Source organism: Mytilus californianus, unplaced genomic scaffold (genome assembly GCF_021869535.1).
Source record: "Mytilus californianus isolate M0D057914Y unplaced genomic scaffold, xbMytCali1.0.p SCAF_42, whole genome shotgun sequence".
Classification (NCBI taxonomy): Eukaryota; Metazoa; Mollusca; class Bivalvia; order Mytilida; family Mytilidae; genus Mytilus; species Mytilus californianus.
In genome coordinates, this window is record NW_026262693.1 from 894,690 (window position 1) to 1,183,047 (window position 288,358).

General features: G+C 32.3%; 5 protein-coding genes across 25 annotated transcripts; 3 read left to right on the forward strand and 2 right to left on the reverse strand.

Annotated features, from left to right (window-relative positions):
• Nucleotides 1–39,110: 39,110 nt before the first annotated feature.
• On the reverse strand, nt 39,111–51,749 carry LOC127699836 (E3 ubiquitin-protein ligase TRIM33-like). Its single transcript, XM_052203212.1, has 2 exons — nt 51,706–51,749; nt 39,111–40,107 (listed from the first exon to the last, which is right to left on the reverse strand). Exon 2 carries the CDS (start codon nt 40,104–40,106, stop codon nt 39,111–39,113), a length of 996 nt encoding a protein of 331 aa, XP_052059172.1. The 5' UTR covers nt 40,107; nt 51,706–51,749.
• Nucleotides 51,750–69,845: 18,096 nt separating this feature from the next.
• On the reverse strand, nt 69,846–120,117 carry LOC127699859 (extended synaptotagmin-2-like). Of its 4 annotated transcripts, none has more exons than XM_052203262.1 (22): nt 119,703–120,117; nt 115,890–115,931; nt 106,849–106,983; nt 105,769–105,845; nt 104,094–104,160; nt 103,299–103,388; nt 100,317–100,372; nt 99,795–99,918; nt 99,193–99,292; nt 96,491–96,561; nt 94,861–94,946; nt 93,530–93,578; nt 92,316–92,405; nt 87,586–87,669; nt 86,040–86,069; nt 82,683–82,844; nt 81,662–81,811; nt 78,877–79,181; nt 78,321–78,419; nt 76,538–76,669; nt 75,857–76,012; nt 69,846–73,537 (listed from the first exon to the last, which is right to left on the reverse strand). In XM_052203262.1, the coding sequence occupies exons 1-22, from the start codon at nt 119,994–119,996 to the stop codon at nt 73,471–73,473; spliced, it is 2,466 nt and encodes an 821-aa protein (XP_052059222.1). In that variant the 5' UTR covers nt 119,997–120,117; the 3' UTR covers nt 69,846–73,470. The 4 variants fall into 4 exon arrangements, with proteins under 4 accessions (XP_052059222.1, XP_052059221.1, XP_052059224.1 ...); XM_052203261.1 differs by having other exon boundaries at nt 87,586–87,678; XM_052203264.1 differs by lacking the exon at nt 86,040–86,069.
• A 380-nt stretch (nt 120,118–120,497) lies between these two features.
• On the forward strand, nt 120,498–196,355 carry LOC127699858 (cytoplasmic dynein 2 intermediate chain 1-like). Of its 17 annotated transcripts, none has more exons than XM_052203245.1 (37): nt 120,498–120,614; nt 122,782–122,832; nt 123,748–123,847; nt 124,100–124,188; nt 125,605–125,658; nt 125,976–126,032; nt 130,086–130,412; nt 131,256–131,315; nt 132,069–132,134; nt 134,020–134,121; nt 134,695–134,718; nt 135,487–135,525; nt 137,565–137,660; nt 140,905–140,955; nt 142,682–142,735; nt 147,970–148,068; nt 148,573–148,836; nt 149,613–149,724; nt 151,517–151,582; nt 151,715–151,749; nt 153,174–153,294; nt 154,213–154,289; nt 156,868–156,944; nt 169,879–169,954; nt 171,428–171,536; nt 174,404–174,476; nt 176,351–176,382; nt 177,828–177,845; nt 179,673–179,737; nt 181,436–181,554; nt 184,330–184,417; nt 184,720–184,786; nt 186,055–186,113; nt 186,602–186,647; nt 191,276–191,456; nt 191,827–191,884; nt 192,716–196,355. In XM_052203245.1, the coding sequence occupies exons 1-37, from the start codon at nt 120,600–120,602 to the stop codon at nt 192,824–192,826; spliced, it is 3,138 nt and encodes a 1,045-aa protein (XP_052059205.1). In that variant the 5' UTR covers nt 120,498–120,599; the 3' UTR covers nt 192,827–196,355. The 17 variants fall into 17 exon arrangements, with proteins under 17 accessions (XP_052059205.1, XP_052059206.1, XP_052059207.1 ...); XM_052203246.1 differs by lacking the exon at nt 151,715–151,749 and adding an exon at nt 151,803–151,837; XM_052203247.1 differs by lacking the exon at nt 151,715–151,749 and adding an exon at nt 151,891–151,925.
• Nucleotides 196,356–227,720: 31,365 nt separating this feature from the next.
• LOC127699861 (uncharacterized) lies at nt 227,721–244,820 on the forward strand. 2 transcript variants are annotated; one of them, XM_052203266.1, is made up of 2 exons: nt 227,721–227,790; nt 243,165–244,820. In XM_052203266.1, the coding sequence occupies exons 1-2, from the start codon at nt 227,762–227,764 to the stop codon at nt 244,090–244,092; spliced, it is 957 nt and encodes a 318-aa protein (XP_052059226.1). In that variant the 5' UTR covers nt 227,721–227,761; the 3' UTR covers nt 244,093–244,820. The 2 variants fall into 2 exon arrangements, with proteins under 2 accessions (XP_052059226.1, XP_052059227.1); XM_052203267.1 differs by lacking the exon at nt 227,721–227,790 and adding an exon at nt 232,426–232,546.
• Nucleotides 244,821–250,108: 5,288 nt separating this feature from the next.
• LOC127699860 (uncharacterized) lies at nt 250,109–284,543 on the forward strand. The gene is made up of 3 exons (XM_052203265.1): nt 250,109–250,169; nt 261,742–261,851; nt 280,182–284,543. The coding sequence occupies exons 2-3, from the start codon at nt 261,796–261,798 to the stop codon at nt 281,824–281,826; spliced, it is 1,701 nt and encodes a 566-aa protein (XP_052059225.1). The 5' UTR covers nt 250,109–250,169; nt 261,742–261,795; the 3' UTR covers nt 281,827–284,543.
• The last annotated feature ends 3,815 nt before the right edge of the window (nt 284,544–288,358 follow it).

Here is a 288,358-nt window from a genome sequence, read left to right on the forward strand (position 1 = left end):
CTCTATCGTCATTGTACACAAGATTTGGTATCATTTTTATGTTTGAGTTTTGAATCTAATTCTGATGGATGGTATGTTAGTTTGGGAACAGCTAGCTTTGCTTTTTTCAAATTCTTTCTGGTGGGTTTTCGCATATCAAAATTGTATCGCCTAAAATTATGGCACGTGAAACGTTTCAATATTCAAAAAAAAATATATTGATTAAAAAAAATAATTTTGCATTCTGGGTAATATTTGTAATAACGGATTTCATTGGCTGCTGCAATTTAACGAATGCGGCACAACTCGGCCCGACGATAACTCGGACAGAGTCAAATCAGACCGACTAATAAATCAACTCGGACCGTCTACAAAGTCAACTCGGACCGTCTATAAAGTCAACTCGGACCGTCTATAAAGTCAAATCGGACCGTATATAATGACAACTCAGACAAAGTATTAAAAGAGGATTTGAACTATATAAATGATTATAAATCATTAAAAGTTAAATTTAACATCTTTTTGTACATGACAATATCAATTGCATGTTTCTGAATTTGCAAAATGTAATAAAAAAATATTGTATAGTGTGAATTCAATTTTTCAATTATCTTTACAAATTTATCAGTCCTAAGGGATGCTGTTTACCACATATAGTAAGTATGCAACCAAAGACATGACAGTCAGTCACCTCCTGAAGAAGTGTGTCCGTATTTATGGACCGTCCATTTGAATACAAAGTCATTTTGTCAGTGTTCTGAGATTAACTTTACGTTGTACTTAGAAAGAACTTTAGTGCTTGGCTATATGAATTATTAATTTCTAGCTCATGAGATGATTCGTACTGTTTAACTTTATAGTGCTTTTGAAATATGAACTTTATGAGATAACGCATCTCATGTGAAAGACATACTAGTTACTTATGTTTACTTGATAATTTGAAATTATTTCTTTGATTTAGTGTAGTGTTAGGTTTTACTTAGTGCTTAAATTATGTGTTTCTTAATTATTTAAATGACATACTTGCTACTTGACTTGAAATTATTTAATTCTTTGATGAAATAAAGATATGTATATATACTATATTATAGTTATAGCTTTATTTTGAAATTGAAGACAGTATGTTTGGACTAATAACATCTATACATTGAACTAAAATAACGAGGTCCAACTTGTTAGCCGGCATGAAGTAAAAACGACGAATCAAAGTATTCAACTTTATATATAACTAATATAGGAAAATGATGTTGTTTAAAAATTACACCATTCCATGCCCTTTTGTTTACCACATAATTAATTACCGGGTCACTTGAAACCCGGTCTAATTATTCACTACGATTCACGTCACAATGGGGTAAATCTGTTAATGGATTCTCATTGGTAAATATTAGCTTATTCCGTATGAAGCAAAGGCTTTCTTAACGTATGATTGGGTAATATTGTGGTACATCTATTATATGTGAGCGTATCCGTAAGTGAGACAGGAAAGAAATCATGATAATAGGTAATGAACATGACAGTGAAGTGTTCATTCAAGTTAAAAGTGAAGTGTTGAATCGATATTTTAATGCCGCAAGGTCAAACGCTAAAGTGATTCAAATTATATGAGTTTTGTTCTGTCTTTATCAATCAATTGTTTTTTGCATCAGATATGAATATCATTTTAACTTTCGTATTCACAATTACCTTGTTAATGTGTATTAGATCAGTTCCTGAGTTACGAAGTATCAATAAAATTACAGTTATCACTCGGCATGCGTATCGTTATACAGGATAATAATATTACACGCTTATCAATAAATAGCCGAATCATTAGCGATTTTATTATGTATAAAATGCACACGTAGTGATTTAACTACAGTGGAGTCCCCGGTGTCCGCGCGGCCGGTGATATCGCGCATTAGCTGATTTGATTTGTAACACAGTAACACAAATAAAATCGCTCTTGTTATTGTTTTAGCCTTCCGAAGGGATAAAAAAAGAATAAAATTGATAAGTTCAAGAGTTAATTAATTACTGCAATCCCGGGATTTTCAATATTTGGCCAATTTCCATTAAAAAAATTACATCTTCAGATTAAATTTGTTTTAATTTAGTCAAATTTAAATCAGATTGACATATTTTTTGCTCTGCATCCTTGGCAGTGTGTTTGGTTTAAATTCAGCTATATTTCATAGTATAAAATCTTTCCTTTATTCAAAATAAGCTATTTTTGGAAGGCATGCGCGAAATCACCGGACATTGGAGGAACTCTCAGAACAGGGGTTTCCCTAATTTTGGACACGCATTACACAAAACCTGAGGGTGAAACCATACAAACAGAAGATTTTATGAAATAAAAGTATGTTATGAATGTGTTCACACTATATTGTCCAATTATTGGTTTTATCAGTTGAATGAAGTGAAGTCATAAGTCTTAGGTGCGCGGATACACCGGACTGCACCGTAAGTTACAATGTATCAAGAAACACACTGTCGTGATTGTGCAGAGCCATTACAAATATTACGTTCATGAAAACATATATAGGAAGGATCGCGTATGGTTCTGTCTGTAGTTAACAAAAAATAAAGATAAGTATCTATTAACTGATATAATTCAAAACTGGTATTTTCAAATGACTTATTTTCGATTAATTTTAATGTTCATTGTCCCGAGTCTAGCGTAGAGGTGGGTTGATGTAAACATGTGTCGAATTCCGTAACACGCCAACGTCCACCACGGTACAGTGTTGTCCGAATAGTTAAGACGTCTTATTTTTGCGCAGGATGGCATCACAGGAAAAATTTAAAATAGCCTTTCAAGACGTTTTAATTATTCTGACTAGGTATACAGTGAAGTTCTGATGACCAAACGGTCTACTTCTAAGGTCAACTTCCAAAGAGGAAATAATAAGAATTCATACGTTTAATACAGGTAGCTTTTTCGGGAAGGTATTTTATACACAGAAGCGTCAGTAAAGGTCCGTTTTGAAAGCAAGTATACATGTATGTAAAAATATCACACTAAACTCCAAAACATATAAATTAACTAAAATTAAAAAAACATACAAGACTAACAAAGGCCAGAGGCTCCTGACTTTGAACAGGCGCAAGAATGCGGCGGGATTAAACATGTTTTGTGAGATCTCAACCCTCCCCCTATACCTTTAGGCAATGTAGAATAAATAAACACACGGCAATATTCACAGCACCACATCACAATATGAATTTTCCTGTTCATGTAATTGATTGTTCATTCTTCTGTCACTATAAACTATTAAAAATCTGAGCGCCTGGGCTTATACAAAACCGAATTGGATTAACCGGGACATTTCACTCCAGTATAAAATATCATTATATGCACTTGTCTTCTATCTTATACCCAATCATCAAAAGTTTTTTATATGCCTCTCAATATGAAACTTTTGTAAAGCAGTTTTTTTCTTCTCCAGAACTCCTTGATATTACTACACACAATAAAAATATGAAGGTAAGGGTCTGTCTATTCACAGGTAAAACATAAATTATTCTGACTGGACGTGGCTGCGTACTTGTACATCACGCACAGCCAAAAGGACGCCCCACTTCGGCAAGGGTTTTACTGCCGGTCAATATAATTGTTAGTTTGACTTCACAGGGGATATGGTCTCATATTCCCTGTCAGTGTTTTATATCTCCTGAGCTGCCAAGCGAAGGGAATATAGGTCACTGACAGGGAATATGAGTCCATATCCTCTGTGAAGATTCCGAATAATATACAATATATAATGATAAAAATTATCTATTAACAATAATTCTCTACACCTTACATTTTAGGAAAAACTTAAATCATCTGTTGAAAAATTTACTATTAAACCAGAAAAGTAATCCCTCTTTCAAACAAAATGTTTTGAACGAAAGTTCCAGCATTCCAATGTAAAATTGTATGTTCAAGTTGTAGGGTTAATGTCTCATGAACAATTACCTATCACATGTTTAACGGACAGATAAATTAAAAAACAAAAAATTCATCTATTATACTAGATATCTAAATTTTATTTTACATGCTTAACTAACAAGGAATGTTAATCGTTGTTAAACAAATTCAATGATCAATGATTGACCGTTTGCATTGTATTACACATTTAATCACGTGTCACTGAAAATAATTTAAGAAGAGAAATAATTTATTATACAATACAATACATACATACCATGATACAATTGAAATCAATCCTATTTTTAAGGGAAAGTTGATCACGAGTTTTTCCTACAGTTTCAGACATTCACCTGTTCAAAATTTATTGACTTGTTTAAAGAGAGGCCATTGATTAAACATTGACACAAGAAAATAATTCAAACCAGGTTAGTCATGTTAGTAGAAGATTATGATCCGTAAACATGTGATTTGAACCATGATAATTGGATTTGAAATGTATTAACAAATTTTATGAATGAAATAATGTAAGACATTGTAAAATTATCATTTTTTTTATATCTTTACTACCTGCTGGAATTCAGTTACTAATTACAGGGGTACCTGGACAAACGCTGTAATCTGGATAAAATTTATTAAAGATCTTTAACAAACACCACTTATGTTATTTAAATCATAACTGATACATTCATTTAAACCGAAATTATAAAAAAAAACAAAAAAAAACCACAAAATCAATCGTCAACCAGCCATCCGATCGCTATTTAACTGTGATGATTCATAGGCGGATCCAGGGGGGGGGGGGGGGGGGGGCCGGGCCCCCCCCTTTTGTGGGAAAAATTTGGTTGATTATATAGGAAATCACTGAAGCATGACTGGAGCGGGCTCCCTCTTAGGCAGTCAGTGGACCCCCTTTATGAAAATTTCTGGATCCGCCACTGTGATTAGTGCTCTCCTTATTCAAAATTTTGCATATCTAGAGTGTATTTCATACCGTACCCTGCGCTGATACTTTCTATCAGCATCTGGTAAAATAACTTACAAAAAAGACTAAACATTCACTAATGAATCATGAAAATATTTCAGTGTCAGTTGGTCATGTACACCTAACATTCTAATACACCAAATGAATGTGACCTATTATTAACACTGAAACTGCCTTATCCCAATTAGGTTCATCAATGAACCATGGAAATAAGGTTAAGGTAAGATGAACCTGTGTGACAGACATTTATACCTCACAATGATTCGACAAGTCAAAACGACGAGCTAGCCTTTAACTCTCAATATATGAAACAATTTTGCTGTCACATTTCCGTGTTCACTGCACCATGAAAATGTGTACATGTACAAAGTGTTTCAAGCTGAAGTGACCATGACTTGATGGTTAACTTCCTTTAACTAAAACTTTAATCTGAGAATGTATTGATTTCATACTATCACATTTCTTTGTTCATTTAAGTTAGGGCCAAAACCCTAAATTGCATATCATTTGAAAAGTTCACACCATGATGCACATGTGTACTAAAGTTTCAAATTTATGTGACCTCAACTTCATGGTAAACTTTTTTTATTAACCGAAATCTTTGACCTGAAACAATATCTAATAGATTTTCAGCATTTTTTTTTTATTGAATATGAATAAGTTGCTGAAATAAAACTTTGATATTTCTTAATAATCCTACAAAAGAGGGACAAAAGATACCAGAGGGACAGTCAAACTGAAAGAAAGGTAGTTGTTAGAGTGATCACAGTACAATTTTCGTTTAGTTTATATGTTTAGTTGTCATGACTCCTTTAAAAAATAATCGAACGTCACTGATTTTCGAACTCGTCAGACATTGCTGATATCAACCTCTGATTTTTTTTTTTAAATCAGAAAAGAAATGTACACGAAAGACCGCTTACAAGATCATATGGACGGACGGACACCCGATAGTTCTATGTCAACATCACCGCTTTGCGTTGGGAACGAAACGAGAATACATACCAAAGACTGAATCATAGGTGCCATAAAAACAGACAACACCATCGACAAAACGAAAAACGACGAGAAGACATGCAACAATAATAGAACTCTGCGTAGAAAACTAAAGATCAAAAACACGAACCTAACAAAAAACTTCCTGCTGCACTAGTTCACCCGCTGTTTTAGTCCCATTAAATCAATCGATGAGGTTATAGTTATTGACCGAACAAGGTGGTATATGTCATTTAATCTGAACGGCTCGGGTGACCTTACTTGACCCGGAAGACGTAGTAATTCGGGTTAATGAGTCATCCCGATCGCGCAGATTAAATGATATATACCGATTTGATTGGTCAATAACTGTTTTAACACATGACGCCATCAATTTACATGAAATTGCTTGGAAATATTCAATCTTCTGCTCCTACGAAAGTTTTCTTTAAGCATTTACGTAGTACAAGGTTGGTAACTTTTAAATTATTAACTTTTTTGATGTTCGGACTTTCTCCTAAATTGTTACAGTATTTGGAGAATTGCGTTTGAACGGTAAATCGTTTTTATTGAATTTATGCACAATTTTTATATAAATTCGTGGCGATCAAATCAAATCAAATAAGTTTTCATTTAAGGCGAAGTGTACGTAATTAACTACTCCACAGATTTTTTTGTTAATTCTACATATGGATTCTGCTTGTAAAAATACACCAGAATATAAAATAAAAAAGGTAACCGTTTTTGTTTTTCAGATACAAGCTGTTGAAATTAACAGCATGATACTCCAAAATTACAAAGGATAAATAGGGAAAATCATAGAAATAGGCAGATATTTTTACTTTATCAAGATTTTCTATTTCGTTGGTCCACATAATTTAAAAAAAAATCTATATACGATTCAAAAATGAATGACGAATCCATTGGTGCAAAGAAAGTCCTTAGCAACCGTGCTAGTTTTCAAGCTATATCCTGTGGAAGTTTGATTTTTAGCGGAAAAAATAAAAAATATTCGGCGACGTTATTGATGTCTACTGTAACGTCACAACTTCTACTCTATAACGCTATTATACCGTACAGTGCCGTTACAAAATCGTGAGTGTGTATAATCCATTTTCTTATTATTGCAAATACCCAAGTGTAATCAATTGATAAGGAAATAAACTGACCATTTTATAAGGATATTTCTGCTGCCAAAAAAATGCAAATTGGCAAATAAATATACTGCAAGTGAAAGAAAGTTACTGTATAGACTTCAACTCAATCTTTTCTAAATTAGACACGGTTCCACATCTTTTTTGAAATGCTTGTATTGTTCTAATTTTTATGAATCAAATATCGAGTTTGAAATTGTCCCGGTTAACACAGCGTTGACAGAATGATTCTATACATATTTGAATAATCAGTTATAATATTGGGATCGCGTATACACGTCTTTTTTTAATCTTATTTCTGCATGTTTGTATTTAAAAAAAAGCAAATATAATTTTCTGCATCTTTTCATCCTCACCATTTCCGGCGCTATTCGAGGTATTGTGCACAAAACCCATTCTATTTGTCAGGTTCACACACCTTCACGTGACAAATCTCTGCAATTTTATTTTAAACATTTCCAGTCTCGATCGCTTTCCCTTTTCTTTAACTACCGACAAAGCATGATATTATGTTTGCTGGAGTTTCAGTAACAAAAGAAATAATTTATTGTACCATTATTTGTTAAATATCCGCATCAAAAAATAAGAAAACTGCATCTGCATATTATCTTGAGAATTTGTATGGCTGTAATAAGGTCAAAAGAAGCACCCGCATATGAATTTCAGCAAAATAAAACAGATCGGAGTTTTTGATATAACTTCCAGTAGCACAGATCATTCCCAGTGTTATGCCTTAGCATTGTGTATATCGTAATGCTATATAGCATTGTGTATAGTGCTGCAGTGCAATGCTAAAGCTTTGTGTATAGTGATATGCTATAAATGTATTGGTGTAATGCTAGTTATAAATGTACTGAGTCAGGAGCCTGTTGTTCAGTGGTTGTAGTTTGTTGGTGTGGTTCATAAGTGTTTCTCATTTCTCGTTTTTTATATAGATTAGACCGTTGGTTTTCCTGTTTGAATTGTTTTACACTAGTCTTTTGGTGGCCCTTTATAGCTTGCTGTTCGGTGTGATCTCGAGCCAAGGCTCCGTGTTGAAGGCCTTATTTGACCTATATTTGTTTACTTTTTACACATTGTGACTTGGATGGATAGTTGTCTCATTGGCACTCATACCACATCTTCTTATTTATAAGATGTAATGCTATAAGTATGTACCAAGGGCGATGTTATGAGAATGTATCAATCCAGTATGATGCTAAATAATATGTACCTAGTGTAATGCAAGGAGGCTGTTCATAATGTTATGTTATAGAGTTTACCTAGTGTAGTGCCATACGAGTTGTGCCTGTATATAATGCAAATGAATTGATTATTTGTTAATATAATATAAAAACAAGGAGATGTGGTATGATTGCAACTGCCACAGTTTAAGGTAGAGCGGGTGTCTTTTTCTGGGCGTCCGTTCTGGTCATGTTGCAAAAATACTTTTTTGTTTTAAAAATATTTTACCAAGTATCATTCAATATACAACAAAATACCTAAAACTTGAAATTTATAGATTGAACTATCAAAAAATTAAGTGTCGTAAAGTAAATTTAAATATTTTAGGTATTTTTTCAAGAAAATAAAGCCCGTGACCCCCTATTTTTACAAACGTTTTATTTGTTATTTTTGATATTTCAGAAGTATTAATGAAAAGCAATTCTCTCACCGAATTTTAGCCAATTCTATCGTTTAATTGATAATAATAAGTTTCCCCTATATAAACAATATGAAATAACCCAAATTTCGTTAATTTCAATGTATTATTAAAAAAAAAAACAAGGTCCGTGATCCCCAGTTTTTATATTGAAATTACATTAACCCAGAAATCTTTTACAGAAGTTTAAGAAAAATCTATGGTCGAACATTTAGACACCCCAGCTACCTTAAATGAAGTGGATGTAAGCAATTATGAGGAGATGGACAGGGGGCGGGAACCCGGGAGTAAAGGGGCGGGAACCGGGAGTAAGGGGGACGGGAACCGGGAGTAATGGGCGGGAACCCGGAATGAGCGGGAGGGAACATGAAGAATTCGAGGAAACAGGGAACCGATTCAGTGCTGTATAAAACAAAAATCTTACACGATAAAAGGTGTAATTGTTCTTTATGACCATCTTATTGCGTTTGGAGATTATTTGCAGAAGATTGCATGCGAAAAAGATCGTTTCCGGACTTACTTTGATAAATTTTGACTTGGATGGAGAGTTGTCTCATTGGCACTCATACCACATCTTCTTATATCTATTATCCGTATCCAACGGGAAGGTCTAAAAACAAGGACAGTTAATTTCGATACGTTTTCATCTGTTACTTTCGTTTTACTCAACATATTATTAAAATTTAAACTGTATGATAAAGAACAAAATTTGTAAAGTTTTTAAAAATAAACTAGAGGCTCTAAAGAGCCTGTGTCGCTCACCTTGGTCTATGTGCATATTAAACAAAGGACACAGATGGATTCATGACAAAATTGTGTTTTGGTGATGGTGATGTGTTTGTAGATCTTACTTTACTGAACATTCTTGCTCCTTACTATTATCTCTATCTATAATGAACTTGGCCTTAAATTTACAAAATTTATGAAAATTGTAAAAAATTGACTATAAAGGGCAATAACTCCTTAAGGGATCAATTGACATTTTTGGTCATGTTGACTTATTTGTAGATCTAACTTTGCTGTACATTATTGCTGTTTACAGTTTATCTCTATCTATAATAATATTCAAGATAATAACCAAAAGCTGCAAAATTTTCTTAAAATTACCAATTCAGGGGCAGCAACCCAACAACGTGTTGCCTGATTGGTCTGAAAATTTCAGGGCAGATAGATCTTGACCTAATAAACAATTTCATCCTAATCAGATTTGCTCTAAATGCTTTGGTTTCAGAGATATGAGCCAAAAACTGCATTTTACCCTATGTACTATTTTTTAGCCATGTCGGCCATCTTGGTTCGCGGGCGGGGTCATCGGACACATTTTTTAAACTAGATACCCTAATGATGATTGTGGACAAGTTTGGTTAAATTTGTCTTAGTAGTTTCAGAGGAGAAGATTTTTGTAAAAAATTACAAAAATTTACGAAAAATGGTTAAAAATTTACTATAAAGGGCAATAACTCCTTAAGGGGTCAACTGACCATTTTGGTCAAGTTGACTTATTTGTAGATCTTACTTTGCTGAACATTATTGCTGTTTACAGTTTATCTCTATCTATAATAACATTCAAGATAATAACCAAAAACGGCAAAATTTCCTTAAAATTACCAATTCAGGGACAGCAAAACCAACAACGGGTTGTCCGATTCATCTGAAAATTTCAGGGCAGATAGATCTTGATCTGATAAACAATTTTACCCAATGTCAGATTTGCTCTAAATGCTTTGGTTTCAGAGATATAAGCCAAAATCTACATTTTACCCCTATGTTCTATTTTTAGCCATGGCGGCCATCTTGGTTGGTTGGCCGGGTCACCGAACAAATTTTTTAAACAAGATACCCCAAAGATGATTGTGGCCAAGTTTGGTCAAATTTTGACCAGTAGTTTCAGAGGAGAAGATTTTTGTAAAAGTTAACGACGACGGACGACGACGACGACGACGACGACGGACGACGACAACGACGACGGACGACGGACGCCAAGTGATGAGAAAAGCTCACTTGGCCCTTTGGGCCAGGTGAGCTAAAAATTCACAAGTTAAAAAAAAAATATGCCAGAACAGTTAAATTTGAAGAAAAATATGGCGGAAAATGTCGAGAAAAGTGTACTTACATTTGAAATAATTCTCCAAAACAACTGTCTTGCATAAAATTTTTGTACTATTATAAAGTTAAGGGAATAATCATTTCAAAAATTTATAATTTAATATTTATTTCGTCTTTTAAAGGTAAAAAAATCTGCCAGGACAGTAGCTATTACATTAGAAATTTTGTAGAAAATCGCTCAAAATCAAAATATAAAGTTGAATATCTTCTTCAAAATAAATGATAAATGAATGTCTGGTAAGCAAATGTTTGATCATTGGAAAGTTTCAAATAGAAGCTTTATGAAAATATAAAATTTGATCGACTTTTATTTCGTTAACACAAAAAAAATATCTGCTAGGACAGGAGCCTATTACGTTAAATTTCTGTTTAAATGGCGGAAATAAACGGTGTCTTCTGGCTATTCCTACATTTTATATTTTACTATTCTGGCTATTCCTACATTTTGTATTTTACTATTCTGGCTATTCCTACATGGGAGATTATGGGAAGAACAATAGATGTTGTTATTGCAAAGTATGTTGTTCTAGTCATTAGTGTCTAATTGGGGGACAGGTAAATTTACCTGTGGAATTAAATAAAAATAATTGTTTATATGAAATTTATGTAAAAAAAAATTATAAATTAACTGTTTGCAAAAGTATGAATTATTCGAAATACAAAGGATTTTCTTGTCCCAGGCATAACCTTAGCCGTATTTGGCACAATTTTTTTGGAATTTTGGGTCCTCAATGCTCTTCAACTTTATACTTGTTATGCTTTATTACTATTTTGATCTGAGCGTCACTGATGAGTCTTATGTAGACGAAACGCGCGTCTGGCGTATTAAATTATAATCCTGGTACCTTTGATAACTATTTACATCGCGAAAACATGTCGCTAGTGAGTTGTGGCACAGACACATCGTATCGGTCAACCAATTCGTGATGATGACCGTAAATTTTCATGTAGCCTCGATTTGAGTCGTTTTTCCTCATAACTCTATTGGAGCAGTTTTTTGTCGGGCCTGCCACATCTGTCGAAGAATGCGAAACATAGGGATAGTGATCCGGCGTCGGCGGCGTTGACTAACTAATTTAAAGCTTAACATTTCAGAAGGTAGAAGACCTGGATGCGTCATACTTTTTATATAGATGCCTTATTATATGGAGTTTCCGTCTGTCATATGTCCATTGTCCTTGACTTCCTTTTCATGGTTCAGTGACTACTTAATAAAAAACTTAAGATTTTATGTAATGTTAGTTTTTCTCTTATCATGAGTAATAGGATAACATTATTTGGTATGTGCATACCTTGCAAGGTCCTCATGCATGCTAGACAGTTTTCATTTGACCTCGACCTCATTTCATGAATCAGTGAACAAGATTAAGTTTCGTTGTCAAGTCCATATCTCAAATACTGTAAGCAATTGGCCTACTCTATATGGTGTGTATGAAATGATTGTAAGGTGTACATGTTAAACTGACAGGTGTCATCTGACCTTGACCTCATTTTCATGGTCCAGTAGTTAAAGTTAAGTTGTTGTGTTCTGGTCTGTTTTTTCTAATACTGTATGCAATAGGTCAACTATATTTGGTGTATGCAAGTATTTTACAATAAGTTGAGGACATACAGAACTTTTAAAACGTCATTACACACCGAGGAATACATGCACAAAGTTATAGTTCCATCGCATAGAAGAGCATACGCGCAGTTTCGGTGTGGTGTTGCACCGATCCGCATAGAGACTGGACGATTTGAGAGGCTACCCGTGCAACAACGAACTTGCGAAACCTGTAAAAACATTGTTGAAACTGAGGAACATGTCTTGTTGGAGTGTCCGTTGTACGATGACCTGCGAAATGAACTTTTTAAAATTATTTTGTCAGAACACTCAAACTTTTTAAATTTTTCTAATCGGGAAAAATTGTCTATTGTTCTAGCCAGTGACTGTGATAGTTTTATTATTTATAGTGCCAAAATCTGCAAATTTATTTTAGATAGAAGACGTCGTTTTTTATACCGTTAAACATTTTGTCTTAACTGTAAATATAAATATTTAAGGACGTTTTTTATACCGTTAAACATTTTGTCTTAACTGTAAATATAAATATTTTTAAGGAAATTTTTAAATCTAGCTGTACATTGATATTTATTATTATTAATTTTCAATATATATATATATATATATATATATATATATATATATATATATATTTTGTAATCCCGTCTCTCATAATTCTTTTTAGAATGGCATTAATATTTTATATTGTTTTATGTATTCGTGTATTATGTTATGTATTGTAATATTAATGGTGAGACGTAAATAAACTATTTGTATTGTATTGTATTGTATTGTCCAAGAAACCATTTATCTCTAAAGATAGCACATGAAGGTATATTTTTATTACTAATTTGAATTGACCAGGTGAAAAATAGCTTGTATGCAAATTTGCGTAAAAAATTCACCGTGGGATCAAAACTGTATCGTATGCCCTTAATGTCAATTTAGTGTACTTTTCGGTGCTTTGATTCAATGAATATGTAGTGTAAATCAAAATTAAGTGCTTTGTTTCAAAGAATAATTACTACAATTTTAATATATTTATATTTCAATTGATATTATTTACTTGTATATATTATTAGTGTTTTCACCAAAATAATTTCAATTGCTTGTGAATAACATTGTGCCTATAAATTCATATTGTGATTTTGAAATAAAATATTGTTGTAGTATAAACTATTCTTTTTCTTTATTTTCCACAAGATTTACCTGGATTTACCTTGGTTCATTAGTTTAGTGTTGAATATTGGTATAGACATTGACGGTGAAAAGGTTGCTATTTTATTATATGCAGATGATCTTGTTTTATTGTCTGAAAATACAGAAGATATGCAGAAATTGATTAATGTATTAGGTGTATGGTGTAATGATAATTGTTTAAAAGTTAATTTATATAAATCAAAAATCATGCATTTTAGAAACCCCTCTGTGATAAGATCAGATTTTGTTTTTAATATAAATAGTGAAGTCATTGATTATGTTTCTAGATATCAATATTTAGGATTAGTATTAAATGAATTTTTAGATTATAAAGTTATGGCAAAGGCAGTTGCAAAGTCAGCAAGTCGGGTATTAGGCCTTCTTATAGTAAAATGTAAAGCACATGGTGGCTTTCAACACAATATTTTTACCAAATTGTTTGACACTTTAGTTTGGTCAGTCATCAATTACGGCTCAGCTATTTGGGGTACAAGTGAGTTCTCCTGCATCTCAGCAGTTCAGAACCGAGCCATGAGATTTTATATGGGAGTTGGAAAGTATACCCCCAATGATGCTGTTTCAGGTGACATGGGTTGGAAGCCTCCATATGTTAAACAGTGGTCTAACATTTTAAGACACTGGGCAAGATGTACAAAAATGGATAAAGACAGGATAAATTATAAAGTATTTATATGGTCAATTAGAAAAAGTAGTTATAAAATTAAAAATTGGAGTTATAAAGTTATAGATATGTTGAAACTTTACAATATGGACAGATTTTGTAATGTAGATGATAATATACTGGATAAAAATATAATTTATCAGTTAGAAGTTAATTTTTTTTGATAATTATAAAACTGAATGGAGTACAAGGCTTGATTCTTATGGTCAAGGAAATAAGTTGAGAACTTATAAATTGTTTAAATTTTCATACTCTACTGAACAATATTTGTTGCAAAATATACCTATTCGATATCGCAGTGCATATGCGAAATTTAGATGTGGAGTAGCACCTTTAAAAATTGAAGATTTTTAAAGGCAGTCTTTATTTATTGATATAATTCAACATAATAATATGTTTTTAACTTTGTCAGATGATGAAAAATTTATATTTTTGTTCAAAAATGAAAATGTTTGTAGTTCTGTTGCCAAAACCTGCCATATTTTTTTTTATGTACATGTAACAGGTTTTATCCATGAATGTGCATGGTGATATTGCACTTTTATGTTTTGTGTAAATAACAAAATTATGTTTTAATTCTGTTGTTTTATAATTGTATATACCAGTCTCTCATAGTTCTTTTAAGAATGGCACATGCATTCTAAATTTTTATATTGTGTACTTGATATTATAATGTGTTTATACTTGTATGTATGTGGTGAGACTTTAATAAACTATTGAATCTGAATCTGAATCTGTTACAACATAATCCTACATAATCCCATTGTTTACATAAAATTCTGGGAACTCCAACATAAAATTATACTGTTTTACCTATAAAATTCAAAATGTAGGAATAGCCAGAATAAACCTAATAAACAACGCAATTTTTAACTATATGAATGAATGAATACTTTATTGCAAAAAGCATATATATGCTATAATCGCAACGAAAACATATTTACAACATGACAAATGATAAACAGCAGAGACCAATACATAAAAAGCATTATAAGAAATACAAATAACATTAAGTAACAATATGTGATCTGATTGACCACGCAGATTTTATGTAATTACACAATTTCTTAATATGTAAAACATACGTTAATTTAAATAGATACTGTAATTTAGTAATGTTTGGCCAAAAACAATAGAATTTTGACAAATATTTAGACCTAATTGATCTATAGGCAGGGCATACTATACAAAGTGGTATTCGTTTTCAACGCACTGCATATTACAGCATTTACATAAACGTAATTCTCTAGCCATGTCAGTATATCTTCCTGTTTCAATGTTCAGCTTTAGTGTACCACTACGCAATTTAGTTAAAAAGTGTGAATTGTTTTTTTTTTTTTAACGACATTATATATTTATTCACCAAATATGCTTGTTACATTGTTACACCAAGAAACCAAGCTTTTCTTGATGTATCCTGTTATATTCCACTGATTACCCAGGTTAGTAATCAGCTGCTGGTATATTTGTATATATTATAATAATATGTATAAATTTCTTGAAATACAATTTTACAACATTTTAATGCATTATGTTTTATTCTATTCAATCGTCTAAACTTCTTTTTAGTGACTTCAGTAATGGATTAAATTTCATTGTTCTGTTTTCGTTATATCTTTTAATGTATTCTTGAACAAAAATTTGATAAACATTTACATTTGTCAATTTCTGATTAGATACATAATATGATTTATATATAGAAAAACCTAAAATTGTTAGGAAATAATTCAGACCAAAATAATTTTTGTCAAAAATTTTATATCCGAAGACTAATTGCTTTAACGATATTCTAAACTTTAAATTTGGTTTTATCATTAACTCATAAATACTTTTCCAAAATTTTTCTAAAAATCGACAAGAAATAAAAAAGTGGTTATAATCTTCTTCTTCGTTACAAACATTACATAGACCGTCATTCTTCTGTTTCCAGTTAAACAATAAGTGTTTTGTTGGTAATATGAATTGTAAAAGTTTCCATCTATATATTTTTAACTTATTCTCTTCTAAATAATGAAACATGAAAACATATAGTTGGTTAATACTAAGGTTCTCATTAATTTGTAAAATACGCATCCATTTGCTAACTCCAATTGATGGTTCAATTTTATCTTTACAAATTGACTTAAATAATATATTTGTTGAAAAGCTTGAAGCCTCAATGTAATTTCCTTTCCAGATCAGTTTCTGTCTAGGAATATTTACAATACTTTTAATAGAATTTTCAGACTTTATAACATCTGAAGCCAATATATTTATTTCTGCAATCCAATTATTCTTGCAGTCTAATTTTTGCAGATAAAATATTGAGATATATTACCAGTGTCATCTATAATATCATTGACAAATATCAAGTTACTCTTAATCCAATTTTCAAAAATAATGGTTTTATTTTCAAAATTAATCAGTTTGTTCCCCCAAATTACCTGTTTTCTTATTTCTGTGAAGTTGGTAGGTTTTTTTGTCTGTCCACCGCCTGATATTACCCAACATTTAAATACTTCTCTATAAAATTCAGGGATGTGTTTTATATATTCTAGAATTTTCTTCTTTTCAAAATTCATCTTAAAAATCAACCCAATTAATACCCACCACACTGAGATATTTTAATGGAATCAGCTTCCAGTTTGAAATATCATTACTAATGAGTTTACTTACCCAAGATGCTTTCAGAGACATAAAATAACTTTGTATGTCAATCATTTGTAACCCCCCCCCCCCCCCCCCTCTTCGTATGACTTGATCATGGTATTTCTTTTAACCTTATCTGGTTTACCATCCCAGATATATTTATAACATTTACTTTCTACATCTTTTCTAAATTTCTCTGGAACTGTACAGGCATTTGCCAAAAATGTAAAAAGTGGTAAAACTAATGTTTTTATTATAAGAATTTTCCCGATTAAAGTTAAATTACGTTTCCCCCATAAATGAAATAATTTATCCATTTTCTCAGTTTTATTCTCCCAGTTTAATTTTTCACACTCTTCTCTGTTATGACCAAAATATATACCTAATGCTTTGACTGGTTTATTTGTCCAATTAATCCCGGCTACCTTATCTTTACGATTTTTAAGTTTTCCTATCCATATATCCTCTGTTTTATTTTTATTCAAAGTTAACCCAGAAAATGATCCAAAAATTTCTATTTCATTCATAGCAGCTTTGATTTCTTTCTTATTACTGAGAAATAAAGTCGTATCATCAGCTAATTGAGAAATTTTAATGCTATGATTTTTATTGTCCAGTTTAACTACGAACCCTTTGATATCTCTGTTTTTTCGAAGTCTTAAAGCCATGATCTCCACGGATAAGACGAAAAGAAGAGCTGATAAGGGACACCCCTGCCTTATTCCTCTTGAGTTATGAAATATTTCTGAGATCCATCCATTATTAATAACACAAGTTTGTAACCCAGTATATAATGTTTTTACCCAGTTTATAAATGATTCATTAAATCCAAAATCTTTCAAAGTGATTAACATAAAATCCCATTCCAAGGAATCAAAAGCTTTAGTAAAATCTACAAAAACTATTGCCCCTTCAATCGAATATGCGTCCGCATAGTCAATAATATCTTGAATTTGTCTCAAATTAAAACCAATAAATCTGTTTTTAATATACCCTGTTTGATCTTCATTAATAATTTTGGTAGTATCTTTTTTAAGCGTTGTGCTAGAACAAAAGACAAAAGTTTTAAATCTACATTTAGTAAGGAAATTGGCCTATAATTATCCAACAATAAATGATCCCCCTTTTTGAACAATAATGTCAAAATACTAGTATGTTGTGAGTGCGATAAACTTCCTTTTTCATTACCAGTGTTTAAAACCTTGACTAGAAAATATCTAGAAGAGACTTGGTACAGGACATTTTAATTTTAAGAAAAAATGGTGGATTGAACCTGGTTTTGTGGCTAGCCAAACCTCGCACTTTTATGGCAATGTTAAATATAACACTAAAATGACACCGTTACATGACATGAATACAGTACAACATTACGGACAGAGAATTACGCAAAAAAAAAAAAAATACAATATAGTATAACATGTGGTGAGTGTTAATCTAGAAATTGAGCAATGCGAATTACTCTGGTATGTGCCTTTATATCTTTTAATGTCAGAATACAAATGAAAGGTGATAGGTTGGAATACATCAATGAAACAGGAACTAAACTCCAAAACGTGCAGATCTCAACAAACTGTATTCATGAATAGACAGGTGTCTATCTCTAAATCACCAGGAATAATAAAAAATGTGAATAAATGTAACAGAGACTACACAGTTCTGCAATCAACACTAATGTGTTCGTATATTTTAAAACGACAACGATTTAAGATATCACAAAAGAGTGCCAATAACGAGTTACTTTGCTTGAGTAGTATGTGGCTGAATTTGTTTCCAAAATATATTGAGTATAAAGTTTGGATATCTTTTTTTCATTTTATCCGTATACTGTTTCAATAAAACTTTACTTTCGCCGAAAAATTTGTCTAGCTCGAACTCGAGTTCTTACTCGAAATTTCATATGGCATGGCTTTCATATCGAAACATATTACCTTTTTTCTGAAGTTCTGAATCCGCGATTAGAATTCATTGAAATACGACCTCAAATTAAAAAGTTCTAATTTTAACTGAAAGTTTTATTCAATCTCGAAGTTTTACCCGAAGTGTAACTCGAACTCTAATTCGAACTTTAACTCTAACTTTGACTCGAAGCATAACTCGAAATTTGACTTAAACTTCAATTCGAACTGGAACTAAAAATCGAACTTAACTCATAACTTTAACTTGAACTCTGAATCGATGCAAGCCTCATTCTTAATTGACCATCAAAGATAGACCATTTTTCTTATATGTTATATTATCATTTGTTCATATTGAAAAACGTCCGGTTTTGGTTTTTCTAAATATCATAATATAATAATAAGATGTTTCATGTATAAAAATCTTTAGTTAGTGTTTATTAAGGATGAAATGCAATCTGTTTGTTTAATATTTCAAGATTTTTAATATATTGTATACCAGACATGTTAAATTAATGTTAACAATGACAAATGAGAGTCGAGAGTATACAGTGGATTGTTTCAAAAGTATTAATTTGATGATTGATAAACTCTGCACACCAATGGCTTGTCTAATATTGCTTCCAAAAATATAAAAAAATAATGTGATTGAAGGTCTATAAATCGTTTCTAACAAGATTATTGGTAGGTTGGTATATTGGTTGGTAAATCGGTTGCATAACATCAAATGACAAATTTTTCATAAAAATTGGTTTATTGATTGATTGAAATTTTGCATACTGTCAAATTGACGAATTTCACATTGATTACTCGATTTATTGGCTTGGTTGGTTTACTTGATTGAATGATATTGATTCACAGTTTCATAACGTAAATAGACGATTTCATATTGATAAATTCATTAGTTGATTGTTATTGTGACATCCAGTGACACACATTTAGTGAAAATTCGTTACTCCTGGAATAATAAATGCACCGTCCTCCAAATAAAGGGACAAGCCGGAAACAAGTTCCTCAATTCAAACATACCGATTCGGGTTCCTAGGAAGAAGCAGAATAAAAACATCCCCTTAATTTAAACGTTTCTAAATCAAGAAAAACGTTTATATGCATTTTAGTCATGATATGTCAAGAAAATGCAGGATTAAACACCTCAAGTTCTCACGTTAGGTTTCGAAAAAAATCTACTTATATTTTCCTATATAATTTCAATGGGAAATTGCAAAGATTACCACCAACTCAAAATATATCCTTGAATCTTTCTTTATGAATTTCCCTTTTTTTCTAGGGATTCTCGGAGTTTACGTATTATGTATTTGGTGTGTATTCATTTTGTTTTCATTGTATTAGAATCGGACTTGAATCTTTTTTTTCTAATTTACACATCTATGTGAATCTGGAAATTCCTTTTTATCATCTTGTTTGCTTTTACCTAAAGACCCGTCCCCGTATATTTAATACAGGCAGTGGTCCCGTTCTGTCTTTTTTGAGGAGGATTGGTGGAATTTAACACAGAATTTTCGTTTAGTATTCGTCACTGGGCGTCAAACAAATAGTTAACAAATGAACTAGACAGTATGAAATATGAGTCTATTTACGTTATGCAAACTTTCAACCAATATATCATTCCATCAATCAATCAGCCAATCAAACAATAAATCAATACACCTACAGCCCAACCAACCTATCGATATGAATTTGACATTTGATATCATAAAAAAAAATGTGGAGTGACTTTCATTTCCAATTATTAACAATTTCTTAACAGCTATATTCTAAAAGATTTTTTTTTTTTTCATATATTAGTAGCAATGTTATAAAAGTTATTAATGTACCGAGTAGGTCTTACTTTGAGATGATCACTTATTTAAACGCCTAATTTTTAGTCTCTCTACTCTCTATTGTCGTAAACATTTATCTGACATGTCTATAGTACTAGATTATTAACATACATGTATTTCCTTTAGAATATAAGCATATTGTATTCAAAATATAATAAAAAATAATATTCTTAATATATGATAATCACAATTATTCTTATTCTAAAAATAAACATTAATTTTCATATATCAAAATCATATATGATGTTCCCATACGTGTTAATAAATGAAAATTATTTTTGTATTAAAAAAACGAAAGTGTTTGTATATTATTTCTTATTTATCAAACGTATTTATAATATATCAAAAATATTTTATAATCATATACAAAAAATAAGATATAAAATACGTGAAAAATATTGAATAATGACAAAAATAGTACACAAAACATATATCAAATAATAGCTCATTTCGTTATTGACAAAAATAAACTAATTTTGATACCATTTTTGGTCAGTCCTCGGCCAATTTGGAGGTGGATCACTACTGAAAATTGCCATTCATATAACTTACTTTCTTATGTTTTCTTCTGATCTTTATCTTTTTCTGTTTAGGAAAAATCCAGGGCAACGATTATTTTCGATTTCCCGTTTGATAAAAATGGGACGAATTTAAGCGTAGAACTTCATTTGAATTGATTGGAGGTCAAAAGTTTTAATCGTATCTTTGTTATCACCCAGCAAAAACGAGTATATTTTATATGGCAATACACGAGTGTGTAACATAGAATAATGTACCCCATGAAATATTGTCCGTCGGACTAAATTTCATATAAAATATTGTCCGCAGACACTTTTTCATAATGAAATGCTGTCCAGGACAATATTTCATTATGAAATATTGTCTTTTCCATGAAATTATGTCTCCTCTTTCTGGACAATATTTCACTATGAAATACTGTCCATGACAATATTTCACTGTGAAATAGTTTAATACTGTCCATGAAAAATTTCTTAATCTAATTATGTCTTCACTGTGAAATCCTCTGCCATGAAATTCATGGTGAGCGTTTCTGAAATATTCTCACTATTTTTCATGAAAAGTATGTGTATACCCATAAATTGCAGCATAAATTAATTATGCAGGTTTGTTTGTTATGAATATCAATCAAATAAAACACCATACGTTTAATGATATCATTATCTAAAATATTAAACGTTTTTAACCTCCCTTTAATCTGACAAAATTTCATGAAAACCCATCTATAAAATATTGTCTCAATGTACACAATATATAACCATGGATAACCTCCTTTTAATGTATGTGAATTATTACAAATGTTAACATATATACATGTACATAATGATGAACATTAAATGTGTAAAGCAACAAACTGTCAAGTAAGATAATCCAACAAATAATAGTTTGAATGATTGATATTTTGTGTTTCACGCTCCTTTCAGCACTATTTGCTATTTCGTGGCGGCCAGTTTTATTGGTGAAGGAAGCCAGAGTGCCCGTAGAGAACCATCGACCTTCGTCAGCAAAACTGACATTCCTAGTAAAAAAAAAAATATAAATATTAACTGACTACATAAACACAATTTAAGAAACATTTTACTTCTTTAAAGCATATATATGTATATAGTATACAAATAAAGACGCAATGGAGTGAATTGAATAAAGATTGAAAGACTTTTTGAAATGGTCCTTGCGTGGAATTAATTCATGGGAAATTAGAAACATTACAAATTATATAAAACATAAAATTAAATTGAATTATTTCTGTCTGAAATGTATTTATTATCAATGTTATTACTTTTTTAAAGTATTTACCGCATGGCATTGTTCCGTTATTGTGTTTTATAAATATTGATTGTACCCCAATTGTTGATTACAGCTAATAGTTGTCTTGTTTCGTAGTTGTAAGATAAACAGGTCGGTTGATTGATACCATGGTCTGCTGTCTGTACAATATCATGTTTCTGTCCATCATTAGATATTCTATTTCCCTACTACATACACATCACCACGGTTATCTACAGTCACGTCCCGAGTACCTTTCAGATCAGGACTGTTGTATATCTCACGTTCTTTTCCACCCGATGTAACGATGAAGACTTTATCACTTCTATCGGCAGTACAATAGACATCACCATCATTGTTGGCACAGATAGCATATGCATTAAATGTTGTTTTTATTGTATTCAGAATTTTACCATTAATATCCACAATGGTAAGAGTGTTTAATTGATTTTTAACCCAGATCTTTTCATCTACACAAGTGATTTCACCACAATTTCCTCCGACTTTAATTTGACTACAAAGCTTTAATGATTTAAAGTCAAAGATCTGGATAACTTTCTCATCTGTACCTACTAAAGCATGTTTGTTGTCATAAAGGGTAATGCGTTTTGGGTAAAAATCCAAATCAATTACTTTGTGGTTGGATCCATCAAGTTCACAAACAAAAAGTTTCCTCTGTAAGTACTGACTAAGGAGTAACTTATCACCAGGAATAATGCAACCACTATAGATAAGCACACAATCACCTATTTTCGCCGTCTGAAATGAACTTGCCAACGACAACTTTCTCTGGTCTCCATGGGCTCTAACCAGAAACTGACATTGTTGGTCAATATCTAGTACAGGCATAGGCACTGAAACATTCTCTACATTTATTGTACCCAAGTTTGACTCTATCTCTGAAGGATGAAACGTTAGTGTCGGAACGGTAGCTGTTTGAATATCTCTGATTTCTAATTCTTTCTGGTGAGTTTTCGCATCTAGATGTTTAACTGACTGGAATAAATAAATTTCAGATGCATGTTGCTTCAGTGTTTTGATATCTTTTTTCCATGTGGATAGTGAGTCGTAGCTTGATTGGACACTATTTTTATTTTGGGACACCGTCTCGCAACAGTGTTTATACTTATTAATAATGTCCTTCTGTATATCTGCTTCTAACTTATCTAAATGGGCGATAACTTTCTGTTTCATTGCCGACACTCGTGTCTTAATTTTATTCATACTTTTCTTCAAATCTTCGAGTGTTGCCTCATTTTGACTCAGTATGTTTTCTGTAACTTGACTTAGGTTGTCCATTCTTTTCTCTAAATCGGAAATAGCAGTGCTGTCTTTCACGCCGTTGGCAGCTTTTTGAACTGAAATGATAGGTTTACAATTAGGATGCAATACCGGTAAACATGAATCGCAGATCAACTTGTCATGTTGACAGCAGTACAATATGATCTTTTGATCGGGATGATTCTCGCAGTTTTTTGACAACTGAAGACTCGATGAACTGAGTTGTTGTATTTCTTCCATTGGTACTATCTTGTGAGCTGAAGACATCTTTTCGTGAACTCTGGCACATGTTTTACACACAAGTTCACTACAATCACTGCACCATGATACGGCTTTTATGTCTTCGTTACCACGCTGACAACCGACGCAAAGTTTACTGTCTGCCATACTGTAACATAAGAAATACATTGCGTATGCATTAAAAGGATTAACAAATGTATATACATGTTAGTATGAAATTGATTTACATGAATTCTCGATTAAATGGAGACATTTAAAATATATTATTTTATCTGCTTGCAAATGTTTGTATACTAGTATTAATACATGACTGACTAGTTGCAAAAAACTCAAGGTAAAAAATCTCGAAGAAGACAAAAATATAGTGTAGTGGTTAACTTTCTATGAAGAGCATAGAAATATCGAAAGAAAATGATAAATCGTGTTAGAGTAGCCGGTGGCTGATGTGTTTTTTCACATATTGTTGAAATATGTAAATAAATTAATAGAAAACAGCTAGTAAAGTCTAGTGCAAACATTTTTCATTAGAATATAGTCTTCAATATTAGACAGACTTTTTTTTAAATCAATCATATGCAGAGAGAGGTTCCGTTTATGATCACAGTAGCTTTTTTCGGGTCACTAATAGTGATATAAACCAATAATATAAATTTCATAAAAATCTGGCAAGAATTGTACACATTAGAGCGCTCATAAGGCAATTTTCCATATAATTAATATTTCCAAGGGGCATTACTCTTTTGAAAATAATTGATCGGCACTGATTTTCGAAATCGTCCAAGACATTGCTAATATAAACCTATGATATACGTTTTTTTAAACCTGCCAAGAATTGTACTAATGAGAGCGATAACGATGCAATTTTCAATATAATTAATGTTTCCAAGAGGCATAACTCTTTTAAAAAAAATTGATCGGCACTGATTTTCAAACTCGTCCAAGACAATGCTGAATTAAACCTATGATATAAGTTTCATAAACATCTGGCAAGAATTGTACTCGTAAGAGCGCTTACAAGACCGGACGGACAGACGTACAGACGGACAAGGGTAAAACTTAATGCCCCCTCCACTACGGCGGGCGCATAAAAAATATATACCATTATGTTTTTAACCATTTCATTTAAACAAGGAAAATGGAGATTTGGGGTAAAGTATGACGACTTCAAACAAAGATGTTCATATTTCATTTGGTTAGTATGGTATGGTGATCAAACTTTGGCCTTCTTATACAGAGTTCTCAAAAAGTGTTGGTAAGAAGCCCGGCGAAGGTTTTGACCATCTGTATCTGTATAAATTCTGCCAATGTAGGCACACCTCCAAGGAGTTGTCTGTTGAATAAAATAGTGTCCTTCACCATATGAAATCATTATTTTAGTTACGAATATGTCCATTCCACTGCTCAATACCAAAAATTGCAAAGGACCGACACAATTTTGGAAATTTTGCAATAGAAATAATAGTGAGGACCAGCAGATTTTCTTCAAGGACCAACAGGGAAAAAAATCGAGAACTCTGTTTATATAGGGTATGGGTTCGTTTGTGGTTATGGTAAGATTAAGGTAAGTTCAAGGTCAGGGTAAGTTTAGTTTTTATGGGACAACCATTTGATATTCGCGGGGGAGGAGAATTTTTTGACGGATAAAACTATTCATTTTGATCTGTTGCTATGCATGCTTAATTTTTACTGCAGCAGAGTTTGGTTCATATTTACTTTGTACACGATTTATTCCTGGTATTTTCACATAAATCAATACATGAATGGGGTGTTTTTCAAACCCCAGCCAGACGTGTGTACCAAATATTGAAGTTGAGACCCCTCTGTGTACCAGCCATAGATATAGACGACTTTACTAGAATTCGTGCGCTCCTCCGTATGTTTTCCTATATCACAAGGCTAATGTTATGAGTTCACTCTAAAAACCAATTGTTCGATGATATCAATTATGATCGTTGTAATTCTTGTAATTCATATACGGTCGACGTCATAGGTCCGATGATTTAAGATATAAGATATTTATAAGTATAAAATCCAAGCAATCGGACTGCTACAAAATAACACAAATAAACAATAAACAATACAAATATTTAACATTTTCAAAACATGCTAAAGTGTTTTTTTTTTTAATCCAAGTTTGTTTGTTTTTTCTTCTTTGATCATTTTCTTAAACCCTAGACAACATGCCTCTCCTCAAATTAACGTAAAAATATTATATTTAGAACAGTAAAAAGAAGAAATGCTATGAAGGAACATAATTATCACAAAGGGTAAAGAAAATCATGGTAAGCTATAAAAATATACTTGATAACTAGTGAAACTAATCGTAAGAAAAAGAACAAGAGGCTCTCAAGAGCCTGAATCGCTCACCTGTATTTCAGAGGAGAAGATTTTTAAATGTAAGCAAACTTGAACAAATTGTGTAAAATTGTCTTTAAAGGGCAATAACTCCTTAAGGGGTCAATTGACAATTATGGTCATATTAACTTTTTTGTAGATCTTACTTTGCTGAACATTATTGCTGCTTACAGTTTATATATATATATCTATAATAATATTCAAAATAATAACAAAAAACTGCAAAATTTTGTTAAAACTACCAATTCGGTGGCAGCAACCCAACAATGGGTTGTTCGATTCGTCTGAAAGTTTCAGAGCTGATAGATCTTGACCAATTGAACAATTTTACCCCTTGTCAGATTTGCTCTAAAAGCCATAGTTTTTGAGATATAAGCCAAAAACTGCATTTGACCCCTATGTTCTATTTTTAGCCATGGCGGCCATGTTTGTCAATGGATCAAAACTTCGGATAAAATTTATAAACTAGATACCCTAAGGAACATTTAGATAAAGTTTGAAGGTATTTAACCCAGTGGTTTCAGTGGAGAAGATTTTTTTAAATAGTTTACGACGACAGACGACGACAGACGACAACAGACGACGGCGACAGACGACGACAGACGACGGACGACGACGGACGCCAAGTGATGGCATAAGCTCACATGGGGCCCTTTGGGCCCCGGTGAGCTAAAAACAACGTCCCGATGTACGTCAATAATATTGAACAACACCATTTATGACATACAACAAACAGCCACAACCAACAAATGAAAAGATTTTGCTTGAAACAGGTACATACAGAATGTGATCATATGTTTCATCAAAAGAATCTCCATTGTCCTAATGTGTTGAAATGTTAGAAGCAACGAAGTTTTAAAAGAAAATACTTAGATATATCAAAAACCATCTTACAATATTAATGATAGCATAACGGAGAACGTTTTAATTAGGTATGAATATGACTAAAATTTTCATTGGTTAAAAATGGCTAGTCATTTTGTTTAATTTGTTCGGAGCGTACTCCATGTTTTAGATTCACCACTTTAGATCTTTCTTAAAAGAGATAAGTTTAGCACAATATTGATCTAAATTTTTGAAAGAAACCACGTTTTTATGTCCCAAAGGATTTGTAGCTTTTGTGGGATCAAAGTTGCTGATCATAGAGGACCAACGGGGATCCGATGTCCAAATAACATTTCGTATGACTTTGCTTTTGATACACGTAATCAGGGACAGGGTGCTAATGCTAATGTCTTCAGAAAATCTTTCTTCCACCCCCGCTAGAAGTCATTGCGGGTAATGTAGCCAAAACCCCAAAAACAAAGCCTTGACGAGACTTTGTCAGCTCTAGAGCAAGAGAATGAAAAACTTTTAGAAAAAATTAAATTGCGTGAACTAGTTGAAAAGAACAAAACTCTGAAAAAGAAACTTAAGCAAACGGATTTGAACCGGAAACAAAAACATGACCAAACTAACAAAATTGATTTAGAATCCTTGAGAAAAGACGAAGACTTGAAACAGAAAATAACAGAAAAACAGAAAGGATTAGTGAGCAAATTATTCATGTCTGATGATTCAGATAGTGATACAGAAACAGAAGGTGAGATTCATTTCACACAAACATTAAAAACACTTAACTATCCCAAGTTCAAACTCAAAAAGAATAAAAACCTTTCAAAATCTGGTTCATCTAGAAAATCTAGTGATAAGGCTATTTTTCATATTGCATGGCCTCATGAGTTTGCTGGGAGTGACGATATCGAATTCATGTCCTTAAGTATGCCTGCTCTTGTCAGAGGAGAAAATTACATTATACATAACATTGAACCCGCCGAATATAGAGACAAACGTGCTGAACATCTGACACAGCTAATGTTTTATAGTGAACAATTTATATGGTCTGATGTGCTTGCATTTCACAAAGATGTACTTCGAGAAATAGAAACTGGTCGTGCTTCATGGAATGACAATTTTTACTTTTGCAAAGCACGTCGCTTGCATCAGTCACATCCAAGGTTTTATTGTTCAGCTTACAACAAAGGCTCATGCAGCAAAAAAGAATTACACAAAAATACTCTTGGTTTATTAGAGGAACATTTCTGTAGTTCATGCTGGATTAAACGAAAAACTATATTGAATCACGCTGCAAAAGCTTGTCAAAGTCAAAAACAGTTCCAGGGTAATGCAGGTCGAGGTCGAGGTTCAGACGGCTATGTCCAAAATTGGCAACATGACTTTCCTGCACACAGATGACTAGGAAAAGTATGTGGTATTTCAGCTAAAACTATTGATGTATCAACACAAACTGACAATTCTTGTACACATAGTTATGTTATTGATAGCCATGATAAAATTGATAATGAAATTGATTTAAAACCAAAACCTTTAATTACACCTTCAAAATATCAAAGCGGATCAAATGTTGATACATGTTTTAAAAGTACTGTTATTGATAGTGTAGACCATACATGTAGAAATATTAAAAATGACTTTACACAGGTAGAAAATAATGTTAATTATGATATTAATAATAATCAGGTGTGTCAAAATCCTGTTATTCTTCATGATATTGTTTTTAAATCAGGTGTTCCAAATTATCTTGGATCACAAATACCTGTTCCTTCAACAATGAACATTCCTATATGGAGAAAATTGTTAAATGGTTATTATGACTATAAAATTGTAGAATTTTTGAATTTAGTTGGCCTGTTGGCTATAGTAAACATGAATTTCCAGAGACTATTGTTAGAAATCACAAATCTGCATTGTTTTTTAGTGAGCACATAGATGAATATATCAAAAAAGAGTTATCATATAATGCTCTAGTTGGCCCTTTCAAGGTCAACCCTTTTCAAGTTCCTTTAGCTACCTCACCTTTGTCTTCTGTTCCCAAAAAAGATACGATAGAGAGAAGGACTATTATGGATTTTTCCTTTCCAATAGGTACTTCAGTAAATGATGGGATACCAAAACATACTTACATTGGTGACCCATTCACATTACATTACCCTGCCACTGATCACTTAGTACAGCTTATAAACGAAAAGGGTCCCAACTGTCTATTGTACAAAGTGGACATAAAGAGATGTTACCGTTGGTTACCAGTTGATCCTTATGATTATCATTTGTTAGGACTAGTCTGGAATCACAAGTTATACTTTGACACTAAAATTCCCTTCGGCTTGCGTACAGGGGCTATGGCAGCACAAAGGACCACAAATGCTATAATGTACATGTACAGAAACATGGGTTACAATGGTGTTAATTACATTGACGATATAGGTTCAGCCGAAACGACAGAATTTGCCGGGAATGGTTTTCACATTCTCAAAACTTTAATTGATGACCTTGGTTTTAAAGTCGCGGAGCAAAAGTGTTGTGCACCTGACACAAATATGATATTTCTTGGAAAACAATTTGACACTGTCAACATGACAATTTCTATTCCCACTGACAAATTAGGTGAAATAAAAGGAGTTATTGAGAAATTATTGACTAAGAAAACTATCACAAGAAAAAAGCTTGAATCAATTATTGGAAAATTGTCCTACATAGCTGATTGTATTAGATCTGCAAGGTTATTCATTGCACGCTTGCTTGCTCTACTCAGAACTGTATCACGCAAAGGTCATCACGTTAATTTGAATGGCGAAGCCAAAAAAGACTTGAAATGGTTTTTAAAATTCATGGCAAGGTTCAATGGAAAGACCACAATTCCAGAGCATATCTGGACCAAACCGGATCAATTAATACAAACTGATGCGACTTTATCAGGAATAGGTGGTATTTTTTATAATAGTTGCATCACTGAGTACTTTCATTTTGATATACATACATCTTGGTCAGGTCACCATATTAGTGTATATGAACTTCTGGCTGTCCTGATCAGTTTTAAAGTGTGGGGTAAAAGACTGCAAAATAAACGTATTGTGTTGCATTGTGACAATTCATCTTCAGTTATTCTACTTAATACAGGTAGATGTCGTGATAAAATCATGCTTAGCATAGCAAGAAACATTTGGTTAATTTGTGCTCAATATAACATTCAGATCAAAGCGATTCATATTCAAGGAATAAACAATCGAGCAGCAGATATATTGTCGCGTTGGACATCACTTGAAAAACCTTATGCAAAACTGTCGACTGTTTTAGATGACAATTATATGTTAGATATTGAAATGTCGGATAACTTACTTAAGTTAGACTTTTCAATTTAATTTCAGAAACCGGATCAGATTAATGGCTATCACTTCGTCGGAAAGCAAGAACAGTTTTAAAAGCAGCTTTCAGACCGGGAACTTTTAAAAATTTGAGGACTCAGCTTAATACATACCTTTTGTTTTGTGAAAAGTTTTTTAGATCAGCATTTCCTGTTGATCAAGAGACACTCTGCGGATATGTGTGTTTTTTGTCAGATCATTTTAAGAGTAGTGGATCCGTTAGAAACTACTTATCAGGTGTTAAAACTTGGGCCATTCTGTTAAATTTTGATCCTGAGGAATTTAATTCACCTTCGCTCAGGCTAACCTTGTCAGGTATTGACAAGCTTAATACAAATGTTCCAAATACAAATTTACCATTTGAACCATATCATCTGAACCATATGTTTGAAGTCCTAGATATGACAAGTGTACAGGATGCTGTGTTGTGGGCTGTTATTATGATAAGCTTTTATGCTATGCTTAGAAAATCACAATTCGCTAACAATTCAAGGACAACGATTAACCCTAAGGAGCAGTTAACCAGAGGTGATATTCAAATTACTGAGGAAGGATTAATTATCGATATACAGTGGTCAAAAACTAGTCTAAAACACAAAAGTATTCAACAGATTCCTCTTAAAAGAGTTGAGGATTGTGTTCTATGTCCGGTACTGGCTTATTCTAGAATGGTAAAAATGTTGCCTGCACCACCAGGAATAATGCAACCACTATAGATAAGCACACAATCACCTATTTTCGCCGTCTGAAATGAACTTGCCAACGACAACTTTCTCTGGTCTCCATGGGCTCTAACCAGAAACTGACATTGTTGGTCAATATCTAGTACAGGCATAGGCACTGAAACATTCTCTACATTTATTGTACCCAAGTTTGACTCTATCTCTGAAGGATGAAACGTTAGTGTCGGAACGGTAGCTGTTTGAATATCTCTGATTTCTAATTCTTTCTGGTGAGTTTTCGCATCTAGATGTTTAACTGACTGGAATAAATAAATTTCAGATGCATGTTGCTTCAGTGTTTTGATATCTTTTTTCCATGTGGATAGTGAGTCGTAGCTTGATTGGACACTATTTTTATTTTGGGACACCGTCTCGCAACAGTGTTTATACTTATTAATAATGTCCTTCTGTATATCTGCTTCTAACTTATCTAAATGGGCGATAACTTTCTGTTTCATTGCCGACACTCGTGTCTTAATTTTATTCATACTTTTCTTCAAATCTTCGAGTGTTGCCTCATTTTGACTCAGTATGTTTTCTGTAACTTGACTTAGGTTGTCCATTCTTTTCTCTAAATCGGAAATAGCAGTGCTGTCTTTCACGCCGTTGGCAGCTTTTTGAACTGAAATGATAGGTTTACAATTAGGATGCAATACCGGTAAACATGAATCGCAGATCAACTTGTCATGTTGACAGCAGTACAATATGATCTTTTGATCGGGATGATTCTCGCAGTTTTTTGACAACTGAAGACTCGATGAACTGAGTTGTTGTATTTCTTCCATTGGTACTATCTTGTGAGCTGAAGACATCTTTTCGTGAACTCTGGCACATGTTTTACACACAAGTTCACTACAATCACTGCACCATGATACGGCTTTTATGTCTTCGTTACCACGCTGACAACCGACGCAAAGTTTACTGTCTGCCATACTGTAACATAAGAAATACATTGCGTATGCATTAAAAGGATTAACAAATGTATATACATGTTAGTATGAAATTGATTTACATGAATTCTCGATTAAATGGAGACATTTAAAATATATTATTTTATCTGCTTGCAAATGTTTGTATACTAGTATTAATACATGACTGACTAGTTGCAAAAAACTCAAGGTAAAAAATCTCGAAGAAGACAAAAATATAGTGTAGTGGTTAACTTTCTATGAAGAGCATAGAAATATCGAAAGAAAATGATAAATCGTGTTAGAGTAGCCGGTGGCTGATGTGTTTTTTCACATATTGTTGAAATATGTAAATAAATTAATAGAAAACAGCTAGTAAAGTCTAGTGCAAACATTTTTCATTAGAATATAGTCTTCAATATTAGACAGACTTTTTTTTAAATCAATCATATGCAGAGAGAGGTTCCGTTTATGATCACAGTAGCTTTTTTCGGGTCACTAATAGTGATATAAACCAATAATATAAATTTCATAAAAATCTGGCAAGAATTGTACACATTAGAGCGCTCATAAGGCAATTTTCCATATAATTAATATTTCCAAGGGGCATTACTCTTTTGAAAATAATTGATCGGCACTGATTTTCGAAATCGTCCAAGACATTGCTAATATAAACCTATGATATACGTTTTTTTAAACCTGCCAAGAATTGTACTAATGAGAGCGATAACGATGCAATTTTCAATATAATTAATGTTTCCAAGAGGCATAACTCTTTTAAAAAAAATTGATCGGCACTGATTTTCAAACTCGTCCAAGACAATGCTGAATTAAACCTATGATATAAGTTTCATAAACATCTGGCAAGAATTGTACTCGTAAGAGCGCTTACAAGACCGGACGGACAGACGTACAGACGGACAAGGGTAAAACTTAATGCCCCCTCCACTACGGCGGGCGCATAAAAAATATATACCATTATGTTTTTAACCATTTCATTTAAACAAGGAAAATGGAGATTTGGGGTAAAGTATGACGACTTCAAACAAAGATGTTCATATTTCATTTGGTTAGTATGGTATGGTGATCAAACTTTGGCCTTCTTATACAGAGTTCTCAAAAAGTGTTGGTAAGAAGCCCGGCGAAGGTTTTGACCATCTGTATCTGTATAAATTCTGCCAATGTAGGCACACCTCCAAGGAGTTGTCTGTTGAATAAAATAGTGTCCTTCACCATATGAAATCATTATTTTAGTTACGAATATGTCCATTCCACTGCTCAATACCAAAAATTGCAAAGGACCGACACAATTTTGGAAATTTTGCAATAGAAATAATAGTGAGGACCAGCAGATTTTCTTCAAGGACCAACAGGGAAAAAAATCGAGAACTCTGTTTATATAGGGTATGGGTTCGTTTGTGGTTATGGTAAGATTAAGGTAAGTTCAAGGTCAGGGTAAGTTTAGTTTTTATGGGACAACCATTTGATATTCGCGGGGGAGGAGAATTTTTTGACGGATAAAACTATTCATTTTGATCTGTTGCTATGCATGCTTAATTTTTACTGCAGCAGAGTTTGGTTCATATTTACTTTGTACACGATTTATTCCTGGTATTTTCACATAAATCAATACATGAATGGGGTGTTTTTCAAACCCCAGCCAGACGTGTGTACCAAATATTGAAGTTGAGACCCCTCTGTGTACCAGCCATAGATATAGACGACTTTACTAGAATTCGTGCGCTCCTCCGTATGTTTTCCTATATCACAAGGCTAATGTTATGAGTTCACTCTAAAAACCAATTGTTCGATGATATCAATTATGATCGTTGTAATTCTTGTAATTCATATACGGTCGACGTCATAGGTCCGATGATTTAAGATATAAGATATTTATAAGTATAAAATCCAAGCAATCGGACTGCTACAAAATAACACAAATAAACAATAAACAATACAAATATTTAACATTTTCAAAACATGCTAAAGTGTTTTTTTTTTTAATCCAAGTTTGTTTGTTTTTTCTTCTTTGATCATTTTCTTAAACCCTAGACAACATGCCTCTCCTCAAATTAACGTAAAAATATTATATTTAGAACAGTAAAAAGAAGAAATGCTATGAAGGAACATAATTATCACAAAGGGTAAAGAAAATCATGGTAAGCTATAAAAATATACTTGATAACTAGTGAAACTAATCGTAAGAAAAAGAACAAGAGGCTCTCAAGAGCCTGAATCGCTCACCTGTATTTCAGAGGAGAAGATTTTTAAATGTAAGCAAACTTGAACAAATTGTGTAAAATTGTCTTTAAAGGGCAATAACTCCTTAAGGGGTCAATTGACAATTATGGTCATATTAACTTTTTTGTAGATCTTACTTTGCTGAACATTATTGCTGCTTACAGTTTATATATATATATCTATAATAATATTCAAAATAATAACAAAAAACTGCAAAATTTTGTTAAAACTACCAATTCGGTGGCAGCAACCCAACAATGGGTTGTTCGATTCGTCTGAAAGTTTCAGAGCTGATAGATCTTGACCAATTGAACAATTTTACCCCTTGTCAGATTTGCTCTAAAAGCCATAGTTTTTGAGATATAAGCCAAAAACTGCATTTGACCCCTATGTTCTATTTTTAGCCATGGCGGCCATGTTTGTCAATGGATCAAAACTTCGGATAAAATTTATAAACTAGATACCCTAAGGAACATTTAGATAAAGTTTGAAGGTATTTAACCCAGTGGTTTCAGTGGAGAAGATTTTTTTAAATAGTTTACGACGACAGACGACGACAGACGACAACAGACGACGGCGACAGACGACGACAGACGACGGACGACGACGGACGCCAAGTGATGGCATAAGCTCACATGGGGCCCTTTGGGCCCCGGTGAGCTAAAAACAACGTCCCGATGTACGTCAATAATATTGAACAACACCATTTATGACATACAACAAACAGCCACAACCAACAAATGAAAAGATTTTGCTTGAAACAGGTACATACAGAATGTGATCATATGTTTCATCAAAAGAATCTCCATTGTCCTAATGTGTTGAAATGTTAGAAGCAACGAAGTTTTAAAAGAAAATACTTAGATATATCAAAAACCATCTTACAATATTAATGATAGCATAACGGAGAACGTTTTAATTAGGTATGAATATGACTAAAATTTTCATTGGTTAAAAATGGCTAGTCATTTTGTTTAATTTGTTCGGAGCGTACTCCATGTTTTAGATTCACCACTTTAGATCTTTCTTAAAAGAGATAAGTTTAGCACAATATTGATCTAAATTTTTGAAAGAAACCACGTTTTTATGTCCCAAAGGATTTGTAGCTTTTGTGGGATCAAAGTTGCTGATCATAGAGGACCAACGGGGATCCGATGTCCAAATAACATTTCGTATGACTTTGCTTTTGATACACGTAATCAGGGACAGGGTGCTAATGCTAATGTCTTCAGAAAATCTTTCTTCCACCCCCGCTAGAAGTCATTGCGGGTAATGTAGCCAAAACCCCAAAAACAAAGCCTTGACGAGACTTTGTCAGCTCTAGAGCAAGAGAATGAAAAACTTTTAGAAAAAATTAAATTGCGTGAACTAGTTGAAAAGAACAAAACTCTGAAAAAGAAACTTAAGCAAACGGATTTGAACCGGAAACAAAAACATGACCAAACTAACAAAATTGATTTAGAATCCTTGAGAAAAGACGAAGACTTGAAACAGAAAATAACAGAAAAACAGAAAGGATTAGTGAGCAAATTATTCATGTCTGATGATTCAGATAGTGATACAGAAACAGAAGGTGAGATTCATTTCACACAAACATTAAAAACACTTAACTATCCCAAGTTCAAACTCAAAAAGAATAAAAACCTTTCAAAATCTGGTTCATCTAGAAAATCTAGTGATAAGGCTATTTTTCATATTGCATGGCCTCATGAGTTTGCTGGGAGTGACGATATCGAATTCATGTCCTTAAGTATGCCTGCTCTTGTCAGAGGAGAAAATTACATTATACATAACATTGAACCCGCCGAATATAGAGACAAACGTGCTGAACATCTGACACAGCTAATGTTTTATAGTGAACAATTTATATGGTCTGATGTGCTTGCATTTCACAAAGATGTACTTCGAGAAATAGAAACTGGTCGTGCTTCATGGAATGACAATTTTTACTTTTGCAAAGCACGTCGCTTGCATCAGTCACATCCAAGGTTTTATTGTTCAGCTTACAACAAAGGCTCATGCAGCAAAAAAGAATTACACAAAAATACTCTTGGTTTATTAGAGGAACATTTCTGTAGTTCATGCTGGATTAAACGAAAAACTATATTGAATCACGCTGCAAAAGCTTGTCAAAGTCAAAAACAGTTCCAGGGTAATGCAGGTCGAGGTCGAGGTTCAGACGGCTATGTCCAAAATTGGCAACATGACTTTCCTGCACACAGATGACTAGGAAAAGTATGTGGTATTTCAGCTAAAACTATTGATGTATCAACACAAACTGACAATTCTTGTACACATAGTTATGTTATTGATAGCCATGATAAAATTGATAATGAAATTGATTTAAAACCAAAACCTTTAATTACACCTTCAAAATATCAAAGCGGATCAAATGTTGATACATGTTTTAAAAGTACTGTTATTGATAGTGTAGACCATACATGTAGAAATATTAAAAATGACTTTACACAGGTAGAAAATAATGTTAATTATGATATTAATAATAATCAGGTGTGTCAAAATCCTGTTATTCTTCATGATATTGTTTTTAAATCAGGTGTTCCAAATTATCTTGGATCACAAATACCTGTTCCTTCAACAATGAACATTCCTATATGGAGAAAATTGTTAAATGGTTATTATGACTATAAAATTGTAGAATTTTTGAATTTAGTTGGCCTGTTGGCTATAGTAAACATGAATTTCCAGAGACTATTGTTAGAAATCACAAATCTGCATTGTTTTTTAGTGAGCACATAGATGAATATATCAAAAAAGAGTTATCATATAATGCTCTAGTTGGCCCTTTCAAGGTCAACCCTTTTCAAGTTCCTTTAGCTACCTCACCTTTGTCTTCTGTTCCCAAAAAAGATACGATAGAGAGAAGGACTATTATGGATTTTTCCTTTCCAATAGGTACTTCAGTAAATGATGGGATACCAAAACATACTAACATTGGTGACCCATTCACATTACATTACCCTGCCACTGATCACTTAGTACAGCTTATAAACGAAAAGGGTCCCAACTGTCTATTGTACAAAGTGGACATAAAGAGATGTTACCGTTGGTTACCAGTTGATCCTTATGATTATCATTTGTTAGGACTAGTCTGGAATCACAAGTTATACTTTGACACTAAAATTCCCTTCGGCTTGCGTACAGGGGCTATGGCAGCACAAAGGACCACAAATGCTATAATGTACATGTACAGAAACATGGGTTACAATGGTGTTAATTACATTGACGATATAGGTTCAGCCGAAACGACAGAATTTGCCGGGAATGGTTTTCACATTCTCAAAACTTTAATTGATGACCTTGGTTTTAAAGTCGCGGAGCAAAAGTGTTGTGCACCTGACACAAATATGATATTTCTTGGAAAACAATTTGACACTGTCAACATGACAATTTCTATTCCCACTGACAAATTAGGTGAAATAAAAGGAGTTATTGAGAAATTATTGACTAAGAAAACTATCACAAGAAAAAAGCTTGAATCAATTATTGGAAAATTGTCCTACATAGCTGATTGTATTAGATCTGCAAGGTTATTCATTGCACGCTTGCTTGCTCTACTCAGAACTGTATCACGCAAAGGTCATCACGTTAATTTGAATGGCGAAGCCAAAAAAGACTTGAAATGGTTTTTAAAATTCATGGCAAGGTTCAATGGAAAGACCACAATTCCAGAGCATATCTGGACCAAACCGGATCAATTAATACAAACTGATGCGACTTTATCAGGAATAGGTGGTATTTTTTATAATAGTTGCATCACTGAGTACTTTCATTTTGATATACATACATCTTGGTCAGGTCACCATATTAGTGTATATGAACTTCTGGCTGTCCTGATCAGTTTTAAAGTGTGGGGTAAAAGACTGCAAAATAAACGTATTGTGTTGCATTGTGACAATTCATCTTCAGTTATTCTACTTAATACAGGTAGATGTCGTGATAAAATCATGCTTAGCATAGCAAGAAACATTTGGTTAATTTGTGCTCAATATAACATTCAGATCAAAGCGATTCATATTCAAGGAATAAACAATCGAGCAGCAGATATATTGTCGCGTTGGACATCACTTGAAAAACCTTATGCAAAACTGTCGACTGTTTTAGATGACAATTATATGTTAGATATTGAAATGTCGGATAACTTACTTAAGTTAGACTTTTCAATTTAATTTCAGAAACCGGATCAGATTAATGGCTATCACTTCGTCGGAAAGCAAGAACAGTTTTAAAAGCAGCTTTCAGACCGGGAACTTTTAAAAATTTGAGGACTCAGCTTAATACATACCTTTTGTTTTGTGAAAAGTTTTTTAGATCAGCATTTCCTGTTGATCAAGAGACACTCTGCGGATATGTGTGTTTTTTGTCAGATCATTTTAAGAGTAGTGGATCCGTTAGAAACTACTTATCAGGTGTTAAAACTTGGGCCATTCTGTTAAATTTTGATCCTGAGGAATTTAATTCACCTTCGCTCAGGCTAACCTTGTCAGGTATTGACAAGCTTAATACAAATGTTCCAAATACAAATTTACCATTTGAACCATATCATCTGAACCATATGTTTGAAGTCCTAGATATGACAAGTGTACAGGATGCTGTGTTGTGGGCTGTTATTATGATAAGCTTTTATGCTATGCTTAGAAAATCACAATTCGCTAACAATTCAAGGACAACGATTAACCCTAAGGAGCAGTTAACCAGAGGTGATATTCAAATTACTGAGGAAGGATTAATTATCGATATACAGTGGTCAAAAACTAGTCTAAAACACAAAAGTATTCAACAGATTCCTCTTAAAAGAGTTGAGGATTGTGTTCTATGTCCGGTACTGGCTTATTCTAGAATGGTAAAAATGTTGCCTGCACCACCAGGAATAATGCAACCACTATAGATAAGCACACAATCACCTATTTTCGCCGTCTGAAATGAACTTGCCAACGACAACTTTCTCTGGTCTCCATGGGCTCTAACCAGAAACTGACATTGTTGGTCAATATCTAGTACAGGCATAGGCACTGAAACATTCTCTACATTTATTGTACCCAAGTTTGACTCTATCTCTGAAGGATGAAACGTTAGTGTCGGAACGGTAGCTGTTTGAATATCTCTGATTTCTAATTCTTTCTGGTGAGTTTTCGCATCTAGATGTTTAACTGACTGGAATAAATAAATTTCAGATGCATGTTGCTTCAGTGTTTTGATATCTTTTTTCCATGTGGATAGTGAGTCGTAGCTTGATTGGACACTATTTTTATTTTGGGACACCGTCTCGCAACAGTGTTTATACTTATTAATAATGTCCTTCTGTATATCTGCTTCTAACTTATCTAAATGGGCGATAACTTTCTGTTTCATTGCCGACACTCGTGTCTTAATTTTATTCATACTTTTCTTCAAATCTTCGAGTGTTGCCTCATTTTGACTCAGTATGTTTTCTGTAACTTGACTTAGGTTGTCCATTCTTTTCTCTAAATCGGAAATAGCAGTGCTGTCTTTCACGCCGTTGGCAGCTTTTTGAACTGAAATGATAGGTTTACAATTAGGATGCAATACCGGTAAACATGAATCGCAGATCAACTTGTCATGTTGACAGCAGTACAATATGATCTTTTGATCGGGATGATTCTCGCAGTTTTTTGACAACTGAAGACTCGATGAACTGAGTTGTTGTATTTCTTCCATTGGTACTATCTTGTGAGCTGAAGACATCTTTTCGTGAACTCTGGCACATGTTTTACACACAAGTTCACTACAATCACTGCACCATGATACGGCTTTTATGTCTTCGTTACCACGCTGACAACCGACGCAAAGTTTACTGTCTGCCATACTGTAACATAAGAAATACATTGCGTATGCATTAAAAGGATTAACAAATGTATATACATGTTAGTATGAAATTGATTTACATGAATTCTCGATTAAATGGAGACATTTAAAATATATTATTTTATCTGCTTGCAAATGTTTGTATACTAGTATTAATACATGACTGACTAGTTGCAAAAAACTCAAGGTAAAAAATCTCGAAGAAGACAAAAATATAGTGTAGTGGTTAACTTTCTATGAAGAGCATAGAAATATCGAAAGAAAATGATAAATCGTGTTAGAGTAGCCGGTGGCTGATGTGTTTTTTCACATATTGTTGAAATATGTAAATAAATTAATAGAAAACAGCTAGTAAAGTCTAGTGCAAACATTTTTCATTAGAATATAGTCTTCAATATTAGACAGACTTTTTTTTAAATCAATCATATGCAGAGAGAGGTTCCGTTTATGATCACAGTAGCTTTTTTCGGGTCACTAATAGTGATATAAACCAATAATATAAATTTCATAAAAATCTGGCAAGAATTGTACACATTAGAGCGCTCATAAGGCAATTTTCCATATAATTAATATTTCCAAGGGGCATTACTCTTTTGAAAATAATTGATCGGCACTGATTTTCGAAATCGTCCAAGACATTGCTAATATAAACCTATGATATACGTTTTTTTAAACCTGCCAAGAATTGTACTAATGAGAGCGATAACGATGCAATTTTCAATATAATTAATGTTTCCAAGAGGCATAACTCTTTTAAAAAAAATTGATCGGCACTGATTTTCAAACTCGTCCAAGACAATGCTGAATTAAACCTATGATATAAGTTTCATAAACATCTGGCAAGAATTGTACTCGTAAGAGCGCTTACAAGACCGGACGGACAGACGTACAGACGGACAAGGGTAAAACTTAATGCCCCCTCCACTACGGCGGGCGCATAAAAAATATATACCATTATGTTTTTAACCATTTCATTTAAACAAGGAAAATGGAGATTTGGGGTAAAGTATGACGACTTCAAACAAAGATGTTCATATTTCATTTGGTTAGTATGGTATGGTGATCAAACTTTGGCCTTCTTATACAGAGTTCTCAAAAAGTGTTGGTAAGAAGCCCGGCGAAGGTTTTGACCATCTGTATCTGTATAAATTCTGCCAATGTAGGCACACCTCCAAGGAGTTGTCTGTTGAATAAAATAGTGTCCTTCACCATATGAAATCATTATTTTAGTTACGAATATGTCCATTCCACTGCTCAATACCAAAAATTGCAAAGGACCGACACAATTTTGGAAATTTTGCAATAGAAATAATAGTGAGGACCAGCAGATTTTCTTCAAGGACCAACAGGGAAAAAAATCGAGAACTCTGTTTATATAGGGTATGGGTTCGTTTGTGGTTATGGTAAGATTAAGGTAAGTTCAAGGTCAGGGTAAGTTTAGTTTTTATGGGACAACCATTTGATATTCGCGGGGGAGGAGAATTTTTTGACGGATAAAACTATTCATTTTGATCTGTTGCTATGCATGCTTAATTTTTACTGCAGCAGAGTTTGGTTCATATTTACTTTGTACACGATTTATTCCTGGTATTTTCACATAAATCAATACATGAATGGGGTGTTTTTCAAACCCCAGCCAGACGTGTGTACCAAATATTGAAGTTGAGACCCCTCTGTGTACCAGCCATAGATATAGACGACTTTACTAGAATTCGTGCGCTCCTCCGTATGTTTTCCTATATCACAAGGCTAATGTTATGAGTTCACTCTAAAAACCAATTGTTCGATGATATCAATTATGATCGTTGTAATTCTTGTAATTCATATACGGTCGACGTCATAGGTCCGATGATTTAAGATATAAGATATTTATAAGTATAAAATCCAAGCAATCGGACTGCTACAAAATAACACAAATAAACAATAAACAATACAAATATTTAACATTTTCAAAACATGCTAAAGTGTTTTTTTTTTTAATCCAAGTTTGTTTGTTTTTTCTTCTTTGATCATTTTCTTAAACCCTAGACAACATGCCTCTCCTCAAATTAACGTAAAAATATTATATTTAGAACAGTAAAAAGAAGAAATGCTATGAAGGAACATAATTATCACAAAGGGTAAAGAAAATCATGGTAAGCTATAAAAATATACTTGATAACTAGTGAAACTAATCGTAAGAAAAAGAACAAGAGGCTCTCAAGAGCCTGAATCGCTCACCTGTATTTCAGAGGAGAAGATTTTTAAATGTAAGCAAACTTGAACAAATTGTGTAAAATTGTCTTTAAAGGGCAATAACTCCTTAAGGGGTCAATTGACAATTATGGTCATATTAACTTTTTTGTAGATCTTACTTTGCTGAACATTATTGCTGCTTACAGTTTATATATATATATCTATAATAATATTCAAAATAATAACAAAAAACTGCAAAATTTTGTTAAAACTACCAATTCGGTGGCAGCAACCCAACAATGGGTTGTTCGATTCGTCTGAAAGTTTCAGAGCTGATAGATCTTGACCAATTGAACAATTTTACCCCTTGTCAGATTTGCTCTAAAAGCCATAGTTTTTGAGATATAAGCCAAAAACTGCATTTGACCCCTATGTTCTATTTTTAGCCATGGCGGCCATGTTTGTCAATGGATCAAAACTTCGGATAAAATTTATAAACTAGATACCCTAAGGAACATTTAGATAAAGTTTGAAGGTATTTAACCCAGTGGTTTCAGTGGAGAAGATTTTTTTAAATAGTTTACGACGACAGACGACGACAGACGACAACAGACGACGGCGACAGACGACGACAGACGACGGACGACGACGGACGCCAAGTGATGGCATAAGCTCACATGGGGCCCTTTGGGCCCCGGTGAGCTAAAAACAACGTCCCGATGTACGTCAATAATATTGAACAACACCATTTATGACATACAACAAACAGCCACAACCAACAAATGAAAAGATTTTGCTTGAAACAGGTACATACAGAATGTGATCATATGTTTCATCAAAAGAATCTCCATTGTCCTAATGTGTTGAAATGTTAGAAGCAACGAAGTTTTAAAAGAAAATACTTAGATATATCAAAAACCATCTTACAATATTAATGATAGCATAACGGAGAACGTTTTAATTAGGTATGAATATGACTAAAATTTTCATTGGTTAAAAATGGCTAGTCATTTTGTTTAATTTGTTCGGAGCGTACTCCATGTTTTAGATTCACCACTTTAGATCTTTCTTAAAAGAGATAAGTTTAGCACAATATTGATCTAAATTTTTGAAAGAAACCACGTTTTTATGTCCCAAAGGATTTGTAGCTTTTGTGGGATCAAAGTTGCTGATCATAGAGGACCAACGGGGATCCGATGTCCAAATAACATTTCGTATGACTTTGCTTTTGATACACGTAATCAGGGACAGGGTGCTAATGCTAATGTCTTCAGAAAATCTTTCTTCCACCCCCGCTAGAAGTCATTGCGGGTAATGTAGCCAAAACCCCAAAAACAAAGCCTTGACGAGACTTTGTCAGCTCTAGAGCAAGAGAATGAAAAACTTTTAGAAAAAATTAAATTGCGTGAACTAGTTGAAAAGAACAAAACTCTGAAAAAGAAACTTAAGCAAACGGATTTGAACCGGAAACAAAAACATGACCAAACTAACAAAATTGATTTAGAATCCTTGAGAAAAGACGAAGACTTGAAACAGAAAATAACAGAAAAACAGAAAGGATTAGTGAGCAAATTATTCATGTCTGATGATTCAGATAGTGATACAGAAACAGAAGGTGAGATTCATTTCACACAAACATTAAAAACACTTAACTATCCCAAGTTCAAACTCAAAAAGAATAAAAACCTTTCAAAATCTGGTTCATCTAGAAAATCTAGTGATAAGGCTATTTTTCATATTGCATGGCCTCATGAGTTTGCTGGGAGTGACGATATCGAATTCATGTCCTTAAGTATGCCTGCTCTTGTCAGAGGAGAAAATTACATTATACATAACATTGAACCCGCCGAATATAGAGACAAACGTGCTGAACATCTGACACAGCTAATGTTTTATAGTGAACAATTTATATGGTCTGATGTGCTTGCATTTCACAAAGATGTACTTCGAGAAATAGAAACTGGTCGTGCTTCATGGAATGACAATTTTTACTTTTGCAAAGCACGTCGCTTGCATCAGTCACATCCAAGGTTTTATTGTTCAGCTTACAACAAAGGCTCATGCAGCAAAAAAGAATTACACAAAAATACTCTTGGTTTATTAGAGGAACATTTCTGTAGTTCATGCTGGATTAAACGAAAAACTATATTGAATCACGCTGCAAAAGCTTGTCAAAGTCAAAAACAGTTCCAGGGTAATGCAGGTCGAGGTCGAGGTTCAGACGGCTATGTCCAAAATTGGCAACATGACTTTCCTGCACACAGATGACTAGGAAAAGTATGTGGTATTTCAGCTAAAACTATTGATGTATCAACACAAACTGACAATTCTTGTACACATAGTTATGTTATTGATAGCCATGATAAAATTGATAATGAAATTGATTTAAAACCAAAACCTTTAATTACACCTTCAAAATATCAAAGCGGATCAAATGTTGATACATGTTTTAAAAGTACTGTTATTGATAGTGTAGACCATACATGTAGAAATATTAAAAATGACTTTACACAGGTAGAAAATAATGTTAATTATGATATTAATAATAATCAGGTGTGTCAAAATCCTGTTATTCTTCATGATATTGTTTTTAAATCAGGTGTTCCAAATTATCTTGGATCACAAATACCTGTTCCTTCAACAATGAACATTCCTATATGGAGAAAATTGTTAAATGGTTATTATGACTATAAAATTGTAGAATTTTTGAATTTAGTTGGCCTGTTGGCTATAGTAAACATGAATTTCCAGAGACTATTGTTAGAAATCACAAATCTGCATTGTTTTTTAGTGAGCACATAGATGAATATATCAAAAAAGAGTTATCATATAATGCTCTAGTTGGCCCTTTCAAGGTCAACCCTTTTCAAGTTCCTTTAGCTACCTCACCTTTGTCTTCTGTTCCCAAAAAAGATACGATAGAGAGAAGGACTATTATGGATTTTTCCTTTCCAATAGGTACTTCAGTAAATGATGGGATACCAAAACATACTTACATTGGTGACCCATTCACATTACATTACCCTGCCACTGATCACTTAGTACAGCTTATAAACGAAAAGGGTCCCAACTGTCTATTGTACAAAGTGGACATAAAGAGATGTTACCGTTGGTTACCAGTTGATCCTTATGATTATCATTTGTTAGGACTAGTCTGGAATCACAAGTTATACTTTGACACTAAAATTCCCTTCGGCTTGCGTACAGGGGCTATGGCAGCACAAAGGACCACAAATGCTATAATGTACATGTACAGAAACATGGGTTACAATGGTGTTAATTACATTGACGATATAGGTTCAGCCGAAACGACAGAATTTGCCGGGAATGGTTTTCACATTCTCAAAACTTTAATTGATGACCTTGGTTTTAAAGTCGCGGAGCAAAAGTGTTGTGCACCTGACACAAATATGATATTTCTTGGAAAACAATTTGACACTGTCAACATGACAATTTCTATTCCCACTGACAAATTAGGTGAAATAAAAGGAGTTATTGAGAAATTATTGACTAAGAAAACTATCACAAGAAAAAAGCTTGAATCAATTATTGGAAAATTGTCCTACATAGCTGATTGTATTAGATCTGCAAGGTTATTCATTGCACGCTTGCTTGCTCTACTCAGAACTGTATCACGCAAAGGTCATCACGTTAATTTGAATGGCGAAGCCAAAAAAGACTTGAAATGGTTTTTAAAATTCATGGCAAGGTTCAATGGAAAGACCACAATTCCAGAGCATATCTGGACCAAACCGGATCAATTAATACAAACTGATGCGACTTTATCAGGAATAGGTGGTATTTTTTATAATAGTTGCATCACTGAGTACTTTCATTTTGATATACATACATCTTGGTCAGGTCACCATATTAGTGTATATGAACTTCTGGCTGTCCTGATCAGTTTTAAAGTGTGGGGTAAAAGACTGCAAAATAAACGTATTGTGTTGCATTGTGACAATTCATCTTCAGTTATTCTACTTAATACAGGTAGATGTCGTGATAAAATCATGCTTAGCATAGCAAGAAACATTTGGTTAATTTGTGCTCAATATAACATTCAGATCAAAGCGATTCATATTCAAGGAATAAACAATCGAGCAGCAGATATATTGTCGCGTTGGACATCACTTGAAAAACCTTATGCAAAACTGTCGACTGTTTTAGATGACAATTATATGTTAGATATTGAAATGTCGGATAACTTACTTAAGTTAGACTTTTCAATTTAATTTCAGAAACCGGATCAGATTAATGGCTATCACTTCGTCGGAAAGCAAGAACAGTTTTAAAAGCAGCTTTCAGACCGGGAACTTTTAAAAATTTGAGGACTCAGCTTAATACATACCTTTTGTTTTGTGAAAAGTTTTTTAGATCAGCATTTCCTGTTGATCAAGAGACACTCTGCGGATATGTGTGTTTTTTGTCAGATCATTTTAAGAGTAGTGGATCCGTTAGAAACTACTTATCAGGTGTTAAAACTTGGGCCATTCTGTTAAATTTTGATCCTGAGGAATTTAATTCACCTTCGCTCAGGCTAACCTTGTCAGGTATTGACAAGCTTAATACAAATGTTCCAAATACAAATTTACCATTTGAACCATATCATCTGAACCATATGTTTGAAGTCCTAGATATGACAAGTGTACAGGATGCTGTGTTGTGGGCTGTTATTATGATAAGCTTTTATGCTATGCTTAGAAAATCACAATTCGCTAACAATTCAAGGACAACGATTAACCCTAAGGAGCAGTTAACCAGAGGTGATATTCAAATTACTGAGGAAGGATTAATTATCGATATACAGTGGTCAAAAACTAGTCTAAAACACAAAAGTATTCAACAGATTCCTCTTAAAAGAGTTGAGGATTGTGTTCTATGTCCGGTACTGGCTTATTCTAGAATGGTAAAAATGTTGCCTGCACTACCAGAAGAACCCGCTTTTGGTCTAAGTGATAGTAAGGGAAAGATCTGTGCCTTTTCAAAGTCAGACATGGACAAAATTATTCACAAACTCTTAGTGCGTTGCGGAATGGATACTTCACAATACTCGTTTCATAGCTTGCGTAGAGGCGGTGCAACTTGTGCATCAGCTGCTGGATGCACAGACTCGGAAATTTGTACAATAGGCAATTGGGCTTCCTCTTGCTACAGGGGCTACATCAAACACTCTACTGACAAACTTTATTACATCTCAAGCAAAATGGAACTTTTTTGCAAACTTTCCAACTGATCAACTTCCATGATATTTTTGTCCTCAATTTTTTTTCTGATTTCTGTGCTTGGCATTGCGTTGCCTTGGTGATTGTGGTGTTCAGTTTTAATATGACATATTGTTGAACATAACATTGTTTCTTTATGCGTGTTTGCATATTTACATTTTGTATGCGTATTTGCATTTGATTTATTAAACACCACCTTTGAATGCCAGCACAGACTTCAGTTTTATATAGCCACTCTGAAAGTACAGTACAAATTGGTTAAAAATGGCTAGTCATTTTGTTTAATTTGTTCGGGGCGTACTCCATGTTTTAGATTCACCACTTTAGATCTTTCTTAAAAGAGATAAGTTTAACACAATATTGATCTAAATTTTGAAAGAAACCGCGTTTTTATCCCTCCCGCCCACCCAATTAGGAATCATTATTTTTATTTCATATGAATGTATGTTGAAATGTTTTTTCTTGACATGTCTTAACTTACAACTTTAGTGAAATGTTGTTTGCCTTTTTTTTTTAATATTCAGAAAATTATTTTTACCTTTATAGGTGATTGTGGTGTTCAGTTTTAATATGACATATTGTTGAACATAACATTGTTTCTTTATGCGTGTTTGCATATTTACATTTTGTATGCGTATTTGCATTTGATTTATTAAACACCACCTTTGAATGCCAGCACAGACTTCAGTTTTATATAGCCACTCTGAAAGTACAGTACAAAATACTTAAAAATGACTGGAATTAACAGAACTTAAAATGACTGAAATTTTCAGTACAGTTAAATGACCAAATTTTCGGTACTGAAAAAAATGACTGAAATTTACAGTACTGAAAAATGACTGACAAATAACTAAAATTTTCAGTACTGAAAAATGACTGACATTTTCAGGATTGACAAATAACTAAAATTGTCAGTACTGAAAACAACTTTTTCTCAACATACTGAGAAGATATGGGTAAGAAATGTACTGATTAGTGATCATTTCTTATCAGTCCTGTATGACCTGTATATGTTTTGGCATTAAAAGTACATGTAAATTCTTGGTAGTGTACTAAACACATGGATACTTTTGATTGATCCTTAATCCAGACCTTTAAATATTTACTCCCATGCGTGATATTGATGTATTGCTGTCAGCTCGAATTACCGAATCATCTTTTAATTAGTGTGGGAAGTGCAACAAAATATAAACACGAGTTCGTGTCCTTGTTTTCCTCCTTTGTTTTTTTCATATTTATACAAAAACTATGTTATTGTTATTCAAAAGTAATTATACTTGTGTAATGTAGAAGACAATTCTAAGTTGTATAACTTGTGTCTGATTCTATTGCCATGTATTATTTCGACAATACAAAATGTTTAAACAAGATTGCTCTGATAGATAAAGAGTAAACTAGAAGACCCTGTTAGCTTTGCAAAATATCCATGTTAAAAATCACAATGTAGTGGAACATCCTATCCAAATGAAAATCATTTTGAAAGATCCAATACTATGAAAAGTATTTTATATGTTTAATTTACAATATGAGAGGTAATGCCATGACTAAGATTAACCCTGAAACAAATGCTATTAAAAACATAATGAACATGTTGCCAAAGGCGTGGAAGGGGTCTTCTGGCTATTTCAACATTTCGAATTTTACTATCCTGTCTATTCCAACATTGAAAGGGTGTCTTCAACCTATGCCTGCAGTGAAATAATCTTTTCGCATTAACAATTTTCGATATTCACCTTTTCTACAGGACACAGATGTATACGAAATAGTGCTTCAATTTCAGGTTCCCCCCATGGTGTCTTCTAATCTTATTATTTAATAGTGTTCCAAATTCTTAAGGTTCATCATAACATTTGGCTAATATGACCGTATTTACACCACATTTTATGTTTTAGAAAATCATAACATTTTTGGGATTTTGAGATTCCGTTTTTTTCGTTCTCATAGAAGGTGCCAAAAACGTAGTTGGGGAAATGTTTGAGGTGTTTCCCTATGTAAATAATTGTAGTGAATTGTATTGATAATTACACCTTATGTAAGAATCCTGGGTTTTGATTGGTTGATAGCCAGTGTATTTTTCACCAATTTACTTTTATCAAATGAATATCGTTCATTTTTAAACAGCGCCGGGGTATATGCAAAAAGGATATGCCTTTTTTACCCTCTCTGCCGTGGTATTTGCCAAAAAATACTCTATCCGACTGGATGCTTGTAATGTCACGATCATCAATGCGTTTTATGTCACGATCATCAATGCGTTTTGTACGTTAACATTCGGTGTAATTAAACAGATATAGCATGTTCTTGAGGGGTATTTGCGAAATATACCAGTCTTGAGAATGAATTTCCCTCGCCTTACGGCTCGCGAAATTTAACATTCTCTCGACTGGTATTTTTTGCAAATACCCCTCCTTAACATGATATATCTGTTCATTAACCGGGCTATAGATATCTGCACAACAATAGGTGATTTAAACTGTGTAAATGAGTGGACCATATCAAATGAAACTCAGGTGTTTGTTTATATTTTATCACCTTCTGCAAGCTCACAAAAAGGGAATCTCAAATTCCAGTTAAGTGTTTAAAAAGTAAAATAACAAAAATACAGAACTTCAAGGAAGATTAAAAACGGAAAGTTCCTTACCAAATGGCAAAATTAAAACCTCTAACACATCAAACGAATGGAAAACAACTGTCATATTCTTGATTTGGTAAGGCATTTCCTTGTTTAGAAAATGGTGGATTAAACCTGGTTTTATAGCTAGCTAAACCTCTGACTTTAATGACAGTCGCATAAAATTCAATTATATTGACAACAATGTGTGAGCAAAACAAACACATAATTTTCTGAATCATAAAATGCATTCAAATTTATTCACCTAGTTCCTGCCATGCCTTAAAAACTTTTCCAGGTGCACAGGTTTGGCTGTACTCAGAGTAAATTTTGTTGTGTAAACACGGCTATATTTTTCAATTCATACCCATGGTATGAATAAGGAAGAGATAGAGAGAGATTAAACCATGATGCCAACACTATAAATAAATGGTGTTTAAACAACAAAATGGTAATAAATCCTTTAAAAACAACTTCTATGCTGGTTGGAACGAAGAAAAAACGAGGTTTGATAGGTCATAAACTAAATATATCAATACAAGATAGCCCAATAACATTTGTTGAAACACAAAAGCTTCTAGGTATATATATTGACTTAAATTTAGAATGGTATTTTCAAATAGATCATGTATGTAAAAGCATAAGTACTCGTATTGCTCTGTTATCCAGAATTAAGAAATATCTAGGTATTATTAGTAGAAAATTATTTTATAATGCTTATATTCTGCCCATATTTGATTTTTGTTGCTCAATATAGGAAAATTGTAATGCAGATGGAATTCAAAGAATTGTTAAGATGCAGAAAAGAGCTGACAGAATTATACTGGATGCACCAATACTAACACCTACTGTAAATTTATTTAAAGAGCTAAAATGGTTAAATTTCAAATCTAGGATTTCTTATCATAAATTGATTCTTGTTCATAAAATTCTAATAAAGCACCTGATTACCTTAAAGAACAATGTTGTCAAATTGTAAACCTACACAGCAGAAATTTAAGATCTTCTACAAATAATAATAAATTCGATGAAAAATACATTCACATATAGCTCCTCAATACTTTGGAATAAACTACCAAATGAAATAAAACTATGTGTAAATCTTGGTACTTTTAAAAGAAAATGTGTAGATTTTTTTAACTATAAATGTTATGTAACAACTCTCTAACTCTATTATGTCTTTTTAATGTTTGTGTATAACATGTATAATGTATTTAATATTTTGTTTTTTCTCTCGTTTTTTTGTTGTTCTACAAACAATCATTTAGCGTGAAAGTTTAATTATATGTTCAAAAATTGTAATATCTGTAATACTTGTTCTGTATGTTTTTTGGTGAGGGCCTCAAGGTAGATTAGTGAATGCTAATTGAGTCACCCTCTTAAAATAAAGTCATTATTATTATTATTATTATTATTATTATTATTATTATTATTATTATTAATTCCTTTTTATGAACCTTAATCGCGCTTCTCTTCTGAATTATTGCCAAATTAACTCATTTGTCCCTTTGATCTGGCATTGGGCAATTTCGGATACCCTGGCAGGAAGATGCTGGGGTCGATGCTGAAAATGGCTACTGGTATTACTTACCTAACCAGTTTTTCTTCTAACCTTTATCTAACAAGGGAGATGAATGATTACTTTCGTTTTCAATGTAATTTCCAATTTGCTTAAAGGGAGGCAATCTAAGTATTCAAGGTTATTTAATTTAATTGGCGCTTAAAATTTAAATATCCATAAAATGTGCATGTTCAGAAAAACAAAAGTTTTTGGAATGGAAGAAGGATATGAGAGTATTGTAATTGAAGATCATCAATTGGTGATATCGGAAATCGGGTGTACTGGCGATGCGTCAGAGGAGCTTATACACGGATATTTGCGATCATCAAATCAAAAATCAATAGCCGCAAATTTTCAATTACAATACTTTGTAATGAAGCTAGAAAAAACCCCGCTAAATCATACATTTTAAAATCAGTGACACGACGTCTGTTCTTGCTTGCACAATTTCAGATGATCAATCGTGAAATTGATGCCCTGTCAGTGTTCCGTTATCCTAACAAAATAAACGTTACAAACAATCTATTATTAGAATTTTATTTTAACATTGCAACTTTATTTTCAAACAAGGACATTTTATTTAATCTCAAAATTTGATGCAATTCGTTTTATAGTGCCTTTCTATTTCTAAACGTGACTTATAAAATATGATCCACACGAAAATTAATTTATCATTGTAAAATTATCAAATTTTCTGCAATTAGGGAGCTCCCGTTTGATTTTTATGGGGGAGGGGGGCTAGGATGAAATTTGAAAAAAAGGCAGGACAGGAATTTTGAGTAAAAAAAGGCAGGATGAACAACTTGGAAAAAAAAAAGATGACAATTTATGTAAAAAAAGTCAGGATAAACTAATAAAAAGAAAAGGCAGGACCGAATAGAGTGAAAAATAAAAAGACAGGACAGAGATTACAACTAAAAAAAAAAGGCAGGACAAAATTTTTCATCCTACCCCACCCCCCACCCATAAAAATCAAATGGTAGCTCCCTTATGTAGTGGATATGACGTGTGGGGGGGGGGGGGGTCATTGTTACTTAGGGGATATGTACATTAATTTTTTTAATTTTTTTTGAAATTCACACACGTAAATATAATGAAAGTATACATTTAAGTATACAAATAGTCTACAAGAAGACAGCACATTATATATATATATATATATGTGTGTGTGTGTGTATTTACAGTGTTATACCAGGGAACATTTAGTCAAGTGCATAACTACACGACTACGTGTCGATATTTACGAAAATAGACGCGTATGCACATGTTTTGTGAATACTATGGTAGTCTGTTCGACACGTTGAAAAATTGAAATATAATGAGTATAAACAATTGATTGGTTCATGTCAATTTGTTGACAGTTAGCCTTAGTGATATACAATCTGCAAGGAACTATTCGTCCATTTACTGCAGTGATCACATATATACTCTGTCTGTAAAGTAATACAACTGCAAAATGGAAATCATATCAATTTAAGGTTTAATTTGAAGTTTTTTCCCCTTTTTTCAAATATCATTGTAGACAAATTAAGCTCATATATTTTGAGGTCAAAGGTCAAAAGAAATGCAAATTCGATCTGTTACTCGTCATACTAAAAAAATCCATCATTGGTTTCTACATGATTAAAAAAATATAATTTAATTCCAGTCTTAAAAAAAATACCTTTTGACGATTCCCATTTTTATGCTCAACTCGAAGCAAACAACGGATGATACTAAAAAATAGCCAGAGTTTATTTACATCTAAACTCTTACCGCAAATGTTTTTTCATTCTTTTACGCCGCATTTAAAAATACTATTGAAAGTTCATTTGCTGATAAAGACTCTAAATGTAAGGTTGAACGAGCAGTTAGTCTTTGTACTTGTTTAGCAAATGTTCCACGTAGTTCATATTTCCATAGAACAATGAACCATTTAAAATCGTAAAAGAATGCTCACGACCACTCGATGGATACTTGTCAATGCTAATTTAACGCAGTGTAAAAGAGAGGCGAAAGATACCAGAGGAACAAATAGTTCAATTTCATTTCCAATATAAAGATAAGTTTTCTCCATTCTTCATTAAAGTATACATTCGTTTAATACTTCGATATTTTCTTTTTCTTCCGTAATCTCATTGTTTTAGATAAGAACAATCAACTCCTTTTAAAATTTGATCTTCCGTTTTTCACATATTTTTTTTTTTTCAGTTACAATTTCGAAAAAAACAATCAGCGTATTTTCTTGCCTTGTCAGTTTTTATTGATTTGTCATGCGATATCAAAAAATTTGAAAAAAAGGCAGGAGTTTTGAGTAAAAAAATAAAGGCAGGATGAGCAACTTGGCAAAAAAAAAGGCAGGATGACAATTTATGTAAAAAAAGTCAGGATAATTTGAAATTTGAATTTCGAAAAAAACAATCAGTGTTTTTTCTTGCCTTGTCAGTTTTTATTAATTTGTCATGCGATATCAAGAAGAGACTTTTCTGTTCTTTGAAAGGAAAGTATGTATATAAGTTTTTGTCTTTTATCAGTCGCGAGTTAAAATATTTTTTTTATAAAACATGCAAATTTTACACAATAACAAGAATACAAGAATGATACACTTTATCAAAATTTGATGTTCATGTTATAGGGTTGGCGCCAACAAGCTAGTTTAAACCCGCTGCAGAAGACACGTTTCTATAGAATATGTCAAGCTCTAGATCGTTTCAAGTCTATAAAGAGTATCAATAAATCAACCGAAACTTTATCAAGATTAATCAACAACCCAAATACCCGAAAGATTAAGATTTACTCCTTAATCAAATTTTATTTTTCGTATATGTGTTCATTGTCCTTATTTTCCCTTTTAAGCTCTTTTCTTTTAACTTCATATGCCTTTTTGTTTTCCTTTTCCCAAAACTAGGTCTCGGTCTTATTACGTATTATTTTCCCAAAACTAGACAGTTACCGCCCCCCCCCCCCCCCCCATTTGGATGACCTATAACTATTGTTTCTATTGGTAATTTGTTCTCGTCCTAAACATGCATGAAATAATTGCCACTGGATTTAAAATTTGTAAACTAATTAATATATACTAGTTGTTTTATATTCAATGCTATACGCTTGTCAGGTCGCTTGTTTTCTGTTTCGAATAGTATCTCTTTATTTTTATACCGGAGTATTCTTAACTTACTATACGTTTTTTGAAGGCCGGATAGTGGTATGTGGTGGTTTGAATTCTTTTCATTAAGTTTTAATATTTGCAATCATACCAGATCTTGTTAATATATGTATTTTACTTAAAGGGAATGTAACATAATGCTACAATAGCGATAACAATGGACATTTGGTTTACCTGAATTTGCATATCAAAACTACAATTTAATTATCAAAATATATCTGAAACAACTTTAGTTATCTCCGATTTTTTTCTGTCTCGAATAGTATCTCTTTATTTTTATACCGGAGTATTCTTAACTTACTATACGTTTTTTGAAGGCCGGATAGTGGTATGTGGTGGTTTGAATTCTTTTCATTAAGTTTTAATATTTGCAATCATACCAGATCTTGTTAATATATGTATTTTACTTAAAGGGAATGTAACATAATGCTACAATAGCGATAACAATGGACATTTGGTTTACCTGAATTTGCATATCAAAACTACAATTTAATTATCAAAATATATCTGAAACAACTTTAGTTATCTCCGATTTTTTTCTGTCTCGAATAGTATCTCTTTATTTTTATACCGGAGTATTCTTAACTTACTATACGTTTTTTGAAGGCCGGATAGTGGTATGTGGTGGTTTGAATTCTTTTCATTAAGTTTTAATATTTGCAATCATACCAGATCTTGTTAATATATGTATTTTACTTAAAGGGAATGTAACATAATGCTACAATAGCGATAACAATGGACATTTGGTTTACCTGAATTTGCATATCAAAACTACAATTTAATTATCAAAATATATCTGAAACAACTTTAGTTATCTCCGATTTTTTTCTGTCTCGAATAGTATCTCTTTATTTTTATACCGGAGTATTCTTAACTTACTATACGTTTTTTGAAGGCCGGATAGTGGTATGTGGTGGTTTGAATTCTTTTCATTAAGTTTTAATATTTGCAATCATACCAGATCTTGTTAATATATGTATTTTACTTAAAGGGAATGTAACATAATGCTACAATAGCGATAACAATGGACATTTGGTTTACCTGAATTTGCATATCAAAACTACAATTTAATTATCAAAATATATCTGAAACAACTTTAGTTATCTCCGATTTTTTTCTGTCTCGAATAGTATCTCTTTATTTTTATACCGGAGTATTCTTAACTTACTATACGTTTTTTGAAGGCCGGATAGTGGTATGTGGTGGTTTGAATTCTTTTCATTAAGTTTTAATATTTGCAATCATACCAGATCTTGTTAATATATGTATTTTACTTAAAGGGAATGTAACATAATGCTACAATAGCGATAACAATGGACATTTGGTTTACCTGAATTTGCATATCAAAACTACAATTTAATTATCAAAATATATCTGAAACAACTTTAGTTATCTCCGATTTTTTTCTGTCTCGAATAGTATCTCTTTATTTTTATACCGGAGTATTCTTAACTTACTATACGTTTTTTGAAGGCCGGATAGTGGTATGTGGTGGTTTGAATTCTTTTCATTAAGTTTTAATATTTGCAATCATACCAGATCTTGTTAATATATGTATTTTACTTAAAGGGAATGTAACATAATGCTACAATAGCGATAACAATGGACATTTGGTTTACCTGAATTTGCATATCAAAACTACAATTTAATTATCAAAATATATCTGAAACAACTTTAGTTATCTCCGATTTTTTTCTGTCTCGAATAGTATCTCTTTATTTTTATACCGGAGTATTCTTAACTTACTATACGTTTTTTGAAGGCCGGATAGTGGTATGTGGTGGTTTGAATTCTTTTCATTAAGTTTTAATATTTGCAACCATACCAGATCTTGTTATTATATGTATTTTACTTAAAGGGAATGTAACATAATGCTACAATAGCGATAACAATGGACATTTGGTTTACCTGAATTTGCATATCAAAACTACAATTTAATTATCAAAATATATCTGAAACAACTTTAGTTATCTCCGATTTTTTTCTGTCTCGAATAGTATCTCTTTATTTTTATCCCGGAGTATTCCTAACTTACAATACGTTTTATGAAGGCCGAATAATATTCTACCTTTTTTGAAGGTATCCCGTCATATAAATAAGGATAATGTAATATTTTTACAACGCAAAAAACCCTGTTATTACTGTAAATGAATCTATCATTTGTCTATCCTTTGTCCTCAAATTGTTGCATAATATTAGCCTGCTGTGGTCATCTACTTACATTATCCATCAGCTTAACAGGTTTAACACTGGACATGCATATTTTAAAAGTATATAAGACAACATTTCCCCCAAGGTGATAAACAATAACAGTAGGTCAGTCGAACAGTACTTGTATTGCTGTTCTTCATATGAAAGGAATTAGTGTTAATGAGCTATAGGTTCAGCCTTGAAGTAAGATAATAATATTGTCAAGTGTTAGATAATCTCTGTTATTATAAAAGAGGGGCAAAAGATACCAAAGGGATATTCAAACTCACAAGTCAGAAAACAAACTGACAATGCTGAGGCAAAAAAAAACGAAAAACGACGAATAGTGAACAACATCACACAAACCTCAAAACAGAAAACAAAAGATTGAGAAACACGAACCCCACAACATCTCGGGGTTATCTCGGATGCTCCTGAAGGGTAGCAGATCCTGCTCCACATGTGGCACCCATGTTGCTTATGTAAGTATAAACCTTGTGATAAGTCTAGTTCAGTACGTCAAATTCGAGGAAAAGATGACGGGATTGTGGTAATGACAATTGGAACATATCCGTCGTCATATGTGAAACAGATATTGCATAATGATCAACCAACTCGAGATAGCGTCTGCAAACTTTTTGAAGGGATAATTTCAACTTAACCACTTGGAACTCTTGGTTCAATAGCTTCCTTGTAAGCAGCAACACTCTATCAAGGAAATCATGTTGTGAAATGCAAGCTCTGGATTATCGTATCAAATTGGAGATATATACTCCGTATGCAGGCAGACGCTGCTGAATTGTCGCTACATAGAAATGGAAAGTTCACAATTGGGTTCACAATATAAGATTAGAAATACTTATTCGTCTGATTGGGCGAAAACACTGTTAGAAAATTCCGATAGAACGTTTGATTGGTAGTACGTCTAATTTTTTAATTTACATTATAAAAATTTAATTCAATCCTTAAAACAAAATGATGATAACTTATAATGCGGTCTATACAAGATTTATTAAAATTATAAATTTCGTGCGTTCAAAGCGCTTTTCTGGGTTTTCCTTTATCAGGAAAGCTCAAACACAAACATTTGAAAGCCATAGATGTATAAATATCGTAAGAAGCTATATATGAACCAAAGAGACCTATAAAAGAATACCGAAATTCATGCAAGGTCAATTTTGCCTCAGGAGATGGAACCTTAGCTAATAACTTCTTTATTTTTCAACTGAGGATTTAAGAAGAGTATACTATAAATCAGGTAAATACCGAAGCACTGACTACTGAGCTCTTATTAACACAAGAATAAATCATATTAACCTTGATAATCAGGACTCGGTAAAAACTATCATTTTTATTGTTATTAATCACCATTTTGATCCCTAAAGTAGGAAATTTTAGTAGAAAATAAGATTGATATTTGGTAATATTATTTGACTCCGACGATATTAAAATGAGCAAATATTAAGGAACATGTTCGCTAAATGAACAGAGCACATGCGCCGCTCAAAACCAGCCAATCAATAAAAAAAAACACACCTTTTCTGTGACTATTTTTCTGCGCGAGGGTTGTGCAACGATTCAACGCAAATTATGCAAAATATGCAAAATATGCAAATAATGCAAATTATGCAAATTGGAGAAATTCATTTGACTTAAGTGCCAAGTGATACTTAATCGTACCTTCTTATTTACAAGGTGAATATGTTATTCAATAGGAAGCATCTAATAGAAATATTTCTTCACACTAAGTTTTACGTAAAAAAATTCCTGACAGTCTCCTCTCTGATCAATGTACTTGAGGCAATAAAAGCATAAACCAATCACATAGTTTGTTATTGTCATTGAGAGTTGATCTGGTACATAGTAAAAAATATGGAAAGCATTTTAAGATATCTTTATTTTCTTTATGTATTCAAAATCGAAACTTAATTTTTACTCTATGTTTTTGGTTATAAAATGCGTAAAATCATTTGACTGAACATTTTTTATTCAAACTATTTTGAGTCTCCATTTTCTCATCATCCGAATCCTACAAAGAAAGTTGTGTACCGATTAATGAGTTAAAATTGCTCTATTACTCACATACAGTAATTGGCAAATATATGCATTGATATGCAGGACAAGAAAAGAATAAGCAATTGTTTATATGTTAGGTTACAAAAGTGTAGTAAAGGGTGGGAAACTAGTAAAAGAAAGTATGTTTGATACTAGCAGAAATGTTGCCTTACAATGGCCTACTAATATATCCTTACATGAGTTGAAAGAAAGATTCGTTAACAATTAAAGGGAGTTCGGATCTCAAAACAAGAATTACTGGATTGCTTATATCCACGTCATTTGAACTCTGGTGGATAGTTGTCTCATTAGAAATCATACAACATCTCCTAATGTTTATGTTGATGTCCCCATTACAACCAGACGTAACTGGGTAGTTAACATTCCATACAGCAAAATTCACACAGAAGCACGAGTTTTATTACTTCATAGGAGAAGTCCACGAGGCCATATTGCAATACCTCTTGCAATTCCTTGGATTTGTCTCGCTATAAAGGTTGAATTTATAGGCCAAATGTGAAGGGTACATGCTGTCCGTCAGAGGTCGTGTTTGCTATATATGTTTTGTCATCTTCATATAATGTATAACGTTTGTTATCAAAAAGGGATAATGTCAAGTCCTTAAGTGACATCTGAAGCGTAAAATGCGAAAACAAACATATAAAACAGAAAACAAATAAAAATGTGTGTCGACAAAATGTACCATAAATTTTGAAAAAACCCAAAGGAAAACTTTTACATGAATGCGCAGGGCCAATTTTCCATTTATTTTTTTCACCAAGAGGTCACAACCAGGAAGTTTATTAATCCCTCTTGAATTTGAATACTTAAGAAGAGAACCGAAAACAAATATTATTTTTCAAATACTATAAAATTTGACCAACATCAACCAAAAATCATATTGAAGCTATTTTTTGACATTCATTATTTTGTCATATTTTAGAAGTAAAATCATGTTAGTTAGGGGCGTTTAACACCCTACGCAACAATTTAATGCCCTTAGTCGAACGGATATAAATCATACTAGTAATAATGTTAGAACCTAAAATTATATGCCTGGAGCTGTGATACCAAGATATTCATTTAATGAGGATTAAAAACGTTTTGAAAATAACCCTTGTACGGACTAAATTCGTGAGAAATTGGTCCTTCCTCTTCATGGGGAACAGTTTATGTTGTATTATAATTAAATCATATTGATCAGTTCAAATAATTCTTTAAAAAAAACGGATTCCTTAGAAATTATGATACAGTAGTCATGACTAGATTTACAGTCATTGTTCAATCATTGTATGTATAAATATTGATTGTCCGATGATAGTTGTTTACAACTTACAGTTGTCTCGTTTCATTGCTGAAAGAAAAACCAGTCGGACTACTGATACCATCGTCATCTGTCAGGACAATGCCATGTGTCTGTCCATCATTAGATATTCTAATGTATATTGTTTAAACCTTTCCCTGCTGAATACACATCACAGGTCATCTACAGCCACATCCTCAGCACTTATGAGGTCAGAACTGCTGTATATTTCACGTTCTTTTCCATTCGATGTAACGACGTAGACTTTATCACTTTTACAGTCTGTACAATATACATCAACATCTTTGTTGGCGCAGAGGATAAAATATTGTTTGCATTGTTCTCATCCTTGTATACCCTTGGTATCCACTATGGTTAGACTGTTGGATTGTTTTTTCACCAAGATCTTATCCTTTACACTTGTGATTCTTTTACAACATCTTTCAACTTTGTCTTTGCTATCTGGCATTGATAATGCAATGTCAATGATCTGGATATCTTCAAAACATGCAGCATGGTTGTTGTCATACAAGATAATTTTTTGTGGGTCATAATCTAAATTAATGACTTTAGAGCTGGTTCCATCAAGTTTACAAACATAAAGATTGTTCAAATCGTATTGAAAAAGGAGTAACCTATCACCAGGAATAAAGTAACTTCTTAAAATAAAAACATCATCACCTAATTTCGTGGTCTGGAATAAATTTGTAAACGACAACTTTCTCTTGTCTCCATGGACTCTGACAAGAGCCTGGCTTTGTTAATCGATATCTAGAGCAGGCATGGGTACTGAAACATTGTCTACATTTACTGTACCCAAGTCTAGGAGTATCTTTTTTACACTTGACTCTAATTCTGAATGATCATAAGTTAGTGTTGGAACGGTCGCTCTTTCAAATTCTCTGATTTCCAATTCTTTCTGGTGAGTTTCTGCATCTAGAAATTTAACCACCTGGAATAAATGGAATTCTGATGTATGCTGCTTCAGTGATTTGAGATTACTTTTCCATGTAGACAGTGAATAATTGCTGGACTGGACGCTATCTTTATTTCGGAATACCATCTGATTGCAGTGTTTACACTTAAAATCAAGGTGTATATCTGCTTCTAATTTATCTAAATGATCGATAACTCTCTGTCTTAATTCCGACACTCTATTCATGATATTGTTTCGACTTGTTTTCAAATCTTCAAGTGTTGTCTCATTTAGTCTCAGTGTGTTCTCTGTAACTTGACTTAGGTTGTTCATCCTTCTCTTTATGTCGGAAATAGCAGTGCTATCTTTCACCCACTTGGCAGCTTTTCAACTGAAACGAAAGGCAATTCTGATGTGATATAGGTACACAGAGCACCATGGCATGTTGACAGCAGTACGATGTGATCTTTTGATCGGGACGATTTTTACAGTTCTTGAATCACTTAACCAAGGTTTCAACTCCCTCAGGCAAAGTTGACCTTTGATGGATTTGGCTATTTGCTTTAGGTTTTTTTGTCATATAGCTCTTCCATATAGCTCTTCAACTATTTCGGTACTTATACATCCCTCGGATTTCAAAGGTTTGGCTTTGAGCGTTCCTGATGAAGGTAAATCCAGAAAAGCGCTTCGGACGCATGAAATTATTAAACGTGTTGTTTTCAAATTTTTAAGAAGTGAAGAACTAAGTTGTTGTATTTCTGTCATTGGTACTACCTTGTGAGGAGGGGACATCCTTTCATGAACTCTTGCGTATGTATTACAAAAAGGTTCACTGCAGTCACTGCACCAGGACACGGCTTTTATGTCTTCATCTCCACGCTGACAAACGGTACAAAATTGACTGTCTGCCATACTGTGTAATATGTGAAATACATAGCGTATGCATTAAAAAGGCTAATATACGTATATAAGTATGCAATTAATTCATATGAATTCACGATTGAAGACATTTACAGAAAAGCATGTTTATCTGCTGTCATATTTTTGTATATTAATTCATGACTAACTAGTTAAAAAACCAGTGAAATGTCTCAAAGAATAAGACGAGTAAATAGTTTATTGATATACCTACGGTGAAAAGCATATAAATATGGAAATAAAATGATAAATCAAGAAAGAGTCGCAGGAACTTATAAACTCCACTTTTTCTTTCTTTCTTTTGTGGTGGTTTTTTTGGGGTAAATTTCTTATGTATTTGATCTAATTTTCCCTAATTGTATGTGTTCTTTCTCTTATTATAAAGAGGCAGCTTATGGAATAGAACAGGAACATATAAAATAAAGGAAAAAACAAGTTTAAATACCATTAAGGAAAAATACAAAAGGGGTCCAACTCTAACCACCACCACAAGCGCCTGTGGTTAGAGTAGGGAAATAAGAAAAAAACTAAACAAAGTTATTGTTTAAAATATGTTGAAATGTTAATAGACAACAGCTGGTAAATTAAATTGAGAATGGAAATGAGGAATATGTCAAAGAGACAACAACCCGACCAAAGAGCAGACAACTGCCGAAGGCCACCAATGGGTCTTCAATGCAGCGAGAAAATCCCGCACCCGGAGGTGGTCCTCAGCTGGCAAAACATTTGTTTATCAGGAGTGGTCTAGATAGATTATCAATTAGCACCGTATTAAGATCTTCGAATATTATCTATCGGTACTAACAATGATTTTGATTTTGCTATACAGTTATTAAAACTTATGGTTCTATATATTGTCGATACTACGTACTTATATTGTAGTATTACAAGTCATGCTTTTCTCTGACTACTTTTTAGGACGTATTTACACTACGTCAGTTGAATGTGTACTGATTGGTACCTTAGTCTGGTAGAACATTAATTAGTTGTAATTGGCTTTGAACCAGCTTTCAGTAACTTCGGTACACTTATATCGTTTCTTTTTGTCTTAGTCTCTTTGTTAATTTTCAGGCTTCGTTCCACTCTTATGAATCAATTAATTTTCAACTCTTTTTTACAGTCTATCTTTATGTTCTGCTACGACACAACTGTACCAGTTTAGGTGAGAGTTGAGCGCTCAAAATAATTCGTAATCCCGGCACATTCTTTATGTATCTGTCCCAAGTCTGTATTTAAGGAGCCTGTAATTCAGTGGTTGTTGTTGAAGACTGTCTGTCATACTTGTTTTTCTATTATTGGTTTGTCCTTAATCAGACCGTTGGTTTTCTCGTTTAAAATTATTCGTTCAGATTTGTCATTTCGGGACCTTAAATTGCTGACTTTACGGCACGGGTTTTGCTCATTGTTTACGACCCTTGTGTGATCATCTACTGTTGCTTACATCAACGTCATTTTGGAACTCTGTTGGATAATTGTCTCATTGGCAATAATACCAAATCTCATTAGTTTTATATGCATACACATTTATAATAAGTGGCAGAATTATCTTAAAGGCAACCCTTAATTCTTAATTAACTAGCTGCGCAATAGCCAAACAATACCAATATTTCGACTTAATCTGTATCAAAAATCCTTTTTCCCTGGTTTGTCAGGTTCTGGAACAATTTATACTAAGCTAGCGAAATTCAAGTTCTATCTTTAAAATAAGTCTTTGTCATAGAGGTTTCGACAAACTCATCATATACATTTTATTTACTTTTCCATTAGCTGTTGTGGAAAATGTAGATAATTATTCTTAAAAGAAGCTTTTGACTAAGATGTGCATCATAATTTTTGCTTGTCATGAGAAATTAAAAAAATTTCAGACAAAATTTCCGGTTTTCAGAGATTTCGTGATAAAAATCTTTGTTTTGACTCAAAATATGTCATTCAATTTTGTCTGTTTCCTTGTACTATTATGTTTGTTTTGTTTAAAATAGAGTTACATTTGACAGATTTTCCGGTTTCATATTTTAGGAGATTTTATGATTAAGTCTTAGTGTGTGAAAAAAAAATCAAACTCGAAACTTTACTCGAATTCTTACTAAACATCGCTATTACAATTTATTAACAAAATTAAACTCGTTTCTCCCTTTGAATTGGCCCCGGTCAATTTTGGGCACTCCTGCGGGACAATACTGGGGTAGATACTTAAAATGGTCATTGAACTTACTTACCTTACAAGTTTGCTGTTAAGCCTTTATCTGTTCTGTTTTGTAAAACAAAGTGGGACTTCCTATTTGATTATTGGGAGGCGATCTAAGTATTTAAGCTATTTGATGTAACTGGCGCTAAAATTGCACAGCTGACGTATCTGTACATTCTGTACTGAAGACAATACATGAAATTCCCTCAGGTGAGCTTGGTACTGACGATTGAAGCTGGTACTGTGGAAACAATGCATGACACTTTAGGATTATTCTGTGGTATGATGGATATTCTTACGTTTTGGTGCCATGATTGGGTTGAATCTGGTCGTATTGGGCACTGTTGGCTTATCATCAGGAATATCAGACAAATATGAAATTCCAGTCTGAGTCTCCTAAAACCTTGTCAAGACCATATACACAGTGACCATATACCTATTTATTGGTGCGTAACACCACTTTCAGCACTGGTGGCTATATCGTTGTGGTCAGTTTTTATTGGTGGAAAAAGCCGGAGTGACAGAAGAGAACCACCGACCTAGGTTAGATGACAGTAGATAAACTACTTAGACCACTCGGCCACTGACGACCCTCCGAAGCATAGTGACATTCGCCTCTCCTTCGCACATTTGTGAGTATGTTTGTCTCAATCAGCTTCAGTCTTGCACTCTGTATTGCAGAATTGACACCTCTAATCTTCTCTCTTCTTAGATGTTACCTTTTTTCACCATTTGTGCAAAATATAATCAATAAAGTTAATGACTCGTACCGGCAGATGTTGTACAAGTTTACTTCATATATAGAACATACTTTTGTTTATAAATGATAAGGAATATATATATATATATCTTTACAACAATGAGTACCGCATTTCACTAATAGCTTACAAAATCATGTAGCCACATCGGCTGCTTGGTTTTGCGGGATTTTCTTTAAATAATCAGGTACTTCGTACAACTGTCAAAGTTCTCCATCCGGAATTTTCAGGTCATCAATCTGCGAATTTAAGCTTTAACAAAATAGATGAAATCCTAAAGATTTCAAAGTTAGGCTTGTGTCCATCTTGTACCCACTGTCTTACTATCAGTATTTTTTGTACTCTTCTTGAAGCTGTTGGAGTGTTATTTCCATGTCGCCATCAATTTCATCTAACTTTGATGTCATTGTATGGACAAGTTGTTGTACTTTCCAATCGGGACTACATCCAAAATGCCTACAAGGTTTACTGCTTTATGCATCTGCGTTACCATGCTGACGTCCTGGTCTATGTTTTAAATTCATTTTATAAGTACTTATGACCTTAAGCCATCTGGCCAACTGTCAAATTTCGATGAGCTGTGATCGGTTCGTGTAATGAATGTTCGGTCATACAGAAAATTACGAAAAAGTTATCCAAGGGCAAAAGTTCTTTTCTGGTGACTCGATATTTCTGTTCTCATTCCAAAAGCAATGATTTTCTCTTAAACATCTATTTACTCTGGTCTATACAACACCTCAGTTATTGGGACTACCTCTGTTGTTCATACTAGTGCCACGAACCATTCGAAGCCAGCATCTGGGTGACTACAGAAGGCTGACTACATTTCATCTAATGCTATGACACCTTTGTTCTTAGGATAACAGCGAGAAGGAGATTGGCCATTCCAGATATAGTTAACCATCACTAGTTTGAAGAATGACAGGGCATTATTTTATAGCTGGGGGATTGTGTGGTAGAGCTTTATTTTTATGTTTTGCATTAGTTAAGGTTTTATGTTATTAGAGTATAATTAATACATTTTATTAATTCTTACAAATAATAAAACTTTATTATTAAGTTTATCTATATTACTGTATATGATATGCATGTTTTACAAATATATATTTACTATTGAATCAATTACATACACCTTTCAGAATACTGTCATCTATTAATTCAATTACACACTTAAATATTACGCACTCTTTGATATTAAAACTGGAATGTTTTTGTGATTAATGTTTTAGTACTAAACTAACCTTAAATAAAGTTTAAGACTACATAGAACAGCTGAACACCGGACTACTTCAAGTGATTCCAGTGATGAATTTTCTGATGATTCAGTGTGTTATTTTGATGTAGCCTGTGCTGGAGAGGACAGTTGACAGCACTCTTTGATAACTATATGCTGCATAACAAAATACAAAGAGGATCCATTCTGATCAATATTTCGAAAGAAATTATGAAAGAACTCTGCACTCCGACTGGAATGAAGAAGTCAAGGACTACACCCCATCATCCGATGGGGAACTGGATGTGTGAACGATTGAACGCACCCTTCTTGGTATACTTGGAACCTTGTAATCAAATCAGAAAGTCAACTGGAAGCTCTACAAATGTACCCGTCACGAATCCACTTGAGTAGCATCTTACAGAACAAACCAAAGACTACCCATTGAGTTGACATTGATGACCAATGAACTATGAAAATCAGGTCAATGTCAGATGAAAGCTTCCAGACATGTACTCCCTACAATCATTGTATACTCCAAATACAGTTTACCTTTTGCTTATAGTATGTGCAAATTAGAGCTTACCATGAAAACTGAACATTGAAAATGATTTCAAGCTCAGATGAAACCTGCCACTCAAACATGTAGACCTTAAAATCATTCCGTACGCCAAATATAGTTAACCAACTGCATACAGTATCCGTCATAGGGACTTGACCACGACAAATTAATCTTGATCATTGATCCATTAAATGAGGTTGAGATCAGGTAAACCCTGTCTTATAAGGATCATCATATATACCAATTACATGTATAGTTATCATATTACTCTGAATAAGTGAGAAATTAACATGACAAAAAACTAGTGTTTTTCAAGCAGTTGATGAAACATGAAATTTCTCTCAATCTGGAATAGTTTGAAAATCAATCACTGCAACATTTGCCAAAAAAGACATTTGATAGCGGGTTGTTTGATTTTTCAGAAAATTCCATACGGATATAGTTGATCTTTACCTGCTTATCATATTTACCTGGTCAGGTTTTTTTTTCTCTTACTGCTTTAGTTTTCGAGATATAAGCCAAAAACTGTGAAATTTGCTAATATAGGAGATTTCAGGGGCATTTGTTCTGAAAATTTCATTAGAGATAGACCTTGATCTGCTCTTAACTACTTTATTTGGTGAGATATAACCCAAACACTGCAGTTTCATCCCTCTGTTCTATAGTTAGTAAAAGTATCCATTTCTGTTGATGGATCATATCCCTATATATAATTTTTAAAAATAAATTTCCTAAGGAACATTTAGGTAAAGTTTAATAACATGTGGCACAGAAGTTTTTATTTCAAAGTTAAATACGACAGACAGATGACAACATACGCCAAGTGGTGACAATAGCTCTCCTGTCCTTTAGGTGAGGTTAGCATAAAATGCATTTATAAAAGGTGACATTTAATTTTAAACAATAGTGTTTCTTTTAATTGATTTTTAAAAATTTTTGTTACATTAAATTTTATTAATATTTCAGGAAAACTCGCTTGTAAGGAAGGTGATCTTTAATATATCATAAAATTATAATAATTGATCAGGTCAACTTTCAGTTATTCAATATTAGGGCTAACTAGGGATATGCTAAGTAATATTCTTTTTTCTCTAACATGTGAACAGTATACAAAACACAACATAGAAAACTAAAGACTGAGCAACACGAACCCCATCAAAAACTGGATGTGATCTCAGGTGCTCAGGGTAAACAGATCCCGCTCCACATGTGGCACCAGTTGTGTTGCTCATGTTAGTACAAACCCGGTAATAAGTCTTAATTCGGTAGGTCACATTCAGGGGAAAAGGGGACCGGATTGTAGTTACGACATTAGGAAAATGTCCGCTATCATCAGTGAAAGGGATATTCCATAACGGTCAACCAACTCATGATGGCATCCGTAAAATTTACGACAGGATGATTTCAACTTCAACACTTGGAACTCTTGGTTAATAGCTTCTTTGTGAGCAGGAACCCTCTATCAAGGAAATCATGATAGGAAATACAGGCCCTGGAATATCGTATCAACTGGGAGATATATAATCTGTATGCAGGCGCTGCTGGAATGTTGCTACATAGTAATGGAAAGTTCACAATTTGGAAGCTGAAATAATCCCTTTTGTCGTAAAGATTTGTTTTCAACCAACACTCATTGTCAATTTCTAGATGTAAGTCAATATATGTGGCAGACTTAACTGTATCTGTTTTATCCTTTATCTCAAGTTCGATGGGATAGATGCGTTCAATATAGTCACCAAATTTTGAATTATTCAGTGAGAGAACATCATCTTTATAGCAGAAAGTAAAGTTTTCCTTTACTGCTGCTAACTTCTTTTCTTTCTTCCTAAGAAGTTTCCTATATAAAGTCAGCCTCATATAAATTAAGGAACAAATCGGCAAGAAGAGGGACACAGTTTGCTCCCATGGGAATGCAGATTGTTTGTTGAAAAACTCGTCCTCCAAACGTAACAAATATGTCTTACTACAAGTACAACAATAACATACAAATGTTCACACGCTGAAATGTCTTGCCTATAGTTGACCTTTTACTTATAGTATCTGAAAAACAGACCTTACCACTAAACTTCATCTTTTACCAATAAACCATGAAAATGAGGTCATGGTCAGAAAAGCACTGCTTGACGGACATGCACACTTTACAACAATTCCATACACCAAATACAGCTGTTAATCTATCAATCCAAATAAAAGCTTTTGACAAACCAAATTTATAAAATATTATTTTACTTGTTGATAGTATTTGAAAAAGAATGTAACCACGAAAACTTGACATTGGCCATCAACCATGAAAACATGAACCCTGCCATATGAACATGTACACCGTACAATCATTCTATACACAATGATAGCTATGTAACATCATTGTGAAAACAATCAAGGGCCATACCTGCTGAACAGTATATGCCAAAATTTGTCAAAATTCAACAGGACCTCCATTCTGTTATCAGAAACAACTAATTAAATCAGTTCTCAAGTTATATCATGAAAAGTGAAAACGATAAAGCACCATGTTTCAACAAATGAAGAATAATTACTCTTGAATACAAAAGAAAAAATGATAAAACTCAAACTTGACCTCCATTTTTCGATTAGAAACAATATACTAGTTTTCAAATTTGACAAGGATTGGTCAAACCATTCTCAAGTTATCACATGAAAACATAAAGTATCATTTCACAATCAATCAAGGACTATACATGTAGAAAAGATATGTAAAATGTCAGCAATATCAAACTGGTTAATTTCGTCATGACAATATACATTTAAAAATTTTAAAGGAAGGTTTAATAGTTCATACTTTGCATTACTCAGTTGCTCACAAGAACCCAAGAAACCATATGGTTACCCTACCATACAAGAAGAAAAATGCTGAGTGGGCTTCTAAAACAAACATTTAAGTTAACTCAATAAATAAATCATAGATACTTTGAAAGAAGTTTAATTGGTTAATATACTACCAACCACTAAATATAATCACTTTGTGTTTATAATATACCAACATTGTCACAGTTTTGTTACATAAGCAATGTCAAGTGATAAAAAAGACATAGCACTATGGTAATAGATTATTACTCCTAAATACTAGGACCAATATATATATTCATAAGTATAAGCTTAAATCATAGAAGTTTTTTGATGTCATAAATCATATTTTACAACCAACTAATTTATTGATAATTTATCAGCTGTTACAACAACCAAATTTAACAATAACCAGATTATTTCTACTTGTTTAGTGATTGACTTTATATACTACGGGGAAAATTGCAATTCTAACAAAACAATATGACAATGTTGTAATATTCTAACAAATTGGGATTTTATAAATGAGAAAAATATATATCTTATATAGTTAACAGGACAACAGAACCTAAATATAGCACTTATTCAAAGAGGTGTTACAGGAAAATATTAAATTATGCTATCTCCAGTAACTTTTAAGAGCAAGGGGACAAAATGTATTTTTTACTCAGATTGTTAAAAAAAAATTCTCAATTTTCTTGTTTACATGAAATAATAAGGTTATAATTGCATGTTCAGTCTTTTAAGTCCTACATTTTAAGTGCACTTCTTACTTGTTAAAATAAAGTGCATGTTAAAACAAAAAATATCCCATAAAATTTTACACTTTAATAAAGCAAATTTTGACAGCAATGTCTCACTATAAACCAGGAAAAATTTAGATAAATATCTGGTGTTTTTATTATATTGTTAACACTGAAATCAACATTTATGTATAGAAAACAGGTTATAAATTCAAAAATTATACAAATTGTAAATCTACACTGCATACAATACTAAATGTGCCAATTTAATAGCAATGGAGTCCAATAATAATATCAGGCGTAGTTTTACAACATTAATGAATAGCATGTTTTTAATCAATGTGAAAATAAATATTGTTTACATTGCATAACCACTGAAAGTGAAGTTTTCTATAACACTGACATGTTGTAATGTAAATATTTAAATAGACTTTAATAGAAATTAACAATCATATCACAAGTAATTGTCATGAATTGCATCTTTTTGTTAATAAAGTGATAAAAATATTAAAATAATTTAACAATAATATATCTTCTTAAAACACAACTGTGAAGCTTTGAAGCAATCTTCATTACTTTCCAGAAGCAGATCTAAATCACCCCTAAACCCTCCTCTTTTTTCAAAAGAAAATGAATTATGTTTATTTTAACAATACCATGCATTATCCTGTAAAAAAAATCTTCGAAACATTCTCTGACAGGGGAGGAGGATATCCCAAAGTTTACCTGAAATTCTTAATGTTTCAAACAAATAAGTTTGACATCAGATTTTAAAATTCTTTGTCCAAAGATAATGTTACTTGTCAATGGAAACAAGGTTTTTGAAGTCCAATTACTCTATAGATAGAACACTAAGACCAACTTATTATAAATCAATTTTATTAAAATATAACCAAGTTCATGCTATTCTTGGTCAGTGTGTGAAAATAAAATATTGTTATAATAAGCATGTATGTGTACTTTAATGATTTCTTACATCCAAATTTTGTCTTCAACCTCTCTCTCTACTGATATGACATTTTGAGTTAAAAGAAAAACATATTTCAAAATTATTATGGCAATGTAAACATAACATAATAACATAAACTATTCAAAGAACAAATATCCAAATGATTGTTTTATATAAAATCAAACAGAGAACAAATATCCAAATGATTGTTTTATATAAAATCAAACAGAGAACAAATATCCAAATGATTGTTTTATATAAAATCAAACAGAGAACAAATATCCAAATGATTGTTTTATATAAAATCAAACAGAGAACAAATCTGTTTAGCAGTCCAAAATAAATATAACTTTTCTTGAATCTGAAACATCTGACTAGGTAACTGGCAAGTTTTATCATTTAAATGCCCAGATGTATCAGGCCTTCTAGTAAATCTAGAACATTTTATTCCATTTGTTGAATTCAACAAAAACAAGAAAAGAAATGTTATCTAGAGAAGATGCAGAGAACATTGTCATTTTATTCCAATATTTTGGCACTGATTTATTTTTTAAGATTCATAAGATTGATTGTTGTTTATTTAACATCCAATGGAAAAAACTGCATGCATATTCAGAACAAGAACAAATATCAGATCTAATGAAATGGTGTCATGGAGAGTTGACAGACATTTTTATTTAGAGAAATATATTATTTAACAGAGAGACTTTCTCGTCTTTATAAACGTTTACAACATAACTTTATGAGCCAACAGCAGAATAAGTGATTGCCACCAGAAATGTCCAATATTGATTTTTCCTCAAACTATTATCACAAATCATCCCCTCCTTAGGGATTCATATGAATCTGTTGATCTGTATAATATAGCATTGTAACAGATTAAAAGTCTTTATCAATGATAAATAACTCTTAAAATAGAGCAAAACTATAGATAGCACAATTAACTATCACCTATTGACCTCTAAGCATGTCCAAATACCATTTATAATAAAAATATCACCATCAGCCAAAATATCTAATTCTGATGAATGGTCATCTTTTTCTACTATGCAATATAAGCTAGCACTGTTTTGGAGTATTAGTATAACTATGGTACAAATATATAAATATATACATATGCTTTGAGTATATTTAGATATATTAAATTGTATAAAATTAACATAAAAGAAAAACAAATTGAAAAAACCTATACATTAAACTATTTGTCAACAAACTGATTTTTAACAAAGTGCTTAATTTTCGCCCAAAATATCCAAAAACCCTTTAAAGGGAGCTAAATAGATCATGTGGAATATTCATTTCTATTATAGCATTAATAGCACTAATGGCACAACCAATCTATATAGTTTTGCATAGTATAGTTATTTTTTGTTATTAATAAGACAGTAAAAACAATAAAATTACCCATAATCCTCTGGATAAGGATGATAATTTAACTTACTTGTTCATGGTAACAACAAAGTTTATAAAAACAAATAACTTAGACCTGCTATTCACCTTCGTATTTTAAGCTAATCCAAGAAAAACCATATATATATATTTAAAGGAGTATTTTGCTTTTAAAGATAAAATACAGATTCTCACTAGGAGAAAATCGATGTAATATTTCGTGCATACATTAATTGTAAATAAAATTAGAAAATATAACAACATAAAAATGTGCATAAAACTTGCATTATCATTGGCAAACTTATACAAACATTAACATGAAAAGCACGTAATTCCAATGTCTGAAATTTATCAGTCACTAAAAATTCTGTTCCACATAATGACTGAACATTTGAATCATACATGTTGGGATATGGTTGAGGTACTTCTACAAATTCAGAACAATTCAAATCATTCCTTTCTAAAAAATAACCTCAAAGAACAGACAGGAACGTTGCTAAAGGACAAAGAAAACATGAATTGATAAAGAAGAAACAAAGAAAGTTACTGAATGCAATGAAAAAGTACAAAGACACATATATAGATAATGTTCTTAGTTATAACTATTGCAATTCCCTTTATCAACCATACAAAGACTATATACATCAGATCTATGTTCAACAGTCTACAAGTCTGTTTCTGAAGGCAGTGGTACTGGTTTACAATCATCTTCATCTGGCTGCAGATCAAACCTGTAATCAGATCAATATAAAATATAGCAAATTACCATGACCCTTTTACGGGGAGGTCTACTGAAACGTATGTATAAATAAATGGATTAAAAATGTCTATAACATTTCTTCTTAAAAACTACTGTTCATATATGGAGAAAGCAATTTCCTCACAATCAAAAACAATCAATTGTTTAATTATTATTTCCCAGTATTTCATGAGATGTTTGTCTTTGATGTCTTCTCTTCCAGTTGTTATGCAATAGTAATAAGTGTCCGTCTTCATCAATGTCTAATTTGACTTTGTTCCTCTGATAAAATTCACACTTGAGTGTACTATGAATTTACCAATTTTAATTTCACAGCTGCGCCATGAGCGCATGATACGCCCGTCGCATTTTTTACGAATAAAGTTCAATAACTTCTCAATGACATATCAGAAATTTGTGAAAAACTAAAGGGAGGTTATCTTAATTGATGTAAACCAGTCACCAAAGTTTAATGAAAACTGCTCCAAGCACTTTAAAGGTATTGTCCGAAAACTAGAAAATCACCCCTTTTTTATGAATAAAATCCCATAAATCACCCCTTTTTTTAGAATAATATCCCATAACTCGGAAGTGTAAAATCTAAAATTTATAAAAATTGAAAGGGAGCTTACATCAATAGATATTAAAATTCTCCAAAGTTTCATGAGAACTGCTGAAAGCATTTTTGCGTTATTGTCCGAAAACTGGAAAATTCCCCTTTTTTGTAATGAATAAAACTCCATTACTCGGAAACATAAAATCTAAAATTTATAATAATCAAAAGGGAGCTCATGTCAATAGATATAAACAATTGACCAAAGTTTCTTGCAAATTGGTGAAAGCATTTTTGAGTTATTGTCCGAAAACTGGAAAATCCCCCCTTTTTTAAAGAATAAAACCCCATAACTCAGAAAAGTAAAATCAAAATTTTATAAAAAAACAAAAGGGAGCTCACATCAATAGATATGAACAATTCACCAAAGTTTTATGCAAATTGGATGAAACATTTTTGAGTTAATGTCCGACATGTTGACGATGGACAGACAGACAGATGGACGGACGGACAACGGTATACCATAATACGTTCTGTAAACGGGCGTATTAAAAGTCAACCATGATGACAATCATTTCCCTTTTCGTTTTTTCAAAAAAATTTCCAATAGGTTTACATTAAATCTATCATCACAAATTTATTCATAATTTTTCTCTGCAGGTTTTTTGTCGGTGTAAATAATTGTAATTTCCCTGTGTTAACAATATCAAATCAGAAATTGTTCGTTTTTCTGCTTTGTATCAATCTGATGAGTTAAGCCCTTTTCAACTTTTTATTGGTTGTTTTTATGATGTACTGTTACACCACTGTCAAAGGTTACGGGGAGGTTTTGGCCCCAGCAAACTAGTTCAACCCTGTTACAGGGATAGTAATTCAGAGATTGTCGTTTGATGTTGTATATCATATTTGTTTTTTGTTCATTGGTTTGTACATACATCAGGTCGTTAGTTTTCTCATTTGAATTGTTTTTACATTTATCATATTGTGGCCTTTAATAGCTGACTATGCAGTATGGGTTTTTCTCATTGTTGAAGGCAGTACAGTGACATATAGTTGTTAACTTCAATGTCATTTGGTCTCTGGTGGAGAGTTGTCTCATTGGCAATCATAATCTTATTTTAATTTTTAATTAAAACAAAGGCTGACAATGACAAAATTCATTTGTTGTGCAACTTGTTTGTCTTTCTATATAATATTATTTCATCTTTTTTTCATTGAATTCTAATCAACATTGTTGCTCAAACCGTTAACCTATTAATGTTTTTTGTGCTATTATGTAAAAGGGTTATTTTTTAATTTTCTCAGCCTTAAGAATGTTTGGAGAGTTAAGATAGGAGACATATACCAATATCCTATCATATTCTTAATGTTGTACATGTCTTCTTCATTTAAGAATTGAATGCTTCTTTTTGTAATTTTATTGGGGTGTAAAAGTGTTGACCGCAGCACAATTTGTATGAAGCGCAGAAGCGCTTCATTCTAGAAATGTGCGCACGATCAACACTGTTACAACCCTATAAAATTACTAAAAGAAGCATTCAATTCTTATAATTACATTTTTATGCTAGGGTCATGAAAAATCGATTTCTATCATCTATTTCTTCAAGTAACCTGTGCACTTTATTGTGATGGCACGTGTCATCATGAATGTTACACTTCATTGGGATATGAAGGTTAATTTTAGCGTTGTTATCCAATCATAATAACAGATTCTTCTAAAACATACATGTAATGTAATTATATGACTATGATTCTTACCAATGAGTGGCAGCTTTTGTTTGGTCCATGTTTCCCAACTCTATCTGAGCAATTCCTATGAACTTCTTGTTGGAGGTATAGAAAGATGTATCATTCTTTACAGAAAATTCTAAAGTTTTGCTAGACAGATCAGCTTGCTTCACTGGGAATTCAAATCTGTAAAATATAAAAGTCTGTCAATTATTAAGATCTTTGAAAATGTTGAATCGTGTATCGGTGTAACCCTGAATGGTTGATGTATTGTTTTTGGAGAACAAAATGTCTCTTTAAATAAATGTACAAATTATGAGTGTGTCCAGAATTCAGAAAATGAAACATTTCCCTTTCATTCTTCCTTCAACAGACCAAAAGTGATTGTTTTGCAATCACCATTCAAATAATTTGTAGTAAAGTCCAAGTATTATTAAAATATTGTGGTTCTGTGAATAATCCTATCGATGTTGATTTTTTGTTTGTCCAACAACAAATTTCAATAACCATTTAACCAAATGATATTCATTTTTCCCACTGATTTTCAAATGCTGAAACCCAGTAAATTAATGTTTATATCCAGAAACTATAAAACTTCCAATAAGATGTCAATAGTAATAAAATACTTAGTATTCAAGTTTTTCTTTTATATTATGAGCATATTTGAAAGTTTTGAGTTTACCAGTAGATCCTATTCAACCTTTGACTTACGTTTCATCCCAGACAGGATTAAGAGTATTTTTGATAATTTGAGTCTTCTTTTTGTTGGACTTATCAGGCAAGAGATACATCTTAATATAAGGATCAGCTAAGTTGTCGTCTGTATCACATGGTATCAAATTCCTGAAATGAATTATACGCCACATCAGTATTTTACTCAAACATATACTGTAAATTCAGAAATTATTGCGTGTATTTATGATTTGCGATTTGAGTATGGACAAAAATGTGTGATTAATTATTGGGATTTCAGGAAAAGCTGCATATTGATAAATGCATCCCTTATCAGAATGCGAGCTCTTATTATTGCAATACTCACCCGATTGCAATATTCGCATAAATAAAAACCTTGAAATAATTTCTTAACTTACTGTATATCAAAAAAAAGTAATATATTAAAAATGTATTCTAAAAAGTTGGTAGCCATATTTATTGGTCAGTTTTGGGGAATATTACCTGCAAAGATATTTTGGAAATGATTGGCAATTAAAATTCATAGTGACATTTGGAGCTATTTTTTATTGGATGACATCAGCATCAATTCAACTGTTGACAGTCTAACTCATTAGCAACAATGATAGTAGATGTTTACGGTATATTTTAAATGATTTAATTTATGAGTATTGCATTAGAATAGGAATAACAAGCCTTATTTGAAGATTTGCCACCATCAATTATGCATTTGATGGTCACAAATATTCATCTTACTGTTCTACATCACCAGTAAAACTTCAATGGCGACCATCAAATTCACAATTGATGGTGGCAACTCCTCTTCAAATACAGTACTGTTATTCCTAAATTAAGTGTTATAGTTCAGACTTTGTAAAATGAAAGTTGTGGGTTGAACTAGTTGCATAGTATCAATGGATTTTCTGAATGAACTTTGAACTTTAAGGATCAAATCACAAACATAATCTTGAAAGCTGCCATTATTAGGACGTTTGAACTTAAGTCCTTGGTTCATCAATCAAGAACAGAATTGTGAACTTTCAAAAATAAGACACATTATTTTGCCCCTGAATTGTTAAAACACATGTACTAAAATTCATTAGTTCTTTCAAAATGAGGTTATTTTGTAATAAATGAAGGATAAAACAGTGTGGTCACTATGGTAGTTAAACACCCTTTGTGATGTCACTAACATGTCTTAAACATGCCATACCTTATTAACTAATTGTCATATGAATATGACCAATAAAGTCAATTTACTTACAATTCTTGGTATATGTTGATTGCATTTAATAGATATAAGAAGATGTGGTATGAGTGCCAATGAGACAACTCTCCATCCAAATTTGTAAAAGTAAACCATTATAGGTCAAAGTACGGTCTTCAACATGGAGCCTTGGCTCACAACGAACAGCAAACTATAAAGGGCCCCAAATATGACTAGTGTTCAACTCAATTTTCTATACATATGCTTAAAGGGATAAAGAGCATGACATTACATGTCTATTGTGAGGACTGTACCTCTAAATGCGTTTTTTTTTTGTGTAATTGGTTTGCTGTCTGGTTAATGTATACCCCGACCCCATCTCTTTTCTTCATACACAATTTCACAGGGGTAGGCTTGTTTGAAGAAACTGAGTTGTCATTGTAATTTAAAGACTTTCAAAAAGTAACAAAGTCTCTAAATCTCAAAAAATCGATCTTAAATTAATAAATTCAGTTACAATATGGATTGAATGTCAATTGTGTACAAAATATGTCCTTTATGCCTTGTGGAAAACCAGTTTAAAGCAATCCTCTCAGCTTAAATGAGTATACTTACACACATTTATGTACAACTGCTATAAGGTTTTGTCTCTGTGTAGAGTATCTTAATGTGATTTGTATTCTTCCACGTCCATATAATCCTCCTTGGTTAGTGCTAAAGAATTATGCAAAAACTAAATAAGATTTTATACTAATCACTGAATTTTTATTTTTTAATTAATGATCAATCTTTCTAGACAAATGACTTTTGAAACCACTGTTTTATGAAATATAAAACTTGTACATTTTTTCATTTAGTTTTATAAATTTGCAATCGATTTTTTTAGCTATATGAAATGAGCTGTATCAGCAGATATGTTAATATATGTTCAGCAAAAAATCACATGAAGAAGTAATTTGTTCAGTTTTAAGCTATAAGAAGTCCTTTTATTTTTCACTCACTTGCCTTTAATTTACCTCAAACATTGTTTACTACTGTTACTACACTTAACCTTACATATAAAAATTACCCTACCTCAAGGTACCTTTAGAAACAAAGAATTCAGGCAATTATACTATAATAAATTAACATTATACAATCAATCATAGAAGTAAATTAAATTAGTACATACGAGGGAGATTTCCTCTGCCTGACATCTGAGTCCTTGATAGGTGTGGATGAGTCCATAGGAGGTATTAACTGACCCTCTGGAGGTTTGTTAGACACTTTGTTTACTTTTTCCACTTTAACTGCTTCCACTTTCTTAACAACAGGCTTGTCAGCTTTTCCTGCCTTGGCAGTCTTATCAGCTGTCTGAGGAGTGGTAGATTGCTGTGCAACTGGGTCAACAGAGGATTCTGTACTCTGTAAAGTTTCCACGGGGGTCTCTTCTTCCTCTTCCTCAATGTCTGCCTGGTTTTTCTCAGATGTAAGAACCTAGAAAATACCGGTAGGTTGGTACTCAAGGTGAAAAATTTTAAGGCTCTAAAATATGGTTGTTTGAGTTATTAAGAGGAAGGCTATAAAACACTGAATAAAAAAATACATGGATGATAGCATTTAGGATTTTCTTTTTTTTTTAAATAACTTTCAATTTCCTAAGGAGGAGGCAATTAAATCTAGAGACTCTAAAAAACCTTAGTCACTCACTTGGGTCTATGTGAATCTTCAACAATGGACACTCTCCAACATTGAATATTAGAATATAATATATGACTAAAACCTCTATTTTGTTTATCTTGTTTTGCTGTCAGATCATTTTCCAGTTTACAGTGTATCTCTATCTTCTCTAGTTTTTTTCCCAGAAAACAAAAACAAAGGTAAAAATCATCATTTAAGGACAATTTCATCTATGCTGATCTATTTTCAGATCTTATCTTGCTTGTCATTTTTGCTTTATATGAGTTTCTATCAATCTATAACAATTTTCAAAATAATAGACAAATGCCGAACAAAATGATAAAGATCTTCAAAAAACTGACAATAACACCTCTAAGGAGTTGACTACCAATTTAAGCAATGTTGACTCATTTATAGATCTTGTCAGACTGATCATTTTTGCTAATCAAATATCTACCTATATATCTATTAAAATTTTCAAGATAAAAGGCAAAAATACGCTCCACCTGGAGCAGCTGGATAGGACCGCAGAGATCGAACTCTGAACAGTTGGGGCAAGTATGGACACAATATTCCAAGTTTGATACAGCTCTGAATTTGGATAGTGATTAAATATTTGACACATTATAGATTTCTGACACAGAATAAATGTGGTCAGATAACTTAAAAATTTGAAATGGGACATTTAATCTACTTAATGGTCCAATATCCAAAATCTAATTCCATGGTTAGATTCAGCATATAAAAAAAACAAGAAGTCAAACAAAGTTTAATTTTGGACCCTTTGGACCTTAATATGGACTAAGGGCTGTTCCATTAAAACATACAAGGTACCCAGAGAAAGCACTTGAAAAATGGGGTAACCCCCTATAGAGGCAAATTAAATTTCAATTACATTTCCACTTTGAAAAAACATAGATGACACCCACCCATAGTTGAGATTTGAAAGTGCCTTCCCTGGGTCCAATGTATGTTTTTATGGAACAGCCCCAATTTAAAAACAGGGCCCAAAATTAATAAACAGCTGCGCCATGAGCGCATGATACGCCCATCGTGTTGTGTGTGAATTTTTATGCAATAAGCATAAATAGTTTCTGACATACGGCGTGACATGCGAAAACCCCCTTTTTTTTTTACAAAAAACTCAATATCTCTAAAATAAAATTTTGAATCAAAACCAAAAAGTATACAGATCTTGAGATTAATATAACTAAGAAGTGTGTAAAATTTAAAGCAATAATCATAAATCGTTTTTGAGATACGGCGTGACATATGAAAAACCCCTCCCCCTTTTTTTACAAAATACTCAATAACTCAAAAATAAAATTTTGAATCATCACCAAAAAGTATACAGATCTTAAGGTTAATATAACTAAGAAGTGTGTAAAGTTTTAAGCAATAATCATAAACTGTTTTTGAGATACGGCGCGACATGTGAAAACCCCTCCCCCTTTTTTAACAAAATACTCAATATCTCTAAAATAAAATTTTGAATCATCACCAAAAAGTATACAGATCTTAAGATTAATATAACTAAGAAGTGTGTAAAGTTTTAAGAAATAATCATAAATTGTTTTTGAGATACGGCGCAACATGTGAAAAAAAACACACACCTGTTTTAGTTACTAAGTCCCGTAACTCAAAAAGTTTTAATCTTATTTTCACCAAAAAGTATACAGATCGTTTGACCATCATAAGAAACAACTATGTTAAGTTTCATGAAATTTGGATAAGTCATTCTCAAGTTACGGTGCGACATGTTTACGCCTGACAGACAGACAGACAGATAGACGGATGGACGCCGGACATTTGTATACAATAATACGTCCCGTCAAAAATTTGACGGGCGTATAAAAATCTGAATGCACAGTTAGATTCATCATATCATAGAACCACAAGAATTCAGTTTTTGATGAAATCAAACAAAGTCTAATTTTGGACCCTTTGGACCTCAATGTAGACCTATTTAAAAATGTCCAAATATCCAATATAGTAATACATGGTAAAAACCTCAAACAATTCAAGACTTTAAATTAATCCTCATTAAAATTGATTAAAAGATTTGTATTTATTTTCAATTGAAGATTTCTTGCTGTTGTGCAATACTTTGCTGTTGCGCAATACTTAGTACTATAACCCCAAAAATCAATCCCTACCTTCCTTTTGTGCTATTGCACCTTGTGGTTAAATTTCATAGAGATCCATTCACTTATACAAAAGTTATTGTCCGGAAACCAAATGTCTTCATTTGCAATTATAACGTATCTTTAAGTTTAGGCACAGCCTTTTATACTTACCCTTAAACACAATCTCATTCTAATCTGAGCTTTTGGTGAAGAGTTCACTAAATTGTAGAATTTATCAACGATTAGGTCTGGTTCAACCAAAAGGTTTTTCAGTGGAACTTTCAAGTTGCCAATTCTAGTCTTAGATTTACTCTCCATAACCTAAAAAATAATTGTAATGTTTTTTTAAAGACTTTCATTTTTATAACCAATTTTTCATATATTCTGTTTATAGTAACAGCATTGAAAAACAATGTCAGATTAATTTCTAATAAAAACAAGAATGTGTCCATAGTACATGGATGCCCCACTCACACTATCATTTTCTATGTTCAGTAGACCGTTAAATTGGGGTCAAAACTATAATTTGGCATTAAAATTAGAAAGATCATATCATAGGGAACATGTGTACTAAGTTTCAAGTTGTTTGGACTTCAACTTCATGACTAAAAACTTTAACCTGAAGAGGGACAGACGGACGAATGGGCGGATGGACGAACAGACGCACAGACCGAAAAACATAATGTCCCTCTACTATTGTAGGTGGGGCATAAAAAAAACCAGTGATTTTTTAGGACTGGTATCCACAACTTTCAGATTATAAAAGTAAAATTTTTGAATGTCCAATTTTTATGTAAACTTGCTATTCATCTATTATTTTTTTTTATAACTTTTATAATGGGGAAAAGGATATATGGTTGGAATTGTGGGTGTTTACATTTTGAAAGACAATACATCTACAGACACCCAATTTGCATATTCAAACTTTTTAATGCTGATTTTCTGGAAATTTTTAATTCAAATAAGCATGAGTGGTTAAACCTTCATTGATATTCAACTTCTTAACCATGGACAGAAATATCTGAATATTGGAATAAAGTGTTGATTTTTTATTTCAGCAAGTATGTGAATAACTGTTGTTAAAGGGAAATTGTAGTACATATGTATTTATTATTTGGCATCAGACGTAAGTTCATAGAAAACCCTTAGTAATTATCATTACAGACAGACTTTACTGTACTACAATACTAACGTCCAATTCCAAATTCTGTAAGTTTGGGTTGTGGACCAAGAACCTAAAGTTCTGTTCCCATCTTGGTTCATCTGTGTCTGCTTTAATTGCACTTTCATATTTACTCTGGCCTAATGACAGTTTGACATAAGGACTTGGCTCTGACATGGTTTTCTTTGCCCTCTGAAACACAAGCGAACAGATTACGTTTTATGTAATTGGAAAGGCAACATGAAGATAATGTACTTTGATTGGTTAGATTATCTGTGTTCAATTTCATCAACCAACTGTGCTATTGTGGTGTACACTGTTCAATTAACTATACCCAGAATTAAATTTTCTGAAAGGGAAAATAAGATTTATCAATTATTTACTCTTAAAGCTAAACAAGTGCCGATTTTAAGATTATGAACATTATAATTTGAATTTATAAATCATATTTTGAATACGGTGGATTCATTTATTTTTGTGGGTATCAATTTTTGTGGATTACGAAAAATAGTATTTTATTTGTATTTTAACTGAGTCTAATCATTGTACACATATTATTGAACAACAATGTAATATTGATATATAAAAACCCATTTTTTGTGCCCGTATAATAATTGGTAATTATTATCCAGTTATACGAATATTGTTGGTTTATGCGGTATGGGTTTTAATCATTGTTGAAGGCCATACAGTGACCTATAGTTGTTAACTTCTATGTCATTTGGTCTCTGGTGGAGAGTTGTCTCATTGGCAATTATACCACATCTTCTTATTTTTATATCATTAAATATATTGATATTTCAGAGACCTTTTGATTGAAATTAAGAGGGAGAGGGCTGAGATCTAAAAGATTTATTATTTAATATCCTTCCACATGTTTATGTGCCTGTACAAAGTCAGCTTCTTCCTCAGTGGTTGGTTTTTGATATCATCTAAATTTTTTGTCATTTTGTGAATCTAATACTGATGGAAGATCTTTGATAGTCTCTGTTATTAACAACTCTTTAAGACTCTAGGCGATTTGTGTCTTTAAGACTCTAGATTTGTGTCTTTAAGACTTTAGGCGATTTGTGTCTTTAAGACTCTAGGCGATTTGTGTCTATAAGACTCTAGGCGATTTGTGTCTTTAAGACTCTAGGCGATTTGTGTCTTTAAGACTCTAGGCGATTTGTGTTTTTTAGACTCTAGGCCATTTGTGTCTTTAAGACTCTAGGTGATTTGTGTCTTTAAGACTCTGGGCGATTTGTGTCTTTAAGACTCTAGGCGATTTGTGTCTTTAAGACTCTAGGTGATTTGTGTCTTTAAGACTCTAGACAATTTGTGTCTTTAAGACTCTAGGCGATTTCTGTCTTTAAGACTTTAGGTGATTTGTGTCTTTAAGACTCCAGGCGATTTGTGTCTTTAAGACTCTAGGCGATTTGTGTCTTACGTTGCTGTCTCATTGACATATTACCCCACACCTATTTCTGTTCATAAATAGACGTAACGTTATGAAATACTGGAAAATCTACATGGAAGAGTTATCTTCCATTGATCAAAGTGTTATCTCCAATTTGTCAAAGAGTTATCTCCCAATGGTTTTGCTCTGATTGAATATTCAAATAAATACATCAGTTTTATATTATAATAAAAATTGCGTCTAGCTGAAAAAAGATCAATATCATCAACATTACAGTTTATATGCAAAATGTTGCAGTTTTTAGTTTTAATATCAAAAGCACATATTTTAGTATACAAGGGTGTAGTTGCATGTTGTATAAAGACATGATTCAAGTTATAGAGGAGTCTTTCAAGAATATGATTCTTACAAGTAAGATCATAGAATTCATAGAAAACATTAACATGCGAGATCATACAGTCATTTTTTTAACATGCTTTAAAATGTATATTTACATGTCATAAAGGTTTTCTGTCTATTCAAAGTAACACTAGCACTATGGAATCTGTTATGAGCAAATTCATACAGGACTTCATGAAGATCCAGAATTAAAATATTCAAAACCAAATAATTTTTGACCTAACATTTAACATAAATATTTCACAAGGATTGGTAAAAATTTCTTCACCACAGAAACCTTAGTGTTCATATACAGACAACCATGATAATATGACTGCAGTAGTATTTCAGTCCATTCAAAATTTAAATGCAATAATTTGATGTATTAGAAAAGTAAGCCAGGTTTAAATCGTAATACATCTAGCTTACAAATGCCACAATCACCAGCACAAAATGCAAATACTGCAGATTTTAAGTTTTAATTTTGATAAGCACAAACTAGTGTAAAAAGAAGGCTGAAGTATCATGATGTATTGAAGATAAGCATCTGAATCAGAAGTCTATAGGCAATGACACGACCCACTTTACTGAGTGTTAGTCAGTCTCAAGTACTGGTTTGAATCAAATTTATTTTTGACACATTAGTATAAAAATTTCATAACGATTTTTATAACTGACTTTAAAAAAGCTATGAAGAATTTGACCCTTCTACTTAATACCTGTAATAGGCTTAAAGTAAGGTTTGACATTTGAACATAATAAATCTTCAGTACGGACATTATTTTCTAAAGCTCCCCGTTAATAAATTAATAATTTACTAAGAAACTAAGGTTCCAACTTCCTCAGGCAAACTTAAACTTAGATGAAATTTGCTATAATCTTTTGAAGTCCCTTTTGGTTATATAACTTTCTATGAATTCCTGGCTTTCAAATGTTTAGGTTTACAAGCGTTCCTGAAAAATTTAAATCCAGAAAAACTCTCCTGAAGCCATGCAAAAAAAGGGCTTTTGAAAAAACTATGGTAAACATTGTAAATTGTTAACTTGTCCCATATTATGGCATAACAAGATATAGCTAGGTGCCATAATCATATCTAGAAGTTATGACTTGTAGGTGCTGAGAAAAATGTGGAAGAAATGTTTTAAAGAGACTGATTTTCAGAAGCACAGACAGACAGACAGATGCAAGCCAGTATACTCTCCTTCTTTGGAGCTGGCCTGCGTTTTTATGATTTGTGTCCTATCAATGTTGTTTACAATAATGTTAACCAATTTAATATACTGTAAATTCAGAAATTATAGTGTGCATTTATTATTGTGATTTATGAAGAATTGACAAAAATGCAAGATTAATCATTGCGATTTCAGGAAAAGCTGCATACAGATATATGTATCAGATATCAGAATGCGACTTCTTATATTGCGCTACTCACCAAGTCACATTATTTGCATTAGTAAAAACATCGCAATAATTTCTGAATTTACAGTGAGCATTTAACAAATGTGTCAAAGATCAATTTTGAACATCCTATATGTACTGAAGACTGACTATTATACAATACACTTCATGACAATACATGGACACTAAGACAATACAATAGATGTAATTACCATGTTATTTCCATCAAAATATTTGTTTTTCTAAAACAAAAGATCATTGATACTTTATGATGTGTGCAAGATCATGAATCTTGTATAAGATACATAAATGTATTATCAAAGTTAGTTATATATCAGATTCAAAACAAGTTCCTGAAGCTAGAACAGTTGTGTAAAATTCTTCATAATTTTACTTTACAATTTATTGTATAGCTGTGTAATATCCCTTAATGATCATATACAAAAGAGTAGTGTACAAAGCTTTTATTATATTACCAAGGACAGAACATTTCTGTTTTCAGTAAACTGTGAAATCCTGGTCAAAACCCTAATTTGGCATATATTTTTTTTTCAATTTCACATCATAGTTAACATGTGTACTAAGTATCACTAAATGTGACCACAACTTCATGGCAACAACATTAATGATGGACAAACGGACTGGCATATGGTCAGCAGATACACAAACTAGTCAATAAAATGCTCCCCTACTTTTGAAGGTAGGGCATACAAAAATAACTCAACATCAAAATCGTTTTGAATTGTGCAGGTTTTGGGAAACAGTAAAATTAAATACAGTACATCACAGTTTTCTATAGAAATCTATTTACAATTTTAAGTTTTCAAGGATTGTGGTTATTACATTTTTCTTACATTAAGTTACTTTACATTACATATCTGAAAAATTTTCTCTGTGTTTTTACATATACTTTCTTTATTTTTAATTCAAATTATTCCCATTTTAAAACAATTCAAATACCAGTAATGCAAAGTTTAAATTTTTGTCAATTAAAAACCATATTTTTTTCAAAAATTCAAAAGAATGTTGAATTTTCCATATACTTATATTAATTCATATCATTATCAAGTATCATCTTGCTTAATTCAATGGTCATATTTATTGGTCAGTTATCAGAAACACTGCACATTTCAACACACAATATTAAACTTGAAAAATAAAAACTCTTTTATCAAAGCAAAAACATACCAACAATTTGGTTCTCAAAATATACTGTTAAAATGAGCAAGAAAATTTGAATTCTAAACATGCATCTAACAAAATGATTAGATTGTAAATTGACACATGTATGACAGCTGGAAAACAGCATTTTATTTCAGAACTTAGAGAGCAATTTTATTAGTTTTCAGTATAGGTGCACAAATGGAAAACTGCCATTAGTAACATCCATTGTTGATGAATGAGAATGGTTTAAACTATTAAAAAATATTATCTAAAATATTTTGAATTCTAAAATGATGAATTGATGATAATTTTTACAGTGAAACCACTATCGTATTTTGGTTTCTTTTAACAATATTAGCAACATAAATTTTATCATTTATAACATTAAACTCTGAAGTTAGGTCATATACTGTTACTAGTAAAATATTCAGCTTAAATGTACAGCAATGAAAATCAAATTTACACAAATTTTATTTCGCAATAAGACTATGAAAATTCCTACTAAACAAAACATGAGTTCCTGCAAGTGATGTATGTAACCATCGGATGTCAATGGAATATTATATAACTAAAAAAGAAGATGTCCATACTTACAGGCAAATCTCTGGCCGAGTCTAGATTAACCATCAGTAAACAGGATGACAAATCCTGGCTAAGTTTATCTCTAGATTCCATCTCCTTAAGTGTCTAAAAAAACAATTGTTCATAGTTTAGTACATTAGCCATGTGACCAGCAAACAGATAAATATCCATGTATTTACACATATATTGATCTCTCAATTGAATTTTAGAGCAATTTTTAAAAGCAGAAAATCTAACTTTTTTAAAAATTTAGGTAATTTTTTTTACTTTAAAATTTCACGAAAGGTCTTATTAACTATCAAATCTAATTCCACTCCTTCATTTATTCATATGAAGAAAAATACACAATTTATTCCACAAAGAAAAGTGTAATTTTAGTATCTGAAAAGAAACAGTATAAAAAGTGATTCAGAGGTGAAATATCATTTAACATGCATTCATGTTTTTCCAAGAAACTCAAGAATATCGGTTGTACTTTTTAGTATTTTGAGTTTTTTCATAACTCCTACAAGAAACTGAGTAAAAAGAACAAGAATGAGTTAACTTGTATCCTATTTCTCCTTTAGTATAAGAAATTAGTTTCCTTTCCTTGTTGAATTCAAGTAGGAAAAACAATTTAACTCTCGTCCATAAACTCCAACCCAACAAAAACATGCATACAAAATAAGCTGAACATGTCACATGACTTAATAGCCCAACCCTCTTCTTTCAAAATCCAACTTATCTCAAAACATTGCATGATAATGGCAATTCCTTAACCATAACAGCATCAAACATATACAAATATATATATATATAAAACCCTTCCTGTATCATTTTTTGTAAATCTAACATGGCTGACATATAAATGAAACACAGAACAAATGAAATACTGAAAAAGTGTTTTTGGTATAAGCAATCTTGCAATAAACACACATATGAGAGGGTCGTAATGGGGGTACCTTCATGACGAATAACGGTAAAAATTCTTGCCAAATGACGTTAACGGTAATTTCTGATGCATGACGATAAAATGAACACTTTCTTTTAGACGATAAAAAAATCAACTGATTTTGACGAATCACGTTAAATTTTTTCCAAAAATAATGGTAACGATAATTATTTGAGACCTCTGACGAATCACGATAAGGATATTTTGACGAATCATGGTAAAATTTCAACCAATTTGATGCTAACTGTAGCCAAAAATAACCGTGACTGTAAAGGGCATTCCTACCCTCATATGAATTCATAGCTCAATGGTTTCATTTACTTCAGAGTTTAAATTTAATTTTCACATATATTTGCCCCTGCTGAATTCTGGTAAAAGTGTGGAATTCCTTGAACTCATGTTTACTATTTGAAATTTTATTCTCAATTACTATGTGTATCAATCAAACTTGTATTTGTCTTAGTCTTGGTGAAAATAGCCAACCCATGATTCCAATCAACTAATCCACAGTCAAACAGTAGGAAACTACTCCTTTGCATCCAACATTCATTCCTTTACTCCTATTCCCTCTAAAATCCCTACAGATCCTGGTCCCTAGTCTCCCGGAGGCTAACTAACATTTCAAGACTCATCACTCCCTACCTTCATAAACACTTAAATCTTTTTATTTCTTTGTGTCTCTATTACCTAGTATACACATAGATTTAATCTATTTCATAGTATACACAGAGAATCTAACATACACTTACTGATTTTTAAGATATGATTTTTCAGTGCTAAGAGAAAGAAAAATCTGGCTGAATAATAAAGTGCCTAGTTTATTTCAGCAGAAATCATTGTATAGATCAGCAATACTAAGATCTATAAGGCATGTTTAAAGTAAGCATACAAACTGAATGTTGTGTAGCAATAATATAAAAAAAATAGAATAACAAGATGTAATAATACAAATCACTATTTCAGATTCTAAAGCATTCTGGGTACAATTTTCAAAGGTCCTATACTATGATTGCTATAGGTAATATCCAGGGTCTTCCACCATGTTTGATTGTAAAATAGAAGAAAACAATTGGTCTAAGTCTTTAATGAAATATTTAAATTTTGAGCCAGGAATGTAATACATATGTAAGACTTTTCAACAAAATGAAGAAAATTAGGTGATTTATTACCATGACTGTTTTTAAAAAATACAGAATATTTCGGTAAATGTAGAGCAAAATTACACAGAATCCTTTAAATTCTGATATATTGAAGTGACTACATATATAGGTTTGTGCATCATGACATTAAAAATACACGGAGGGGATGATGTTTTTTGTTTTATTGTCATTTTAAGTTTAACTGTGTATGTACTTTTAATAACAAGTCAACCATTCAATCATATTATACAACATTTCAGAGACAATTGTCATATGCTGTTTGGGAAAAAATTACTGTTTCATTGAATGGTATCTATACAAAATCATTTTTCACAATATAACTTGTGTTACAGAGTTATTGAATTCTGGTGAGTGTACAAAATATGCTGAGATAGGGGTCATTAAATCCTTCATTTTTGGAGATTTGAATAAAATCACACAAAAAAATTCTTAATCAATGATGTATCATCTGTATTATCATAGTGTGAACCTTTTTCTTGTAAATTCATAAAAATGTATTCACTGTTGGAATTTTAATTTTGTGTGTTTACATTCTCTCAGCAAAGGTGGTATCTTCTAAGATATTAAAACTTTCAAATCAGTCATATTAAAATTACTTAAGTCTAAGTTTTTATAGTTATGAGTTATATAATCTAAAAATAAAATCACACTACATCTAAATAGATACCTAAAATGTCTTGGAAAGAATCTTTTGAGAGAAAAGAGATGATATACTGTGATGATAATTGAAATTGTTTTTGGGAACTTCATTGGTTTTACTGATTTTCATGCAGTTATGATGTAATGTTTATTAACCAAACTTGTCCATCACAAATGACCCCAGGGTGACCTCTTAATGTCTATTTTTGTGAACTTGTATTGTAGGGATGCTGCCTTATCATAACTTTTTTTTCATAAAATAATTGCACCATACACATGATTTATAAATTTAAACATAAATTGGATTAACAAAATGGGAGCATACTGCTTTTTTTACATATATAACTTTTACACTCATTATACACAATTTCCCCTTAGTAAAAGTCAAATTCAGATATTTTACTATTTTTTCAAAAATGCAACTTCTTTTTCTGCCTTAATTTAGCATGTCCTATTTTTGATAAAAGTGTATTACTCTTAATTAGGTTAATATATTTTGTGACATGATGAAATGAATGAAAATGAATGAATTCACAGCAAAGGTAGATAACTCAACAAAACGTGTCAACTTACCAAAAATATCAGATAACACGGGGAAAAATCGAAAAAAAAGAAAAAGAGAGTTACAATATCAACATGCAGTGATGGGTATGGTAGAATAAAATAATTATACAAATATCTAAGTGACGACAAAACATTGCACAAAAATAAGAAACAAATATTTTATCTAAATTGAAAACAGCAGCCCATGCTTTGAATATCTATAACAAGATTTCAACATGCTTTGAATTGGACAGAAACTTCGAGTATCTTTTAGCACGCAGCTTAATTTTAAATGCATTCTGTATACTTAATTCAGATGATATACAAACGGTCAAGATCTATGTAAAAAACTCACAACTAACATAAATGGTATCAACCACAATCCTGACCACAAATAAAAATAATCAAATCATAACAACATTTCTCATTCCATCATACTTTATCCTATGCTGCTGCAGTGATATAAATAACCAGTTTTCAATTAATATTTGAAAATAATATTTTCGTGAGATAATTTTACAATATTGATAATTTAATTTGTAGTTTTCTTATTTTCTTCAAGCTGAAGAAAAAAATAAATACATTCTCCAAGTCATGCAGGTTAATATCAATAACAGAACATTTTGTTGTTGATCTTGTTGACTGAAATTCTATTATCCTTGTTGTGATACATAAAAAGCATATTTAAAATAGTAACATAATTTAGACATCTCTGATAAGTAAACACATGACAGTTTCAGAAAGTCTTGTCAGAAATCAATCTCCTAACAAATTCTTATAATAATTTTCGTCTCTACCTTCAAAACAAACATAATTCTGTACATACAGATAACTCAATTGATATCTGAATTGTCCATCTTTATTAAGTGATTCTTTAAAACTTTTCAAAGATTTTACATGTAATAGACAGCAACATGTTATTCTATATTTGTACAGGCTGAAGGACATTAAGTTTAAGAAAAAAGACTGTTACTATATTCTTGAAGTCATGGGTATGATCAGACTGTTGATTGGGTAAATAAAACTTTTACTCAATAGATTTCTATTGGTGCAAGATACAATTTTCTGAGGAAAGTGTTTCATTTCCTAGCAACACCATTTCTGAGCATGTAAGAAAGTCTTTTGAACCAATTTATCTTTTTAAAAATGAATAAGATTTTTTAATATTTTTGAGGTTATAAAGTAAAGTTGATAGTTTCTCATTTTAAAGTTTGTTTCTGCCTTGCATAATAAAAACTGCAACATTGGTTTTTCTTATTAAAATTCAGCACCAACAAAAAATTAAAATGTTATAAAGTTTTACAAATTAAAAAAGATATATCTTTTATATTTCGTGAGGCAACATTTAGATACTGAAAACCTAAAAAAAATATTCTATTTGTCGATGTACAGTTTCTGTATAAAAAAATATTTTAGTAATCTTGAGTACATAAAACTTAATCCACAAAATAATAAAATAGGATTCATACCTTCTCTAAGATGAGAGCATTCTTTGACAGGTACTTCCATTCTAGTTTCAAATTGATGCGACCGGTTTTAACATCTTCTAATGGTAGCCACTGAAATTATGAACCATACAAGTTAAATATGTAATTCAGGTTGTTAGTTTTCTCGTTTAAATTATTTTACATTTGTCCTTTCGGGGCCTTTTATAGTTTACCATGTGGTATGGGCTTTGCTCATTGTTGGAGGCCTTAGGCGACCTATAATTGTTAATTTCTAAGTCATTTGGTCTCTAGTGGAGAGTTGTCTCATTGGAAATTATTCCACATCTTCTTTTTATAAGGTAAATTGAAAACCAACTCAAATCAATTCCATTGTTTTAATGTCACTCTAATTCTTTACATAAAGGACTTTCCATATTGTTTTTCGTGATCATTTTTTCCTCATTAACCTGCTACACTCGTATAGAGTCTCAAATTAAACTTAATTTCAATAGTTGTCATAACTTTTATCATGGAGAAAGGTTAAATCTATTGTAAATAGTCTCAAGAGAGAATGATTTTCATGGAGAAAAATGTCTTTTATTTCAAATAATTCATATAAATTCAAGGTATAGATTCAAACAAATGTAAAAAGATGTAATTCTAATGTTACAGAACCTATACTTGAGTGTATACAAATAAGAATGTGTCCATAGTACATGGGCGCCCCACTCGCACTATCATTTTCTATGTTCAGTGGACTGTGAATTTGGGGTCAAAACTCTAATTTGGCATTAAAATAAGAAAGATCATATCATAGGGAACATGTGTACTAAGTTTCAAGTTGATTGGACTTCAACTTTATCAAAAACTACCATGACCAAAAACTTTAACCTAAAGTGGGACAGACTGACGAACGGACGGACTAACAGATGGACGAACGAACAGACACACAGACCGAAAAACATAATGCCCTCTACTATCGAAGGTTGGGCATAAAAACAAAGAAGTTAAAGGTGAACCATCAAATAAGTTTTACCTATGTTTACAGCATACTGAAAAGTAAATAATTATTGCTAGCCAATAAAACCACGGGACAGGTAACAAAAGAATGACTGAAAAACCTGTTCGATGAGTTTATCATATTTAAAAGAGCTAATAAAGAAATTATTGTTCTGAATAAAGAAGTTAACATAAATTTTATGTATGAACTTCACACACAAGAAGTTCAGCTGTAAAACTTTATAACAAATACTCACTGTGTCCTCTGAACCCTTTTCTGCTGCAGTTACAATTGGTAAACTTGTTCTGTAATAAATAAATGGTATAAATGGAAAAGTTCGGTGTGAGCTTGTTAATAAAAGGTTTTGGGCCCTTTATAGCTTGCTGTTCGGTGTGAGCCAAGGCTCCGTGTTGAAGACCGTACTTTGACCTATAATGGTTTACTTTTACAAATTGTGACTTGGATGGAGAGTTGTCTCATTGGCACTCATACCACATCTTCTTATATCTAAGTTGTTCATTACCAAGATAACATTCATATGATACAGATTGGAATCCTAAATCCTAATTAAATTTAAATTTTTGTTAATTCTATACTGTAAATTACTGTAAATTTAGAAATTATAGTGATGTTATTATAAATGCAAAAAATGTGATGGTATTAGGTTCACAATAATTAAAGCATATATTAATAATTTCAGTGGGATCTTCATTCATAAAGCTTTTGCAATCCTATAAACTAGATTTCACATTTTTGCCTATAGTGAAAGTTTCGCAATAATAAATGCACACATTAATTTCTGAATGTACAATTTAAAAAAAAAAAATGAGACAACTATCCAACAGAGTCCAAATGTTGAGGATTTAAGCAACTGAAGATCACAATATGGCTATCAAAACCTATAATTTCATTTCTGAATAATGAAACAAAATTACTTTTGATAAGTGTTAAAACAATCATACAAGTAAAACTAAAAGTGTATATGTTTTTTTTTTACTATTATACAACATTCTGTCAAGTACATATGATGGAAAAAAAATACCATTAATTTGTAAATTTTGTTTTATTTATTCAGGACAGAGTTGAACACAGCACATTTAACTATACTGAGCTATTCATTGTAACAATATACTCAAGTGAAGCATATATAACACTGAAATGTTCATATCAGATCTTACCTGACAGGAGCAAACTACTGTAAACCAAATAAATTTCCCAAGCTCTTTGTTTTTGCGACTCTAAATACAAATCGTCTAGAATAAGTAAACTTGGATCTTCCCTTATTTAAATACATTATGTAAACTTGGATCTTCCCTTATTTAAATACATCAAGTAAATTTGAAAGTTGCAAAATTAATTGAGATTACTTACGTTCCAAGGGAATCGTCTTTACTTCCGGGATCTTCATCAATTGAGATTACTTACGTTCCAAGGGAATCGTCTTTACTTCCGGGATCTTCATCAATTGAGATTACTTACGTTCCAAGGGAATCCTCTTTACTTCCAGGATCTTCATCAATTGAGATTACTTACGTTCCAAGGGAATCCTCTTTACTTCCAGGATCTTCATCAATTGAGATTACTTACGTTCCAAGGGAATCGTCTTTACTTCCGGGATCTTCATCACGAACTTCAATATCCAACATCTGTCCATCTTTGGCATCAATAATTGTCTATAAAACACAATAATCATGATAAGGGCTGTTCCATTTAAACATACATGGTACCCAGGGAAGGCACTTTAAAAATGGGGTAACCACCTATAGAGGCAAATTAAAATTTCACTTACATTTCCACTGTGCAAAAACATAGATGACACCCACCCATAGTTGCGATTTTGAAGTGTCTTCCCTGGGTCCCATGTATGTTTTTATGGAACAGCCCTAATAGGCTTACAATAATTTTTCATTAAAAAAAAGAACTGAGACTTGTTGTTTGGTTTTATACTTTGGGAGCATAAATCAATATTTATGCTGTTCCCATTTACCCTTTTACAATAACAAACTTCAAAGTCAGACATAATTGCTTACATTTATGGTTGCTACTGCTGACTAATGGAATAACCAAAAAGATTAAGCAATTGTATTTTTAGCAATGCTGCATTCATATATTAATGCAATCAGAATTCAAAAAGAGCGTTTTAATATATTCAATACTATTAAATCACATTGAAATTCTTTGCATTCTCTGTCTACTTTAGCTTAATTTCAATACCATATTTGCTAACATTCTGTAAACCAACTAACTTTAAAGACCAATTTTATTGCAAGAATAAGAAATAGCATGAATTCATATCATATATGTATATGTCACACAAGGATTTTCTCTCTTGATATGAATGAAAAAACAAAGATAGAAAATCAAAAAAAATAAATTGCCATGGCTTATGCTAGAAAGGACTAAACTAAAAAATAAATAATCAAGAAAACAAGCATTCTGAGAGTATTAAAATAACAAACAAACCTGCCAAAAAATTCTTCAATTAATTTACCAAAGAATGTCTTTTAAAAAATGAGTTATCTCCCTTTGTACAGAAATATGGTTTAACATAGTACTCTAACATAAGATATGGTTCAGAGTTATGGTCAATAACTCTTGACTAAATGATCAGACCGGAACAAAATTCGAACTTAATCTATAATTTTTCATGGCAAAACTATATACCAAATATCAAATCAATATCTTCAAGAACTAAGAAAAAAAGTGTGGAAAACTGATTTGCCGGACTGACGGATGGACAGACTGACAGACAGACAGGCAGACGGACAGAGTGCAAACCTAAAGTCCCCTTCGACTTCGTGGGTAGGGGACTAATAAGTTTGTTTACAGTATGCAAAAGGGGTTTAAGTCACAATTCCAGGAACTTATAGACTTTTACTTTCGGTTAGTGATCTGAATACTTTTCTATAAATAGTCAGACCAGTCTTTTATGAACTACCTCAGGAATAGATTACCTTAGCTGTATTTTTCAAAACTTTTAGGAATTTTTGGTCCTCAATGCTCTTCAACTTCATACTTTATTTGGCCTTTTTAACTTTTTTTGATTCGAGCATCACTGATGAGTCTTTTGTAGACGAAACACGCATCTGGCGTAAATACAAAATTTCAATCCTGGTATCTATGATGAGTTTATTTAGGAAATACAAACTGCAAGTTAGTCTTATAAATAGCTAGGATTATGCATAAAAGATGGTTCAATTTTCATAATCAGAATTACCTCAAATATGCTGTTCCATGTTGGCTCAATTGTGTTATTAATGACTGGAGTTTTGAACTTGTAAGCACCCACTGTAACAAATCAAAATCAAAATGAAATTTATAAGATTACATTAAAATTGGATTGTTTCTTCTACTAAAGGTAGCATACATGGACTCTGGAAAGTTTTCTTTTCATGGACATTTGAATTTACAACCAGCTGGAGCAAAACTTATATATTGCAAAACTTTTTGCATAATCATTTTGAAACATCATTTCCTTTTGGTGTAATACCACCAAATCATAGTACGTCACATCCGGTTGCATACGAAAATAGGTCGAAAAAAAATATTCCCTTGAATTTGACAGTTGTAGGTAATTGATCCTACATTTCATTGCAGTAAAACATTTCTGGGTCATAAACATATATCTTGGGTATTTCAAAGCACCATTATTTTTTTATTTGGGGTTTCTATAGAATATTTTGGAAACTTGAGGTTACATGGTTACTAAAGCTTGTATACAGGTTAAAAAAGGGGGAAAATTTGATTGGTTAACTTCCAGTGATGGTTATTTTCTTATATGCAATGAAATGTTATGTGAAATTTTTTCTATAGTACTGGACAGGATCAAACTTTACTCATGCCAAGTATTTCTTTATTTGAAACAAAGATAAATTCTGCACAATTTTTTGAAAAGTGCAAATTTAACAAAGACTAATAGGGGAAAATCAATGGTGGTATTACACCTAATATAGGAAGCTGTACATGCACCTTTGACCTTGTGAGTACTCTCATGTGTTAAAATTTCTTGCTATTTAAGTGAAATATTACTAATAATGAAATATTCTGAGTGGATTGAGTCTCCAAAACACATTTTATGAGAAAATTTCCTTGAAATAGGACTTTACCATGAATATTAGTTGACAGAATAAGCCATACTTAGAGTTTTGGGGAGCTTTTTCTCCTTTTTTCTTATATTCTGCTATACTAGAAATTTTTTCCTAAGAAATACTTTAATAAATATATAGTTTTAAGTAAATGAAATTATTTTTAAAGCAGTAACAACAAATTATTCACCAAAAGAGAAGCTTTTTATGTCCCTCTCTGGAACGCGGCGTAAATTTAAGTTTTACGTAAGGACTTATTGAAACCTCCTTGGAGACAGTAAACTTTTTTACGGATAGTTCATTCAGCTTGAATACTTCAATTAATCATTTATTATAACATTTCTATCATAAATGAGTGAAAGTTACCCCAAAATTTTTATTTATTGGCCTATAAAGTAGAAATTTTGAGGAAATGAGAGGTATAAATGGACCAAAAGAGACCTTATAAGGAAGACAAAGAGGTCCATTGGTAGTATTTATCATCCTAAAGTCATCTTTTGTATCATATTCAACTATTTGTAGGCAGATGAGATAAATATTTGATCATTTATTGGTCCACACTATATTCTATCATGATGCGGCTTGGTTTGGATTTTTCGAAGAAATTTAGCTCGAATCGCTGCAGATGTCGTCTTACATTATACTAGATTTTTCTCAAACTATTGAACTGATTATGACTAAACTTGACAGGAATGCTTGAAATAACCAGTATAACAAAGGAAAAAAGTCACATTCAGTTTATTTAACAAAAAAGTCTTCTTTAGGTGTAATACCACCAAATCATAGTACGTCACATCCGGTTGCATACGAAAATAGGTCGAAAAAAAATATTCCCTTGAATTTGACAGTTGTAGGTAATTGATCCTACATTTCATTGCAGTAAAACATTTCTGGGTCATAAACATATATCTTGGGTATTTCAAAGCACCATTATTTTTTTATTTGGGGTTTCTATAGAATATTTTGGAAACTTGAGGTTACATGGTTACTAAAGCTTGTATACAGGTTAAAAAAGGGGGAAAATTTGATTGGTTAACTTCCAGTGATGGTTATTTTCTTATATGCAATGAAATGTTATGTGAAATTTTTTCTATAGTACTGGACAGGATCAAACTTTACTCATGCCAAGTATTTCTTTATTTGAAACAAAGATAAATTCTGCACAATTTTTTGAAAAGTGCAAATTTAACAAAGACTAATAGGGGAAAATCAATGGTGGTATTACACCTTTTAGCAATATGTGAATTTTGTTTGTGAGGACAACACAAATAAAGACTGATATCAAATTATCTACAATTTCTACATTGTCTTGTTCATCCTATTGCTTATTACTATTTATAGATAGCAGACAGGACATAATACTCGCAGACAGGACATAATACTCAATGACGTAACATGACATAATACTCAGTGACGTAACATCCTGCTTTTCATGTCCATCCATGTTAATTTATCAATGAGATGTTTGCAACGTCATTGATACATAATATGAAAAGTTTTGATCAAATAAACGATTTTTAACTTCTTCATATACGGTATAGTGGGTTATTTTCGCTTTTTTTGGTGGATAATTGGAAATCGCCAATATTAATTCTGCGAAAATTTATGCATACTTTTAGTAATTTCTAAAAGTTAAAGCGATCTAATTTTTCCTGGTTGCCATGTCAATAACAGTATATGTCAGTTTTACAACATAAATGCCAAAGGGCATTGTACGCAAATGTATTTTATAAATTTTAATTAAATTGAGTTTCTTTTTCACATTTTGTCAGGTATGTATACCCTAAAAGAGCTTATTAAATATTATTCCTAAAATGTACTTTCATAAACCTACTTCTGACAACAACATAAGGATCAGAGAGACCCTTCTTCAGTAATCCAACATCTGCTTTAATAAGTTCTTTAGCTCCAACTACATTGATTCTCAGTACACCCTTAAATAAAAATAATTACCATGGATTCATTAATTTCATGGGTAAAAATGTCCATGGACAGGAAAAATTGTATTTTCTTTCATACTTGATTTCATGTTTTCTTTAACACAGTTTTCATAGAATCTTCCATCTTTAGAAATTATGTTTCAAATTCTGTGAATGATTGGATTTACTGTGTAGTGTGCTTTAAAACTCTTTCAAGTTGACTTTTGATGTAGATAAGTGTGCACAGTACCCAAAAGCTTACAGTTCTAACAGTCTTTTCTTTTATGTTCTCCATAGCTCATTGTGTAGATTCATTTATAATTTTTGTAGGTAAAAGATTTGTGTATATTTCATTTTTTGGTTTTACCAAAGTTTGCATTCAAGCTTTGTACTTGAGTGAACATTTAAAATTTGTTCATTATTTTAAACAATTTTTTTTCTAAATTTGTATTGCGGGAAAAATTTGTATCATGGGAATAATAATATATCAACACAGTTCTATTTTTGTTGAACTTACATCAGGAAGTGGATATTTAAGCCTTGCCAAACTAGCAAGATCTTGAACCATTGGAACATCAATCCTGTTTGGTAATACCATCAGAGCACCAATCTGTTCTTGTATGATAGTGTCTACCATATCGCTACATGAATAAAATAGTTAATATTATGTGGCCTCTAGTCAATGCTAGTGCAAGTCACTCTTTCAATAGTTATAATCAATTCAAAAAAATCTGAATAAAAATCCAAACAATTAGCTGCATGATCAATAATCGATTAACTTGTATAAAAGCCTCTAAACTATGTCTAAAATTAATTAAAAATAATATTTCGGCTTTAGTCATTTCTGATGAAAAATCAGTTGGGCAGTCATTCCTGTTTTATATAAAAATGATTTCATGCAACTAGTCAGCACAAACTGATAACTACTTTTTTTGCAACACACTTTATTGGTTAAGTTGTTTATCTTGATATTTACGGCATATTTCTGTATATACAAATATATATTATTGGCTAACAGTTCAGGAAACAATATACTGACCTTAATCCTGGCATGTCAATGGCATTAGCCATACCAGTTAAGTTGAAGTCTATATCCTGTAATGTAGAGAATGATATTTACAATAAACTGATTCCTTTTGCCCTTTTCCAGCTTCAGGCAAGAAAACTGTTCATATTTTATCAGGCAAATGGTAAAAGAGCATGAATTTAAAATGTTCTACTCTTCAACTTAGTCTTATAAAAACTTAAAACAACACAATTCTATATCCACTATTAACATTATTTGAGAATTCAATCAAAAATTTATCTTTGTCTTCTTTATAGATATTTTTTCTAGGGTTAGCTGTTTATGTTTTTAAATGCTTCCGGAGAGAAATAAAAAGAAATTACTTTTATTTGAAGTAGTTCTGTTGGTGTATCTAAGCGGAATATAATAATTCAACTTGGTAAATGTTAATGACATTTTTGTTAGTTTTGTCAAGTGTGTGTAGTGATGTTTTGTCATGATATAATACACCTTATTAGATTGGTTGCAACAAAATATCTTGATTTCCAGTAAAATAAAAGCAAATATTTCACAATCTGTAATTTCACTCCTCTAACATCATTCAGCAATAGTTATTGTCAAGACATTGCATCTTAACAAAATGTAAAAGGCAGAAAAATATATTGTTCCTTGCATTTTTCTACTTTTCTACCCTACCAACACTGATAACTAATTTGCAAATTAATGTGTTGTTCTGTCATCTGTTAAATACTTTCAACTAACAACAACATCATAAAGTCACTTTGGTATCTTTCGCCTCTCTTTTTCAATATTTGAATACTTGATTAGTTTTTTCATAACAATCGGAAAGCTGACCCCGGTTTGACTCCATTTCTTAAAGCAACAATGGAAGTCATGTGACTACCATATTTGGGCATTTTTTAAGTCATTTTTTCCTCAACTGAAACGACTCTGTTTCCTCCAAAAAGTCATATAAAATGAAATCAAAGCATGCTGTACATTACAAAGGCCAATTGTGTATACTTTTTAGAAGTTCTCAAATAAAAATTGTTTTGATTAAACGTACTGAATTAAAATACAAAGCCTTCAAACCAAAGGTCGTCACTCGTCGCGTCAAGTTTTTTCAACACATCAGTTGAAATTTCTTTCTTAACTTCTGGGGAACCTATGCTGAATTTAAAATATGTGATGAGGCTTTTTATAAACTGGCCCGTGTCAAATTTGTGCCACTTAATACGCTGTAATACGCAAATGTGCCACTTCAATGTGTCAATATTTCTGACGAAGCGGTGCCGATAGTAATTTACGAGTTACTTCCCTTTGTTGACACTTTTCATGAACAATCTTATTGGTACTATCATATATATTATTATTATATTAAGCACCATATGCTGTCATATACAAGTGGATATTATTAAAATAATTTTTCTAAATATATTTTGATACTAAAGACATATGTAAAACAATTAGGTAAACATATTTATCACTTTTACAACAATTTCAAAACTGAAATAGGGCTTTGATATTACTCTGTGCCATAATATATTATTCCAAGGGTAACTTTAATATTTATGTTTTGGTAAATATTTTTACTGCTGTAACCAAATTATATCAACACAGAAATAAATTTCTACTACACAAAGACAAGCGGTAGCCAAAATATGCATGAATACTTGACCTAGACAGGGTTAAAATGATCACAAACAGGAATTCTGTTTCAATATTGATACCTGATCCTACCTTTTTCATTTAAGTTACTTTTAAAAGAAAAAATAATCACAGTATTCACAATGTAAATTCTTCATTATTTGAAATAAAAGGAAATTGGTTTGCAATCCTTGTATGATTAAACTAAATATAACAATACATTTTGTCTCACTGATTCCATGCAAGTTCTAATGAATGGACTCAAATTATAAAAAAAAAGCCTAAACCAATGGATAATTATTTAAATGGTTTATAGCTAAATCATGAACTTGCGAATAAATAAGCTTGGTCTCATATTTTTCATCTTCTATTTAAAAAAATAAATAACTTTGCATATTAAAAGTATTTCAGAGCAGTTTCTGAGTGCTAAGTCAACAATTATGTTTTAGATCACAAGTCATATGTAAGTCACACTTCATGTAAGTATGAAAATGCGTTGAATAAGAGTGATTAATTACAAGTCTGAAAGAGATTGTTTTAAGTTTAAAGGACAAGACTTTTGCATTTACTTTGCAGGATTCCTTCATAACAAACAAAAAATGATACTAACAATGAATGAGTTTTTTTCAGTCACCTTAAGGTTGTGCACAGACAGTATAAAACTTCCTTACCTTATTGTTTTAGTTAACGTCAAACATTTCACTTAAAGAGAATAATTAATCCAGTCAAATTCACAGCTGAACTCGCCATTGCTTTTTCAAACAAACACACTAAATGTGTGTACATTATGTTCAGATGCATGTTGACATCATGTGTAAGACCAAAAAAACTACAATGTCAAAAAATGTCTTTCTTTTGGAATTTAGTTCAAACGGGATTTCCTAAGGGGTGACAGAACGTTAGACTTGAATTTTTTTTTTAACTTTGAGATACATATTATTAATTTGTTTTATAGTATAATCTTTGTTTATCTGTGAAAAAAAAAAGAAGAAAAAATAACAGACAATTTCGCATAATCTATTAACGTAATTGTTAAAAGACGGCCAATTTAGGTATTATTTTCTTTAATAATAAGACACATGCTTAAAAGATAGAAAGCAATCTATTTCTGACCCTAATGGCAAGTAAGAAACAGAAAATAGAAAATTTTCCAAATTGCCGCCAAATTATTTTTTCCGCGAAATTAACGCAATTTCAGAATGGCGGGCTTTAATATCAGTCCCATTGTTGTCTTAAGAAAGTAGCAACAACGGTCGTTTCTAAGGGCTTGCTTTCCGACTGATAAATATCCTTTCTTTTCCATTATCTGATTTATAAGAACTTGAATATCAGAAATATATAATATGAAATTTAACCATGTTAACTTACTGGATTATTGAGAAAGAATACACTTATACCACCAAACAAAGGCATCTTACTAATCAATGGTCTCATAATAACTCTCAATTCTCCACGTACCTGAAAAATATAGAAATAAATGTATACATAGAACTAGATTATGTTGAATGGCTGTTTAACGTCCAATGGTTTATCAAATGCATATTCAAGGCAAGAATATGTTTTTGTGATAGGAATATAAACCCTGCTTTGTACTAGATTGACAAGCTGATCTGGATTTTTTATGTGCAAAAGGAAACAGTCCACAGAAACACAATATCACCCAACACCAATGCTTTAATCTGACCCCTAGCCGCCCAGTTTTTCCTCTGACAACTAAATGTTAGTTCTAGGCAGAGAGGAAGCAAATACCAATTTTCAAGTACTAAGTTTGACCTGGCTCAGGATTGTGCCCAAAACCTCCCACATTTGAGCTGGGCACACTACCACAAGGCTGTTTCTGAAGATACAGAATCTAGAATGTGTACCAGATAATCAAAAATGTACAATTGTAAGATATACATACCTAAAGATAATACCTTAAGTACAAGCAAAAATAAAGGGCACAAGAAAATTCACAGTATAAATGCTTACAAGAAACTATTAGATCAAGGAAATACCATTCCTGAAATGAGCATATTCTGAAAGCTAATAAAGATAGTTGTAACTAATATACTTTATTTTACTACAAGTAGTTTCTAAATATCAAGTTTAACAAAATTTATCATTATATTTCTCTTTCTTTCTGCTGGGACCAAGTTAACTCTGACAATATAAAATATTTACATGTAAATCTTTGATACCCATGGTCATGCCTTTAATTCTCATCTCAATATCTGCATCACTGCCATACCTGTCAATACAAACATCAGATGATTAGAAAAATAAATGGAGAATGTGTCCATGGGACAAAGATGATGCCCCCGTTTGCATATAACGTTATAAAGGGAAGTAACTCAAGAACATTAAAAGTGATGCAACCCAAATTTGAAATTGATCTGTATTTTGTGGTAATAAGCATCGTGTATAAGTTTCATAACATTTGGTTGAAGCAAACTAAAGTTTGACAACAGAAACCATTTTTGGGACGTACAGACGAACAGATGGACAAGGGTAACACTTAATGCACCCTCTGCTGCGGCGGGACATAAAAATTGTTATACATAGTAAAATTAATAAATGTAAATTCCTATCACATTACAACATTAATATTTATTAGGGTGGGAATGTGATCTGAAAAATGATCTGACAAATGTTGAATACATTGTTAAGCTCATTTGAAAATATCTGTAGTGAAAAGGGGTGTCCTATCATCACCTGTCTAGTCGAGAAAGTTATAAAATCAGAATATTCAATCTGTGTCTCAAACAATTTATGAAAAATCCCAATATAATACATATGTAATCCAGAGATTTTTACACACTTGTCTGCTTTGAATTTAAGCTTTAGTTCTGAAGAGTCAATTTCATATTATGGGGATTCAGACAAGTTTTTCAGATGAACATTTCAAACTGAATGAAGAGCAAACATTATTAGAATGGAATGAAATTAAACAAATTTTTAAAGAAGAAAGAGAAAAATGCTCTGCAAGATATATGCTTTCAACATTGTCAAAAAAAGTCACCTTTTCCTAACATAAACTTTTTACTGTCAATTTGTGAAACCTTGATTATTTCAACTGCAACAGTGGAACGTATATTTTAACTGACAGTTTCACAACGCAGAAATAGACTTAATGTGTCAACTGTAAACAATCTTGTTGTAGTATCAGCAAATACCAAATCCATAGATGATTTGGATATCAGGGAATGTGTCAAACTGTATTTAGGTAAAAAAAGGAGGATTTGTCAATGACAATTAATATGACCAAAGCAATATTATTATATATGACATAGTTGTTTCTTGTTTTTAAACATTTTTAAAGATCTGGTTTTGTTTTTAATTGTGTTAAATGTTTTAAATATTTCATATATGTTTTGAAACACTTTTTCTTGTTTAACAACTTGTTTTATTGATTGATTACAGATGTATATATGTCCTTTTTATAGCATTAAACTAGTATGTTTTAAATGAATCCATTTTATAGAAATTGCGTGTTTATCACTAAAAAGGGTGCCCTAAAGTTGTTGTCCATCGCGCTTAATGTGCCCTCTGAGTAAACAATTACCCTGCCCTTTTTAAAAGCTGCAGGAAACACTACATGTATGCAAATAAGATTTGTGAGGAATTACATTTCCCTTTTTTTCATATTACTTTACAAACATTCATAATTGCTCTTGCACATAAATGATAACTGCAACTTCAATGATATTTATCAAACAATTGAGATGAAGTCAGACTAGCAGTATTTCTTGTGTTTGAATTTCTAAATACAACTGTTTTTAGCTTTTAAACTAAACCTTAGAAGATACATATTTTTTTACAAAAAACTTGATCATGCAGTTTTAAAAAATAATCTTACATAAGATCCAAATCCATGTATATTTCATCTCTCCTCACATTTTTGGTGTTAACCTTTATTGAACCAATTCTAGGAGGCTGTAAAAATAAAAAGGAGTAGACACTACATACTATATTATATCATTCATGTTCATGTAAAAGTCTGAATTATTTCATTGTGGTATTCTAGTCTATTTTCATGAGTATATAATTTTTTGAAACAAGCTTAGACTCTGACTTGTAATATGGCTTTCAAGAATATAATTCACTGCTGTATTTGTTTTTCAATTAATCAAAGAAGAAGCAAATCTGTTATATCAATTTACTGTTATGTCAAACTTTATAGATTTTATTACTCATACATAACTTGGATGATTTTGGTTAGAAATAAAATCTAGTTGAACTTGTTTATATATGTCCTTTCAAAATAATCATTTTATCATTTTCAGAACTAATTCTGTGGTCTTTTTATCCAGCTTAACTTAAAATAAGGTAACAGCAAAATCATGCTATTCCAGTCTTCACACTTAACCACAAGTCCTATGGCTTTGGCTTGTAAAATTGCTTTCTGGCTTGTAAAATTCTTCTCTACAAGCCAACAGAATCCAACTAAAATTTTCAAAAAACTGAGCTTCAGGCTTGTGGACTCAAAAGTTTATCGTGAAGGCTGCAGTATTCAGAGATCTTAAGAAGTCTACATTTAGATGTCTTTTGGGTTTTATGATATACCCACAATCTGATGAAAATACAGATCCCGTGTCCACCCCTCACGTTACAACGATCTGACAAAACTACGTCCTACTTTTAAATTTCTGCCTCCAAATTTTTAAAGGTGTTTATTGTAAAAACAGAAGATAGAAAGCAAATCATGGACACATGGTCTGTGTTTTAATCAGACTGGATTTATTCTATTTTAAGGAAAACCTTTGTGATCTCATTAACACAGACATGTACCTACAATCTCTTATTAACACAGACATGTACCTACAATCTCTCATTAACACAGACACGTACCTACAATCTCTTATTAACACAGACATGTACCTACAATCTCTATTTTAATTCCTACTTGATATGTTGACATTTTTTTATAATTACTTACAATATCACCTAGATCTATTTTAAGAAATTTGAATGAAGCAGCCTGAGCATGGCTGGTCTGAATCTTCTCTTGTATTGAGGTCATCAACAAATCACGTACATAATCTCCGATGAATGGCCATACTTGGTCTATGATCTGAAATTAACAAAACACCCGTCATTTATTTGATATGATAAACTACTAAAAGACTGTTCTTGATATCTTAATGGGAAAGAACTATATTGCTAGATGACTAACGGTATGGGTTTTGCTTATTGTTGAAGGCCATATGGTGACCTATAGTTGCTTACATTTAACATCCCCCCCCCCCCTCCCCCACAAAAACAAAATTTGGAAGCTTTCAATGTTTTTAAGGCAAGACTTTGAGCCCTACTAATCATCAATAAAAAAAAAATGATCACATTTTTCTACAATTTTGCAGTGATCTTTTTTTTTGTGATAATTTTTCATATCATGCTACATGAGTGATATGAGCTTTTCTCAGTGGAGTAGAAAAAGAATGTTTGAGGTCATGAGCCTACGTCATTAAAGCTAGCGGTAAACAGACTATCAATGGACTTTCAAACTCAAGGATGTCACCCTTTGATGAGATTGCAGCTGAGAAACACGTTATTGAAGCTAGCGGTAAACAGACTATCAATGGACTTTCAAACTCGAGGATGTTGTCCTTTAATGAGATTGCAGCTGAGAAACACGTCATTGAAGCTAGCGATAAACAGACTATCAATGGACTTTCAAACTTGAGGATGTTGCCCTTTAATGAGATTGCAGCTGAGAAACACATCATTGAAGCTAGCGATAAACAGACTATCAATGGACTTTCAAACTCGAGGATGTCGCCCTTTAATGAGATTGCAGCTGAGAATCACATCATTGAAGCTAGTGATAAACAGATCATCAAAGGACTTTCAAACTTGAGGATGTTGTCCTTTAATAAGATTGCAGCTGAGAAACACGTCATTGAAGCTACTAAGTGATAAACAGACTATCAATGGACTTTAAAACTCAAGGATGTTGCCCTTTAATGAGATTGCAGCTGAGAAACACGTCATTGAAGATAGCGATAAACAGACTATCAATGGACTTTCAAACTTGAGGATGTCGCCCTTTAATGAAATTGCAGCTGAGAAACACGTCATTGAAGATAGCGATAAACAGACTATCAATGGACTTTCAAACTTGAGGATGTCGCCCTTTAATGAAATTGCAGCTGAGAAACATTTCATTGAAGCTAGCGATAAACAGACTATCAATGGACTTTCAAACTTGAGGATGTTGCCCATTAATGAGATTGCAGCTGAGAAACACGTCATTGAAGCTAGCAATAAACAGACTATCAATAGGCTTTCAAACTCGAAGATGTCGCCCTTTAATGAGATTGCAGCTGAGAAACACGTCATTGAGGCTAGCTATAAACAGACTATCAATGGACTTTCAAACTTGAGGATGTCGCCCTTTAATAAGATTGCAGCTGAGAAACATCCTCTTGTTTGGATGGAGAGTTGTCTCATTGGTACTCATACCACATCTTCTTATATCTATCAATAGACTTTCAAACTTGAGGATGTTGCCCTTTAATGAGATTGCAGCTGAGAAACACCCTCTCGTTTGAATACCATAGATAATCGAAAATTCATATCAAGCAGCTTTTGGGGTTAAAGCTTCCACCTACTGCCTACTTTTGGGTAGAGTAAAAGGTGAAAAGCTTCCACCTACAGCCTACTTTTGGGTAGAGTAAAAGGTGAAAAGCTTCCACCTACTGCCTACTTTTGGGTAGAGTAAAAGGTGAAAAGCTTCCACCTACTGCCTACTTTTGGGTAGAGTAAAAGGTGAAAAGCTTCCACCTACTGCCTACTTTTGGTAGAGTAACAGGTGAAAAGCTACCACCTATAAAGCTACTTTTAAAAGCTCTAAATTGGATATCAAACAGTAATGCTTATGCAAAAAGAAAATTAAAAAAACAATAAAACAAAATTTACACAGGTATTGACTTATTTTCTTGATACTAGTCAATAAAAACTTATTTGAACTTTGACCTTGAACTTAATCATTTGTTAGATGTTGTAATCAATTATTGCTCATGTGAACCAGCTTGCTTCCAGTGATTGTACCTTGAATTTGCAACCAAGCAACTCTCTTCATAAAATTAAAAGATAATAAACTTGTTGCAAGGAAAAAAATGCACATCTGTAAAATTTTAAGTGTAACTGTACAAAACGAATTAACGTCATTATTACAATTGGGAATTCTTCCTGTTAGAAAGTGGGGCAACCTGCAGTGAAAAATATTACATGTGCATTAAATGATCTATAAGAAATCCAATGCTTTAAATGATAATTCAGGGATATCAATATGACAATTCGCAAAATATATGCACATTGTGTACTAAGAGGGTCATAAAAGTAGTCCAACCTGTATATAAAGGTCATCTTCAGGACCAGAGAAAATTGACTTTATAGGAGAGGGGACCAATGAATTGAGGTTCAAAATGCATATGTATTACTACTGTGAGACAAGAAGAGAGTGACCTGACAACACATGTTTTTCGCTTAACAGAGGTGACCTTTAAAGCAGATTTGACTGTACTGTTGATATGAATAAACACGGTAAAATAAGGTATGGGCTATACTGTCTATACATCAATGAAACAGCAACCCAAAGACAAAAATAACCAAAGAGGGCAAGATACAGTCTTCAACGTCACAGCTATACAATATGTCAACATTTAAATCTCCCCTAGTCTCAAAGCAACCTTTCACTCTAGCATCAAAGATTCATCAAAGAATGCTCATCACCGTGTTTAGTGTGTACATTTACAAGATTAGTGTCCATAAACATAATTCATTAGATCATGATTAGTAATCTGTTACCTCATATATAAAGATAAAGATTCTTTCATTTGATACTTTTAATTGGATGGTGTAATTGGCTTTGGAAATGCACTGATCTGCTGAGCATGCTTCATACATCTAATACTGGCATTCATTTGTATTTTTTGCAAATAGCAGAAGCCAAAACTTTTGACAAATTCTAAACACATTTGTTTGCTTCAAAAGAGGTCTAGAATATAGTTTTAGTATAAAAATATACTTTATAATTTATGAGAAAAATAAAAACCAAAAAAATATCAATATTATGACACAAGCAATATAATTAAAATTATCTTTTTTCAGTTTATCAATAATTTCATGATAAAATGGGAGATGTTATCATTTAACTGGAAATGAAATCAATTTTTATCTCTTTGTTCTATTATGTTTATCATGTTTATAAAATTCATATGATTATAATTTGTACTTTACAAAACTAATTATAAAATTATGCAATAAAAACAGATGCTCCTATTAACAAACTTGTAACAATACAAACTGAATCTGTTTATGATATTCACGCTGTAAATGGGTAATATATCACATAATGAAAAATGTTTACTTTTTTATCCTCTATAATATTAAATTGTAAATTCCCTAACAACTCTCTTTCTATGGAGATATCTACATGCATAAACGTAATAATCTTTGAAGTATGAATTTAATTACCATGCAGCCCTTGTTTCTTAATTATGTCAGTTTTAGTAGATCTAATTAAATCTTTGAACATACAAATTAATTTTTCATGACAAATATGTAGGCATTCAAAGGTAAAGGTTTAAAGGTCAAATATAAAATCATCAAAAGAACTCAATGATTTAAATAAATTTAATGACATAACAAAAATCGGTAAGTTGAATTTTACCGTAACCTTTTTGAACTTGCCAGATCAGCATATTAACTAGTATACGGGTCAATAAATGAACATGCCTTACATTGTTGAGGATTATGTAGTGACCACAGGCTAACAACTGTTTACTATTAAAGGATCTGCTGAGGTGAAAAATCTATTATTTGTAAAATAATGTACATTCATGTTTCGTTTTATCTTCAAAATCTTTAAATATCCTCTAAACAATTATTCAAACTAGAAACTCAACAAGTCTATAGTATATATTCAACATAGAATTTAAAAACAATTATGCTACTCTGCAATGGGTTTCTGGGCTATTTTTTCTATTTGCATTATTAGAAAAGCATTTTCAAATATTTTAAATTTTGCCCTTTTTTTGTTTTCATTCAAGTTTTCAAAAGGGGAAAATGGTTATTTCATTGCTTTATAATGAGGTAAAAAATCATAATATTTTATACAGAACATATGGATTTTTATTTAAAACAATTTAGTTTTCAAAATATCACAAAATATACATAGATTTCAATTGAGACCCACATATCTGATGGGACCTTACAATATAAAAGTAATTAGAGCAGTCATTTCTACAGAAACATGGAATATATAGATCTCTTCTTCATAACCTAAACATGCTTAAGCTAGCTGTATGAAATGTCCTTCATACTTCAAATGCTACATGTCCTTATTAGAGTCTGATTTTTAAAAAAAATGTGTAGGTCCTTAAATCTGTTATTATACCTATGGCTATGGCGCTAATTCATTCAATATATATATTTGGAATAGAAAAACTTCTGTAAGATATATACAATCCTTTCTTATTTATTCTTACAATTTGACTTTGATGTAACGTTTTAGGGGTTTTTCTTCTTTACCAAATAAAATCTCCTTAGGTCGAATTTTTTGAGGCTATATTACATACTATGTTGGTCATCCCAGTAACCATGGTAACCTTTAACATTTGTTTTTCATAAATCAAGCTTTTAGATTCATAATGCATATTCATTAGAATAAAATTGAGAATGGAAATGGGGAATGTGTCAAAGAGACAACAAAACGACCATAAAGAGCAGAAAACAGCTGAAGGCCACCAACAGGTCTTCAACATAGTGAGAAAATACCTTTTTTCTTAAAATAGTGAATTGAACCAGAGACATAAAGAAGTTTGTTTGTCAATGGGACACAATCCAACAATACAAACACAAAATACCTCAGTCCTCTGGTGATCAATATACAGTCTTTATAAAATACCCTTTTCTTTTTAATATTTTCTTGTACCACGCCCTTGTACAAATGCAATATTTAATATTTTAGTGGCCAGGTAACTTATGGTAAAGTTACAATTAACTCCCACACAGATTACACTAACAGACCATGAACCTACATAAAATCAATAATGTATTCATTTTTAAAATAAATTAGCTGTCAGACAAAATTAAACTATTTCTGTTTCTCATTTTTCTAATCAATACAGTAAAACTAGAGGCTCTACAGAGCCCGTGTCCCTCACCTTGGTCTATGTGCACATTCAACAAAGGACAATCTCCAACATTGTAGATGAGAATAGAACTCATGACAAAAATCTCTGTTTTGTTGATCTTGTATTTATGCTGATCATTTAGTCTGTTTAGTTTCTCTCTATCTTCTTTAGTTTTTGCCCAAAACACAGAAGAGGATAAAAAAAAATCCTCATTTAAGGGCAATCACTCCTATAAAGAAAGACAGTCTACTAACTATATCGGCAAAATTTGACTTGTTAGTAGATCTTGCCTTGCTGATCATTTTTGTAATTTAAAGTGTCTATTTATCTATTATAGTTTTTATCATATAAGGCAAAACGCAAAAAAGTCGGACATTTTCCACCATTATTGTCTTAATTATAGATATTGTCTTGCTGATCATTTTTGCTGATTTAAGTTTCTATCTATCTATTACAATTTTTTAGATATAAGGCAAAAAACACAAAAAATTGGTAAAAATCATCATCAAAGGGCAATAACTCTAATAAGGAGTCAACTTACGATATCGACCATATAAGCTTAATTGTAGAACTTGTCTTGCTGATCATTTTTGAAATTTAAAGTTTCTCTCTATCTATTATACTTTTCTAGATAATAGGCAAATATGAAAAAAAATGATAAAATTTGTCATTTAAGGGCAATAAATCCTATAAAAAGTTGTCTGACAGTTTTGAAGTATATGCACAATTGGAAGAGCTCAACATTCTGAACATTTTTGCTCCTGTCAGATTTTCTCTATTCATAAAAGTCAGATTTTCTCTATTCATAACAGTTTTCAAAATAATAGATAAAACTGCATTTTAACCCTATGCTATATTTTTAGCCATGTCGGCCATCTATGTTGGCCAGCGGGGTCATAGGATGCATATTTTAAACTAGATACCCAAATGATGATTGTGGCCAAGTTTGGTTAAATTTGGCCCTGTAGTTTCAGAGGAGAAGATTTTTGTAAAAGTTAACGACGATGACGGATGCCAAGTGATGAGAAAAGGTCACTTGGCCCTTCAGGCCAGGTGAGCTAATGATGTGATGGACAAATATTTAGTTTTCATATATATTTTCCTTTTTCCTCTTCTTTTCTATAACTTCCAAAACTTATCTGTGATTACTGGTTTATAGATCAAAACTTATCTGTGACTTCTGGTTTATAGATCAAAACTTATCTGTGACTTCTGGTTTATAGATCAAAACTTATCTGTGACTTCTGGTTTATAGATCAAAACTTATCTGTGACTTCTGGTTTATAGATCAAAACTTATCTGTGACTTCTGGTTTATAGATCAAAACTTATCTGTGACTTCTGGTTTATAGATCAAAACTTATCTGTGACTTCTGGTTTATAGATCAAAACTTATCTGTGACTTCTGGTTTATAGATCAAAACTTATCTGTGACTTCTGGTTTATAGATCAAAACTTATCTGTGACTTCTGGTTTATAGATCAAAACTTATCTGTGACTACTGGTTTATAGATCAAAACTTATCTGTGACTACTGGTTTATAGATCAAAACTTATCTGTGACTACTGGTTTATAGATCAAAACTTATCTGTGACTACTGGTTTATGGATCAAAACTATTTTGCATCAACCACATTTTTTAAGCAAATACCAAGGGCAAATCATGAATCACAAGTCAAAGGTCCCCAAGAAATTTGAAAATTAAATATAGCCCCCTTCCAAAGTGTAATTTTCTACCACCAAAATCTGGTAACCTCTGAAAACTACTTCAAAAGCAAACTGGCTTAAATCAGGCAAATAATCAATAAAATGTGGCTGCCCTTTCTATATTTATCTTTACAATTTCATTATACAGTCTCAATAGTCTCAAGGAGCCTGCTCATGCAGACATTATTCAGTGAAGCTGTCTCATAGGTGTATAAACCACATCTACTTTTATTCATATCAGGTTGTTAGTTTGCAAGCAAAAAAATTGGTAATTACTTATCTCTCTGCAAAGCACAAAACAACAATGAACAAAGTCAGAATAATGTCTCCAGATAAAGTGTCTTCCTCTGGATACTAATCTTGTAAGCTTAAAAAGTTGAAGTCTAGCTAAGTATTTAGGCCTTGTCACATCACAATATATTGAGTAAAACCTTTCAATTTGTGGGATTGCTGTGATATAGCCATATTGTGCTGATGTGGTATAAAGCAATCACTAATCAATCATTCAATTGTGGGGGATAATACAATCAAGTCTTGAATCCTACCAGCATAGTTTTGGTAGGCCTTATCAATGTGTAAAGAAAGATGACAACCAAATCCTAGACCGCTCAGACATCAAGGGCCAAAATTACAAATATCACTTATAAGTATTTCTGTGGTTTTTTTCTATTCGATCATAGACAGAAAGTCTTAATGTTTTTTTTCTTCTACTGCCCCTAACCTCCCTGTACTTAATCCTCAAGACATGATCATTTACTTTCCCCAAATATTTTGTTGTGGGATAAATGTAATGATCTTCACACACAGTTGCTTTAACCCCGTTTAATGCTTCAGTGATTTTCCTGCTTTCAATTACAAAGGTTTTCCTTATATCATGAGTGGTGAACAGTTCAAAGGAATTTTAATACTATTACTTAAAGTAAAATGAAACCATCAATATGAAGCAATTTAAATCTCTTACATGATTTTATACTACAACCAACTACACTTCTTCATTTTGTATATTTGAATCAATACTACAGCTGCTTCCAAGTACACAGTAGTTATAAATGCAATATGATTCATACTTTTAAGACAATACTGCTTTTAACTTTCCCCCTAGTACTCCAATATCTTGATGTTATAATACATCAAAAACATCTAATCTATATACCTATCCATGTGTCTATGATTACCATGATTACTGTCTGAATTATAAGCAAGTATACTTAATCAAAACTACAATGCATGTAAACAGGAGATATTGGATATTGAATTTGTCTATTTAAAAAACTATATGCCTTATATTATTAGTGTTTAAAAAAAAATCAGTCATTGTCACTTTCAACACGATTGTGATATTTTGTGGCGGTCAGTTTTTATTGGTGGAGGAAGCCATTGGTGGAGGAAGCCAGAGTGCCTGGAGAGAACCAACGACCTTCGGTAGGAAAACTGACAATCCTAGTCAATTAAGATTGGAGTCGAGTGCACCTGCTCCGTGCTGGATTTGAACTGACAACCTCAGTGTTGACTGACTAGTGATACAGTAGATTGTACTTGAAAGTAAACTTCTATATATAGGCTGAACTAGAATACATTATTGTTTAGGGGCCAGCTGAATTAGTTCACCTCCAGGTGAAGGATATTCTCACTGCATTGAATACCCATTGGTGGCCTTAGGCTGTTTTCTGTTCTTTGGTCGGGTTGCTGTCTCTTTGACACATTCCCCGTTTCCATTCTCAATTCTATTCATACTAAAAATTTCATAGACAGTACAGGAAGCACAATCTAGTGTATCAAAAACAAACCTGTACAGAATTAATATTTCAATGCAGAAAAACTAAAGACAAATAGTCTTGCATCAAAATATTATAAATTAGCTTGGTTTTTCAATACTGTTCTCAAAGGGCAAGTATAAACTCTACTCAACTCACTTTTACATTTTGTGACTTAAGTAAAACACAAGACATAGAAACAGATGGACTGACTGGAAAACAATACGCCTCAAACCATCATACAAATGTAGGTGGCCATACCGAGGCAAACTTTTTGAAAATTCTATTTATGACTTTGTGACTGTAAATATTTGGTGCAATCAACAGTTGATTTATACCTATATAATATATACACTAACATTCATCTTAACTTTTATTTTACCTGATTAAACCATTCAGCTCTTTCTCTATCAGGAAAATGAACCTGGAAAAATAAAGAAATTAATATAACCATAGTTCATTGTAGTTACTGCTGACTTTTAAATTGTTTTGTACATGCCTTTTTATGTAAGCTGTATCAGAGACACAACATCAATGTCAGATTGATTAAAATACATATTGTTATGATATTGATCATTCTGATATAGACTTTGAATAATTCCGTCAAAATACTTCAGTCATAGTTTATACCAGAATGCAAGATTTAAATTGGTCAGTTAGTTTCTTATACTAAAGACAGAAAGAAATATAGTTGAATTAGGATATACAAACACTGTATTTGTATGATAAAATTTTAAGGTACACTCTGAAGTAAGAAAATATAGCATATATAATCAAGAAGATTTTAGCTAAATCCAGGTAATCAAAAGGAAAAGCTTACTTATACTTGAAAAAATATTTCTTGTCCTTTCCAATAATAGGTTTACATGTGGGTCCAGAATGAGAGGGCTGCTAATTAAGAATCAACCATTTTATATGATAACAAGGAACAATGATTTTCAGTAATTTAATCTTGTATATTTTCTTTCATTCATATAATTTTTTTTATGGTTTTTTTAATATCATCTTTATACATGTTATATACATGATATATGAGAGTATTAGTTTAGCAATACAAATATAAATGAAAAAGAAATAAAACCTCAATTTTTATTTTTCATATTTTTGTTGTATTTAGAATATATATTGCAATGAAATATAAAATATTACATATTGATTATACACCAAAATGTCTGTCAAGTTATTATGTTAGGTATTGTTCATGTAGTTTCTTGCCCACACTTATTTTATGCATTTTTAAGGTGTTACCCAATTTTAAGTGGCTCATCAGTTATCTGTCTTATTCGTGTATACTATTATGTCAAAGAAGTCAGTGTAATATCTAATATAAAATTTTTCTACACCTACACATGACACTTCTCAATCAATTATTTATTCCCATACATTTTGTGGTATACCTGAGTAGAATTTTTCATTCATGTTGATGTTTTTACAACATATTAATGTACATTGTACAATAACATTTACAGAATACATTATTACTCATGCGTGTGCCTCAAGGTTCACAAACATTTTACACATTACTGATCCCAATAATTATACATGTACACAGTAGTAAATTTGAAATATTCAAAAGATTTCTATGTATACAAACATGCAAGTATATGTGAATGTATTCTTTTAAAGCTCCAAATCAGTTTTCAGAAGGAAACCATTTCACAATTACTTTGAGCATCTCAGATTTTGTGGAAGAATTCAAAAGATACAAGTGTAATCAGGTACTAATAGTAATTTTATGCTATTTCAAATACAAATGTTTAAAATGAATGTATGAATAAAAGGAGATTTGAATTAGTACATCGATCAATGAGACTAAAAGACACAGCAACTCAACCCAACATCAAAATCATGAACATAAAATAGTCTTCAGCAATAGACAATTATCTACATGTATATAACAGATAAGGAGGCATGCTGTGATTGCCAATGAGACAACTTCAGCTACCAAAATCAAACTATTCCAGGTTTATAATTATTTTTTATTTGAAAGCCTTAAACATGTTCAATCTTCTAACTTTACTTTTCAAAATAATAATATTGATTTCTATAACAACCACTTCTAATCTAAGAATTCCAGTTTATCAAAATGTATAAAAATAAATAATACAATGTAAAAGATAGGTTTTTTAGTTGGAGTTATTGCCCTTGTCTGCAACTTTAGGTCTCATTAAAGATCCTTATCTAGATCATAGTGGTAAATCAAAAATGCTTCAACAAATGAAAATTTCAACGAACCCTATAAAAAGTTTAAATTATTTGATTTTTTCAAATTTGTGTCTTCTAACATGACGTACAGCAAACAGAAATAACCATGGATTTTTCTAGCATTCCACAAGGTCCGGTATTCGGACCCATTCCCAATGGCAAAACCCCTACATTTTTCCCAATTTTGGGAGGAAAAATTCCCAAACAGTCCAAAAAATCATTTTAAAAACAAAAAGAACAGGAAATAAAATAATAAATAGCAATCATGTAGTTTCTTACTTTATTTTCACAAAAAGGATAATTTCTAATGAACCAAACACACTAAAACTCACATTTGGTATATTTATTGTTTTTCCCAATTTCATTGAAAATCGCGTAAAAAATTCTAAAACTGGCCAGGCTGCTTTTCCCCGAAATACCCTGAAAAACCCCTGATAACTCTTAAAATATGAGGGATGAAATTGATGTTACAGTCTAGGATAAGTCAATGTTGCAATTGGGCCACACTTAAAAAATTATTTGTTTAATGTTGCCTACCCATGCCTTGTAGGGTTGGGTAGGTTACTGTAGGTTGGGATTTTATTTGTTTGGGGCCAACAACATAAGTTACATATTTAAGACAAGAAAACCATGTTAGAGCAATAAAGTTTCTTTTAAAAAAATGGAAACGATTTGTGTCATAAATTTTTTCGAGTACAAATGTAGGTTGCTTTTTAGGTGGGTAGGTAGGCAACATCAAACAATTTAAATTTTATTTTTGGCCTTGCAGTAAAACTGAAAGTAGTATTTATCTTCAACAAGCAATCCAATGACTATAGATAGTCATACTTTCAAGTTCAGTTTCAAGATATTGACCAAAAAGGGACTATATACATGTAATTTAACAGTCATGACAGTGACATCCCATTCCGTTTCAGGCATAATTAGGATACTTGTAGCAAATATCTACATGTACCTACCACCCTAATGTTAATGATGACCCTGCTGAGGACAGTACAGTTATAACACAGTCATGCCCAGGTGCGGATCTGCGGATCCAAGATTTTGAAAAAAAAGGGGGGGGCAGGGGGCCTAGAAAGCATGACACGGGTTATGTTCTTCTCATATATGTTATGATGGTATGATACTAAACCCCTAACAGGAAGGATTGTGCCTGATATTCATATGATGAAGACATAATCTTTCAATCAGTTTAATTGAAGTCTGGAGCTGGCATGTCAGTTAACTGCTAGTAGTCTGTTGTTATTTATGTATTATTGTCATTTTGTTTATTTTCTTTGGTTACATCTTCTGACATCAGACTCGGACTTCTCTTGAACTGAATTTTATTGTGCGTATTGTTATACGTTTACTTTTCTACATTGGCTAGAGGTATAGGAGGAGGGTTGAGATCTCATAAACATGTTTAACCCTGCCGCATTTTTGCGCCTGTCCCAAGTCAGGAGCCTCTAGCCTTTGTCAGTCTTGTATTATTTTTAATTTTAGTTTCTTGTGTACAATTTGGAGTTTAGTATGGCGTTCATTATCACTGAACTAGTATATATATTTGTTTAGGGGCCAGCTGAAGGACGCCTCCGGGTGCGGGAATTTCTCGCTGCATTGAAGACCTGTTGGTAACCTTCTGCTGTTGTCTGTTCTATGGTCGGGTTGTTGTCTCTTTGACACATTCCCCATTTCCATTCTCAATTTTAACGTTTGGAGTGATACTAGTAAAAACGCTGTGCATTTATCATATATATGTAGCTCAATAAGGGGATAAATGTTATATCACAATGCATCATAAATAAAATGTGGTGCTCTAGTTTTAAAGAAGCAGTGCTATTTTCAAATATCATGGGATCACTGATGCACTATTTGAGCTCACTTCTTTCATGATGCCACTGCACCTGTTTAACATGCGAAAGTGTAGGGTGCGAACATGAAAGGAGGCGAATGAGAAAGAGAGCAAACACGATTTTGAGCGAACAGACCCTGATTCAGGTAAACTTACCCAAGATGGCAAATCCTCCACAGTTGCCAAAATAACTTCTTTCTCATTTTCTGCAATCTGCTGCATCATCTTCATCCTACGATGTCTCTGCTTGACATGTCTTTCTTTCCACAAATACAACACTAATCCTAATAGCAACCAACTTGGGCTGAATCTTGTCCACCCAACAAACCATACTGCTAAAGTCACTCCTGCAAGTTTGAAATACTTTGTCACTAAGTATAGTAGTTGAGTCTCATCTGCTGCCGTTTTCTTCTTCAGCTTTTTGGGAGACTCTTTATTTGCATCTGCCATTTTGATACAAAACTATATAATGACGAATCATCAACCAATGTAATTGATGTGTAAAAATATACAGTACTGGCCTTGACTAATGTTATTTTTATTGCTAAACCTGTAGCAGACAGCACTTGTTGTACCTGAGAACAAATGGGCTAATCTATAGGGAACTTACCTGCCAACTATTATTATGAATGTATATTACATACTTTGCCATTGATAATATCTTTATTGCAAATAAAGGAAATTATAATTGAATAAATTTTCTATAATGTAATTGTGATTTCTTTATTTCTGAGTAAAATATTTTCCATTAATATGCAAAATAAATTATGTTTTCACCCCTTTAACAAAATAAACTATTCCCATAAATTGAGTTACGGTTGTTGCAAATAATAAGACTATTTTTAAGATGCAAATTGTTTTTTAAATTCCAAAATTACAGAATTTTGGTAACCATAAACAAAATTTAATTAAACTATTGTTAGAGAAAATTTCATATGTCATTAAAATCTACGACCTATTTACGTAAATACCAAAGCTTTGAAAATGGCGGCGTTAGTGATGAACAAATTTCTGTAAAGTTTTGATTAAATCTGCTTAAATAGACACGCTCAAATGCCTGTCGAAAAAGTAAGAGCAGAGTATTTTTAAACATTCTGGTAAAGTACAGAAAAAGAGCACGTATTACTTTGTCATTGAGTATTTAATAAGACCTTTTTCATCTATAGTTAAACTATCCCGGTGAAGTTGCAAAATAAAAATCAGCTGATTAGTTGATTTTTCTATTTAATCTTATAGTTATTTGCAACATTTCAAGCACTTGCAGTCTTTGATTGGCTATACGGTATCCGATTGAACTCATAATCTTCAGCAATGTTTTAATAGCTCTTGAAGTTTCATGTAAGGAAAAGGAAAAATGTTAAACAATTAATCCCTTTTGGGATTCTGTGCAGGAGCGATTTTCGGAGTTGGCCCACATCAGAACCCTTATTAAGCTCTATTTAGTCTACTCGGGAAAATTATTTGGTAACTACCTCACCTCGAACTGGTGTCTTTTTTATGCTTACAATGTACATTACCATTACATTTTACATACACCTGATGCAGATAATAATTGAAAAGAAGATATATTTGTATTTCAGAACTTCAGGTTATGACCTTACCCAACTTGCATGAACCTATGACTGCTCAGGAACTCGATGTCATGTTCTTTCACCAGGTTGGGCTCAAGTCAGGAAAACTGGGGTATTCCCTGTTTTCAGGGAACACCCCAGTTTTCTGGTGTTAAAAACCCCCAGTAAACAGGGACTTCTTTTTTCCTTGTCAATTTATGGTATGAAATCTACAAAAGCGCACCTTCTACATGTGATAACAATGTTATATGATAGCAAGTGTTTTTATAAGTTCAAAAATCAAGCTAATTTCAGGTCTTATTTGATGCTCAACTCACAACAAAACAATTCCTTTGTTCACCAATTCATACCTTGATCATCAATTATGAGAAGACAAAAAGATAAGTTAATCACTTAGGCATTTAAATTCAATGAATAGAAAATTTCAATAGAAGTGAACATAATTCAGTTATGATCAGTTTCACCTGGAGCATGCAGCTTGATCAACTGATTCCTAAACAAAAGATTTGTATGTTTTTGAGTTTTAGAAAAAAACAAGGCTTCACTTATTCATGTTTTGTTGTTCCTGAGATACTTAAAGTATTTACAAATACTACTGATACAGTAAAAACATGCGCTTTTGTAAATTTCATGCCATGAATTGAAATAGAAAAAGGAAGTCCCTGTAAACTGGGGTTTTTTAACACCAGAAAACGGGGATGATCCCTGAAAACAGGGAATACCCCACTTTTCCTGACTTGAGCACAACCTGTTTCACCCTAGGTTCATTCGCCATCAAAGTCTGATGGCTCTCGTTATTGATTTCAATACTTCTTTTTTTATTAAAAGAGAGGCAAAAATACCAATGGCAATGGGACATAATTTCACACTCATAAGTCGAAAATAAACTGACAACACCATGGCTAAAAAAGAAAAAAGACCAATAGACACACAACAGTACATAAAACATAATATAGAAAACTAAAGACTGAGCAACACCATCCCTAATGAAAATAACACCATCCCCAACAAAAATGGGGGGTGATCTCAGGTGCTGCAGAAGGGTAAGCAGATCCAGCCGCACATGCAACACCCATCATGTCATTCCAATAAAATATGTTGATACGTATATCAAGTGATAAAGCACCATGCAATAGCTTTTTGTTATTGACTCTTTATCTAACCCTAACTAAGAAATCACCAAATTCATTAACCATAATGGAATGAGAAATTTATTATAAATGATTTTATTCTTTCATGTTAATCAAATGAAAATATTGGGAATTTGAAAAAAAAAATTGGTGATAGTCTCAAGCTTTTTGGCGTCATAACAGTATTTCATGTATTTAATTAGCATGAATTCTAATGACTGTTGATTGATATATTTATATACAAAAGGTACATTGATGGCCAGTGAATATACAGATTGTAAAAAAAGCAAATATATTTAAACAACCTTGTTTCTTTTATATCTCATGTGTGATTTCATAGATATATATGGGGGTTGATTATAGGTATAGTATGGTAAATTGCACAAACGTTTAATTGTCTATATTTGTATTCTTCATCATCATGATCATGAAAAGGCATAAAAACGTGTTTGTTTACAACTACTTTGTAAAACTACAGATTCAAACAAAGCCATTAAAAAAGTTCAAAAATACTAATCACAAACCATTTTTCAGAAGTCCAAAGAAGACACTTGGACACCCAGTGAATTGAAGAAAGCAATGGGGGTAATTTTTCATAATTAAAATTATATTTATTATTGATTAAATTAAACTTGATAGATTTTGCATCAGACGGAAATGGCAACATGTATTTACCACCAATTTTTTTTGTTAGGATGTGTACCTCATTCCTAGATACATCTTTTAGACAAAAAAAAATATTACATGTGTTTCCACTAACCCTACCTACCCTAATTTTTAGTGCCTACCATAACACTTTTTATGCCATTTTGGAACAAGCACTGTTTAAGTCAGACTGATTCCCTAGTAGTAACCAGCTAAAAAATGTTTGTAAAATAAAATGATATTGCCTACCTACCTACCCCTTTTTTTTTTCAGCACATTAGCGGAAACACATGTATTATTTGTTTTTGGCTTATAATAATAATATCTATTTTGGTTAGGATATGGCCAATATTTGACTGAAGGAAATGCATTTAAATAAGAATGATGGTAAAACAGATTAACTATTATAGTTTTGAAGCTTGTCTAAAAGAACAGTGCACACACACACTCACACGCAAAAAACGTCTTAGTTTATCTAGATTTACATATTTAGATTGTAAATATTGGAGTTAGAAATAATATTACTTTGTTAAATTAGCTCAGGCTATAAAAACTACTGTCATCACAAGTTTTGAAGTTATGAATGCATACAATTTTTCTTGAATGCCCTTCAAAATATCTTGGGGTTGTTGGTATAAAGGCCCAGGTATCCACTGAGTTTCAACATTTACAAAGAAAAGTGAATACATTAATCAGGTTTTTTTTAGTTGCAATATAAAAGATACATACCAGTATTCTATTTTAGTGTAAAATGTAGCAAAATTTGTATTGTTGTTAATTGGCAGTTTTGAAAAATGTGTTTATACTTAGTAAAAATTATGCCTGATAAACATTGTTTTGTATTTAACATTACAGAAAGATACTCTAAGGAGGGAGAGGGAAGAAAGGAAAAAGGAAAGACTCAGAGAAGATCAAAATGGTGAGGAGAAACACAGAAGAAGAAAGGATGAAGATGGTATGTTATAGGAGAATCATTTAAGGTAGAAAATTTAACTTCACCATGTTAATTGTCAACAAATTAAAATGAGGAACGAAGAATGTTATTCTAACTATGAGTTCATGGGAAAGCATAATTAGATGCAAACAAAGAAGTTTTTGATTGTAATCTAATCATGAAGGGAAAACAAGAAGAAAATTGCCAAAGAATTGAACATGCTTGTTCTTCATATCATATTTATTATATCTGAATGTTCATTGCACTTTTTAGAAACTAAAGAAAGACGACATCATAGGGATGATGATGATAGAAAACGTCATAAAGACAAAGACCGTCACCATAGAAACGAAGATGATGAGGTATGATTTTCATGTGACAAAAGTATTAGATAAGATATAACACTAAAATACTAAAGTTGATTTTGATAAACATACTATTTAACAGGTTTTTAGGCAAGTAGTTTTATTTTTTAGATACCAATTTAATGTGAGTTTTAATGTTAATCAAATTACAAATGCTAATACATGTACTCATGTGCGACAAGGCCATCCTTAGAAAATGTGTTTGTTTCCCACTTTGACTCTCCAATTTTCAAATAGTTTGGTAAGTAGGGCTTGGTTTGGGTTGACATTTTTTGTTCTTTATCAATTAAAATATTTGGATGATATAGAAAACTATGCATTACAGCTGCAAATAACCAGTTTCCTTGGCAACACACGAAATGATTACACAAAAGGATATAAAACTTGTTTGTTAAAGGAAATAGTCAATGCAAGCAGAGTCTGTATTTGTTAGCTGGAGTTTGTTTCACATCCTAGTCCTGGCATTTAAATGTGTCAAACTTAATATTTGAATGTGTATAGTGATGAAAGTAAAGGGAAACAACTGCTATTTGTCAAAGGAACAGTCCAGAACAGTATCCATGTTTTTCAGAAAAAAAGTTGTCACTCAAATTCCTGGAACAATCTTCAGTAACAAAATTGTTTAAGGGTCAGTTGCATGCAGGAAACAAACCTATTTTTTTTAAATTTTCCTTTGATTTTAATTCATAGTCAAAAATAGTGCAAAATCACCAATTTAAAAATTGACCAAGAAATAATATATCCATTAATAGAGAAAAATGGAATCTTTTTTCCCTTTTTATCTCATTAACAAACTCAAAGCATAGTGAACGACCTTGGTGATCTTAGGTAGGATGCTTGCCGTGAGGGTGGGACCACAGCCAGGTCAAATAAAGACATGAAAACTGATATTTACTGCTTCTCCGCTACCCTCATGGAAACACTTTGAAATATCATCTATTGGCTGTTTTTATACAGTGAAAGTATAAAATGTATAAGAAAAATTCTAAATTTGCCTCTAGAGATGAATACACCATTTACAAAGTGCCTTCTCTTGGTCCCATACATAGATAAGAATATGTGTTATGATTGCCAATGAGACCTCTATAGACTTAGCTAATATGCATTATAGTGTATGATACTTCGATTTTGTCAGTGAAATATATAGATAAAGAGGTTTATATGCTAAAGACACAAGTACTTAATATCATTTCATTAAAATCAGAAAGTGTTATCAAATTAAGAATATATGCGGTATGAAATACCGTGAGACGAAGAACAAGGATGTGAATTAGTTTTGACATCTAAATGAATTTAACGTAATTACTGAAGCAGTTATGTAGTGTAGTCAGATTTGTAGATGTTAGCTTATAATGCATGTATTTTCATGCAGATCCTATATAAATGTGTATTACATTTTGTTTGTTGTGGCAGGGTCGTCGTAGGAGAAGGGACAGAGACTCTCCTGATAGAAATGAAACTACAGAGGTAAAAAAAAGTTGCATGCAAAAGATGCTTTTTAGAATTTTTTTCATATTTGAAAATACAAAATGCTTAGTATTTTCTGATACATCATTGGTGCAATCAGGGTGTTTAAAGCATTTGATAAGACTATTGTCTAAGTAGAGATTATCATTTTTTTTATGGAAAAAAGTTACAAGATGTTTTAAAAGGAATTAATTTTTTGTTTTCTTTAAAAAAAAATTATTGTTTTTCATTTTTTTTTTCTGATCAAAGATTAGGTCTCTTAAAAGATTTGCCATTGAAACATTAATTTCATATATCAGATATTTTTATCGTTTTAGGAGGACAGAGAACGACAGAGGAGAGAAAGAAGAGAAAAACGGGAAGGAAAATCTAAGGTTGAAAAAGATGTTTTTTATGATTGCATTTTCTCTTTAATTTTGATTCTCTATCATAGTGATAGCATTAGGCTTACTCTATCACAGTTTTTTTCTCGCTTCAACAAAGTCTCAAAGGCAAGACTTGGGAGTGCAGTTTTTGGTTATATTGGGTATTGTGTTGTATTTATAAGACATAAAGCTTTATTTAAAGTCGGTATGCAATACAAGTACAAACATAAGCTCTGAAGAGCTTTTGATATTGGTATATCTCATTTCTACAGACTATTTGGCTTGTTCCTACAGTCATGGTCTGTTGACTGAAACTTTTTCTTAGTTTAGATGTTAAAGTTTTTGATAAGTTCAGTTAAAAGGGAACCCCTAAAGGAAAGTCAATGGTATTTGGTAGGAAGTGGCATTAGCATTGACACATCTTATTTCCACATAGATTTTTTGACACTGCTCATTAAGTCATGGTTCATTGACTTTTAAATGTTTTGCATAGCTAACATGTTAAAGTATTGCCATTTTCAATTTCAACATTTGCATGTTACCATAAAAATTACACACAGGCTAGTCTGGCTAGACATATCTCTTTGACAACAGTTTATTTAGTAAATCAGAGACTATTTGCACCATACTGCCTTATAACTATTAACCAGTACATTCATTAAATTATAAATGAAAATGGAATGACACATTACTTAAAAAAAAATGGAGAATGAATGATTTATCCCCCACCCCTAAAAAAAAGAACTTTTTAAAAACAGATTCTGAAGCACAAGTTTAATGGTTTTTATACGACCGCAAAAATTGAAAATTTTTTGGTCGTATATTGGTATGACGTTGGCGTCGTCGTCGTCGTCGTCCGGCGTCGTCTGGCGTCGTCCGAAGACACATTGGTTTTCGCACTCTATCTTTAGTTTAAGTAAATGGATCTCCATGAAATTTTACCATAAGGTTCAATACCATGAAAGGAAGGTTGGGATTGATTTTGGGGGTTATGGTACCAACAGTTAAGGAATTAGGGGCCAAAAAGGGGCCAACAATAAGCATTTTTGTAACTTCCAGACAATAACTTGTGTGTAAGTGTATGGATCTCTCTGACATTGTACCACAAGGTTCCATATCACAAAGGGAAGGCTGTAATTGATTTTGGGGGTAATTGCCTCAAAATGTTAGGAATTAGGGGCCAAAAAAGGGGCAAAAAACAAGCATTTTTCTAGTTTCATGACAATAACTTGTGTGTAAGTGTTTGGATATTTCTGAAATTGTACTACAAGGTTCCATATCACAAAGGGAAAGCTGGAATTGAGTTTGGGGGTAATTGCCCGAAATGTTAGGAATTGGGGGCCAAAAAGGGGCCAAAAATAAGCATTTTTCTAGTTTCCAGACAATAACTTGTGTTCAAGTGTATGGATCTCTCTGAAATTGTACTGCAAGGTACCATACCACAAAGGGAAGGCTGAGATTGAGTTTGGGGGTGATGAATCATAAGGGGGTTCAAAAAATTTTGGGGGGGGGATTTTTTTTTTCTTTTTTTTTTCTTTTTTTCCTTTTTTTTTTCTTTTAAAATTTTCCATTTTAAGTTGGTTATTTCTGATTTATATTTAAAAGCAAATAATAATGATATGGTAGGAGATACACACCAAACAGGATGTGTAAATTATTATATAATAAGTATTGTGCAATAGCAAGAAATTTTCAATTGCACAGTATTGCACAATAGCAAGAAATCTTCAATTGCACAGTATTGCGCAATAGCAAGAAATCTTCAATTGCACAGTATTGCGCAATAGCAAGAAATATCCAATAGCACAATATTGCGCAATAGCAAGAAATTGTCAATTGTACAGTATTGCGCAATAGTAAGAAATAATCAATTGCACAGTATTGTGCAAAAGAAGATACTTCGTATAAATTGCTTATTTCTTGATCAATTTCAATGGGGTTTTATTCTTGAATTCTTGGGGTTCTTTAATATGCTGAATCTAACCGTGTATTAAGTTTTTGGATTTTGGGCCCCGTTTTTAAATTGGTCCACATTGAGGTCCAAAGGGTCCAAAATTTAACTTTGTTTGATTTCATCAAAAATTGAATTATTGGGGTTCTTTGATATGCCGAATCTAACCGTGTATTTAGATTCTTAATTTTTGGTTCTGTTTTCAAATTGGTCTACATAAAGGTCCAAAGGGTCCAAAATTAAACTTAGTTTGATTTCAACAAAAATTGAATATATGGGGTTCTTTGATATGCTGAATCTAACCATGTATTTAGATTTTTGATTATGGGCCCAGTTTTCAAGTTGGTCCAAATCGGGGTCCAAAATTAAACTTTGTTTGATTTCAACAAAAATTGAATATATGGGGTTCTTTGATATGCTGAATCTAACCATGTATTTAGATTTTTGATTATGGGCCCAGTTTTCAAGTTGGTCCAAATCGGGGTCCAAAATTAAACTTTGTTTGATTTCAACAAAAATTGAATATATGGGGTTCTTTGATATGCTGAATCTAACCATGTATTTAGATTTTTGATTGTTGGGCCCCGTTATCAACTTTGTCCACATTGAGATCAAAAGGGTCCAAAATTAAACTTTGTTTGATTTCATCAAAAATTGAATATATGGGGTTCTTTGATATGCTGAATCTAACCATGTATTTAGATTTTTGATTATGGGCCCAGTTTTCAAGTTGGTCCAAATCGGGGTCCAAATTTAAACTTTGTTTGATTTCAACAAAAATTGAATATATGGGGTTCTTTGATATGCTGAATCTAACCATGTATTTAGATTTTTGATTATGGGCCCAGTTTTCAAGTTGGTCCAAATCGGGGTCCAAAATTAAACTTTGTTTGATTTCAACAAAAATTGAATATATGGGGTTCTGTAATATGCTGAATCTAACCGTGTATTAAGTTTTTGGATTTTGGGCCCCGTTTTTAAATTGGTCCACATTGAAGTCCAAAGGGTCCAAAATTTAACTTTGTTTGATAACATCAAAAATTGAATTATTGGGGTTCTTTGATATGCCGAATCTAACCGTGTATTTAGATTCTTAATTTTTGGTTCCCTTTTCAAATTGGTCTACATAAAGGTCCAAAGGGTCCAAAATTAAACTAAGTTTGATTTTAACAAAAATTGAATTTTTAGGGTTCTTTGATATGCTGAATCTAAACATGTATTTAGATTTTTGATTATGGGCCCAGTTTTCAAGTTGGTCCAAATTGGGGTCCAAAATTAAACTAAGTTTGATTTTAACAAAAATTGAATTTTTAGGGTTCTTTGATATGCTGAATCTAAACATGTATTTAGATTTTTGATTATGGGCCCAGTTTTCAAGTTGGTCCAAATTGGGGTCCAAAATTAAACTTTGTTTGATTTCAACAAAAATTGAATATATGGGTTCTTTGATATGCTGAATCTAACCATGTATTTAGATTTTTGATTTTTGGGCCCTGTTATTATTTTGTCCACATTGAGATCAAAAAGGTCCAAAATTAAACTTTGTTTGATTTCATCAAAAATTGAATTCTTGGGGTTCTTTGATATGCTGAATCTAACCATGTATTTAGATTTTGGATATTGGACCATAATAGGTGAATGTCCAATTTAAAATTTTTAAGTTCTTAGACCACATTCATTCTGTGTCAGAAACCTATGCTGTGTCAAATATTTAATCACAATCCAAATTCAGAGCTGTATCAAGATTGAATGTTGTGTCCATACTTGCCCCAACTGTTCAGGGTTCGACCTCTGCGGTCGTATCAAGCTGCGCCCTGCGGAGCATTTTATTTACAATTCTTATACCGGTAGATTTTTTTCCCAGAATTTGTCAAAATTGATGAAGTTATCATGAAAATATTTGTTTTCTCAATCCACTAACTTTAGTACCCAGGGAAAGAATGAATCCATTGTAGATTATGACTAGTATACACAAAGGTATATCCATTTCATTGCTGTTCTTCATTTTGAAAGTTATATAAAGGAAGAAAAAACTTTTGCACCTATTCGTGTTGTATATTCTATATATTTTAAGATGTGTTTTGTGTATATTATAAATCGTTATTACTTAGGGAGATGATGATAGAAGAAGAAAAGATGATGATGACTCTAAAAGAAGAAGACCCAAAGACGAAGATAGAGAAAGAAGTAACAAAGATGAAGATAGGAGAAGACATAAGGATGATGATGAAAAACGAAGACACAGAGGTGATGATGATGAAAGAAGAAGAGACAAAGACGATGAGAGAAGACGACATAGAGGTGACGATGACAGGGAAAAGAGAAGACACAGAGATGATGATGATAGAGAGAAAAGACGACATAGGGATGAAGATGGAGATAGAAGGGGACATAGAGGCGATGATGATAGAGAGAAACGCAAACATCATAGGGATGAAGTAAAATCTATTTTAGTTTAGTCTATAGTGCTGCACTGTGTAAAATCAAATGCTTTTTTTGTCTCATAAAGTTTAACGTAACTGATGATACATATTAATATTTCTATAAGCAATATATTTTATGACTTGCAAATGCACTAGGGTTAGAAAAAGATTTTTACATGTAAATTTGTGAATTGTCTTAAAACTTCAATTATTATTATACCTCCACTCTAGGAGTGGGAACTACTTTGCATTCGCCTTGTCCATTCATCCTTTCATCTGTCTGTTCTTCAAACGAATATTTCTAATACTTTCTCATGTAATTCTGAACAGAATGATTTCATATTTGATCAGTAGCTTGATAGTGATGAGTTTTAATAAGTTGACCACTTTTCAGATCTGTCAGACACATAATTTCTGTTTGTCTTAAATTTTTAATATGTTGAATTCTTACACCTATGCATTTCTCCAGTATTGCTGAACAGGGTGACTTCATATTAAGGCAGTGACTTGGCAGTGATGAGTTATAAGGTGTGAGCACTTTTTGGATCTGTCGAAACCCACGTCATGTTTTCCAATACTTTAAATTATGAGTGGGTTATGCTTAGCAAGAAAATGTCGTATTCGTTTTGCTTAGTCTATATAAGTGAACATTTACAAATTTCAAGGACTAAAATCGAATTTAATGTAATTTGCATTGAAAGGATAAAACTGGTTTCAATTTGTAAATTTCGTATCAGAGTAAAATGTAATAATATGGTTTTTGTGAATTATTCATACTTGCAGAATTTGAAAGAGTTATTTTATTGTTTTATTGTAATTTCATTCATGATAAGTTCATAATAATTGTTTTTGAAATAGGATGATAGGGATAGAAGAAAAGAAAAGAAAGACCGAGATAGACACAAAGAAACAGAAGAAGTAAGTTAGTCAAACAATTAAACAATTGATATATGAAACTTTTTTTTGACTAAATAGGAAATTATTTGATTTTATTTGAATGAGAAATCTAGGTATTTCATTGCTTCTAATGTGATAAACTTGGTTCAGTATTAAAATTTTTTGTCTGCCTTCTACCTCGCTAAGAAAATTTCATAGGCCGATGTGGCTCTCCGAAGCAGGGCAAGAATATATTAGATGTGCAAATTTTGACATTGTATGTAAACTTGGTTCATCATTAAAGGCCACAATAGAAAGTGTATAATGTATAACCTATATTTACCTTTAATCCGCACACCCATTTTGGTCACTGGAATTTAGGAGAAAAAAATATTTCCTCATCTGCTAATACTCTGGTAAGTTTTTATTTGTACATGGTGGTTCATGGTTATTCCATGGAAAATCCACTTTCCTTAATTAAAAAGAAGTAAAAACTTTAATCAACTATTCAAATTTTCATTATAACACCTGATGTGTAAATATTTGTTTCATCAAGCAAAATTTTGAAATTAATAGTCAAAGAAACACTTAAAATCATACCACATCTTATTTTTGAATTAATAAAAAAATCTAAATGTTACTAATTTATTTTCAAAGATTTATAGAACTCAAACCGGTTATAGCAGTGGTTTGTAACAGCTCCATTTCATCATAATTTTTAAATGTATTAAAACTTTTAAAAAAAAAAGAAAGAGAAACCATGTATATTGATGCATTAATTGTATTGTGCAATAGGGAAGTCGTAAACATCGTCGCCATAGAGACGAAGAGGATGATGAAATGCAAACTGAACTTGATGAGGTTAAAATCATCTGTGTGCTGATAGTCTTTTAATTAAGCTTTTTTTTTTAATTTTAAGTCAAAAGAATTGTGTTGATGTAAACATATTTTCGAAAGAATTAAATGCAATTTTTTATAATATTTAAGCAAGTAGATCTTCAGAGGGTAAATTTTGATATATGTTCAGACGGCAAATTTTGATATATGTTCAGAAGGCAAATTTTGACATGTGAAAAAGTTCATACTGTTAACCATAAAGAATTTGCTTTATTGAACAAGTTTCATTAATTTTCATAAAAATATATTTGTCATGTCATTTAATGAAAAAAATCAATTGAAAAATCCTGTTTGTTTGTCAGAATAACACATATCTTTTGACAAAATTGAGAAGTGTGTCTGTATTAACTTTATTTCATTCTTTATAGTTTGAATCTTCAATTTCTATCGCCTTTTCATACTGTGAAATTAATTTAAAACTGATAGGAGTACATGTACTTGGACTTTTATGAGTATTTAAGTATACTGTGGATTCATTTTTATTCAAGGGGTACCAATTTTTTGTGGATTTCCTGGGTATAGAGGTTTACCAACTAAAGGATGTTCGCTCCTCTGTTTCAAAATAACAAGCTTTTTATAATAGACTGTTATAAATTGATAGTATACAAATAAAGAAACTAAAAAAGCAGAAAAAAATGAAGGGTCTGTGTGCTTGTTTTTCAGATAAAAGCCATTGAAAATTTGGCGTTAATAATTCTCTCTAGATTTTTCATACATTTAACATTGGCACCTATTTTCTTTCATGACGATGAAAAAATAACAAGGAATTTATAAGATTTTCAAAGATGACATTTTAAACTATATGTAATCAAATTATGGAAAGAAAAGTAGGGGTTAGTGGGCAAAATTTTTAATGGCATTACATGGATAAAACTAGATGATTCCGAATATCTGGTAAAAATTCAAAAACAAGAGGAGCGAACATCCTTAAATGTTCAACAAAGTACACATTTTCTGTTTAGAGCTGTTCCATCAAAACATACATTGGACCCAGGGAAGGCACTTTGAAATCTCTACTATGGTTAGGTGTCGAGTACAGTGGAAAATAATTGAAATTCTAAATTTGCCTCTATAGGTGGTTACCCAATTAGGAGACTGCCTTCCCTGGGGACCATGTATGTTTTTATGGAACAGCCCCTTCATAAAACCATTAAATCAAATATCCCTGAAAACCATTTTTCCTCAATATATGAAAATTGATAAAATTAAAATAAATGAATCCAGAGTATAATAAAGGTCATCTGATGTTTCTAATGAATTTATACTGGTTTTTTTTTAACTTCAAAAAGTATGTTTTACAGTCACTTCTGACTTGATTTCATATTGACATATTCTGTTTGTTTTTTTTTCAGACATTCATTCCTATTTAACAATACTGTAACACTTTTTACCATCTCAAACAATCATACTTAACTTTGTCTATATGTCTGATGTTGAAATTAATACACTTATTGTAATACAGTTTCCAAAAAAGTTTTTTTTATTTTGCTTATAGATTTAGATAAATATTTTTGGAGTAAGAGTCATAGCTATCAAAACCTATGAAGCTTATTTCTTTTCTCCTAGACAGTCATATTAGAATGAAAAAATATTAAAAATGTCTCCTTTTACTTGTTTTTTTTTTGTAATGATGTTTAAAACATACAATAGATATTTAAAAAAATTGAATTGTATTTTTATTACAAATTATTGAAATGTTTTTTTATTGTCATTTGTGTTTAAATCTTGTTGACACTCAATTTTCCAGTCCCTAAATGAACAATCTTTGCATTATTTTTATTTCAGCAGTATTGATTTTTACTCAAGAATTGTTATATACGAATGGACATTTATTTTTGGATCATTTCAGGACGAAAGAGAGAAGCAGAGGAGAGAAAGAAGAGAGAAAAAAGAAGGGAGAGACAGAAAAGATGGAGATAAGGATGATAGAGATAAAAGATCAAGAGAAGAGGTAAAAATTTTAAATTGACGGAGACAATATTCATTTTTTTATTGTTTTATTTTTTTTTCATCTAAAATATTGTTGCTATTTATCAGAGTATACATAGTATAAATTTTAATCATGAACTTTAAGGCTAAGACTATGTCGATATTTAAAATTTATTGATATTGCAAGAAAGATATTTCTGTGTTCAATTTTGTATATAATTACTTTAGAAGATAGTATAAAAGAGGAGAAGTTTGAAAAAATTCTAGGTATTAATGAATATATTCTTTGTATTACTTGAAAAAGAAACCACCTTCAAACAGCCTCATGTAACTTAGGGCTATTCCATTAAAATGTATGTGGGAGGGTAGGAAGGGAAGATTAATTATTGAATGTGGGTCATGGGTCTATTTTCAGTATGCATCTATTACATTATGCAAAATTATCTAAAAAATGGTTCTTGGTTGTAGGGATATTTTGAAAGTCCCTTCCTACCCTCCCACATACATTTTAATGGAATAGCCCTTACTTGAACCATCAGCAGTTTGGAACTTTAAACTTATAATGATACTATAAAAGCTATTACCCTAATTTCAGAGAGGAAAATCGGCTAAATCTAGAGTAAGTCTACTGTGATGAAAGTTTCAAATTGATACTGCATGAATCTACTTAGTTCAATTTTTTTATTACCTTAAATGTGGTTGAAAAGGCTGCTAATCTCTTTTGATATCAAATTTTTCAATATTTTTGTTAACATCTGATTTCACTGAAGACTTAATGCAATACTGTGGAAGAAGTTTTCTCCTTGTTTATCACATTCTATGGTTAGTGGGGTTTTAGATTGACAGATTTAAGAAAAACACATTTGAGTTCAGTCCAAAATATATATTTTGTCAGATACTTAGTTTCGTTATTCTGCAAATTTCATTAAAATTTTGTACCACACGAGAAGTGATACTCCCACTGTATGGGTGTAATATTAAGTGAAGGAAATTAAGAATCAACTTGAAACTTTTCCTGGAATAAATGTTGTGTGTTCCCAGTAAAAATATGATTATGGATGCAACCCTCTATAAATAAGTGTTTTATTGAGTCATTGTCTACTATATATTTCTAGCATAATCGATCTTGAAAAAAATTTTGAGGAAAATGTTTGTATGAAAAACAAGAAAATATTTTTACTGGTTATATAAACAATTTGTTCATCCAAATCATATGTACACATGCACGTGCACCTTGATTTATTGTTTCGTTCATCAATGAAGTAATATTCTGACTGATTTTATCAGGTTTGCAGGCAATGGCAAACACATTTTCCTTTACTTAACTTTTGGCCTAAGGAATGAATAACTGTCCTTGACCTTTGTACTATTAACCTATTTCTTTCAGGTCATTAGCACTTTTGAAACAGATAAACTTTATGAAATTGTAAGAGATATTTTCATCCTTAATGCTTGTATTAATTTTACATGTCATGACAAAGTAAAGGATTTTGTTGTTTAATATTTGCATTATTTTTGATAAAGAATAACAAAACTTCTTTAAAGTAAAGCTTGAAACTTTATTTTTCTAATAATTTAAGCTTTTCAAATTTTTTTGGTATAACAATTTAACTGAAATATTTTTTTTTATAACTTTATCAAAAAACTCATTAAAGCTAAGACAAGATGTGATTAGGATCTTATTTGACCAAATGTTTTACTGAAATTTTAATTTGATTTAAAAGGTAAAAAACATGATTTTACAATGAAACTTTGCTAGAGATCAACTGGACAATTAAGGTCAACTTGAGTTTGCCCCTTTAGTACTTTTTCCTTATTTTAAAGAAACTTTGGAGGAATAGTAAATTTGGGATGTTTTTAACAGTTCGGCATACTATTATTATTGCTTGAAATTTACATACAAAAAATATCATTTTGATTATGCCAATATATATAATCCACTGTCAAATTGGCCAATCGTATGATCTCACTTTTATTGAAAATAGTAGCTGTCACACAGTACTGATTTTGTCTTGTGATTTTTGACAGTCTTTATTTCTTTGTTTAGTTTTTATTATTGTCTGTCACATATAGTATGAATCTTGTCTTATGATTTTTGACAGTTTTACTACATTTGTTTAGTTTTTATTATTGTCTTTAAATTTGTTGCAAAATAGCCAAAATAAAATCAGAAGAAAAAAAATACAAATGTTTACCGAAAAATCACAATAAATTTGTTCAGCATTATAAGTGCAACAATTTTTAATTATACAGTAGTACTTTTAGAGTATCCGTTGATTCTATCCTGATTAAAACATAGTGGTTCTTGATGATTTGATGCAAACATAACTAGAAGTAATCTGTAATCACAGACAAAATTTTCCATCACATGAATTTCACATGGAATAAGTGTTAAATTCAATTTACAGTGTTGGTTTTAACCTACAAAAATGTAAATAAAGTCTACCAGATCTTTCAAGTGAGAAAGTCATTTAGAATTACAATTGAAATGTTTTCTTAATTGAAAATTTATTTTATAATCATTTTTTTATTGTCAATAATGAAGTAGAAAATCTTCATCAAAAATGTTTATGTGAATATAACATGAAAACTTGCATGAAATTTTTGTGAAGTTCTCAAAAAATCATAACAATTTTCATATTTTGCCTGTGTATTCTGGTTATAGTACTTTTCAATGATCATTCTAATTTTGATGGTTATGGTGTATTACTGTAATGTGGAAGGTTGTATTTTATTATTGTAATGTGGAAGGTTTAGTATTGTAATGTGGAAGGTTGTAGTTTATTATTGTAATGTGGAAGGTTGTAGTTTATTATTGTAATGTGGAAGGTTGTAGTTTATTATTGTAATGTGGAAGGTTGTAGTTTATTATTGTAATGTGGAAGGTTGTAGTTTATTATTGTAATGGGGAAGGTTTAGTATTGTAATGTGGAAGGTTATGATTTATTATTGTAAATAATTTTCTATTGGGTTGTAGGTTTATTTTACTTACATACAAGTTAACAAAAACTAACATTATATTTCAGTGTAAGAATAGTTATGGTGGAAAAACTCTTACTGAACAGAAACTTCAGTGATATCTGGAGATGATCACATGACTATAGAATAAACAAAAAATGTGATAAACAAGAAACTCAACTTCAATAATAATAGTTGGTCAATAAAATCTACATGTTTCATAGGAATTTTTCAATGCAATTTAAAAAAGATATGTTTTCTGGTGTATTGAATTTTAGATACAAGTAAACAGCATTATTTTTATGTAGACTAACTGAATCATTTAATTAATCGGTTTTCATAGAAGAGAACTGTTTCTATGCAGTCAAATTTTCTTTAAAAAACTCAGCGTCACAGGGTTAAATTTCTATTTGGGTCAGACCTCAAATATTGCATGTATTACTTCTGTAATGAAGTTGACAGACATGAGATATGAAAACATCCATGTATTTACTTTTTGAATTATAGGATGCAAGAACAAAATCTGCAGTGAATGGCAGATCCAAACCCAAGGAGGAAGAAGAGGAAGAAAATGACTATGGGGGTTATGAGGATGATTTTGAGGTACTGTTAATTTATAATAGTTATATTTAGGATACTCATTATTTGTAAATTTTGATTGGTCGAGGTAAACAGTGAATTTAAGTGTTGCAAAAAATTCAAATTTCCGTTACTTTTTGTATGCACAATTTGTTAAATTATGAAATCGAGTATCCATGAAAATGCAATTTTTCCAAAATCCACAAAATTTGGAACACAAAAATAAATGAAACCACAGTAAGTTTGTATAACTCAGTATGGAGGTTTGATAAATTTTTGTTTGTCAATTTTCTCCCTTTTTATATAGATGTGATCAAGTTTTGTTCAGCAATTAAATCTACATTTTAGTTCATCCTGCAACAATTTGTCATAGAAGATACACATAGCAATACTACATTCGGTTGTTGTGGGGGCATCAATATTTAGGTTCAGTCTGTGGTTCCAAGGATCCGGAAATTTTTCCAGACAATTTCGGTCATTTTGAGATGTTTGAAAAGTTGGTGCCCCTTTTCAAATTGTCGATATCAACTTGACTATATTCATAGCATCAACGAACATGACGAACTTGTATTGCTGTTTCATCGCATTTACTAAGTAAATATCTTACCATTACCATGAAGGACAGTTTAGGGAAGGCAACAGTCTAAAATTGAAATGATTTTAATTACTCAAAATGGTTAATTTCTCAGGCATTGCTTACGTTTCTTTCGATTTGACAAAAGTTAAAGCCGGAAGTTTGCGATATTTTAAAGTACGAATAATTCCGGATTCATTTCCGGGATTTGTTTTGTTTATCAAACTAACAGGAAATCACCGGCTTTTTATGGCTTTTTTATTTTATTACCTTTAAAAGTGTTTGAATATAACAGATTATAGTTGCACAAGTTTAATTTAGCATGAAATCAATTTGCATTTTACGATTAAATATTAAATTTGCTGAAGACAATTTCACGCATGCGTATTACATAGTAAATAAAGCACATGTGTTACTCTTGAAAAAATACTTTTTTCTACGTTAATTTAGATTTAATTTTTAAATCAGAATTGATGACTGTCTTTGATGAAAAGTAAATAAATAATGAATACACTTGTCAAGGAACTTTAATGTTTTAAATTAAAGATATTATTCTGAGCTTGTGATCACTGTCAGGTGTGAATTAAAACCACAGGTAAAAAGTGATTAGCGATCATTAGCCAATGTTTCCCGGAGGCATTGATATAGATATTAGGTGGGCCCTCAGGATTATCAAACTACTGTAGTGGCAGTTTTATTACAGGAAAGGGATTATAAACAAAAACAAGTGATCACAAGTGCAAGATGGCGATTAAGAAATCCGATTTCAAACATTGAGTCAATGAAATGACCGAAATTACTTCTGTAAAAAAATAAAATCTGTCCTAAATCCCAATTACTCGTTTAGGACAAATAGTTTCATCTTAGGACATGACTGGCAAATATGACCGTTTCCGGACCCTTGTGTGGTTCATTTTTTTTATTAGACATCAATGACTTTGTCAAACCATAATGAAATTCTACAAAACTTGCACAGAAGCTATTAAAAGATTAGAAGACAGTATCCATAGAAAAATTTCAAAAATATTTTTTTGGCTTTTCTATATTTTACTGATAAAAGGACTATTAAAGTGTTTTTGCAGTTAACCTTAAAGTCATAAGAGTTTCTTGAATTTATTATCTTAAAGAGAGGCGAAAGATACCAAAGGGAGATTCAAATTCGTAAGTTGAAAATAAACTGACAAAACATGGCTAAAAAAGAAAAAGATCAACAGACAAACAACAGTTCACAAAACACAATATAGAAAACTAAAGACTGAGCATCATGAATCCCTTCAAAAACGCTGGGTGATCTCAGGTCCTTGGAAGGGTAAGCAGATCCTGCTCCACATGTGGCCCCTGTCATGTTGCTCATGTAAGTACAAACCCAGTGATAAGTCTAATTCGGTAGGTAACATTCAGGGATTTAAGGAAATAATTGAACCAATGCATGTATATATACTAAACTAAGTCCTCTATGCACATTTTTTTACATTTGTTACTAATCCATAATATACAATCGACAAAAATATTTCATTCAGTGATAACTTTCCCTGCTAATTAACTTTTGAGTTTAATTGCCCATGATTACCAAACATGACCTCAATAAACAATCAACACAGAATCGTGGAGCATGTGAAAAATAAGTGTAATGATAGTCATGTAATAGAGACATCTTTTTATATTTTCCATTTGATTCTTTTTGTTAATTAAACGTTTTCATGACAGTTGTTAAATTATTTAGTGTATTGAAATTTTTCTTCCAGAATTAATTAACATTATCTAACTTCAACATGTGTTTACCTTTTCTTTCATAATGGTTTTTCCCCCTCACTTGCGCTGTGCATTTGCCTAGGTACTAACAAGAGGTCTTGTGGTTAAAGTCACTGAATATCGAAAAGCTATTGGTGAATTAGATTACGGGAAGGCAATATCAGTGCATTTCTAAAGATTTTGATCAGATAAAACATTTTTTTGTAAAATCCATGTACACATGTTTTATAGTAAAACTTAGCCATTCAAGTATAAAAAAACATGTACAACTTTTTTTTTTAATTTAAAGTTTCATATGACTTTAAGATACAGTCTGAGATTAACGGTTTTTATACGCCTGTTTACGGGACCTTATTATGGTATACCAATGTCCGTCTGTCCGTCATCAACATGTCGGACAATAACTCAAAAACGCTCTAACAAATTTTCATGAAACTTTGGTGAATTGTTTATATCTATTGACATAAGCTCCCTTTCGATTTATATAAATTTTAGATTTTACATTTCTGAGTTTTGGGATTTTATTCATAAAAAAGGGGGATTTTCTAGTTTTCGGACAATAACTCAAAATTCTTTGAGCAGTTTTCTTGAAACTTTGGTGACAGGTTTATATCTATTGAAATAAGCTCTCTTTAGGTTTTTTTTATAAATTTCTGATATGACATTAAGGAGTAATGGAACTTTATTTGTTGAAAAAGTAACAGGCATATCATGCTCTCATGGCGCAGCTCTTTATTTATAAATCCAATACTTTGTCAAACCTTCATAGAATTTTAGATATGGTCAATAAAAAAATAAGATGTGGCCAATGAGTCAACTCTCCACCAGAAAGTTTATTCTGGAATTGTAGGAAAGAGAACTGTTAACATATTAATTTTTAAGAAATTTTCCTCTTAAATGTGATTATTTATAAAACAAAATAAGGAAGTTGATTTATTGCAGGATTATGAGGAAGACTTTGAAGAAGAGGAGGATGAGGAGCCACCAAAGAAGGTTTGTATATTATTCTATAAAGACTTTGTATCTGTCAGTAGGTGTTGTAAAATTTAACCTTGTTTTATGTTATGAATTTTAACTACAATTCCTTACACTACACTCCTAAAATTTTCATCAGGTTAAAATTTGTTCCAAATTTAAGTCTATTTTAGATTGTTGATTTGAGTTCTGTCTTTCAGTGAAATAAAAATAGCAAAAAAGGGGTGGACTAGATTTTCAGATGTATTTGAAGTTTTAGAGGTGAAGTAATTTTTTTTTTTTTTTGCATTTAATCTTTGTTTTACCATTTGAAAATGTTTATTCAAAGTTATGTTTTGAGTCTGAAAATAAAAATCAGGCAAATAAACCTGTTTGCAGATTGCTTGACACATGTTTCTGTAAAACTATTCATCAGGTAAGCTTGAAACCAAAAGTTTAGTAAGGAAAAAATATTAGACCAGAAAGGGCCTACTAAAACTGTTCTGTTTAATCATTGTTTCTATGCCAATAATACTATGGAGCAAGATGTCATTATTTGAAACATGTTTATTAACACCCTTTAATATAAATAAACAAAAATTTTCCCAAGGAGATTTTTGTTTTTATTAATGGAACCATTTATGATATTTTTTGTTTATCTTGTTAGTTACAATTTGAGAAACAATAAATATTATTCAATGAAAAAAGGTGAAAAGATATAAACACTGTTTCAGTCAACCATATTCTAAGTTTTCCTCTTCAAGCTAGAAAAAATTTAAATGAATTTTGTATCTGACAGAATTAGGTTTTTTTGTATAAATATCTAATTTCTTATCAAGATTTTTTTTTAATATTATATTTTGGTATCATTTTCCAAAGAAACTAGACAGTAAAAATATCCAGAGTTTATCAATTTTTATTATTTTATATTAGAGACCAGAATATGACCATAGTGTAAGTTGCTACACAAATCTATATTGAATTTTTGATTCAGCTTTTTCTTTTATTGTGTATTTCTGTTTTGCTTCTTTAGAGTAGAATTTAAAGAGTTTGCTTCAGCAGAAATACAATTACTGTTTTGGCTTTTTCAAAAAACAGGAGTTAGAGTGTTTTAAGCATTCAAGATCAAAATACTGTTAATTCAGAAATGACTGCAATGTTTTGATTATTGCAAAAATTGGGACAGGATATGTTTTGCAAAAATAAATATGCATTTTCAATTTCTACAGCATTATTTGTATGGAGCATTCCTGAAATCGCAATAAGTAAGGGCTATTCCATTAAAATGTATGTGGGAGGGTAGGAAGGGACTTTCAAAATATCCCTACAACCAAGAACCATTTTTTAGATAATTTTGCATAATGGTAATAGACACATACTGAAAAAAAGACCCATGACCCACAGTCAATAATTAAACTTCCCTTCCTACCCTCCCACATAAATTTTAATGGAATAGCCCTAATCTCGCATTTATGTCCATTTTTTAACAATGGCAATAATAAATGCACACAATAATTTCTGAATTTTAATAACAGTAACAGTATCTGGTAGTTGTCAGTTTGAATGATTTTTCTAAAGCTAATAATCAGTTTTTTTGCAATTGATAATCCAGATGTGAGAAAAATTGCCATCTTAATTACCGACATCTACCATACCGGATAAGTCCTTTATATAAGCAGGATTTTTTTTCAAGAATACTACATGAAACTCAACAAAGTAGGAAAATTATGTATGCTTTTGATTAAAGCTTGACATTTTTTTGTAGACAAACTTGTCATCTATAACACCTAGACAACCTAGACATGGACTGCAATATTCTGTAATTATCTTTGTGTGTGCAATAATATGCAATGAATCATCCCATTGTTGCACCAGTTTATGTTTTTATGTGTATTAAAAATATCCAATTAAATTCTGTTCTGAAAATAAAATAAATTGTTTTTATTACACAAAGTGAAATAAATTGCAACATATAATTTCTAATTGCACTTGTGTATCCTGCATGGTACTTTAGATTAGTTCACAAAATCTATTCCTCAAATTCTTTTATATTTGCTTAATTTATATTAAAAATATGATTCAAAATGATATTGCATTTTAAGAAAAAATAAAGATGTAGTGGTTTATATGTAATGGCACATGTATTCATCTTAGTATCAGCTAGTATTTTTATTGTCGAGCATGCAACATTTGTCGTGGAAGCAAGACATAGCGATTCTACATATCAGTGTCGACAGTGTCTACAGCTATAGGTTCAGTCTGTGGTTAAAGAATTTTAGAGAGCAATAACTTTGTCAAACCTTCATGGAATTTGAAGAAGATATTTTTATGATCAAAAGACATTTTCCAGATCAATATTTTGCAAATATTTTTTAATTCATTTGTCTTTCCGTAAATTACTGATATTGGGACTTAGTTTTTGTCTTGCCTGGGACGAAAGTCGCAGTATGTGAGACATAGGGATTACTGTCCAGCGGAGGCGATGTAAACTATTTATATAAAGCTACATATTTCAGAAGGTAGAAGACCTGGATGCTTTATACCTTGTATGCAGATACCTTATGTTACAAAGTTTCTGTCTATCATATGTTTAATGGCCTTGACCTCATTTTCGTGGTTCAGCGACTGCTTGAAAAAAAATATTTGTGGTTCATTGGCAGGGGTTCAAATTAACATTTGGTACTGGAAGGTCCAGGACCTTTGACACTCCAAACTGAAAGGTCCACAACCTAAATTCCAGGTCCTACTTTTACTTGAAATATTTCCTAACATAGTAAGATACAAGTAACAAAATTAATGTGCTGTTGGTGTTAGGTCAACTTGTTTCATTGTCAAAGTCACTGTTGTATAAAATATTTAATAACAATTGTAATTGTCTTGTATATTATAAATTCAGATAATCTTTTTTTTTTGTTATTGAGGAGGGTGTCACCATGGGTGGGTGTGTTGTCTCAACTATTGGTAATTTATTACTACTTATACCATTTTATAAAACAGTTCAAATTCAAAGCTGTTTAAGCAGAGACGTATATATACTTGTGTATATATGTCTCTGGTTTAAGTGTATCATATCTAGTTGCACTATTATAATGCATTAGTTCCTCTGTGAAAATAAGATAAGAAACTTCCAGATTTGTACTGGTCCTTTAAAATTGAGAAGACATTACCTCTTGGAATTGTAGTAATACGTTTACACTATACAAAAATCTATGTAATATCAATATTTATTAATGATAAAGAAAATTACTGTCACATTTTTTTTGGATTTTGAGATGAAAATTTATGAACTAAAAGTAATTTTGAGTTTCTGTAAAAAAATATTTCCTACTTTTTCTTTCTTTTCAATATATCTTTTGGTTTTCAATTCTAGGGTTTATATTTTATCATCATAGATGTATTTTGTCAACTGCCTGGAATTATTATTTTTTCATTGTATTTGATCGGAATTACCCTTATCCGCTCCGGAATCGGATCCGTTTTTTGTTATTTTCTTCATTTCCGGTTTATGGCATCCAATGTTTTTCAATGTAGTTTTGTCAGTCAGATACGATTTTACTCGGATTTACACATTACTAGTTGGCAATTTTCGGTATAAAGCTAGCGGTTGAACAAAATGAACATCGCTGTCATGAATAATAATGATGAAAATAAATTTTGAGATTGTTTGGAATTTTTTGTTTAAAAAGGTCGGCAAAGTTTATTTTTATTTTCTTTCAAACCGAAGGTCCGTCGGGCGTAGCTTGTAACAAAAACGAGAGTCCGACTGCAAAAATGGAAGGTCGCAGACCTCGGACCACCGCAAATTTGAACCCCTGATTGGTCAATGTTAAGTTTTTTATACGACCGCAAAAAAATTTTTGTGGTCGTATATTGGTATGACGTTGGCGTCGTCGTCGTCCGAAGACATATTAGTTTTCGCACTCTAACTTTAGTTTAAGTGAATGGATCTCTTTGAAATTTTACCATAAGGTTCAATACCACAAAAGGAAGGTGGGGATTGATTTTGGGGGTTATGGTACCAACAGTTAAGGAATTAGGGGCCAAAAAGGGGCCAGAAATAAGCATTTTTGTAACTTCCAGACATAACTTGTGTGTAAGTGTATGGATCTCTCTGACATTGTACCACAAGGTTCCATATCACAAAGGGAATGCTGGGATTGATTTTGGGGGTAATTGCCTCCAAATTTTAGGAATTAGGGGCCAAAACGGGGCAAAAAACAAGCATTTTTCTAGTTTCATGACAATAACTTGTGTGTAAGTGTATGGATCTCTCTGACATTGTATCACAAGGTTTTATATCACAAAGGGAATGCTGGGATTGATTTTGGGGGTAATTGCCTCCAAATTTTAGGAATTAGGGCCAAAAAGGGGCAAAAAACAAGCATTTTTCTAGTTTCATGACAATAACTTGTGTGTAAGTGTATGGATCTTTATGAAATTGTACTGCAAGGTTCCATATCACAAAGGGAAAGCTGAAATTGAGTTTGGGGGTAATTGCCCAAAACGTTTAGGAATAAGGGGCAAAAAAGGGACCAAAAATAAGCATTTTTCTAGTTTCCAGACAATAACTTGTGTTCAAGTGTATGGATCTCTCTGAAATTGTACTGCAAGGTTCCATTTCACAAAGGGAAGGCTGGGATTGATTTTGGGGGTAATTCCCTCAAAATTTTAGTAATTAAGGGCCATAAAAGGGCAAAAAAACAAGCATTTTTCTAGTTTCAGGACAATAACTTGTGTGTAAGTGTATGGATCTTTATGAAATTGTACTGCAAGGTTCCATATCACAAAGGGAAAGCTGGGTTTGAGTTTAGGGGTAATTGCCCAAAAGGTTTAGGAATTTGGGGCCAAAAAGGGGCCAAAAAACGAGCATTTTTCTAGTTTCCAAACAATAACTTGTGTTCAAGCGTATGGATCTCTCTGAAATTGTACTGCAAGGTACCATACCACAAAGGGAAAGCTGGGATTGAGTTTGGGGGTGATGAATCATAAGGGGGTTCAAAAAATTTGGGGGGGATTTATTTTTCCTTTTTTTTCTTTAAAATTTTCCATTTTAAATTGGTTATTTCTGATTTATATATAAAAGCAAATAATAATGATATGGTTTGAATAGGTAAATTAAAAATTTTTAAGTTCTTAGACCACTTTCATTCTGTGTGAGAAACCTATGCTGTGTCAAATATTTAACTACAATCCAAATTCAGTGCTGTATCAAGCTTGAATGTTGTGTCCATACTTGCCCCAACTGTTCAGGGTTGGACCTCTGCGGTCGTATCAAGCTGCTCCCCAGCGGAGCATTTTATTTGTTTTGTTCTGTATTTCAATTACCATAAGCAATATGTCAACTATATTTGGTATATGGTATAATTGTAAGGTGTACATGTCTGTTGACAGGATTTATCTGACCTTGACCTCATTGTCATGGAATTTTAAAATTGTTAAGTTTATGTGATACTTGAAGTAAAACCTTCATCTTTAAAACTTTCAACATTAAATCAAAGGTCAGTAAAGCTGGCAAGACATTTCAGTGTGTGCACTCTTGCGTAAGATACAGTCTAAGGTTGAAGTTTTTCAGGCATCATAACTTTGTCAAACCTTCATGGAATTTTTCAATACTTGGACAAAAGCTTTTTATGAGCAACCAAGTTCATTTTGGTATTACTATTAATTTTTCTTGCAAATGGTCAACTCTATTCTATTTTAATTGATATCTAAGTTTAATTCAAAATTCAGGGGGGACTACAATGTAGTGATCTGCTTGTCTTTTCTTGCACTATCATCAGTGTTAATTCTTATAGTTATAAGCATTATGTTTTGGTAGCTTGAACAGTTTGCCTTTGACCTTGCAGACTCATATGGTTAAATGTTATTTCAACAAATTACAAGCTTCAATGATTTTCATGGCAACAACACTACATTTTTGTTTGCATACATATAAAACACTTATTGGTGGACTTCAATTTTGCCGTTTTCACTTTAAAATGAATACTAGGTTAAACTGGGCATGAATAATAGAAAACATGCAATGTAGCATTAATGATGATTTTCCAGATACAAACAAAAATGAATTGTATTCTTGCCTATGTATTTTATAAAGTTTTTGAATAATAGCAAACTATATATTTTTCATGTCGGGGCCTTTTATAGTTGACTATACGGTATGGGTTTTTCTCATTATTGAAGGTCGTACGGTTGACTATAATTGCTTACATCCACTTTATTTGAACTTTGGTGGATATTTGTCTCATTGGAAATCATACCTCATTTCCTTATTTTTATATAATTAAATGTTTCCAATTAGCTATTATTTATAAAACCAAAGACTCTAGGAGAAAATATTGCAAGTATATTACAAGAATGAATAATGATCGGAGAAGTGTTCTATATATTAGACAGAAATAAGAAGCCTTTTGTAACAACTGAATGAACAGTTATAAAAATGAACATCTATCCTTGTGAATTACATTTAGTAGATAACTGTATTGTATTTTAAGCTCTGACGGCATCAATTGGTGATTTGAGTTTACTGGTGACGCGTTAGCGGAGCCAGTAAACGAGTATTTGCGACCATCAAATCACCAATTGATGCCGTCGGAGCTTAAAATACAATATTGTTATCTCCATTCTAATGAAACTGACAGAAAACAACATCAAATCTTTCATTAAAAATCTGTCATACGTAGTCTGCGCTTGCGTGTACGTTTTCATAGTATCAATTGTGAATTGGTGAATTGATGCCATGAAAATTGGTGACATTATCCAATCAAAATGAACGTTTCAAACTATGTTGCATTAGAATGTGCAATCTCGGTCTCCTGATAAATGATAGCTAGACCAGACAGAATGCCCTCATAACTAACCATTAAGCAACAATTTTTGTTATTGATTCATTGTATTTTGCTTCATAAATATGGAGATGTGGTAAGATTGCCAATGATGAATACTATCTAAAAGACCTCAGGACAATGATGTAATCCAGGGAGGATATTGACATTTACTAAATTAAACAAATAGCATTAAAAGCTGCTTTTACATTTTTTATATAATTTTTTTCAGGATGACGAGATGAACGACGTTTTAAGAGCTTTAGATGAAGAAAATGATAGATTATATAAAGATTCCGCAAAACAGGACAAATATGACAGATCTGACTCGGTGATTATGTTATCAGTAATAATGTGAAAAACATACTGAAAAAATTATATTAGGAATATTTTATTTTTGATTGCTATATAGATATGTCTTATTTTCTCAGATACTTTTTTCATGTATAGTCCTTTCTACTAGATTTCACAACTATTCTTTTTCACATTTTTTAAAAAACTTTTTGGTGCATTCGTATAAGAAAAGATCTAAGTGTGACACTATCGAATACTATTTATATTCTCATTATTTTTCAATATCGCCAAATAAATCTCGTAAAAATTAGTTTGTATACAGTACAATAAATTAGGCACCAACATAACTAGAGATTTTGTAAAGCTCACAGTTACTGAAAGCAAGAGTCAGCATTTATTGAAAAATGGTGAAAAAAATAGAACTGTGGTAGATAATTCCCTGAGGTTAAACTGTTACAATACTGTAATACTAAAATGCTCAGACATCCTCAGGAGAACATTAGGTTATTGCTTTGCCTTATTAATGAATATTATTTTGTAGCCTGATGATAGAGGTAGAGGATATAGGGACAGCAGTCCAGATGAACCTGTCTCGAGGGTGCGTCCAAAAAGTAGTGCTATCAACTTCTTATCAGCAAAGAGACAGGTCATGACTCAGAAAACCTATGGAAAGACATCCAAACGAGCTCGAGACCTGTTAGAAATGATAGAATTAGACACAGTAACTTTTGATATTATGGATTTGCCTCCAGTCAAAGAATATGAGTTGTATATTAGAAGTTATGGCAGATCTGACACACGACAGGTACGTTTTTACCTTTGACCTAAGTGTTACATCTGTGGAATTATCTACAATAGGTGTAAATATTATAGAAATCAATATTCAACATAAGCATATAGATAATTCCCAAACTAGGTATAATATTTATCACTTTTTTGTAATTTTAGTCCAGTGATGATCATTTAAATTTTGAATTCAGTTAAACATCATATCAGATCAAATTTATTTTGAGAAAATGGAACTATTAGTATAATATGTTTTTTACTTTGATCGTTGTAAATTCCATTTCATTTAAGTCAAAAACAACTTTTGGTAGATCAGGACTTCAAATTTTATATGTTTGTTGTTATTTTGAGCATTATCACATAAGATACTCCTTATCCCACTTTTCCATTATAGAAAATTTGCATATATACCTGAAACTATAAATGTGTTAGCTGATATTTTTCCACTTCTCAGTTTAAGTCTTGAACTATATCTAAATATATCTAAAGCTTTTTAAATATTCTTTTAGTATTGAAATCAATATTCTGTGTTGAAACAGAAAAACTTTTCATGTATTCCATCTACACAAGTTTACTTTAGAAATATGACATTTGCTAACACATACACTGTGTTGAAACAGAATGAATTTTCCTGTATTCCGTCTGCACAAGTTCAATATAAATATAAAAATATGACATTTGCTAACACATACACTCTTGATAAAAGTAAAATAGAAATGATCATGTGACAGGAAATTGGTTAACCCATGTATGATGTTAGCTGTAAATATAATGTTTATTGTAACATGATTGTAGGCCTACGTACAGACCAATGATGATGCTATAGACCGTGATATACAAACAGAAGAGATTGATATGAGAAACAAGTGGACACAACATCCACCTGAAGACTTTGCTGGATCTGGCAGTAAGTTGGACTATTGTCTAATGTGACTAATGTAAATAGAAAAAAAAAATATTATGCTTAGAGTAAACAGTGTATGTAGTACTAATTTTCACGATACATATTAAACTGCGAGAACAGATAACCACAAACAAGAATTGACTAGCTGACAAACTGGTTGAGAACACATACACAAACATGTATTGACTTACAAACTGGTTGAGAACACATACACAAACATGTATTGACTAACAAACTGGTTGAGGACACATACACAAACATGTATTGATGAACAAACTGGTTGAGAACACATACACAAACATGTATTGACTTACAAACTGGTTGAGAACACATACACAAACATGTATTGATGAACAAACTGGTTGAGGACACATACACACACATGTATTGACTAACAAACTGGTTGAGAACACATACACACACATGTATTGACTAACAAACTGGTTTAGAACACATACACACACATGTATTGACTAACAAACTGGTTGAGAACACATACACACACATGTATTGACTAACAAACTGGTTGAGGACACATACACAAACATGTATTGACTAACAAACTGGTTGAGAACACATACACAAACATGTATTGACTTACAAACTGGTTGAGAACACATACACAAACATGAATTGACTTACAAACTGGTTGAGAACACATACAAACATGTATTGACTAACAAACTGGTTGAGAACACATACACAAACATGTATTGACTTACAAACTGGTTGAGAACACATACACAAACATGAATTGACTTACAAACTGGTTGAGAACACATACACACACATGTATTGACTAACAAACTGGTTGAGGACACATACACACACATGTATTGACTAACAAACTGGTTGAGAACACATACACACACATGTATTGACTAACAAACTGGTTGAGAACACATACACACACATGTATTGACTAACAAACTGGTTGAGAACACATACACACACATGTATTGACTAACAAACTGGTTGAGAACACATACACACACATGTATTGACTAACAAACTGGTTGAGGACACATACACAAACATGTATTGACTAACAAACTGGTTGAGGACACATACACAAACATGTATTGACTAACAAACTGGTTGAGGACACATACACACACATGTATTGACTAACAAACTGGTTGAGAACACATACACACACATGTATTGACTAACAAACTGGTTGAGGACACATACACAAACATGTATTGACTAACAAACTGGTTGAGAACACATACACAAACATGTATTGACTAACAAACTGGTTGAGAACACACATGTTATTAAGCTCATTGTTGAAGAACTTTCAGATCTTTCAAAATAAAAGCACCTTATCATTGACACATGGTTATTTTCCATATATTTTTGGAATGTTTTAGCATGTACGCCATCCCTATTGACTTCTATCCCCCCTCCCCCTCCCACAAAGCTGTGTCTGTTTAAGTAAGCTGTAGATTTTATACAGAAGTACTATGGTTTCATGATTATTAGTGCTGTACAAAGTTGTCAAGGTAAACCAAAAATATCAAGTTAAATACAGTTTTTTCTCCAACAATGAAAATTGATACCAACAAAAATCCAGAAAATAAACGAATCCACTGTAATCAAAAGTCATCATCTGACAAAACATCAAATCAAAAGTCATCATCTGACAAAACATCAAATCAAAAGTCATCATCTGACAAAACATCAAATAGAATAGAAACAAAAAATGAATGAATTTTTAAAATAAATTTTAAGTTTAATGTTCATTACATTTTATTGGTATTTTAGTAAATTATGATGAAATATTTTATAGGAGGTGACGGTGAAAAAGATTTTGAAGATGAAGAACAGTCACAACAGAATAAACAACAAGACTTAGGTCGTCTTTCTAAGTTCATACAACAGGCCGGACAGGTAAAATAGGTCGTCTGTCTAAGTTCATACAACAGGCCGGACAGGTAAAATAGGTCGTCTTTCTAAGTTCATACAACAGGCCGGACAGGTAAAATAGGTCGTCTTTCTAAGTTCATACAACAGGCTGGACAGGTAAAATAGGTCGTCTTTCTAAGTTCATACAACAGGCCGGACAGGTAAAATAGGTCGTCTTTCTAAGTTCATACAACAGGCTGGACAGGTAAAATAGGTCGTCTTTCTAAGTTCATACAACAGGCCGGACAGGTAAAATAGGTCGTCTTTCTAAGTTCATACAACAGGCTGGACAGGTAAAATAGGTCGTCTTTCTAAGTTCATACAACAGGCCGGACAGGTAAAATAGGTCGTCTTTCTAAGTTCATACAACAGGCTGGACAGGTAAAATAGGTCGTCTTTCTAAGTTCATACAACAGGCCGGACAGGTAAAATAGGTCGTCTTTCTAAGTTCATACAACAGGCTGGACAGGTAAAATAGGTCGTCTTTCTAAGTTCATACAACAGGCCGGACAGGTAAAATAGGTCGTCTTTCTAAGTTCATACAACAGGCCGAACAGGTAAAATAGGTCGTCTTTCTAAGTTCATACAACAGGCCGGACAGGTAAAATAGGTCGTCTTTCTAAGTTCATACAACAGGCCGAACAGGTAAAATAGGTCGTCTTTCTAAGTTCATACAACATGCCGGACAGGTAAAATAGGTCGTCTTTCTAAGTTCATACAACAGGCAGGACAGGTAAAATAGGTCGTCTTTCTAAGTTCATACAACAGGCCGGACAGGTAAAATAGGTCGTCTTTCTAAGTTCATACAACAGGCTGGACATACAACAGGCTGGACAGGTAAAATATGTCGTCTTTCTAAGTTCATACAACAGGCTGGACAGGTAAAATAGGTCGTCTTTCTAAGTTCATACAACAGGCCAGACAGGTAAAATAGGTCGTCTTTCTAAGTTCATACAACAGGCCGAACAGGTAAAATAGGTCGTCTTTCTAAGTTCATACAACAGGCCGGACAGGTAAAATAGGTCGTCTTTCTAAGTTCATACAACAGGCCGGACAGGTAAAATAGGTCGTCTTTCTAAGTTCATACAACAGGCCGGACAGGTAAAATATTTCTTATTTTTGTGATTGAGTGGATATATAGCTGTACCTCTATATATATAAAACATAGCTGTAAAGTTTTGATCATTTCATGGGTAAATTAGGGAATAATACATAAAAAGGATAACAAGATTTTTTACCATTTATCAGACCATACCAACCATGTCATTCAATCCAAGATTTGGAGGTTTATCCGACCATACCAACCATGTCATTTAATCCATCATTTAGAGGGTTTATCAGACCATACCAACCATGTCATTCAATTCATGATTTGGCACTTTTAAGCAGCAAAACATGGTTTTTAACATATATTCACAAATTGGGGAGTGGGGGTTGATTTTGTGAGCTCTGTCCACAGTTTTTGTAGTCTTATATTGGCTTTGTCAGCCACAATCAATTGGCTTCTCTAATTTAATATTTTTTTGTATCTTTAATTGCAGGTAGTTTCTATATTACTAGACGAAGAGCGATCGCAGGAAACAACAGAATTAAGTGCAAATAAATCAAGTATTAGTATGAGTGAAGGTTACACAGAACTGTCTAAATTGGGCATACTACAAGGTATGTAATTGCTACAATTAATCGATCTACCCATACTTATGACTAATCATCAGTAGTAATAGAGAACCCTAGATATTGGAACACATATAAAAAATGTTTTTTTAATTATAGAAAATAAATTCGGCAATATTATAGTCACCATGGCTTACCTATTGGCTTTAGCAGTTTTTGTTTAGGATTGGGTGTTCAATTCTCACAACTTATGTGTCACGGTTTTTTTTCATATTTCACAATTGATTTTGTATATTTGATTCACTTAAGTTGGATAGACAGTAAGATAATACATTATTACCTTTTAGTCAATTTTTGAAAGACACCAATAAAAAATTTGGAAACAAAAGGTCACCAGATTTTTTTTCCAGAATGATGGGTTTTAAAATTTTACATATTTTATATTTTCAAGTTTAATGATTTACACAAATTAGCATGAACATAGTAATACAATTGAATAATAAATAGGATCTGGAAACAATTTGTTAACTTACATTAATCTTTTTCCTTAATTCTTGTTTTGTTTACTTTACAAAATATTATCAAATTTGGTTAATTTGCAATAAAATCAAGTTTAATTATCTCCCTTGAGATGACCATATTTGGACAAAAGTTATCCCCTCTGATAAAATCACAGATCTCATAATCATCTTACAGACACACCACTATGATAAAAAGCTACATTTTTATAATGACTTATTTTCTCTAGATTTTTTATTCCCGATAAACAACTTGATTCTTGAAAAATTAGGAACTAACTTATGTAGCAACCCAAAGCAATACCTTATGCTCTATTTTTTTCCTGTTTCATTGTATTTGTTTACCAATGATGAGATAATTTTTTCCTGTTTCATTGTATTTGTTTACCAGAGATAAGACTGATTATAACTTTCTTCATATACATAATTGATATTATTATTTTCTCAGGTCGTCATGTAGAGTTTGCTTACTTTGCACCAACACAACCTAATATGGTATTGACTGTCTACAGTCAGCCTGATCAGGTACTATGTTTATTATGTACTTATATCCCTCCCAAATGGTTCAGAGTATCAAATATTCTGGACCAAGGCACATGCTGTTTTTATTTTAATAGTCAAAATTTTGAATTTGTTTATGAGATCTAACAGAGCAAAATGCAAGATCTGATTTAAATCAGATTCAAATATAATTTATCATAGGATTGATAAAAACTTCTTGTTTTCAATTTTTTGTCCTTCTTTTAAATATTTAGTTTCAATTACAATTTATCAAAATTTGCATCTGGTGCAGTAAAATTGGTACCATGAATGTTATTTCCTAATATTTTTTTTGTTAGATTTTACAAAATGTCACAATGCATAAAAGTACTGAGGAGTTTTGTTTTGATGAAATTAACATTAACAGTTGAATAGTTATGGCCTTTGTAATTGTTTGAATAGTGTACTTCTTAAGTTTATTCCTCAGATACATCTGTCAGTGGAGAGAATAACACACTGTTTCTCCAATTTGATTAAATTTGATGTTTATAAGGACGTGTTGTATGATTTCCAATAGACAACTATCCATTATAGACAAAAGGAGTTGTTGTATGATTTCCAATAGACAACTATCCATTATAGACCAAAGGACATGTTGTATGATTTCCAATAGACAACTTTCCATAAAGACCAAATGACATGTTGTATGATTTCCAATAGACAACTATCCATTATAGACCAAAGGATATGTTGTATGATTTCCAATAGACAACTATCCATTATAGACCAAAGGACATGTTGTATGATTTCCAATAGACAACTTTCCATAAAGACCAAATGACATGTTGTATGATTTCCAATAGACAACTATCCATTATAGACCAAAGGACATGTTGTATGATTTCCAATAGACAACTATCCATTATAGACAAAACGACATGTTGTATGATTTCCAATAGACAACTATCCATTATAGACCAAAGGACATGTTGTATGATTTCCAATAGACAACTATCCATTATAGACAAAACGACATGTTGTATGATTTCCAATAGACAACTATCCATTATAGACTAGACGACATGTTGTATGATTTTTCCAATAGACAACTATCCATTATAGACTAGACGACATGTTGTATGATTTCCAATAGACAACTATCCATTATTGACTAGACGAAATGTTGTATGATTTCCAATAGACAACTATCCATTATAGACAAAAGGACATGTTGTATGATTTCCAATAGACAACTTTCCATTATAGACCAAACAACATGTGTTATTTCCAATAGACAACTATCCATTATAGACAAAAGGACATGTTGTGTGATTTCCAATGAGACAGCTATCCATTATAGACAAAAGGACATGTTATATGATTTCCAATAGACAACTATCCATAAACACCAAACCACATGTTGTATGATTTCTCGTAGACAACTATCCATTATAGACAAAGGACATGTTGTATGATTTCCAATAGACAACTATCCATTATAGACAAAAGGACATGTTGTATGATTTCCAATAGACAACTTTCCATTATAGACCAAACAACATGTGTTATTTCCAATAGACAACTATCCATTATAGTCAAAAGGACATGTTGTGTGATTTCCAATGAGACAGCTATCCATTATAGACAAAAGGACATGTTATATGATTTCCAATAGACAACTATCCATAAACACCAAACCACATGTTGTATGATTTCTCGTAGACAACTATCCATTATAGACAAAGGACATATTGTATGATTTCCAATAGAAAACTATCCATTATAGACATAACAACATGTTGGATGTTTTCCAATAGTCAACTATCCGTCATAGACTAAAGGACATGTTGTATGATTTCCAATAGACAACTATCCATAATAGACTAAAGGACAAATGAATTATACTACAATAATGAATGAAAATCAATGAGGGCAGACAGCAACCATCATTTTCATTTCTCGAAGAACCTATAAGATAATGATTTTTTTCCCAATCCTTATGACCTGAAGTGACACTTGTATGCATGTTTTTTAAATACATTCACAAGTTAAAAATGTTTTAAATCCTTCAGAGTAATCCTAAATGTTTTAAATCTTTCAGAGGTATCCTAAATGTTTTAAATCCTTCAGAGAAATCCTAAATGTTTTAAATCTTTCAGAGTCATCCTAAATGTTTTAAATCCTTCAGAGTAATCCTAAATGTTTTAAATCTTTCAGAGTCATCCTAAATGTTTTAAATCCTTCAGAGTCATCCTCAATGTTTTAAATCTTTCAGAGTCATCCTCAATGTTTTAAATCCTTCAGAGTCATCCTAAATGTTTTAAATCTTTCAGAGTCATCCTAAATGTTTTAAATCCTTCAGAGTCATCCTAAATGTTTTAAATCTTTCAGAGTCATCCTAAATGTTTTAAATCTTTCAGAGTCATCCTAAATGTTTTAAATCCTTCAGAGTCATCCTAAATGTTTTAAATCCTTCAGAGTCATCCTAAATGTTTTAAATCTTTCAGAGGTATCCTAAATGTTTTAAATCCTTCAGAGTAATCCTAAATGTTTTAAATCTTTCAGAGTAATCCTAAATGTTTTAAATCCTTCAGAGTAATCCTAAATGTTTTAAATCTTTCAGAGTAATCCATTGAATCCAACAGATGGAAAGGGAATGATATGTGTATGGAACACAAATGAACCATCATATCCTCAAAGGTAAACAATAAACATTTCTTACTATTTCTAGCGATAATTTTCATATCACTCGACTCAGTTTTCATATCACTCGACTCAGTTTTCATATCACTCGACTCAGTTTTCATATCACTCGACTCCGCTGAGAAAGGAAATTATCAGTCAGCAAGATCAAAGGAAAAATATGTAAAATAGTGATAATTAATATTACTGTAAATTCATCAATTATTGCGAGGTACTATCATGCAAATAATGCGACTGGGTGGGAATCCCAATAATAAGAACTTGCATTCTGATATCTGTTACGTATATTTGTATGCAGATTTTCTTGAAATTGCAATAATTAATCTCGCTTTGTTTTCCGTTCTTCAAAAATGGCAATAATAAATGCACACAATAATTTATAAAATTATAGTATATTGATGTTGTTAGGTCAGGCTGTCTTACAGTATCATAGAGACCTAACTATACAAATTGCACCTCCATGTTTTTTTGTGGGATTTGTGTTGCTCAATCTAGTTTTTGTATGATATAGACTGCTGTATGCTATTTCGTTCTCTTTTGCTTTTGCTTTGTGTTGTAAGTTTGTCTTTGACTTATGAGTTTGAATACTCCTTTGGCATCTTCCGCCTCCCTTTAAGACATTCCCTTGCTGAAAATATTCAACCCTTTAATAACTAAAGTATTATAAATTTAGAATTTAGAATTATGATAGAAAACAATTCCTGGTTTATGTTTTGCATGACATTTTTAAGGATTTCATGAGAATAAACTTGTTCTCTATAACTTCAATTTTTATACTTGTTTTCAAATTTACAAATTGGAAATTTTATAAACAGTTTTTCATGCCGCTCAATTATTTTGATTGGCACAGTTACTTGTAAAGGATGGAGTTAAAATTTGATAGGCAAGAATGACAAAACGCATAAGTATGATGAAAATGAAACCAGCAACATTTTAGATATTTTTAATATTTGCTTATTGAAATGAATAAAATTGTCCAAACTATGCACAAAATAGAGAAAAAAACAAGGAAAATGCCTCTAAACATATATTTATAGACATTATTCTCGTTTCTCGTTTTTTATATAGATTAGACCTTTGGTTTTCCCGTTTGGTTTGGTTTTACACTAGTAATTTTTTGGGGCCCTTTATAGCTTACTGTTCGGTGTGAGCCAAGGCTCCGTGTTGAAGACCGTACTGTGACCTATAATGGTTTACTTTTATAAATTTTTACTTGGATGGAGAGTTGTCTCATTGGCACTCATACCACATCTTCTTATATCTATAACTTAAATCTTGTGGATTAAAACACAACAATGGGCTGTTTCTTGGATACTATGAACAATAGGTCAACTATATTTGGTGTATGGAATGATTGTAAGGTGTACATGTCTGTCTGGCAGGGGTTTATCTGACCTTGACCTCATTGCTATGGATCATTGATAATGTTGAGTTTATGTGATACTTGTAGTAAAATCTTTATCTTTTTAAAAAAGACTTTCAACATAAAATCAATCATGGTCGATAAAGCAGGCAAGACATTTCAGTATGTGCGCTCTTAATTTTTTAGCAATGAAAAAATTATTTCTGATAGTTTATAACTGTAGTCTTATTTTTTCCCTTCTGTACTGAATTTGAATGTTTTACTCCTTCATTTGTCACTAATCATTTAGTATGGAGAGCTGGCAAACTGTTTTCACAACTCAAAATCTTGCATGTTCATGTGCAGGTATCTAATAACAAGTCCTTCAAAATCATTATAAGGGTCTCAGTGGCTGAGTGGTCTAAGTGGTTCATCTGCAGTATCACTTGCTATAGCCTGTCACTTTGATGTTGTGAGTTCAAACCACACACATGGCAGGTGCACTCGACTCCAATCTTTATTGACTAGGATTGCTAGTTTTTCTACTTAAGGTGAATGGTTCTCTTGCTTCATCCATCAATATAAATTGGCCGCTAATATATAGCTGAGAATGCTGAAAGTGGCATTAAACACTAACAATCAATCAATCAAAATCATGATCATTACTTTTTAGTGTAATTGCATAGCTTTTTTGCCTTGTTGACAAGGTTTTTCACACTCAAGTAAACAACAATTGGTCAACTCTTTTCCCCTGGTTCAATAGTCTTTTTGGCCACCCCTTTTGTCAAAACAATCTTTTTCACCACTTACAATTTTTGCCCACTTACAGGGGTAGTTTCCTTTTTCCAAACAAATTAGATTTCAATTTTCAGCTTCCTGGTCCCATGTATATCAGTGATCTAATATAACCTGTAATGGTTAGTTCCACTGTATATTAATCCCATATCAGCTTCATGGTCCCATGTATATCAGTGATCTAATATAACCTGTAATGTTTAGTTCCACTGTATATTAAACCCATATCAGCTTCCTGGTCCCATGTATATCAGTGATCTAATATAACCTGTAATGTTTAGTTCCACTGTATATTAATCCCACATCAGCTTCCTGGTCCCATGTATATCAGTGATCTAATATAACCTGTAATGTTTAGTTCCACTGTATATTAATCCCACATCAACTTCCTGGTCCCATGTATATCAGTGATCTAATATAACCTGTAATGTTTAGTTCCACTGTATATAAATCCCACATCAACTTCCTGTTCCCATGTATATCAGTGATCTAATATAACCTGTAATGGTTAGTTCCACTGTATATTAATCCCACATCAGCTTCCTGGTCCCATGTATATCAGTGATCTAATATAACCTGTAATGGTTAGTTCCATTGTATATTAATCCCACATCAGCTTCCTGGTCCCATGTATATCAGTGATCTAATATAACCTGTAATGGTTAGTTCCATTGTATATTAATCCCACATCAGCTTCCTGGTCCCATGTATATCAGTGATCTAATATAACCTGTAATGTTTAGTTCCACTGTATCAGCTTCCTGGTCCCATGTATATCAGTGATCTAATATAACCTGTAATGGTTAGTTCCACTGTATATTAATCCCACATCAGCTTCCTGGTCCCATGTATATCAGTGATCTAATATAACCTGTAATGTTTAGTTCCACTGTATATTAATCCCACATCAGCTTCCTGGTCCCATGTATATCAGTGATCTAATATAACCTGTAATGTTTAGTTCCACTGTATATTAATCCCACATCAGCTTCCTGGTCCCATGTATATCAGTGATCTAATATAACCTGTAATGGTTAGTTTCACTGTATCAGCTTCCTGGTCCCATGTATATCAGTGATCTAATATAACCTGTAATGTTTAGTTCCACTGTATATTAATCCCACATCAGTTTCCTGGTCCCATGTATATCAGTGATCTAATATAACCTGTAATGTTTAGTTCCACTGTATATTAATCCCACATCAGCTTCCTGGTCCCATGTATATCAGTGATCTAATATAACCTGTAATGTTTAGTTCCACTGTATATTAATCCCACATCAGCTTCCTGGTCCCATGTATATCAGTGATCTAATATAACCTGTAATGTTTAGTTCCACTGTATATTAATCCCACATCAGCTTCCTGGTCCCATGTATATCAGTGATCATATATAACCTGTAATGGTTAGTTCCACTGTATATTAATCCCACATCAGCCTCCTGGTCCCATGTATATCAGTGATCTAATATAACCTGTAATGGTTAGTTCCACTGTATATTAATCCCACATCAGCTTCCTGGTCCCATGTATATCAGTGATCTAATATAACCTGTAATGTTTAGTTCCACTGTATATTAATCCCACATCAGCTTCCTGGTCCCATGTATATCAGTGATCTAATATAACCTGTAATGTTTAGTTTCACTGTATATTAATCCCACATCAGCTTCCTGGTTCCATGTATATCAGTGATCTAATATAACCTGTAATGGTTAGTTCCACTGTATATTAATCCCACATCAGCTTCCTGGTCCCATGTATATCAGTGATCTAATATAACCTGTAATGTTTAGTTCCACTGTATATTAATCCCACATCAGCTTCCTGGTCCCATGTATATCAGTGATCTAATATAACCTGTAATGTTTAGTTCCACTGTATATTAATCCCACATCAGCTTCCTGGTTCCATGTATATCAGTGATCTAATATAACCTGTAATGTTTAGTTCCACTGTATATTAATCCCACATCAGCTTCATGGTCCCATGTATATCAGTGATCTAATATCAATAGTTTTCTGATTTTGGGGTTTCACAGCATTTCACTTAAAGAGACAAAAAAGTTGATCAGAAATCTTTTGTTTTGCTTTATTCTTAATCCTTAGTCAATTTGTAGTTAAAAACAGCCTATCTGAACATAATGGTAGATGTTTGCAATATTTGACTTTTTGCCCAAAAAAGATTGAAATGTGGCTACTATCATTTCAATTGATCAGTTAAGACAAAAAAATCAATCGTTTTCTGATTTTGGGGTTTCACCGCATTTCACTTAAAGGTGTCAGACCACCAATTAAATATCCCTATCTGTTCAACCAAATTTTGCAATTTTTACAGCTTTCTAAATATTTTACCTTAAGTTTAACTTCATAGAAACCAGGTATATTCTGAATTGTACAAATCCCACGTCTATTAACTTGACAGCACGAAGTCATCAATTGTATTACACATACAATTTATCTGTATTTACTGCTAAGTATATAATAAAAAAAATCAGCAGAGATTAATATTTAGATCAAACCTAATCTGTATGACGTCACGTAATCGATATCAGTCATGGTTCCAAAAGCTTTGTCAAACCTCTAATATGTATTACCTCATGTCTCATGAAAAATATCTAGGGATGAGGTACATGTATATAATAAGGTGTATATGATATGGCCTTTTCAATATCACAGACCGTTTATTGCATTGATTATATAGGGAATCACTGAAGCATGACTGGAGCAGGCCACCTCTTAGGCAGTCAGTGCCACTCATTTATGAAAATTTCTAGTTCTGCCACTGATCATGATAATCATGAAATCTTCTAAGGTCATTTTGTTTTTTTTATATCCTTTCTTGACGCAGTTGTCATATATTCTAATTACAAATCATGATACAGGTGTGATATTGAAAAAGCGATATGATATTCTCTATTTATTATTTGTTGGTACTCATTGGATCGTTTAATCTGTATTCTCTAATTCTTCGTCAATTTATTCCTTTCTGCACCCATTGTATAAAAAAAATTGTATCAACGTGTGGTTCGTGTGATCTCAGTTCTTCATTGGTTAAAATCCGATTATGACGTCGTATTTACTTGCTTTCCTCTGATTTTCCTATTGTGACGGCATGAAAAAAGGCGACCATGCCTGATGACGTCACATAGAAAGAACACATCTTTTTGCAGATCATTCAAAAAGAAGGAATAAGTTTGCCTGCATATTGTTTGAAAATCATTAGAGAAACAGATTCCACCACCAAATCTCGTGTAATACGATATTTATCCACTCTCGACAGTTAAATTTTAAATATTTAAAACGCTCAGCAAGCCTCGCGTTTTAAATTTGAAAATTTAACTGTCTCGAGTGGATAAATATCGTATCACACTCGATTCAGTGGTAGAATCTATATTTATCACACTCTTATTGAATATCAATTAGGAAGTCTAATCGTTGTCAAAACAAATCATTTGACAGATTAATTTTGTTCCTTAATCCAATTTGTACAGTTTACAAGATGGTATTTACATGTCTGCAATTATGATTTGTATGAGGGTTTTTAAAAGAGGGACGAAAGATACCAGAGGGACAGTCAAACTCATAGATCAAATACAAACTGACAACGCCATGGCCAAAAATAAAAAGACAAACAGACAAATAATAGTACAGATGACACAACATAGAAAACTAAAGACTAAGCAACACGAACCCCACCAAAAACTGGGGGTGATCTCAGGTGCTCTGGAAGGGTAAGCAAATCCGGCTCCACATGTGGCACCCGTAGTGTAAAATGTCACAAAGTAAAAAATGTGTTTAAAATCATCACTTTATTCAACTTTACAATCTTAAAATTTGCATATAACATTACAAGTCTGATACAAGAAGGTACAAATATACATCTAAAACATTACAACAATCAAGTTTATATGCTACGAAAATATTTTCATTCTGACCACCTGGCTTCTTGATTGGAATTCCGACCTGAAAAAAAAATAAAGAACATTGTAGCCATATAAAATATGCACCCCACTTTTCAGAAATCTATCCCAGGGTAAAAATCTGCATACTATACACACAAAAAGACAGTAAGCTGATTATTGATTTTCTGACAAAATCAAAATGTGATAACAATTTCAAGGTTAAAAAGCCAAGCTTTGACTGATAAAGGGAAAAGTCAGCTGTGAAGCCAGAAAAAAATAAACTAGATGGACAACTTTGAACTCTTATAATTCTTTCGCAATAAATTTTTCACCACAATTTAATTTCTTTGCAAATGAACACCACCAGAAATCCTGCTGTATGGTGTGAGTTTCAGGTAATTGTTGAAGACCATGATTTATTCATTATATGAACGTTTCTTTATATGTTTAATCTTTTGTTTCATTTGTCATACATTATTCCTTGATCCATAAATTATCTTCATAAGAAAGTTCATGTTTTAAAATTTCTCAAATATAGTTAGCCAATACATTGTTTTTGCTCAGTTTCTTGTTAGTTTTTCTTTAAGTTTCCCTATTTTATTTCCTTCTAATCACTCTTTAGTAAAACTAAAATCTCTTTTTACATTGATTTGGCTTTTGTCAAGTATTGGAACATTATATTCATCCTTATTACATTGAGGACTTTAGACAAGAGTTATGTCTCTTGGAAATGTAGATTCTATGAAAAATTGCATTGTAAATTTTATCAAGCCTAAATTAGCAATTTCTTGGACTAGTTTTTAATTCCAGAGTTACATGACTATGACTGTCTGATATAAGTTAATTTTTCACATGTTGTACACTATCTTGCGTATGCTAAAATTGATAGATTTTCCTGAAACTTTTTTGATATAGAACATTTTCTTATTTTTTTCCTGAGTTAGTATGGGTATTTGGATCAACTAGTTTTAAAGGAGTTATGCCCCTTTGACATGTAAATTATATTCAGCACTCTCTCTTCTACATTTCTTGTCAGATTTTTATGATATTTATTATACCCCACGCAACGAGTTGCGGAGGGTATAATGTTTTTGACCCGTCCGTCCGTCTGTCCGTCTGTCTGTCTGTCCGTCCGTCTGTCTGTCCGTCCGTCAGTCCGTCAGTCCTGTTTCTTGTCATCGCAACTCCTCTCAAACCACACAACAGAATTTCACGAAACCTTTTTAGATAATAAGGACATACTATGTAGTTGTGCATATCGACAGGAAATTACGATTCAATTTTTTTCCAGGAGTTACGCCCCTTTGAACTTATTTGCCCAATATTCTACTGCAACAGTTTGTCATCGCAACTCCTCTAAAACCACACAATAGAATTTCATGAAACCTTTTCAGATAATAAGGACATACTATGTAGATTTGCATATCGACAGGAAATTACGATTCAATTTTTTTTTCTAGGAGTTACGCCCCTTTGAACTTATTTACTTTAATGTACTACTGCAACAGTTTGTCATCTCAACTCCTCTGAAACCACACAACAAAATTTCATGAAACTTTGTAGATAATAAGGACATACTACTTAAATGTGCATATCGACAGGAAATTACGATTCAATTTTTTTTCCAGGAGTTACACCCCTTTGAACTTATTTGCCCAATATACTACTGCAAACTTTTGTCATCGCAACTCCTCTCAAACCACACAACAGAATTTCATGAAACCTTTTCAGATAATAAGGACATACTACGTAAATGTGCATATCCACAGGAAATTACGATTCAATTTTTTTTCTAGGAGTTATGCCCCTTTGAACTTATTTGCTTCAATATACCTCTGCAACAGTTTGTCATTGCAACTCCTCTGAAACCACACAATAGAATTTCATGAAACTTTGTAGATAATAAGGACATACTAGGTAGATGTGCATATCGACAGGAAATTATGATTCAATTTTTTTTCTAGGAGTTACGCCCCTTTGAACTTATTTGCTTCAATATACCTCTGCAACAGTTTGTCATCGCAACTCCTCTGAAACCACACAACAGAATTTCATGAAACTTTGTAGATAATAAGGACATACTATGTAGATGTGCATATCGACAGGAAATTATGATTCAATTTTTTTTTCTTATACAATTTTTTTTTCTTACAGTTATTTTATTTTTCCAGTGACAATGTGGGGACATGGGGTATGTGAGCGCGCTCACTAAGGTTCTTTAATTTCAGAAAGGTCAATAATCAGTATTTACATTTATGCCCTTTGTAAATAGAATTTATAGTAAAAATTGCATTTGAAGTGATCTCAAGCCTACATTCCTTATAGAATATAAATGAAAAAGTTATTTGAAATTATATCTGTATATATAGCAGGCAGGGGACATTGAAATTATGTACCTTTTTTTTTTTTATTTGTGACTGGTTTTTTTTTTAACAAACAATTTGAAAGAATTGGATAAAAAAAAAAATTAAGTCACCAGCCTACATTAGATATTTAAAAATAAAAATGGTGAAAAAATTGCCTTTATACCTTGTGTAATCCTTATGAATGAAGAGTTTAGTGATTACACATGCATGATTTATACAGTAGTAGTGATTGTACCTTCTTCTCCAATGTTTGAAATATAATCAATAGGTTTGCTTAAATCTTGAAATCTGCTCCCAGCTTGTGAAGATTGCATTTTCTTTCGTGATCTGTTTTCCTTTTTTATATCTAGCAGCCAAGATGGAGTATGATTTGACCTATTTAGAATTCTGTCTTTTAATGGTTTGTTGCCACCTATTAGAAACAGAGGGTGGATAAATCGTGCAGCTAAGGCCAGCACTAAAATAATTTTCTGGATAACTTCTGATAAATTTGTAACATGATTTCGATAAAAGAATACCATATGTGGTTCAAAGCACATCCATGTAGCTGGAAAAATAATACTTTTGGCTTTCGACGGCAGAGATTTCAAAAAATACTTGTTCCTCATGTTGGCTATTGTCCAATGTTCTCCAGGCGCTATTGTATTTTGTTTCATGACATATTGAAATATTTTTACCATGCTTCCAATAATGATAATAGTTAAGATCATGCTAACACTGATGAGTTCTATTCTCATATTTTTTGGATCAAGAGGTGAAATCGCAAACAAGGCTGGCTGTACATTTATATCAGATTTGATATAAAATACTGTTAAGCAGTAGAATGATAGTATAATACAACCTGTTAATTGGTAAATTATAACTCTCCTTAGATTGCAAAATACACGGCTATGTTGATAAGCATAGTTTATATACAGTAATTTCTCAACAGATAGTAACGTTATGCTGTACAAATTTATTAGTTGTGCAATAGCGTTGAACATTCCTAAGCAGTATGCTCCAAAGTATGTAATTGTACACTTTTCTCTTGGAAGAAGTATAGTAGCCATTGATATCTTTGGAGCAAGAACACAAATGTCGCTGATGATGAACACAATTATCATAATGTTTCCCGAAGTTTGTATTTTCTTATGTACGATTAAAGTACATATTAATCTTAAACACATCATTAATAAGAAAAATAAAGTTACATAGGAAAATGACAGTTGCCAAATTTTGTTCAATAAAACTTTATCAAATGGCACTGCTGATACAACAATGTAGTCACTATTACGTACAGTAGAAATATTGTCAGTCAATATGCTATTAAATGTACTAGTGCAATAATCAGAGGTTCCATTTTGATGATAAAATACACAAGTTTCATCATCTGATGTAACGCTACCAGAAACGTATTCTGAACTTGTGTTATAAAATACTAAACTTTTCCCTGTGGTCATCATAAAGGTATCCTGATTAAAAATAGTCTATATAGAAAAGCAACAGTATTTGCTTCAATGCTAAATATGATATGATTATTTACCTATAGTATATATACCACAATATGTTGTATAGGATTCATGCGCATAATATTATTTTATTCAATAGCAATCCAGCCTATAGAAATCTATCAGCTATATTACATTTCATTATGATTATACTAATTTGAGTAGATGGTTAGCAACATTAACATCACATTTAGCATTGATTTAATATTTTTTGTTGGCCAGATTAAACCATAAGACAAAAGACTATAATTCTTTTTCTATAATTTTTAAAAGGATTTTAATTACTGTGAATTGAAAGTCAACCTGAAACAGAACAAAAGTTACCCTATATACCCATATGTATACAGTATATCAATGATTGTGATATATCCCCACTACTAATCTTATGTATTGGGTAAATTTGACCTGTATTTTAAATATTTTAATTGCTTTTTGTTAACTACTGTGTTTAAGCATGTTAAGTCTGTTTCTTTCAATGTTGGTGATATTTGAATATTTCGTCATTGCTGTGGTAAGCTGTTCAGCAATAAGAAATAATGAGATATGGTATTATTGCCAGAGACAACAATCCACCAGAGTTCAGTAATGAGCAAAACCCATTCTGAATAGTCAGTTATAAAAGTGCCCAACATAACAAAATGTAAAATAATTCAAATGAGAAAACCAACAAATTTATGACAAAATTATTAATGAAAAACCATTCTGATAGCAATGGTCTACTTTCACCTTAACTAATGAATTTGGCCCAATTTTACCTTTTCAAATTTGTAATAAATAGACAGAAACTGTTAACAGCAAAATTGATCATCAAGATATACAAGTCAGTCATATCGCTGAAACTAAATTGAATGTTTATTGGACGGGGAATACTGGTTTTCCTCTGTCCATCTGTCTGTCTTTCTTTCTTCCTGTCCATCTATCCACCCATCAAAGCCTTCTGAAATTTTTTATCATTTTTCGTTTGAGCTTGCTATTTTGTGTGATATTTTTTCTCATCCCTCACACATCAACTTCTTGTTCACTGAATACTCACAGCGTCAGGATCATTAGTGATCAATAGCTCATAGTAGATCTTGTTATATACCGGTACTAATGGTCCAAAGATCTGCTCAAGATATGTCAGCATAAAAAGTACCATGACAAGTCAGTTTTCATGAAAATTAAATCCATCATGTTATTCTGCCAAAAGCTTGTCTCATGAATAAAACCCCATACTTGACATGCTTGATCTGTAAGTCATCATAGTACACTGAAAAAGTATTTCAGATTCAGGCATAATAGAAAAAAGCCAGGACAACAGTTTGATTTTAGAAGGGTGGACAGATGGATGGCTGTTAACATCTAGCATCAAATTAAATGCGTATTCAGAAAGAGAACATCTATACTACTAAAGGAAGAGACCGATTTCATTGAACCGCAACTCCTATGAAACCATACAAAGTCGGAAATATTTGTGATATGACAATATAAATGTAGTGTTTTGTACTTCCTAAATTTGTCTTTAAAACAATCTTTTTTCCACAGAAAACGCCAATTTTTGAGAAAATATCCAAATTCGGAGACCGTTATTGGTCCGTGTCTTATACAGTTTCGTGCATGCTCAGTCGATTTTTTTCTTTGTGTTACTCATTTTGATCCCTTTCAGTAATGTCAACGGATTTTAGGTAGCTCATACGGTTATTGAGTTAAAAGGGTAAAAAACTACTGAAAATCACACTTTGCCACACTTTTCTTAGGGTATTTAATATTTTTATTTTCCAACCAAGATGAATGGGGTCTTTTGCATTTATGTTCCTCATTTTCATCTCTTTAAAGAAATAGAATTAAATGCATTAAACGTGTCCAAATCCTTACTGTGTCCACACTCTTTGTTTCAACACTTGCCCAATTGTACCGCGATTTCGCGGGCATCTTCTAGTGTTAATGTAATAGGAATAGGAACCCTGCTTTGTACTAGAACGACACTGGGCGCCGGATTTTTAATGAATTGGTTCACAAGTTAACAGTTTGCAGGCATACATGTTACCTTACCTGGACACATTATTCTGATTCCAAGACAATCAGTCTTTGCTCTTACTCTTTAATGCTGCATGCTTAGAAGAAAAGCAGAAAATACCAATTTTAAAGTATTTGGTTTGACCCGGCTGGGGTTCGAACCCACGAACTCCCACTCTCAAGGCCAACATGCTGCCAGGAGACCACCTAGGTGGTAATTGATTTCAGAAGGAACGACAAGGGTTACATAATATTCTCTTACCACTTAATGAAAGTAGCCCTTAAAGAAATTCTGTTGAGGATGAACCTTATCAAGGTGCAGGCTCTGGGTTGAGATCTCACAAAACATGTTTAACCCCGCCGCATTTTGCGCCTGTCCCAAGTCGGGAGCCTCTGGTCTTTGTTAGTCTTTGTATGTTTTTTAATTTTAGTTCATTTATATGTTTTGGAGTTTAGTGTGACGTCCATTTTCGCTGAACTAGTACACAATTTTATTTAGGGGCCAGCTGAGGACCACCTTCGGGTGCAGGATTTTCTCGCTGCGTTGAAGACCCATTGTTTGCCTTCGGCTGTTATCTGCTCTGTGGTAGGATTGTTGTCTCTTTGACATATTCCCCATTTCTATTCTCAATGTTATCTGATATGATGTCAGCCTATTATCTGTGGATTGATTGTTATTTGTGGTGTTCCAATTTTCGTGGATTGATTGTTATTTGTGGTGTTCCAATTTTCGTGGATTGATTGTTATTTATGGTGTTCCAATTTTCACGGATTTCGTGGTTAAAGTAAAGTGTGAATATATATTTTCAACAAAGTAGAAAGTTTTTAAAAAGAAATGTATCATGTGCAGATTTTGGCAAACCAACAAAGTCAAATATCCTCAAAAATGCAGTTTTCCTCTATCCACGAAAATTGGTACCCATAAAAATAAAGGAATCAACAGTTTTAGACAGTGCAGCTTATTTATCTAAATACAATATTTGATCATGGTCCTGGTTCATACAAAAAAAGATGATTCATTTTTTGTAAATTTTCTATTTTAGGATCTTAGCGTGTGAATCTCAGCCAAGATGTTGTTGCTTTGGTCCATATAAAACTTCTATAGCATTTGCAGGAATGGTAAGTAAACAATCTTAAATGAATGAGTAATAGATAATCAAAACTATATCCTTTAAGAGTTTAGAACATATTTTCTCTCTTTTACTTATCTGATCTTTTTCTCTGACATTAGAACTCTGAGCGTATTGTGTTTAGAGACCTTTTTTTGTCAATTTTCTCCCAATATCTTATCTTTTCAGATTTATTGTTTAAAATTAATGAGTTTGACAAAAGATATATTCATCTGTAAAAACAGAACCTATAAATATTGAAATGTTTTAGTTATTGCCAATAAGACATATTCTACTAATAACACTCTTCAGCCTAGGAGATGTAACAATAGCACAAATTTCTTAGTTTGTTACAAATTGTACGTGGGTACAATTAATGGCAGGAATATTGAGTACACCTTCATACTTAACTTAAAAATCAATAAAGATATTCTACACATATAAATTAATTTATGACAAAAAAAGAGAAGACCAAAATAATTACAAGGTGAACATGTTTGATCCACAATTGATTGCTAACAATGACGAGCACCTGTTTGTTTCACACTACAGTAGAGGGTCTAGATGGGGTTTACAGAATAGAGCATAATGGGCGAAGGATTTAAAGAATAGAGAAAAATAGGCAAAAAAAAAAATAAAGAATAGAGAAAAATAGGATGCTAAGATATAAAGAATAGAGAATAATGGGCAAAATTTATAAAGAATAGAGAAAAATGGCCTGAAACATTAGAGAATACAGAAATGAAGGACCCCCATCCAAACCCTCACAGTACACACATGTTTTTAAACACAGTCAGAAAAGAGGACAATGATAAAATATGTTGTTTTTATTATAAACCAACTTGGATAACATCTCAAGTTTATAAAAAATGTTTAAAAAACATTTTATACTGGAACAACATTCACAATCTGCAAAGTCTAAAAATTCTGTAAGTCATCACAGATTAAAATGAGTTATACACCTCGCTGCTTGGAAAATAATATGATTAGCACAGGTAGCCGTCCCAGTATTTATAGCATGGTATAGCTATAACCATAGGTCAGGATTTTGACCTGTTTAAATTGAGATGCCTTGTTGTTCCACAGGAAATAAGTGCAATTGTTACATCTACTCGAGCCTGAGGCTCTATTACTAGGATGACTCTCATCCTTCACTCTCCAAGTTATGTTTGGATGAGAATCCATTTTGATTTCTGATATCATTTTTGTATATGCTGCTTTTCCTGATGTTGCATTAATTTATCTCTAATTTTCTCATGCTATGATAATGATAATTTCTGTACACTGCACTTGCCTAATACTAAAAACCTTTTACCAGCATATTATTTGATTAAAATATTCCATCTGTACTCAGTATATAACTGGAAAATTTATTTTGGTCCATGAAGGGACAAAACCTCTTGGGTAAGCAAATTAACTGTGGATTTGATTTTAAGATTTATCATTACAAAACAAAATAATATTACTCTATTCATTTTATCAGGTTGATGGTTCTATATGTGCCTGGGATCTAAGAGAACCTCCGTCCCTGCACAGATCTGTAGAGTTTGATAAAACAGAACATCTTCTAAGATTTCCAACTTATAATACAGGTAAATAGTATTAATCTTTTTGTTTGTATACTTCAGAAACATTACATTCATTTTATCTTCATTTCATATACGGCAATACTCCTTGTATAAATTTCCTTATGTGGCAATTGTTTGATAATTCTTCATAGGGTTAGAATTAACAAAATTTCAAATTAGACTAATTTGTGAAAGCCTGCTAGTTTCAAATTGTTGTCAATTTGTCAAACTTTGAGGAAATGAAATATTTGTGATCCCCTGGTATTTGTTTGCGTTATTGTTGCTATTTTACAGTCGATATACCCGATTCCAACAGGCCACATCAGTCTAATGTTAATAAAAAGTATGATTTATGAATTATCTTCCTTGTCTTGAGAGAAGTTATTATACTTTTGCGGTCATATATTGGTATGACGTTGGCGTCGTTGTCGTCCGAAGACACATTGGTTTTCGCACAATAACTTAAGTTTAAGTGAATGGATCTCTATGACATTTTACCATAAGGTTCAATACCACAAAAGGAAAGTTTGGATTGATTTTGGGGGTTATGGTACCAACAGTTAAGGAATTAGGGGCCAAAAAGGGGCCAAAAAAAATAAGCATTTTTCTAGTTTCCAGACAATAACTTGTGGAACGGTGTATGGATGACTATGAAATTATACCACAAGTTTCCATACCACAAAGGGTTGGTAAGGATTTGCTTTGGGGGGTTATGGCTCAAACCGTTTAGGAATTAGGGGCAAAAAAGGGGGAAAAACAAGGGTGTCCTGGTTAATGGACAAATACTTTAGTGCAAAACATATTTTAAAGCAGTGTAAGGGAGGTAATTCAAATACATCATTTGAATTACCTCCCTTACACTGCTTTTAAATTATGTATAAAGTAATGGTTAATGAACAATTAAGACAATTTAAAAGCAGTGTAAGGGAGGTAATCCAAATACAACGTTTTGATTACCTCCCTTACACTCCTTTTAAATTATGTTTAAAGATATGCATATTTATAAAGGAAGACCAGTGAAAATATCTGCAAATGTTGCATATTTTTTTATGCCCTGTCGTAGGGGAGGGGGCATTAAGTTTTGCCCTTGTCCGTCTGTATGTACTTCTGTCCGTACGTCCCAAAATTGGTTGCTGTTCTCTAACTTGAGTTTGCCTCAACCAAATGTTATGAAACTTATACACAATGCTCATTACCACAAAACACAGATCAAGTTTGAATTTTGGTAGCGTCACTTTAACCGTTCTAGAGTTATGCCCCTTTATAAATGGAAAAATTGCAAAATTTTTATTTTCCTCTAAATATCAAGTAATTTTTAAAATTGGAGTTATCTTCCTTTGTCCATTATTATAGTTGATTCAACTACAATTAATGCTTTATACACTGCAATGTTTAATTTTGACTTCAACTGATAAAACACAGATCAAGTTGAATTTGGGAAGTGTGGCTTTAACCATTATTGAGTTATGCCCCTTTATAAATCGAAAGATTGCAAAATTTTTAGTTTCCATTCTGTAACTTAAGTTTGCCCCAACCAAACATTATGAAACCTATACACAATATTCATTACCACAAAACTAAAATCAAGTTCAAATTTTTTGTTTCCGTTTTCTAACTTTAGTTTGCCTCAACCAAATGTTATGAAACTTATACACCATGCTTATTACTACATAGTACAGATTAAGTACGAAATTTGGTGGCGACACTTTTACCATTCTTGAGTTATGTCCCTTTATAAACATAAAAATTGCTAAATTTTTCGTTTCCGTTCTCTAACTTTAGTTTGTCTCAACCAAATGTTACAAAATTATACACAACCGTTCTAGAGTTATGCGTGTTTACAAATAGAAAAATTGCTGAATTTTTAGTTTCTGTTCTCTACTTAAGTTAGCCTCAACCAAATGTTATGAGACTTACACATAATGCTTATTACCACAAAACTCAGATAAAGTTCAAATTTGGGTAGCGTTGGGGGTTAATACACAACAGCAAAGTGTATTGCACAAAAGCAAAAAAAAGGGGGGTAATTTTTTTTTTTTTTGTGGGGGGAGGGGGGGGGGGGGGGGGGGGGGGGTCAATTCGCAACAGCAAAGTGTATTGCACAAAAGCAAAAAATTGAATATAAAATCAAATCATATAATCAATTCTAAGTTCTTTGACTACAGTTATTCTGTGTCAGAAACCTTTTATGTGTCAAATATTTAATTACAATCCAAATTCAGACCTGTATCAAGCCGAATATTGCGTCCATTTTTGCCCCAACTGTTCAGGGTTGGACCTCTGCGATCATATCCAGCTGCGCTCGGTGAAGCAATTTATTTCTTTAATTTAATAGCAGGTATATAAGATTCAGAGAACCACATCTGTCCAGTGATAACAATAGCTATGTGTCACGGAATAGAAGTTCCTTCACAATATAAGTTAAAAGGAAAAAATATTCTGGAATATTATTTCCACAGGAATAAATATTACAGTATATACAGTAACTGAATAAATGGTATAGAATATTTGATCCGACAGGAATAGATATTATGACATTGTTTATAACAAAGTGTCCAGTGGAACTTCTGTTAGGCGGAACAAATATACGTTGACATATGAACTATTTCCCTTTAATTTTTTATACAGCATGGTATATCATGATCAGTTTCAGGTAACCAAATAAAATAACAATTATTATCGAGTTTTCTCCCTTTACTTGGATGAAGTTATTTCTTTCATTTTACATCAAATTCAGAGAAACAAATTATTCCAGTGACAGCCATTACTTAAAATTATCTCCATTGTCTGTGATTAAGTTATTTCCCATTTATTTTATCAGTCAAGTGACGATCATTACTATGAATTATCTCCCTTGTATGTGATGAAGTTATTTCCCTTTTATTTTACAGCTGGTATATCAGATTCAGATAACCATATCAGTCCAGTGACAACAATAAACCCTGTTACAACTTACGTAGATGAGTAAGTAACAAAAATCAATGTAGAAAAATTTTCAATTATCTTAATTGCCTAATTGTCATATTTCTACCTTTAGCAGGATTAAATTGTTGCTTATAACAACTGGTTCTTTTGCTTAGCTTGATATCTGAAAATTTTAATCAATAAGCATATTAAAAATAAACATCAAAGAATTGAAAAGTTTGCCAATAGCAGGAAAAAACAAACATTTCATTTAGTTTGATTGGTCAAATTAGAATCTTGTTGTAAGATTTAACAGGACAATTCCAGGGCTTTCAATAGAAGGCGGTAGGCAGTGATTTTCGCCGTCTACTTGAAGGAAATCCGCCGCCTACTTTGCTCAAAAGAATAAAATTAAAAAATCAATAAAAATGACTGAAGGGGAAATTTATGCTGTAGACACAACAAAGGGGGATTTCCGATAAAGCGTGGTTTATATTTATAACCTTTCCCTATCTACGTGAAATGACCCGAGTAGTCACGAACGCCTCAGTTGGGATCGCTGTCAACAAGAGCAAGGCGAAAACTACTGAAATTAGAAACCAGCAGAAGGCACCCAAACACTGTTCGTAAAGAGATTCCTGATTGGTCGATTTACAACCGTTTTTTTTAAACGACCTACAATTGGTGTAATTAAAAGGCGTGAATGAAAATGAAACATAAACAAAGAGACATCAGTCATTGGATAAGGAAAACACAAAAACAAGGTGCTTTATAAATATTGAATGGAAATACAACTTATTCAAAGAAGAACACAGTTTATTTTCACAATGTTAAAATAAAAAAAAAAACACACCGATAACAATGTACAGCCACTGACCCACGTGTTCACAAGATCTTAATCAATATCAATTGATTTTTTTTTTAATTAAGCAGACCCATAATCATGATCACCATGACCACCTTGACTTGTCTGTGAATGTCCATAATTGATCATTGTTCAAATTACAAATTTACAGTTAATGATAACATCTTGGTAATATTTATATTTTACATTCCATATAAAACTCCTAAAAAGTATTTACATCAAATTTCACTCATTATATATAATTTACTACAGTGGAAAATCACACAGTTTTGGTAATATTAGGCAGTAAAACATAAGATGAAGAATTGTGATACCTTACAGTTTTGAAGTTCACACTTTATTTACCTGAAATGAAAATCAATACAAATTAACTCAAGAAATATAATTAAATTTTATTAATGAATAAATGATTGAATTTGGATCTTTCCCTATATTATCACCATGTCATTGCTATTCTCAAACAACTTCAAATACAAGCTGTAAGTTGAAAGTCTGGATCAAATGCAAATATAAATGTGATCAAATTTACAGAAAATTCAACCATGCTACAAATTTTAATCAAACATTTACATTATTCATTAAAAAATGATGTTTTGAGAGGACTGAATAAGGGTCCAGGAGACTCCCAGAATGCAGGATTTTGCACCATTTTAAAAAAAATTCGGGGCACTTGAGCGCACCCCCTGTCGTAGATGCGCCGAGAAAGCTCGTCGACGCGGCTGGAAACGCCATCCACATTAAGTGGACTCCTACTTTTTTGTTTTAGCCTCCTACTTCAAAACTTATTTAAAGCCCTGAATTCCAATGCACACATGTAGCCAGAGGGTTTTAGGGTGTTAGGATGAACACCCCCTCCTGAAAATGTTAAAAATACAATCAAAGACTTATAATGTCAAGACTCAGATTCAAGATTCAAAGTCCGAGCATGATGAACCCAAAATAATAATCCTCAGAGACATTCTGGATAAGAGCCAGCCATGACTGATATATAGATACAGCAAGATAAGTTTTATCTCTTGATAAGAATAAATTCACATATATACAGTCTTTTATATTTTTTTTTTTTTAGAAATTCACAACAAGAATCAGATTCCAAAGAGGGTAAGTTTAAATAAGTCTTGGAATTTCTCTGTGTCTTTTTCCCTTCATCTACTATTTCTGAATTTTGGACATCTTTTGATAAACAATCTGATTTGTGAAGATTCTGTGAATTATTTCAAATGGTCAAAATTCTTTGTCCCAGGAAGCAAAGTCTGTTCTTATTTTAAAAGAAGCAACAACAAAAGTATTGCTTCATTAATTTCATTATTGAACATTTATTGCTTAACCCAATTTTTAGCTACCGAATTCAGTCTTGTATAGTCCTCGGTTTTATTCTCAAAAATTGAACCTGCCAGACAGGTGCAGATTATAGAGTACAATAAGCAGGAAATAAGAGAAAATTTTGATTTCGTGAGGTTTATTTATGTTCCGCCAAATTTGTTATTGAAATTGTAGAGTGCGCTCTTATCATTTTTAAAACTAATAATTTACCTAATCCATATTGATATGCAATTCTATTCAATATCTAATATAGGAACGAAAATAGTGTATAAGTCAGCCTTGACCAGCTTATCCATAATGATATATAAACTACAAAACTTAATCGATTATTCGTTTCATTTTGGTGTTTCAAACTGACACATGTGTTTTATTTTGGTGTTTCAAACTGACACATGTGTTTTATTTTAGCTTAAGATCCTTCAAACATTTATGTGATGGATATGTTAAACATTATTTTACATAAGGATGGAACTGTTTTACTTTCAAAGTCGTATTCTAGTGATATTTATTAAGTATGGATTTTCTGTGCACTCTCACCGTATTTATTCTCGATTTACACGTGCTATTCAAACTTCTGGTTCAAACAAAAACAAGTTTTAATTAGATTCTATTTTAGGTCTATCAGTTTTAGAGATAAGTAGGGTTAGAGAGACCCAAAAGGGTCCACATTACAAAGAGTAACCTTTTGGAAAAGTCTGGTTTGGATGATACTTTTTCCACGGAATGTCTTAAGAAAAACATGTTGCACTTTACTCACACAAAAAAAGGGATATTCACTCTTAAATCATGATTAGTTCAGTATAATTTATAATCAGTTACAATGATGAATCCTTAGAAATTTTATGAAAATAGCTTTGATAGGCTTTTCATAAAACTTTCTTAAGTTGTGGCCATTTCCTAAGATATTAGGGTTTTAAAGTGGACCAAACCAAATGTCTGTCAGTTCTTTCATCCTGGATCATGTTTGGTTTTGGGTTTAGGTAGGTTGCCATGAAGTTGTGGTCACATCAACTTAAATGAAATGCATATGACTTTATGTTCAATATGGGATGAGATTTGGTTGTTCACTGAACATGGAAATGAGGTAGTGTGAGAGGTTTTTTTCTTGTTTGAAAATTATCTGACCACATGTCTTGTACAGTGTCAGTCATTTTTAGGAGTTATCCTTAGTACAAAAGGAAGAAAAGAATAGTATGTACATGTATTATATTCTGTTATCATAGACGAAAAGAAGAATACTGGTAAATGAAAATCAATCAGCTATGTAATAGAGTGTGTGAAATTTATGCTAAAAATGTGTGTCTGCTACAAAAAAAGTGTATAGATTAATATATAGAAAACTTTGGGTTTACATCCATTAAATATCTACAATTAATAACTTTGGGTTTATATCCATTAAATATCTACAATTAATAACTTTGGGTTTATATCCATTAAATATCTACAATTAATAACTTTGGGTTTATATCCATTAAATATCTACAATTATGCACATCTTGATGACACCATTTACCAGTAAGCCCAATGACTATATTCATATGTCAAATTTACCCAATACATGAAATTTTTAGTGAGAAAATATCACATTCATTGATATAGTCCAGCTACTTGCATTAAACAAATGAACAACACTTAAAACATTTACTAACATGAATCAACAAAAAGGTCAATTGAAATCTTTTAGTCATATTTTAAGTTGAAAGGTGTTTGTATTTGCATTTAATGCAATATATGTTACATTGAGTAACTTATGTAGACTTTATTTAACCTTTGGGTGGAGAGTTGTCTCATTGGCACTCATACCACATCTTCTTATATCTATTTAATAATTAATTAGTGAATGTAACATGATGATTCTGAAATTACAAGCTTTAGTTTCTAAACAATGATAATAAACCCAAATATCAGAATATTATATATGCTAAACTTCAGGCTCATATGCCTAAAATTTGTTTGCTTGCTATCAGTGTAAGCTTAACATCTTGTTTTCATGAAGTCAGATTTGATGATATACATTTTGCTTACTTATTGTTAGTTTAAGTTTAACATCCTGTTTCCATGGCATCAGATTTTATTATTAACCTCAGTTTTTCTTGCTATTACAGTTCAAGTTTTGCTAGTACATGTAATTGACATTTCTTGTTTAACTTAAAAAATCTTAGATACTAGCTATAAACTGTGTTAAAAAGTGTTGTGTATATATAGATTCAACCACTGTTTAGAGTGTGAAAAGATATTTCTCCACTCGAGACAGTTAAAGTTTCAAATTTAAAACGTTGCCTGCCAAGATATTAACTGTTGAGAGTGGAGAAATAAGGCATAGCAAGTGATTTGGTGGTAGAACCTTTCTCTCTAATGATTTGTAGAAAATTTGTAGCCGAAATTAATATTTCCTTTTTCCTGACGTCATAATTACAAATTCAGAGAAAAGCAAGTAAATTTGAAGTCACAATTGAATTTTGACCAATGAAGAACTGAAATCAAAGGAAGCACACGTTGATAATAAAAAAATAATCAACTGGTCAGAAGAAGAATTAGAGAAATACATGTACAAAGAATTATCAGTTCTGTCCACCATTACATTCATTGTCAATAACAGGTTTGCTTGATAAGGTCACAAAAAAATAAGGAGATGTGGTAGGATTGTTAATATAAAGAACAACAGGTCACCATAATGCCTTCAATAATGAACAAAACTTATACCCCTTAGTAAGCTACATAAGGCACTGGGATTTTAAGGGTTAACAGGTTTTTACTAGTAGTTAGTACTTTGTATTATTTGTGGGAATATTGTTTGAGTTTTTCTCAATTGGAAACCAATCATTAACAAGACACAGATAGTACCAAATTCAAAAAAATATTGATGTTTTATAGTTAAGTACAACATTTATGTAATTGTTAAAACCTTTAGTTATGAGGACAAAATATTTTTTTTAATATTAAGATATTAAAATAGTTTGCTGAAGTATTTGCATACACTGTATATTTATTTTCCCTATCAGCTTAAACAAATACTGAGCCATATAAATATATCTTAGAAATAATTGATTTTAATCATTCTATTTCAGATTCTGGATCTGGTATGTCCTTCCAGCTGGTGTCCAGTGAAGATCAGGGAAGAATTAATTTTTGGGTAGGATATAATCATGATAATGCTCATAGCTTCTCTCTCTGAATCCAGTGTATTACGGTACCTTTCACATCATTGAGAAATTGCTTTATTTTATTTTATTTTTAAGTTAGTTATATTTTTTTTTATTGTGCATCTTTTAAAAGATGCATTTTGATTTATATTTCTTGTTGATCCTCCAAGTATTCTGAAGCCTCAGTTGCTGAGTGATCTAAGTAGTTTTATCTACAGTGATTACTAACCTGTCTTAACCCCCTAGGATTGCTAGTTTTCCTGCTAAAGGTCATGGTTCTCTCCATCACTCCAGTTTACCACACCATAAAAACTTCACAACATGATAAAGCCATGTGTGGTGAAAGTGCTGCTAGCACCAATAATCAATTCATCAATCAATCCAAGTTCAAAGTGCATTCCTCTGTCAAAATTCTTTTGCAATTCTAGATTGTTGCAAAAGCAAAAGCAACAAAGGTATTGAACAAATATTGTCTGCTGAAATAAATTGGTTCCTGTGAAACACTTTGATTTATCTGATATTTTGCTAAATATACAATGTACTATTTTATTTCTAATTGAGCAATTTTGATTTGACCAGCTAACAGTTTTTATACGACCGCAAAAAAATTTTGGGGATCGTATAATGGTATGATGTCGTCGTTGTCTGCGTCGTCGTCCGAACACACATTGGTTTCCGGACAATAACTTAAGTTTAAGTGAATTGATCTCTATGAAATTTTTTAAGAAGGTTCAATACTACAAAAGGAAGGTTGGGATTGATTTTGGGGATGATGGTCCCAACCGTTTAGGAATTAGGGGCCCAAAAGGGGCCCAAAACAAGCATTTTTCTAGTTTCAGGATAATAACTTGTGTATAAGTATTTCGATTGCTCTGAAATTGTACTACAATGTTTAATACCACAAGTAGAAGGTTGGGATTCATTTTAGGGGTTATAGGGGCCAACAGTTTAGGAATTAAGGGCCAAAAAGGGTCCAAAAACAAGCATTTTTTCTAGTTTCCAGACAATAACTTGTGTGTAAGTGTATGGATCCCTCTGACATTGTACCACAAGGTTCCATATAACAAAGGGAAGGCTTTGATTGAGTTTGGGGTTAATAGCCCCAAACATGTAGGAATTAGGGGCCAAAAAAGGGCCAAAAACAAGCATTTTTCTAGTTTCCAGACAATAACTTGTGTTTAAGTGTATGGATCTCTCTGAAATTGTACTATAATGTTCCATACTACAAAGGAAAGGCTGGGATTGAGTTTTGGGGTTATTGCTCCAAGGGGGGTTTCAAAAAGTTGGGGGGGGGGGGGGAATTTTTTTTCCCAATTTTTTTTAAGGGATTCATATTTTTTTTTCAAAATTTTTCAAAAGTTTCAAGAAGAAATCTTCAATTGCACAGTATTGCGCAATAGATTTGTAAGATCTTTGACCACATTTATTTTGTGTCAAAAACCTATATTATGTCAAAAATTTGATCACAATCCAAATTCAGACAGTATCAAGCTTGAATATTGTGTCCAAATTTGCCCAAACTGTTCAGGGTTGGACCTCTGCGGTCGTATCAGGCTGCGCTCAGCGAAGCATTTTATTTAAGGCTTATTCCACAATCTTCCGAAATATAAATGACTTCATACAAGACATAGACAAATATACGAATGTTGCAAAAGTCAACATATTTATTATCTGATGTTACTTTTTAGGTTGTTGCAGAATTAACTACTACAGACCCAGCAGGATCAGAGATTGACCTTGGGTTATCACCTGGTGGCAAGGTTAAAGTTGTTATTAGTTCTACAATAAAACTGGAGAGCTTAGTCAGGTATGTACAGTCAAACCTGTATATAAAGGTCACCCAGGACCAGAGAAAACTGACCTTACAAAGTAATTAAGGCTCAAAATGACAATTTTATACGACCGCAAAAAAAATTTTGTCGTATATTGGTATGACGTCGTCGTCGTCGTAGTCGTCTGAAGACACATTAGTTTTCGCACTCTTACTTTAGTTTAAGTGAATGGATCTCAATGAAATTTTACCATAAGTTCAATACCACAAAAGGAAGGTGGGGGATTGATAAAAATAAGCATTTTTGTAACTTCCAGATATAACTTGTGTGTAAGTGTATGGATCTCTCTGACATTGTACCACAAGGTTCCATATCTCAAAGGGAATGCTGGGATTGATTTTGGGGGTAATTGCCTCCAAATTTTAGGAATTAGGGGCCAAAAAGGGGCAAAAAACAAGCATTTTTCTAGTTTCATGACAATAACTTGTGTGTAAGTCTATGGATCTCTCTGAAATTGTATCACAAGGTTCCATATCACTAAGGGAATGCTGGGATTGATTTTGGGGGTAATTGCCTCCAATTTTTTGGAATTAGGGGCAAAAAACAAGCATTTTTCTAGTTTCATGACAATAACTTGTGTATAAGTGTATGGATCTTTATGAAATTGTACTACAAGGTTCCATATCACAAAGGGAAAGCTGTAATTGAGTTTGGGGGTAATTGCCAAAAAGTTTTGGAATAAGGGGCCTAAAAGGGGCCAAAAATAAGCATTTTTCTAGTTTCCAGACAATAACTTGTGTTCAGGTGTATGGATCTCTCTGAAATTGTACTGCAAGGTACCATACCACAAAGGGAAGGCTGGGATTGATTTTGGGGGTAATTCGCTCAAAATTTTAGGAATTAGGGGCCATAAAAGGGCAAAAAAAACAAGCATTTTTCTAGTTTCAGGACAATAACTTGTGTGTAAGTGTATGGATCTTTATGAAATTGTACTGCAAGGTACCATACCACAAAGGGAAGGCTGGGATTGATTTTGGGGGTAATTCCCTCAAAATTTTAGGAATTTAGGGCCAAAAAGGGGCCAAAAAATAAGCAGTTTTCTAGTTTCCAGACAATAACTTGTGTTCAAGTGTATGGATCTCTCTGAAATTGTACTGCAAGGTACCATACCACAAAGGGAAGGCTGGGATTGAGTTTGGGGGTGATGAATCATAAGGGGGTTCAAAAAATTTTGGGGGGATTTTTTTTTCCTTTTTTTCTTTAAAATTTTCCATTTTAAATTGGTTATTTCTGATTTATATATAAAAGCAAATAATAATGATATGGTTTGAATAGGTAAATTAAAATTTTTTAAGTTCTTAGACCACTTTCATTCTGTGTCAGAAACCTATGCTGTGTCAAATATTTAATTACAATCCAAATTCAGTGCTGTATCAAGCTTGAATGTTGTGTCCATACTTGCCCCAACTGTTCAGGGTTCGACCTCTGCGGTCGTATCAAGCTGCGCCCCAGCGGAGCATTTTATTCTAGTTTCCAGACAATAACTTGTGTTCAAGTGTATGGATCTCTCTGAAATTGTACTGCAAGGTACCATACCACAAAGGGAAGGCTGGGATTGAGTTTGGGGGTGATGAATCATAAGGGGGTTCAAAAAATTTGGGGGGGATTTTTTTTTCCTTTTTTTTTCTTTAAAATTTTCCATTTTAAATTGGTTATTTCTGATTTATATATAAAAGCAAATAATAATGATATGGTTTGAATAGGTAAATTAAAAAAAATTAAGTTCTTAGACCACTTTCATTCTGTGTCAGAAACCTATGCTGTGTCAAATATTTAATTACAATCCAAATTCAGTGCTGTATCAAGCTTGAATGTTGTGTCTATACTTGCCCCAACTGTTCAGGGTTCAACCTCTGCGGTTGTATCAAGCTGCGCCCCAGCGGAGTATTTTATTCTAGTTTCCAGACAATAACTTGTGTTCAAGTGTATGGATCTCTCTGAAATTGTACTGCAAGGTACCATACCACAAAGGGAAGGCTGGGATTGAGTTTGGGGGTGATGAATCATAAGGGGGTTCAAAAAATTTGGGGGGGATTTTTTTTTCCTTTTTTTTTTCTTTAAAATTTTCCATTTTAAATTGGTTATTTCTGATTTATATATAAAAGCAAATAATAATGATATGGTTTGAATAGGTAAATTAAAAAAAAAAAGTTCTTAGACCACTTTCATTCTGTGTCAGAAACCTATGCTGTGTCAAATATTTAATTACAATCCAAATTCAGTGCTGTATCAAGCTTTAATGTTGTGTCCATACTTGCCCCAACTGTTCAGGGTTCGACCTCTGCGGTCGTATCAAGCTGCGCCCCAGCGGAGCATTTTATTTTTAGTATTGTGACAAAGACACCTTGTGTAATCAACTCCTTGGAGACCATTTGGCAGAATCTCTCATACTGGATAGGATTATTTGCCATCAAGTGTTGTTGATATAATTATCTTCTTGATATGGATTTTATAGTATCATAAAATAAGCAAATAACAAACAAAAGTACATTTGCAAGAAAATGGTAAATGTTTTTCTATGTAATCTGCAATGACAAAAAAGTTATAAATAAGATAAAACAGAATCAGTGGTATATTATATGGTACATACAGTGGTATATTATATGGTACATACAGTGGTATATTATATATGGTACATAGGCATTTATATAAGAAAATCTTTGTACTGTGCTGTTTTAATAATGATTGGTTGCCTTGTTTGGAATATATGTGATGCATATATATGTACATGTATACCATTTTCTTTTCAGAGAAGCAAGGTCATTAGGTCCAATCCGATCCTTTGAGATGCAGATTTCTCCAACAGATCCAAACCATTTTTATATAGGGACAGATGGGGTGGGTTTATATATATATTTTATGTTTCTATTTTTGTTTAATTAATTGAAATATTTCTTATTCATCTACATTTGCTTGTTCTTATCTGTTCAGTGTTTGCAATATAATTTGGACATAAATTTTGCTGTTGTTTTTTTTTGGGGATTTTCAGGACAATAAAGTGCTGCCTGTCAAATTTTCCTTGTAATCAAAATAATTTTAAGCAGCAAATTTATTTTTTTAAATTACTTAAAAGTTTCACTGTCTTTTGCTGTATTTAATATCGGTTCAGGAAATACTTACATTTTATATTATATTTTCAGGGATATGTACTACATGGCTTACGATTTGGTAATAGAGCTTTTCCAAGAACATTCTCAGCTTTAACAGGTACTATGTGAAATGATAAAAGGCAAAAAGAGCAATGTGTCAGTTAAAATATTTGGACTTTAAAGAATGTATAAATTCACACTAGTGGACATCTTAGTCTTGTCTTGAGGAACTCATAAGATCATCTTTGAAAACCCTCCTAAGATAAAGCATATATGGGCGAACATAATTGTAAGGGGAGGAAGAAGGGACAAGAAAAGGAATGTTAAGAAATTTTTTGTGTTGCTTAAAAGTTTTATTCTTTTCCCCAAATTTGTTTACCCTGCCTAGAAATCTTTTGACGTGAAAAAGGAGGTTTTTGGCCTATTTGATATATTTGATCCTTCACTTACACAAAAATTGGCTAAAAAGTGTGGGTGGTGTAAAAAGAGTTTCCCAAGACAAAAGAAAATAGCTTCAAGTTTCAGGCAACATTCTTTTCTGCCTCTAATAAAACAAAAAACAACGAGAAAAGGATGTATTTTTGTTATCTGCTAGTATTTTGGGTGATTATTGAAGCATTGTCATCAACACTGTATCTCTACTTTTCAAACATAATAAATGTTCAATATTTTGTATTTTTCCAAACATGATTGTTACAAGAGGATTTTAAATGATCATGTTGATGAAACTGAATTCATGGTAAGTCTCCCTTTTTATGCCCCACCTACGATAGTAGAGGGGCATTATGTTTTTCGGTCTGTGCGTAGGTTCGTTCATCCGTCCGTCTGTCCGTTTGTCCGTTCGTCCGTCTGTCCCGCTTCAGGTTAAAGTTTTTGGTCAAGGTAGTTTTTGATGAAGTTGAAGTCTAATCAACTTGAAACTCAGTACACATGTTCCCTATGTTATGATCTTTCTAATTTTAATGCCAAATTAGAGTTTTGACCCCAATTTCACGGTCCACTGAACATAGAAAATGATAGTGCGAGTGGGGCATCCTTGTACTATGGACACATTCTTGTTCTTGTCTGATTTATACCTTTCCTAACAGGCTGACATTAGATATAAGGGATACTATATTTGAAGTTTGAAGACATGAAGCAAATATATGAGTATGATAAAATACAAATATAGTATGAGATATGTCTGACAAACTAATGTATTTTGAAAATAGGAAAGATATTATTTGACAGATCTATAATACTGATTCAAGTATGAAAATGACATTATAATACCTTCATCAGTTAAATATTGACGATTGGTAATTATAAAAATAAAACAAAATTGAACTGAGTGTTTTGTGGTAAAATTAATTTCTCAAAGTCTGGATTTTTTATATTTTGTTTCAGATTCTCCTGTAGATGTTAGGAGTATAGATTTTTCACCTTTTGGTCATCCATGTTTTCTGGTAAGTTAATTATGGATCATCAATTCTATAGTATATTTCATTTTCATTTATTTTAAAGCCCAGCCTAAGAAAGTACAGGAGCATTATGTTTCCAGGTTTGTATGTCTGTCTGTCTGTCCCTTATCAGGTAAAATTTTTGGTTTCATTTGGTTCATGGTAACATGGAGAGTAAAGTGTCCTATTGACACAGATTCTTGTTTATCTGGTAACTTAATGCCTTATGTACAAGGGACCATTTCAGAAATTCAACTCCCATCCTTGTAAATTGTCACATGGTCCTGACAAATCATGATCTTTTTCGAAAAATTACAATGGATTCTTGATCTACTGGCTTTCCCCTTGCTCTATGGTTACCTTCAACAATAAAAATTGTTCAAGTATATAGAAAGTAGCACTATACCCCATCAGTGAAATAAGCATAGGAAAATGAAAGTTATGTTTTTTTAAAATTGAAAATATTTTAATTAGCTATTTCATTGGTATTTCAGGCATCAACAGCAGAAGGTTGTGTTCACTTATTTGGGACCAAATCAGGTAAATTTAATTTCTCTTTAATTATACATAAAACATTTTTTTGGATGGGAATATCTACACATGCTGGAAACTTTTTCAAATTATTTAGAAATATTATACATTTAGTTGTATAGCAATTTTTCACTGAACGAAAAGTCTTTTGTAGATTCACATGCTTGGTATTTTCATGCATTTACCTTAAACATTTTGTGAAACTCATCAAATATGACCTCAGGTCATTTGGTTTTGTACATAGACTTATTCTAGACAAAGTGCATGACCTCAGACCATTGCATAGCACTTTTAAATGCTTTTAAAAAATTAATGATATTTAAAATGGATTTAACTGTAATTTCACTCCTCTTGTGGTTTTTGTCAATCCTGACGGCTACGGCGGCTGCGTTAGCTAACTTCTTAAAAGCTTTATATTTTAGAAGGTGGAAGAAATGGATGCTTCATACTTTGTATATGGATGCCTCATGTTACGAAATTTCCGTCAGTCACATGTCCAATGTCTTTGACCTCATTTTCATGGTTCAGTGACTACTTGAAAAAAAGTTAAGATTTTTTGTAATGTTAAATTCTCTCTTATTATAAGTAATAGGATAACTATATTTGGTATGTGCATACCTTGCAAGGTCCTCATGTCTGTCAGACAGTTTTCACTTGACCTCGACCTCATTTCATGGATCAGTGAACAAGGTAAAGTTTTGGTGGTCAAGTCCATATCTCAGATACTATAAGCAATAGGTCTAGTATATTCGGTGTATGGAAGGACTGTAAGGTGTACATGTCCAACTGGCAGGTGTCATCTGACCTTGACCTCATTTTCATGGTTCAGTGGTTATAGTTAAGTTTTTGTGTTTTGGTCTGTTTTTCTTATACTGTATGCAGTAGGTCTACTATATTTGGTGTATGGAATGATTGTAAGGTGTACATGTCTAGCTGGCAGGTGTCATCTGACCTTGACCTCATTTTCATGGTTCAGTGGTCAAAGTTAAGTTTTTGAGTTTTGGTCTTTTTTTCTAATACTATATGCAATAGTTCAACTATATTTGGTGTATGGAAATATTTTATGATCTATATGTCAGTCACGCAGGTTTTATTTGACTTTGACCTCATTTTCAAGGTTCATTGCTCAGTGTTAAGTTTTTGTGTTTTGGTCTGTTTTTCTTAAACTATAAGCAATAGGTCAACTATATTTGTTGTATGGAAGAATTGTTAGCTGTACATGCCAGCCTAGCATGGTTCATCTGACCTTGACCTCATTTTCATGGTTCATTGGTCAATGTTTAGTTTACTTGGTTAATGTTAAGTTTATGTGACAGTTGTAATAAAGCTTCATATTTAGGACTATCAACATAATATCAATGATTAGTAAAGAAGGCAAGACATTTCAGCATGTGCACTCTTGTCTTTCTCAGTTACTGGAACAAGCTTCTTGAGATTCTCAATAATATATCAATTTATCAATTTGAAACCATTGAAAACATGACACCACCATAATTGTTGAAGAGATGTTTTGTTATTAAGAATTAACAGAGATTTCCATCCTCTTAACTGATTTGCCTTTTTATCTAGATATCTTTGTTTTAGACGGTAAGGTTACAGATGTGTGTCTGTTTTTTAGATAACCTCACTTCAGAGATTCACATATTTTATATGAGATTATCCTTCACTTGTATTTTAATACATGTTATTTGTGTAAATTCAGTTTTTGTAATACAAAGTTTTGCATATCTTACTGTTTCATGATATATCTGTAATGTGATATCTGAACTTACAAACAGTATGAACATACCATTGAAAGTTCTTTTACTGTTTAAGATTAAAAAAAAGTAGGCTGTACTCTTAGTCAATCATTTGAGGTAATGTTTTATGAGTTTCTGTAGGCTGTAATTGTTTAAACAAGTGTTAATCATGTTTAAAAATATTTAGTGTCAATCATGTTTATTATATACTTAGTATTAAATACAAATAAATTGTATGTGTAATATAATCAATGGCAATCGTTCTATATTGGCCATCCATGATGATATTGATATCAGTGACAGGTGATGGGTTTCATTAAACCCCAAAATTTTTACGTCATACAGACATGAAACATCTAATATTTAATAATAAATTGTATATTATATGGCTTTAAAATATCACATACCGTATCAACCCTCACCCAATATTATCCTTTGTGCAGAGTTTTGTAACTGTATTCAACATCACTTTGAGGAACATTAGGCTTTGAACATTTTGCCAGGATTGTGAAATTAAAGCATCTTATTTACACAGAGTGAAAGTTTCAAAGCAGACAACATCCTGTTTTGGCTATAGGATTCTTTTTGTCGAGCCTGCGACTTTTGTCGCAAAAGCCAGACATAGCGATCATACATTCCGTCGGCGTCTGCGGCATCAACAAATATTCACTCTGTGGTTAAAGTTTTTCAATTTTAATAACTTTCTTAAACTATCCTGGATTTCTACCAAACTTAGACAGAAGCTTGTTTATGATCATAAGATAGTATCCAGAATTAAATTGTGTAAAAAAAAAATCCTGTTTATCCGTTTTTTACTCATAAATGGACTTAATTTTTCTGCCAGTTAACATTACATTCACTCTGTGGTTAAAGTTTTTCAAATTTTAATAACTTTCTTAAACTATCCTGGATTTGTACCATACTTGGACAGAAGCTTGTTTATGATCATAAGATAGTATTCAAAAGTAAATTTTGTTAAAAAAAAATCCTGTTTATCCGTATTTTACTTATAAATGGACTTAGTTTTTCTTCCAGTTAACATTACATACAGTCTGCAGTTAAAGTTTTTAAAACATTTATTAGATTCATAAACCATCCTGGATTCTTACGAAACATGAACAGAAGCTTCTTACATTCAAAAGATAGTATCCAGAATTTTTGATAATTATTTCCCCATTTTTGTTGAGCCTGCGACTAACAGCAAAAGTAGGCGAGACACTAGGTTCCGCAGAACCCTTACGATTTTTTTTTGAAATCTAGTAACTCAATATTTATTTTTTTTTAAAATGAATTGTTTAGTTGAATAGTAATATCTGTCTTGATTGACAATTAGGAAAATTAAATAATAGGAATAGTATTTCACAACCCTGTTGGGAATCTTCTTAAAAATGTATGTGAATTAAAGCATTAGTCTTCCTGGGTTGATTCATCAAAATATTTTGTCTTTTTACACCAATCAGTGAGATATTTGAGCACTCTACTTAATATTGTGTGTTATTTTAGACTTACCAAACTGAATTATAGACTAAAGGTAGATAAATACTAGCATTTATATGTGATGATAATGGTGCACAAGCTGCGTAATTTCAATTAATGCTAAAGTTCAATTGAATAAGCTCAAAGTTTTAAAGTAAAATTGTATTTATGTTTAACATCATCCTTAATTTCACAGTACATTGTTTTTGTCTCGCCTGTCGTGGAAAGCGAGACATAGGGATTGCTTTTCCGGTGACAGCGTCAACAATTGTTAAGTTTTCTGCTCAAGTTAGTTTGATAGGAACTACTTGTGATAGATCAATGATATTTTGTATGAAGTTGCATTACTATCAGTACATATCAGTTTGACAACTATTTTAAGGCCCTGCCCCCTAGGACATGGTCAAGTGACTTTGAATTAATTACCAATTTTCAATGTTAAGTTTTCTGCTTAAGTTAGTTTGATAGGATCTAATTGTGATAGAACAATGATATTTTGTATGAAGTTGCATTACTATCAGTTCATATCAGTTTGATGACTATTTCGAGGGCCTGCCTCTAGGTCATGGTCCAGTGACTTTGAATTAATTAACAATTTTCAATGTTAAGTTTTTCTGCCTAAGTCAGTTTGATAGGAACTACTTGTGGTAGATCAATGATAAATTGTATGAAAACATTACTATCAGTACATATCAGTTTGACGACTATTTTGAGGACCTGGCCCCTAGGACATGGTCCAGTGAATTTGAATTAATTAGCAATTTTCAATGTTAATTAAGTTTTTCTGCTTAAGTTATATTGATAGGAACTACTTACAATAAACAACGATATTTTCTATAAAGTAACATTACTGTCTGTACATCTCAGTTTGTCAACCATTTTCAGGCCCTGCCCACTAGATAATGGTCCAGTGACTGAATTAATAAGCAATGTTGCTGCCCATCAGATTGTCTTTTTCTGAATTGTATGCCCATAGGCGAGACATATCTCTGTGTCAACAGTTTATATTAAATACTGTTTAATATAGAGGAATTATTGATAAATTGTGGATTACTAATTTTGTTGATATTCTGTTTAGATGAACAAGGAATTTAAGCGTTAACTAAATGAAATTTTCTTGTAGGCTTGTATGCAGAATTTGTCAAAACCATGTAAAGAAGTATCCATTAAATTATTTTCCCTCAATTGGCAGAAAAATTTATCCACAAAAATAGATAGAATATTTTGTCTTGTTATCCAAAAACAGTGAAGGTATCTTAGCACTCTTCTTAATATTTTGCATGATTCAAAACTTGCTGGACTGTAATCTGTATGAAAGATGAAAATATATATATCTACTTTTTGACTTTTATTTACTAATTTCATGGCATAAAACATTTATGTATGTATATCAGCTACAGAATATATTTTAATAATTTTCAGAAAAACCTTTGTTGACCTGGCCTTCCAAAATATGGGGAACAAGGGACTTGAGATGTGTACGATGGTCACGCAGTAGACCTTGTGTATTTTATGTGCTGGATGACCATTCACAACTTTATACATTTGACATTTTGGAAGGGGATGCAATGCCTGCAAAAATGGAAACTTTATCTAAAGAAAAGTAAGTATAAAAAATATGTTATTATTTAGAGATTATTGCTTTAGAAGTACAAGCTTAACAACAGACATCACGGAAAATAATTGAGAGAAAATTTTATCATTACTTTCCCATTCAATATTTGCCAATGATTGGCATTGCATTGTAATTTTGTCTTAAATAACATCTTTACTTAACCAATTCAAAAATTATTTTCATTTGAATAATGAATGTACAAAGACAATCATGAAAATGTTTGTTCCTGAACTCAATACCCACAAAAAATAAATGAAAGATTTTTCTATTGAAATCCAAATCAGTGAAGATATCATAGCACTCTACATTATATTTTTATACAGAATGATTCTATGCTACTTTTACATTTTTATTTCAGTGTTATACATATAGCCTTCACACCACACTTAAATGTTACAGGACGGCATCCTCAGATGGTGAGTTTGAAAAATGTGATTGTAGAAATTGAAATGGAATGTAAGATATGGAATGTGAATGTAAAAATTGGAATGTAAATGTAAAAAAATGGAAATGTGAATGTAAAAATGTGAATGTAAATGTAAAAATGGGAATGTAAATGTAAAAATGGGAATCTGAATGTAAAAAAGGGAAGGTGAATGTAAAAATGGGAATGGAATTGTAAAAAATTGAATTATGAGCATAGCCATGAATATTATGTATTACTCAAGAAATTGTTCTGGGTTTTTGCATTTAACAGATTTAAACTGTATACTGAGACATTGCTATAAAACTTGTGAATTCTTGTTATGAATATAGATCAGGGCACATGTCAATGATAAGCAATCTAACAACATGCCAAACAATCTTGACTTAATGTGCTCAACTCAAGTGGTGGATGTATTCAGTCCAGTTCCTTGCTGAATCAAGTCAAAGATGTTTAAATTGATATTTGCTGATTCTTTGCCAAATATGTGGCATTAAAAAGTACGGCACATTCTTATCCCATTACAATGTTATTTTTGATTATTCTAGTAATATTTGCCACTGTGCATTAGTTTATTAATCTGATCACAAATGGTATGCATACAGTTGAACATTTCACTGTCTGAAAATGTTTTAGTTATTGCTACTGATTTTGGAATGATTAGTGCTTACCTTGTAATCTAAATATTTTAAGTAGCCTGTCTCATATATTTTAAATATTGTACAATTGAAAAATTATCATTATAAACCATGGCTGTGTGTATCAAAGCAATCCTTCATTGTGCAATGTTTTTTTAATTATTCGTTTTGTTTTTTTCCTACAGCTTGTTAGTCAAGAAGATGGCACGATACAAATACACACAATATCTAAAGAGTACCGAGAACAACAAACACTAGAGAATGATTTCTTACCAAGCTATCTAGACAAATTCTGATTTGATGGTCCTCTCAATACACACAGGAGTAACAACATATCATGTTATCTAGACAAATTCTGATTTGATGGTCCTCACACAGGAGTAACAACATATCAAGTTATCTTGCACAAATTCTTATCATTTAGGCAATTTAGAGAAAACAATGTATCATATCATACCATACTGCGAACCAATGAATAGGACCAGTTGATAATTGTGAATGATTTGATTGGCTCCATTTACTTGTTTAATTGAAATAAATGGAACAGATATCAACTGAGCAACAAGAAGATGCAAAAAACTGAACATATATACATAGAATACATCAAAATTTATTACTTGATTGTTGTATTATAAAATTCATCATCTGGTACTTCAGATAGACCTTCTGTAGAATGTATGAAGGATATGGTTAGGACATACCTGCTCATGTGCCAAGTTGTATGAATGAAAAGTTAAGTTAAGATGCTACATGTGTATGTGTAAGAAGAGATTTTAATGACAGATGAGCTACTTATTGATACATCTGTCTTTCATACTAAGTGTTAGGTAATATACCAAAAATATAAGATGTGTTTTCCTGTCAAGTACTGTAAGAGACAGAAATGGAATTGTTTACATTCTTGTCCTTTTGTCTCTTGTGGATCTTGTCTCATTGGAAACAATACCACATCTCCTTGTTTTTATACTAGTGAATACAACTTTTGGGTCCATTTGTTAAAGACAAACTCCTGGCAAGGGACCAAATCATATATATCAATGTTTATATTCCGTCCATTTGTGTCATGTGTTCTTTTGTGTTCACATTTTGTTTGTGTAGTGTATTGTTGTTTGCAAAAAAAAGCAAGATATTGTAGATTGTTTAATAATATTTTCTAAAAGTTGTGGAATAGTACACTTTTGTATGTGAATTACTGTACTTTAAGGTATGTGCTAGATGGATGTAGATTGGTTGCATCTATAGATATCATTTCAAAATAAGGAAAAAAATATTCAGTATACAATTTCAAGCTACAGTTTTCCAATGTTATATAACTATTACCTATTTGATCTTTGGGACACTTTTAAAAGATAGAATTATTAAATACAAGAGTGTTCAGTAATTTTGAAAGTTACAGGGAGATAACCATTTTGGCATATTTTCATAAAAATGGTAATAATTTTATAAGTCTACATATTTATTTAACTTGGAGTGTGTCTTAAATAATAGTCATTTTTTATGAGTTACCATGATACTATTAAATTGGTCATAGGTTATTTCTTTTTATGTCAGAATATTGCAAAACTTTGTTACAAATTTCATTAGTGTAATTGACTTGTTTTTGTTGTGAAAAATCATTCATGGTACCGGTAATACAGACGTTAATACTGAGCAGAAGCATTCCATTTAAACAGACAAAAAAACTAGAAAATTATGTATTTCAAAGTCTTGCATACAAAAAACAAGTCAGCATTGAATACAAACTAATGCCATACAAACTTCCATAAAATCACCTATAATATTAAGAAGAGTATGTGTGTCCTGTTTTAATTCAAATACCATTCATATTTCTTAGACCTGTGACCAAAAAAAATTATTGTAATATCTGTTATAAGGTGTTGAACAGGACATAGTAGACAAAGAACTCAAATGTTCTCCCCAATATATGATTTGAAATAGCACTGTTTCTCTTAAGTTATTGCACCACATTCTATTACTAAATGCATTCAGATAGCACTATCATGGTACCTCACCAGTCAAACATTTTTAAAATTGAATATGAATTAGTTATAATATAATTAGTCTAAGTTACTTACATATGAAGTAGGGAAAGAAAAGAAAAATGTAAAGCTTAATCAAATCTTTGAGTCAGCAGATCATTATTTTATTTTTTAACGTGTATTTGATTGGGATAAAATATCTCAAAAAAATTATTAAAAAAAAGTAAAATAACAATTTTATATTTGGTCCAGCTAGTTTTTGCAAGTTATTGTTTTTTGTTTTGACAGATGAGTGAATGATAATACAGATATTAGTATTAACAATTTTTACTTACGTAGTGCTTTATTTTATTTCTTTTGTGTCAGAAAAGTGCAAACAATTGTTACAGGTATCTGTTATAACTATAAATTATTTATTTATTAATTTGTTATTAATTATTAATTGTGATCAGATGTTCAATGTATGATGCACAGAAGTTATTATTGTGGACTAAGTCGAAGTCTGTTAAACTAATGGCAAAGTAAAAACAAGATTTTGGTAAAGTTACTTTCCTTATTTCTGCAAGTCACATGTCAGAAGTGAAGCATTATATGAGCTGCGTCTGATAGAAGTCGACCTTATGCAAATGAATATCAATACATCTGTTATCCTATCTCGGGGTTGAAAAAATCTATATGCAAAGTCTGTAACTGTTTCAAAATTGAGTTGTCATAAGAACCAAACAAAACAGACCAAAATTCATCTTTCATTTAGTATTTAAATGTTCCAAAATCAATCAAAGTCTTATACATGAACATGTATATGTGCACTTGCATAAGTTCTATTTCTATCTGACACAGCTCATATGCAATGTAGGTCTGTTTGATTTTTTTTTTTCATTTAAGCCCTCCGAAAGAAATTTATCAGTTATAAGTATGCAGAAGATAATTTTTTTATACCTTCAAGGAAGGATATTTTGCTATAAAAATTGTAATGATACATTTTATGAAAGTGACAGCCACTCATACCTAAAGTTAGGCTGTTATCTTAAATTTCCCAATAAAAAAGTTTACAACTTTGAAGTTGTGCTATTTACTCAAAGTGTTTTTAACAATCCTAACTGCAAAGCATATATAATTTTAGATATTTTATATCATGTGACTACTTAACACCAATGAAAACCATGTTGCAAAATATGAAAAAATATCCATATATGATCATATATGGTGTGAGAACAGAATACATTAGGGAAAGACTCCTCCATTCGTATAATTCTTAAATTAATTACTAACTTCTGATCAAAAAGCAGTTTCAACAATAATGCAAAATTAGAATGTACACTTAAACATGAAGTAACAAATTAGATTGCATATACTCAATTAAACATATTTATTTTATCTAGATCTCTATTTTATCAGATTTCAGGTGTTCAAACAAAAATTATTAAATGAAAACTATATTGGTAGTCTAAAGTTAAGTTATCTGAAACAAACTGTTTCACAATAGTAATATTGAGTTCAATAACTAAGAATTTACCATTTCAGAATCTTAAGCATCCAGAGTAAAATTTTGGAATAGTGCACCAAAATGTGTGATTTGTTATAATGGTCCTAAACAATGAAAATTCAACCAATGATTCTGAAATGAAATTCAAATTCAACTATCCAAATCAAGAAAATTGGGTAATACTGTTTATAATGAAGAATGTTTGGTAATTTATTTAAATGATACTGTAATAGTATAGTAATAGATGTTACATTGTGATATGTACATACTGTTATCAACATTTTTATAATGCTATTGTTTATTTTCTAAAGATCTAAAGTCTATTTTCAATAAATGGGAAGAAAAAAAAACTGCTTTTATTTTTCTTACTTAGAACCCCATGAACAACAATGATCTCTAAAGTGGAATTTGAAGAATGGACGCTTTTTCAGTCGTTTGGTGTTTTGAATGTTATGTTTTACCATCATTGTCAATTATATTCTAATTTGTAAACTCAAAGGAACATAAAATATTTATCCAATAACCACAAACTCTCACATTGGAGATGCCACTTGCGAGGACAAGTGCACATTTTATTATTCATATTTGTATAATAATTTGGAAAGTTCGTGTAAATACACAGAAAATTAGCAGCTGGCACTGATTTCCGCATACTAGTTGTCAACAAATCTGAAAATGAATAAAATAATTTATTGTATTATTTATTAGGTAAAATGTTTCTGTACAATTTGACTGCAATGACTCAAATTACTTTAAACCACCATAATTCACTTGTACATGAAATTCAATAACCCAAACCTTACTACATGTATAAATAACCAAACACATGTTACATGTAACTATAAACGAACAACATATTACAAGTTTTAATTTTTTGTTCAACTTTGATAAACTACATTTATTTGTTGATTTTTCTGTTAAAACACACAATGAAATTACTTCCTTATGGACTGTGATAAATATGTGCACATTGGACTATATTACAATCACCATGTTTGTTCGTTTGTCCAACAAAAATTTACCTTGCACATTTCTCAGTACCTACTCATCAAAATGACTTCATATTTGGTCAGGAGGTCAACAGTGATGAGTTGTAAGTGTGATCACTTTTCGGATCTGTCAAATACAATGTACGTACTTCTTGTTTGCCGATACTTAGAATTTTTCAATATATTGAATGAACATAAAACTGTTCCCCAACTTTTTTTCTCAGAAACTACTCAACAGAATGACTTCATATTTGGTCAGCAGCTATATAAAGTGATTAGTTGTAAGGTGTGAACAGTTTTTGGACCTGTCAGATACTTTACTTTCTGTATGCAAATACTTTGAATTCTTCAATATTCTGAATGAGCTCATATTTTTCTTCACACTTTTCTATGAAACTGCTGAACAGAATGTCTAAATATTTTGTAAGCAGCTCAATAGTAAAGAGCTGTCAGCTGTGTGCAATTTAAGATCGATCAGATAACACTTTCTGTTTTTCCGATACTTTGAATTACATGTTGGGTATGCTTAGCATGGCAATAGGTGCATTCTTGTTAAGATAGCTTGCAATTCACTAGCATTATGTATTTAAGATTTAAAAATGTTTATAGGTTAATGATTTTTTTATTGATTGGTGCTTGATTTATTCCACTGAATAGATAAATTCAGAAATTGTGTAACCTTATTAGAACATTGCTGTTTTTGAAGTTTACTAGAACACCAAGACTGAACAACATACCTTTCGAGGACAAAAGTCAGATTGCCCATCTGGAAAATTGCAAAAGTCAGGAATATAGTCGTTCTTGATTTAGGAAAGTCCTTGTTATAAGAACATAGAAATAAGAAATGTTAGATGAAATTGTACCACAAGGTTCCATACCTCTAAAGGAAGGTTTTGATTGATTTTGGGGGTTATGGTCAAAACCATTTACTAGGAATAAGGGGGAAAAAAACCAAGGATTTTCTGGTTTTCCGGAAAATAACTTGAGTATAAATCTATGGATCTCTTTGAAATTGTAAAACAAGGTTTCATATGAAAAAAGGAAGGTTGGGATTGATTTTGGGGGTTATGGCCCAAACCGATTAGGAATTAGAGGCAAAAAGGAGGCCAAAAACAATACTTTCCTAATGCTTTGTACAAACAAGTAATAGCTTTTCTAAAAAGCTTGCCGTATTTAAGCTGCTTATACATGTATTGAGATCGGTGGTTTGTGGGTATAGGGTTTTTTATTGGAATCTTGCACTCCAAGCATTAGAATATATAGTGTCTTTTTTCTCCTGATTTTTGATTTTAGTTGTAGTATTGGTGAATCAAGGTTATCATTGAAGGAGGCTTGATAGTCACATATGATAATATATATATATATATGGTTTGTAAAAGCTAGAGTAACGATACAAACACTTTTTTGTTTGTTTTGTGGAATATGATTGTTTACTCTTTATGACAATGCAAGTAGTTTTAACATGCATACTGTGTCTTGACAGTTATGTAATAGTTAGCAAGGTTATAATCAAGTTGATAAGAAAAACATATTATTTACTTTTGAGGATTACTGCTAGACAAAATGGACTACCAGTGGCAGATCTAGAAATTTTCATAAGAGGGGGCCAGCTCCAGTCATGCTTCAGTGATTCACTACATGTATATGATCAACCAAAGTTTTCTCACGAAAGGGGGGGGGTCCCCTGAAAAACTCTCTAAATCCACCTTTGACTACTATAGTTGGCCGTTCGAATATGAGAATATTACATCTTATATGTATAGAAGACAGTGGTCTCTTTAGCCCAAATTAGAAAGGGCGCCACACCCTGGGTGCCCTTAGCCACGCCCTGGGTGCCTTCAATTGCACCCCTCCCTGATGCCTTTTTCCAAGGGGGGAGAATAGTAAGTTTATTTCGCTTCTTTTGGTTAATAGTGATCTGATGTATGAATGTGTATTGCCATGTTTTATGAACATGTAGTATGAATGACTTTTGTAATGCAAGTTTTATAGAGTAAATAATCAAAACAACAACTTATGCATCTTTATTAACAACATATACAGTAAAAAAAAAAAAAGTGAACTCGTGATACACACAGAAACGTAGACAAAAGAAATGAGAAGTGCCTTTTCATATCATAAAAAAGTGCCCTGCCCTTCACTGGCATCCTGCCCCTTTCTATTTCTAGCTGGAGCACTTCAAGTGATGAATATTTCATCCAGATGTAGTATAACTATAAGAAGATGTTTTGTGGTAATGGATTTGGAATGAAATATTAATTGCAAATAATTTTCTAGAATATGTTGTCAGCTGGCTTCTTACATTTTTTATTATTTTGTTGCAGTTTGTAATCTTGACATTTTTTTTGTAAGTTCTATAGATGAGAGCTTCATATTGGTATTATCATTTAGTGCTTTATATTTGGTTGCATGTGTAAGCATATGCTTTTGTTAGTTGGAATATTTATATTTTCATTTCTGATGGCAACAAGTTCATGTAATACATATAGTCAGGATTATTAGTAAGCGATAGTTGTTTTGTTTGTTTATGTTTATTGTCATGATTGATATGGACTATATAACTTGCTGTTTGGTGTGAACCAAGGCTTCATGTTGAAGACCGTACTTCAACCTATAATGGTTTTCTTTTACAAATTGTGACTTGGATGAAGAGTTGTCTTTGGTACTGATATGACATTCTGTTATATCTATCGACAAGATTGAGAACACATTTTTTTGTAATAAAACATATTTAATTCTATGATATCATATTTAACAATTTATCCGTAATTTGTGCATTTTTCCTTTGATGTGTACTCTCTGATAATGTCACTATCAGTTGACTGGTCGTGATATATAAATTATTGGGTCAGTTCGCAATTGACATGCTCAGGTGCGCTGTGTCAGGATCTTCTTTCCCCTTTCATTCACAAAATCATGCATGATTTTTTTTTTGCAGATTCGCAAGAGTGTTTTGGTGAATGAAACACTTCTCATATTGTTTGAAAGTTTCAGTAAAGTTAGTTTTGCCTTTTTGACAGATTGTGTGAAAATTCGAACAGAATATGAATAAAAAACCCAATAAACTTTAAAAAAATGCACCATTATTAATAGCCTTCCTTGCTTATTCACAATGATGTACAAAATGCATAAATATATCATCCATGCTATTCCGATCTGAGTTTTTATTCATACATAGTCTGGTGCTGTTCCAAGTAGTCTTCTTTTTCTGTTTCATGAGAAGTATTTGTTTTACCTGTTCAGTCACTTTAAAGTGTTACAATTAATATTTAGACGCAACACAGAATAGTGACCAAAAAGGTACTGCTATCATATGAGAGGAGCTAGAAAAAAAAATGAAATGTACACATTATCAACATTTTTGTGGGACCATCAAGATGTGATTTCATTGTCAATATATAGACAGATATTCATAGACCAAATAACAAATAAGCAAAAGATTCAAAAGTAGATGTAAGATGAATTATAGAAAGAAGGGGTACCCGGGGGCCCGAAACTTGACAAGGTTTGGTTTGGAACAAGTAATATGTCTGCATTAACATTAAATGTAGGTTTCAGCTTTCCATAAACAGTCGGGGGTACTACTTGTACAAGTAATTTTTATTTACTTGAAGAAGTAAATATTAATATACTTATATAAGTAAATTTGTTGGATACTTATACAACTGTATTTTATTTACTTGTATAGGTAAATTATTTTTTGGCCTAATTATGTCCCTTAGACATTCAGATTTTTTTACTTATACAAGTAAAAAAGTCATCCCATCTTCCTTTCTTGAATTCTTAGAACTTCTTTGCTCTAACAGAATTTTGAATTGTCTGTCCTTTGCAGATGGCTTTACTAATCATTTAAGTGTAATTTCATGGACAATGAAAATCTCATTTGTCTGTTATCTTCAGAACACTGCTCATTTACAAGCCCCCAAGGAGCAATTTTTGAAGGCCTTGCGCAAATACTTAAGATCTTTGCGCAATCAGTTTCTTTGTTGAATTAATGAGATGAAACATTGAACTCTTATCAAAAATTATGAGCTAACCTGAGAAAAATTGTTAAAGGCATGATTTTACATCTTAAAACTTGAGAATTTTAGTGGGATTGTAAAAAAAATTTACTTATACAAGTAAATTTTTGAAAAAATTAAGGGGAGATTATTCAAACATTATAATTAACTTATATAAGTATATTTTATTTACTTCTTCAAGTAAATAAAGATTACTTGTACAAGTAGTACCCCTGACTTATAAATCCTTTTCTGAAATTAAAAGTAACCACATATTTCTGGGCGCAGTTGAAAAATAAATGAACATGACTTTGAAAAAGCAAGAATATTAAGCTAAAAGAAATAGACCAAATTTGGATGACATCTATTAAAATGTTTGAAATAATTATGAAGTTGACAAGAAATGAACTTGTTCAGATAATATACTGTTACAGTCAGCCTACAGACTTTCTGCTTCCTGAAATGTAAAATGATTTGTAATGTGATCGTTTTCATGATGAATGCTGAGCAAACATAGATTATGCCGTTGGTTTTCTCGTTTGAATTGTTTTACATTGTTATTTCGGGGCCTTTTATAGCTGACTATGGGCTTTGCTCATTGTTGAAGGCCATAAGGTGACCTATAGTTGTTTTTATATTATAATGACGAGATAAATTTTATGTTACCCACCCAACTAAGAAAATATATAACTTCTCGTTGAACTTCTAAAACAACGATAAATCTGCTGATTCATATCGTATCATTCAATGCTGTCAGATGCTATGTGAAAAATAAAGATATTTACCTTAATGTATGCTTCCATTATATTCGGCATTGTTATTCAGTTATGTCCAAAGCAGAACTTATGAAAGGCATGCAATAATTTATTTTCAATAGATGCATTTGAAAAATTTATTTTCGGCACTAGTAAAGCGACGTCTATGTTCATGATGTCATGTGATCATCTATATATATAAGAATATTTCATTAGAGTTGATTTATTAAAAATTGCTTTGAATCCTACTTATTGTTATTTGTCTGCAATTACTGGCCATCACAAAGGTTCACGTAAAATTTTGACGTCATAATACAAAATATCTGACGCCACAATGGAAAAGTGATTGTAGTATGATGTCAATAGTTGAAGGGGGACAGATTCTCAGGTCAGCTGGGACAGAATTCCATAAAGCGATTAGGTGTATGGTTATTATATATGGGTACTATGTTCAGGAGGATGAATTCTAATATGGTATGTACGTAAAATACCTGTTTGGTTTTGGATTAACATCCTGCATCTGGATTTCCATATCAACCACCATCATTGTTAACGCATCCAACTAGAGCCTTTACATAGTCAGTTCGATCTGCCAATATCACATATTACAAATACTTATACAAATACAGCCGATAGATTAAACTCAGCACCATTGTATATTGATGATTATACATATAGTATCAGCTCATTCAGATTTGAAAAGGTTAGCAAAATAGCAGCACCATCTGAAAATGGAAAAACCTTGATTATCTGGAGCATGTGAATCAAAGCAAATAGTAATTATCATCACGACAAAATATACTTATTGTAAGACCTGATACACTGTACATTGTAATGTGAACAAATTAGAATTGGATATATATATATCAAATGCAGTTCTCAGTGCTGTTGAAATATCAATTAACAATGACTGTTGAGCGGCACTGTGTACAGTGGCAGATCCAGAACTTTTCATAAAGGGGGGGCCTATATAATCAACCAAGGGGAGGGGCGGCCCACAGCACCCCCTTTTTTGGATCCGCCTGGGGTGTACAACGACTCCGAAGAATAAATCATCATGTACGAGTACCTTAAACTGTGAGGGGTAGTGAGAGGGGTCTCATCCCGATTTCCCGGTTTTAATATCAGAAAATGCCCGAAATCCCAGACATATTTTGTTAAAAATCCTGATCCCGATAAATTTGTTCCCCAATTTTAAAGTTTAAAGTTTCAATGCTTACGATTTAAACGTCTCGGGTATGATTGATGTTCAAAGTCTTTCAGCGTAACCACATTGAATCCGAATATGTATTATCAATATTACCGTGACGTCAAGCTGCATATAAGCATTTTTGTTCTCATAAATCTTCAGTAGCCAGTCAGAAAATTGGCCAAATTCCAGTTCAAGTCGGAAAGAGTTCCATATGGCACCCCCACCCAAAAATATATTTTTCCCGACTAGAAAACATTCTAAAAAGGTTTTTTTTAAGGGCATACGATACAGTAGCAGGGGCAGATAATAACGTTTTCAAAACTTTTCGTGTTGTTTTCGCGACGTTGTTAATCAGAACGTTGTAATTTCGTGATGTTTCTAATAAGAACGATTACATTTCACGACGTCGCTTTAGATGTAGTCACATTTGCGGAAATCCACTGACGTCATAATCCCGATTGCGCGAATTTGAAAAAAGTACCTGCAATGAAAATCGGCCAAATCACGAGAATTGTTATATATATTCATTAATAAGAAAGTCAACAATATTAACTTCGAATGGGAAAAAAATCAAATCCACATTCTTAATTTTGTATGTCTGTTATTTCATATAGGAAATGAATAAGAGATATGAAAAACATAAGACGTCGATGAGAGAGAAACCCAACTACACAAAAAAAAAAACATAAGTAATTTATATAGTAACTTCACCATTTGGCTAACTCTAAATCGTAATGAGAATTGTACGGATAAATTTAACAGAGACTACATGTATCAACAAAATGACAAAAAACGTAATAAATAATGACAGTGCATCATACTGTTCCTGACTTTGAAAAGGTACATTAAAGAGTTTAACGGCATTTTTAGAATTTAACCCGTGGAATATATAAGTGTATGAAGAAGAATTGTCAGTTAAAATGACTCAGTTATAAGCCCCGTATTATAGACCGGACAAACAATGTGGTTGCACTAACTCCTAGATTGAAGGTATAATACAGACAAGTAATTCAATGATTATATGTACCGTAATAAAAAAAAATACCCTGAAGACAAGCTTAGGTAACTTATCTATTGATACAGAATCATTAAATTTCATGCTCTAATATCGACTGCTGTATGAAATGTTATACTACACTGTAATGGACTAAGCTGACCCGATTTAATGTGGGTATGATTTTGTGTTCATGTAATGCCTATTGAGTAGGTCGTTAGTTTTCTTGTTTGAATTATTTCACATTTTCATGTCGGGGCTTTTTAAAGCTGACTATACGGTGTGGCTTTTTCTTTTTCTTTTTTTTTTTGTGTTGAAAGCTGTAGGGTGACCTTTAATAGCGTTTATCTTCGTCATTTGAACTATGGTTGATAGTTGTCTCTTTTGCAATCATACCAAATGTCCTTATTTTTATATCATCCCCTTACTTTATAATTGTTGCACATTTTGTCATGTCGGGGCCTTTTGAATAATTCAAACTATGTTCAAGCTGTGTTGTCTACATGATGTCGGACAGAGATGCAAATTAATTTTTTTATTATATATATCTGTTTTGTTTCCGAACATTTCTTTTCTAAAAATAATTTACTAGAATACTTTTTCTATCCAAGTTTCGTAACAATTCATAAAGGTTTGGCAAATATGATGCTATTTTACGAGGAGCCAGCTTTATTAATTTTCATGATTAATATCATTGGTTTAAAAAAAAAAACACCTTGGCTCTACCACTGAAATTGACAACGAAGTAGTGAACGGCGGGAAAGATTTCACGACGTTGTTGTGAATAAAACTTATTCTAACGTAGTTTGGGGCCTTATGGGCAAACGTCCCGTTTGCCAATAAAAATTAAGGTTTAATGCTTTTATTGAAAAAACAAGCACATGGACCCCCAGTTTTTTCTTTTGCAATCGATCAAATTCTGTTTCAAGAACGCTCCGCCAAAATTTTAAGAAAAAATCAACCATAGAATTTTTTCTGCACTTCTGTGTAGACGCAAAAATATGATCAAATTTGTTATTTCACTTGTATTAAAAGAAATTAGAATATAATTATTTATTTCAACCGTTAACTTGTTACAGCATGCTGATGCCATGGATCAAGGGAACATTTTACAAAAAACCCGGTTAAAATATGACTGTTCGTTCAAAAGTATTGGTACTTTCCTTAAAAGTCCTTATTTATGAAATTTCAGGGTTTTTCCTTCAAATATGCAAATTTCGAACCAAATTATCTCAATAAGTAAGTCATGAAGGTATATTTTTCTTTGCATATTTCAAAAGTACACATCGAAATTGACCTTCTACCAAAATTTCAAGAAAAAATCAACGAGGGATCTCTACTGTATCGTATGCCCTTAAGGGGAGCTTTAAAAAAAAAATGGGGCATGGCTTTTTGGGGGGGTTAAAAAAATAATTGGAAAAAAAATGTTAAAAGAATATAGAAAAAAAATATTACAATTTAGTTGCTTTTCATGTGGGCCATTTTCTGTTGACAACCTTTTTTTTCTTTTGGTACCCCCATTTCCTTTTGACACCCTCAGATTTTCACATGTTACTACTTATACATCTTAAGCATCATTTATATCACAGTACATCTCATTATATTTATAACACAATTATTATATATATATATATACCTATATACCTTACTTGGATTCGAACCTCCAATCTTGGGATCTGTAGTCCTCTGACTTAGCCACTAGGCTATGACAAGGTAGGTGATATATCTTTTAAAAATAATTATATCCTTATAGGTAATTGCATATGGGGAGATCAGGGTTATTGTTGCACTTTAAAATAGGTAACAAAATACTTTTGTAAAGTTTAAATAATCTAATTAGCAATACAGTAAAATGAGTATTTTTCACACCCCAGTAGTTACACTGGTCAAAATTTATTGGTATACAATTGATTTTAAACGTACTCACTATTTATTTCATTTCCTTAGTTGATTTGGAATTGATATTGATTTAACAAGGGCGATTCTTCAAGTCCATGTTGCAGTAAGGATAAAACATACATGAATTTAAGAAAACTGAAAGTTACTAATAAACCGAAAAATGAGATAAGTGAGGAGGTATCTTCAGATTCATCATCATTTCAATGTGGATAATTTAATATACTGTGGATTCATTAATTTTCGTTGGTACCAATTTTCGTGGATTGAGGAAACTTTGTGTTTTCGTGGATATTTGATTTCGTGGTTTTACTAAGGTCTGCATACAAGCCTATGGAAAATTTGTACATCGTTGAACATTTAAATTCGTGGTTCACCTGTAACAACGAAATCAACGAAAATTGGTATCCCACGAATAATAATGAATCCACAGTAAATACAAGTTTTGAAATTGACAATGAATATGATCCTAGTAAAAGTTTGTTTTCATTGTCTGAAGAATCATCGCCTTTTACTTGTGGTCAACAAAAAAATAGCAACGTATTTGAAAATTAGAAAACTTTGTTGATCCCACTGCATGCACTAGTGGTGCATGCACTAACTTAATTGAGAATCGGTGGTGGTGTATCAAACGACAACTGCCAACCACACATACTAGATCTAAAACTTTTGATAAACATTTAATGGAATATATGTGGAGAACATTATATTCAGATAAAACATCACTTTTTGACAGTTTCATTCAGGACATGTGTAAAGTATATCCCCTTTCTTGATTTGAAATTAATTATTTCAAAATAAAAATGAAATCATTATAAATCTCATTTTGTTTCATTTTCCTTTATAGTTATTATATATATATTACTATTGTACATCAAATACATATTAAATCAATTATTTTTTACAACATTTTTATGACACATATCCCTGTTCCATGAAGTGACACCCCCTTTTTCTGTTTGATACCCCCATTTTCCTTAAATCTTAGTTAATACCTTGTAAAACAAATATATTATTATTGTACATTAAATATATATCAATTAAATATATTTTTACAACATTTTGGGTGGGGGTGCCATATGGAACTCTTACCTTCAAGTCAATACAAGAACCTATATGACAAGCACTGGAATCGTTTTGTAACATAGCGAAATTTGAATCTATTGAGTCACCATTTGAAAAACCACTGAACCAAGGATCAACCAAGTTACAGACATAAACAGAACTACAAATGTCACTTGAGAGATTTATAAAGTAGTTGAAACGCTGCTTTACATTATAAAATTAAAAAAAATACAGGATCTACTCTGTTTCTATTCTGATTGAAGTATAATGAAAATGGCACTTTTATCTGTCCAAGGTACAGTTTTTTGTCAATCCCGTTATATTTCAACATAAAAATCCCGATTTCCCGTGGCTAAAAACGTGGCTTTCCGGTATCCCGATGTTTTTCTATCCCAAATTCCCGATCTTTAAACAAGGCAATCCCGATTTCGCTTTTATATATTACCGCAAAATCCCGTGTGGAAAGACTTGTTTTAACTTTGAAAAAATCGCCATGAACTTTTAATTATAACATAAATAACTTTTTAAAATGTCGGGAGGTGTCGTTGCGGATTGCAAATACTATCTTTAACGATACTCATATATGTAAATAATGTACATAATGGTGGAAGGATGATCCAAAAATTCATGGATAAATTGTGGTGATGGGATCCACATTCACAGCACCATTGTAAATAATGAGCACCGCCACCCAAAGCACCTGTTCAACACACAGAACCTGTGTGGTTCTCCTTTGAAGGGGGTAAAGATACAGAGGTAAGGTAAGGTAAGGTTGCTAAAATCGGCCGATCCCGGCGTCCCGAAAATGGTCTCGCCCCCCCCTCAACTGTCTACCCCACATGCGAACATCATTTGGGACCTCGCTGTGTTGCAAGTATTTGGGGTTTTCAGGCATATTAATTCAAATTGCTCATTGCTGCCTTGGGTTTTCAGGAAATAAGATGCGATCATATTAATTCAAATTGTGTTAAATTATAGTAGTCTCAGCTTCAATTATAATTTCATCTATAGTCGTAGACGTCCAGCTAGAGGGGTCATTAAACAAACTACAGTGCACTGAAACCCTTGCCCATAACTAAACCGTGGTGCTTGGTGTTTGCTTCCTTGCACACACGCAACCATATTACTCACCTTGTTTGTTTTCTATTCTTCTAATCAGCTGTGTATCGGCAATTGTCTGTTTTGTTTACCTCAGAAATCAATGAAGCGGTGAATGCGCGGGGAAACGAAAGGACATCAATATCAATACGGTAAATTCCGTGATTTGAATATTTTCTAATCAATATGTTCAAACATCGAAAAATATGAGGATAACATTTTAAATCATAGAGCACACGTTTTGTGTATTTACTTTTTAAAATTATAGTTTATGAATAAATATAGCAAAATATGTTTCAATACGCACTATAAAGTGAAGATTAGATGTATTATTGTTTTGTTTTTGAAAGAACATTAATAATCCATAAATGCATCCTTTGTACCAAAATTGCAAGAAAATTTCAAGATAACATAAATTTCATCATCACAGATTGATATTATTTGCTCAAATTGACAGGGCTTCGTGAACTAAATTTGGCTTAAATTATGATAGCAATTGAACACTTCTTTATAGTTTCTACCGATGACCTACTATCATGATTTTTTATCCGACCCCACCTACGTACGCGTTGACATATAATGCATACAACTCAACAGCAGTAACCCGCGGCAAACCATCCCAATCCATATCCAGGAAAACATCAACAAAGCCAGGAGAACAATGTACAGTTTGATGGGGACAGGCCTGCATTGCAAGAACGGCATTAATCCAGTAGCATGCCTACAATTATTCCAAGTTTATGTGCTACCAGTACTCATTTATGGCCTAGAAATACTTTTACCAAATTCTACACAACTGGAACCAATTGAAATTTTTTATCGGAAAAGCATCAAACAAATCCTATCTATCCCCACTAACACAACAGACATGGCTGTGTATATACTGTCGGGTACGATTCCAGTAATTAGTAAAATCCATAAACTAGCTTTGGGAACTTTTGCAAACATTTCAAGACAAGAGAACTGTATAGAAAGACAAGTCGCAGAAAGACAAATCCTCATCTCATCAGCCGTAAAGGACAGTTGGTTCACAAAAATCAGATCTTTATTAATTAAATACAGCCTACCATCAATCTTTAACATTTTAGATGAACCACCTCCAAAATTAAAATGGAAGAACTCTATCAGGAAAGAGATTGACACCTTCTGGGTTGAACATGTGATTACCATGTCTGTCTACTACATTTATTTCTACATCCAATTTTAAAACTGGTCATCTACACAATGCTCTAGCAAGTGTCCAGACTTCTGCAAAAGACATCCAGCGTCTCCCCATCAAACTTAGACTCCTTACTGGTACATACATTCTCCAATGTAATAGAGCAGCTTTCAATCAAGTTGACATCAACCCAACATGTCTCTTATGCGAGGAGGACGCTGAAACATTAGACCATTTCATTCATTCATCTCCTGCTTTAGCTTCTGCTAGAAACTATCACCTGCTTGAACTTTCAAATATTATCAATAAAAGCGAGCTCTGTCCGAAATGTAGAACATTAGAAAAACTAGAAATTAATACACAACTAATATTGGATGCTAGTGCCTTGCTCTGTAACTGTCAATGTAAATGTGGATGTACAGATTTTCTTTATCTTGTAGAATACATAAGTAGAAAACTTTGCTTTGCTTTGCACATTAGACGTAATACAATATTATTAACATTGCCGGTGAATAAAAAGAAAGGATTGCTTGCAACCACTCAGTCAAAGGCGTGAATATTTAAAATCTAAATTATCTTTTGTTTTAGATTTTAATAGTGTAATAAACATTTAGTGGGTGTTAAATACACCATATCCTACTCTGTAACCAGAGGTGTGCCTTTGAAAGGCAGGATCTTCACACAAGACAAGACAAGACAATAGCTAATCAGACGTTAAGATATCCTTCACTTCCCCCAGAAGCAGCCCGGAAGCAGCTGAGATGCAGCAATTTAATATTATTTATAACCAATGAGATACCGTTAACAGATTTACCACATTCCAGACGTCCAGCCTCTGACTAATAAGACCGTATCACCATGGTGATACGGTAATTACTTATTTCATGACCAGTTTCAATGGGGTTTAATTCTTGGGTTCTTTAATATGCTAAATCTAACAATGTATTTAGATTTTGTATTTTGGGCCCCGTTTTTAAATTGGTCCATATAATTATTGAGGTCAAAAGGGTCCAATATTAAACTTTGTTTGCTTTTTTGTACATTATTTGGAGTTCTTTGATATAATGAATGTAACGGTTGTAACCGCGTATTTAGATTTTTGATTTTGGGCCCAGTTATCAAATAGGTATTCATTAAGGTCCAAAGGGCACTAAATTAAACTATTGTTTGATTTCATCAAGAATTGAATTCTTGGTGTTCTTTGTTATGTTGAATCTATGTATTTATATTTTGAATATTGGACCATAATATGTGAATGTCCAATTTCAAATTTATAAGTTCTTAGACCACACTCATTCTGTGCCATAAACCTATGCTTTGTGAAATATTTAATCACTATTCATATTCAGAGCTGTATCAAGCGTGAATGTTGTGTCCATATACTTGGCCCAACTGTTCAGGATCCCATTTCCGTGGTCGTATCAAGCTGCTCCCTGCAGATCAGTTTATTTTCATTTGAGTTGTCAGTTTATAAGTTAATAATTGTACTGCAACTCATGCAAGCTTAGCAAAGTAATACTAGTTTGCAATACCCTTGTATTATGTAAAGACCCTTTGATGACCACAAAAGTGTTTTTAGGAATTTGTATGCCCCTCAAAAGTTGGTACTCCAGTAATTTATTGGAATAACAACAATTTAAACCAATTTTACACAAAGCTCCTAAAGCCAGCTGTACTCGTTGTTTGGTATTTTAGGAGAGAAATGATAACATTTTAAGAATATTTTGTTTTGATTTCAATGCATTTTTATATATTTAATATTTACCAGATAAAGAAAGGCAACAGTAGTATACCGCTGTTCAAAAGTCATAAATCGATTAAGAGAAAACAAATCCGGGTTACATACTAAAACCCGGGGAAACACAACTATAAGAGGAAAACATAACGTTTTATTGTGAATTTATAATATAGTGTCCTTGCTAAAATGGGACGAACATTGAAGAGATCAAGTTTTCAGTGTTCACAGCCGGTTGAGGGGGTAATTTTTTGACACTATATTTCCCACAGTAAGTACGTCTAAATACTGGTTTCAGGATGTCAACTTCTACTTAATCATTTGAATGTTTAAAATGTTGTAAGGGAACACAAAACCAATTTGGCCGACCTCATTAATTTGTATTTTACCACTTAACACGCATCAAAGTTTGAATTTGGCAAAAACCTCTTTGGTTAAAGCGGACTATATAACTTGATTAAGCCTTCATCAAATCATTTGAAATTTGTAAATGTTTTGGGGACAGCTAAATTAAATGACTACTTTTAAAATACAAAACTTATTTACTTCTTTCTTTTCTTCGTATCAGCTTCCTATTATAAGGAACACCCCTTAACGGGTACTCTTACAAAGTTCAATAGGGGTGGAAAAAAACAAAAACAAGGGTAAAATATATTACATCAGGGTAAAATCCAATGGTGGTGCGCTATACATTGACAGTGAAATGTAAAAATCATAACAGATAGAATATACAATGAAATACATAAAAGAATGAAACCAATCTTAAAAAGGTCCTATAACCCAAATACTTAGTCATTCATTTTACCAGTAAATATCATTCTTAAAATTATATAAAAATAAAGTACTTGTTACAGAAAAGTTGGAACGATATATATAGTAACAATAATTAGATTTCAAAAATTATCTGATATTTCACTTTTCCATTGTCTATGTTTCACCATCAGATTCTTAATGTCACTTGTCATCCGTCAAGCTTTTTTTTAAAAGAGATTATCTACGGTAATGTAATTTGAAGCAAAAGTGTCTTGTAAGGATTTCAGGTTTAAGTATTGACTCTTCTTTAAATCCTAGTTGTTTAGTATACTTTGTACAGTCCAGTACAAGTTGCGTAACTGCTAGCTTGTTGTTAAACAGTAGTTTCCATGTTCCGGGAGGAGAGTTTTCTGTCACAAATTGTTTAATAGGAGTGAAGTATTCTTTTCTCTCATTGCCTAGAGCTGGGCATGTTGTTAGGACATGTAAGATATCCTTTATTTCCCTGTGGCATAGCAAGCATGTGGGGTCAATTGTATATTGACTGAACTTGTGTTTGTCGGTTTGCACCATGTATGTCCCAGTAAGCATCCTTACTTTAGTTGTGGCTTTTCGTATTTCTATCATGTTTTGCCCTACTGAGTCTTACACGGGATGTGTTGTTTCTGCAATGCCAAAGTTGAAGTTCAGAAATTTTAAAGATGACATTTGATGAGCTTCCTCTTTGAGTTTAAGAGTCCAGAAGGTGGAGATTTCTGTTTTTACTAATTTCCTCCATGATAGTTTTGATGGAATGGCAGTGTTTTTGTCTAAGATGTCTGGTAGATTGCATTTTGATAGTAATAAGGCAGTTTGAAAGAAGAAGCTATTGTTGTTGTCATAGTTCACTGCGATTTGTCTGTTAATGATTTCTTGAATTTTCTTGTTGGAGCAGGTTGTAAGGGAGCGTAGAAATGTTAATTTCCTCTTGTGAATTTCTGCTTCTACAGGGAGAACTCCAAGAAGTAAGTATACCGCAGGTTTCGCTGTCCTCGTGGCAAGAGCTTGTATTGCACGCAGTGTACCAATATGGAACCTCTCCAGAATCTGAATCTGAGTTTTTGTTAGGGAAAGGATTTCAAGACCATATAGTAGTCTTGGTAGCACATATGTTCTATATACTGAGTAGGAGACTTTAGGGCATAGTCCATCTGTACCATGAAGTCCTGAATTTATAAGGGCATATTTTGTTCTTCGAGCAGATTTTACACGGTCTTCTATATTTACTTCGTTTTCTTTTTTGCTTGACCTTTTTATGCCTAAATGAGTAGTTTCATTTGAGAGTTGAATTATATAATCTGATAAATTCCAGGTATTTGTGCTGTGATTCTTTCCAGATCCGTAACAGATGACTTTCGTTTTTGTTGGATGGATATTGTAATGATGTTGATTTGCATATCTGCCAATGGTATTTAGCATTATTTGTAGTTCTGCTGGGTTGGAGCTTATCAGGGCAATGTCATCAGCACAGGTAGGCGTCCCACAGTATATGTTTCCAAGACTAAATCCTATTACATGTTTCTCTAATTCTACTAGGAGATCCTCCACAAATATTTTATAAAGATGGGTTGACAGTATTCCACCTTGCCTGACTCCTTGGAGAATATTGAAGCTGTCGCTAAGTTCTTGCCATTTGACTTTAGATGTAAGACCAGAGTATAGATCTTTGATGACAAGCCACAGATCTGGATGTATGTTCCTGTCTATCATTTTATCGTGGAGTATCAGATGCTGGACTACATCAAAGGCAGATTGGACATCTACAGTAGCCAGATAAAGAGAGTTGTTTTTCCGTTCACATTTGCATTCTGATATAATGAGACTAGCCATTAGTGGGCATAGCCCTTCTGTAAATCCAAATTGTAGATCAGTGTTAGGGGTAATACTGAGCTTGCCAAGAATACAGAGTTCATGGAGTTTAGAGATTACAGGGGTTACGGTGATTCCTCTATAGCTGGATACTAGACATTGGTTTTTTTCCTTTTTAAGTACAGGAGTTAGAATTCCAGACTTGAATTCAATTGGGACTGCTCTATTAATGAGTATATTATTAAATACATTTGTGAGCGTCGGTGTGACTATTTCTTTAGCAAGTGTTAGGTGTTCTGCACATAAGCCGTACTCATCAGGGGATTTGCCAGTGTTTAGGTTGTCTATAGCTTTGGAGATGTCATCTTCTTTGTATGGTTCTATATTTTATTGTTGGTTATGTAGAACTTCTTCCACGAGTCGCTGCCTTATTTGGCATAGTTCCAAATACGAGTTGTCAAATTTTGATTCTTTTGGTATACTGAGGTCTTCGTAGTAATTTGCGAATGCCTTTCTCTGTAAAGTAGGATTGAATTCTAATTCACCCTCTATACATATACCTGTTGTATTTGCTCTGGATTTGGATCTGTTCCTATTGATTAATTTGTAGAATAAATCTATGTATGGATGATCCATAATTTGCTGGTATATATTTAATCTATCTTCAGCATGTTCCTTTCTTTGCTGTCTTCGGAGATTTTTCTTTTCTGCTTTTAGTTTTTTCCTGAAAGGGTGATCCGGTTGTTTACCTTCAAATTTCCATTTTGAGTATAACTGTTTGCAATTTTTAAGATGTTTTTTTAACTCTAGGTGATGCCTTCCATTTTAGACCTTTCAGTTTAATGGGTTTGGTTGGAACTGCTTTGTTTGAGGCTGTAAGCAAGGCATTTGTAATATTTTGAATGCTTTTGGATGGTTTTTGGGTCAATTGCAGCTTTGATATTTCATTCTGAACAGATTCTATATATAGAGGGAGATCAGTCTGGTCCCATTGAAGCTTATAAACTGTTTGAATTTCTTGATTGGTTTTGTTTACACAAGTTGGGATGACAATGTTAGTAGTCACTGTTACTGGCACATGTGCTGAGACATTTGTAGATGAATTATTCCAAACTGTATACTTTGTATAGATGTGTTGTTCAGGGTCATATGCTTTAGATTTTGATTGCCTCTTGTGGTCTTGTATCCCTTTCGTTCGATTGGTTAATTCAGGGGTTCTTTGTTTAAATGTATCTGTCGTAGGAGTAGTATCAGGTACAACTGTAGACTGCACTTTTTTTGATTGGTCAATTACTTTTGGTATACTTGAAGAGTTTATAGTGGGGGTTCCAATTTGAGCATTTTGGTATTTTAATTCATAGAAAACTTGCTTTGAAACAGTATAATCTTCATTCTCCTCCTCATTTTGTTGATCTGTATTAGTACAGGAGAGGTCAGCAGATGTTTTTCCTTCATTAGGATTATCATAACTTTCGCTTTGGATATTGCTTTGTTCAGTATACAATAGGTCGTCATTGCACTGCTGGCAGTGAAAGTCAGATCCCTCATAAAGTTTCAGATCGTCTTCTTTGATGTTTGAGCAAATGTAATGGTACCAATTGTCACAGGAATCACAGGCTATACCTTCGTTTTCTACTGGTGTCTCACATTTAGGACATATGACTTGGTTGTTTTTATCCTCTTTCTGATGTTGGGTATTAGATGTGTCTGAGATATCCATGATCGCAGGTATTGGGGTGGTTTTTCCTCTGCTCTCCATGTTGCTCTTTACTCTTGTTGGTTGCAAAGACAATGTTTGCGGATTGATCTTTCCATCCTGATGTATAACTGTTGAAGAGTAGTCCTTTAGGTTTGTAAGTTGGGTCTGGATAGTGTTGGTACAAATGTTAAGTTCTTTAAATTTTCTGTTAATTTCTGAGCAAAGACTATCAAAGATCTCATTGATGAAGACATCAACTCTATTACCATTAACTGTCATTTTGTTTGTTGTGTGGAAAAGATTGATAGTAAATTTGAGCATGTTTCCTGGTTGATTATTGTTTTTTCTGTTGTAAACTTTATAACAGGAATCAATCTTGAGATTTGATAGTTCCACACCATGTATTTACATTTCAGAGTTATTTCCCGTACACCGGTCAGTGGACACTGTTATCGTCCTCCAATTTTCGTGAATCCGGGTCCGTTCGCCCAAAAACACGTTCGCGCCCATTCACGTTCGCCCCCTTTCACTTTGGCACCCTACACATTCGCACCCAAAGTTTGTTCGCACCCTTCACATTCGCACCCATTTTATTGGTTTTGTGTTTAATAGTTTTGTAATCGAGTTTTGGTAAGTGTTTTGCTGTAAATATTTTTTTTTTCATTGTTTCAAAATAAAGTGAGATTCTGACAACATTTTTTTTGTGTTGAATAAATCTTAATCATGTTTTGGTTACTGTATTTCTATAAAAAAAAATCATTGTTTCTAAATAAAGTGAGATTCTGACAACGTTTGTTTTTTGTGTTGAATAAATTTTAATCATCTTTTGGTTAGTGTATTGCTATAAATTTATGTTTTCATTGTTTCGAAATAAAGTGCATGAGATTCTCACGTGTTTTTTTTTTTTTGTTGTGCTGAATAAATCTTAAATTATGTTTTGGTTAGTGTTGTGATATATATTTTTTTTTCATTGTTTCAAAATAAAGTGAGATCAAAGGGACCAAGCTGTTAAAATCAATTATCTTTCGTGTTTTTCTTTTAAAATCTTCAATGTTTTACTCATACCAAGCTAAATGCATGCCCCTTACTGAAAAAATCAGCGTCCTGCAAACATTTGCTGCAAGTCTGCAGCGAACTTGCTGCAGACTTGCAGCGAACACATAGTCTGTATTTGCGGCATGTTTGCTGCAAATACGCTGCAGGTCTGCCGCAAACAATTTACCATGTAAATGAGTGTTTGCTGCAGACCTGCTGCAAACATTTATATGCAAATGATTGTTTGCTGAAGACCTGCTGAAAATATTTTTATGCAAATTAATCTTTCTCCTGCGTGTTTGCTGCAGACCGGCGGCAAACATTTATGTTTAAATTAATCTTCTCCTGCGTGTTTGCTGCAAACTTGCAGGAACTATATATGTTATACAATCAACCAATGTCATGTTGTGTACACATTACATTAACTATATTACACAGCAATTCTGAAAAAGTTATGTTACATTCATACATACATATATACATACAATATAATTCAAATACTTTATCATTTGAAAAATTATCATAGCATAAGTTAATACTTTTTAAAAATTAATTTAAAGTGTTTTTTTGTCGTTCAAGTACGTGCTCAAATGAATTGCATGCATGACTATCTAAATTTCAAAAAAGGGTTTATTTGAAATTTAGTTTGTGCATGCATACAGCTTTTTAATTTAAAATAGTCACAAGATTCAACTTGACTTATTACAAGAAAATACTTAATAAGTTACACTATATAATCTAAAACAATCAGGTGACTTTATTTGTAGTTTTATGACATAGAGGACAGTGCTTAATGTTAGTTTGAAGTATATAAATTTGTGAGTAAAACATCGAACTGGATAATTATTGAAGATAAACTTGTATCCCCTGGAGAAAGAAGGTGTGTGTCAAAATACTGATAACTTGTACAAAAACCCTGTACAAATTATAATTTGTACACAATTACAAGTTGTACACAACATTTATATAGCTTATTGTCAGAAAGCTAGACAAACTTTTGTATGCTGGTGTTTATAAGTTAATAAAGAACACAGCTAATATTATGCCATGCAGTTTTATTAAAAAAAAATTAAGTAAATGTAATATCATTACTAATGGTGAATAAACTGCAGTAAGCAACGGTTCGGTACCAATTTCGTCGTCTCTGTTACTTAAGGACAAATGAAAATATTAAATTTCATGGTAACAAGGATGTCATATAACCTCCTAGATGGTAATTTTTCTTATATCTATGAACATCAAAACTCATGAGATACGTTTTATGACTATTTGTAAAAAAAATGTCATTCTAGATCAATTAACAAAAATTATGGATTTTTTCCCTAATTTTTCTATATAATTTCCCTTTCGTTCATTGATTTATAATCTCGACGCGGTTTCAACCTCAATATCAGTCATTTTAAAGACTACTAACTCAAGTATTATAAAAATCCCGTGAAGACGCTAATTAATTGTCATCAGAGACATGTCTCTGTTGTTATTAACAAGATTAGCAATTACAACGACATCTATTGGAAGGAGTTACGAGTTATCGTTAATTATCTACTGTCCAATATAAAAAGATTGAGTTATCTTGCTTGGAAATGTGACATATTTTTGCACATGGATGCTGTATCTAAGGAGCTGCTACGTCACGCCGGATAAGAGAATAAGAGGAAACAAAACGGAACAACAGAAACACTGAACTGCTACAAAAACAAACGCCAACATACATAAAAACGGACTATGTGATAACAATTGCCATATACCTGACTTGGTTCAGGACATTTTAAGAAAAAATGGTGGGTTGAACCTGGTTTTATGGCTAGCCAAACCTCCCGCTTATATAGCAATGTTAAAAATATCGCTAAAACGACAACATTACGTGACAGGAATAAAGTACAAATAAATGCAAGAACATTCAGGACAGAGAAATACATAAAAAAATAATATGATAGTCCATTTCAACATGTAGTCCACAGAATATCAACGAACATCTAAAATTAATTTACGACAGAACACAAATACAGCACAATAGAATAATGAACTGTCGGTCACACGAATGTATCAACGCCACAAAAAGTGACGTCACAGGTAAATTTCTAAAAATACAATATGAAATGGGGATTAAGTTTGTAATGGTGTTATTTGATGTATTTTCTAACCATTACAAGAATATTAATATAGAATTGTGTTAGTAATGGTGTAATTATTTGTATTTTATAACTATGGTTTTTCTTCTAAATCAAACTGTGAAAAACAAATGAATCATGTGCATATAGTTGCTTTTAACCTAAAAATCTTATAAATGAAATAGGAGATTAATATCTTTACTTTTACAAACATAAAGAAAAATACAATTAAAACCACAAACGATAAGACACAAAACAACATCCAACCAGAATTACAAATGGAACATCATAACTAAATACATGAATGTTGGATGTAAAAATACCGAGACACGTCTAATATCAATGCGAATTTACACTGAGCAAAACAGTCATATATATTTATGTGCTTGTTTACATGATTATTCTGAGAGAAATCTGTGTGTGACAAAAATGCGTCCTTTTGTACCACAACTCACTTGCGCCAACGATGCGTTTGCGCCACTCGGTTTGAGAATACCTTGTATCATTTGTGCCAAAAATTTAGTATACATCTACATTAATTCGTAGATAAAATTTTGTTTATATTTTACACTATACAATTAAAAGTTGTTTTGGGAGATAAATACCAAAAATCGAAGTTAAAGCAAGTGACTACTCCACTTGAATGAATTATCAGCAAATACATATTATGCATCCCAATACAAAAGTTTCATAGAATCTCAAAATCAACAATCATAATCATACTTTTCATACCATTAAATAAAACGAAGTTGTCAATATTTCAAACTCTTATTTTTTTTATGAAATTCTATTTTATTTTTCGTCTGAGGTAGATACAGTTTGTCTTTCAAACAAAGCAGTAATGCACTGGTCATGACTTACAACACCACATTATACCCACTCTTAGGCAAAGTTGATTTTAGATGGATTTCACTAAAATTCTTAGATCCTATTTGGTCACATAGCTCTTCAACTGTTTCGGTTTTATACATCCTTAGCTTTCAAATATTCGACATTGAGCGTCCCTATGAAGGTAAATCCGGTTAAAGAGCAAAAGGACTGCAACCATTTTTGGTATCCTTATAACATATAAATACTTCTTATTCTAGTTATATTGATATGCTTTCTTTAAGCTGTCAACAAGAGTTTAACGGTTTTTATCATTCCTTCCAGAAAAAGGTTTCCTCATTTCAAACAAACATAAAAATAAATACTAATTCATTGCAAACAGAAAAATGGTAAGCTTATTCTGAATTTTATTTGAAAGACTTAGCTTCCCCGCACAAATTATAATTAATGTTTGTTTTCACAACACATAATTTTAATCAGACACTTTTCCTTGAATGCCAAAATATTTTTATCTATATTTTGTCGGCAGATCAAAGGATGTAGGCATTCAAGGAATAAACCACTTGAGTATATCTCTCCTAAATTATTTTGGGAATGTTACACTTCTAATATTTAGTTTGACTCATTCGTCGATATAATTTATCTATTATTTTTATTAATGCCCCTTGATAAATAGGAAAATAGCTATTGTTTATTTACCTAGACGGTAAGCATGAACAAAGAATTTGAATGCTTTTACGGTTTCATAAAAACAAGAGCCAACTTCCGATTTGAGTTATTCCATAGATACAAAATGTTATCTACCTACTTGTATGCAAAGACGTATCAAATTGAGTATGAAATTGTAGTTGACATCGTCCTAATTATTGGTTCTTCTCATATACATAGAGTTTAATACCAATATCAATAAGAGAATGACGATACAAAATTGCCAATCACAAATCAAAAGTTCACCTCGTCCAAAAACATTAAAGAGAAAAGAAAAACAAAACAATAGGAAAAAATAAAAAAATAATGAATTCAAGACATTACACAGAAAAGAAAAGATTGAGCAACACGAACTCATCTTAAACCGTGGTGAACTCAGGTGCACAAAGGTCGACAGTTTCTACTCCACTAGTGACACCAATCGTGTGAATATCCATTAATGAGCCATAGCCTTACCACGTGAGCCTTACAATAGAGGATTGATAAATGTTTCTTATCTAACCCTTATACATCTTCAAATACAAAAACTATGGATACAAACAATTTGAACTCGACGACTTGACTGAATGTAAAATTTTAAAATATAAAAACACGATTTTCCAGGACAGAAGATAAATGTGAGACAACATAAGAACAGAAAACAAAAGCAAAAACAAATGCAACACAAATCCATATAAAACAACACTAGAGGTGATATCAGATGCTGCGGAAGGGTGAGGAGTTCCCCTGATTTAGTTGTGTTTTCGTTTTCTGTGTAATGGTTTTGTTATAAAAAAATATTCATTTTGTCATTCTCTTTGGCCAAGGTGTTGTCTATTTTTTATTGGACTTATGTTATCCGCCCCATGACATTTTCTCTCTCCGTTACAAATATTTTGCTAGCTAGTCATTGAATGGCATTTGATTGTTGTTTTTTTAATGATAATGACAAGTTAAGATCTTGGATAACCAGAAATGATAAAGATTTTTGTTTAAGTCTAAAATTCTTTACTAGAACGCAATATTAAAAAAAAACTCACAAGATTCGAATATTTTGGAGTTCCGCGACCGTATAGGTATTGCATTAGGTACCAACAACAACATGTGTGTACGTAAATTTATGACATTATAAATTTTTCCTTTTATTTTTACATTGGAATTCTTTTGAAAAGAATGATCTGCTAAACATCATTTAATGATATTGGCAACTGAAGGCCTGACGATTCCGTGATATATCGATTAGCTTCTATGTCAGTTGGTCCCTAGTAGAAAGTTGTCTCATTGGCAATTATACCACATCTTCTTATTTTTATAAGCCATATCATCTTCCTTCTGAATTGGTAAACAGCGAGCGTTATATTATTTCGCAATTTGTTGAAGTTTTTTATTTAGTTTCAAAGATTTTTTTACCATAAGATTCTCCAAAATATTTACTTATTTGAATGGTCACAAGTTAGTTACCCATTCAACAATCAAATGCTTATAGTGACATAAAGAACAGGAAAGGGTGGTTTGATTTTCATAAAACAGAAGCGACTTTTATAGTTGGTTTGAATATATAAATATAAAAACACGTTTTCTTAATTTAGGCATTTGGAAAATACTTGAATGTTCAGGCAAATTATAAAAATGTCTAACTTTGAAAGGCGTTATAAAGAATGACTAAAAAGTACATATATCATCAATTTGTAAAATGTCTTAAAATTTTTAAACAATTTCAACAAAATACTTGTTTAGTTTAAGGTAATTGGTAGAATTCATTGAGAAAAATGACCAAAAACACAATATCTTGAAGGGGAAAAAAGGTTCAGTGAAATTAAGTTTATTCTTCAAATACCAACAGAGAAATAGAGCAGAGAGAGAAACAAATTGTAAATAAAGAGCTGCGTCATGAGCACATGATACGCCCGTCGCTTTTTTAATGAATAAAGTTTCATAACTCCTCAATGTCATATAAGAAATGTCCAAAAAAATTAAAGGGAGCTTATTTTGATTGATATACACCAGTCACCAAAGTTTCATGAAAACTGCTCGAAGCATTTTTGAGTTATTGTCCGAAAAGTAGAAATCCGCCATTGTTATGAATAAAATCCCATAACTCAGAACTCAACATACAAGGCTCTGTTAGGTAGTGATGCAAAGATACGATTATCTTCATCTTCCCTTCCTCAGGAGATTACTGGGTCTCTACAATCTGATGAAGATCTGCTTCAACCTCTTGACAGCTCTGATTAACCAAATGCTGCAACATAATCATGATAAGGTTACTTTGAATGTTTTTGGGAACACAGGAAATAGAAGAACACATTTATTTTTGTTTTGATTGCTGAAACCCATGTTTTTCGAATGTTTTAACGTTAACAATATATAAGGAAGAGCTGAATGTGTAATGGTCATAGTTTTATCAAAAACGGTTTAGTTTAGTGCTAGTGGTAAAACCACGAGGAAATTTCAAAAGGAAAGTCCCTAATCAAATGGCAAAACCAAAAGCTCAAACACATCAAACAAATGGATAACAACTGTCATATTCCTGACTTAGAACAGGCATTTTCTTATGTAGAAAATGGTGGATTAAACCTGGTTTTAAAGCTAGCCAAACCTCTCACTTGTATGACAGTCGCATCAAATTCCATTATATTGTCAACGATGTGTGAACAAAACAAACAGACACAATAGGTAAAAATGTCACAAATAGGGGTGTAAAGATCATTACATATGTTAAAAGTTTTTGTATTTACCATAGGACAAACTGCTCTGTTGTTCGATGCTTTCAGTGGCTCAGTCCTGTCAGTGTTTGCTAACATCCTTTATATGTTATAATTTTAGGCATTTTGTAAAATGCTTTTCAATTTTACAGGCATTTTAAAAATGCCTGAAAAAATTGGTCGATATATAGAAAATGCCTATCTTTAGAAAATGCCTGTAACATACTTTTTAGCTGCGGACAAAGCTTCAACTAATATTGTTTTTGTATTACTGTGACTTGACTGTAAGTGTTGCTCTCAACCTACTGCAAAAGAGGGACGAAAGATACCAGAGGGACAGTCAAACTCATAGATCGATAGCAAACTGACAACGCCATGGCCAAAAATAAAAAGACAAACAGACAAATAATAGTACAGATGACACAACATAGAAAAATAAAGACTAAGCAACACAAACCCCACCAAAAACTTGGGGTGATCTCAGGTGCTCCGGAAGGGTAAGCAGATCCTGCTCCACATGTGGCACCCGTCTCGTTGCTTATGTTAGTACAAAACCCGTAAATAGTCTAATTCGGTAAGTCACATTCGTGAAAAGGGAGGGTATTGTAGTTACGACATAAGGAACATATCCGAAATCATCTGTGAAACGGTTATTCCATAACGGTCAACCAACTCGTGATGGAGTCCGTAAAATTTACGAATGGATGACTTCAACTTCACCATTTGGAACTCTTGGTTTAATAGCTTCCTTGTGAGCAGCAATCCTCTATCAAGGAGATCATGATAGGAAACACAAGCCCGGGAATATCGTATCAATTGGGAGATATATACTCCGTATGCAGGCGATGCTGGAATGTTGCTACATAGAAATGGAAAATTCACAATTGGGAAGCTGAAATCATCTCTTTTGCCGTAAAGTTTTGTTTTCAACCGACCCTCATTGTCAATTTCTAGATGTAAGTCAAGATATGAGGCAGACTTAACTGTATCTGTAGTATCCTTTATCTTGCAAGTTATTCAAATTCTGACCATATTGCAATTTGTTTTATAAAACCAAACTGTTCAACTGGTCAGAAATTTGAACAAACTGCTGTACAAAACCACAGTTAAGTCGTGAAAGTGCAAGGTCATAAAATAAAGCATACTTACAATCCTATAAGACTTTGATTCCACTTCAATGTTATTATGAAAAATCAGTCTTACAGTTTGTATAGAAATTTTATTGTTATTGTCATGCTAAAGGTGATGGTTAGTAATTTTGAATTGCTATAGAAATGTCCAAACTAAGCTTTCATACAATTTTTCTTTCGAAAAGTCTTCTATATTCATAAGAATCAGACATCATTTGAATTAAAACATCTTATACTCACTAAAACATATGTGAAATTACAATACGTTGTTAATAAGTTGCCATGGGAGATAACCTAAAACATCATTCTTTCGAAAGATAAATTTAAATTAAAGTGGAATTAAAGTCTTATAAGATTGTAAGTATGCTTTATTTTATAACCTTGCACTTTCACGACTTGATTGTGGTTTTCTACAGCAGTTTGTTCAAATTTCTGACCAATTGAACAGTTTGGTTTTATAAAACAAATTGCAATTTGGCCAGAATTTTGAATAAGTTGCAATAGGTGGAGAGCAACACTAACAGTCAAGTCACAGTAAATCATACTAATACGAGTGTTTTGTAATAGAACTAGGAATAAATGAGCATACAAAAACATATCATTTCACAATGATGAGATTTTGGCGAATCATAAGTCCTTCATGGCTTCAATGAACATGCATTGAACAAAAAATCTGAGGACTTACCTTGTTTGTATTTGACACATAAGCTTCACACAATACCGTACAAACAACGGTACATTACCGGCTCATCTGCATGTTCTATTCTAAAAGAATTGTTCATTAGATTGACAAAAATGTTGTACGCAGTAATAGAAGGTCTTCAGAAATATTGTGAAACTGTTTACTCGTGTACTGGTATTAACTATATGTAGATTCTAAAAAACTCTAAAGAACTTCCGGATAATTTTAAATCTCGATCTTTCCCTGAAATGAATTATATCCAAACCTTTATATCACCATTCCCCATGTCAAATTAAAAAATCGTCTAAAAGAAATAATCCACAATGCTTTTCAATATAAAAATGGTATAAATTTATTGATTTGTAATATTATACTGCATATTTTGCTAATAGTGAACAAAAAGGTAAAACATGCTTCACCGGGGTACAAGTGATCAGTATGCTGCAGTTTCTTATTAACAACATATTTGTTGAATTTGGAGTAGACTTTTTCAACAAATTGTCGGCATTCCTATGGGAACGAACTGTGCGCCTCTCCATGCCGACTCTTTTTATTTTCAAATGAGTCGGAGTTCCTTCAGACATTTGTTGTCAAAAACAAGAAGATCAAAGAAGCCAGATCATTTAATTTTACATTTAGATATATTGATGATGTTCTTTCCATTAACAATCTAGACTTTTTTCTGATTGGGTTCTATTAATATATCCCCCAGAACTTAAGAAACAACAGACACAGCTTTCTCCGCCTCATTTTTAAAATTTTATCTCGAATTTGACATAAGAATTCATCTCAGTACTAGAATTCAAGAGCTTGCAGCTGCTTCTCAGACTTAAAACGTCACCAGAGTCTGAGCAGAAAGTTGATGAGCCAGGGTTGTGTCAAAGAACCGTCTCGTCCTTTTTCTAAAAAAAAGTTCAACGGGAGATACATAGACCTTGTTGATAAATATTCCGTATCATATTCACAAATAATGCATGATGATCTTGAAATATAGATATCAGGTACTGACGTTGTTTATCTTCTTAGTTAACTGTTATAGTATTTTTTTTTTATTTGCCTTTGTATATTGTTAACCTTTACTGTTTGTCCATTTTTGGTAATATCCTTTTGGCGTGGCTCGGTATTTATACATCGAACAATTGTATTATTGTACTATAGTATTTTTTTTGTATTCGTTTCTTTCCTTTTTGCTTATGTGCTTTGTCTATAGAGTGTCTATATGTCGTTTTGTTTTTCTTTTTTGACATAGTTGTTTGGCTTTATAGTGATTAAGATTATAACACAATGCTGATTGCAGTAACCCAATTCTGACATTTTTACCTATTATGTCTGTTTGTTTTGTTCACACATTGTTATCAATATAATGGAATTTTATGCGACTGTCATACAAGTGAGAGGTTTAGCTAGCTGTAAAACCAAGTTTAATCCACCATTTTCTACATAAGGAAATGCCTGTTCTAAGTCAGGAATATGACAGTTGTTATCCATTTGTTTGATGTGTTTGAGCTTTTGGTTTTGCCATTTGATGAGGGACTTTCTGTTTTAAGTTTTCCTCAGAGTTTTGTATTTTTGCTATTTTACATTTTACTCCCCAAAGAAAGTTTTGCAACACTTTCATAGAAATTAAAAAGGGTCAAACTTTGAAGGTTAATGTGTTTGAAGAAAATTCTCAAAATGACCTGATATCAACAGCATTCCTATTATTTGTTTTTTAGTCTGAAGGTGTGTTGCTAACATTTTTTGAGTAGTATATATACATCTTCAAATAGTGTTCACATTCAAAAAGTAAATTGTTAAAGATTCTTTTTCGGAAGTAGTTAATGATATAAAGTACTGATTTTTTTCCAGGAAACATTTTTTTTCAAATTTTCCTAACAAAATTAAAGACTTTTTAATATGAAATATAAATATGAATTGCTAACTCACTGGTGATAAATTAAATGTAAAGCTTCATTCACCACTATCTGTTTGGGATCTGCACACAGATGGCATTTAAAACGTCATTAAATTCATCTTCCACAAAGAATTGCGAGTTAGACATATTCGACGACTTTTCAATTTTTTTCGTTCATACTATATAGTTTCTTTTTGAAGGGAATTCATCACATCTGGAACATACAAAAGCAGTTGTATGTTTAAATTGACACTATTTTTTTAAGCTATTTTGTTTTCATTCGCGAAAACTCATAAGCAAGTTTTTTTCTTCTTCACAAAATGCCTGTACCAAGTCAAGAATATGACCGTTGTTTTCCTCTCGTTCATATGATTGATGGAGTCTCACCTTTGAATTTGTCAGATTTTGTGGACTTCTCCCTTTTTGAATCTACCTTGGAGTTCGGTATTTTTGCTATACTTTTTTTATATCTGACTATACGGTATGGATTTTGTGCATTGTTGAAGACCGTACTGCGACCTATTGTCGCTCTCTTCTACTGCACAGGGTCTCTGGTAGAAAGTGTTTCTTTCGCAATCATATCACATCTTCCTATTTTTTTATAGTCACAAAACTTTGAATTATTCATTGAAAGAACATCATCTACATGTAAAGTAAAAGGATAATATCAACATTTTTTTTTCTTTTTCTCGAGAAGCTGTTGATGACGACTGTCTCATTAGGATACTGGAACAAATCAGCAAGCAGAGGACACAATCGGTTCCCATAGCCTGTTGAAAAAGTTCTCTTCGAAAAGTAACAAATATTTTATTAATAAATAAATCAAGTATCTTTATGATGTCAGTTACAGTGAATCTGCCGTTCGAATCAAAGTGTTGTTTTTTTATTTTTACCAAGCATTTCTTTTCCCTTTCTCAAACAAGATAATTTGCATCTACGCTTGTCACTGTGTTTAATAAAAAAAAAACGTTGGACAATTTAAAATATTTTTTATTTGATATATTATATTAAATAAAGATATTATATTGTCACTTAGATAGTATAGATTGTAATATATTATTATAAGTAATAAATGCGTCCAATTGTTTCTGAAATTAATTATTTAATAAACATTCTTATATGGTATACATCTTTCTCAGCTGGAAATACCATCGGTTCTTCTTTCATAAAACACATAATTAAGACATTTAATGCAAATTATTTCAAACAGACACAGATCTGTACTTAATTTGAACTTGAGTGGATAGTTGTCTTATTGGCAATCATACCACATCTCCTTATTTTTATACAAATTATACATTGGCATGTGATATGTAAATGCATGGCACGTAGTGATCAATTCGCCTGCGATGTACATAGCGAGTTTGCTTATTGTAAAATATACATTTTACATAGTTTAAATTTAAATGAAATCGAATAACCTTTAGAAGTCATTGATAGTCTCCCTTTAATCAAATGGAAAATCCCACCTTACTATAAGTATCCATTTTGTTTTACATCAAGACTAAAAATGATGAAGTGTTTAAAGAAACGATTTGGGTAAGTAAAATCAATAACTATAACCAAGGTAGAGAATACGTTAGGTTCAACTGTTGAAAATAACAAAAATTGAAGAAATGTTCTGTTGCAGTTGACCATTTATCAATTAATTTTTAAATTGCATTCTCAGTTTCTCTACTTATGTAATGTCTGTTGAATTCATAATTTATACAATTGCTTGACATATACATTTGGAATATATTTGATTATAAAACTTTAGTTTTATACTTCGACATTTATTTTGTTGTCAGTACACTAATTTTTGACGTGTATAATAAATTCATTATTTCAGGAATACATAAATACCTTCAAAAGGATGGAAATAGTTACGACATTTGCACATGTCTTTCAAAATTATCTCAACTGTTTACCATATTGTTTCCATCTGAAAAGTTGGTGCTTATATTTGACATCTGTAAACGACATTAAGAAACTTCTCACTTTCCTTCCTAACATTCTAGTATTATACTCGAAGAATTATATATATACAGAAATTTTGAAAACGTTTTCTGGTTATGTGAAAACTCTTACCAAAGGTCGACTCCGCTTTTTAAAAAAAAAGAAAATATGTTTTCCTGAATTCGTTTTTTTATTTTTCTTATTTGAGCTAATTTCTGTAGGAAGTATCAAGATAATAAACAAAAATCGAGGGAACTGCATGCTCCAAAAGCAACAAGACTGGGTGCGTTGAAAAGATAAACATCTCCTGCTATGCATGCATCATAGATAATATCGAACAAAATATCTGTATATTTTAAAATGTTTTGGAAGAAAAGTCTTCTCAATTGGACTAAACTTAAAATTTTATACATTAGCTTGTTACGAAATAGAATACTTTACAACTTAATTTGTAAATGTAAATACTATTTGTAGAAGAAAGTAAATATCAACTGAAACCTGCTTTAGAGGTCGACTCTTTTATTGGAAAATTTCTCTTTTCACAATACCTATTCTTGTCCGTCCAGCTGTAGAAATACCTCTTCATTTTGAACATGAATTCAAAGGTGACTATAATCATTTGATATTGCTGTATGGATACATCATTTGTGGCCATTTAAACATGTACAAATACAAATTATTGAGGAAAACTAAATTCTTTGAATCAGAAGATAAATATCAACACACATATCGCCACTTAGTATTAATGTTGCTTTTTCTCAATTCAACAGGAAGATATATGCCGATTATTATGAGGCCTTCATTTGCTAATATCATAAAATGATGTCTAGTATATCCTTCTTAAATCAAACAAATTTATTTCACAAAAAAATAAAAACAATACATGGCCATCAAAAATGTGCTGTTGGAACCTCATTGCAATATAAATACAGCCGCTGAATATCGAAATATATAAAATGTGTGTGGGTTTGGTATTATTGCGTACTGGTCAAATATAAAGTTTAAGATAAAATGATGTCTACTATATCATTCTTAAGTCAAACAAATTAATTTCACAAAAAAATAAAAACAATACATGGCCATCACAAATGTGCTGTTGGAACATCATTGCAATATAAATACAGCTGTATGAATATCGAAATATAAAACGTGTTTGGTATTATTGCGTACTGGTCAAATATAAAGTTTAAGATAAAACCAAAGATCGCATAAATCTTTTTCTATTGATAAATCATCATTACTTTGTGTTATTTAAGTTTTTGTACTTGTCATGATCATTGAGTGTTCAATCAAGTGGTAATTAGATACGTATATCAAAACTAAAGACTTTGTGGTATCAGAAGTGTTACTAACTTATTTAACAATCATCTTTTTTATCCATAAGTTTAGTTGTCAAACAACTCTCACTGTTAATTTCTAGACGTAAGTCAAGATATGAGATATACTTTACAGTATATGTCATATCCTTCACTTTAAGTTATTAGGATATATGCAGTCAACATAGTCACCAACTCTGAATTATTCTGTAAAACATCATCTAAACAGCGAAAAGTGCCAACTTCTTTAAGTTTTTTTTAAGAAGCTCCGGTGTGAAGTTTGCCTATTACGAATAAGGAACAGGTCGATAAGCAGAGGGACACGGTCGGTTTCTATGTATACTGGTTTTCTGATAAAAACAAAAAACACGCGTCCTCCAATATTTTAACGTTGCTGATATGTTTTTATTAACAACGTTAACATAAAAAATAAAACCTTATAGTTGATATCAGTTCAGTGATTTTTGTTCGAATCAAGAGCGGGTGTTTTGAACAAGTATGACTTTTCCCTTCCTCGAACATGAGATTTGTATCTGGTTTGTCCATTCTGTTTTATGGAAAAAAAAATTGACAAATTCTCCAAAACAAAAAGAGATTTAACATACTAAAACGTATATCCAAATTACAAAAAATTTAAAATAAACAATTTACAATGCATGGACTCGATAATAAGTTTCAATAATTCGGGTGTATCTAAGTGTAGACGCCATCTAATCAACCATCGAGATGACCTCCGAAGACTACCGAGGGATAAATAACCCGATATCAACATAAATATAAATATAAAAAATATTTTTTTGTAGATCGTATCCGTCAACGAAATGGTTCACCCTTGTTTCACTTTAATGTTGACCTTCTTTTCCTTCAAATAGCTGAACACGCCTTGTACATGCGTAATCCATGTCCTACTTATGGGTTAAATTGAAAGTCACACGAATATGACTTTAACTGAGGTCAAATTATTCACTTGTAGGTAAATAATACATCTATAACGATAATTGTTAGCTTATTTTGACAAATTTGAATTTGACTGACTGCTTATAACGAAATATTAATAACAATAAAATTTCTATACAAACTGTTAGACTGATTTTTCATAATTACATCAAAGTGGAATTAAAGTATTATAGGATTGTAAGTATGCTTTGATTTATCACTTTGTACTTTCACGACTTGACTGTGGTTTTCTATAGCAGTTTGTTCAAATTTCTGACCAGTTGAACAGTTTGGTTTTATAAAACAGATTGCAATTTGGTCAGAATTTTGAATAAGTTGCAATAGGTGGAGAGCAACACTTACAGTCAAGTCACAGTAAATTTCCAATTCAAAGTAATAAACAATGACCTCTTGTACATAACAACCATCCCTATTTAGTAAAGCGCACAAATGATCAAGAGTCTCCGTGAAGGGTAAAGGAGTTTTTGCCATGGTTTAGAGTAAATTATCTACTTCGTATTAACCAAATGGAATCCGCATTTTGACATGAAGTATAATAATTAGGGTTATTTAGTCTGACACAACAAATATTTTTGGGTAACATTTAATGCTGCAAAAGTTGTGTCACATTATGGCAAGTCAGTGTATGGACAGGCCACTTCACCTCAATTCAGTTGTTTCAAGCACTTGCATTGAAATGCATAAAATGCTTTGGAAGTTGTTATTTGTATAAATGATTATTTGCACCTGTTAATTGTTCATTTTCTGTAAATGTACAGGTTATAAAATGATGAATTATTCGAAGCACAACGATTTTAATTCCCAGGCAAAGATTGCCGTAGCCATATTTGGTGTAGTTTTTCTGAATTGTTTGTTTTTCCTGCTCTTCAACTTATTTAATAAGGCGTTCATGGATGAACCTTTGTGGGGAAACACATGCACTTTGTCTGCCTAATACGAATAACAAAAATAGGTCGACAAGCAGAGAGACACAGTTGGTTTCTATGAATACCAGTTGCCTGATAAAAAAAAGTCCTCCAATCGCAACAAATTATTTTTTTATTAACAACACTAAAATAAAAAAAAAACATAAGCTTATTGATGATCTCAGTTCAGTGCTTTTTTTTCGAATCAGAGCGGGTGTTTTGAATAAGTATGACCAGTCCCGTCCTCCAATATGACATTTGTATATGGTTGGTCCATTCTGTAATATGAAAACGTTGGACAAATTCTCCAAAAAAGAGATTTCACCAATTTCAGTTAGATAGTATAGATACAGATGTATTTTTTTTAAAGTAAAAAGGCATCCGATTGTAAATGGCGCTAATTATGAAAATAACCATTCTATTTTGATTTAACTCGTTTTTGGCTATAAATTTCATTGCATTGATTCTTGTATGAAATGATTAAATGGTGTCATACATATTCTCTTAAAAATATGCATGTGCATTTAATCTGTAAATGCATGGCCCAAAGTGAACAAGTCAAGTATTATTTTCACTCGATGATGAATGGTCATAACACAGATAATGAAAGGTAAGTCAGTCTAATAAAAAAAAAAAGGTTTCTGGATAATAATGTTCAGGCAGTGAATGGATAGACACTTCACCTCACCTCAGTTATTTCGTATATTTGCATTGAAATGCATAGGCTATTAATATTTTGTGGGTTTTTGTATTATTGCGTACTAGTCAAATATAAATTTAAGACAAAATCGCAGACTGGAATTGTCTTTCTTCTTTTTTTAAATCTTTCTTAATTTGTGTTTTCCAGGTAATTGTACTTGTTATTATCACTAAAAGACAATCAAGTAGTAATAAAATACGTTTACTAAACAAAAAACTTTGTGGAACGTGAAATTATAAGCCCGGCAATTTGGATATATTTTTAAAGACATATGTTTTATTTAAAACCCTTTCTTATGCCATCTATTAAAATATATGTACACGATATAGTTAAAGTTCAAATTATATCGAAAAACCTTTAGACTACCTTGATAGTCTCTGTTTAGTTAAATAGGAAATCCCAAAGAAATTTATTGTAAATTATAAAGTTTTGTTTATACCGAGACTGGAAATTATGAAGAGTTTAAGAAAACGGTTTGGGTAAGTAACACCAGTAAACTTTTCCAGGGGGGTGGTGGAAGTTAGTTAGCTTATTAGTTTATAATGACAATTAATGTAACAAATTATCTGTGATGTTTTGTTGCAGTTTGCAAAGTATCAATTATATCTTTAATTGCGTTTTCAGGTTATCTGCCCATGTAATATCTGTTGAATGATAGTTTTGTAAATGAATTTCAACAGATATTATGAATATTTTTTATTAAGTTTTAATTCCCGACTTTGACGTTTTGTAGGGTCTAGTAATATAATCGAAAATAATGTATATTAAAAATGTTCTATATCTGTATAGAAGTACTGATATTATAACTAGATTTTTGAAATAAATATCTGAGAATTTAATTCATAAACATCAGCTAATCGTTTTCTCAATTTTGATAGTCAATCATATACATTTGTTACTCATGTTACATTGGTGTAATCAAATTCTGTTTGTAATTTTCAAATAGAATGTTTTATTGTCTAATCAGTGTGTTGAAACATAAAAGAACACCCTGTTCTTTTCTTTCCGAAATTATATCCGATGTTCCGCTATAGACAGATGTAGTAGGAACTTTAGGAATTAAAATTGGTAAACACGAAAATCAAAATGATTTCAATAAATAGTGCGAAACGCTTTTCTGGATTAACCTGTGTCGGAAACACAATCGCCTTGGGTAGTGTAACGACTTTAATAAATGCATTCAAAAATAATTACTAGTATATTAATCAACTTGAAGAAGATATTTTTCATGAGATTAAGTAATATGACGTTTTTCGTAAGAAGCTCCGGTAAGAAGTCTGCCTAATACGAAAGTAAACCAGTTAGGCAAGCACAGGGACACGGTTGGTTTCTATGAATACCCGTTGTCTGATAAAAGAAAAGTATTCTCCATTCGCAATAACATAAAACAAATAAGCCTATTGCTGATGTTAGTTCAGTGCTTTTTGTTCGAATCGGAATGGGTGTTTTGAACAAGTATGACCTGTTTCTTCCTCCAATATGACATTTGTATCTGGTTGATTCATTCTTTTTTTTTAAGAAAACAAGTTGGACAAATTCTCCAACAAAGAGATTTTATCCATTTCCTAGTTAGGTAGTACAGATACAGATATTTATTATTATAAGAAGTTAATGCCACTACTTAGGTAAATAATTATTCTATTTTGATATAACTCGTTTTTAGCTAGAAATATCATCTCATTGATTCTTGTATGAAATGATTAAACGGTGTCATACATATTCTCCAAAAGAGATGCAAGTGTGTGTGATTTGTAAATGAATGACACAAAATGATCAATTCATGTATTATTTTCACTCGATAGGGAATGATCAAAACAGATAATAAAAGGTTAGTCAGTCTGATTCAAGAAAAAAGGGCTCTTGATAACAATGTCTAGACAGTGAATGGATAGACCTCTTAACACCAACTCAGTTATTTTATGGATTTGTATTGGAATGCGAAGCATATCAATATTTTTTGGGTTTTTGTATTATTGCGTATTATTCAAATATAGATTTAAGTTTTAAATCTTTATTATTGTGTGTTTTCAAAGATATTGTAATTGTTATTATCAATAAAAGCCAATCAAGTGATAATTTAATACGTATTCTAAACAAAAACTTTGTAGAATATGAAATGTTACATATTTTTTGTCGTAAAATAAAGTTTTCAACTGACAAATTTCTAAATGTAAGTCAAGATATCAGAAAGTAAAATATCAAAAATACCGAACTCCGAGGAAAGTTCTAAACGGAAATTCCCTAATCAAATGGCAAAATGAATAGTTCTACATGTAGCACATCAAACGAATTAAAACCAATTGTCATATTCCTGACTTGGTAAAGCCATTTCCTTATGTAGAAAATGGTGGATTAAACCTGGTTTTAAAGCTAGCTAAACCTCTCACTTGAATGACAGTCGCATAGAATTCCATTATATTGACAACAATGTGTGTGCAAGACAAACAGACATTAAAGGTAAAAATATTAAAAATTGGGGTACAGCAGTCAATATTGTGTTATAATCTTAATCACTATAAAACAAATAACTATTTCAACAATGAAAAACCAAATGTTATAAATACACTCTATAGACAAAGTACATAAGCAAAAATAAAAGACAATAATTACAAAAAATGACCATAGCACAATAATACAATGGCAGGATGTATATGTTGTGTACAAGTTATCATTTAGTACAAATTATAATTTGAACAAAAAAAAAATGAACAGATTATAATTTGTATTTTAACTTTGTACAATTTGTAATTTGTACAAAAAGTTCTTGAACAAATTACAATTTGTACAAAATTTGACTTAAATTCACTTATAACTTGTACAATAATTTATAGTATGGATTTTGTTATAAAAAAAGCATTGATACACACTATAGAGTTTTTATTCAATGACCACACAATATACCTTATTTACAAAATACAAAAATACCAAGATGGAGACAGGAAATGTAATTGATACATGCATGCCAGTTAATTCTGATAGTACAATAGAAAATGGCCCAAGTGACAATTCTGATAGAATAATAAAAATTGGCCCCAATGACAATTCTGATAGTATAATAGAAAATATCCCCTGTGGCAGTTCTGATTGTATAATAGAAATTGGCCCGAGTGACAATCAGAATGACTCTGACGTTGAAACACCAAACATACGTGCCAGGAAGCGTGTGTTGTCTGACCAACAGATCCAAGCCGAATATCTAACCAAGAAAACGTAACGGAAATTATCAGAACTTTGCTATGGGGATAATGTTATTACATGTATACTAATTCCTCAGTATGATCGTGCCCCACCTGATCCTCGAAATATCTTAGGTGTAATTATTAAATCTGGAGAATTTGGGTAACGCATTGGAACAGCTGTACGAATTTTAACAGGATGTTTGTCGAGAAATCAAATTGAAGCTGTTAAAGACACATCCTTATTCGCAGCAACGGTTCCCGAGCTTCAACTTTCGCTACGCGAAGCAGTTAAAAAGCTTTCAAAACTGGTGTTCAGAGGTTTCTCTCATGTAAACGCTATTCCCGATGCCATAATTCACATACGTGCTCAAAACAATAATACAGAACTGTTATTGTATTTTGTTAATAAGGTTTATTGTGTGGTCATTGAATAAAAACTCTATAGTGTGTATCAATGCTTTTTTTTATAACAAAATCCATACTATACATTATTGTAAAAGTTATAAGTGAATTTTAGTAAAATTTTGTACAAATTGTAATTTGTACAAGCACTTTTTATACAAAGTCAAAATACAAATTATAATTTGTACAAAATGATAACTTGTACACAACATATACATACCGAGCCACGCCAAAAGGATATGACCAAAAATACGACTAAACAGTAAAGGTTTATAATATACAAAGACAAATAAAAGAACGCTATAACACGTAATTAAGATTATAAACAACGCCAGTACCTAGAATCTATACTTCAAGACCATCATGTATTATTTGTGAAGATGATACGGAATATTTATCAACAAGGTCTTGGTATCTTCCGATGAACTTTTATAGAAAAAGGACGAAGACGTTCTTTGAAACAAGCCTTGTTCATCAACTTTCTGCTCAGACACTGGTGACGGTTCATAAAGTCTGAGTAGCAGCTGCAAGCTCTTGAATACCGAATGAGTTGGGAAAAGTATATATAATATGCTGGTGAAGTTGGCATACTGCTGCTAAAAGGAGGATTGATAATTTCAAAATAAAAATCGTCTCGTTTGACAAAGATTCTGGTCTATGTAAACTTGAATATTGTTGTATACTGTGGATTCATTATTATTCGTTGGATACCAATATTCGTGAATTTCGTGAATACAGGTAAACCACGAAATCAAATGTTCAACGAATAACAGATTTTCTATAAGCTTGTATGCAAACTTCGGTAAAACCACGAAATTAAAAATCCACGAATATGTAAGTTTTCATTAATCCACGAAAATTGGTACCCAAGAAAATAAATGAATCCACAGTAATGGCTTTTGGAATCTCTGTGAAAATAAATTTAGTTTTTGTGTTAACAAGAAATGTCCAAGTTTTTATCTAACAGCCATTTACAAAAACATTCAAGTTCACATACGACATTTTGGAAGCAGACATTTCAACCAAATTTTCAAAGCCTGTTTGTGAGATTTTTTTGTTGTTGAAAAATTAGTATTTGACTACATTTTGGAAGCCCAACGACGATATTATGGCACGCAAGCCCAAAAATCAAATAGACAATAACTGTTAATCAATCTGACACAACAAATGTTTCTGGGTATAATTTAATGCTGCAGAACATGTGTCACATAATGTCAGCACGAAAATGAAAAGGACATACAATAAATTTTATTTGCACGAAGCGCTTTTCTGGATTAACCTCTGCAAGGGAACACATGCGCTTTGAGCAGTATAGCGATTTTAATAAATGTATTCAACAATAATTGTGTTATTCAATTGGAGAAGATATTTTTCATGAGTTTAAGTAAAATTATATTTTTTTATGAAGCTCTGGTATGAAGTCTGCGTAACACAAAAAAAAAAAGAAGGTCGGCAAGCAGCGGGATGTAGTTGATTGCTATGAATACAGATTGTTTAATAAAGAAGGCGTCCTCCAATCGCAACAAATATGTTAAGGTTGCTAATATTTTTTGTTAACGACATTAACATAAAAATAAATGCTTATTGATGATGTCAGTTCAGTGCTCTATATTCGAATCGGGATGGGTGTTTTGAACAAGTATGACCTTTCCCTTCCTCCAATGTGACATTTGTATCTGTTTGGTCCATTCTGTTTTATGAAAAAAGTTGGACACATTCTCCAAAAGAGAGATTGTATTCATTTCCGTGTTAGACAGTACTGATACAGATACAGATAATTATACGTATAAAAGGCATCCGATTGTTTATGGCACTACTGAGGTAAATAATTATTCTATTTTGAAAAAAATCGTCTTTATCTAGAAATGTCATCTCATTAATTGTTGTATGAAATGATTAAACGGAATCTGCCATAGAGATGCAAGTGTATGTGATCTGTGAATGAATGGCCAAAAATGGTTAATTCAGGTATTATTTTAACTCGATGAGGAATGGCCAAAAAAGATAATAAAAGGTCAGTCAGTCTGATTCAAGAAAATTTTTCCGGATAAGAATGTCCATACAGAGAATGGATAGACCACATCACCTCACCTCAGTTATCTTAAAAACTTTTTCTGAAACTCTAGCAAAGGGCGACATCGCATTTTTGTATTTTTAATTTGTTTTTCCTGAACTCCTTTTTATCTATCTGATTTGATCTTATTTCTGTAGGAAGTATCAAGGTAATAATCAAAAATCGAGGGAATTGCATTCTCCAAAAGTAACAAGACCGGGTGCGTTGACAAGATAAACATCTCCTGCTATGCATGCATCATAGATAATATCGAACAAAATATCTGTATATTTTAAAATGTTTTGGAAGAACAATTTTTTCAATTGGATAAGTTTATTTAGATTTTTGTACTTGTCATGATCATTGAGAGTGCAATCAAGTGGTAATCAAATATTTATTCTTAACATAGGGACTTTGTGGTACGTGAAGTGTAACTAACTTATTTAAAAAAATCTTTTTTATCGAAAAGTTTATTTGTCAAACGATCCTTACTGTCAATTTATAGACGTAAGTTAAGATATGAGACAGACTTCACAGTGTATGTAGTATCCTTTACTTAAAGTTATTCGGATCTATGCAGTCAACATAGTCACAAAACTCTGAAGTTTTGAAAATGTATAACTTGTCCCTTCTATAACATGATACTCGTATATGGTTTGTTCATTCTGTTTGATGGAAGAAAATAGTTGGACAATTCTCCACGAAAGAGATTTTATCTATTTCCTTGTTATATAGTATAGATACAGATATATCATTATCAGTATAAAAGGCATCCGATTGTAAATGCCACTTCTGGTGTAAATAAACATTCTATTTTAGAATAACGCATGGCTTTAAGCTAGAAATGTTATCACATTGATTCTTGTATGAAATGATTAAACGGTGTCCAAAAGAGATGAAAGTGTATGTGATCTGTAAATGAATGGCCCAAAATGATCAATTCAGGTATTATATTCACTCGATGAGGAATGGTCAAAACTAAAAAAAAATGTCAGTCAGTCTGATTCGAGAAAAGGTTTCTGGATAAGAATGTCCATACAGAGAATGGGTAGACCAATTCACCTCACCACAAGTATTTTAAGTATTTGCATTGAAATGCAACATATAATTGTATTTTGTGGGTTTTTGTATTATTTCGTACTAGTCAAATATAAATTGATGATTAAATCGAAGATTGGATTTACCATTCTTCTATTTTTAAATCTTTATCATTGTGTGTTTTCGAAGTAATTGTACTCGTTTTTATCATTAAAAGGCACTCAAGTAATAATTAAATACGCTTACTAAACAAAAAACTTTGTGGTACGTGAAGTGTTACTTAAAGATTGTAAGGAACTAAGACGTAAAGACAAGTTTTAAACTGACCCTCATTATTGCCAGCTTCTAAATGTAAGTTCGGATATGAGAAAGACTGCTTTATGAAAGAAAGTTAGACAAATTCTTAAAAACTGAGATTTATAAATTGTGAGATATCATAGATACAGATATATTATTATGAGTGTTAAACGCATCCCATTGTTTATGCCACTGTCTAGGTAAATTAGGAGGTAACTGTTTTGTATTTAAATTTGGCCATTGTAAAACGTAGATTTTACAGTCGCAAATCAAGTTTACCTAGTGATGCTGGGCGGAGCTAGGTAAATGGATATTTGTAACAGTAAAATCAAGTTGACTGCAAGTTTTAATTAAGATAATAAACAACGTTTTGCCATATGTGGTACAGGATCTGCTTACTCTTCCGGGGCACTTGAGATCACCCTGCGTTTTTGGTGGGGTTTGTGTTGGTCAGGCTTTAGTTTTCTATGTTGTGTTTTGTGTACTATTGTTTGTCTGTTGGTCTTTTTCTTTTTAGCCATGGCGCTGTCAGTCTAGTTTCGACTTATTAGTTTCGACTTATTAGTCCTATCTTGATCCGCCAAGGTTGGAGAGGAGGGGAATGGATCGTAACCCTTGGCTAGCGAAGATGGATTGGTGATTGCCCTACGCCGCATCGGCACAAAAAGGATATATCGCGGCGAGAGCTATTTCAAATATTGTAACAAAATTTTTTTTTTAAATCAGACAACAAGTCCTTGAATGTATAAAAACTATAGTTTAAAGCAAAATTATTTATTTACAAATAAAAATTTATTAATAAGATAGCATAATAAAAGATAAAACTCATTTCAAACTAATACAACAAATTCGTATTTTGGAATATATTCTTATTTCTTTTAAAAATGAAACAATTATTTCAACAGGAATGTTAGTAAATGAATCATACACCCTATTAACATTAAAAAATTTTTTTTCCTGATATCGGAAAGTCGATACATTCAATTAAAATATGTTTAATTGTATACGTGCAATCGCAAGGAATACCTACTGGTTGAATTTCATTTTTTTAAAGATACTCGTGTGGTCATTCTAGCATGACCGAATGGCATCTAGAAATAACACACGGATCTTTCCGGCATATAAATTTGTTTAAAGGTTTGCATGAAGTTGGTCCAGTTTCATGCAATCTATTGTCGTTCCTTATACTCCAAACATTTTTCCATATATTTAAAACATATTCTCTTATATTAGATTTAAAATCAGTATAAGTTATTTCACATTTAGATATTGGGTCGTTTAGGGCGTTCTTTGCTTCCTGATCTACAACTGTGTTTCGGTGGATGCCAGTATGACTTGAAACCCATAGAAATATAATTTCTTTATTGAGAATTTTCAAATTTCTAATTACGTGAAGGATTTAAAGAATTAACGAGTTTTTAATTTTGGTATTTTGTATTGCTTGAAGACATGATAGCGAATCAGAACATATGATCAACTTTGATTTGTCAGAAGTAGCAATAAACTACAAGGCTAGAATTATTGCCTTAGCTTCTGCAGTAAAGATGGATGCAACAGGATTTAAGCGGAGAGTCGCAGCTCTGTCACCACAGACAGCAGGTGACGACACCCTGTCTCCATCCTTCGATCCATCAGTATAAACAGTTGAAAAATTAGATTTGCCGGATTGTATTTGAGCATAATTTTGCTGAGTCAAAAGAGGATTTGTTTCATGTCATATAAGAGGTATTATAATCTGATAATATATTATATTATATTATAGGTTACAAAATATATTATCATCATCTTTACTTGTATAGGAATGAGTTTTTGTGCATGCAATCAGTAATCCAAATGGTGTTTAATCCACCATTTTCTGCATAAGGAAATATCTGTACCAAGTCAGGGATATGACAGTTGTTTTCCATTCTTTAGATGTGTTTGAGCTATTGATTTTATATTAATTAGTATTGTAATTTTCATTGTTATTAATAAATGTTATATGAGTATTACAAACCTAATCTTTAATTCTATCCTAATTCTACCCTATTTTGGGGAAATTTTTTGAAATTCAAATGTGACGTCACTTTGTGCGTTGATCTCTTTGGCTAACTCGGCTGTGAATTTTTATGTGCTGGTTTATGTTGTTTTATGTATCCGTTTTTGTTCTGTAGTTAATCACCACTTCGGTGTAATCATGTATATCTATTATATAGTAATTTTTATAAATTTACAGTTTGCAAAACTATGAATTATTCTAAATACTAAGGATTTTCTTATCCCAGAAATATAACCTAAGCCGTATTTGGCACAACTTTTTGGAACTTTTGGTCCTCAATGCTCTTCAACTTTGTACTTGTTTTGGCTTTCGAACTTTTTTGATCAGAGCGTCACTGGTTAGTCTTGTGTGGACAAAACACGCGTCTTGCGTTTTAAATTTTAAACCTGGTACCTTTTGTTAGCTATTATTCGTATGTTTCTCTGTCCTATATGTTCTCCCATTTATTTGTATTGTAGTCCTGTCATGTAATGTTGTCATTTTAATGTTATATTTAACATTGCAATAAAAGCGGGAGGTTTGGCTAGCCACAAAACCAGGTTCAACCCACCCTTTTTTTCTTACAAATGTCCTGTACCAAGTCAAGAAAATGGCAATTGTTATCGTATCGTTTGTTTCTGTGTGTGTTGCATTGTCGTTTGTTGTTTGTTCACTTCAGTGCTTCTGTTGTTTCGTTGTCCAAATGTACTATGTTGTATTGTTTATTTGCGCAATTCTCTGTCCGAAATGTTGTACTGTATTCATGTCATGTAATGGTGTCATTTTAGTGTTATATTTAACATTGCCATAAAAGTGCGAGGTTTGGCTAGCCACAAAACCAGGTTCAACCCACCATTTTTCTTAAAATGTCCTGTACCAAGTCAGGAAAATGGCCATTGTTATATCATAGTTCGTTCCTGTGTGTGTTACATTTTAATGTTGTGTTTATGTTGTGTCGTAGTTCTGCTCTTATATTTGATGTGTTTCCCTCAGTTTTAGTTTGTAACCCGGATTTGTTTTTTTTCAATCGATTTATGAATTTCGAACAGCGGTATACTACTGTTGCCTTTATTTACCATTTGATAAAGGACTTTCCGTTTTGAATTTCCATTGGAGTTCGGTATTTTTTGTTATATTACATTTTACCATTGTTTCACTTTCAATGTTGCCATTCTTTTCCTTTTAGTAGCTGAACACGCCTAGTTTATGCGTAACCCATCTCTAGCTAAGGGGTTAAATTGAAGGTAAAATAAATACGGATTAAATGGGGTCGATTATCACTTGCAAGTGAATAATTCTCAGACGATGTTTTTAGCTTATTTTAAAATTGAACAAAACTGGCTGCTAAAAGAGATTTATTATTTCACTATTTCACTTTCGTTAATGATTGAACATCGTTAATCATATTTTAATTTTTTTTATATCTCGTAGCTAATGCCCTTTAATGGTGTTTACTATTACAAATAAATATAACATTTCATTAAATGCAAAAGAGAGGAGAAAAATATACCAAAGGACATTCAAACTCATAAGTGGAAAATAACCTGACAACGTCATGACAAAGAAAAGAAAAAGGCCAAAAGACAAACAATAGTACACAAACACAACATAGAAAACTAAAGACTCATCAACTCGAACACCTTCAAAAACCGTGGTGATCCCAGGTAATGTTCTATATTGAAAGTGCTCTATTATACGCTTTTGCTTCCATTTGATCTAGACATACATACAAGAAGTGTTAGCTCATCAATTTAGTAATGGTAATTGTATGACATAGAAATTATGCAGGAATGTAAAGGCACTCGAGGGGATTTTGGTTGATCAAATATGAAACTTTAGGTGATTATCATTTGAGAAAAGTATTCTTACCTAGTTACTCGTGGATTATCAGATTTATCAAATTCCGATATTTAAATTATCGAATTATAACGATCTCGATTGGATAAATTCGATAATCTACTGATACTAATTTCAGAATCTATATTTATTTTACCAAAAATTCCCGTAGGTAGAATTGATGTGAAAATATTCTTGATCTTTTCAGGACCTAGGTGGCCGCCATAAATTGTATACTCTATTAATTATTAAGTTTTGTAGTGTTTATATTTCAGAAATCAGAAAGGTAAAAAATGTGAATCTTGTGAGACCACCGACGACATAAAAGCAGTATCCTGGTGCAGCGACTGCAGGATTTATGTATGTAAAACATGTTCAAAATTTCACGAAAGGATGCGCCAAGCTCATAAGGTAATACCAATGGAAACGATACATCAGGTCAGTCCTTCGCTTCTCCAATTGCCCAAGAACTGCGAACATCATCCTGATAAAAATATGGTACTGTTCTGTTGTCAACATGACGAGATAATTTGTGATTCATGTCAACTTGAAATTCATCAGAAATGCACGCCTATCAATTCATTGGAAAAAGCTGCCAGTGGAGTTAACGAAGGAACCGCCATGATACGCCTTGAGAAAAGGATGAATGACCTAAGTAAAATTTCAAAAACGATGCTGAATCAAAAGAAGGAAAAACTCAAAGATTTGAAGAAAAGTCAAAATGACTTTAAGCAAAGAGTGTCGGGAACCAAACAAAAATTAATTGATCGCTTGAATAAGTTAGAATCAGAAATATTTACAGATATCGATTTTAAGTATGGCCAATGTTTTGAGACGGTTTCCATAACTGAAGGTAGCCTTGAAGACTGTTCTTCTTCACTTTCTACATGGAAGGCCGATCTCAGTTCACTGAAGCCAAATACATCTGAAATCCATTTATTCCAGTCCGTAAAACTTCTAGAGGAGATAACTAATGAGAAAGAATGCGAAATCAGAAAAATTGAAAGAGCTGATGTTCCAACCATTACGTTTATGCCTTCAGAACTAGAGTCAAACATGGAGAAATTACTTGCAGACTTGGGTACAATTAGAGTTGAGGAATTTCCAGTACCAGTACCTGAACTGAACGCCAATCATGAAGGCCAATCCCTTGTTAATGATACGGAAAATTTGCATTTGAACACCTTGGACTTAATATATTGACAGGACCGTATACTCGGCATGAGAACTCGATAGAATTATCGGGTCGTAGTTAAAACAAAAGTTGATACTGAAACTGAGATAAAGCAATAACGTACTCACCAGTATTGCCAATGATCAACGGCTTTGTCGTATCGATTCATATATTATTCATACATATATTAACATATTGTCGTTTCCTATTATGTAAATAAAACAATATTCATTGTAATTACATATTTTGGAATACAAAAGTTTATTAATTGAATGCAATAATAGAAACATTTAAATTAAGATGTCATACGACTACCTCACCAAGTCACACTAAAAGCATATCTGTAACCTTTTTATTTTGTTGTTTACTTAAACTAGTGAATGAATTTACACGAATGAAACTTTTGCGGTATGTGAAATATATTTTGACTATTTTCGGCCCTATTTCCTTGTGCATGAATTTGCATTACAATATCCAATTAGATCTGGTAAATGGTATGATTTTCGGATTTTCTAGAAAGTAGATTGCTATTTTTAGCATAATGTGACTTCCGGAACGTAATGTGTCAGAAGAAGATTTTAAACATTAGTGGAGAATTGACATGTAGAAAAGTAAAAAAGTACAACTCTGGATATACATGGTTCTTAAGTAGTTTAACTTAAGGTAAAATATTTAGAGACCTGTGACAAAAATAGTTGATTATATAGAGACTTTGAATTGATTGTGTAACACCTTCAAAAGGAAATCATTGCTAATTGTACGCAGTGTGATTCTTCTTTTTTTTCTATTTTCGCAAAACATATGTTTAAATATTACTTCAAAATTTGTTACCTTCTGACAAGAGCTTTAAAACACCTAGGCCACAGTCATGAGGAAGTTTTTAATCTTCTACTTGGTTTGTTTCTGGGCTAGTGGTCTATAAATCACGCATACCAATTCTGTGATTCGTAAGAAGTACAATTGTTTTAAAGCTATCATAAAGATATTCAGTTTACGAACAAAAGAGCGACAGGGCATTATCCAGGGTTAGAGGAAGAAGATTTAAGGGTAAGGCCGTGGTAACCCCAAAACTTTCCTCTCGTTTATAATTTCTTACCCTTATACCAAAGCAAGGGTAGGGAATCATCCATTATCAGCCAGAGTCTTTTTGAAATTCTACGATGCGTTTAATGTTTAGTGTTAATTGAATATGACCAGTTTGGGGGACTCTTAAACACGGTCAAAAACACCAGTTAGCACATCGATTGTGTGTCTTTTCACAAGTTCTCAAAATGAATATCCTTGACTATTAAAATGCAAAGTAGAAGCATATGTTAACATAAATCATTGTTCATAACAAATACTCAGGCACTCTTAGATGACAAATTAAATTTTTTCAAACATTGCTAGAAAAAACTATCGTCTAATTTCTCAAACCAATTGCTGAAACAATTGCTCTTTGTAAACCTTGAAAAACACAAACTTTTATGGAATTTTACGGTTTTTTTTGTAAATCAAATAATTTGGCTAAAAGGCATTAAAAAAAGCCAATTTAAGGATTAGATTTTTCTTTTCTATAAAACCTTCTACAGTCTTTCTTTGCATTGTGTGTGTTTGCTTAAGCAAAAATTGAACGATCCAAATTATAAATGCAGATCACTATTTTCTATTGAACTCGTCAGAATTGGTTTTAGACACAGTATTCTTTGTTGACCAATATCAAGAATACATGATTACCTCAAAAGGGCAATACATCTGTTAGAGCCAAACCGTATTGTCTGTAAAAAACATAGTATTTTTTAGCAATTTTTTCAAAAGTGGTAGGGTCAAGAAAACAATTCCTGTATTTTCTTGAGCTTTTAATGAAGTCTTTATAATAGAATTATGAGTTGATGGAATGTTCACGTTTCTAAACCGGCAGTCAAGTATCCGATTTCAGTAATGGCGTATTACCGTACAGGTTACAATGTACTAATTACTTCATTGTTTTACAAATTTACAGCCTAGATGTAATCATTTTATCAAGAACTCAGATACCTTTTAGATAATCAAATCATGTATTGTTAATGTTTATGACTGTTTAAAAAGGCCAGCTACTAGTGAATCGGTTCCAAATATTTTAACTTGCAACCAGAAAAAAGGAAACATTTAAAAATGTAATTTCAATTTCAACTCTATTTCGATACAATGATGTTGTCAAATCTCAGTCTTGTAAAAATTGTACGAACAGATATTCGCACTGAAGTGCAAAACGTGGCGCGTTTTAATATCTGATCTACGATATAATGACATTAATAATGGAGGTCTCCAAGAACCGGTGATAGGTTAATTACATTTGTATCTTATATGCTTACATTTCCCATAATGTTAAACCTTATCCTTATCTATCCCTTCGAAAATGTTTCTAAATTTATTACGAATTGATTGACCGTAATGGAATATCTGTTTTTCATATTATTTTTTTTGGGGGGGTTAAACTGCTACGTCTTTAGTGTTTAGTGTTATATGTTGTGTTGTAGACAATTGTTTGTCTTTTCGTCGTTTTTCATTGTTGCCATGCAGTTGTTAGTTTTTCGTCGATGTTTGAGGTCGAGTATCCTTTTGGTGTATTTCACTTTTTCAGATGACGATATGTTCGAACTGTCGTAAAAGCCACTCCCATTCTTTTTTCCTCTTTTCCTCGATGAGACTTAAAACAGAGTTGATACTGACATGAATAATAAAGGCAACAGTAGTATACCGCTGTTCGAAACTCATAAATTGATAGAGATAAAAACAAATCCGGGTTACAAACTAAAACTGAGGGAAACGCATCAAATATAAGAAGAGAACAACGACACAACAAAAACACACATTAAAATGTAACACACACAGAAACGAACTATAATATAACAATGGCCATTTTCCTGACTTGGTACAGGACATTTTAAGAAAGAAATGGTGGGTTGAACCTGGTTTTGTGGCATGTCAAACCTCCAGCTTTTATGGCAACGTCAAACACAACACCAAAACGACAACATCACATGACAGGACCTCAACACAAATAAATGGGAGAACATATAGGACAAAGAAACACATGAATAATAGCTAACAAAAGGTACTAGGCTTAAAATTCAATACGCCAGACGTGCGTCTCGTCCACACAAGACCAACCAGTGACGCTCAGATGAAAAAAATTTCAAAGCCAAAACAAGAACATGAGCAACATGACGGGTACTACGTGTGGAGCTTAATCGGCAAATCTTCCTAAATTCATCCCAGGATTTCTGTGGGGTTCCTATTGCTACGTCTTTAGTGTTATATGTTGTGTTGCAGACAATTGTTTGTCCTTTCGTCGTTTTTCATTGTTGCCATGCAGTTGTTAGTTTTTCGTCGATGTTTGAGGTCGAGTATCCATTTGATATCTTTCACTTCTTTTTGCACAGGAACATTTTTGGATAAAAAATTAATGCAACACTCTTATCAAAGTTAATATCAATGGTAAAATTATGAATTCAATAAAACAACATTTGATCCATGTAATACATGTGCCAGCAAAGAAGGCGATGTGTATTGTGTAAGTGATAAAGTCTGCGTTAAAACAAAAGATGAAAAGAAAGAAAAATATCAAAGATACAAACACTTCTGACTAGACAGGTCCTAGAGATATGGCAGAAGACAACCATGGTGATGTGTTTTTAGCCGGGTAGTGCTCAAAATATATACACAACATATATAATAATAAACTGAAACTGTGAATAGTCACGACAGTAGAAGATGCATCAATCGACTGTTCGGTTTGTTTTTCAAAAACAAAATGAAATAAATCTAGTTGTAAACGACTATACTCAATCCATCAACATTCTTAAACACAATAATAAACTGACTGTTTATGCCAAAAACAAATATCGCAGTAACGATTAAAATATTATAAAGTAATAATGGAGCAATAGAGAGTCATCAGTCCATTAAGAAAAATTAAAACCATGGCAAAAGAAAAACGAAGAAAAGTAAAAACAAAAAAAAACCAAAAAAAAAACAGAAAAAAAAAAAAAAACGTCACACAGAAAACTAAAGATTTAGCCGACCAAAACCCCACAAAAAACGGGACTCCACCAAAGTGCTCGGTACGGGAAGGTCGCTCCTGCTCTACATGTTGCACCCGATGTGTTATACAAGTAAGTGAAAATCAGGTGATAAGTCGCATTTGGTAATGTCATCTAAGGGAAAATAACAGGATTGTGGTTACGACAAATTGCATTCATAATAAAATAATAATAATAATAAGCTCACCACTAACAATCTGAACCATAACGAATATGATTCAATGTTCTTTATCATATGGACTGTCTTATAAGAAACGTGGAACTTTGAATTTACAGTAAAGATAAGAAATCGCACGTATTGGCCTATATTATTGAAGAGAATACTTTAGAAAATCAACAATCCGTACTTCTCTCCAACATTTCCGATGGTATCAACATATAAAAAGACGACGAAAAGCTGCCGTCTTAATACTGGAAACCTGAAAATCCTTATAAACAACGATATATTGCAGGGTTGTCAAGGTGTTCGACTAAACATCTGTCAAAAGTTCTAACTTCCATTCTGTTTCCAAATCTTTTCTACACTGAAAAATGGTTTTCAGAAATATTGTGATGATTTTTATTTAACCAGCAGTGTCAATCAGATCTGGATATTCATAAGTTCTAAAGATCCAATCAAAATTTTTCTATCATAATCCTAACAAATTTTCAGTAATACCAACACTTTTGATTTTTCTACACTCTACACTACTATTCTAAATTCAAAATTGAAAGATCAACTATACTTTCTCATTAAACAGTGCTTTTTCAACAACAAAATAGAAATCGTTGATACAAATATATTAAAATTGAGAATGGAAATGGGGAATTTGTCAAAGAGACAACAACCCGACCATAGAGCAGACAACAGCCGAAGGCCACCAATGGGTCTTTAATGCAGCGAGAAACTCCCACACTAGGAGGCGTCCTTCAGCTGGCCCCTAAACAAATATATACTAGTTCAGTGATAATGGACGTCATACTAAACTCCAAATTATACACAAGAAACTAAAATTAAAAATAATACAAGACTAACTAACTTTAGTTCCTATAAAATCTGTTAAATGTGTGCATCACTCATTTTAGGAAGTGTTTTCTACATGTCTGATTAAACATATGTGTATATTATATATTATTTATACTGGATCTACCAGTAAGAATCAATGGTTAATCAAACGTTTGAAAATTACTAGATTAACTGTTGTAAATATACAATCTTACAATGTAACCCGTTTTTGACTAAGGGGTTTTCGTCGCCAAGCTTTACATATGCTTGGAAAGTTCAAAATTAAAAATCCTGAACGAAAACTGTATATTTTAAAGATTGAACAGCGGTATAAGTTGTTGCCTTTATTTAAGTTATAAGGTTTCACCAATACAATTTAAGATTACATGTCATGGTTTATAAAAATACAGAAAGTCTTACACCATGAATGTAGTCATAAGTCAAAATTAACGGCAACAGAAAGTAAAAACTTTAGGAAACGTTAAAGTAAATTTAACTCTAATTCGATCTGTTGCAAACTAGTTCAAAGAAGAAAACGTATATATAGGTAACATTAATGAGCTCGAATTTCCAGTCAGTATATGTATAGTCACTTCTCCTAAACTCAATAATTTATGATACTTGCATTGAAATAGAATCCTTTCCTCTTTATTTAAATGTCAAGGCTTACCCAACAACTACAATGATATACTCATACATATTATTTGTGTTTGTTCCTATTGAACTCTTGTTACGAACGTTATAGTATGTATGTATGGACATGAAAAATAACATACTGAATAATGGAAACTATACTTAAAAAGTTCTTAACCCATCCCCTAAAAATGGGGTCTGTGCTCTAACTGTCCGTGTTTTACATACGCATGTATTAAAAATCATCGCTTTGTTCATTGTAATAAATACAAATTTAATTTCCTAGTAAACTAAAACAATAACGTTTAAAATACATTGATAGTCTCGCTCTAATTCAATGGGAAATCCCACTAAAAGTTAAGTACGAATTTTAGTTTATATCGAGACTAGGAAAGTGGAAGAGATTTTCTAGAAAGAGTTTTGGGTAAGTAACATCAGTAATCATTTTTCGAAGATAAGGGGTTTTAGGCTTTAACAGTTTATAATGCCACAATTTTTACCAAATTTTCTATGGTTAATTTGTTCCAATTTAACAACTATCAATTATATCAATAATAACATTCTCATGTACTTTCTGCAAATATAATGTCTGTTCAATTCAAAATTTGAGAAATGGTTTTACATACACATTTATAATATAATTGATGTTTAAACTTTAAATTTTCTACTTGACTTTTCTTGAAAGCCAGTAAACTTATTGTCGAAATGTGACATATAAGTATCTGTATTCATACTTTTATATATATATTGATATCATAACCAGATTGTTCAAGTTAATATCGACAACTTTATTTCATACACTTGCTTAACATTGTCATTATTGGTATTAAATCAGCCACATTCATCATTCCACGACTGTATATTCAAATTATATTGGCTATTTTCGAATATGATATCTTATTTTATTTTAAAAACGGAGTCACACAGTGTGTATCCATTGTTAGTGTAAAAAGGCTAGTTTTCATGAATATATCTACATTTATAAACACAAATACAGTCAATGTTGAATAATTAGCAAAAAGTACATTATATTTGTTAAAGAAGAAACACGCAGTTTACCTCTAGCAAAAATGATATTCAATACTAAGTTATGGACAGATGTACGAGAAAATGTAAACAACACTCTCTAGATTTGGTCTGTGTGAGGCGTTTTCTGGATTTACCTTTATCAGAAACGCATCATGGAAGTATAAATTAGAGCTTTAGAGTTGCAGAAAAGTTCGAAATATATTTTTTTGTCAGTAAAGCCAAATTGATAAATGTATTAAACAAAAATAATTTCAAATAAATTACAGAAAATATTCCTCGTGAGTTTACGATATACTTTTTTTTTTGTACTTGAGTGTTATCGCTTATGACAAAGATTTAAACTAAAATATTCCATCAGTTTTAATATACACTTGATTTTTTTAATTTCCAGATGTTGTATAGCTCACCTCAAAAAAGAAATTAAATTGTATGAACGAAAAGAAGTTTACCAAATAACCGGTATTACTTGCAGTACTTTGTCGAAGAAAAATTTCATAAAGTTTTATAATACCTTTTATATGCAGGCATAAACAGATTATTGTAAATGATGTATTTTCTTTAAACTTTTAATTTATCAACAGATAATGAACAATTTATTTATTTTTTAATAATACAAAGTTGTTCCTAAAGTTGAAAATATTTAAGATTTTTTTTTATTGAAAACAAACTATATTCTATATTATAAGCTAGTTCCGAAACAGGATATTTTATGATTTAGTTTTTAAATGAAAATACTTTATATATATATAAATATAATATATAGATACTTATGCATTTGAACCTCAAATCAAAATAATCATTCGATTGTTGTAGGGAAATAAATTTGTAGCCTTTAAACACGTATAAACTATGGAGGAATCTAATTTTAAAAAACTTTGAAGCTGAGGATAATTTTCAACACGCATACTAGTGCCAAATAATACTAAAGTCGGATTTCGTGACGGGAAGTTAACATTGCTTGCCAATATATCGCAGAATTGTGAGGCCTTGATATGTAAATATCTTAAATGATGTCTAGCAGATCATTCTTGAATGAAACATATAAATTTTACAAGAATGCTGATGCCAAAATAAATCAAAATTACAATGCCATTTTAACGTGCTAAAATGTTGTTGCAGGGACCTTATTGGATACAAATGTGGGTCATATTTTTGTTGTTTTTTTATTCATTGCGTTCTAGTAAATTAAATACTATCAAAGGTTGAATATTTTTTTCTACTTATGAATATTCATCATTTTCAGTTATCCCAGGTTTTAACTTTTTATTAGACAAATTCAAATACTGCGCAGATGCTAAATAACAATACCGAAACAATATTTTAGTGTGAACTTTCTCAGAATACAATTGTCTTGAAAGGAATCATGGTGTAGCATAGTTAACTGTTGTGGTGTTTGTGTACGATATAGTGAACAGCTAACGTCTACTCCAAATTTTGAGACATGCATGAGCATTTCATAATATATATATTGGTATTTGTTTGATTTAAGAGTGCAAAAGTGTAAAAACTAATAAAAAATGGGGATGGTGGATTTAACGGCCATAAGCCAAAATTTATGCATTAAATGATATAAGTATATATTTAATAGCCAAAAAAAACTCCTTTTGTCTATCCGCAAATTCAGCACAAAATTCAACAATTCATTCAATTCGTACCTTGGATGTCTACTACAAAGTTCCGACAATCTTGAATGTTTTAAAAGTCTTATGGCGTGTTCAACATAAGCTCGACACTCTGAAATTCTTATATTTAGTTATTTGTATTTTATTTTCTCGCTTCGCAGTCTTAATTGGTGTCTCCTATATGAAGTAACAATTGGTGGACGGTTGGCCTCAATCTTATCACCTAAAATTACAAAGTTTGGAGGAAAACCCAATTCCAAACTAGTCCCAATTCTTGAAAAAATGTTATATTGCTGCGCAAATTTTTGATGTACAAGAATACCACTTTCACGAGCTGTATAAGCTTTGTATTGTCTACTACTACACTAGAATGCAGTAAATGTAGCAATGCCCCTAGTAAAAATGCACCGGTGGTTAAACTTGAAGTATGTGTATCACATGGGTTGTGCCATCATGATAGTCCATCAATGGCGGCCAATTTCAATAGGAATGAAACCATTGTTCACGAGTATTGGTGAATAAAGTTCACATAAAATCGATTCAAAGGCTTTGTGTACAAACAGAATGAGATAAAAAGTCAAAACGTAAACTTAAAATATAATAACACGGGAAACTACGAAGCCACAAAAGGACAGATAGGAGACGATTGACTGGAGAAAATCCGTGTGGTATTTAGCAGGACTTTAGTGGTCCAATTGTTCTCAGCATTTGCAGTATAGTTTCTGGTGTTTATCCAAAAAAGCGATAAATGCATATCGATGATTGAAAGAAGTGAAAATACATCTTTTCCATACCACATTTCATTTCTTCCTATAATAGATTCATTATACACGACGCCAAAGACAACACGAATTGGACGATGACGGAGTTTCATAACCTTACCTTAGAGCATACACGAAAACATGGCTAAGAATTAATATTGAACGAGCAGTTATGATGGAAGGCGTCAAAGAGGAGGAGAGAAATGTTTACGAGCATCGATTTTATAATTTGTTAGTATCTTGTCTTAGGGAAAGATCAATCTTACTTTTTAAAAATCACTCTGATTCAAACAAACAAAAATTCCTAAACTGACATTATCAAGAAGCTGGATTTCTTGATTAACAACATATTTGTTACTTTTGCATTCCAATGGAAACCAACTGCGGTCCTCGTCTTGCCGACTTGTTCCTTTATTATTACGAGGCTGACTTCAAACAAGAGCTTCTTCGGAAGAAAGAAAAAAAGCTTAGCATTATCCTTTAACTTAACTTTCCGCTATATATATGATGTTCTCTAACTAAATAATTCAAAGCTTGGTGACTTTGTTGAACTCATCTACCCCATCGAACTTGAGATCAAGGATACAACAGATACAGTTATGTCTGTCTCATATCTTGACTTACATCTAGAAATTGACAATGAGGGTCAGTTGAAAACAGAACTTTAAGACAAAAGAGATGATTTCAGCTTCCCAAATTGTGAACTTCCCATTTTTATGTAGCAACATTTCATCAGCACCTGCATATGGAGTATATATCTCCAAGTTGAAACGATATTCCAGGGCTTGTATTTCCTATCTTGATTTCCTTGATAGAGGGTTGCTGCTCACAAGGAAGCTATTTAACGAAGACTTCCAAGTGGTGTAGTTGAAATCACCCCTTTGCAAATTTTACAGACGAAATCACGAGTTAGGTGACCGTTATGGAATATCTGTTTCATAGATGACGACGGATATGTTCCAATTTTCGTAACCACTATCCCGTCCTCTTTTCCCCGAATGTGACTTACTGAATTAGACTTATCACCGGGTTTGTACTTACACGAGCAACACGACATGTGCCATATGTGGAGCAGGATATACTTACCCTTTTGGAGCACTTCCGATCACCCCGATGTGGTTCATGTTGCTGAATCTTTAGTTTTTTGTTGTGTTATTTGTGTATTGTTATTTGTGTTTGTGTTTTGGTCTTTTTCTTTTTTTGTCATGGCTTTGTCAGTTTATGTTTGACTAATGAGTTTGAATGTCCCTTTGGTATCTTTCGCCTCTCTTTTAAACTCCACGATATTCATTTAAAATTGTGTATAATATTCGTCTTTTACACGATATACAACTATAAGAATAGTTATAAAAATACTTATTTTTTTTTTGTATAAGAAGGTAAAGCTACTTTTCTCTATTCTAAACATTTCGTATGCTTGGTAGAGAATAAGCAGATGTGGCACATAGTATGATAGACAATGAGATAACTATCCATCAGAGACTAAATGGCGTAGACGTAAGAATATATAGGTCCGTGTACGACCTTCAACAATAAGCAAAACTCATACAGCATAGTAAGCTATAAAATTCCTCGATATGAAAAGCTCAATTTAAATAAATATCAAATAAGCGAACATTTTTAACAAATATTTATATAAACCTTCACGCAAAGAAACCGGATTTAGATGTGAATCGATTGCAGTTACAGTATTTTTTTATTCTTTTATTTGTATATTTTTTGCAGATTTATCTTGCAACCGTTCAAAATCTTTTTGTAATCTAATTATCAGAAAATAGAAACTATCTTAATATTAATCGATCACTTCTATGAAACAAGGCAATTTTATGATGACAATAATAATAATAACAATTTATATATATAAATAACGGTATTTGCTGGATCTTCGTCTTGGTATTGTGGAATATTTTGTTATTTTTTATTGTTTTAAAATATCAGCAGTATCAAACACACCCATACAAGTAACTATAATGAAAAAATGGATGATTATCAGTGCTTTATGAGATAGTCCGCTATATTTTGTTGTAGTATTTGTATTTAAAATCAGCCTAAAAAATCTTATCGACTTTTCTTACAGGTCTATAATCATTTAAGCACAATCAAGTGGGATTTAAATACGTATACCAAACAAGAGAACATTGTGGTAAATGAAGTGTTACTAAGATATCGTACATGATTACTTTACTAATAATAAATACTTTGAAGTCCAGTAGTTGTCTTTGGAAAGGTTTAATTAAGGCTTGTCACGAAAGGGGTGTAAAATTAAAATACCAAGGTTTTAAAATCTAGTTGTAAAGAATGGTATTAAAAAATAGAGAGAAAAAACCACGGTGGCGAACGAAATTAATAGGTTCAATAAAAACAGACAACACCGTGGCAAAATAACGAAAAGACAAACAAAAATTACAAAACATTATCGTCAGATCATATGTTGTCGTGCGTCATATGAATTTGTACTATGAGTGCTTTTTCAATGGAAATTGTGACGTCACAATGCATTCTAAATAGCACGAAAACCCATATTACGACGATACACAGATAATTATTAAGATTGAAATACACGAACGCCATCCGTAAAAGGAAATTAACTCTGGTATAAGTAGTGTCTGCTCTATATGTGGCACTTGTTGTGCATTATAAGTACTGATGAGTTATATTGATACCATTCATACTTCATTGTGAATCATCAAGTGATACTGACATTGATTGAGAATATTTTCTGTGATTGTCACATCTAGCCAATTGTCCGACTTGAAAGTTTATTATTTTTTTTAAATTGTTGACTGAGTTTGCATCCGCACGACAGGTGATCCCTGCATAGCTTACCCTGTCAACGTACCCGGTTTCACTCCTTTTGGAGTTCAGGGAGTTTCTCAGTTTCTGTTTGTTAACTTAATTTGTCTTATGATTTATGAGATTTATTTATCGGTAAACTGCTACGCTCTACATCAAACACAGTTATTAAACTAATTTAAATAATCCGGACATTAATGGTATCGTTTCAAGATAGACTAGTCTGAGTTTTTGCCAATATAAAAATAAGAAGATGTGGTATGATTGCCAATGAGACAACTCTCCAACAAAATGACATAGAAGTAAACAACTATATGTCACCATACGGCCTTCCACAATGAATAAAACCCATACCACATAGGCAGCTTTAAAAGGCTCCGAAATGAAAATTTGTAAAACAATTCAAACGAGAAAAACTAACGTCCTAATTTATGTTCAAAATAATGAACGAAACACAAATATGTAACACAGCAACAAACGACAACCACTGAATTACAGGCTCCTGACTAGGGACAGGCACACACACAATATGACGGGATTAAACATGTTAACGGGCGCCCAACCCTCCCCTTACCTGGTACAGTGGTGTATCAGCACAACATATGAACAAACTATAAGAATAAGTTAAAAAGGGCTTAACTCAGAACAATACAGAGCAGAAAAACAAGTAACAAGAACACAGACCGGACGTGGCAGGGTATTTATACATCCCCCACAACAAAAAAGACACTAAGTACAGATATGAGAGTACTTGCAGTTACTGACAGCTAGTTCAAAGCCAATAACAACTAATAAAAAAAACATGTATCTAAGACTAAAATGTCAATCAGTACACATCCAACACCAAATGGATTTAGTGTAAAGACGTCATTAACAACATGATCTTGTGCAATGAAAAATTACATATATCGACAGATTGTAGAACCGTGAATGTGCATATGTATATAACAATAATATTAGTTTGGTTTTAATTTACTGATAACAAAATCAATATTTATGCCAATGAAAATAATATTCAAAGATCTAATTACAGTGTTGAATTGGTAACCTTTTAGAATAGGTCCATCTAAAGGATCGATAAGTTTACCCGGATAGTATCTATATTTCCGGGCTTGGTAAACAACATCTCCGTAAAAATAAGACGGTGATTTCCCGTTTGAAATACGTTTTCTATAGGTACAGCAAAACTTCCAAACTAATTATTTGTATCTAGGGAAGAATTTAGTAAAGGTTTTAACGTAATTGGTGGTAACAGAATCCCTGACTAACTGATTTACCAGTAATACATAAATTACGTTCATTGAAATCCAAAACGTCACTGAAGACATGGGCATATCGAACGAGTTGTGATATATAAACACCGTAAGATGATGCCAAAGGAACATCACAATCCAAAAAAGGGAAATTGACAATAGGGAAAGAAAAATCGTCCCTTTTGTTGTAAGTTTTGTGTAGAGTTTCCTGTGTAAAACTGAAATATCTGAACCTAGGAACAGACAGTTATTACCGTTTATATTTGATTTATTTCAAGTAAGTTCCTTTGGGTAAATTTTGGCATTATCTTTAGAAAACTCTTGATTATTAAACTAGAAATATTTTCAAGATAATAATATTTTTTTCAAATTTATCAATTAATGCAATTTAGATGAGTTTGGACATAAACTGTGATTCATAACAGTACAGAATCAAGTCTGATATTAAGGGCGCGCAATAAGTTCCCATGGAAAAACCTAAACCTGTCGCTACACTTTATTACTGAAACGTTCATAAATATTATCAAGGAGAAAATTAACAACTTCAATCATCTCATCCTACCTCCAGTAAGTATATCTAGCACATTAACCTTTCTCATTAGAGAAGAAGACTACTTCATCTTGCAATAGCATTAAAAACATTGACTTTTCTACACAACTATTCCCCATTTCAAACGAAAAGACAAATTGAAAGTGTTGGTCCTACTTTTATAAAACAGAATGGCCAACGCAGATACAAGTATCTTGTCGTAGGAAGGGGTAAATCGTAATTTGTAAAAAAGAAACACTCTGATTTAAACAAAACATGATCTGAAACTGACATTATCAAGATGCTTGATTTCTTGATTATTAACAACATATTTGTTTGGAGGACGTGTTTTTAAACACACATTCGGCTTTTCCATGGGAACCAACTGTTCTCTTCTTCTTGCCGACTTGTTCCTTTATTCATATGAGGCTGACTTCATACAGGGCCCTCTTAGGATGAAAGAAAAGAAAATAACATTATCCTTTAACTTCACTTTCAACTAGAAAGATGATGTTCTCTCACTAAATATTTCCTATCATGATTTCCTTGATAGAGGGTTGCTTCTCATAAGAAAGCTACACCGTACAATACCAAGATTTCCAAGTAATGAAGTTGAAATAATCCCTTCGTAAATTTTACGGACGCCATCACGGGTTGGTTGACCGTTATGGAATATCTGTGTTTGATTCGAGCGTCACTGATGAGTCTTTTATAGACGAAACGCGCGTCTGGCGTTAATATAAAATTTCAATCCTGGTATCTATGATGAGTTTATTTACAACCACTGGGTCGATGCCACTGCTGGTGGAGATTTATTTCCCCGAGGGTATCACCAGCCCAGTAGTCAGCACTTCGGTGTTGACTTGAGTTATCATTGATATGTTCATAACTATAAATTAACTTTTAACAAAATTTTGAATTTTTGAAATACTAAGGCATTTCTACCTCAGGAATAGATTACCTTAGCTGTATTTGGCAAAACTTTTAGGAATTTTTGGTCCTCAATGCTCTTCAACTTCGTACTTTATTTGGCCTTTTAACATTGTTTGATTCGAGCGTCACTGGTGATTCTTATGTAGACGAAACGCGCGTCTGGCGTTAATATAAAATTGCAATCCTGGTATCTATGATGAGTTTATTTTCATGAACGACGACGGACGGTTGTTTTTGTTGCTGTTTCTCATATTTGTTTTTCGTTTATTGTTTTGCATAGTTTTTTCTTATGTTTTACCGTTACATCACTGTCCAAGTTTAGGGGGAGGGTTTGGCGTCAAAACACTAGTTCAACCCCGCCACATTCTATATATGCCTCTCCCTAGTCAGGAGCCTGTAATTCAGTGGTTGTCGTTTGTTGTTGTGTTACATATTTGTTTTTCGTTCATTATTTTGTACATAAATCAGGCCGTTAGTTTTCTCGTTTGAATTGTTTTACATTTGTCATTTCGGGGCCTTTTATAACTGACTATGCAGTATGGGCTTTGTTCATTGTTGAAGGCCGTACGGTGACCTATAGTTGTTAATTTCTGGTCACTTGGTCTCTAGTGGAGAGTAGTCTCTTTGGCAATCATACCACATCTTCTTTTTTATATTTTCTAATTGTCGTAACTACAATCCCGTCCCCTTTCCCCAAATGTGAGCTACCGAATAAGCCTTATTACTGGGTTTGTACTTTAAAGCAACACGACGGAAGTCACATGTGGAGCATGATCTGCTCACCCTACCGGAGCACCTGAGAGCACCCCCAGTTTTTCATGTGGTTCGTGATGCTCAGTCTTTCGTTTTTTATATTGATTTTTGTGTACTGTATTTTGTCTGTTTGTCTGTTTCTTTTTAGCCATGGCGTTGTCAGTTTATTTTCGACTTATAAGTTTAAATGTCCCTTTTGTATTTCTTTTATACAAATATATTTGTAATCAGAATTTTCAAACGACCATCCAATCAAATAAGAAAAAGTTTGTTTGGTACGATTGAGTGGAAGTGTAGTGTAAAGAGTTGAAAAATCAAAACTGTAGCCGAATCGAAAGGACCATCAAAAGCACGTAATATATCTAAAACAAAAGTTAATTCCACTATTTTCATATGTTTTATTACAAAAGTTAATGTCAAGTTCTTTTATGGTATTCACGGAACCAGTTAAAAGTACTGAATTATTAGTTGTAAAACAATTACTAGAGGCCGAGATGAAACGATATATTACGGGGTTTTTGTGTAGTTTATGTTAACCAATACATCTTAGGGACCTTCAAATGTTCAGAACAGGCCTTAAGATGTGATGTGGTTATGCTATGACTCTTTACTATATGACTCTCTGCTGAGCGCACTGACCTTTTTAATATCATTCTTAAGAACTTCCGTGTAGTAGTACTTACGTCATACTATCACCACATTGGCTGCTTTGTCGGTAGGAACAAACACAAACCGCGTTGCGAGTAGTTCTTATTTGTTTCTTACTCTAGAAATAGGCGTATCGTGTACTCTAATATTTTCAAAATGTCATATACGAATATCCACAACATTCATACATTTATTCTAAAAATAATCAAGAGATTTTTATCAGATTTTTTTCCGTTTGCACCAATTTACAATACGATGAAAGAGCGACTTTTATGACCTGACGACACTGTTTGCAATCTATTTTAGATATGATATGGAGGACGTTATTTTTGTCCATTTTTCAAAAGGTTTTTAACCCCTCGGTCTTGAACGATGTAGAGATCCCCCGTAATGGCTATAGGGATCATATCTAAAATTCGATGATTCACAGTCAAGTAAGATGAGTATTATTTTCTACACTGACGTCTGATGTTCCTGATATTTACTGTGGATTCATTATTATTCGTGGGATACCAATTTTTTGAGGAATTTTTTGGTAAAGGTAAGCCACGAATTCAAATTGTGCAACTAAGTACACATTTTCTAAAGATGTGTATGTAGTTTTTTGCAAAACCACGAAATCAAATATCCACGAATAGGTTAGTTGTCCTCTATCAAAAAAAATGGTATTCACGAAAACAAATGAATCCACAGTATTTGAAAATTAAACTTCTGCTATTTTGTTTTGTATGTATACGCGATGACAGGTGTTTCTGTGTTATCAAAATAGGGAGTTATAAAGTGTTGAATGGTAGAGTCATTAAATATACTTGACAAGTTGATAAAATCAGTACACCTGTTAATGTATTTTATAATAAGTCGATATACAGATGACTAAACCTTAATTTTAGATGATGTTGATAAATTCATAAAATTCCCAGGCAACAATAGTTTAATCGATGTTCAAATCTCATTAATCCAGCAAATAAATCTAAATCCAGGTAAAAACAAAAAAAAACTTATTTAATCGTATCAACTCCTGAAGGAGCAAGACCGGGTGTGCTGACAACGTAAGTGACCCTGCTATACACGCATCACTCGCCATGCGAATTGACACTCATTAAAAATGTCACAATCGGGAGTAGGAAACAATCGGAAAATTACTGTTCAAACGACCATTCTGGTATCCAAAGATGTAAGACCGCGAAAACATGTCACTCATGAGTTGAGAAATAGACACATAGTATCGTACACAATTCGTAAAGATGACCGTAGAAACTCTGTTCAATGCAATCGTTCTTTCTCATACCTCTGAGGAAGCAGTTTTTATGTACGGAGCACACCTCTGTTAATAAAGTCCGTAAAGTGTAACGCATTAATTGATACTATTAATATGCAAACGTCACACTACGGGGCAGAGGGTATGTTACTGCTGAGAAATCCTCACGTTTGTCCTGGATTCTAGTTTTAAGTCGTCAATATCGAAAAATATCATGATCTATTAAGTTGCTTTTTATTTTGTATTTGAGAAGGATCTTTTTGAACTCGACTTCATTAGAGTACAAAAACAAGACGACCAATAGGGACGCGCAATTAGTACCAATAGAAATATCGACTGTCTGTTGAGATATTAATTAACCAAACACAACATATATCAACTAAACTCCACATATAAAACAGTTCCTATATATTTTAGAAAAGTCAGTTGAGTGACTAGGCGGACGAGCAAAATTACAACAACAGAGGCTTAATGGATTGGATCAAAAGTTCTTTAAAAAGAAGGGAAACAAACCCAGAACAAAATAGGTAAAATTTAGTAATAAATAAACTCATCATAGATACACGATGATCTTTTCGTCTTCGACAAGAGAAAATGGAACGAAACTACCAGACATTTTCAATTTTTCTCCTTGGAAATGTTTCATCAATTAAAAATAAAGAAAATATGGTGCAGTTAAAATCTGGAGGATGCATATGCATAGTATCAAACAAATATGTTGATATGTTTTGGAAGAACAGTCTTCTCAATTTGACTAAACTGAAAAATGCAACTCACATCAGCATATTTTATTAAATAAACATTAAAAAATTTAAAATAAAACTTTTCAAATTGCGTTTTTTTATATTTTGTGTCAGTGATTTACAAATTGGAAAACAAGAGTTTTTTTCTTTTAATCAATTTTAAAATCAGTTGACATTGAAATAGTTTAAAGTATTTGAAAAATTAGAAATCATGCCAATGTTTTTATAAATCATTGATCAGGAAAACATAATAAAATCTAAAAAAAAAAAAATAGAAAGAAAATATGCAAATGGAAATAGATCATTGGGATTTTCCTTAATTCACCCGTCAAATGATAAACAGATAATGTTTCAAAACATAATTCTATACAAATTTCAAGCACAAAAAACCTCCAATATTTAAACGTAAAACAAAAGAAACAGACCTATGTAGTTTTTACAATAAAACAAAAGAGATTATAGAACACATACGTTTAAGAATGTTAGATTGTAAACAGGTTTTTGTTTCAGCTAAATGTTATATTATAATCTGATTTAAACAGTGATCTTCCATAACAAAATACACACAGTAATTATTTAGAGTTGTCACTTGTTTAGACGTACTTATATATATGTTAGCGGCAATAAGTGAAATTAGACATTAAGCTTAAATCCTAGGCAATAAGCTAACGCCTAGGCATTAATTTATTGCCTGTAATTTCCAGGTATTAGGCTTATTTCCTGAAATCAGATGATGATACTTCAACCTATTGCAAAACATAATTTCAGGCAACAAGTTAATTTTGGGATTTTTGTTTATCTTCCAAATACATGTTAACTCGGTGAAATGTTCTTGATGAATAACATTTTAAATATTATATTCCAAAAATTAATATAAACTGATTAAAAGATCTTCAATTTTTAGTATTTTTTCGTATTCAAACATCACTTACTCGTATTTCTTTTTGGTATTGCTCTTCAATGGTCAAGCCGCTTTGAGCTGGTCAAAAATAGACAACCGAAGATATTATAAGTTATCTACGTTCATATCCGTAGATATGGATATTTTAACACCCTGAAGTATCCAAGTACAGGGTACTGAAGGGTGTTAAAATATCCATATCTACGGATATGAACGTAGATAACGAATTTATCCCCGGTTTTAGTCCAAATCTGGCGAATTTTTGAGAAATTCGACCACAACGTGTAACGTGAATTCAACGTTTTTTTCATTTTTTAAACATCTTTTATTGAAATTTGGCAATTTGACATATTTTTAACGGGGTGTAGGGTACTACCTTTGGTAGAACACTACAGGTAGTCAAATATAAGACGTTTTTAATCCAGAGACAGAGATACGGTAATGGCTCGAATTTGGCGCTCAATGTTGTGAGAGTTACATCATAGACGGTGTGACGTCAACGTGGGTCATTTGCATAGCTAGGTCAGTAGTCCCATTCATTGAATATGTGGCAGCCAAGTGATGCATTTACTAAAATGAGGGAAAATGATCGACATAATAAGATAAAATCGTTAGTTGATTAAATATTTAATTACAGATATTATGGATAATCTACAGGATTCGATATTTCACAAGGAACAACCATGGAACTTAGGAAAACGCGCGTGAAGTTCCCCGGTGTAATGGGTAGCAACTTTTTTTTTTCTTCTCATAACGATTGTTCATAAAACACAAGTTCTGTTTATTTTGACGAATGTTTATAGAGCACCGACATATCTTTTTCACTTGACGAATGTTCATAAAGCACTAACACATCTTCTTCGCGTGATGAATGTTCTTACATCAGAACTAATTCTGTGTATTTTGACAAATGGTTATAGAGCACCATCAAATGTTCATAAAACACTATTGTACAATTGAATTTCCTGAAAATAAGTTACATATTTAAACAATCAATAAATGTAAGCAATATTAATAAAAATCTGAAATAAATTGACCGTCAATTTAAAAAAAAACTCTTTCCCTTATACAATATACATGGACTTTTATCTTTAAAAATCAAACTCAATAATCCTTGGTACAAGTATATCTATGTCTTCAACAATGAGACGGTGATACACAATTTTATTATCCGACTGCGTAGGTAATTTAGCAGTCCCCTTTGGCATAACTACACTTCCATTTGCCATGCTTAAACCACTACGTGCATTGGATAACACTGGCTTTACACTCTTGGACATAATATTATACATGGATGAGTTAAAGACACTAACAGTGGACCCGGTATCAACCAAACAATTTAATTTCATGTCAATAACACTGACAATTACAAAATGTACATACTAAGTATATACTTTCAGAATATATTTATCTGATTCAATTTCTCAAAATGATTGGATTCTTCAAAATCATATTTAGTTTCGGCTGAAACTTGGTCCTCAGTTTCAGCCACTAATAGTTTCCCTGACCAGTCATTTGGTCTGCCACTTTTCTTGGAATTAGGTTGTTAGTTCTGCTACCTTCGAACATTTGGGATCGGTTATACAATAGGAGGCATTCCCTTTTAAATACTGGAAACCCCACAATGGTAACAAAAAAAAGTTTTCTTATTTTTTTCTATTATTTTCTATTTTTGCAAGACGACCTGAAATGACATCAACTTGTTCAGACAAATAAATTTCCCTATTTAGATCAAAATTATTATTTTCATTTATAGCTTAGTGCCGTGTTTACGTCTTTCATTTTGGAATGCTTCATATTCAAGAGCTACTTGAATAGCTTTATTAATACTTTTTGCTTTGGCCTGGAAAATAGCCCATGCCATGTCAACATCATTTAGGGAATCAATAAAACAATCGCATGCTAATTATTCTTTAATCTCTATCTGAGTTTCATAATGTTTGGTTGGGGCAAACTTAAGTAACAGAATGGAAACTAAAAATTTTGCAATTTTTCGATTTATAAAGGGGCATAACTCAATAATGGTTAAAGTGACACTACCCAAATTCAACTTGATCTGTGTTTTATCAGTGGATAATTTTGGGACGTACGTACGTACGGACGGACGGACGTACAGACGGACAAGGGTAAAACTTAATGCCTCCTCCGCTACGGCGGGGGCATAAAAAAAGGGTATATCGGGAAATACGTTTTTGGCCTGTGAAAGTGTTTGTGTGTTTTGTATGTAACTCTCCGTATTAGTGTTTGTAGGAATAACAGACTCGTTAAATAAAAATCAACTTATATTAAATTTAAGATGCATAAATTATCAACAATACAGATAAATATTAAATAACTTAACTAAATCATAATCTTATAGATAAATATATTATTAACCCTCTATCGTGAAATAAAGAAAATGGATAGCGGAAAATATACCCAGAAAGTTTACTAATTGTAGTTTGGTAATCGGCAAATGGTAAATCAAATTCAATGCAAAAAGATAAAGTTTAACTTAATAAGTTATTTCCGTGTGTAACTCGTAAACGAATTAACAAACCAAAATATGTACGGACCTATTCTCCTCAGACATGGTTATCTGTCGTTTGCTTGGTAACTGGTTCTACTGACTTGGTCTGGTAACTGGTACTTAATTTTATTATAACGCTTGGAATTAGCGAAAGTTACTTGCCCAGGGTAAAATATGAGCTGAAGACTTATCTGTATTCTCCGCCGTATTTATACCTAGGTAAACCAATTTACCGATTTGGTTTACCATTTACCATTTTGGTTTACCATTTACCATTTCGGAAAATACCTAAATTACCAAAACCGGAACTGACGTCATTGTACGTCAATTGAAATAAACAATTCACAGGTGTTCCGAATGTTAAAACATAGGCAAGAATAATAAAAGTTTTAGGGTTAACAATGTTTAAACATAGTTATACAAGTAATATATAATAAGAAAAGTCAATTATGGGTGAGATTTAAACAACGTCATCACACAATTTTAGGGGAAACAAGTTCCATTTCAGGGGAACCACATTTCGTTACAATAAGCTACATTGTGTATAAAGCATTCAATTTGGATAAATAAATCTACTGCTATCGATTTAGTAGGATTATATTGCAGTTCACTAATAACTAGGTGTAATAAAAATAGTGTGTGAATTAAACACTCTAAACAAATGAATTGAGTATGTTGCAATTGAAAAGTGTACTTATATATGTGGCAGACTATAGTTGAGTCTGAATTTAGAAAGGATTTAAAACTAATTTAGAATTCATACGTAAATGGCTTTTTGGATTACTTTCACGATTTTGAAACGACTCTTTTCTGAAGAAGATTACACTCTAAAAAGGTAAGTAATTTTGGATATCTGTTCAATATTGTTTTTACATGTTTGTTTATAAATTACTTTATTATCACTTACATCAAGTGATCTGTTTTTGTTATCAACTAACAGTAAGTTCCAAAAAGCATCGCCTTTATAATGTACATGCATATTTGAATCACTTTCACTCCCAATAACATTATAAAAATGTGTGTACACTGTAAGTAATAACTGCCTCACAAACATACGTTTACGGGTTTTAAAAATGACAATATATAATCTACTTTGTTTTTGTTTAAAAGTAGTTTCACAATTTTTTATGCTATAAACATTTTTCTAAAAATAGCCATGGGAAAAACCAGTATCGTAAATAAGCACAACATTGCTTAATATATAACGTCATCGACAATGTACATGTAATCAGCTTAATACAATTGAATTTGATTAAGAACTCATCCACTATCTTATAGCAACTGTGTAAAGTCTCAACTTCACATGTTGATCTTTGTTTTATAAAACCATAATTGTTGTACGTTGTTTTCATTTTAGATATAAACATTTTACATTTGGCAAATAACAGAAAGTCTAGGGAAGCTAGCTCACATTTTCTGGGTAGGCTGAGGCACATATAAAAACAAACGTTTCTCATCAACATTCTATTCTAATCTCTAAATTCTAATTACAAAACAATATCCGGAACATTATATTGAAGAAACTATACAAAGAACGATAACTCTATGAAAATTCACTGATCATGGCAATCTACATCTAACATCCCCGCCCAACAAAAAACAAATCCATTTTGTTTCAGATGGTCAGTGAGATTTCATAACATTAAAAAAAATTATTCAAAACAGATCAATCATCTTCAAATACTACTACTTTCGAAGACTCAAACTCAATGCTATAATTTCATTTGCATGGTATATTTAGACTCACAGTAAATATTTATCAACAATGTGAATAACACTGTATAACATGTATGCATTCCCTTAGAAAATGAACAACACTGCAAATTAAGCATGTTTTCAACGGTATTAATGAAAATTCATAAATATACGGATGATTTTACGAGAGTACTGTTTATAAATAGGTATTCCATTTTTGGTTTACACTTGAAACCGGAATTAACCACATAGTTCATTGACCTCTCAAAATATTTTATGACATCCGATAACAATGTGTACCGTTTGTTTTCATCTCATTGAACCGTAAATTCGTTATCTCAAGGGAAATTTGTCATAATTCTACATGTGTAAAACAGTCATCAATAATCAAAAATACAATATCATTTGTACACAATAAATTGAAAAAACAAACTTCATAACAAATACACAGCAAAAAAAACTTCAGACTTTATATTTTTCTATTGTTATCTTTTCTTCTTTTTTTCTTTCTTTTAATTATAACTAGCTACTTTACTAAAAGGCAAATTAACGACTAAGAAAAATTTAACTAATGCTAAAACACAAAACTAACTACAAAAACTTGTCAAATTAATAACTATAGAGTCTATAATATGGAAATGCAATCATGTCTACTAAAAATGTTAACATATCAATTAATTAAGTAATGTCAAATGCTATATAATGTCCATGAAAAGAATGTAACATCACTCTTTACGTCTTAGTCCATAACTGGAGGTGGTCTTTTTATTATAGATTGTTTTGCGGCTTCATTTAACTGGTTCTCCACGGTCCATATCGCATTTTGTGCAGGTTCACCTTTATATTGCACTAAATATTCATAACACTCGTTCCGTTTTCGTTGAGCCAAAATGCGTTTGACTTTGTAAAAAGTATTGTCAGTCTGTTCAGATGATGAAGTATCGGCTACTGTACTTTCACTTATATTGCCTAGTTCTGATCGATACCGCACTGGCTTACGACTTTGTCTCACGGGTCTTGTTCGTAAATTATTGTTAACTGAGGGTTCATTATTTGGTTCGTCAGAGACGACATTACTAGTAGGTTCGGAATTAGTGATAGCTCCTTTTTCTATTTCATTCAAAGTTTGCTCATTTTTCACTGATATAGGAATAAAATAATTGGTCGGATTCGGAGCGCGAACAAACGCTATTTTAAGACGGTCCAAATGCACTGGATTCCTAAAAAAAATTTACCACTGTCCTTTTCTCGGAGTTTAACTAAATGTGGCGATAAAATTTCATGAACAACATATGGTCCCGAGTACTTTGGTTGAAGCTTTTTTCCTGGTCCAACTACTTCTTTCAACATATATACAAAATCTAAGTTTAAGCGGATTTGTCTCAGTTTTGTTTTCACGTTCCTTCATAATTTCACTTGCTTTTTGTGCATTAACAACTGCTTCTTCTCGGATTAGTTTCAGTTTGTCTATTTGTTGGTTCATATAACTATGATAATCACTATGAAGCGAATTAAGGTCTATTCCAAGTTTTGAAACGGAGAGAGGAAATTTTGGACGAAATCCGTAAACCACTTCGTAAGGCGAATATTTAGTTGAGTCACTTGGCGAATATTAAAAGAAAATTTTATTGCAGGTAACATATTGTCCCACTGTATTCCCTTTTTAGTATAAGGTGTTAAACGTTCTGCAACAGTCCTATGTGTACGTTCGCACAATCCCAAGCAAAGGTGTATAAAACTTGGGGTAAAGTTTTGATTTACTTCTAAAATTTTGCAAAGCTGATCAGTGCATTGTGAAATAAATTCACTACCTTTGTCATTTATAACGCCAAAAGTACATACTAATTGAAAAAGTACATGTGACAGTGTAACTGAGTCTGAACTGAGTAACGGAACACAAAATAATAGTTTGGAAAACATATCAACTGCTGTGAAAACATATGCGTTCCCTTTTTGTGTTATTGGCAATGGTCCAAACAAGTCTACCTGCCAAGTTTGAAATGGTTCTGTAGGCGTTCGAAAAGAAATTATTTCGGACTTCGTATGAGCTTTTGTCATCTTTCGTTCCTGACAGTCGTGACAAGAACGAACATAACTTGACACTGTTGATGGCAAGTTTTGAAAATAAAATTGTTCTGAAATATTGTCCACTGTTTGTTGTATACCCATATGGCCTGCTAAAGGTGTTTGGTGGTAAGTTTCTAAAATTTTAGGTATCAATAGTTTAGGAATAACTAACTGAAATTCTCCCATTCTTTGGGTGCGTTTCGACTTTGCAACCCGCGAGTGAAATAACAAGTCATCGATCATGCTGTAATCAGGTGCCTTTAATAACAAACGACGAGCTTCCTTCTGAAGTTTCGGTAATGTTCCATTTTCTGAATAAAGAATAACTGGAAGTAATGTTTCGTATAGTCTTTGTAAATGTTTAATATTTTCTCTTTTAAAATCAATTGGCTGATCACGTGACTTATCAGCTGTGCCAACAAATTTTGTATCCTGTACTTTTGTGAATTCAGTATCAAATCCAGAGTTATGTACATGCAAATATAAACTATCACCAGTTTGATCACATTCAGGTCCACAAGAATCAATAAAATCAATAGGATGCCTTTGTAAAATAGGAATTAAATCATCAATGCGTAAGTTATCAGTCTCATTTTCATATTCATTTACAAACAACGTATTACAAGCACAGTCAGAAACGCATTCATTTCCACATACATCGAATAAATCCGTCGGGTGCCTCTGTAAAAAAGAATTGTTTTCGGAACTATCTACGTCACATGAGTGACTATCGATAAAAAGTGAATCGTTTTCATTAGTAGTTCGGTTATCATCAGGGTAATTCGAAGTAATCCCACTATCGGCTAAAGTCGCTGAATTGCACGGTAAAGACGGATGTCCATCAATACTTTCTTGTTTGAATGTCAATTTACTCGACTCCTCCTCGGTATCTGCTGTATAACCCGTTTCGATTTCGTCAGTACTGAGTTTTGCAAAATTAACAAATGAAATTTTTCCAACTTCTTCGACTTCATACGGAAAATGGGGATCATTTTCATTAAGTGATCCTTCCGCATTTACGTCCAGTAGTGGCGCATTTTCGACTTTTGAAATAACGATCGCAACGCCTGATGGTCACATTCTACAGTGATACTGTCTCCGCGTAAATAACTAGCACAGTCAACTATACTTGTAACAACTCCTAGTAATTCCAATTTGGTTGGTCCGTACAATTTCTGCCATGAGTTCAATGATTTAGACCCAAACCGTAACACTCGGATTTGTTCACCTGTATCACTTGGGTGTTTTTGATAAAGCATATAGCCTATACCTGTCGCTGAACTATCTACTGCTAGGAAAATTGTAAATCAAATCTAGGAAATGCCGAAACTGCGGATGTTAACAATAAATGTGTGATTCTTGTAAATGATGTTTCCTGTTCCTGTGACCACACAAATTTAGCAGATTTCTTTAATAATCGAGTAAGCGGTTCGGCCGCTGAGCTGTAGTTTGGAATAAATTTCCGAAACCAATTAAACATACCTAACGCACGACGTAGCTGTTTAACATTCTGTGGTGGAGGAAATTCATTCAAAGCCCTGACACGGTCGGGAGGTGGTCGGATGCCTTCTTTTGAAATATGGTGTCCTAAAAATATTGCTGACGAATTTGCAAAAGTACATTTCTGTGGATTAAGTTTAAGCCCTGCATTACGGAAACGATCAAAAACTTCTTGAAGATCAGACATATGTTGTTCGAAAGTTTCGGAGCAAATGAGAACGTCGTCTAGATAACATAAGCAAGATTTAAATGTCAAAACTCGTAAAATCTTGTCCATTAACAACTGAAATGAGTTGGGAGCTGTGTGTAAACCCATTGGTACTCGCAAAAACTTGTAAGTCCCGAAACATGTATTAAATGCGGTATATTTCGAACTATTTGGTGACAACTTCATTTGAAAAAATCCACTACTCATGTCTATTGACGCTATATAATTTGGAATTCGTTCCGTAAAGGATTCTCTGTTAGCTCTTGTATATCCGGAATAAATGATTTAAGAGGCTCCGTTTGGGTATCTAAATAACGAAAGTCGACACAAAATCTAAACTGTCTTAAATTATCTGTTCAGGAGAAGGTTTCGAACGTTTTGCCACTAAAACAACTGGGCTCGTAATCGGCACCTCTTCGGTTGCGTTGAGTTCACAAATAACACCTTGTTGTAGAAGCTCATCAAGATGGTGTCTCAATAACTCCTTTTTGTGGTGAGGAGTTAATCTATACGGTTTTTGATGTAAAGGTCTCCTATCTGGTTTAAGTATGATATGGTGTTGAGCAATATCAGTGCAGCCAAGATTCGGACTATCCGTTGTTACAAATACCTCCTTATTGTCACATAATAAATGATTTAATGCAATCTTTTGATCGTCCTTTAGATTCGGATTAATTTCAAAATTTTCTAGAAATTCGCAATTTATGCTGTCGCCTTGTTCAGGTGGACATTGTTTCACTAAATTAATATTTTGTACAACAGGAACATTGTTCGTGCAATTAACATGTCGGACCTGGTACTCCTCGGTCAATTGACTAAATTTGGCAATGATTTTACCTTTCGGAATAACAACAGAATTACTGCCGGGATTCAAAATTTTAACGGGTACGGTTCTGTCTTGTGATACAGTTACTACGGCTTTACTAGAAATTAAACCATGTGATAATATCTGAGTACTACTTTCACACATTCCTCAATAACCAAAGTGAATATTTCTCGGTAGTCTACCCCATATTATAATTTCGCTGTGTGGATCTAGAGTAATGCGTTTTCGACACCTTATGTTTGCACGTTTTTGAACAACTTCGGACTCTCCAAAATCAATAGTAATTTTATTGTCTTTTAAATACGATGTACCCAAAATAAATGGATTGGACCTTTGCTCCCGTATATGCACTTGTAAACAATGTTTATCACCCTTATAGTACATTTTCACTGTAGCAGTACCTTTTACCTGCACATTTTGGTCATTAGCTAACTTTATATTGTCACCATTATTTACATCAATCATTGATTTACACGCTTGTGGAATAGAATTGTATAAACTTGTGGACATAATATTGATTGAACTTCCCGAATCAAGGAGTGCTGCAACTTGTACAGAATGAAATTTAACATGTAAATAGATAAACTTTGAGTCTTTTTGTGCAATCGAAAAATTTTCGTTGTCAGAGTAAAACTCGGATGTATCATTGTCACTATAACTACTATTCTCTCTAAAGCTAGGTACATTATTAGTATTAGTCAAAGTATTTTTACAATCCCTGAATGACGAAAAGGAGCAGGCTCTCGATATTCGGCACCATTTACCTTCCTGAGGGGCCATGCCTGGTGTCCCCAGGAAATTCGGGTTTCCCTGTTGAGCGAATTGATTGTGATAGCATTCAGATGCTGTATGGTTTGGTTAAGAACATATCTGACAAACAACACGATTCCTATTATAGTTATCAGTTTTTGCTTTGAATTTTAGGCATTGACCTGCACCATGTCCTGACTGATTACATAGCTGACAAGAAATGTCAGCCGATATCGTTCCATTTCCATTCCAATTTCAATACCTTTTAGCGTGTCCGGTACAACTACAATTGTAACAACCTGATGACTGTCTTTGGTCATTTTGTTGAAATGTCTTATCAGGGGCCAGTCTCTTCATCATGTTAGTTAACTCAGAAATTTGCGATTTCATCTCCGATATATCATCGGAATGTGGAGCATTTCGGAATGAGGGACCTTTTCCGACAGCGGCGCATTGTTCGTGAATTCGATATTTATAGGCCTCGCCTGCTTTGGCAAATGATAACGCTTCTGATTGAGTTTTTGGATGACTAGTCCTAACATAAAACGCTAGTTTCTCAGGTCGACCATTGATGAAACGAAACATAATTTCATGTTCAGGTTTAGCTAATATTTGCCCCTTTTCTTGAACTTGACAAGAAAAATCTTCAATTTCCTGTGTTGGACCCAATTGCATATTGTGAAAAGTTTCACTTTCTATAACTACCGAAGGATGCTGCCAACCAATCTGAACATATTTGTCAGTAAATAGTCTCTTTACAGTGGTCCATGAAAGATCCGGGCTAAGACCGTTAAACCAAGTGAGGGCAGGTCCTTCTAAATGAAGATGAAAAGCAGTAACTGTCTTTTCATTTAAAATGTCTAGTTCGTGAAGTTTACAGAATGACTCAAATTCTCGTAGAAATTTTGTTCCATTGTCTTTAGGATAACCGCAAATTTTCGGCATGTACCCAATTTTTCCATTACTGCAATGCTCCTGTATTTTGAACTTGAATTAATTATTGAGGGGGTACTTGTGATAAATGTTACTTTCGTCAAACTTTCAGAATTGAATTTAATATTTTGTCTAGAGGAAACTAATTGTTCATCAACATGATCAATATCAGCAGGTGTTAATACAGTTTTTGTGAAGTATGGCTGAATGGGGTCTATTTCAGGTTTTTCTGGAGTTTGTACCACTAAATATTTTTCTGCAAAACTAGAGTCAGAATCAGACCTTGTAATTGGTGTATATGTTTCGCCCAAACAATATTTGCTGAGGAAAGTGTCACTTAAAACGGATATGTCTGAAATGTTATCAAATGACAGAAATGTTGGGTTGAGGTAGTAAAAATTTTCATCGTCACTGCCACTTTGATTCATGAGTGTTCGAGGGAAATGCAATCCAACATAGTAAGTTCAGAATAAAACGCTAAGACATAAACAAATTGTTTTTCTTGTTTATTGTGGCCAAGCCCGAAAACGAGGTGCCATGTGGCGATGATGTGCTGATGCTGAGTGTCAAATTTTCAATGTTTATGTAGGAAAATCTTACTTTGTGTTCATACACTATTATAACGATGATGTATTAAAGTTATTACTAAATTCGGGTACCTCCACCATCTAGGGAAGCTAGCTCACATTTTCTGGGTAGGCTGAGGCACATATAAAAACAAACGTTTCTCATCAACATTATAGGGAAAACGGTACTATTACATTTTCCCAGCATTAGGTTGGCCTTTTGTGTACCCAAGGCAGGTGAAGGAAGTCAACTTAGGAGCGCTGTGATTGGATGTAAGGGTACAATATATTTTTTTATTTATCTATAAATAACTGCAGTGTGTATATTTACAATATAAATTTTGAAACCCATTGAAATATTTTCTAGAGAATTATTTGAAAAGACTTCCAAAATTTCATAAATTTGGTGTAAAATGACGGTGGGCATGGATAACATAAACAAGCTCCGTTGGAAGTTGGTCATGATACTAGTTGGCTTCAATTTTTAAAACAGAATAATAAAGTACTAACACCACACATAATTGTTTTATCCCGGTTTTTATTATAAAAAGTGGTAAATTTAGAAAATGTTAGTATTGTCGCCTATGACGGAATAAATAGTACCGTTTTCCCTATACTGAAGATAGCAAGAGAAATCAAAATCAATCAGACTTCAGTTATATTATACTATTTTGAAGCTTTTGATGAGTACATTTGATTTGTATCACAAAAAATAGAAATTTTTCACTCAGACCAATACTGTGTTGAGAAAAGTGCTGAGTCATCATAATAAGTCAAATTGATGGGTACTGATATAAAACTTTATTCTAGGATTTCAATATTAACTATATTGTATTAAATACACCAAACTAAAGTTCTTTTGTATTTGTTTTCACCTTTCGCAATGACTAAATCAATGGGAAACACCAGAATTCAAGTCGCGACAAATATTTTTAACCGACATATATGCCTTTTTTGCTGTGTAACTCCTCAAATGTATAACATGGGTATTTCTCAAGACATACTCTATTAAAATGGGAAATTGTCTGGTTAAGTTTGTACTGCTTATGGAGTAAGGCAATATTTGATCATACTTGAAGCATTTTCAGTGTTAAAATTGTCCATCTAAGAAAAAAGAGGCCCACTTGAGGCTAAATTTAGAAAGAATTTATACTCTCCTGTGTAAAGAATTGTTCACATTCTTGTCAATTCATGCAGCAAACATTTCAATAGTGCTTCATTTTGTAGTTTCTATCTTTTATTATATCAAGCATATATAATTTTTCATTTTCTTCTGTTTGAAAGGACTTTTGTTGGAAATGAATACTCCCAAGGAACATAATTCAGCTTATTCATAGATTAATACAGGCAACAAAGGCAACTTTACAGCTGAGTATTTTGCATATTTAATGTTTTAAGTGTCTAATATCTTTGTTTTTATCATCTCAAGACAGAATAAGGGATTTTATAACAATCTCTGAAATTTTGAACCACAATATGGCATATACTAAAGCATGGAATGGAGATTTGTATGAAAAATCTTGAATTTTGCTTATGTTGTAAATTTTGGATAAAAATGAATACAAATTGAATGGAACTGTCATTTTTATCTGTTTAAAAGGAACTGTTTGTTATTCTTTTAAATAAGATGAGATATGATTGGATATAGGTTGTTTATTAAGCCTTATCTGAAAGAAGTACAGAAAGAGGTAAACCAGCATGTAGGGGTGGGGACATAAAATGATCCATGTTTCTATAAGTAATGGGGGCATACAAGTTTTTATTATAGCCAAGGTTTTCAAAATAACCCAGTATTGCATTAATGGTGTTATAAGAATTCTTTATATCTTTATGTCACAGTATAGGGCAACCGGTACTATTACATTTTCCCAGCATTAGGTTGGCCTTTTGTGTACCCAAGGCAGGTGAAGGAAGTCAACTTAGGAGCGCTGTGATTGGATGTAAGGGTACAATATATTTTTTTATTTATCTATAAATAACTGCAGTGTGTATATTTACAATATAAATTTTGAAACCCATTGAAATATTTTCTAGAGAATTATTCGAAAAGACTTCCAAAATTTCATAAATTTGGTGTAAAATGACGGTGGGCATGGATAACATAAACAAGCTCCGTTGGAAGTTGGTCATGATACTAGTTGGCTTCAATTTTTAAAACAGAATAATAAAGTACTAACACCACACATAATTGTTTTATCCCGGTTTTTATTATAAAAAGTGGTAAATTTAGAAAATGTTAGTATTGTCGCCTATGACGGAATAAATAGTACCGTTTTCCCTCTATTCTAATCTCTAAATTCTAATTACAAAACAATATCCGGAACATAATATTGAAGAAACTATACAAAGAACGATAACTCTATGAAAACTCACTGACCATGGCAATCTACATTCTAACAAAAGATAGTACTGCACACCCATGTCCATGATAATATTGGTGCAGTACTAACAGCTAAATATATTTGACTGAAATTTATAAAGCAACAAAACAGTGTATAATATAAACTATGGTTTTCGGTCCATGAATAACCATTATTATCCGATAGATTTTCACTGTGGTTTGATGTTTCTAAATATAACATAGGGAAAACCCAGTTTTTTAAAAACAGCTGATTCACTTTTTTTGCTAAACAATGATAATTCGTAAACAAATGTTTATGCAGAATCATATTTTACATGATTTTGAAAATATATATTAGCTTTTGGCCTGTTAAATCGTATATGTTACACAATATAATATCGTCAATTGACATTCTATAACGACAAACCTTTGTATAGTAATACATATATACATACATATCAATATCGTTTTCAACACCATATAAACTTTTTCATACCATATCTTGTTTGAAAACATTCCAATATTTTTAAATATTTCATCATTACTTAGATTAAACTCTGTATTTGATTTTTTCATTGATATGTTTTTTTTATTTATTTTTTTTTAAATAATATAAAAATATATTAAAAATTTCTTAGTACAATTTTCTTTAAAATGTACAATTTGTTGATAAATTATATAAATACAATATTTTGAAATATGATACAACAGTTATTTTGAAAAAATAGTGATAAAATATTCTATGCTTTTGATTTCTTAGGTCCAATGTTTTCTGTAGGTGTAGGTGGAGTATGATTTCTTGCTGTTGTTCTTCTTGTGTTTTTTGGTGTTCTTACAAATTTATCAATTGCTTGTTGTGATTTGTCATCGCCTGTGTTACTCACATTTGGTAGTTGCACATTCTTAGCTGAACCTGTTCTTGTATCACTAGATTTGCTGGATATATTTCTATTTTGTGATGGTTTCAGAATTGGTGTATTAGATGTTTTGTCAGTTGTTTCAGAAATGTGCTCTTTTGTCTGAGCTTCAATGGACTGTAGATTTACATCTGCACTTTCATTTTCATTCACATTAACCTCTGAGTTGTCTTCATTTATATTTTCACTTTTAAAGTCAGTTGGGCAATCCATCATTTTATGCCCACTTTTGTTGCATGTTTTACAAACCCAGTCATTTGGGCATCCATATATCAAGTAACCAGGTTGCAAGCATTTGTGACACGTTTTTACATTGTTTTCATAATTGATGCTTATGTTGAACTCTGGTTGTCCAGCATGGAAAACCCTAGCCATGTATTTAACCTATCTGTATATTTCTTGGTATGGTCTTGTCTAGTACCTTACTGATTACCACTCTGTCACCAGCTTGGCAAGCAGTTAATTTGCCATTGACTCTCAAACATTTTCGGAAAAGGCCTTGAATCTCACACTCTTGTAGAGTTAGAGCTCTGTGGATTTGTCCATCGTCAGCGAACAAAGGGACATTTTTCACCTTAATACGAATAGTATTCTCTTGCAGCCTACCAGGACTTTGAGGATTTTGCGAGAACAGGGGCACCTCAGGTTTAGCCCTGTCACTAATAAAGACAGTCTGTCCTCCTCGTTGTCCATATAAAGGCGCCACATTTCTCTTATCCGTTGAATACCTTTAATACATTCCGCAGGGACTTTGGTACCTATAGCATTGTATATCTCTAGATTTGTGAGCCAAAGAGATCGTGGGGGCTTCACCGAGCCATGTACATCTTCGTCTTTAAGAAAAATGGGTTTTACGAAGTTTCCGGGATCATTAACATTGATTTGATGTGTCTCAGTTTGATTGTTTTGATTGTTTTGAGTTTTACCAGTTACTACTTCAGAAAAAGACGCCATTTTTTCTTTGTTTTGATTTTGTTCATTCACTTCATCCCCTTCAGATTCACTTTCTTCATTTTGTAGAACACTCAGGATGCGTTTCATACGATCAGCCGTCATACGCTTACATATTGCTTCATTTTCTGGGTCCATCTTACCTCTAATTTACTAATTATTAAACTTTTTAACTAAGTGCTATCTCCAGGTTCAATCCACCATTTTCTACATTTGAAAATGCCTGTACCAAGTCAGGAATATGACAGTTGTTGTCCATTCGTTTGATGTGTTTTGTCATTTGATTTTGCCATGTGATTAGGGACTTTCCGATTGAATTTTCCTCGGAGTTCAGTATTTTTGTGATTTTACTCTCAACGAGCCGTAGCAACAAGGAACATCACTCCTTGTGGTGCCACGATATCTCAGTAGCATGAGTTCGAATCCTGGCCAGGGAAGTACAAAAAATTTGTTCCGCAAATTTACAGATCTAACAATGTTGGTCTGTTTTGTAGACGAATTATGTATACAGAATGTGTTTTCAGCCTTGTATCACCAACACTGGTGATCCGATGGATAAAATCTGTCGAAGAGTTGTCACTGGTTCAGACGTACTTATAATACAACTATTTCTGTGACTGCATCCTACATTAATTTAAAAGATCCTCTACGATAGATAATTCAGCTGATCTGTAATATTCAATCTTCATGCCTTATATATCATGTACTGTGTTACGACGCTAGATAAAAAAACTGACGAGGAAAGGTAACAACCGGCCACCGAAAGCTTGATTTTTGTCGAGCCTAGGTGGTCGAAGGGTCTAGCGCGTCGGGCATAGTGCAAAGCGATTTGGTGCGACGATATCTCTGTAGCATGAAATCGAATCCCGGCCAGGGAAGAAAAAAAAATTGCTTCCGCAAATTTACAGATCTAACATTGTTGGGCTGTTATTTAGTCGAATTATATATATATATATAGTTTGGACTTGTATTATATTTTCCTTCGGGTTTATATGATCCGTTCATCCTATTTTGACTCTTTAAAATTCAAGAGTCTATCTTAAATTGAGGTAAATTATATGGCCTTCCAAGTATCGTGTCGATATTACAAACAACCAATAGATAACATTGTAGATGGTTTTCCATAAAAAATGTGCAAGCCGAAATGGAAACTGTATATGCACAAACAAACATGACAGGTACGAAGTGCCACACATATAAATTATCCATGAGGAAAGAATTAATATATGATATAATTTTCCATAAGGTACGAAATGGCGCACTTCATTCGACAGTTTTACCAAGAAATGAAACACATGTAAATAATCCATGAGATACGAAAAGGCATACATATGTAAATCTTCCATGAGGAACGAAACGACATTCATAGAAATTATACATGAGGTATGGAATGGCATAAAATAAATCTCCCATGAGGTACGAAATGACATATATATATAAATCTTCATAAAGTACGAAATGGTCAAGGTATGAAATGTTCAGGGTACAAAATGGGGGGTACAAAATAATTAGGGTATCAAATTACTATAATTCATATATATGTATTTGAAATAAAATAAACGTTAATTGTGTGTGTGTGTGTATAAATTTATTAATTAAAGTAAAGATATAATTGATTATAATTGATTGATTGATTTATTTATTTATTGATTTATTGTTGGTGTTTAACGCCACTTTCCGCAGTAATTGTTATATCTTGGCGGTCAGTTGATATTGGTGGAGGAAGCCGAAGTGCCCAAAGAAACCTCCGACAACTGAAGATCCTAGCTAATTAAGATTGTAATCGAAAGCAATTACCATGTGCGAGTTCGAACTTCTACATCAGAGTTAACAGGCTAGTGATATAGTGAACTACTTAGACAACTCGGTCACCGAGGTCCCTACCTAATTATAGATTGCCACAATAAATGACGAATTTCACTTAGGTTTTGTATTGTTTATATATTTCAGGTTGGACGGCAAATATTGTGCAAGTTGTGGGAATGAACACACCAAAGCAGTGTCATGGTGCAGCGACTGCAGGTATTTTGTATGTAAACCATGTAGCATATATCACGAAGAAAAAATCCGCCCATGTCATAAGATATTATCCATGGAAACGATACAACAAGTCAGTTATTTCCTTCTTGAATTGTCCCTAAAATGCGGACAGCATCCTAATAACAATATTCTACTGTACTGTAATCAACATGCCCAGATCATTTGTGATTCATGTCAACTTGAAAGGCATCATATGTGCAAGCCTATTTCATTGGAAGAAGCTGCCATTACCGTTAAAGATGGGACCGCCATGAGCTGCCTTGAGGAAAGGATGCATGACCTAAGTAAAGTTTCAAAAGAGATGCTGAATCAAATAGAGGAAAAAATTGAAGATTTGAAGAATCGTCAAAATATATTCAAGCAAAGAGTGTCAGATACCAAACAGAAATTAATTGGTCATTTGAATAAGTTAGAATCAGAAATACATACAGATATTGATTCTAAGTATGGGCAATGTAATGAGACGGTGTCCAAAATTAAACATAGCCTTGAAGAATGTACTTCATCACTGTCTATATGGAAAGTCGATCTTAAATCACTGAGAGACACTACATCTGAAATCCATTTATTCCAGTCGGTTAAATTACTAGAAGAGAGGACTAATGAACAAGATTCAGAAATCAGAAAAATTCAAATAGCTGATATTCCAACCTTTACGTACAAACCTTCAGAACTAGAGTCAAACATGGAAAAGTTGCTCGCAGACTTGGGTAAAATTGAAAAAGAGGAATTTCCAGTACCAATGTCTAAACTAAATAGGGACCAAGGAGGGCAGAATATTGTCAGAAATCAGGAAAAGTTGTTGTTGACACATTCTTTCCAGACCAAGAAATTAGGTAATGACGTGAACATTTCTGGAGCTTGCTTTATTTCCAGTGATAGGTTACTCCTTGGTCATCACAATGATACAAAACTTTCGGTTTGTAAACTTGATGGATCCGACTTTAGTACCATTAATTTGGATTATAAACCAGAACGAATTACCCTGTACGACAATAATTATGCTTTAGTATCTGCAGGACTCGAAGGTGTACAAATCATTGACCTTACACTGTTAAAGCCTGGCAAAAAAATTAAAGTTAAAGGAAATTGTAAAGCAATCACTAGTTCAAAGAACCAAATCTATATAAAAAATCAACACAAGACACTAACCAAAATTGATATCAAAGGTAAAATTCTGAAAACAATACACACAGCATTTGATCCTTGGGATATATGTGCCAGCAAGGAAGGAGATGTCTATTATACCCACGTTGGTGGTAATAGGGTCAACGTTGTAACACCGGATGAAAAACAAAATGAGATATACACTAGTCCTGACCTAATAGGTGCTGAAGGTGTTACTGTAGACGATCGTGGTCATGTGTTTATAGCCGGGAATAGCTCAAACAACATACATAGAATAACATATGCTGATAAACAGCCATTGAGTATTGCCATGAAAGTAGACGATGTTATCCATCAACCGATCGGGTTGTCTTTCAACAATGAAACAAAACGGCTGTTAGTTGTTCACGACAATTATCAATCTATCAGCATTTATAAACCACAATGAACACTGACTATTTACTCAATTAAGCTTTCTAGCTTTATGACTAAGACAACGATAAAATAATATTTTTTTTGTAATTCAGATATATAATTGTTTTACGATATAAGAAAGCGAGAGAGAAGATACAAAGGGATACAAAAATGAAAACTATGAAAAGAAATACAAATGTTCATATTCCGTACGAAAACCAGGTTCTTCAAATTGATTCGACTGGCATGACGGGCGGAACATTTAGAATAGTACTGGAAAATCATATATAATGGATAGGGGTAAAAATTTGCCTTGCAACAGGCCACCTACAAACCTCTTAGAGAGATGTTGCAAGCGTTCGTTAACGTGCAGAGGTCATGATACTCATCATACAGGTGGCATCGGATATAACGTCCCCTCCTGCCATACACATAAAAAGAAATTACCAAAAATAGTGGACAATACAAAAGACCAAACCAACGACCAACACTCCACTCCTCCGGAAAACACCAAGATGAAAAAACAAAGAAAAGCAACACCGACATTGCCCGCAGTTCATCGCAGTCGGTCTGACACATATATGCGTTAAACCATACAAAATACAACCGTATCTTATAACATTCGGGATTACTGAAAGCAAGCTCAAAGTACTTTTGAAATATAATAATAAAGAAACCCTGTCTGCTTACACTTTGCTGTTTAGTACATTTTTGATATTTCTACAGCAGCACCATGAAAAGACCAGACAACAACGATCTTGTGCAAACCCAAAGAAGTGATTTGATCCGCGTATTCATATATGAAGATAAAAAGACAACGTATAAGATATAAAATTCAAAGCTATCAAACATCTGTAAAAATCCAACTCCAAAATTACAAATTTGGATGAAAAAAATTAAAACCCTGTCTTGTCCATGTAAAAGAGAGACGAAAGATACCAGAGGGACAGTCAAAAGTAAAATCTTACAGTTTTTGTATTAAGGATTTGGGTAGAGGTGTAATGCCACCAAATCATAGAACGTCACATCCGGTTGCATACGAAAAAGGGTCGAAAAAAAATATTCCCTTGAATTTGACAGTTGTAGGAAATTAATCCTACATTTCATTGCAGTAAAAATTTCTGGGTCATAAACATATATCTTGGGTGTTTCAAAGCACCATTATTTTTTTATTTGGTGTTTCTATAGAATATTTTGGAAACTTGAGGTTACATGGTTACTAAAGTTTGTACACAGGTAAAAACGAGGTGAAAATTTGATTGGTTAACTTCCAGTGATGGTTATTTTCTTATGTGAAATTTTGTCTATAATACTGGCCATGGACAGGATAAAACTTCACTCATTCCAAGTATTTCTTTATTTGAAACAAAGATAAATTCTGCACAATTTTTTGAAAAGTGCAAATTTAACATAGACTAAAAGAAGAAAATCAATGGTGGTATTACACCTAGTTAGTGAGTTCACGATTATCGCTAAATTGTTTGAAGAGGGACAACTCTAATAGGGGAAAATCAATGGTGGTATTACACCTAATATGGGAAGCTGCACCGCACATGCACCTTTGACCTTGCGAGTACTCTCGTTTGTTAAAATTTCATGCATATTAAGTGAAATATTACAAATATGAAATAATCTGAGTGGATAGTCTCAAAAACACATTTTATGAGAATATTGCCTTGGAATAGGACTCTACCATGAATATTACTAGACAGAGCAAGCCATACTCAGTGTTTTGGGGGAGCTTTTTCTGACTTTTTCTCCTTATTTCTTATATTCAGCTATAATAAAAAACTTTTTCCTAAGTAATACTTTAATAGATATATAGTTTTAAATAAATGAAATTATTTTAAAAGCAGTAACAACAAATTATTCACTAAAAGAGACGCTTTTTATGACAAAACTTGACAGTAATACTTGAAATAACCAGTATTACAAAGGAAAAAAGTCACATTCAGTTTAGTCAACAAAAAAATCTTCTTCAGGTGTTATATCACAAAATCATAGTACATCACATCCGGCTGCGTACGAAAAAGGATCGAAAAAAAATATTCCCTTGAATTTGACAGTTAATCCTACATTTCGTTGCAGTAAAAAATTTCTTGGTCATAAAAATATATCTTGGGTGTTTCAAAGCACAATTTTTTTTTTATTATTTGGTGTTTCTATAGAATTTTTTGGAAACTTGAGGTTACATGGTTGCTAAAGCTTGTACACAGGTAAAAACGAGGTAAAAATTTGATTGGTTAACTTCCAGTGATGGTTATTTTCTTATATGCAATGAAATGTTATGTGAAATTTTGTCTATAGTACTGGACAGGATAAAACTGTACTCATGCCAAGTATTTCTTTATTTGAACCAAGGATAAATTCTGCACAATTTTTTGAAAATTGCAAATTTAACAAAGACTAAAAGGAGAAAATCAATGGTGGTATTACACCTAGTTAGGGAGTTCACGATTATCGTTAAATTGTTTGAAGAGGGACAACTCTCGTCAAAAGTGAAACCCCACTATTTTTTTTAAACATTTTAATCATTTTTGTTTGTTTGTATTATTAAACATCATAATCAGTGCGAGAGTTTTCTGAGATAGATGTACAAGTGTGTGCAAATCAGTTTATTTTTCATTTTCTCTTTATCATATGGTTGTAATGAGTCCTTTGACTGTGTTTAATAAAAAGTTTATAGTATAAAGTAAGAAACATATCGTATATTTTAAATATTTGCAAATATATATAATTTTATATTCTTAATTGTTTCAATTGTTTTCTTCATATAATAATTCTAATTATTTTGTGTATGTTTAATATTATCACCTTAGAAACCAAACCGTCCTTCGCCGTTTCAAAAAAAAGAGTAGCGCGTAAATGTCCAACTGCTTTTGGTTTGTAGCTGTTCATCATGTGATATCGGTTGTCAATATTTGGCTAAAAGCAATGACGATAACAACAAAACAAAAACATTCACTAGTAAGCATGGTTAGTGTAATTTTAAATCAATGCCGTCGGATTAATACCACTACTAGTTGACTGTAATTCCCCAAGGGGATTAACTCTGTTCTGCCGTTTTACTCTAACTTTTTATCATAATTTGCTTAACCATTATTTTCACAATTAAACCATCTGCGGTTCAGAATTTTATGCGGGGTTTTCAATTTCCACCTAGATATTCTTGTTAATGTAAATGGATATATTTCAATAATGAAGAAGCAGTTTAGTCTTATCTTATGGTAAAGCATGATAAATACATGATATCCGATTACATAAAATGACATATTGGTATACATTTTAATGCAAATGACCTGTAATACCATCTTTGTCTGATTCGACGGTTGACGATCAGAGTAATTTGCAACAACGGTGCACAATCGCAGTAGATTTTAAACACATTATGAGGGACAACAGAGATCCTACTACAAAATACATTTTAAGAGGTAAGGCATATTTCCACTGCATTCATTTCACACAAGACCATTATCATACAGTGTTTTAATCTTCAATTGAATAAACAGTGGCATTTTTTAAGTGTGTACTTCTAGGTTTTTACAGTATCATCGCATGTTTATAAATGAAAATAAATAAAACTTTATAGATTTGCACATTCAAAGCACTTCTTAGATTTACCTTCATGTATAACGCTCTTAGCATTGATTTACTATTTGTTGTTTTGGGGACGATCTTGTGTTTATGGATTTATTTTTTTATACTTCAACAGATGGGATTAAACTAGCTATAAATGAACAACATTGCAAAATATTCCAACATATCACCAAATAGCGTATTATTCGCCTTACATTGACAGATCATGACAGAATGAACCACAAACGACCCAAATTCGGTCACAATTGGATAATCCCAAATTTCAAGCAATATAAACAACAGAAATACACCAAACTTTGATCAATATTGGAAAAGGAAGATAATTGTGTACCGATTCATGATGGATGATTACTACACTCAAAAGGCTAAACAAATTATCATATATTCTTGAAAAAGTGAAACTAGATTCTTTTAAATCCTGTGTTAGTATCCGCAAAAGAACCTTTGTATGTAAAATTCTGTTCAGACAAACCTCATGTACTGTTACTAAAACTCTCAAACGATAGCGTATCACAAATTCTAGGTATGACAAATGTAAGCTCTGACTTGCATATCGTATCAGCTGAGTAATATATTCTCCATAAAAGGTAGTAAATAGAGGTATTGTGATGCTAAGTCGAAGACAATTAATAATTTATAAGTTAAAACATTCTAGTTTGTCAATGAAACTGTATGAGTGCGAATTCAAATTCAAACTCGGACTCATGCTCTAACATGAAGGGGGAAAGAATAATAAGCCGAGATTCGGACTTTGACGTAACAAAAAATGGTAACTCGAATTTCAACTCGAATAAGACATTGAACTCGAATTTAAGACTTTCAGAGAAGACAGAATGTACCAATTTCTAAACTAAGAAGATGATATAAAGGGTATCCATCACTACTCTTAGAGTTTCGTAAATATGAAGTATAAAAGCTCATCATAGATACCTGGGGCCGGTATCATGAAGCAATCTTAGTGCTTAAGATCATCTTATCTGCTAAGAGTGTATCTTGAAGTAATCTTTGAATGATTGACAGCCCTTAAAATTCATGTTGCACTCGTAACCCTACGAGTACTCTTTATCCATCTCGGAACGCTCTCTTAGTTTTAATCTTATCGACTGGGTATCTCAAACGTCGATAATCAACTTAAGATCGTCTTTGATTCCTCTTAACAAATTTTAAGTGTATCATCATTCTTTTTTTACTGAAAACATAACAGAAAATTCTAAGAGTGGTTAGGGGCACCTCTGTCTCTCTCTTAGTTGATAAAATGGCGCTTGTAATGTTCTTGTATGAACGTTCAAGAGAACAAAATAGAATATCGAAAAGGATCTTCAGAGATCGAACAAATCCATTGAATTTTCTAGACGATCGTATGACTGTCCGTGATTAAAGAATCGGAAAATGTTCCGAGTAACAGCATTTCGTTCTGCACAGCTGTCAGCCTTGTTTCCAATTTATCTTTTTTGTTAAAGTTGGCTTTTCTTATAAAAATAAGGAGATGTAGTATGATTGCCAATTAGACCATATAGTCAGCTATAAAAGGCCCCGACATAAAAAATATGAAACAATTCATTTGAGAATCATAACGGCCTAATTTATAACAAAACAATTTACGAAAAACAAATAAAGGCACATAAAGAATGTGGCGGGGTTAAACATGTTTGTGAGCGCTCAATCCTCCCTGTAACCTTGACAGTCGAGCTACAGCACAACATCAGAACAAACTATAACAAGTGAAACTGCGAACTACTGCTAACTGATGATACCCCCGACCAAATACTTGATGATAAACAGGAAGTTGTTAAGTGATGAATCTGAAAACTCATCACACGGTATAGCTGACTTATATAAACCCTGAAACCAAATTTCAGAAATCCTTGTAATTTAGTTCCTGAGAAAGATGCGACAAAAAATATTAATGGGACGGACGGACGGATGGACTGCCGGATGGATGGACTGACGGATGGACGGACTGACGGATGGACGGACAGACAGAGATAAAACAGTATACCCCCACTTTTTAAAGCGGGGGTATAAAAATCAGTTGAAAAGGGCTTAACTCATCAGATCGATACAAAGCAGAACAAAATATCTAACAAAAACACAAAACAGACGTGGCAGGGAATGTATACATTCCTAACAACAAAAAAGACACAAAGTGCACATCTGAGAGTACTTGCAGTTACTGACAGCTAGTTCAAAGCCAATAACAACTAATAAAAAAAAATCATAAATCTAAGACTAAAATATTAACCAGTACACATCCATCATTCAATAGATTTACTGTAAAGACTCATTAACGGTCAGAGAAAAACATGGCCTTGTGTAATGCCAAAATATAGGTATCGACAGATTGTAGTACCGTGAAAGTGCATATGTATATAACAATAATACTTAGTATGGTTTTAATCTACTGATAAAAAAAATATTCATACCAATAAAAACAATTTTCAAAGGTCAAATTACTGTGTTGAATTGGTAACATTTTTGGCTTTTAGAAGAAGTTTTTTTGAAGGATTGATAAGTTTACCCGGATCGTATCTAAGTTTCTGGGCTCGATAAACATCACCATAAAATTTAGGATTTGCTATTTTGTTTGAAACAAGTTTTCTACAGGTACAGCCAAATTTGCAAACCAAATTTTTGTATCTATGGAAGAATTTAGAAAGTTTTTAGTAATTTGAAGTAACGAAATCCCTGACTTAATAATTAACCAGTAATACATAGATTACGTTCGTTGAAATCCAAAACGTCCCTAAAACAATGATGTAACAGTACAACAATAGAACAAACTATAAGAATCAAGTATTGAACATAAGAATGTTTTTCGAGCGTTCTATTAGAGATTTCCAATAAAGTGACATTACTCGACATAATCGACCTATCTGACCGTATCTTGGCCTATTGCATTGAAGGATGACAGAGGGGTGCATAGACTGCCTGAATTTTTGGCTCGTTGAATATACATACTTTGTTGGAAT

Coding starts and splice junctions, on each gene's coding strand:
- LOC127699860 (XM_052203265.1), top strand. CDS start 261,796: ATGGATTGGATCAAAAGTTCTTTAAAAAGAAGGGAAACAAACCCAGAA. Junction 261,852..280,181: donor ACAAACCCAGAACAAAATAG/GTAAAATTTAGT, acceptor TATATATTTCAG/GTTGGACGGCAAATATTGTG.
- LOC127699836 (XM_052203212.1), bottom strand. CDS start 40,106: ATGGCAGACAGTAAACTTTGCGTCGGTTGTCAGCGTGGTAACGAAGAC.
- LOC127699859 (XM_052203261.1), bottom strand. CDS start 119,996: ATGGCAGATGCAAATAAAGAGTCTCCCAAAAAGCTGAAGAAGAAAACG. Junction 104,161..105,768: donor TACATGGATTTGGATCTTAT/GTAAGATTATTT, acceptor TTGTATTGACAG/GTATGGCAGTGATGCAGATA. Junction 96,562..99,192: donor TCCTTATGTTGTTGTCAGAA/GTAGGTTTATGA, acceptor GATTTGTTACAG/TGGGTGCTTACAAGTTCAAA.
- LOC127699858 (XM_052203244.1), top strand. Junction 171,537..174,403: donor ATTTCCAACTTATAATACAG/GTAAATAGTATT, acceptor TTTATTTTACAG/CTGGTATATCAGATTCAGAT. Junction 184,787..186,054: donor AACATTCTCAGCTTTAACAG/GTACTATGTGAA, acceptor ATTTTGTTTCAG/ATTCTCCTGTAGATGTTAGG.
- LOC127699861 (XM_052203266.1), top strand. CDS start 227,762: ATGATGAAGTGTTTAAAGAAACGATTTGG. Junction 227,791..243,164: donor TGTTTAAAGAAACGATTTGG/GTAAGTAAAATC, acceptor TTTATATTTCAG/AAATCAGAAAGGTAAAAAAT.